This window comes from Heterodontus francisci, chromosome 33, assembly GCF_036365525.1.
Source record: "Heterodontus francisci isolate sHetFra1 chromosome 33, sHetFra1.hap1, whole genome shotgun sequence".
NCBI lineage: Eukaryota > Metazoa > Chordata > Chondrichthyes > Heterodontiformes > Heterodontidae > Heterodontus > Heterodontus francisci.
In genome coordinates this window covers 39,707,061-39,995,418 of record NC_090403.1, presented here as the reverse complement: position 1 = coordinate 39,995,418, position 288,358 = coordinate 39,707,061, and the positions used below count along the sequence as shown (strand labels likewise).

Here is a 288,358-nt window from a genome sequence, read left to right as displayed (position 1 = left end):
ACTGGTAAGCTCGAGGAAGTGCTCGTTAGGAGGGAAGATGTGTTGGGGTTTTTGAATAACTTGAAGATAGACAAGTCTCCCGGGCCTGACGGGGTATATCCAAGGATGTTATGGGAAGCAAGGGATGAAATTGCAGAGCCGCTGGCAATGATCTTTTCATCTTCTCTGCTGACGGGGGTGGTACCAGGTGATTGGAGGGTGGCAAATGTTGTGCCTCTGTTCAAGAAAGGGAATAGGAACAACCCTGGGAATTACAGGCCAGTTAGTCTTACTTCGGTGGTAGGCAAGTTGATGGAAAAGGTGCTGAGGGATAGGATTTCTGAGCATCTGGAAAGACACTGCTTGATTCGGGACAGTCAGCACGGTTTTGTGAGGGGTAGGTCTTGCCTCACAAGCCTGATTGAATTCTTTGAGCAGGTGACCAAGCAAGTGGATGAGGGTAAACCAGTGGATGTGGTGTACATGGATTTTAGTAAGGCATTTGATAAGGTCCCCCATGGTAGACTTATGGAGAAAGTCAGGAGGCATGGGATAGTGGGGAATGTGGCCAGTTGGATTAAGAATTGGCTAACTGATAGAAGGCAGAGAGTGGTCTTAGATGGTAAATACTCAGCCTGGAGCCCAGTTACCAGTGGCGTGCCGCAGGGATCAGTTCTGGGTCCTCTCCTGTTTGTGATTTTTATTAACGACTTGGATGAGGAAGTCGAAGGGTGGGTCAGTAAATTTGCAGATGATACAAAGGTTGGTGGAGTTGTGGATACCGAGGAGGGCTATTGTCGTCTGCAAAGGGACTTGGATAGGTTGCAGTGCTGGGCTGAAAAGTGGCAGATGGAGTTTAACCCTGAAAAGTGTGAGGTCGTCCATTTTGGAAGGACAAACACGAATGCAAAATACTGGGTTAACGGTAGGGTTCTTGGGCATGTGGAGGAGCAGAGAGACCTTGGGGTCTATGTGCATAGATCGTTGAAAGTTGCAACTCAAGTGGATAGGGCTGTGAAGAAGGCATATGGGGTGTTAGCGTTCATTAGCAGAGGGATTGAATTTAAGAGCCGTGAGGTGATGATGCAGCTGTACAGGACCTTGGTAAGGCCTCATTTGGAGTACTGTGTGCAGTTCTGGTCGCCTCATTTTAGGAAGGATGTGGAAGCCTTGGAGAGGGTGCAGAGGAGATTTACCAGGATGTTGCCTGGAATGGAGAATAAGTCTTACGAGGAAAGGCTGAACATTCTAGGCCTCTTCTCATTAGAACGGAGAAGGATGAGGGGTGACATGATAGAGGTTTATAAGATGATCAGGGGAATAGATAGGGTAGACAGTCAGAAACTTTTTCCCCAGGTGGAGCAAAGCGTTACAAGGGGTCATAAATTTAAGGTGAAGGGTGGGAGATATAAGGGGGATGTCAGGGGAAGGTTCTTTACCCAGAGAGTGGTCGAGGCATGGAATGCCTTGCCCGGGGAAGTTGTTGAGTCAGAAACTTTAGGGACTTTCAAAAGGCTTTTGGATAGGTATATGGATAAAGGAGAATGATGGGGTATAGATTAAATTGTCCTTGACAGAGGACAAAGGATCGGCACAACATTGTGGGCCGAAGGGCCTGTTCTGTGCTGTATGTTCTATGTTCTATGTTCTATGTCCCAACGCACTTTACAGCTAATGAATTATTTTGAAGTGTGGTCAACTGTTACAACTGAGGGAAACCTGGTCTTCAAGCTTCACTTTTTCCCCTAATTTTCTCTCCTCTCCTAAAACTGCTGACACTTACTGGTTCAGGAACTGGATACTCTCTAGTACCTCGACCAAGTGCGAGCTGCACAAACAGTACAAGCAGGCTATTCTGTCATGAGCATCGTCACAGGCAGTCTCAGTCCTGTCTTCACCTCAAGTTGCAACACGCCCATCTTTCAGCAGGTCACTGGTTGGCAAACAGGAGTGGAAACAGTGGGTGATTTTCCCTTTCCATAACCTAGGGATGTTGTGGTAAATTTTAGCATCCTGACCTTGGCCGAACTGGGGACCTTCTAGTCTGTGTGACTCAGATACAAGGGCACCAACTGGTTAAACTCTATGAGGCAATCAGGGTGGATTCTGACTCAAAGGCAAGATTGTTATCCCTGAGCCCACCGCTAACACCCAGAGTATCGCTGAACATTTAAAAAGAGTTTAGTATTCGTAGCAGATATTTATTTTAGTTAAACATAGCAGATGGTAAAGCATTTCTGAAGCTCTTGCCTTGTAGGGTTCCTTCCCATCTCTTCCCTTGAGGAAACCTACATGAGAAAGTTTTGCACTGCTCTGTTATACACTAACCGTTTTATTCTCTTTCCAAAGCCATCTGGAATATACCCTTTCCCTTTGAACAACACTTTTATTCTTTATCACAAGACAGTGATGACCTATTGGATGTGAGCCAAAACCTGTCTTAAATCAGAGAAGATATCCCAGATATCACATTATCACTTAAGGAAACCTTCATTTAAGGTGGAGATCTTTAAACAAATCATTGCCTCCACATAGCTCAGGGATGCTGCCAGTCAGAGCTCCTTGAAGTCCTCTGATATCCAGTATGTTTGTGCTATTGGGGCTGATATACCACAATCTTCTCAGCAACCAACTCTCTAAAGGACCTTTACTGTGAAGTTGCTCCTAACATTTGATATTAAACAAACAGAGAGCATTACAACAATGATAACATGTAAAAGCAGTGTAACACCAGATAATGAAAAATGTGTTTATAATTTACTTAGTCTTTTGAAGATGTACAAAATTTTGAAGACACAACCATTTCATATGCCTTTTAAATACTAATTATTTTGGATTTCCATGCATCTTTGATGTTTGTAATATGCACTCAGGAGGTTCATCAATAAAATTCCCTCCATAGAAATTTGCTAGTTTTAAGACCTGACATAACCAATTACCACAGCAACCCTGAAGTATTTAAGAACATTAATAACAGTCAAGATACGAAAAGGCCATTCAGCCCATCAAACTCAGTCCACAAATATCTCACTCAATTCAGCCAATCTAGCATCCAGCTCCATTTCAAATATTCCTAATGTCTTGGTCTCCATTCCTTTATCTAGAAGATTATTCTGAATATTTCCATCTTTTGAGTAACTATTACAACTTCTACAACTGCAATTTTTTTTAGAAAAAAGGCTAAGAGGGAGAAAAAAAATCAGTAATGAAAGCTACCGTTTAAGCCAAAACAAGCCAAACTGTATGTTGCCTTATCCTAGGTCTTACACTAATTCTCTCCTGCTGAAACATTTCTCAGTGAATCCACTAACATTATTTCTAAAATCCACAATGATTCTCCTTGGAGAAGAGAAGATTAAGTGGAGATTTGATAGATGTGTTCAAAACCATGAGGAGTCTGGACAGAATAGATAGGGAGAAACTGTTCCCATTTGTGGAAAATCTTTTTTTACGCAGCAGGTGGTTAGGACCTAGAATGCACTGCCTGTAAGTGTGGTGAAGGCAGATTCAATTGAGACATTCAAAAAAAGAGAATTAGAGAATATCTGAAGAGAATAAATTTGCAAGGCTATGGGGAAAAGGTGGGGAGGGTAGGACTAAATAAGTAGCTGTTAGAGAGCTGGCATGGACATGACAGGTCAAATGGCCTCCTTCTTGTGCTATAACCAATGACCCTATGATTTATTGAAATATAGGGCAGGACAGTGGCGCAGTGGTTGGCACCACAGCCTCACTGCTCCAGCGACCCGGGTTCAATTCTGGGTACTGCCTGTGTGGAGTTTGCAAGTTCTCCTTGTGTCTGCGTGGGTTTCCTCCGGGTGCTCCGGTTTCCTCCCACATGCCAAAGACTTGCGGGTTGATAGGTAAATTGGCCATTATAAAATTGCCCCTAGTATAGGTAGGTGGTAGGGAAATATATAGGGACAGGTGCGGATATGGTAGGAATATAGGATTAGTATAAATGGGTGGTTGATGGTCGGCGCAGACTCGGTGGGCCGAAGGGCCTGTTTCAGTGCTGTATAACTAAACTAAACTATAGAAATTAAATCAGAACTACAGCATACTCTGGCTATTAGATTTTTCTTCGGTTAACTGTCCAAAATAACTTGATAATACTGCACAAAGCTTATAAATCGGTCAGGTACTAGGAAAGAAACTAAGTGAAAAAACAATTAACTTTTGAATAATGATCGACATGCAACTTACATTAATTCAGAGGACATTTCAATAGGAAAACCAAAAAAATTAATAATAAATGAATAAAAGAGAATTGAAACGATCAATAAACCACACACTAGTTATCTTAGAAAAGCACGACTTGAAGAAACAACCCATTTTACAGACAGTTTTTTTTTGTTTATTCTTTCATTGAATGTGAGCGTCGCTGGCAAAACCAGCTAAGTAACAGCAGTGAAAAGTTTTGAAGAGAGTACCCCAGCATTCAGATACATTTTAAAAACACTTGAATTTCACCCTTGTGTGTTGTGAAGCTAATTCAATTTTTAGCCTTGTAAGACACTTTGAAGTCAGATGCAACCATTGATCCCACTTTTAAGATGCTATATAATGCTGATGTTTAGTGCTTTTATGTAGTGTGTAGAGGTTGCAGCTATTGGTTTAAAAATAGCTCAGGGGAAAAAATTGCACATAATGTAAAAAGGAGAAATCTAGCTCCCAGATGATTCAATAACTTTATCCAATGAGTAACTGAGCTGTACAGACAACGGAGGATGTAACTTTGATCCATAATCTGTGCTGAGTTGGCTGAACTCAGCGAGGGTAGCTATAGGAATGCTATGATTTGCCATTGTAACACTGGCTTAGGGGAGAGAAAAATCAACCCACTCCTGATTGCTATTCAATGACTCCTATTAAAAGTAGGCCTGAGGACAAATCAAGGTTGGTCATGTTGTGCCCTGCAGCCAAATAGCTTGCTGACACACTCTGTCAAAGTTAATTGTTAATAATGGCTATTTGGGCATAATACTAGAGGGTGACTAGTGCCCATGGACCACCAGACCAGCAAAGAGTTAGCACCTTCAGGAGGGGAGAAGATTAGGGGAAAGATTAAAGCAGGAGTGCTCATCTCCTAGAATTATTCAGTAATAAAATGACGAGTTTTGACCCTCAAGCTGGAAAATTCAGTCATTTCCTGAATGTTCCTGTAGGGCCATTACAACTTGTTCTGTTTATTTTCCTGCTGTTTTTTTTTGAATTTCAGTATTGTTAGTGTTAGACGGCGGATGGCTGTATTTATGAGCACGGCAAAGGAGATTGCAGAGAAAAGTAGATGGATGATGTTCGATCACAACAAATTTGAATTAGAAGCATATGTGCGCATTGTGCAAAAGTTACTTTATTTCCACGCTCCCCCCTGCCACCCCTCCCCCCACCAACCCCAAAACCATTTTCTTCCCTCCCTTACTGGATACAGTTCCACAGCAACTGACAGCCAAGCACTACTTTAGCCAAGTGGCAGTGCATGTCAAGAGGCCACACCTGGAGTTCTGGAAAAATGTCTCCAAGGCAGTGAAAATGCAGCTTTCCAACCACTAACGAATCATGTGTCATGACAAATAACTTCCCCTAGTGATTCAAGGAACTGGCAGAACTTTATTTTTGCTCTCTGAAAGAGAGAGTCAAGGCATCACATTCACATAAGTCACAACATGTGCAAGCGATACAAAAACAAGAAATGCTGGAATCACTCAGCAGGTCTGGCAGCATCTGTGAAAAGAGAAGCAGAGTTAACGTTTCGGGTCAGTGACCCTTCTTCGGAACTGACAAATATTAGAAAAGGCACAGATTATAAACAAGTGAGGTGGGGGTGGGGCAAGAGATAACAAAGGAGAAGGTGCAGATTGGACCAGGCCACATAGCTGACCAAAAGATCACGGAGCAAAGGCAAACAATATGTTAATGGTGTGTTGAAAGACAAAGCATTAGTACAGATTAGGTGTGAATACACTGAATATTGAACAGCAGCAAGTGCAAACCTGAAGAAAAACAACCTGAAAAAAACAGTGGGTATGCAAACTGAACAAACTAAGATGAAATGAAATAAATGCAAAAAAAGATTGTAAAAAATGTAAAAAGGAATGTAAAAAAAAGGAAGAAAAAATAACTAAAAATGAAAGTAAAATGGGGGGCTGTCATGCTCTGAAATTATTGAACTCAATGTTCAGTCCGGCAGGCTGTAGTGTGCCTAATCGGTAGATGAGATGCTGTTCCTCGAGCTTGCGTTGATGTTCACTGGAACACTGCAGCAATCCCAGGACAGAGATGTGAGCATGAGAGCAGGGGGGAGTGTTGAAATGGCAAGCAACCGGAAGCTCAGGGTCCTGCTTGCGGACTGAGCGGAGACGTTCCGCAAAGCGGTCACCCAGTCTGTGCTTGGTCTCCCCAATGTAGAGGAGACCACACTGTGAGCAGCGAATACAGTATACTACATTGAAAGAAGTACAAGTAAATCGCTGCTTCACCTGAAAAGAGTGTTTGGGGCCTGGGATAGTGAGGAGAGAGGAGGTAAATGGGCAGGTATTACACCTCCTGCGATTGCAGGGGAAGGTGCCCTGGGACGGGGATGAGGTGGTGGGAGTAATGGAGGAGTGGACCAGGGTGTCGCGGAGGGAACGATCCCTTCGGAATGCTGACAGGGGAAGGGAGGGGAAGATGCGACTGGTAGTGGCATCACGCTGGAGGTGGCGAAAATGGCGGAGGATGATCCTTTGGATATGGAGGCTGGTGGGATGTGCAAGCGATATGTTGTGATGCAGCCGTGTGCATTGAGAAACCAATGAAAATGCTTTGCCAAACAGTGTTTATGAATAGAATGTCCTTTGGCTGTTTTGCTGTTACCTCTAGACAGTAATTCCAATTCTTTTCAATATAGATCCATTTGTTTTTGGTCACATAAGGAGCCATCATTCAAGTTTGTGCTGGTGGTGAGGATTATTGCTGGACAGCAGTGCATTTTAGAGGATGGTTGGCGTGCTACTAGATTCTCCACCCCCAGCCCATATTTCACAGAGTCATACAGACAGGAGGTGGCCATTCGGTCCATTGTGCCTGTGCCAGTTCTTTGAAACAGCCATCCAATCAGTCCCACTTCCCTGCTCTTTCCCTATAGCCCTGCAAATTTTTTCTTTTCAAGTATATTTCCAATGCCCTTTTGAAAGTTATTATTGAATCTGCTGACACCACTCTTTCAGGCGGTTCATTCCAGGTTATTGTAATATTACTTGTTCCTTTGATATGTAAACTATTGTAAGACTCACAGGACTACAAGTAATATCCAAAGAAAACATGGGTTTTTATTCTACTTTAAACTAGAACACACATTTATATTATATTATATATATATGTACACACACATATACATACATACAAACAGTTACTGCACGAGCACACCTACATACAGCTCACTCTGTTGGGCTACACCCACAACTCCCTGGTCAACTGTGACACAACCTCACTTCCTCCAGTGACCTTCACTTACAGCTCTTAAGGTGGTTTGCTCTTAAGATGGTCCCAGAACAGTTGTAACAACTTGCTGCTTAAAGAAAAATCTCCTCATCCCCACCATAGTTCTTTTACCAACTATCTTCAAAATATTTGGAAATTGACACCCAGAACCTCCTCTAATGGCTATCAAATCCACTGTTTATCATTCTCTCAGCCAGTGCTCTCCCGTCCCCTCCTTAACATGACTAACTCCTTTCTGGGGTGTGATTATCAATATAACAGTTGCCTCCCAGCAGCACCTTGCCTAGGTGCCTGTTAGTGAGTGGGTTACTCAAATGCAGGAGCAATCAGATCCTTGTCTCATAGGGTCACTTTGTTCAAATGACTTGCCCTAGTTCAGTTCTAAACTAGACAAAAAGATGCCAACTTAGTTGGCTGCTACTAACAGTATATGTTTAGCAAAATAGTGAAGGCTGCCATTATTGTGGAACTGTCTCCCAGCAAGACTCTCTACCTTCCATAAAGGAGGAGAAAGGAGACACAATTCATTGTTTGCGGGGTGGGGGGGGCAGGCAGTATTTTTTTAGGCCACCTTAAATGAGCTTGAAAATTGTTTAGTGTGGTTTGAGTTAAAGCAAAAAAAATTCAGATGGTGGACGGTGTGTTTGTGCAGTCAGATCTGAGTGGATTTGGTAATGTTAAAAGGTCACTGGTGTTGTGTTGGCTCCTGTGTTGTGTGGAGCTAGTTTTGAAGACAAGGTAATTTTTCTCCAAGTTTGAAACTGCAGTGATTTGAAGGAAGTATTCCTAGATGGCCGTGAAAGCTACAGTTTTGGTGTTGGCCCATAAAGCCTTGTAGGCGTAGTTCAAAATTGATGTTGAGGTAAAAATTTCTGAACTGTTTGTCTAATGGTGTGTTTTTGTTGGGTTGTGTCAGGTTACTATGGCGGTTGTTAGGAAGCAGGCACTTGGCTGGACAGCAGTGGTGTCATACATGCCGTAGAAGTAGCAAGGCTGTGTTTGACAGCTGCATTAAACTGGCTCCCGCGGTTTTGTTTACTTAGAGCAATTGAGTCATTAAGTTATTCAATAGGTACTCTTTAATGGCTTGAGATAAAAGGGACTACACTTTTGGGAGGAAATGCAGGGATCAAAAGTTTAAAGAAGTCTGCATCTTTCTCGCTTATTTTGCAGAAAACATATCCTGAACAGAATAAAACAGTGGAGGTAAACGTCATTGTAGTCACATCCAGCCTGCATGAATCCACTTTAAAGCATAACTTGGTATTGTGTGTGTTTTGTTTTGACCAATAAATTGGCACACTCTTCAAGTAATGACGATTATTTTCTGAAGAATCAAAACTCCTTTTGTTGCACAGTTTAGGAGCAACATTAAAGGCATTTGCCAACCAACCAAAACAATAAAGGTCTTCAGATTAGCATGGCCAGCTCAGAACAGAAAGTGATGGAGAAAAGTAGTCTTTTAGAGTAACTCATGAAATATGAAGCCATAGGAGCTGCACTAGAAATACAATGGGTAAATGTACGGTGTAAGAGGTACTAAACCAGTCAGACCAGGAAGATATCAGCTTCAATCACTAGTCTGTAGCAAACTTAGCTTGGCTGGTGACAGACATGCTGAACTAGGCCTCAGTGTCCCTTGATTAGGGAGGATTTCAATCAGCCAGGAATTCCTGCTCTTGATCGCTGGCCTATGCTGAAATATAGGCATGTAGATGTTAGTCAAATAGCCTACAGACATTCAACATCTACTTCATTCTGAACAATAGCTAATTTGCCAAAGTATTGGAGAACGGTCAGCATCTCTGAATTTGCACTCCAGCACGAGCCACTACCTTAAGGGTTGAATTGCCAAAGGTGGTGGTTTGGGGGCGTAACTTCTGCCTTTCCACTAGCTGCATTCCTTAACCCATTGTAAATTCTCGAGTCTGAGGCATTTGCATGGATCAGGCAAGCGCGCCACTGGGGTACTCATCTTAAATGAGGGCGCAAAACAAAGCAGTGCTGGGCACAACCTATTTAAAACGGAACATTTTCAGACCAACAGATCATTATTAGCTGTTCTCCAAAGGGAAGTGCAATCAAAATGTTTCGCTTGACCCCGAACCAATATATCACAACAAGATTAGCATTCTCTACCATCTGAATTTGCTCCTTGGGTCATTTTTAAGACATTAAAAGGAGCTATATAAATGCAAGTTGTTGCTCACTTTGCTTAGATGAGGTTTTCCAGTTCTCAATCAGTCCACTAGATGGAATACTATACTGAGACAAGGCATTCTCGCTGGGATTTTCAGCTCCAGTATGCGACATAACCAGATGTACTTGGGCATAGGCGAGCAGAATAAGGGTTTATGCCTGTAATACATATAACCTGAATTTTAATTCTGTATTGTAATAGAGAGAAGACATTATATTTACTTTCCCACTAATTCCCACTGTTTAAGACACGTAGTCAAGCCTAATAATTTTTTTTTTTATTTCCAAAATATACTTCATTCATAATAATCTGTAAACAATACATTCCCAAACAGTTTAAAACAGCATCAAGTCAAAAAATACAAACAGTGCAAAGGAGGTCAGTTTCCTTCAATACAATCATGAGTTGTCTCACAACCCTTCCATTTCATTTGTTATGCCATTAACATTTTTACATTTTACAGCAAATGAAAATTTTCCCGATACAGTTCGAGGGGTTTCCCATGGATCCAGCCCCTCAGTTCAGCTTGGTGGGGGGACCTTACACTGTGGTCTTTCCCCATTGAGCCTTTGCTGCGGCTGCCCCAAGTTTTAGTGCGTCCCTCAGCACGTAGTCCTGGACCTTGGAATGTGCCAGTCTGCAACATTCGGTCATGGACAACTCTTTGCGCTGGAAGACCAGCAAGTTTCGGGCAGACCAAAGGGCGTCTTTCACCGAATTGATAGTCCTCCAGCAGCAGTTGATGCTTGTCTCGGTGTGCGTCCCTGGGAACAGCCCGAGGGCACAGACTCCTGTGTTACAGAGCTGCTTGGGATGAACCGAGACAAAAACCACTGCATCTGTTTCCACACCTGCTTTGCAAAGACACATTCCAGGAGGAAGTGGGCAACCGTCTCTTCCCCACCACAGCCACCACGGGGGCATTGCGCAGAGGGGGCGAGAATTCGGGCGTGCAGGAAGGAGCTGACGGGGAGGGCTCTTACCACCAGCCAAGCTACATCTTGGTGCTTGTTTGAAAGTTCTGGTGATGAGGCATTCCGCCAAATGATTTTGGCGGTCTGCTCGGGGAACCATCCGACAGGATCCCCCATCTCCTTTTCCCGTAGGGCCTTGAGGACATTCTGTGCAGACCACTGCCTGATGAATCGGTGGTCAAAGGTGTTTTCCCACAGAAACTGCTCCATGAAGGATAGGTGGTACGGCATGGTCCAACTGCATGGAGCGTTCCGGCGCAATGTGACCAGGCCCATCCTTCGCAAGACCGGGGACAGATAGAACCTCAGCAGGTAGTGACACTTGGAGTTTGCGTACTGGAGGTCTACACACAGCTTGATGCAGCCGCAAACGAAGGTGGTCATCAGGATGAGGGCCACGTTGGGTACATTTTTCCCGCCCTTATCCAGAGGTTTGAACATCGTGTCCCTCCGGACCCGGTCCATTTTAGATCCCCAGATGAAGCGGAAAATGGCTCGGGTGACCGCCACAGCGCAGGAGTGGGGTATGGGCCAGACCTGCGCCACGTACAGCAACAACGTGAGAGCCTCGCACCTGATGACCAGGTTCTTACCCACAATGGAGAGAGATCGCTGCCCCCACATGCTCAACTTTTGTTGTACCTTGGCTACTTGCTCCTCCCAGGTTTTGGTGCACGCCCCGGCCCTTCCGAACCATATCCCCAGCACCTTCAGGTAGTCTGACCTGACGGTGAAGGGGACAAAGGATCTGTCAGCCCAGTTCCCAAAGAACATGGCCTCGCTCTTGCCGTGGTTAACTTTGGCTCCCGAGGCCAGTTCGAACTGGTCGCAGATGCTCATCAGTCTGCACACAGACAGCGGATCCGAACAGAAGACGGCGACGTCATCCATGTACAGGGAGGTTTTAACCTGAGTGCCTCCACTGCCTGGGATTGTCACCCCTCTTATGCTCGCATCCTTCCTAATAGACTCAGCAAAGGGTTCAATACAGCAAACGAACAAGACCGGGGAGAGAGGACAGCCCTGTCTGACTCCAGATTGGATCGGGAAACTTTCCAATTCCCACCCATTGATTGAGACTGCGCTACTGATGTTTGCGTAGAGCAGTTTGATCCAATTGCAGATTCCCTCCCCAAACCCCATTTTGGAAAGCACGTCCATCATGTAGGTGTGCGATATCCTGCCAAAAGCCTTCTCCTGGTCCAGGCTGATGAGGCAGGTGTCCACCCTCCAGTCCCGCACATAGGCGATCGTATCCCTGAGATCTTCCTGCCAGGTACAGTACAGGTCTGATCGGGGTGGATCACCAACTCCAGAGCAGACTTGACTCGACTGGCTATGACTTTGGACAGAATCTTGTAGTCAACATTAAGCAGTGAGATGGGTCGCCAATTTCTGATTTCTGCCCTCTCCCCCTTCCGCTTGTAAATGAGGGTGATGATGCCTTTCCTCATGGATTCTGACATGCTGCTGGCCAGGAGCATACTCTCGTATACTTCCAGCAGGTCCGGGCCAACCCTTCTCTGGGGTCAGCAGTGTAGCATTGAGTTTCCACGTCCCTCTGCCAACCCGCTGGTCGTCCTGTAAGTGACAGTCGGCCAGTAAGAGGCAGTGGTCGGAGAAGAACACCGGCTTGATGTCGGTGGATCCGACCGTGACAGCACGGGACACAATCCTGGAACGGGCAGACCCGTCTGATCTTGACCATGTGTATCTGCGCTGCGCTCCATCTGCAGGTTTGCTGAAGACGTCGTGCAATTTGGCATCTTTAACTGTTTCTATTAGGAATCTGGACGTAGCGTCCAGTTTGCTGTCGTCACTGCCGGATCGTCCAGCCGCATCGATGATGCAGTTGAAGTCACCGCCTGGGATGACCGGCCTGGACGTCGCCAGCAGCAGTGGGAGCTGCTCGAAGACGATCAGCCGCTCGCTGCGTTGTACCGGGGCGTACACGTTGATCAACCAGAGCGGAGCGTTGTTGTACATTACGTCTGCTACAAGGAGGCAACCGCCCACCACCTCCTTAACTTCGGAGATGGTGAATTTACCTCCCCGCAGCAGAATACCCAGGCTGGAGGAACGGCAATCATTACCCCGTGACCAGATCGATGGCCCGTGGGACCACCATCGCGACCACTGCCTGTAGGTGCTGAGGTGTGGTATTCCACACTCCTGCAGAAACAGTAGGTCGGCTTTGACCTTGGCGAGGTAATCCAAGGTTGAAACACATCGCGTAGTAGAATTAATGCTACGCACATTAATGGAAGCAATTCTTACACCCATTTTTTAAAAAGTTAGTTGTTGCTTCCCATACCATTTGTCCTTGCTAGTCCCAGTCCTTCGGGATGTTCCTGCATACCCATCGTGTGCGAAAGCTGTTTCACATTAGTTGGGCTCAGAAACCCCTCCTGGTTTTTCATGCAGGGTTTGTTCTGCTGGGATGACATCGGGAGGGTCTTGTAGGCAGCAAGGATTGGGTTGTCCTCTGCTGCTTCCCTCTGTTCCTCCTCGAAGACATCACTGCTCCTGGCTTCCCGGAGCTGAGGTGCGCCAGACGTGTCTTTGCTCTCGGTGTCCCGGAGCTGAGATGCGTTGGCTACGTCGTTACGTGTGGCGCTTTGGGGTTGGGACACGCCGGGCCCATCACAGCTTCCCGTGCCCGGGGGCTGGGGGGCTTTATCTTCCATCTCCTTGGAGTTCTGCCGCCTCTTTTGAAAGGGCTATCGTTCCAGTATTTCCCCGTCCAGTGAAGAGGAGCTGTTGTAGTCTGTCTCAGAAGGTAGCCTCCTCTTGCCACTGGTTTGGGTGGTGGCCTGTTCCGCTTTTGGATGTTTTTTCTTTGTGGTTTTCCTTTGTACCACTTGCCACTGACCTGTTTGTCCATCTGCTGCCTCCTCCTCCATTGATTCTGTCTGTGGAGGAGGGGTTTCCGGGTGCAGGGTAGGTGCTGGGTCACTGGTTTCAGCTGCCTCCCCTTTCTTCTCCTTCTCAGGTTGAAGTTCCTCACCGCGAAGAAGGTTGTCCGTCTCCTTTCGAACATCAGACGCCTTTGTCGAACCTTCTCCCGGCCTTTCCTTGGACCTTGCCGCCTAAGCATAACTGAGGCAGCGTTTGGGGCAGGTTTTGTTGAGATGGCCTGCCGCACCGCACAAGTTGCAACACTTAGTCTGCTTACAGTCCTTGGTCTGATGGCCTTCCTCCTTGCAGTTCTTGCAAACAACCGTGCTGCAGTTTGCTGCCACGTGACCAGATTTGCCACAGGTGCAGCAAACTCTGGGCTGCCCAGCGGAGACCAAGAAGCCTCGACTTCCCCCGATAGCGAAGCTGGAGGGAGGGTGGATGATGGCTCCACTGGGATCAACCATCAAGGTGACCTTGACCTGCCACTTGCTGATCCAAATCCCAAAGGGGTTCTTGACATCAGTGCTGCTGCCGGCCACCTCGACGTACCTGGCGAGAAAGGGGAGTACATCCACCACCGGAACATGGGGGTTGTAGAGGTGAATCGTCACCACCCGGTCCCGTTGTGACGGAAGCGTGAAGAGCGGCTCCGCTGTGAGGATCGACAGCGGTGCCCGGTCCCCTTTCTCCTCGAACGCCTTCGGGAACTTGTTGCATCCCGCCACATTCTTGAACGTCACGTCGAAGTATCTACTGCTGGGGAAATCCTGCAGGCAGAAATCCACAGCAATCGAGGAGGATTTTCTTGAAGAAGGTGCGATCGACTGGTGCATCTCCTTCCTTGTCCTTCACCACCACCCGAACGGTGTTGCGCACTCCCTGGCCCGAAGCTCGAAGATTGGTTACAGTCATTTTACTCAAAGCCTACCCAGGATCAAAAGGCAATGATCATGGTCTCTTCTCTGCCAAGTAAGCACTGATAGGAACAGATAGTACACTTGATCTTAGCCAAAAGGCCGAGAAGTTGTAAATAAACTTTTTTTTTTATTTCCAAAATATACTTTATTCATAAAAATCTGTAAAAATTACATTCCCAAGCAGTTTAAAACAGCAAGTCAAAAAATACAAAGTGCAAAGGTGATCAGTTTCCTTCTATACAATCATGAGTTGCCTCACAACCCTTCCATTTCATTGTCATGCCATATACATTTTTACATTTACAGCACACAAAGTTTTCCCGATACAGTTCGAGGGGTTTCCCATGGATCAAATAAACCTTGTAGAGATCTTCAAGGAATTGGAATCCACGTACCTCATTGTGTTGCTTAAGATAACACAGAGAACACATGACCGCCACTTCTTGGAAAATGTTACTAATGGGATGAAATGTCTTTTGAATCTCTCTAAAAGCTGTAATTATTTTTGTCCTATTGCAGTCACAGCTGTTTATATTTCTCCTGACGCAAGACTTTCGGTACTCCCATTAGCTTAGCTGCACAAAACCAAAACTGCAAAGGGAACTATGAATAATTATGCAAATGAGAAACAGATTTGCATGCAATTAGCTTACTAATTGCACTTCCAGCCAACTTTGCAAAAAAAAACAAATCATTTGACTGCACTCCACCTGAACCTCCAAAAAAAAAACTACCCTTCCCCCTTGAATGGGCAAAAAGTGACATTGCGTGGTGGACTTGGGTCTAACAGCAGCCAGTCGAGTCAAATCATTACTAAGAATCGTTGAAAACCTGCAGCCTGAACAGCTCTGGCTGGGTCAAGTTACAGGAAAACGGTTGGTGGCAAGCAGCCGGCAGGGAGAAAATAGAATAGGGAAAAAAAATTAAGATTCAGCATGGAGCTTGGTGCCATAGGATATTTTAAATCAGAGTGGAAGTAGATCATATACTCATGTCCGTGACAAAACTGTCTTTCGGTGCAGGCCTGATTCCAGCAGAGTGAAACTCTCATCATGCTGACCTTCCTGCTGTATTTTATGAACAACAGCTCTGAAGTGTTTTGAAGGAAATGTAAATTTGGTATTTATTTTAAGATCTGATGAAGGGGACGCTTCATTGCCGAGGGCATAGCGTGATCAAATGATGCAAGTTGATCCGTCACTAGAGCGATTTCTAGTTTGAAAGCTGTCAAGAATTCTAATTTCCCCTTTTTTTTAAAAAAGAAAGCCCATCGTGAAGGCAGTGACTCAAGTTGGAGTAGAGTACAAGGGTAGCAAGCACCTTCCCCCACCTGGACCAAGTGGCCATTTGTTATGCACAAGACTGCAGGGGCGGCACAGTGGCGCAGTGGTTAGCACCGTGGCCTCACAGCTCCAGCGACCCGGGTTCAATTCTGGGTACTGCCTGTGTGGAGTTTGCAAGTTCTCCCTGTGTCTGGGTGGGTTTTCTCCGGGTGCTCCGGTTTCCTCCCACAGCCAAAAGACTTGCAGGTTGGTAGGTAAATTGGCCATTATAAATTGCCCCTAGTATAGGTAGGTGGTAGGGAAATATAGGGACAGGTGGGGATGTGGTAGGAATATGGGATTAGTGTAGGATTAGTATAAATGGGTGGTTGATGGTCGGCACAGACTCGGTGGGCCGAAGGGCCTGTTTCAGTGCTGTATCTCTAAACTAAACTAAGACTAGGCAGTGAGTGTTGGCAGGCTATTCAACCCTGGCGTGTGTCATAACTAAGACAAGTTGTGTTCCCACCCATACACAGGAACATAGGAACAGGAGTCAGCCAATCAGCCTCACAAGCCAGTTCCACCATTCAGTTCAATAAGGCTGATCTGTCTAAATCCATCTGTCTGCCTTGGTTCAGTAACACTTGCCTAACAAAAGTTGATCAATCTCAGATTTAAAATTTTCAATTAACCCCCAGCCTCAGATTCAGTGGGAGGAGGGTGTTCCAGATTCCCACTACTTTGCGTGGAAAAAGTGCCTTCGGACTCATCTGTTAAACAGCCTAGCTCTAAATTTAAGGTTATGTCCCCTTGTTTTGGACACCCCAGGCGAGATTATAGTCCTTTTGTCCAACAGTAACTGTCATTGACATACTAACCTAGATAAGCAAAGCCTGATAAGGCCAAAAGTTGTAGTGTTACTCTGCTGCCTTCCAAAGATAACAAGGATTGCGTGTGATTGCATTCTAAAACAAATGGCTAAAATAGACAGAAGAGGGTTTCTTTGTTCATTCTGCCTGCGGTAGATTGGAAGTGGGAGCCCCTGAGAAATGTTTCTCCCCCAAGCACAAGAGATTACATTTGTGTCTGTTCTAGGGAGGGAAAGCAATTGCGCCCCAGTGGTATCCAAGGGAAACTTGTATGTTTATGGTGGTACTTTATTTAAAAAAGTATTTTCAATCTATTAGGTCTGCTATTGATGAGAGGTCAAGGCAATGAGAGAGGATGGGGCATTCGCTAGTTCTGTGTAACGGTGATCAGCACAAGACCCACAAATTGGCTCACACTGAACCAGTGGATGTCTGTTAATAATAGATGAGAAAGAGTTCCATAAAATATAATCGCACAGCTCCATGGACCAAAACAATTACTGAATCTTTCTGGAAAGAGATTGCAGGAACAAAATATTAATTTTTAATAATTTCTCCATTAGTCTCTCTCAATTGCCCCGATCCTCTCCCACCATAAAGGGATCGTAATAAATCCTTACACAAGTTACTGATCCTGAGCTCCCACCTCATTAACACATAGGGCAGAATGTTTATACAGAACATATTAATTTTTCTGTGACTAGTGAAACAGGGATAATCTTCCCCTCATGTATTAAAGATGTACAGACCTCATGGAAAAAAGAGAGTTCGGAAACTGAAGGAGATGATTTCCCAAATAGCATTGAAACACATCAGCATGTCATGAGTACGGTTGCCAACTCTCCTTAGACTGTATTCTGGGAAGTCTCATCATATGACTACCCGCCGCTTCCCCACAGTCCCATCATTTTCCCCCATATAAAATAATGGTTAATAATGGCAGCTATAATTTCCACAATCCCATGTTCCAGAAACCACTCTATTGTCTCCTGGCCGGCTTGCAGCCCTAGTGTTTAATATGAGTTTGGCCAGAGTAGAACAGGAGAAGAAATTGTCTCCATTGCACCCCGCCACCCCCAGAGGTTGCTCGGAAGAGCGTCTGGGAGATTAATCTTCAACTGTCGGCAAGTTCAGGACAATCTGCGAGGGTTGGTAACCCTAGCCACTACTGCACAACATCATGTGGCTGATAGTTTGGCCCCATCCTCTTCCCCCAGCGAAAAGAAAGTGGAAAAAAATACACCCTGCTTGCCCGATGGCTCAGCTGCTTAAGAAAGTTGCCATGCAGCCCCAATCTGTGTTGAGTTAGCTGATGTCAGCCAGGCATGATATAGGTCGCTTACAAATTGGTCCCTGTGTCCTTAGATGGGGGGGGGGGGGGGGGCGGGAGGGGAAGCATGGCAGAGAGGGAAAAATCATCTCTGGTTCCCATTCAAGATTGTTACCCAGTGACTCTTAATGGAAATAGGAGGATTTGAACTTCAAGGGCAGATCAGACTTAATTCTGACACCCAGCTCTTGAATAGGAGCAGGAGTAGGCCATTCAGCCCATCGAGCCTGCCCAGTCATTCAATATGATCATGGCTGATCATCCACTTCAATGCCTTTTTCCCACATTTTCCTCATATCCCCTTACATCATTTCTATTTAGAAATCTGTCAATCCCTGCTTTAAACATACTCAATGACTGAGCTTGCACAGCCCTCTGGGGTAGAGAATTCCAAAGATTCACAACCCTCTGAGTAAAGAAATTTCTCTTCATCTCGGTCCTAAGTGGCTTCCCCCTTATTTTGAAATTGTGTCCCCTGGTTCTAGACTCCTCAACCAGGGGAAACATCTTAGCTGCATCTACTCTGTCTTTCCCTTTAAATATTTTGTAGGTTTCAATGAGATCACCTCTCATTCTTCAAAACTCTAGAGAATACAGGCCCAGTTTCCCCAATCTCTCTTCATAGGACAATCCCGCCATCTGCCATCCCAGGAATAAGTCTGGTGAACCTTGGTTGCACTCCCTCTATGGCAATAATATCCTTCCTAAGGTAAAGGGATCGAAACTGGACACAGTACTTCAAGTGTGACCTAACTAAGGTTCTATACAATTGAAGCAAGACTTCACAACTCCTGTACTCAAATCCTCTTGCGATAAAGGCTAACATACCATTAGTCTTCCTACTTGCTTGCTGCACCTGCATGTTAGCTTTCAGTGACGTATTGACAAGGACACCCAGGTCCCTTTGGTACATCTACACTTTCTAATCTCTTACCATTTAAGAAATACTCTGCACATCTATTCCTCGTTTCAAAGTGGATAAACCTCACATTTTTCCACATTATGTTCCATCTGTCACATTCTTACCCACTCACTAAGTCTGTCCAAATCCCCTTGAAGCTGCTTTGCATCTTCCTCATAACACACATTCCCACCTAGTTTTGTGTCATCCACAAACTTGGAAATATTACATTTGGTTCCCACATCCAAATCATTGATAGATATTATGAAAGGCTGGGGCCCAAGCATTGATCCCTGCGGTACCCCACTGGTCACAGCCTGCCAACGCGAGAATGAACTGTTTATTCCTACTCTGTTTTCTGCCCGTTAACCAATCCTTAATCTATGCCAGCATATTACCTCCTATCCCATGTGCTTCAATTTTGCTAAGCAACCTCCTGTGGGGGACTTTATCAAAAGCCTTCTGAAAGTCCAAGTATGCCATTAACTCCCCTTTAATCAATTCTTGTTAGTAACATCCTCAAAAAACTCCAACAGGTTAGATAAACATGATTTTATAGACTGGCCAAACAAACAACAGTCAAAATCGAAGTTCTCAGATGTAAATTGCTCACTTGGGCAAGTACTGAAAGGCAGCAGTGCCTATGGAACCAAACCCCAAAGAGTTAACTGGTCTATAGATTTTCCTGGAAGCACATAGCAGCAACTTGTATGTATATAGCACATTTAATGGAGTAAAACGTCCCAAGGCACTTCAAATGTTTTTTTAAACGCTCCTGTGAAACACTTTGAACAATATTTCAAGGTCAGCTCATGCAAGCTCGAGGTGCCTGCGGACAAGCTTGAACCCAGAATTAGCGTGTTAATTCATTCAATAAACCAGCCAAATTACAGTTTTTGGAGAATTTTATGAATCTACTTTCCTGTCATCACAGTGGATTGTGGTTAACAGAGCAGACTGTTTATGTAAGTTTCTAGTCGACCTCAATTCATTCACGGGCAAAATGTGTAAATTGTTGCAATTGTTTTGCAGTAATCTGGACACGGAGGCAATATCTAGACACACATTTCAGGGTCTCCATCTATTCTACTTCCTCCTTACGCAAAGACAACATAAATTAGCCTCCCTCATATTTTCAAAAAGCAGTATATGTTTCAAAATAAATTGCAACAGATATTAAGAAACCTTTAAAAGTAATTCATTCCTAACCCCAACCGCCTCCCCATAACCGACCATCTTCTGCAGCCCATCTTCCAGCCTAAAATCTCGCTGTATCTCAGTTTCTCTGGTTTAAGGATAGGGAGAGCCCTGCTATCTTTCTGTTAATCATGCTCTACAGCTGGTTGCCAGGACACAAAAAGTCAGGGATAAAAGACCAGTCAGCTCAATGAAGCTCATTCAATTAACTCACTAACTCTGCTTTTATAACATTGAGTTGCATTTTTAATGCTCTTAATATTTTTGCCTCTACTGTCCTGCCTGGCACTATATTCCAAGCATTTATCATGGAGTAAAATGCTCTTCCTAATACAGTGCGGTTCTCATCTTAAATTTGCATTCCATTCATATCAATTTTGCATTCTCTGGTACTTCCCCTTCAGTTTACTTGTAATATTCTAGGTTCATCTTGTTTATACCATATATTATGTAAACTTCAGTGAGATAGCCCACAACGTTCTTCTCTCCAAACTGTAGAACTCAAACTCCTCTAATCTTCCCTTATAGGTTTACCCTCGAGATGAACTTTTTTCTTTTTCTCTGTACCCTTTCCAATGCATGTATGTGTATATGTATTTGTGGTATGGTGACTCGAACTGAACTTAGGGCACAGTTCTAAAGAGCGTGCAGGGACAAAGGGACCTGGGGTTCATATGCACAGATCCTTGACGGTGGCAGGATATATTGAAAGAGTCGTTAGGAAAGCATATGGAATCTTGGGCTTCATAAATAGAGGTATGCGTATAAAAACTGGAAAGTTATAAAGATTCAGCATAAAACTCTTGGTAGGGCATAACTAGAGTATTGCATCCAGTTCTGGGTATGACACTTCAGGAAGGATGTGAAGGTCCTCAAGAGGTTGCAGAGAAGATTTACCAGAATAATTCCAGGGATGAGAGATTTTAAGCTATAAAGGTTGGGTTGGAGATGCTGGTGTTAAACTCCTTTCCTCCAAGGAGAACGAGGGGAGGAGTTTGCTAGAGATGTACAAGATTAAGACAGGTTTAGATAAGGTAGATTAAAAAAAAGCTGTTCCCATTAGCTGAAGACACAAGGGACACAGGTTCAAGATTTTGGGCCAGAGATGCAGGGGAATGTGAGGAAAAACTTCTTTTTATGCAGCGAGTGGTAATGACCTGGAACTCGCTGTTTACAAGAGTGGTGGAAGCAGAGATGATGAATGATTTCAAAAGGAAATTGATAGGGCTATGGGGATAGTGTGATGGGAATGGGACTACCTAGATTGCTCTAGAGAGTCAGCATAGACTCAATGGGCTGAATGGCCTCCTTCTGTGCCATAAATACTATAACCTTCTTGAGAATGATGTGCTATTATTGGAACATAGGAAGATAGGTACAGGAGTAGGCCATTCAGCCCCTCGAGCCTGTCCCGCCATTCATGAGATCATGGCTGATCCACAGCCTAACTCCATATGCCTGACTTTGGCCCATATCCCTTAATATCTTTGCTCAACAAAAATCTATCTCAGATTTAAAATTAACTGTTCTAGCTTCAACAGCTGTTTGTGGGAGAGAGAGTTCCAAACCTCTACCACTCTTTGCATGAAGAAGTGCTTCCTAACATCTTTCCTGAACGGTCTGGTCCTAATTTTTAGACTATTTTAGAATCTCCAACCAGTGGAAATAGTTTATCTTTATCTAGCCTGTCTTTTCCTGTTAATATCTTGAAGACCTCGATCAGATCACCCCTTAACCTTCTAAATTCTAGCAAAAACAGGCCTAATTTGTGTAATCTCTCCTCGTAACTTAACCCTTGTAGTCCAGGTATCATTCTTGTAAACCTACGTTGCACTCCCTCCAAGGCCAGTATATCCTTCCTAAGGTGTGGTGCCCATAACTGCTCACAGTACTCCGAGTGGGGTCTAACCAGGGTTTTGTTCAGCTGCAGCATAACCTCCGTCTTTATACTCCAATCCTCTAGATATAAAGGCTAGCATTCCATTAGCCTTTTTGATTATTTTCTGCACTTGCTCATGGCATTTTAAAGATCTATGCACCTGAGTCTCTTTGGACATCCACTGTACTTAACCTCTTCCCATTTAGAAAGTACCCTGCTCTATCCTTTTTTGGTCCAAAATGGATAATCTCACACTTGCCCGCATTGAAATCCATCTGCAGTTATGCCCACTCACTTAGTCTGTCAATATCTCTTTGCAATTTTATGCTATCATCTAGACTGTCTACAATGCCGCCTAACTTTGTATCATCAGCAAATTTGGATATATGACTTACTGTGCCATCGTCCAAGTTGTTAACGAATAATGTGAATAATTGAGGCCCCAAAAAAAGATTCCTGTGGGACACCACTAGTTACATCCTGCCAATCGGAGTACTTACCCATTATCCCCACTCTGTCACCTACCATTCTACCAACTTCCTAACCATGTCAATAATTTGCCCTCAACTCCATGGGTTTCTACCTTAACGGTCTCTATGTGGGACTTTATCAAATGCCTTCTGGAAGTCCATATAAATAACATCCATAGACATTCCCCTGTCCACTACCTTAGTCACCTCTTCAAAAAATTCAATGAGGTTTGTCAGGCATGACCTTCCCGTTATGAATCCATGCTGGCTGTTCCTGATTAACTGAAATTTTTCCAGGTGTTCAGTCACCCTATCCTTAATTATAGACTCCAGCAACTTGCCCACCACAGATGTCAGGCTAACTGGTCTGTCATTTCCTTGGCTCCCCCTTTCACCCTTCTTAAAAAGTGGAGTGACATGTGCAACTTTCCAATCCAGAAGGATCCCTCCTGAATCTAGGGAACTCTGAAAGACTATAGTTAGGGCATCTACAATATGCTCCCCTACTTCCTTTAACACCCTCGGATGGAAACCATCAGGTCCTGGGGATTTCTCACTCTTTAGTTCCATTAATTTCCTTGTTACTGATGCTTTACTTACGTTAATTGTATTAAGTCCCTGTTCCCTATCGACTATTAATTTTTTCGGGACTTCAAGCAAGTTAGCCTCCTTTTCAACTGTAAATACTGAGGCAAAGTAATTGTTCAACATGTCTGCCATTTCCCCATTATCAATGACAATATCTCCAGTTTCAGCTTTTAGTGGGCCTACATTGCTCTTGACCACCCGCTTTCGCTTTATGTAACTATAAAATTTCTTCTTATTGATTTTGATGTCCCTTGCAAGTTTTCTTTCATAATCTCTTTTAGTAGCTTTTATAAGCTGCTTTGTGACCCTTTGCTGGTCTTTGTATCGATCCCATTCGGCTGGATCTGTGCTGCATTTTGCATTTTTGTAAGCCCTTTCTTTTTGTTTTATGCTATCCTTAATCTCTTTCGTTGTGCATGGCTGTTTTTTCTGTGAAGTGGAGCTTTTTCCTCTCCGGGGTATATTCTCACTCTGTATTTCGTTAAATGTTTATTTAAATATTCTCCACTGTTCTTCAGTCGTTTGACCCATTAACAGATCTACCCAGTTTACCATGGACAGTCTCTGTCTCATCCCGGTAAAGTCAGCCTTACCCAAGTCTAAAATTCTAGTAGCTGATTCATGCTTTTCACTTTCAAACGCTACCTTGAATTCGATCATGTTGTGATCACTATTTGTTAAATGTTAATGCACAGTTAAGCTACTAATTATATTTGGCTCATTACTCATAACTAAATCGAATATTGCCTGTCCCCTTGTTACATCTAGGACATATTGCTGTAGGAAACTATCCCGGACACATTCCAAAAATTCACTAGCTTTCTGGCAAATGCTAGTCTGCCTCTCCCAATCTATGTGAAGTTAAAATCCCCCATTAATACTACTCTGCCTTTGTTACGCATGTGCCTAGTTTGTGCATTTATACAATCTAACACCTCAGAACTGCTACCAGGGGGTCTATACACAACACTTATTACAGTTTTACATCCTTTTCTGTTCCTCAATTCCACCCATAAGGTCTCCACTGGATACTTTCCCCTCATTATATCCTCCCTCACCAATGAGGTGATATTATTTCTAATCAGTAAGGCTACTCCACCCCCTCTCCCATTTTCCCTGTCCCTCCTGTAAACTTTATAACTAGATATATTTAGTTCCCAGTCCCGACCATCCTGCAGCCATGTCTCCACAATGGCCATCACATCATAATCTTCCATTTGAATTTGCGCCTGCAGCTCAACTAGTTTATTCCTTGCACTCCCTGCATTTGTGTATAGAACTCCTATTTGGGCTATACCCCCTAACCTGTCCCTCAGCACTGATGCTTTATTCGCCTGTTTATTATTGCTCTCTTCTGGTTTAACCAGTATACTTCTTGCAGTTTGGTAACAATCAGCCTCACCACTAACCTGCACTCCTACCTTCTCCTTTAACTTGCTGTTTTTCCATGCAACTGAAGCCTCCCCCCTCAACCCACTATTTAATTGTTTCCTTTCCATTTCTGCAGAATTAGGGTTGCCAACTTGGACTAGAAGTATTCCTGGAGGTTTTATCACATGACTGTTCCCCCCCCCTCCCTCCCCATGCATTGGTTGTCCAACATGTCCATTCTCATAGGGCAATATGTTTGCATGCCAACTGGAAAGCGAACAGACTCTTCATTAACTGATTGGATGATTCTTGACTGTTGGTCAAACGGCCTGTTCTTTCTCAACTCCAATTTTATAAATAAACAAAAGCTTGGAAAGAAAATGTTTATTTCTTTAATGCCCCTATGATTTTTCTCCTGTTAATCTCCAGGAGACTGCGGGGAGCTAATTCCTCGAGACTCCAGGACAAGTCTGGAGAGTCGGTAATCCTATGGAGGGGGCCTGACCGGTACCACAGCAGAATGGTTGATGATATCTTAATGAGGAAAGGTATGTAGTGTAAAACATTGGAACTCCAGTGCAAAGTTCTGGATACATTCCAATCTACCATTCCAGGAATGTGGAGCATAAATCTCTGCCTTGTCACCATGTGCTATAATGCATTGGCATTCCAATCTTCTGTTTAAGTTCCCTTCCTTAACATTATTATTTTTATAGTTCTTCAATTACTCAGTAGGCAAATACACCTCATAGTATAGATCCAAGCCATATAGACCAAAAAGGTCTCAGTTAATTGTCAATCTGTGCTCTAATCTCATGTAAGTCAGCACCTGATTGTCCTCAGCAGTCCTGAATTAGGGAGGTGAAAATCAGCCATGGTTTTCATAGCTGATCACTGTTTAATGTCATTGGGCAAGGATAGGATGATTGGGTGATGCTATTGTAGTTGAATAGCCTGCCACTATATAGACTAATACTTGGAGACCTGCCAACACATCGCACAGTACCTCAGGAACACACACGAGCATAGGAGGAGAAATAAAAGAAAATTAGAAAAAAAGCTTTAAAATAAAAATCTATTCCTCTATTAAATATATTAAAATTAGAACATCAGCACGTGCTGCACCTTCCAGGCATCTTTAGTTACAGATGCAAAAAAAAAATACTGCTGCCAACAACATTCCCATCTGGATAGTTAACTGATCAAACAATTGAACTCTGAATGATCTGAACCTCTGTTTTGCTTTGTAATCATAAAACAGATTGCATTCATCACAGATTCACAAGCAAAGCTGGTAATTAGCATCTGAATGGCAGGTGCCCATGCTGCCCCTTGCAAGTGCAGCTTGAAATGCCAGGGCAAGTTGCCATGTCTTGGAGAAGGGAGAACAACATTGTATGAAATTCAGGTGCTTATTAAACAAAACCATTAGCCAGTTTATATCAAATACCCTGGAGATCTGCTAGTAACAGAAAATGGATTGGCTATTTTCTAACCATCATGTCACAATACTCTGTCACACTTGAGGCAAATTTATTCAAGGCAAATGTCTTGCAGCCAATTGGTTCATAGAAACTTTCCTTCTGAACGACGTTATTAAAAAAAATAGAGAAAACCCGTCATTTGGAATGAATGCAGAAACAGAAACCACTAACAGAGGAGCCAAAATGGAGAAAATTCGTCTCCGGCGAAAAGTGCAAAATAAGTGATAGTGAATCGGGAGCCCGTACGACATTACATCCAATTGGGCTCAGTGTAAAATGGACTGCCAATTTGCATATTAGAAGGATTTAACTATAGTTTTGTGCATTTTTCAGTCTGCACAATAAAAAGCCACAGCAGAAACAGATGAGCAATAAAACCTCTCCCCCACATAACATGCAGAGATGTTTTGAGTCTGGCACATGCTTCGTCCAGTCAAAGCAGGGAAACCGACATGAAAACTAATGATAATAAAGCAAAACACTGCAGATGCTGGAAATCTGAAATGAAAACAAGAAATGCTGGAAATACTCAGCTTCTCCACAGATGCTGCCAGACCTGCCGAGTATTTCCAGCATTTCTTGTTTTTATTGCATGAAAACTACTGAGTTCACCAAACAACAGTGGTGGAGCCCAACTGAGCAGTCAAGGATTGTGGCCTGGACCCTCAAAAAAAAAAGGTAGGCAAGATTTTTTGAATATATACATAAATACACACACACGCATATACTTGTATTATATCAAAGTGTTCTCCATACAAAGAGTGCCATGGGCACATGGTTATAATGTTTCAGGGGATGAAGTGGCAACTTCCCCACCCCCAGACTTGGCTAGTTGTGCTGGCATTTCACGCCACACTTGCTAGCCTTACATTATGGGCATCCACCATTCAGATGCTGATTAGTAGATTAGCTTGTGAATTTGGGCAGAGTCAGTATTGAAGGTCAGGAGCAGCACATCGAGGGATTTGCAGTTTTTACGACCCTGGGGAGCAAACCACCTAAGGTCACTCTCCGACAATTACCAGCAATAGGCTCACGAATTGCAATGGCAGAGGCACACAGGTATCCCACTTTCCTCTTAAGGAAACTTTAAAAAAGACTGGCAGAAATTAAACTTTAAAAAGACAAGGGAAAAAAATGATATATTGACAGATGTGCAGATACACCGGTGTTGGTAATTCCATAGGATGGTTACCTCAATTTTCAGAAAACGGTTTGAAAATACATAATTTTTTAGAACGTCCAAATCCAATGGCTTATCAATTTCTTTTAAAAATTGCTTCAAAAACAACCCTGGAGTAACAGCAGTAAAAACAAAACTTATCTTCACTTCTCACTGTATAGCTGCTCTGGGTTTTCACTTTTCAAAGCCTCAGATCATTTCAGCCGGTTCTCTATTTTAAGCTGACATCATTGTTTATTTTTAGTTTCTGCAGTCTTGCATTTTAAATTTTTGTTTGTCTTTTTTTCTCAATTTGCTTCTTTTTTTAGCGTCCAAATGGCCACTGAAAGCATGGACAAGCAACCCTAAACATCTCCATGGCTTTTCTCATTCTGGGAGCAGCCTCTATGGGGTGTTGAAGTATGACTGATAGGGCCCATCCTGGAATGATTTTCACTTCCTCCCATTGGTTAAACAGATTATATTTCCACTATAATTGGTATGTTGTCTAAACACTAAACTAAGATTGTCAACTCGCCTTCAAGAGGTGCAGTTGAATTATCTGGGCTAGCTGATCTGAATCTATGAACAGCACAACAGGATGTTTGGTTGCCCCAAATGATAGGCGGGGGTGGAAACCAGATTGGAGAGATTCAAACAAGAATTTGCGGGAAAAATGAGCACGGATTAGAGAGGTGACAATATATTCAAGATTTTTGGAGAGGTAAGGGAGAATAGAGGATGAAGCAGTAGTTTGCTAGGGATAGAGGTGAAAGTTGTTTTTTTTTTAAGAAGGGGACTGAAAGGAAGACGGACAATATTCAAGGAGAGGGAACTATTTACAATGTCAACTAGATGGGGGCCAGGAAAGGAAGTTGGGTGGTCAGAGTTTAGTGGGAATGGAGATAAAGAGTTAGTAAGTGGATCTCAAGTACAACATGCGTTCAGAGAGGATATGAAAGGTTAATGGGGGACAAATGCGAGAGAGCAATGGGTTCAGGGCTAAGGTAGTGAGCCTAGGGAGAGGCTTGGCTTGGTGGAAAGGAGGAAGTGTAAAGAGCAGAGCCAGCTGAGGTCTCAATTTTAGCAACAAAGAAGTCTATAACCATCTTGCATGTGTTATTGGAGGTGGGGGTGGAGAGAAGGCAAAAAGGAGACAGTGGAGAAAAGAAGATGGGGGTTAGTTTTGCTGTCCAGGATAACCCTGGCTTTTAGCAGAGGAGAGTGATACCCATAAAGCACTTAATATGGCCCAGCTATATCTATTGATGGATAACTAAACCAATTGCATGTAGATACACTTGCAAGTCTATGCTCCTTTTACTTGAGGAAGCAAAGATGGGGGCCATACCAGTGGGAACAACTAAGGTGGGAGGGAGAGCAAAGGTTTTGCTGGGGCCAAGAATATCTAAGATAAAGGTGAGGGAGTGGTTAAGTAAAACAACTGCAGAAGTATCTCAGTAATTAGAAGGCCAAAACATTTGTCCATGGTTAAATGTTTCTGAAACAAGCTGTCTGCTGTGGTATTTGGTGCATATTATGCACATTATCAGGGAGAGACGGTGGGGTAGTGTTAATATCATTAAACCAGTAATCCAGAAGCCCAGATGCCCTGGGGACACAGGTTCAAATCCCATCACAGCATCTAGCAGAATTTAAATTCAATTAAATAATTTTTAAAAATCTGGAATTGAAAGTTAGCCTCAGTAATGATGCCATAAAACTACCATTGATTGTCATAAAAATCCATCTGGTTCACTAGTGAGGGAAGGAAATCTGTCGTCCTTACCCAGTCTGGCCTACATGTGACTCCAGACCCACAGCAATGTAGTTGGCTCTTAACTCCCCTCTGAAGTGGCCAAGCAAGCCACTCAATTGCCAAGGAAAATTAGGGATGGGCAACAAATTCTGGCCTTGCCAGCAACGCCCACATCCCAAGAAAGAATAAAAATAAGTCTCAATTTTTATGGATCTTAGGAAAAACTCAGTATCTACTGTAACAAACAGGGTGAAAGTTATCAACTGAACCAATGAGGTCTCATATTAAAGACAGCATTAATTTAACAGCTTTAACTTCAGCCTTCATTATAATTCTACTCTATTTAATTTCCAGAGACCTGAAACAGTAATCTAGCTAAACTGCCTGCTCTACTACACCCTCATCAGGTTGTGGAATGTACAATGCAAGCACAGCCAATTTCCAGAGGGCAAACAAATCTATTTATATTTGCTTCAATGATAATGCGACAAATTTATGCATCAATAATTTTAGTTTTGCATTTTGTTTTAAAGGGAAGCGCTGATAATTTAACCTGTTTGTAGTGCATCGCCTCCCACATGCAATCTTCTGTGAACCAGCCACAGATAGTCGCAAGCTGGGGAATATCAAACGATACCAGATCATTCCATACAAGTGTGCATCAGGCTCGTCATTAAAATCAGTTGGATATCCTACAAGTTGCAGCACTGTTGATATCCTCTACAAACAGGGCTCCAATCCAGCCTAGCAATATTGAATGAAACTCTGTGTGACCGTGACCTAGAAATTCACGTGTTCCCTCCCATTTTTGGATGCATGGGAGATGCTGCATAGAATCCTTGCACCTGAATGGTGAGGCCAGAGGCGCACCAGACAATGGGTTTCGAACCCCATTTCCATAAAGAGATGAGCTGTGGAAAGTAAGACCGAGCTTAAATGTTAGCAGTGGCTTTCATGTGAGTGAGGGAGGAAAATGTCAGGTGGGGGGGAGTGAAGTGGGTGGTTGGGGAGGGACTTTGCTATTCCGGAAGAGCGATTGTTGGCCGTGGAGTGGGAGATCAACCCATCGCTGGGATGGAGTGACTGGAGGCCTGGACGGGAAGCACTGGGTGGCTGGGGGGAGGGAATTGATGGCAGATTGAGCTGATTAGCTGGCAAGGGGTGTGGGGGGGGGGGGGGGGGGGGAGGGAAACGGGGGGTGGAGATCGGGGTAGAGAAGAGGTGAGGCAGCTTTTATTGTGGGACAGATGTAGTGCTCCTGCTCCTCCTGACTCCACATTAAGGGGACTGTACTGCGAGTTATTGCCACATTGTGCTGTGAGAGTTCAGCTGTTTGAAAAGCAAGAACGAGTCCTACATGCGAACGTACGAATTAGGGGCAGGAGCAGGCCACTCGGCCCCTTAAGCCTGCTTCGTCATTCAACTGAATTATGGCTGATCTGATTAAAACCTCAACTCCACATTCCCGCCTACCCCAATAACTTTTCACCCCTTGCTTATCAGGAATCTACCTTGCTCTGCCTTAAAAATATTCAAAGATTCTGCTTCCAACGCCTTTTGAGGAAGAGAGTTCCAAAGACTCACGATCCTCAGAAAAAATTTCTCCTCATCTCTGTTTTAAATGGGCCATCCCTTATTTTTAAACAATAACCCCTAGTTCTAGATTCTCCCACTAGAGGAAACACTCTTTCCACATCCACCCTGTAAAGACCCCTCAGAATCATATATGTTTCAATCAAGTCACCTCTTACTGTTCTAAACTCCAGCAGATATAAACCTAGCCGATCCAAACTTTCTTCTTAAGACAACCCACCTATTCCAGGTATTAGTCTAGTAAACCTTCTCTGAACTGCTTTCAATACATCTACATCCTTCCTTAAATAAGGAGACCAATACTGTACACAGTACTCGAGATGTGGTCTCACCAATGCACTGTATAGCTGAAGCATAACCTCCCTATTCAATTCCCCCTCGCAATAAACGATAACATTCTATTAGCTTTCCTGATTACTTGCTGTACCTGCATACTAACCGTTTGCAGTTCATGCACCAGGACACCCAGATCTCTCTGCATCTCAGAGCTCTCCAATTTCTCACCATTTAGAAAATATGCTTCTTTTTTATTCTTCCTGCCAAAATGGACCATTTCACATTTTCCCACATTATACTCCATTTACCAGATCTTTGTCGACTAACTTAACCTATCTATATCCCTTTGTAGCCTCCTTATGTCCTCGTCACAACTTACTTTCCTACCTATCTTTGTCTCATCAGCAAATTTAGCAACCATACGTTTGGTCACTTTATCAAAGTCATTTATATAAATTGTAAAAAGTTGAGGCCCCAGCACTGATCCCTGTGGCACACCAGTCATTACATCTTGCCAACCAGAAAATGACCCCTTTATGCCTACTGTCTGTTTTGTGTTAGCTAGCCAATTTTGTATCTGTGCCAAAATGTTACCCTGCACACTATGAGCTTTTATTTTCCACAATAACCTTTGATGTGGCACCTTATCAAATGCCTTCTGGAAATCTAGGTACAGTACATCCACTGGTTCCCCTTTATCCACAGCACATGTAACTACCTCAAAAGAACTCCAATAAATTGGTTAAACATGATTTCCCTTTCACTAAACCATGTTGACTCTACCTGATTACCTTGAATATTTCTAAGTGCCCTTCTATAATGTCATTAATAGCAGCTACTAACATTTTCCCTATGACAGATTTTAATCTAACTGGCCTGTAGTTTCCTGCTTTCTGTTTCCCTCCCTTTTTGAATAAAAGGAGTTATATTCGCTATTTTCCAATCTAATGGAACCCTCCCCGAATCTAGGGAATTTTGAAAAATCTAAACCAACGCATCAACTATCTCACTAGCCACTTCTTTTAAGACCCTACGATGAAGTCCATCAGGGGACTTGTCAGCCCGCAGCTCCAACAATTGCTCAGTACCACTTCCCTAATGATTGTAATTTTCCCCGAGTTCCTCCCTCCCTTCCTTCCATTTCCTGATTTACAGCTATTTCTGGGATGTTTCTCGTATCCTCTATGGTGAAGACTGATGCAAAATACCTGTTCAATTCATCTGCATTTTTAATAATTTTCATTATTAATTCCACAGACTCACTTTCTATAGGATCAACACTCACTTTGTTAACTCTTTTTAAAAATATCTACAGAAACTTTTACTAATCGGTCATCATATTTCTCGCCAGCTTTCTCGGGTACTCTAATTTTTCCCTCCTTATTAATCTTTTAGTCGTTCTTTGCTGCTTTTAATATTCTGTCCAAACTTCTGACCTGCCACCCATCTTTATGCAATTATCTGCTTTTACTTCAAGTTTGATACTATATTTAGCTTTTTTTAAAAAAAGTTAACCATGGATAGTGGGTTCTCCCCTTGGAGTTTTCCTTTCTCGTTGGAATGTATCTATTGGTGTATTCCGAAATATCCCCTTAAATGTCTGCCACTGCATCCCGATTGACCTATCCCTTAACCTACTTTGCCAGTTCACTTTTGCTGGCTCTGCTTTCATGCCCTCATAAATAACTTAAAGGGCAATTAAGTTATTTAAGTTTAAAATATTAGTCTTAAACCCACTCTTCTCTCCCTCAAACCCCTGCTAGAAGTGAAGGAACACAAATTTAACTAAATGATTTTCAGCTTTGAATGTTCTTTGCCTGTCCTCCTGACATCAGCCCAACCACCTTATCCCATAAAGCAAGGTGTGCACCTCTGTCTGGAAATGTAAGCATGCTTCCTGCCCACGATATAGGAGGATTAAGAGGCCCTTTAGCGCTGCACAGCCGAATTTTGAGGCCTACCTGTCCCAAGTACAATGCTTTCCAGGAAATATCAACTCAATTCCTTAGTTCACTGCACTTAACCAAAATGTCCCTGATTTGGGAATGACAAAGGCCACAAAGATGAAACTTGATACCAATGCAGAGGATGCTGTTCTGCAGCTTGGACGAAGGTACATCATTGCAGCAGTGACTATTCCACTACCCAGCAATGAAATGCTATACCCTGTGTACAAAATTCTCCACACCCAAAACCACTGGGTGTGTTTGTCCAGGTTGAAAGCAGATTTACAACAGTTTCTCAGTTTAAAAATATATATGTCATTTGATGAGACAATAATGTTTGCTGACAAAAAATTTTTGCCAGCAGAAAAATCAGACAGTAAAGTTGAAGTAATTGCCTTAGCGTGCCTGGAATCCAACTGCACAACTTGATTGCTACTGTGCAGGTGTGAGCAGAAAATGGCACTGAATTCTGACAACAATGGGAAGTACTTGGTAGGCAGTTTACAAAGTCAAAAGATGTATTTCTTACCCTATAATGTCACACACTTGCAGCTGAAAATCAAAGGTGGCAACAACAAATGGAGGCTGCAAGGAAGCACGTCAACAACATATAGCAATAACCAGGTAAAGAAAATGAGGTTAACCAACAAAAGACTCAGAAGGATCAATTTTAACCCCTAGCAGGGCAAGTGCAAAATGCATTCGTAGGTCTAAGCTTTAGGCCTGGTCTTTTAACTCCCAGGATGAACTGTCTGCTTGAAGTGGATGGAAAGTGGCAGCAGGCCAGTGGGTGACAGCAGAGGTTCAAGAAGTTGGAAATGTTGGCTGGAAGGCTCACTAGGAAACAAAGTCAATGGAACGAGGGGTCTTGCGCGAGTGGGGGGTGTGTTTGGCGGGAGAGCAGGAAAGACTGCAACTTTCCTCGTGGGGGTCCCAGAGGAGCACTCTTGCTCCTCCTGGTCCCAATAAGGAAAGTTTTTCACTTAGTTTAAAGGGCCTCCGTCCTTCCCAGCAGTTGCCTTCATCTGGTGGGAAAGTTCCCACTCAGAGGTAAAATACAATACTATGATTGCAATAGGACTCCAATTTACATTCATTCATGAGACTCTTGCCTGCTTCCAGCAGGTGGCACAGCCATCCAAACTGCAGCAAGCAGTAAAAAACAGTGGCCAATGGGTTGTGAGTGGGAAAGGGGTGGCAAGACAAAAAAGCACCATTTTAAAGGCCCCATCACCATTAAACTCCAGGCAGAGTGGGTTAAAGTTAATCAGACTGAGTGAGATCCAGATGTACAGCAGAACAAGAACTGATGAGAATAATGAGGGTGACTCAAATATACCAGCTAGTGGACCATTATATTCATTATCTCTATTGATTGTAAGTTTAACATTAGTTTATGACTGCATCTCTAATAGTTCAGATATTACCACTGCTTGGCAATGCCTCGGGCACTCTTTTCTGTCAGTCCTGCTTTCAATTAGTTATGTGTGTAGAATGTGGTTTGGATTGTATAATTTCAACATTCCATAAACAAACACGGAGCACATTGTGGAAATACTTGTTTATTTTATTTTATTTATTTATTTATACAGCACTGAAACAGGCCCTTCGGCCCACCGAGTCTGTGCCGACCAACAACCACCCATTTATACTAACCCTGCAGTAATCCCATATTCCCTACCACCTACCTATACTAGGGGCAATTTATAATGGCCAATTTACCTATCAATCTGCAAGTCTTTGGCTGTGAGAGGAAACCGGAGCACCCGGCGAAAATCCACGCCGTCACAGGGAGAACTTGCAAACTCCGCACAGGCAGTACCCAGAATCGAACCCGGGTCCCTGGAGCTGTGAGGCTGCGGTACTAACCACTGCGCCACTGTGTCACTTCTCAGCAATGATGTGATTAGATCGTAAAGATATAAGCCAGAAAATTAAAAAATACAGCAATGTACGGTGCAATTAGTTTATTGCTACATGTGCTCGTATTGGGGGGAAAAACACCACAAATTACATTTATTTTATTAACAGCATTTCCACAGAAATAAAAATGATCTTTTTCTGGTTTCTGTGTTATACCTATTGCAGCTTTTGGGAAGATATACAACTGAAAGCAGAACATGCAGTTCATTCAAAAAGTCACCAAGTCTTCCAGAACATAATGAAGAAGCTACAAGTAGATTGAAAAGGCTTTCAAGCATAATCATTGTTGTTTCTGATGAAAATTCTGTTTTCAGCCACATACATATTTGCAGTGTTTCAGGTTTTGTTTTTTTACATTAACCTCAATGAGAAGCCTTAAGCACAGTTTAGTTAGTGTCATTTAATGCATGATAATTAGAAATAAAGGTGGAGACCTAAAGAAAGACAAAAATGGAGGAAAAAGATTGCCTGTGAAGAAAGGATTGAGTCGACGCTAACATTTTAGAGCTGAATTTTCATCTCTAGGTATCTGAGCAGGAACTGGACATAGGCAGTTTTGATTGAAGACAGGATAGTTTCAAATTTTGGTGGACAGCAAGGTTCTCCTTATAAATTTCACGGGGCAAGACCACCCCCCACTTATCCCCATATTTGCTTTGTCATGCGAATAGTACACAAGGTGGAAGACCTGTAGCATGATTGGTTGGAAAGTGCAGAATGAGGTCAAGCAGCTATATTTTTTTTAGATGAGCTGTTATGAAGGTCCTGCTGCAAGAGGTGCAACAAAGGCAGGCAGCCCTATTTTGAGACGTATGTCATTCTCCTATTGCATGACAAAACCTGGAAGCCAATAGGGAAGAAGTTCAGAGGTGTTAGGAGTGCTAAAGTAAGTACACCTTTGTGTACATGCCATTATTTGGTCACAAAAGGCATGGAACAAATCTAAATGTTGAGCTGCTGCAACCATAGAGATAGCAAGCAAGACATGGAGATAACTGTTGCCTTTTTTCAGCATTCCTTCATTCACGAAAGCTGTGGGGTGCATTTCTAATGAAGCACACCAAGAACCTTCCACATAACAGTTCAAAGGTCAGCTCGGGATAATTACTGCCATGATAAATAGCCTGGAAGCTACTTTGCAATGCTCTCACATGGGGGAGTGGTGTTCTGGGCACATGGGAAGTGTATACATCTTCAGAAATATGTGCTTTGAGGGCAAAGTAGTGCAAAACTAAAAGCAAAAGGGACAGACAGGTGGTGGGCTAGTCATATGGAAGCAGCTGTCACCAGCGTGAGGAGATGGTCTTTGCTCTTTTGAGATGTCGTGAACTGTATTGGAGAGAGAGAGACAAAGTTTGGCGGCATGGATCCAGCTCCTTCATAGACTTATCACTTTCTTAATTATCACAGCAGCAGCAAAATGTTGCTCAGCAGTTGCATGATGCACAAAATATCTCATGATCCTACCTCTCTTGGAAGATGCTGTATTGGGAATCTGTTGTAATAATTCTTCCTTTTCTCTCCCATAGTTTACCCTAACAGAATCAGTGTGCGAAGAATGTCAGGGAGGGAAGGGCACAGCAGAACACATCTTCAGGTCCCCATCCATCTTAGCCCACCCAGATCCCCTGAGAAATTGGCAGTGGTGGGGGTGAAAAGCCATGTCATTATCTGCACAATCAAAACTTCAGCAAATCTCAACAATGAATAAGCACCGATAACAGATAATGAATATTAACCATCTCTAAATAATTGCTCAGGGTCTCTTTTGAAAGCTGCCAGCATGACCAGGCTGCATGGGTTACATGAGAAAAACAAAGGAAAAGATAAGCCCTAATGGTTTTATTTCGCAAACGTGTCAGAGCAATTTTAACTTCACACAACCTTTCTATTCAATATCCAAAACTGCTGTTTGGCACAAATTAATTTTAATCAGTATATGAACTTGTACAAGTTCTTGGAGCAATTTTTAAAAAAAAAATGTGGCTAACCTTTGCTTCTACGTTAGAGTAACTAAATAGCTAAATATTGGACCACTTGGTAATACCACAGAAAAATAGACAACTGACTTGATGTTTGCAAACACACAGGAGAGGCCACTGAGGGGCTGAATGTCCGTTTTGGGACCCAAGCAAGAAATTGGCTTACACTAAATACGACAGGTGCTGGGCCTGCTGTGTTCAGGTCCATATGCAGCCTAACCAGGATCCTTAAATGGGACCATTGGAGCATGCCACCAAAAGGTAAGTTTAAAAAAAAAAAAATTAAATGGGGAACTGGCAGGAAGCAGGAGAAGTGCTTCAACCTAGTTCTACATTAAAACAGTGGGCTGTTGCTGGCTGTTGCCCCTCCCACTGAATTGTTCTCCCCACCCACCAATTTCCATTCTCTCACCCCTCGACCTGGATTCACCTTGCTGCCACCCCACGACCGTCAATCTAACCCTGGGGCCTGAATTGGCAGATGCAGCACACCAGTAATAAACAAGACAGACCAATTTGCCGTGGTCTTGCCCCCAGCCTCTTTAACCGATTCAGGTGCGATCAAATGTCAAGGTCCCCATTTCTACTGCTGCTGTATCATTAAAAAAAGCTTCAAAATGAGTGATAAACTACAAGTACTCATCAAAAACTCGCCGTCACCTAGTGACAAATTACCTGAAACCTAGTGATGGGCATCACCCGAGATATTACATTTAAAACAGGGATGGAGTTCAAGGCACTGGTTAATCAGTCGTTTATGCTTCCCATGAGAAAGCTCCAGAACGTTTTTTTAACGCTTAGTAGCATCGTGTGGCAACACATGTGGCCATGATTTACATTGAGAAAAAGACATTAATATGACCACATCACGACTGCAATGATGCAGCATGTGACCTTATGAGTTCTGCAATCGGCACCACTCTGCGGTTTCTTTTCTATAAATCACTGGATCACCGACTAGTCAGCATAATCTCATGCATGCCATCAATATGCAAAACAATTTAATAGTTTGATCTGTGTGCATGTTATGTGCAGAGGAGGTCATTTATTTATTTTCCCTTTACATCAATCCCTTGAAATTTTACTGTACAACACCAGAAGCAAATGTTTGTGTGTCTATATGAAATTCCTAAGTCTACAATTGAATGCTTAATTTGAACAAAACCATTGTAAAAGCAGCAGAGGAATTTCAATTGCACACGTTAACACTTGCATTGCTAATATTGCACAGCAGAATTTCAAGGCACAAGGTTGCAAATTGCATCCATTTGATTGAAAAGATGATCAAACTGAACGATGCTATATAACAAACTGCCCTCTGTTGAACTAGATTTAGGAAATTCACTTAAAATGGGAAAAAAAATTGTTCGAGTTCCAATTTAAAAAAAGTGACAGTAAAAACAGTACTCAATATATACTTCAGACAACACAGTCAAAAATAAACACAAAGTACATTTTTACTATAACCTAAAGAAAAATCAATTTGTGTTCATTCATTTTGATTACAGTTGAAACCCAGTATGAAACAAATTGGTTTATAAAACTACTGATTTGCTACAGTGTCAGCTGTGGCTCAGTTGGTAGCACTCTTGCCTCTGAATCAACAAGGTACTAGGTTCAAGTCCCACTAAAGGGCTTGAGCACAAAAATCAAGGCTGACACTCCAGTGCAGTACTGAGGAAATGCTGCTCTGTTGGAGGTGCTGTCTCTCAGATGAGATGTTAAACTGAGGCCCTATCTGACTGCTTGAGTGGATGTAAATGATCCTATGACACCATTTTGAAGAAGAGCAGGGGAGTTAGTTATCCCTGGTGTCCTGGCCAATATTTATCTCAATCACATTACAAAAACAGATTATCTGGTCATTATCACATTGTGTTTGCTGTGCACAAATTGCCTGTTGCGTTTCCTACTATACAACAGTGGCTTCACTTCAAAAGTACGTCATTGGCTGTAAAGCGCTTGGGACATCCAGTGGTCGTGAAAGGCACTATATAAATGCAAGTTTGTCTTTCGGATAATTTTGTGATATAAGATTGGATAAAGGCACCACAGTGCAGTACTAGAACACAGGTTTGCAAATTTTGTAACAGCACCTCTCACCCAGCTGAAAAAAATCATGACACCTCCCCAATTGAGACAAAGAAAAATATTTCATAGATTGATATAGCACAGAAGCAAGCCATTCAGCCCATCATACCACAGCAAGACTCAGTACCAAGGTTGTAAACAATCTTAGCAGCCTGATTGTGTCTGGGAAGGGGCAATGGAGTTGATAATGAAGGTCTGGAGTTTGTGACAGGGATCAAAGACTTACCAATGTTTTGTTGGAAGAAATTGTGGCTCATCCAAGGCAAGCAGTCCGAACCAAGCAGTCCCTCAGCAGAGGGAGTGAAAGGATTGATGGTGTGGAGTGGTAGAGCTGGCCGTTAACAGCCTACATGTTGAAGCTGACCCCCTGTCTGCAGATGATGTTACCAAGGGACAGATGAGGTTAAGCTTCCAAGGTGATAATGTGGGGAGCGAAGGGAAGCAATTATAGATGCTGTAGTTATGATTGATTAGTGGAACCAAGCAAGGGCAGCTCCACCTGGATAGCAGAGGCGAGGTGTTGGAGGAGATTGGTGTGGTCGACTGTGTCAAAAGCTGCAGAGAGAATGAGAAAGGGTGAGGAGAAATAATGCATCATGGTCACATTTATCGGATTCAAACGGTGTAGCGGGAGAGATGAACATGGATCTGGGACATGATTTCTCTCCAAAGCCCTTGTGCATAGCGAGATTGGAGATGGGGGTGAGGACAGCACTTTTGAAAGACAAGGAGAAACAATACTTCGGGAGGGTATTACAGGCAATATCCGCTAGCAACGGGGGGTGGGGTTGGGGGAAAGGGGGAAGAGAAGTTGCCTTTTCACTTCAGTGCAATTGGGGGTTGAAGGAACACATGGCGATATTGGGGAGGGTGCGGATGAAGATAGGAGAAAAACAAGACAGCAAGAGAGATGGGGACTTCAGGATGGAGGAGGTAGGTTTGGCTTGGTGGGCAAGTGAAATGGGAAGATGCAGCATAGGCACCTGAATGGATGGTCTCTATCTTGGTGACAAGAAAATCCACAAATTCCTTGTGTTTGTTAATGGAAGTGAGGTTCACGGGGAGGGGGTGGGGAAAGAGAGCCTCAGGGAGGCAGCAGGTAGTCAAGAAAAACAGCTAGGAGTTCCCTTTTCTCCCCAGAATGATGCTAGAGTAGTCAGCCATTTTCACAGTGGAGCATTAGGCCTGGGTGGATCTTGATGTGCTCCAGCCCAATCTGCTCATGGATGACTAAGACAATTGTGGGACAGATGCGCTCAAGTGTGGATTTGAGCGGCCAAAAATGGGATTGCATCAGGAGAAGGAGTGAAGGTTTCACAGGGGACCTGGCCATTAAAAAGGTAGAGGTGAAGGAATGATTGAGCAAATTAATAGTTGCAGAGGTATTGTGGCTAAGAGAGTCAAAGTCAGCTTAGTTCAGTTACCCACAAGAAATGGCAAGGTTCTGGGGGTTAGCCATGATTAATGGTGCGTATGTTTAGATGGGAGAGGAGGGGTTAGGGAGAATGGCGGCAGTGAATTCATAGAACAGAGATCGAGGGAACCTGCAATGGAGATTGAAATTGCAGAGGATGAGCAGAAACCACCACAGAAATTCCAGGCTTGACTGTTTATGCAATAATTTTTTTTTAAACTTTTTATTTCCCTCTTTTTAAAAAAAAAATACCATTTTAGATAGCATGACCTGTCATTCAAATAAAGAAGCCAACAAGCAACCTATTCTCAGGCCTCTGTTTGTCTTGATTTGGCTCCAGGAGATAAAGCAAAGTTAAACTCTCTGATTTGCCTCTCCTACTCCCCACCCAGATAACGATTCATAATGCAGTTGGATGTAAAATTGGGAGAGTTAGCAATGAACTTCAGTGAACCAAATAGAATTTTCTTTCTCAAGACTTCTGCTCATGTTCTTACAGATGAGCTGTAAAACAATTAGCAAATATCCCAATATGAAATAACAGTAGATTTTCATCAATCCAAAATGGGTTTTGGACAGCATGTTAACTCAGACATAGTCAGCAAACTGAATAGATCAGAACTTAAAACCTCCTGACCTTAAATAATGCAATTATAAAAATCAGTAAAAGATCAACCAAGCCACAATTTTGATGAAAAAAAAAATCATTAAGGATAATAAAGAGCATTTGTAAGCAATCCAGCATGAAATAGTACTTAACTAAAACAACCCTGGTCCTTATCTGTGGGTTTCATGTCACCGTCAGAAAAGGTTCCAACTTGATATTGTAATTCACTAGCAATAAAACCTCCAAAATATTTGAAAAAAAATCCCTTCAGTGTTAGTTAATCCCATTAATACGGTTTTGTGTGAAAGGAACTAATAAATAATTAATTTAAATATTAGGGTTAAGTCATGTTCCGATACATCAAGTTAAAACGATCATTGATCTGGGAGAATGTCATTTATAAAGCATCCAATTTGAAGGATTAAATGTTAATATCCTCCTCGGCTTGCTTGATTAGTTCAGAGTATCTACTACACATATTGAAATATCTTTATTTGGTTAAAAAAAACTTTCAAAAGTACAATGATTCTGTATGAGATGATCTGTAGAGGCGCAATTTTTTTTTACATTGAGACAGTGTTGTATAGTGTAAAGCCCGGCTCAGGTATAAAATTAAAACCCAAGCCAGATCTGACCCAAGCCCTTTAATTTTTTTTTCGCGCCTGACCTGACCCGACATGAATCTCCTTTATCTGTTCCAACAGCAGGCTATTCCTGCAGCTGGAGTTGTGGGGAATCATGGGTAAGCCTGATCCCGTGACTTCCCGGAAGCAGTGTCCAGCCCGACCCAAGCCCGAATGCTGGACTCGGGATTTCGTCCCATGTAGTCGGGTGTGGGTCAGGTAGCCAGGCTTTAGTACAGAGTAAAACTAACATGAGGCCTTTACTGGGAGCAACCATGTTGGAAACTTTTTATTTACACCTCCCAACAGAGAGGGCAGCATACAAACAATATTACAATATACTACACTCCCTCCCCACTTAAAAAAAAACTTATGTAGTAAGTGTAAAATGGCACATGTATATAATTTCCCAGAATACAACAATACCCTAAAATTTAAAAGGTTGGGTTACATACTTGTTACTGTAATCCCAACTAAAACATATATAACCAATATCTCCAGAGTAATTTACATGTAAAAAATTGTTTTTCCTTAACACTAGTATGTCTAACAAAAATATCATTGACAAGTAATGAGAAGAACTTATTTTTTTCTTCCTTCCTACATTCTTTCAAATAACCCATCTGGCTTCTTTCTCTTTCTGTCTGGGATCTTTCATTTTTGTTAGCTTGACTCTGCTCTCCCAACATCTCAGACTGTGTCGACCCTGAACTTTGACTACCAACTGCACTTAACGGTTGGGACTGTGAAATTGATTGATTAGTCTCAATTGAGACCGATTCACTTTGCTGTACCGGTGAATTCTGAGATACCGGCAAACTTTGTGTCTTTGTGACTTCCACTTTCTTTCTGACTTTCACTTGGAACTGTAAGAACTTGGACTATAGGAAGTTTCTCTTTGTCAGATTTCCTCTTTCAAGCAAATGATCGGCATGACACAGTTTCTCTCCAACCTTCACTTTGTCTTGCTTTTCTCTTACCTTGCTATTGACATCTGGCAAACTAAACCTTATCCTAGGAGCATGTTTAAACACTAACTCGTATGATGAGCAACCTGTTGTCGAGAAACAAGGACATTACCGCCTAGCTTGTCACATAGCAAATACTTCTGCAAAGACCTCTTCACAATTTGTACACTTCTTCCTGCAGCACCATTCGATGCTGGGTGACGCGAAGATATTAGAGTGTATTTGACTCCATTCTTACTCAAATATTTCAAACTCTTCTGGCGTAAACTGTGGACCATTATCTGACACCATCACTTCTGGCAATCCATAAATTGCAAACCAATAGTTTTGGCACTTGTGGTATTGGGCATAAACTCAGCATTTATCCACTTTCTATAGCTATCGACCAAAACAAAATACTCTCCACCTTCCACTTCAAAGAAAATAGACATGTACTCATTACCACAGTTTTCTTGTGTTGTACCATGGAATAAAAAGGAACTTTGGTTGGATCATTTCTTGTTTTGAGTGCCACAGGAGTGGTTTTTTTCTGTTTATAAACTAAGGGGGAGGGGTCTATGTGCCTTTAAGGCTGAAAAGTTATTATTTTCCCTGGGAACAGTGTGTACAAGCTGCAAGCCTGTTCCTAGGCAACAGCAGGAGCGATGAGGTCACATGCTGTATTATATTAGTTTGACTGTGTGTAAGAACTGGTTTGATCTGGCAGACCAGAGAAGGGTGCTCTCCTTGAAGGAAGAATTTGTGTCTTTCAGCAGAAAATCTACATTGGACTACAGGCTGTGTTTCACCTAAAGAGAAAAAGACCCCTGGAAAGGAATCTTTGCATTGTTGGAGGTAGCAAATACCTTTTTACTTCCAGTCTCTGAGAAGTCTCTGCCTCAGGAATTACTTTCTGTTGCCTTGTGTGTTTCTGGGAGTTCTGGAATTTTCAGTAAAGTTTCTACTGTTAGATCGCTAATTCAAAATCCAAATAGATCTGCTGCTATACACCTTGTTGAAAGATCTGTGCGACGCCTGCTGCAACCGAAGTGCCTTGAACGTCTATCCAAAACAGACCAAAATTTGCCTGGAGACGAGTGACATCTGACTATTCGACTCTGGGAAACCTCACTGAACCAGGAACATAACCCACCAGGACTTACAACCCAGCTATTTATTTATTCCTAAGAAACAGCTCTAATATAAAACAATTTTTAAACCGGTTAATTGTTGGTTTTTGAATGCATGTGTGTGCATGAGGTTTAGGAGAAATAAGAAGTTACAAATTCTTTTTCGACATAGATTTATCTCAGTATTTATTGTTTAACTATTTATTAATAAATTCAATCTTACTTGTTGTACTTTAAAGAAACCTGGTTTGGTGTGATTTATTCTGGGGGTTAATAAAAAGTGTTTAATTTGGCTAATTTTCAGTAAGTGTGACCTGTGGAGTAGTGGGACTGAATTGACGGTGCATTCATTACTCCCGCCTGGGTCATAACATGAGACAAACTGCACCATTTTTTAACCAACTGTTCAAAGTCTATCTACCTTTGGATACCCAAAATAGCTTCTTGCTATTGCTTTCATACAGACTACCCCTGTGTCTTCTTGATGAAGTTCCTCTAACAATCTCTCCGTAAACCTTGGCAGAATAATGACTCTTAAACTCCATAGGTGACAGCCTTGATCTACACTTAGTTCATTTCTACACATGTCGTACTCCTACAATTTCTCATCACACTCTTCAGACCAGCAATTCATTATATAATGAGAATTGAGCACCACAAGCATGCAAGTTTCTTCAGAAATGTCTCTGTCAACACTAACATGCCATTTGTATATGTAAAATAATTCATAGGTAACTCATGGGCTAAAAATGAATCAGTTTTCAATTCCTCGATGTCAGATGGACTCTTACTGATCCTACTATAAATAACTCAGCCCAGTTTAAACATATGCTCTTAAGCCAATTTCTTCCCAGAGACTTTGTTCCTTTCTACTACTACCAATGGCAAATAATAGGATACATCATTGTATGCCACCCTAACACTCACTTCACCTAATACTGGGATACTGTTGTTGGAATAAGCAGTCAGTTTCACACCAGCTTTTCATAAGGGAATGTGACTTAGGGGCTTCATGTACTCTCCTTCCAAGATAACAGACACTGCTGCAAGTCGATCAACTACGAAGGTAAGTTGTGAACCTCCAATTTTCATTTTTACTGCGGGTGCTGGAATTATATCTTCAGCTCTTTTTCTCTCAACTTCCATGTTCTGTTTCTCTCACTCTCTGAGTACAACTCTTGATCATCCTGCTCGATATCAACAACTTCTGTTTCCATATTTACCATATGCACATTTGAGGACTTCCAGGAGCCTAATCTAGCTTTAGGTCTACTACAATCTTGACCTGGTGCACTGCTGCAAACTGGAGCTTTACTATTTTCTCTACTCCTGCATGTTGTTTGGATATGACTGACTTTTCCACAGGCACAGCACATTGACTGGAAAAGGGAGCATTTGGATGGTTGGTGACCAACACAGCAATGACAATATCTAAATTTCGCACTGAGTCTGTGAATGTGGCTACCTCATTCCTGCTGAAATCCAGTGGAACCTCCCCTGCAAGCTCAGGAAGAGCTTCCTTGCAATCTGCACCCATCTCTTCTTCCCATTTCCATGGCTGTGGCCTCATCACATGACTCCTTCCAGGTCAGCTTATTGCCTTTACACAAAAGTTAGGCCTGGATTTTACTGTTCTTTAGACCTCCAACGAACATTTCTCTAAGGTTGACTTCAAAGTTGGCATCATAACCACAGTGCCCAGAGATTTCTTTTAACTCAAGAATATAATCTGCAATTGACTAACTTGGCAACTCCTGCCTGTCACAGAATGTAACTCAACAGTGCAATTTTGTTCTTAGTCGAGCCATAATACAAGCCCAGAATCTCATTTATTTCAGAATAGTTCTAAGTACTAGGGTCTTGTAGGCAACATTGGTAAAACACCACCTCAAAAGCATCCAACTCCATCGTGATAATGAAAGCATTCACACTATCCTGATCTCTGATTTTGTTAGTTTTAAGTCAAATGTGCAACCTTCGTTCATAATTACACCAATCCTCTTTGTTCGGTGTTACAACCAGATGAGAAAGAGGTCTAGGGTTCCCTTTCAGCCTTCACCTGGTCTGACTGGAACAGGGATTTATTTTTAAACTGTGTTTTTAGCTCCCCCTTGATGAATTCTTGTTCACTGTTTTCCAATTACAAGGCAAAGAAACCAAGACAAACAGGTTTTCTTAGGTTTAAAGAAGAAAGATTGAAATTTATTAAACTTAAACTTTAATTCGGTTAATGCTAGCATGCATATGCGACACACACATGCAAATAGAGACAGAAAAGAGCAGAAGAAAAATAAGGTGGAAATGTTTGAGGCAATATCTGAAGATTCTTTGTAACGGTTCTTCGAGCTCACTGTAGAATCCTTGATTGTAGTTAGTTCCTGCTTTTCGTTGGGGCCCAGTATTCTTCTTAGACCTTGTTTGCTGTAGAAGAATTTTCTTGCTTTGGGTTCATATGTCTTCAGTGGATTCAGAGGCTTGTGAGAAAGAGATGGCAGCAGACAGGAGAGATCTTCTCAGTCCAGGAGTAAACAATCTTTGAGTTCAAAACCCCGCAGAACAGCTAGTCAGTCATGTGACCAACTGGTCCAACCAGTCCTGGATTAGATCACCTTAGCAATCTATGGAATGCTCCGCTTACACACAATACCTGGCGATCAAGGTCCATGATGAGTTGGAATGTGTCAGGGAATGGTCCTTTGTCCTTCCAATCACCATCTGTTAATATGCAAATGTCTTTTCCAGCCACGGCTGGTCTGTTTAACAAGTCATTTCCTCACTCCAGCAACAGTTTAAAATCAATGTTCGTGACAAAATTAATGTGCCTCATTCTTGGCAGGTGGGGGCCTAGCATGACATTTGGGTTGAATTCCCCCATTGTCCAAAATAAGTCTTCAGTGTCATATTTTTTAAATTATGTACCTCATTGTCACTGAACATGAATTGCAAACAAAAGAAATCTTTCAAATTTCCTCAAATTTGGCTTTGAGAATTCCAAAAAGTGTCAGAATATAATCTCTCGAATGAGATGCAAAAAATAAATCAATCCCATCCTTTTGTCATCATGTTTCTGTCGTGTATTCAAAAGTAAAGCTAACATGAGGACTGGAATTTTACGCCACCTGTTGGGGGGGTGGTGAGGAAGGGCTCCCATCGTGTTCCTGCCCCCACTGCAATTATAATGCAGTGTGGGAGGTGACAAATGGCCCGCCTGCCCCAGGTCAGGTAAGGCCTTCAAGTAGCCATTTAATTGCCACTTAAGGGTCTCCTCCCATTGCTGCTGGTATATTACCAGCAGCAGATGGGCGGCTCAGCACCTCAGAAGGCTGCCCAGTAAAATCTGGTGGCCTCCTTGGCCCACAGAGGGTCCGCCGCGTGGCACAAGCCACGCCTGCTGGAGCAAACCCCTGCCTCACCAGGGCCCAGCCGATTGTCCCCGACAAGGCCTCACACAATAACGTGAATTCCGGAGCCTCCTGCATTGCTGTGCCTCTCGCTGGGTGCAGTCCCAACAGTGGTCATCACTCCTGGAGGTGCAGCTGGGACTGAAGAGCTGCCAGCCCACTGATTGGTCAGAAGCTCTTGGAGACAGGACATCCTGCCTCAGAGGGACAAATGTCCTGCTCGAGGCCACATAAAAGCACAGTGTGACTTCCAGGCCCGCCAGAGGCGGGCTTGCCCCCAACTTTTTTGGCCGGGGGCAGGGCCTCCGCCCCGACAAAAATATTCCAGCCAAGGTCTTTCCTGGGAGCAGCCACGTTGGAAATTTTTTAGTTACACCTCCCAAGAGAGATGGCAGCAGAGAGGCAATATACAAAAGATATTGCAATATACTACAGATAGCAAGCTGACGGGGAGGGTGGGCTGTGGTACAAGGCACCTCTAAAAGAAAACAAAGTAAGACAATGGGAAATGTTAGAAAATAGTGATTAGGCGATACTGAACTTGGGTTTTGACAGCGTGAGGGTTATAGGTGGGAGGAATGACTTAAGATGGTAAGGAGTTGCACAGTTTTGGCAAAGAATGAGTAGTTGGAGGCTATGTCCAGTTTTGATATCAGTATAATCAAAGTAAACAGCAACCATCGCATTTACATAGCACCTTTAAATGTGGTAAACTGCCCAAGGTGCTGCATGGGACCATTATCAAACAAATGTGGACACCCAGCCACATACCAGCTACAGAACAAATGCCGTTAACAACAGATGCCCCTCTACGTTGCTTTCATTGATTTCACCAAAGCCTTTGACCTCGTCAGCAGAAGTGGTCTCTTCAGACTATCAGCTCATTCCATGACAATATGAAAGGCACAATTCAGCATAGCGGTGCCTCATCAGACCCCTTTCCTATCCCGAGTGGTGTGAAACAGGGCTGTGTTCTCGCACCTACACTGTTTGGGATTGTCTTCACCCTGCTGCTCTCACAAGCGTTCAAATCTGCAGAAGAAGGAATTTTCCTCCACACAAGATCAGGTGGCAGGTTGTTCAACCTTGCCCATCTAAGAGGGAAGACCAAAGTACGGAAAGTCCTCATCAGGGAACTCCTCTTTGCTGACGATGCTGCATTAACATCTCACACTGAAGAACGTCTGCAGAGTCTCATCGACAGGATTGCGGCTGCCTGCAACGAATTTGGCCTAAACATCAGCCTCAAGAAAACGAACATCATGGGACAAGACGTCAGAAATGCTCCATCCATCAATATCGGCGACCACGCTCTGGAAGTGCTTCAAGAGTTCATCTACCTAGGCTCAACTATCACCTGTCTCTCGATGCAGAAATCAACAAGCGCATGGGAAAGGCTTCCACTGCTATGTTCAGACTGGCCAAGAGAGTGTGGGAAAATGGCGCAGAGACACGGAACACAAAAGTCAGACTGTATCAAGCCTGTGTCCTCAGTACCTTGCGCTATGGCAGCGAGGCCTGGACAACGTACGTCAGCCATGAGCGACATCTCAATTCATTCCATCTTCGCTGCCTCCGGAGAATCCTTGGCATCAGGTGGCAGGACCGTATTTCCAACACAGAAATCCTCGAGGCGGCCAACATCCCCAGCTTATACACCCTACTGAGCCAGCGGCGCCTGAGATAGCCTGGCCATGTGAGCCGCATGGAAGATGGCAGGATCCCCAAGGACACATTGTACAGCGAGCTCGTCACTGGTATCAGACCCACCGGTCGTCCATGTCTCCACTTTAAAGATGTCTGCAAACGCGACATGAAGTCCTGTGACATCGATCACAAGTCGTGGGAGTCAGTTGCCAGCGATCACCAGAGCTGGTGGGCAGCCATAAAGGCGGGGCTAAAGCGTGGCGAGTCAAAGAGACTTAGCTGTTGGCAGGAAAAAAAGACAGAAGCGCAAGGGGAGAGCCAACTGTGTAACAGCCCCGACAACCAATTTTATCTGTTGCACCTGTGGAAGAGTCTGTTACTCTTGAATTGGCCTTTATAGCCACTCCAGGCGCTGCTTCACAAACCACCGACCACCTCCAGGCGCTTACCCATTGTCTCTCGAGACAAGGAGGCCAAAGAAGGAGGACAGGTGACCAAATCTTGGTCAGAGGTAGGTTTTAAGGAGCATCTTAGAGCGAGTGCTTTGGGAGGGAATTCCAGAGCTTGGAGCCTACGCAATTAAAGGGACAGCCGCCAGTGATGGAATGACGAAAACTGGAGATTCGCAAGAGGCCAGATGTGTAGGATAGGGGGAAAAGCATATAGGAAGGCATACTTGCAGCTTATAAGAGGGAAAATTTAGAGTGTTATATATACAATAACCAGTGGCTGTGAAAGCATTACAAGTATATAACATATTCATAGAGTTCAGACAATGTCAGAAACTGCAACTGAAGTTCAAGTGGTTTTCAAATACCATCTGAACCCTGGACATAACATCAAATACCATATGAACTTTAGATATAGTTCTAGTTTTCTCTTCTTTTTAACTTATGCTTTAAGTTAACAAGCTTTGTTTTGGAGCTAATGCAGCCTGTTAGCACTGCCAGCTTCTTTCTCCTGCAATTATCATTTTATTCTTGCTGCATGACTTCGAGTGGCATGATGAAAAGTGACTGTGATATGAGATCAGAATACTAAGAACAAAGAAAATTACAGCACACTAGAGAATATTGTGGTCTGCTTTTAGGCATAACACCACAATAAACCAAGGATCCCCCCCGACTGTGGTTGACAGGGCTCTCAACCGTGTCTGACCCTTTTCCCACACTTCAGCCCTTACCCCTTTCCCTCTTTCCCAGAACCGTGGCAGGGTTCCCCTTGTCCTCACTTTCCACCCCACCAACCTCCACACCCAAAGGATCATGCCACTTCCGCCACCTCCAGCATGATGCCATTACCAAATGCATCTTCCCTTCCCATCAGCATTCCAAAGGGATCTTTCCCTCCGCGACACCCTGGTCCACTCCTTCATCACCCCCGACACCTTTTCCCCTCTCCACGGCACCTTCCCATGTAATTGCAGGAGGTGTAATACCTGCCCTTTCACCACCTCTCGCCTCACCATCCAAGGTCCCAAACACACTTTCCAGGTGAAGCAGTGATTTGCTTGTATGTTCTTCAATTTAGTATATTGTATTCGCTGCTCACAATGCGGTCGCCTCTACAGTGGGGAGACCAAATGTAGATTGGATGATCGGTTTGTGGAACACCTCGGCTCAGTCCAAAAACACGACCCTGAGCTTCTGATTGCTTACCATTTCAACACACCATCCTGCTCTGATGCCCACATTTCTGTCCTTGGCCTGCTGCAGTGTTCCAATAAACATCAACACAAACTCAAGGAGCAGCACCTCATCTTTCGATTAGGCTGCTTTGCAGAAGCAACAATTTTTATTTGATTATTTTATTTTTAAAACTATGTGCCTGTTTTTCACATTGTGCGTTTGGACAGAGCTGCTCATTATTCTGCCATTAATACTCTCTCTGGACTAATGCTTTATCTTTCACCACAACCATAAACATGCTCTTTGCCTTTGTCCCATGACATCTTTGTTATTTAATATCTCCTGCCCCATCACACACATTCCCTTTTGTTATCTTCCCCACCATCACCCACACTCCCCCTTCACTTGCTCAAAACCTAATCATTTTCTAACCTTTGCCAATCTGAAGAAAGGTCACAGACCTGAAACATTAATTCTGCTTCACTCTCCACAGATGCTGCCTGACCTGCTGAGTATTTCCTGCACTTTATAAATAAAAACAATAAATGCTGGTTAGATTCTAAAACTTGTATTTATAATGCCTCATCAGAGTGTGTGCAGTGGACAATATATAAATACATTTCTTATTCAACTTTGTTCACTTCAGCCAGAACACCAATAAGGGTTTTACAGTCAGATTCAGTGCCCCTGCGTTCTGGGTTATTCTGCAGTCATCCATTCAGGAAGCATGCGTCAGGTGAGGTGAGGGTAAGGATCTGACTCGGATATCTTCCAGTGTCTAAGACCCTGCCAACACTCGCTGTCTATGCTCCCTCAGCAAGAATGATCACCTGATCAAGTTACTGGACACTAGCCAGTGCCTGCTGAGACATACCCTCCAGCATGAATCATTACCTTTAGGAGAAAGTGGGGGTGATGAAAAAAAAAATCAGAGTTTCATAAAAATAATTCAACTGAGTAGGATCCAGGATTAATGTTCTCCTCCATTTAATTCCCAGACTTTTCAATTATCAGCAGCCTTTACATCCCTAGGATATTTGGGGTGCATTTACAATTCCTTAAGGGAATGGAGAGCAAATTGCTCTGAATTAGCCACAAGTTTGCAGAACTGATTAACGGGACCTCTTTCAAAACTCATGTCTTCCCCCTGGTTTTGATGCTCTGATATATTTGCTTCATGATGCTTTGGAGTGTTTGCAAAAGTATTGTGCACTTCTGAACCAGCTCTGCAGAAGACTGCATTTACAATACAAACTGGGATCGGAATGTCAGCTGGGAAATTTAATTGAAAATCAGCACTACAATAAGCTGTTATTAACATACACTACTGCTGCGGCAACATCTTTCCTCTTTTAATCTGTGGTGGTGGGGTTTTCATGTGGCAGATAAAATAATCTGGAACAAGTTCAAAGTAATTTCAGTCAAAGGCATTACGCCATTAGATTAGAGATTATAGATGTTTTAGAGGTATTTTCTCTTGTCTCCTTGCAGGGTGCAGCCCATATTTACTGCACCCAATTGGTCAGTCTGTGTGTGTGAGAATTTTGAAGGTGAGCATTGTCAGGCTTCTCCAATTTTGGGGTGTCACAGCTAATTCCAATCCTGTTTGCACCCAATACCCACACATACAGATTTCCAGCAGGAGCTGGTGTCTATCCCAAGGAACTGAAGCCAGTTACAGTATTCCTGCTGTCACACTAGCTTAGACGAGTTGATTTAGCAGAGACCAGAGATTGAACATGGGACTTTCCGGTTCTGTGTGGCTCAGCCTAACACTGGAAAGAAGAATAGAAAAATTGAATTTTGTTTTAAATGGTGAGAAGCTATCACTTGTTGGTGTTCAGAGCGGCTTGGTTGTCCTTGTACGAGAAAAACAAAGTTACCATGCAAGTACCACAAGCAGTTAGGAAAGCAAATGATATTTTGGCCTTTGTTGCAAGGTCGTTGGAGTACAAAAGTGAGGAAGTCTTGCTGCAACTGTACAGGGCTTTGGTGAGACCACACATGGAGTACTATGTACAGTTTTAGTCTTCGTAGCTAAGGAAGGATATACTTGCTTGAGAGGGGGTGCAACAAAGGTTCACTAGGTTGATTCCTGAGATTAATGAGGAGTGATTGAGTAAAATGGGCCTATACTGTCTGGAGTTTAGAATGAGAGGTGATCTCATTGAAACATATAAGATTTGAGAGGGTTTGAAAGGGTTTCCCCAGTTGGAGAGTCCAGAACTAGGGGCATAGTCTCATAATAAAGGGATAGCCATTTCAGACTGAGATGAGGATAAATTTCTTCACTCAGAAGATTGCGACTCTTTGGAATTTACTAATCCAAAAGGGCTACGGATGCTCATTCATTGGGGATTGCAAGGCTGAGATTGATAGATTTTGACTTTAAGGGAATCATGGGATATGGGCATCAGTCAGGAATGATCGTATTAAATGGCAGAGCAGGCCCAAGGGGCCAAATGGCCTCCTCCTGCTCCAATTATGCTCAAACCCACGAGGCCATCAGGGCAGTCAACAATCTATACTTAAGGTGAGCATGTCTGAGACCCATTTTCAGTGCAGGTTCACCATGCAATTCCACATTCACAGAATTGTTACAGTACAGAAGGAGGCCATTTGGCCCATCATGTCTGCACCAGCTCTCCGAAAGAGCAGTTTACCTAGTGCCACTTCCCAGCCTTCTCCCGCAGCCCGGTACATTCTTCCTTTTCAGATGATAATCCAATTCCCTCGAATGCCTCAATTGAACTTGCCTCCATCACAGTCTCAGGCAGTGCATTCCAGATCTTAGCTACTCACTGCGTAAAAATTTCTTCATGTTGCTATTGCTTCTTTTGCCAATTACCTTAAACCTGTGCCCTCTTGTTCTTCATCCCTCCACCAATGAAGCAGTTTTTTCCCTACTTATCCTGTCCAGACCCTTCATAATTTTAAATACCTCCATCAAATCTCCTTTCAACCTTCTCTTTCCAAAAGAAAACAGTTCCAACTTCTGCAACCTATCCACGTAACTGGCGTTCCTCATTCCTGGAACCATTCTCGTGAACCTTTACTGCACTCTCTCCAATGCCTTCCACATCTTTCCTAAAGTGCGGCACGCAGACCTGGACAACTCCAGCTGTTCTATACAAAGTTAACCTAAACTTCCTTGTTTTTGTACTGTATGCCCCTATTAATGAAGCCTAGAATGCTGTATATTCTATTAACTGCTCTTTCAACCTGTCCTGACACCTGGCATGTATAGCCAGGTCCCACTGCTCCTGCCACCCCTTTACAATTGCACCTTTTAGTTCATATTGGCTCTCTGCGTTCTTCCTACCAAAATAAATCACTTCACATTTCTCTGCATTAAATTTCATCTGCCACTTGTCAACCCATTCCACCAACCTGTTTATGTCTTTGTGAAATTCTACACTATCTTCCTCACAGTTCATAATGTTTCCAAGTTTTATATCATCTGCAAATTTTGAAACTGTACACCAAGGTCGAGGCCATTAATATACATCAGGAAGAACAAGGGTCCCAACACTGACCCCTGGGGGAAATCCACTACAAACCTTCCTCCAGCCCGAAGAACATCCATTAACTACTACTCTGTTTCCTGTCACTCAGCCAATTTCGTGTCCATGTTGGTACTGTCCCTTTTATTCCATGAGCTATAACTTAGCTCACAAGTCTGTTGTATAGCACTTTATCAAATACTTTTTGGAAGTTCATGTACACCACATCAACAGCATTACCGTGATCAACCTTCTGTTACCTCATCAAAAAACTCCAGCAAGCTAATTAAAAATGATTTACCCTTCACAAATCTGTGCTAGCTTTCCTTAAATAACACACATTTGCCCAAGGGACTATTAATTTTGTCCCAAATTACCATTTCTAGAAGCTTCCCATCACTGAATAAAAAAATGTTTAACCTCATTCATGGGAAGTGGGCGTTACTAGCTATGCCAGCATTTATTGCCCATCCCTAATTGCCCTCGAGAAGGTGGTGGTGAGCTGCCTTCTTGAACCGCTGCAGTCCGTGAGGTAGGTACACCCACAGTACTGTTAGGAAGGAAATTCCAGGATTTTGACCCAGCAACAGTGAAGGAACGGCGATATAGTTCCAAGTCAGGATGGTGTGTGACTTGGAGGGGAACTTGCAGGTGGTGATGTTCCCATGCATCTGCTGCCCTTGTCCTTTGAGGTGGTAGAGGTCGCGAGTTTAGAAGGTGCTGTCTAAGGAGCCTTGGTGCATTGCATCTTGTAGATGGTACACACTGCTGCCACTGTGCGTCGGTGGTGGAGGGAGTGAATGTTTGTGGATGGGGTGCCAATCAAGCAGGCTGCTTTGTCCTGGATGGTGTCGAGCTTCTTGCCTGGATGGTGCAGCTCCAACAACACTCAAGTGGAGAGTATTCCATCACACTCCTGACTTGTGCCTTGTAGATGGTGGACAGGCTTTGGGGAGTCAGGAGGTGAGTTACTCGCCTCAGGATTCCTAGCCTCTGACCTGCTCTTATAGCCACGGTATTTATATGGCTACTCCAGTTCAGTTTCTGGTCAATGGTAGCCCCTAGGATGTTGATAGCGGGGGATTCAGCAATGGTAATGCCATTGAATGCCAAGGGGAAATGGTTAGATTTTCTCTTGTTGGAGATGGTCATTGCCTGGCACTTGTGTGGCGCGAACGTTACTTGCTACTTATCAGCCCAAGCCTGGATATTGTCCAGGTCTTGCTGCATTTCTACTCGGACTGCTTCAGTATTTGACGAGTCGCGAATGGTGCTGAACATTGTGCTATTAGCGAACATCCCCACTTCTGACCTTATGATTGAAGGAAAGTCATTGATGAAGCAGCTGAAGATGGTTGGGCCGAGGACACTACCCTGAGGAACTCCTGCAGTGATGTAGGAGCTCCTCAGGGTAGTGTCCTAGGCCCAACCTTGAGGAACTGACTGGCCTGTAGTTTCTTCACAACAAATCATATCTGCACACTCACCAATATCCAAATACCACATGCACCATCCGATACAAGCCATTCTTGGACTTCCAGGTGATTTTATCAAAACAATCCTGCTGTTGGAAAATGCTAATGGTAAAGATGCCAATGTTAGCTTTAGCTTAAATAAATCCTTACTTCAGCCAAAATTAAAAAGACAGTCACCAGCAATTTCCTCTGGGGTTCTCTAGATTGGTCAAAGGTTGGTTGGAAACCTGGATAAGTGCACAAACAAGGCTTCTGAGATTAAGTTTCTGCTAAAGTTATAACAGTTAATGGGAAGAACCTCCAAGGAAATTCCCAATTTTTCCTTTAAACAAAATTTTGCATTTCAAGATGGCCACCAGGAAACAGGAAGTTGACATCACAGTGATTTAAAAATCATAAGATAAATTCTTCAGCATCAGTTTGCCTCTGAGTCCCAATGTTGTAGGTCCAAACCCACTTCCAGGGCTTCAGTGCACTATGTAGGCAAAGACACAGGCAGACATTTAAACTTTGGAGGCACAACAGAGGAGAACAATGAAGCTGCCCCCTAGTCTTTGAGGTGTGAGTTACCATTTTTGTCTTGAAAGAAAGGATCTGGGAATTAATTTTCTAGAGGGAGGATAACAAACAGTAGGGAAAAAGTAAATCAGGAAAATTATTTCAAATTAAATTGCAAGAGTAGAATAAGGGGGAAGAGGTTTTAACTCAAAGGCAAACTTAGAGCTGATATCATGGAATGGACGTCCAGATATATTAGTGGAGGCAAAATGCTGGCATCCTTGAAGAACCAATTGGCTGTTGGGAGGACTTCAGGGTCCTTCTTGATGGATGAACTAAGATAGACCAAATTATCTTGCTCATCTATAATTATCTTGTGACACTTCAATACAATACTAATGAAGTACTGCAAAGGAGGCTGTAATGTCTCCACTGAACCAAGACACTAGATATATGGGCCCAATTTTAACTCCGTGTAAGCAAATGGGTTGAGAGTTTGAATCAGGCCCCTCTCTCTCTCTCCAAATAGATGAACAGAACAGAGGTCTCATGGTATTGCTCCCTTAACCACCACCATCACGACAGGTCGAATGGATCATTGCTTTCGTTTGTTTCTGGGATCTTTCTGTGCACAAATTTGCTTAATTAAAAACACGGCGAACACTGCTAACACTTACAAAAATTAGATGCACGTTTTGAGGACATGATATACGAATGTGAAATATCTTCTTGTAAGGAAATAAGAGATTTGGCTGCATAATCACAAATTACATACCAGGCTCTGGAACAATTTAATCAACATTCCCATTTTTATGCAACATGAACAAGTGGCTACAACATTGCTGTTGGTTTTGTTATAATTTATTTTTAGTTGCAGGCTTTCCTACTGCACAAGGCAGCATTTTAACTCATGCCTGCTATCTGTTCTGATGACACAGTGATGCTGAAAGTTGCTCTTTTGCAAAATGTTCAAACATCTTATAGCAAATGTCACAGGAGTTCCAAATATAGCTATAACAGATGGGAGGATTTTTACAACTGCTGATTCTGATTAAAAATAATTCAAAAACCCATGTAAAGTGAAATGATGGTGAAGGGCCAAGGTCCACATAATAGCAAACCACCAAGGTTGAAAAACTTAAAGAAGCTGAAGTAAATCAGGAAGTAGTAATTAAATGCCTCCAAGTTGGAGTTTAAAGTGTTAACATTTTAAGAGGTAGGAAAGGGCTTACAGCAAGAAGCTGATGTAGGCCCAGGACCTAATGATCTTCAAACAAGGGAGGTTTATTCACCATATCGTGTTTTTACTTACAGCAATGAACAAGTATTATTTTCCAGCTTACCTCACAGTTCCGTCCTCACCACAACTGCACCAGTTCACTGCTATTTTAAAAAAGAAACAGGCTAGGAGTTGTTCCTGATTAAAGACAATTAAGGTCAATGATTTCTTAAAGCTATACCACCTTTCTTGAAGTTGTATCCCTATCTTGGATACCGAGCTCTCGACAATCTATGATGTACATAAGGTCACTCTCGCTGTTATAGCACATAGAATCTTGATTTCAACACAGTGAAATGTAGAGGAGGAGGAAGGGGGGTTTGTGGGGGGGTGGGGGGCACATTTGGGCACCAAGACGGAATAAAGGAGGAAAGTTCAGAGGAGCCCTAATCATTATGATGTTGATAAAAGGTAAAAACTATTGCAATGGAATGATTACAATGGTTGGAACCTATTTTTCAAGGAATAAAAATTTACACATATTTACAATTAACTTGCCCTCACTGACTGCAGTATTTGTGATTAAGGCAGGGGGTTAAGAGGTTGGTGAGAAAGTATGTGAAGTGTAGATATGTACAAATTGGACTAAGAATGACTATTAATTTGTTTTGTTTTTTATCCCTAATCTCCCTCTTCCAGCCTGTGTAGAAGCACCCAAGTTCTGCTTTCCATAGCATTGCAGCTTAAATTAGAACCTCTGCACAAGGAATGAGGAAGGACACTACGCAGACAAACACATATTCCATTGTGCCATGAAGTCATACATCATGCTTTAACACACTGCACTGATGTCAGCAACTCTTCTAATGATTATACTTTGCAGAGCAATAAACAATTAACTCAGATTTCCTTTCCACTGAGCAATATGAGAGATAAAGCTGCATCTCTTACTCACCATAAGTATCGGCCACGCCTCACCCCGTGCTCGCTGACCTACTTGGGCTCCCGTCCAGCAATGCCTCCATTTAAAAATTCTCATCCCTCCATGACTTTGCCCCTTTGTATCTCTTTCACTTCGCCTCCACTTTGGTCCGACAATCCTTCAAGATCTCTGCACTTCTCCAATTCTGTCTTCTTGCACATCCCTAATTTTTTTTTCAAAAATATACTTTGTTCATAAAAATTCGCAAAAATACATTCCAAATCAGTTTAAAACAGTTCAAATTTCTCATTCCAGGAAGTACAGTAGAAATCATATGTCTTCGATACAGAAAACATGAAGTGGCTCACAATTCTTGCCATTCCATTTTAAATGCAATGTACATTGGCATTACATAGCAAAAAAAAATTTTGGTGCATACAGCCAGAGGGGTTTTACATAGTTTCCAGCTGCTCGGTTCACTATGGCAGGAAGACCTTACACAGTGGTCTTTCCCCATTGAGCCTTTGTGGCAGCTGCCCCAAGCTTTAGTGCGTCCCTCAGCACGTAGTCCTGGACCTTGGAATGTGCCAGTCTGCAACACTCGGTCGTGGACAACTCTTTGCTCTGGAAGACCAGCAAGTTTCGGGCAAGCCAAAATGTGTCCTTCACCAAGTTGATGGCCCTCCAGCAACAGTTGATGTTTATCGCGGTGTGCGTCCCTGGGAACAGCCTGCAGAGAACACATCCCTGATTTTCATTGCTCCACCATTAGCAGCCATGCCTTCAGCCTAAGTCCCAAGCCCTGGAATTCCCTCTCTGACTCCCTATCTCTCTCCTCTAATTCATTCCTGAAAATCTACTTCTTTGGCCAACCTTGTGGTCACCTGTCCTAATATCTCCTTAGGTGGCTTGGTGTTAAATTTTTATTCGATAACGCTCCTGTGAAACACCTTGAAACGCCCTGTTACTTTAAAGGTGTTATATAAATGCAAGTTGTTGTTGCAGAATCACATAAAAGCAGTTACTCCTGCCACCCTTTGGGAATTTCACTTTGCTGATGTGAAAGACGGCCATTTAAATTTTAGGTTTTGATTACTAGAAAATGGGCCTTGAAGTAAGAATAACCTAATTGACAACAACTAATCCAAAGGGAATACAATTTAGATCTATCTTGCAAACACCCTGTGTCTTTAAACTGACAAATAAACTTGGTTACTCTTAACAGCAGCTAAGTTAATCTTCTGTGGAATTTGCGTTGTGTACAATTGGCCTCAAGTGGCAACACTTGAAACAGTGAAATACCTATGTTAAAAGTGAAGTCAGAAAAATTTAAACCTCTGCTGGAAAGTAGGTAGGCATGGAAGTCAAATGAGATCAAGATTAGTTCCAGCTAGGAATCACCCCCACAATTAAATTGACTGGCAACACTCACTATCCAGGGTTGTGGGCAAGGTACCAGAATATTGCCAGTGACCATGGAAATGTAATCCAGCATAAATCAGCACATTCAGAAGAAAAATGGGGAATATAGACACAAGTTGCAAAACTCCATATGTAGATTATTAGTAAATATTATGAACAAAGTGCTGTTATATATGATGCGCTATTCTGCAAACACCTACTGTGCTAAGAGTTAACCTGAACTACTTCGAGCCTTCACACTGAAGTCACATGTACTGAATTATTTCATTGCATCGATGAGGTAAAATTGCCCATCAACCAGTGTAAATTATATCCAACTGCTTCTTCAAGCCACTGGAGAGATTAATCGCAAAGTACAGCACAAAATTACCACAGGACCTTAATGAACCCACAGCCATGGGGCTCCTAAACACTACTGGCAAATCACTAAATTATGGAATTAATACAGCTCCCTCGATGTCAGTCACAGAGCAGCAAGCTATAATTCTCAGACTGAAGTATAATTGCCTGCAATAAAGCCTCAGCGTCAGAATTAAAGAGGGTTGATGCTTTTCCAGTATGAGTGCTGAGGGTTACATGATTGAATTATGGGTAATGGTGGCTCTAGTAAAGTATCTCAGCAAAGTTAATAGTCTATTCTAGATCTATTTAGGATATTAGAACCATAATGAAAGATTAGTTGCCTTGAGCTAGTTTAAGCTATTGACGAACAATTTAATGGGACAACGTCAAGATTATCTACCAGGCAACCAATGCCAATGTATTCAGGTAGCACAATAGTTGTGTTATCACATACTACTTTGTAAGAACCTTAATTGGGAACAAAAATGGCAGTAGGGAATGCAAGTTATGATGAATTTTACAGTAATCATATTTTGACAGTTACAACATGAAAGTCACCTTTATTGCACTGTCCGTTGACCTTCATAAGTTTCTCTATTCTCGTGCACCTTGCTCAAAAGACATTTCGTTTGGAAATAATGCCATCTGTGGTGGATTATCTAAAATGACGTAGTTTTGTTGGACAAGTTTCAGGCAATCTGAAAGGCCACCTAATTATCTTGAGCTGATATCCTATTGTTACAATTTTTATGCATTATATGGAAATAGACTACATGAACCAGTCCATAAGAACATAAGAAATAGGAGCAGACGTAGACCGTAGAGCCCCTTGAGTTTGCTCTGCCATTCAATACGACCATGGCTGATCTTCTGCCTCAACTCCACTTTCCAATTCACTCCTCATATTCCCTGAGAGGCCAAAGATCAAAGCAAGGTATCCATGTTTCAGCTCTTAAATAGAATGCTAAAAATAGAAATAATGAAATAAATTTACTTCTGCTCCATTATCAGTACCATTATATGCAACCTCAGTTGTGAAAGAGCACGAGCAACCTGTTACCAAGGACTCTAGCAATGTCAGTCTAAAACCAGTGACTTGAAGGTTGTTCAGGACCAGCCCAGGACTATTCAACTTCTAATTTTTCTTCCCTCCCCATAGTAAGACAGCTGATGCAGGATTGTTAGGTCCCGTCGGGGGTGGGAAAGGAGGCGGGTGGGCACTGAAAATAGTGGCACCAGACAGTCTGCTGCTTTCCTATTGGTGTTCCCGCCGCCGGCGAGTTTCATCAGGTTGGGGGAAGGCCGGCCTCGGAAGCCCGCCCAATTCAGCAATAAGGCCAATTAAGCTAGTTAAGGAACTCATTGAGAGCTCGTAGAGGGCCAGGTTAGGATTTTGGTGGGAGCGCACGGATTTCACGTTAAGTCAGGGTAAGACCAGGTGCATGAAGGCAAAACCGCGGGGTGGGGGGGGTGGGTGGGGGAAGAGACTCAGTCATGGTCTCCCCTGAAATTAAGTGCATCTCTCCAGGCAGATGGTCACAGATTTGTGCCTTCGTCGTGGAAGATCTCACACCTCAAAGCAATGGTTGCCATATCCTGCCAGTAGTTGTCAACGTCACTGAGGCCTTGAACGTCTTCATTTCTGGCTCCTTCCAAGGATCAGCTGTGGGCCTTGGTGGCATCTCGCCAACAGTTTCACACCACTGCATCTCAAAGGTCACCAATTATTTTTTCTGCGAATTGGACAGTATATTCAATTCCAGACAGATTGGGCCTTGTAGGCACAAAGGGAAGTGGGTTTTGTCTCCATCACTGGATTCCCCGAGATGGTAGGCTGTAACCAATTGCCCCCATGTGGCCATCAAGGCACCCAGAGGCTGCCCAGTGAGATTCATTAACAGGAGGAGCTTCCACTCCCTCAACGCCCAACTGGTCTGCGACCACAACAGCAGCTTCCTCCATGTGCGCGCTAGCTTTCCTGGCAGCTACCATGTCTCCATCCTACAGAAGTCCAGGTGCTGCAGCGCTTCAATCCATCTCCCAAACTACATTCATGGATTCGAGGGGACATGAGATGGCTACTCACCCCTATGCGAAAGCCCGAGATGGAGCCATAGAGCTACAACTGCAGCCATCCGCTCACAAGGATCACTGTCGAGCAGGCCATCAAACTTCTGAAGAAATGGTTCTGGTGTCCAGACCGGTCAAGGTGGCGCCCTGACACTCCTGCAAGGGTCTTGGTCATTGTGGTGGTCTGCTGTGCTCTCCATAAAATAGCCCTCCAGAGAGGTGTGGACCTGGAATGACACAGCTCATCAGAGGAAGAGGAAGAGAGAGGATGATTGATAACACAGATGTCCCAGCTGCACAGGACTCAAGGGTCTTGTCAGGGTGCTGTCAAATTCAGGGACCATCTGATTCAAGCATGTTTCAGCTAAGCCCTTGTAACCCAGGAGGACGGCACTGTCAGAAACTCACTTTGAACTGCCTGTGTGAATGCTTCCAATGAAGACGCAGCCTGGAATAAATCCACTCTTACTGCCAATGAATGATGCACGTCTGTCCAGAGGTTTCACGTTTCCCCCCCACATTTCAAGCACTGCTGCTTCACCGCCTCTTCCCTCTTTTCTGTCTCACCATTAAAGAATGGAAGCTCTCACATCTGGTATCATGGGTCAAAATTTACATAGCGTTGGAAAGAAGTACACATTTACAGGTGAGGCAAACCTCAGTCACCCACTCAGTGCTCTGCCCGGCATGGTGGCCTCAGCTCTTGGCCGATTCTACGCTGTGCTCCCCTCGCAACCTCAGATGAGGTGGAGGCAGCCTGTTCATTGCTTGCGGCTGATATGTATGTGGCAGTCATCCTGGTCATGGAGGTGCCAGTGGGGGCATCAATGCAGGGGTAGCCTCCATCACTAAGCTCTACTGCACAGATGTTCCCTCAGTCAGAGGAGCCAAGAAATCATGATGATGGCACTCCATGGGAGACGGCACCGTCATCTTCCTCGGTGACTGCCTCAGCCCTTGGCTGGCACTCCAATTGGCTGGAGGGTAGCACAAGCTGGGGGGCAACTGGCATCCACTCCAAACATCTTTGTGCCATTTAGCACCACTGACCAGTCAAGGCTGCAAAGTGTGGCATGCATTGCGCATGTCAACATTCCATTTTCAGACCCTGGAAGGAAAATCAGGCCCATTGTTTTCATTCAGTGCCTGTTCTATGATGACATCGGATATAAAAAAAAAATACCTTTCTAGATTCATAAGCATGAATCTACATCCAACCATTCTATGGCTTGGCTCAGTTGATGACATTCTTGTCTGACTCAAACTTGTGGGTTCAAGCCCCAGTACAGGACTTGAGCACATAATTTCTGCCGATATTTCAGTGAGATTTTGTAGGAATGTTACATTGTTGCAGGGTCAGGTCTTTTTTTTTAAAAGAATAAACTAAGGCCCATCTACCTGTTCTGGTGGTTCAGATGGACATGTCCCATAGCACAGTCAATTTGCAGCATGCCCTATTGTTAGATTTGTTCCTGCACATTTAAGAATAAGAAACACAAGTAATATAAAAGTAATCTGTTATAATTTTCAATCATTACAGCTTACAGCACCTTTAACACACAGAGAAACATCTCAAACTGCTTCAGTTAGAAAATGAACTGGAATAAAGAGGTGAGCAGACATAATCAAAGATGCAAGTAAAAATTTAGTTTCCAAGGAGTTTTTGAAGATGGAGAGAGATGGAGCAGGGTGATGGATTTAGGGAGAGAATTCATGGTAACTGAAGACTTGCCACTGATAATGGAATCGGGGGAGGGGGATGTGGAGGGGAAAAAAAAACACATGATAGGTTAATTTTGAAATTAAGCATTGGAGGATGGCAAGCCAGTGGAGGTCAGCGAGGTTAGAGGGATGGTGAACAGAGCTTTGATTCAGATAAGATGTGGGCAGCAGTTTAGAATTATTTGGAGTTTGTTTCAGGTGGAGTTTGGCAGATCAGCTAGGAAGGCACTGGAAATGTCAAGTTTTAAGCTGCTGAAGGTGAGGATGAATATTTCAATCAACAGTGTTTAAACGTGAGGCGGGGCACAGGGGACAGTGTTTTAAAGATGGGTATCGGCAGTCTCAAACTGGCTGCACCTTTTTGAAATTCAGCTTATGTGATGGAGTCTTCATGTTCTTTGGTAACAAATCATGGGATACCAGAAAAAAACATAATGACCCTCCTCCCATATTATTTATAAACACTTAGCATGTTGACTGAAATTGATGACAATGGAATTTATCATATGTATACTGTGATATATCTGCTATAGTCACTGTATTCAATAAAGGGAACTGTGAAAGACTAAAAATTACTGTTTGTGACATTAAAGAAACATTTCACATGTTAATATGATATTCCTCTGTCTGCTATCATAATGCTGGCATTAACCTAGTTATTAGCACACCCTGAAAGTGCACATCAGAAAAGTGTGCACCCAGTCTGTGATTTTTCATCCATTAATTTTAAGATGCAGAAAATTTACACTTAAATGTTTTGAGGTGGGAACATGAAGACAGAATCCAGATGACAATGGGGAAAGTGATGGGAGGAGTCGGAAGGTGTTGAAGGTGTGTTGCGAAAGGGTCTGACAGACTGGAACATGCTGGGAGATTGGAGAATCATGTTTCAAAAGGGAGCCTTTGACAGTTGTGAGTCCAATTGTTCTGGGCGCCCCACTCCACAAGGTTGTTAGACCCTGCTTCTCCCAATATCATGAGACCCCACCAAACCCCTCCCCCCAGTAAAGCCAGAATCTAGCCCCTCAATATCCCGAAACCCACTCCTCAGTTGTGCTGGACCCAAGTATCCCATCTCCTCCTCCCCCTATCCCCCACCACTATTTCCAGATCCTGGGACCTCTCTCAGTGCTCACAAACACCTAGTCTGCATTCCCAATGTTCTCTGATCCAGAATTGCCCACATGTTCCCAGACCCTGAGACCTCTCTCTCCAATGTTCCCATATCCCAAGGTCCTTTGCCAATGACCCTACATCCTAGGATCTGTGGTACCCCTCTCTTCCTGCTCCCAGAGCCCTTCAAAATAGTTAGGCCCAGAGACTCTCCCAGATTCATCCCAATACTGATTATTACCAATAACTCTGCTTTGTGTATGGCATAATGCTCTCTGCTTATCAACCCTTATGATTCACTATGAGCAACAGCACTGGAGATTTGCTAGTTTTTAAATATAGCACTCAATAGTCAATTACTGGTTTTAATTCATGAATGGGGAAGGCTCACTGGTGCTATCGATATGTTTAATTCTATTGCCTTTCCACAGTGATGAATCTAAACCCTCATAAGTGTAACACTCTATTATACAATTTCCATTGTGTTGCTCCTGACATATTTCCAGAATTGGTTCAATATTTCACGCTGATGTCAGTCTGGCTTTAAGTCTAAATATACAATGTTGCTTCTGTTAAGTTGCTAGCAAGGCAGTGGGATTCTGTGAATCTGTTTGGGAATGTGTTGTACAACAGTGGAGGTTATGTTACAATTTCTTGATAATATCAAGTTTCCCATCCTGAAAGGCTCTGAGAGCTTCCCTGATGGCTCAGATAAGTACAATGGATATTGTGGAATGGAGACATACGCGCTAAAAAGATCTCAGGCTCAGTGCCATGTCAGGACACGGTAAATGTGCTCCAATTGGTTTCAGTTCCCGAGCTAGGGAGAAGGAAATTCTGTTAAAGCCCTACTCCCAATTGGAATCCAGTAACCACCCCCACCCACCTCCCCCACAAAACTGAACAATGCAAAGTATACCTTTTATATAAATGATATATTGATAACAAATACACACTCTACAATCTCACGGATAACGTTGACATAGCCTGAAACACTTTAATGTCTTTTCTGACACATCACACTGCTCAGTCAGACACACTTTCTATCACATGCTGACTCTCTCCACTTTAAAACACACTGCCGATTCTGACATTTCCTGTCCAGCGTTTGGCAGTACTAATGCAACCCCAATTTCACATTACACTCTACTCTCTACAATACATTGTTGGGCCCAATATCCTCTACATCAAATTTGAGGTCTTGATCTACCATCTGCTCCACACCGATGGCCCTGGGAAACCACCTATATAACACTGATACCGCTGACTTACCACTCCTATAATTACACAGATATCCCTGACAAATCACCTCTCTAGCACTCAATAGATCTGATGCACATTGAACATCACCAAACCAGCTTTGACATATTTATTTGATCACACTGCCAGACTTGATAATGCTTTACATTACATTGCAAACTCCAAATATGCCCTTTGCATCACATTGTTATCTGTAACATACTGGCTATATTACACAACTAGTCTTGACAATTAGTTTACGCTTTTCTTTGCATTTTTCTGACTCTGGTATAATCATCCCATCAGCACAGTTAAAGTTACAGACCCTGCCTGGACTTGATGGATCCCTTCCATTACACTGCTAAACCCTTTACATCACACTGTTAACTCCAACATACGGTTCACATTAGAGTCCAAATACATACAGGCCCAATGCATTTTTTATATTAAATTTCCACGGCTGCCATTTATTTCATACTGCCAGCCATGACTTATCCTTTACATCACATTACCAACCTGAACAAATTTCACTCATATTATTGGCCCCAACATTCCCTCTATGCCATAAAGGTGGCCCTGATATACCTTCCAAATCACACTATGTTCCAATTCCAGCTAAAACACATCCTTTGAATCAAATTGCCAGCCCAACTTTATGAAACATTACTGGTTATAACAAACCCTCCAGATTACACTGCCAGTCTTGATATAGCTTAGATCACATTACTGTTTGTCCTGATTCCACATTAAAAGAATGCAGGCTGCTGTCCATCTATTACACTAATGCCAACCCTCAGCTACCATTCGCACCACCCCTGGCCACAACTCCCCCTTCCAGCCATCTCATCCATTGCTCTTGTGCTTACTGGCCTAGTGTGGCTGCAGGTCCTCCAAAGCTTCAAATTTAAAATTCTCATTCTTGTGTTTAAATGCTTTCATGGATACACCCCTCCCTATCTTGGAAACTTCTCCTAACTCTACTAACCCACAAAATTGTCTGTTCCTCTGAATCAGGTCTCTTGTGTATATCTCATTGCGCCCCCACCACCCACAGCTATGCCTTTAGCCACCTAGACGCCACTCTGGAGGTGTCTGGTATTATAGGCACTGTATAAATGTATGTTGTTGTTGGCTGCTTTTGAGTTATCAACATTTTTGAAGCAGTTGGCCAGTTTGAGGTTAACACATAGGTTTATATCACACTGCCATTTCTATCACACCAGGCCCTGATTTATCTTCTGAAGCAAAAAGGGACAAATTAAAAGTTATTTTTCACATAAAAGTGTGTGAAAATATAAAATCCAATACTGCATTTAACTACTGAGGTGAACTCAATAATAAGAGAAGGTTGGGAAATATAAAGAAATATATTAAAGGGAACGGTCAAAGAGCAGGAGACCGGGAGTCGAGTGGATAGCTTCAGTGTGAAGCCAGCTGTGGCTCAGGTCTGATTGGCTAAAATGGCCTCCTACACTTACATTTCTGTAATTTTATGATATCTCAATTTCAGCAATCACATACGCTTTGGGTCATAACGCTGCTCCTGACTTATTATTTTATATATTACAGGCCCCCGTAACATACAGTCCCAAATTACCAGCCTCGACATATTTCAAATATTACTGGCACTGACATAACCACTAGATCACACATACTGACCGAGCATACCCTCAACATCACAGAACCGTCCCTGCTATATTCTTCAGAGAACCCTACAAGCCCTGATATGCTTTAGTTTCTATTTGTTACTGGCCAAATCATGATCTCACCACGAGACCACATCTGAAGTACTGTGTACAGTTTTGGTCTCCTTATTTGAAAAAGGATATAATTGTGTTAGAAGCAGTTCAGAGAAGATTCACTCGACTCATTCCGGGGATGAAGGGCTTACCTTATGATGAAGAAAGATTGAACGGGTTGGGCCTGTACCTGCTGGGAGTTTAGAAGAATGAGAGGTAATCTTATTAAAACATACAAGATCCTGATGGGACTTGATAGAGTGGATACCGGGAGGATGTTTTGTTTCCTCTTGTGGAGGAGACTGGAACTAGGGGGACACAGTTTAAGAATAAGACAGAGGTGAGAATCTTTTTCTGAGGGTCATTAGTCTGTGGAATTCGGTTCCCCAGAAAACAGTGGAGGCTGGGTCATTGAATTTATTCAAGGCTGTTACGACCTGGTGGGAAAGGTTTCTAGGGGTCTCTTTCAGCCTTCATCTGGTCTTATTGTAACAGGGTTTAATTTTAAACACACTATTTTAAGCTCCCCCTTTTTGAATTCTTGTTCACAGCTTTCCAATTATAAGGCAAAGAAATGAGCACAAACAGGCTTTCTTTGGTTTAAAGAAGAAAAGTGAAATTTATTCAAGTTACTTAAACTCTAATATGGTTCACGCCTATGGATATACGACACGCCTACACTAGCATGCACACGTGATATACACATGCAGATAGGGACAGAAAAGAGAAGAAAAGATAAAGTGGAACAGTCTGAGGCAGCTTGTTACTGTGCTTCGAGCTCGCTGTAGTCCTTGATTGAAGATATGGTCTTGTGTTTTGTTGGGGCCCAGTATTCTTCTTAAACCTTATTCACATAGAAGACTTTTCTCTCTTTGAGTTTACGTGTCTTTGATGGTTTCTGAAGCTGAGAGCAAGATGAGGGTAGCACTGGAGAGGAGGTAATTCTTCAGTTGCAGAAGCATATGACGTTCTGAGTTCAAATTCAATTTTTCCAGTTTAAAACTCCTAGTTGGCCAGCAGGTGGTCACATGCCCGACTGGCTTGACCAGCTCTCTTCTGTGCATTGGGGTGGGGACTGGTTCCTTTGTTTCAACACCATTTGGTACTATGCAAATGTACTTCCAGCCAGGGGCTTGCAATTTTAAGTTTTAAATGTTCATGAGGCAAAATCATGTGTGCCTCAGTCTTGGCAGGTGGGGAGTTTGCCAGACACTAGAGAGAATTTTGATAGGCAAGGGAGTCAAGGGTTATGGGGGGCAGACAGGAAAATGGAGTTGAGACCACAACCAAATCAGCTATGAATGGCAGAGCCGGCTGGAAGTGTCGAACGGCCAACTCCTGCTCCTAAGTCCTGTGATCTCCTGGAGTGACCTTGAGCTACTTTCCTCTCCCCTCCCCAAATCAAGACTTAGATATTCGATATAACCAAGCTGTCCCTGCAGTTCTTTCAAATGTGGGATATGAGCAGTGATTGACCAGTGTGCTGGTGGCACAAAGTTGTGAAAGAGACTTCCATTTGATAAGCTAATTACTTAGACCTTTAATGTTTGGCAAACTTCAAATTTTTCTTCCACTTTCTGTTTCTTGGATCAAATGATTTGCTTTTTCTAAATCTTCGCAGTAAAATTGCAGGTGCATACGGTACTCTATTAGTGGCCTGTACAGGCAGAAAGGTCCGAGACTCGATCATCCATCTGTGTGATGAGTTAGCTGATCTTAACAATGGGCAGCAGTGAGGATGCTACACCTGATTGCAGAAGCAATTGCTGGAGCGAGAGATAAATTGGCCAAGGATCCAGAGGGAAACTAACAAGCTGGAGGTCATGTAGGCCTTTGAGCAATGGTTGATCAGAAGCCAGCTTTCAGTTTGTTCCATGAGAGGGCAAGATTGGCCAGGGATCCAGAGGGTGACTAAATTTCCAGGTATCTGGTGCCCAACTTGCTTCAGCCCAGAACCTAAAATCTATTAGAGGTTGTCTGAGGAGATCCAATCTTCATTGTCTACACTTCATTAATGCTGTTTATTCAAGACTGACCTCCAGATAAGATCTCCCACAGGGACAGCTCTACCAAATCTTCCCAAGCCACCAATGGCGAGATTTGCCACATTAGTTAGTCTTTGGTCTGCAATAAGCAAGTCACAGAAATGTTGTTTGCGATTGGAGACTGTCCTTAAAAAAGCAACACATGATGACATAGCACTTTTACGATATGGCAGGCTTTCCAAAAGTTCAGGGCCTAACTGATTAGCCCACATGTAGTAATGAAGGCTTTGAAAACAACTCTAGCTGCAATGTCTTTTTAATACTGTACTGAGCCACAGGCAGAACTCCCAGTTTGCTTGCAGTCTCTCAACGGAGATTCGGATCTACTACTTTACAAACATGTCTTTGCACTGTACCAGTAATTCCAGGTGCTTCTCTTGCTTTCTCTCACAACTTGTAAAAATTGACTATTAAAACTATAGCTCATATGATTTTAATAGAAGGCTTACTACTTTTAGCTTTATTTCTGTTTTTACAATATAGTTCAAGATGGAAAACCTCACACCTATGATTTGTCTAGTAGTCATAATGGCACATAAGACTTGAATTAATATAGCAGCACATGACGCCATACGCCTGCAGCCCCTACGTTATCATAGCTTTCATTCATATTGCCTATGACATCTCTGCCCCGAGATATAAAGTAAAAGTTACTTTTAAAATATGATAGAACACCACAATACAGTCAATGGCTGGCACTGAGTTTAAGTCAGTATATTTAATCTCAGAGGGACTGATGTTCATAAACCAATGCAGCCTCGTTGTTTAAGATGTCATCAGAACCTCTTAATTTAATTGCTACTTTTTAAAAAAAAAACACTTGTAAGTCAAGCTACATCGGTTTTACTGTACAGATTCTTTCATTAGGATCTTGCTGCATCTCTCCAGATGAGCCGTTAGTCAAACTGTTTGGTTCTCCATTCCTTATACAACAATCTCTAGCTTTGTATGTTGTAGCTTGCAGTGCATGTTGGTGGCTTCAGCAATCACATTAAAATGGAACTATGGGAGTTGTAGTTCTGTTCACATTCTCTTCAAAAATGGACAGGGAACTACAATTCCCAGATACACAAAAACAGCTTTGTGCAGTCAGAATGCAGAGATTGGTTCAACACTGCTACTAGCAGAAACCCGGTGGAAGCAGCAATAAGATCATGAGGCTGAATTTCAGCAGGAACGAGAGGAAGCTACCATCGAAATCAGTAGGGTGGATAAGTAATGTGAAAACCACTTCAAAGACACCATTTTAAACTGCAGATTTTTGTTGACTGGTTAGCAACAATTGTTACTTTTTCAATGGTGGTAGCTAGTTCTCCTACAGACCCTTGTTGCAACGTTTGTAGACAGATTATAAGACAGGACAGCAAATATTCATTAAAGCTTAAATACAGGATGATACATAAGCAGAGGTAGAGTTCTACACACAAATGTATAGATCACCTAATTGAGCAGCAAAATCATCAAGGAGTTTTTTTTTTAGAAAAAATGTGTTAAACAAGCATTACGAAAATAAATCAAGTGTAAGTGCAGCTGGATAGCTCAGGATATTGGTACTGTAATGTGCTGCATCACATCGACTGATGTGAGTCTGCATTCACCACGCAATCACTCACATTTCTCAGATGGAGGGCCAGTAGCCTCTTAGGGTACTTGTCTCGAGTGGCACTGGACTGTAACCATCCTTTTTAAGTGCCCCTCTTGAAAAGTGGGGAATGTAAAAATGGAACGGAGAATAAAACACTCCCGGAGGGAATAGAACATAAGAAATAGGAGCAAGAATGGCCATTTGGCCCCTCGAGCCTGCTCTGCCATTCAATAAGATCGTGACCTCAACTCCACTTTCCTGCCTGTCCCTTGACTCCCTTATAGATCAAAAATCTGTCTAACTCAGGCTTGAATGACCCAGCCTCCACTGCTCTCTGGGGTAGATAATTCCAAAGATTAAGATCCTCAGAAGAAATTCCTCCTCATCTCCGTCTTAAACTGAAGACCCTTTATTCTGAAACTGTTCCCCCTAGTTCTAGATTCCCCCACAAGGGGGAAATCAGCCTCTATCTGCCCTGTCAAGCCCCCTCAAAATCTTATGTTTAAATAAAATTACCTTTCATTCTTCTAAACTCCAATGAGTATCAGCCCAACCTTTCGTCATAAGACAACCCCTTCATTCCAGGAGTCAACCTAAAGGACCTTGTCTGAACTGCTTCCAATGCAAGTATATCTCTCCCGAAATAAGGAGACCAAAACTGTGTGCAGTACACTAGGTTTGGTCTCATCAACACCCTGTACAGTTGTAGCAAGACTTCCTACTTTTATACTCCAACCGCCTTGCAATAAAGACAAACATTCCATTTGCCTTCCTAATTACTTGCTGTACCTGGTGATTCATGTGCAAGGACACCCAGATACATCTATACAGCAGCATTGTCATCTCACTCCATTTAAATAATATTTTGCTTTTCTATTCTTCCTACCAAAGTGGATAAAGTTCTCCCTGTGTCTGCGTGGGTTTCCTCCGGGTGCTCCGGTTTCCTCCCACATGCCAAAGACTTGCAGGTTGATAGGTAAATTGGCCATTATAAAAAATTGCCTCTAGTATAGGTAGGTGGTAGGGGAATAGAGGGACAGGTGGGGATGTGGTAGGAATATGGGGTTAGTGTAGGATTAGTATAAATGGGTGGTTGATGGTCGGCACAGACTCGGTGGGCCGAAGGGCCTGTTTCAGTGCTGTATCTCTAAGCTAAACTAAACTAAACCTCCCATTTTCCCACATTATACTCCAGCTGCCAAATTTGTGCCAATCACTTAACCGATCTATAATCCCTTTGCAAACTCTGTCTCCCTCACAACTTGCTTTCCCACCTATCTTTGTATAGTCAGAAAATTTGGCTACAAAACACTCTGTCCCTTCATTCAAGTCATTGATATAGATCAAAAACAGTTGAGGCCCCAGCATTGATCCCTCTGGCATCCCACTAGTTACATTTTGCCAACCTTAAAATGACTCATTTATCCTGCCTCTGTTTCCTGTTAGCTAGCCAATCCTCTCACCATATGAATATATTACCCCTACACAATGAGCTCTTATTTGTGTAGTAACCGTTTAGGTAGCACCTTATTGAATGCTTTTTGGAAATCTAAATCCACTACATCTACTGGCTCCCCTTTATCCACCCTGTTCATTACAGTCTCAAAGAACTAATTTCTCAAACACAATTTCCCTTTCATAAAACCAAGTTGACTCTGCTTGATTGTATTATGATTTTCTAAATGTCCTGCTATTACTTCCTTAATAATGGATTCCAGCATTTTCCCAATGACTGATGTTAGGCTAACTGGCCTATAGTTTCCTGCTTTCCGTTTCCCTCCTTTCTTGAACAGGGGTGTTATATTTGTGGTTTTCCAATCTGCTGAGACCTTTCCAGAATCTAAGGCATTTGGAAGATTACAACCAATGCATCCACTATTTTTGCAGCCAACTCTTTTAAGGCCTTAGGATGCAGGCCCTCAGGTGCAGAGAACTTGTTGGCCTTCAGTATCATTAGTTTTCCTAGTACTTTTTCTGTAGTGAGAGTGATTGTTTGAAGTTCCTCCCTTCCTTTTGCCCCCTGATTTCCTATTATTGGGATGCTACCATGAAGCACTTGGCACATCATAACATTCAAGGCTATGGGCCAAGTGCTGGCAAATGGGATTAGGTAGACAGGTCAGGTGTCTTTAACGCATCAGTACAGACTCGATGGGCCAAAGGGCCTCTTCTGCACTGTATTATTCTGTGATTCTATGAAGACAGATATAAAATATTTGTTCAAAGTCTCTGCTACTTCCTTCCCAGTATTAATTCCTATAAGGGACCAATGTTAATTTCAGCTACTCTCTTTATAAACTTGTAGAAGCTCTTACTGTGTTTTTATATTTCTTGCTAGTTTACTCTCATATTCTAATTGCTCCCTCTATTTTTTTTTAAAAGTCATCCTTTGCTGGTTTCTAAAATTTTTACCAATCTTCTGGCCTACCACGAATCCTCGCAAAATTTCATACCTTTTCTTTTAATTTGATACTATCATTAACTTCCTTAGTTAGCCACAGATCATTCATCCTTCTCAGTCTTTCTTTCTCAAAGGAATATATCTTTGTTGAGAGTTATGCAATATCTCCTTCAATGAGTGCCACTGCTTATCCACTGTCTTACTTTTTAATCTATTTTCCCAGTCCACTTTAGCCAACTCTGTCTTCATACTTTTGTAATTGCCTTTATTTAAGTTTAAGGTACTAGTTTCAGACCCACATTTCTCACCTTCAAACTGAATGCGAAATGCTATCATGTTATGATCAATCTTCCCGAGGATCTCTTATTATGAGATTAATTAATCCTGTCTCATTATACATTACCAAGTCTAAAATAGCCTTTCCCTGGTTGGTTCCACAACACATTGTTCTGAGAAACTTTCCTGAATACATTCTATGAACTCATCCTCAAGGTTACCTTTGCCAATTTGATTTGTCCAATCTATAAGATTAAAATTGTCCATGATTATTGCAGTACTTTTCTTACAACCGACCCCCCCTTATTTCTTGAATTAAACTGTGTCCTACAAACCACTCCCACAAGTGACTTCTTTCCCTTGCTATTTATTATCTCTACTAAAAACTGATTCTACATATTGATCTTCTAAGTCAAGATCATTTCTCACTACTGTACTGATCTTATCCTTAATTAACAGAGCTCTCTCATCTCATTTTCCATTCTTCCTTCCTTTTGAATTGGCAAATATCCTTGAATATTCAGTTCCCAGCCTTGCTCTCCTGAGAACCAAGTCTCTATAATGGCTATCATATCATATCCATTTATTTCTATTTGTGCCATCAATTCACTTATCTTGTTACAAATGCTTTATACATTCAGATAAAGAGCATTTAATTCTGCCTTTTTACCATTTTCCCTACTTAGACTTTATTTGCGAGTGCAGTCTTATGTTTGTACGCTCTGTCCCTTCCTGTCCCACTCTGGTTATCATTACCCATATCACTGACCTGCACAATTGCCTTGTCCTTTCTCAAACTTTTTAAATTTCCCCTTACCTGAACCCTCCCCCCACTATTTAGTTTAAAACGCTATCTACAGCCCTAGTTATTCAATTTGCCAGGACACTGGTCCCAGTTCAGTTCAAGTGAAGCCTGTCCCAATGGAACAGCTCCCCCTTTCCCCAGTAACGATGCCAGTGCCCCATGAATTGAAACCCATTTCTCCCAAACCAATCTCTGAGCCAAGCATTCAACTCTCTGATCTTCATCTTATGCCCATTTGTTTGTGGCTGAGGTAATAATCCACAGATTATAATCTTTGTGGTCCTGCTTATTAAATTTAGCCCCTCCTGATACTCCCTTAGCAGAACCTCTTCTTTAGTCCTACCTATGTCATTGCTACCTATGTGGACCACAATAACTGGATGCTTCCCCTCCCACTTCAAGTTCCTCACCAGCCCTGAGGAGATGTGCTTAACCCTTGCACCAGGCAGGCAACAAAGCCTTTGGGACTCACTCCTGGCTGCAGAGAACAGCATCTATCCCCCTAATTATATTGTCCCCTACTACTACAACTACATTCTTTACTGCCCCACCTTGAATGATCCCCTGAACCATGGTGCTGTGATCAGTTTGCTCATCTCCTTGCAGTCCTTGATCACGTCCACATAGACGGCAATAACCTCATACCTGTTGAACAAGTGCAAGGGCTGAGACTCCTCCAGTGCTACCTTCTGGATCTCCATACCTGCCTCACTCACAGTCACACCCTCCTGTCCCTGACCACCGACCAAATCTGAAATACTTAATCCAAGGGGTGTAACTGCCTCCTGGAAAAAAGTGTCCAGGTAACTTTCTCCCTCCCTGATGCGTCGCAGTGTCCAAAGCTCAGATTCCAACTCATCAACTCTGAGCCGAAATTCCTCGAGCTGCAGAGACTTACTGCAGACAAGGTTGCTCTGGATCACACTGGTGTCCACCAGCTCTCACATGCTACACATCACCTGCCCTGCCACGTCTATTGCATTTTATTTAATGAAGTAGTGTTTCAAGTTTTGAAATGTCACTCAACAATTATTTGTAGCTATATTAATTCAACTAGTTAAGCTAAAAACTTAATACAGTACTTGAATCTTCATGGTAATAGTTTAAACTATTGCCCTAGTTTAGAGAAAAAAATGTAAAACATAGCACTATGGTTGTTGCTCATCAGTGGTGCAGCATATTAGTGAATCAATGCACATCACCACCAAGGAGACGGCGTGCAGATTGTTGCTTAAGAATTTGAGTGATGCTCTGGCCATTGACACATCCAACACAAAGAATGCTTTGAAAAAGTATTATGGGGTAAAGTTTCTGCTATGAGCACCATCAGTAAATTGAGCCCAAAATGTGCCTGAAATTGCACTGGGTAGGTAGGCTTCAAAGTACCGCTAAAGTTAATTTGTATTAATCACAAACAAAATCTTCCATGAACCAACACATTTGGGCAGCATAATAGAACGTAATCGTTTCCTTTTTCTCCTCCTTTCCATTATAAAGAATACCTTTTTGTGTTTAAGAATGGTAACCTGGTGCAGCTTTATTAACATAGCTGCAAGTGTGTTTAGCAGCAAAAATAAACATTTTTGATAAGGTGTCCATTCCTCTACCTATGAGTAACTTGATACAGGATCACTGAAAATGACTTAAAGAAACTGTACTTAACAGCTTAATAGTTGAATTGGCGTACATTAGTTGGTTTCTTACTAATTTTTTATATGAATGCTTTTTAATAAAAACTAGTGCCTGTGTGCCTAAGGAAATGAGTGCAATTTGAAGATTGTTCCCAAACCAGTGCAATTTGGTGAAAAGGTCACAATTTCGACCTGGGTGGGGCGGGGGGGGGGGGGGGGGTGGTGTCGTGGGCAGTTTTATGAGGTGGGCCTGATTTGGGTGAATTGAACCTTCATAAAGCATAAAGGACAAGGGAAACATGAACGCAAGTGGTTTCGGGCGAAATTCACTCAATCACCGCCTTCCCCCCTCATCCCTAGTATCCAGTTTGCATGAAGATACAGTATACATTCCAGTTTCTATTGCATTATTTATTTTGAGTTTTTTTTTAAACTAGAAGTTCAGAAACTCACATCAAGGAAAGTGAAATAGGCTTTTACAGCAGACAGTCCATTTATTGACTGGGCTGCCAAGAAATCTCTAGGTGTAAGTCAGACAGTAAAAGCCTTTTTTTAAATTAGAAATCAATTTTTGCCACTTACGTCTGTCTCATACAAGTGGAAATGTTAGCTATTCAGGTATTTGATGGCTTATTATAGGCAGCAAAACATGAAAACTCAAGTCGCAATCCTACCCACTTGCCCTGCTCCAATCCAGCATCCAGTTTTGCCTTTTGAAAGGTGACAAGTCAACATTTCAATGAACTGATGCTATCACCTGGCAGTCAAGCTTATCCCTAGGATTCACTGGCTATGCCACCAAATACCTAACACCATAACAAAACAAATAATAAGAGATGGTTCATATTGAGAGCAGTAAGAGCCAAATGAAAGTCTGGGCAAAGATTGAGGTTGTTAGTTTCAATTTTGTGCACATTATAAAAACTATCTTGGTAAAGCATTGGTACATCCATCAAATATAAAGCATGTGCAACAATACCATTGTGGGTGTGGGGTGGCGGTGGGTTGTTAAGTTAGTGTTGGGGGCAGGACATCACATTGGGTCATTAAGGATTTTGTCGGCCAAGGCTGGGGAATTAAATTTTTTGGTTGGTTGAGCATGATAGCAGGCAGGCAATTAGATCTGTTTTTCAAACAATGGGTTCTGATTACCTGAGGCTTAAGATGCTTGTTTAATATACACTGTTTATTGCTTTCACTCAGTAAAGCACTTAATTCTTTCCATTGTGTAATCTCTTCCTTTTCAGTGATTCTCTTGCATGCTGCTTACCTACTGACTGTGCCAGTAGCTGTCATTTCACTTGCTTTAAGTGCTGTATTTTCTATTTCAGTTCTCACCCGTACCACTTATTGTGAAATTGGCAGGTTTTTCAAGGGGTGGGGGCAGGGCAAGTATTCAGCAAATGTAGGGTTAAAAATAAAATTGTGCATTGGGATGACAAAAAGAGGAAGTCATATACTGAACTTTACTGTAGGCCTACCACAATATAAATAGCCAATCACAACCAGCAATATATTCATGTGCTGTAAGCTCCAATTAGAAGGCAGCACAGTCGCAGTCACAACATAGACAACAGAGGATTTAACCCTATTTTTGCCAAAGTACCACAAAATATTCAAAGCTGTAAACTATACTCTTCAGCCTAGCTGCAGCACCTCACTGTGGTACAAAAGAGCGAATCAGCAGAAAGGAGTTTATAGGGCAACAGCGCAGTGAAGCAAATCAAATCGATAGAACATAGCTGTCAAGATCAGAGAACGTTTAGAGTGAGATCTCTGATCAATGAGTGAGATTGATTGCTAGCCCATTTAAACACAGTTGAGTTTATTTTTCCAAGAGCAAGATGCATCAGGATATGGACCATTTTTAAGCCAAACCAAGTGAAAATAGAGGAACATAGGAAGTGGAGTAGGCCATTCAGCCCTTCAAGTCTACAATCAGATCATAGCTGATCTTCAAATATCTCAAACTTCTGGAATCTTCAACTCCCTCTGACCTGTACACTATTTTTACTAATATACAGATTTCACTCGCTGGTATTGGAAATTACCAGTGACATTACAAGCTGGAAGTGTCCCTTTAGTTGTATAAGCGAGTGCCATTTACAAGCATTGTGATGCAAGAAAATAAAAATTTTATGATAAATTTAGCAGTGGTAAGTTACGGCAAGGTGATGCAATTTTATGTTACTGACAAATCCAGGTAAAGGGCTAAGACCTGTAATGCTGGCACCATGGAATTTGAAATTAAGAAAAGAGGGAATTAGAGATTGTGAAAAGAGAAAGGGTAAACCACATAATAAATTTCAGTCAGCAACTAGGCGATTTGCTAACTTATTACTAAAAAGAAATAACGTTCAAATTGATATTGCTAAGAATGTGCTTGGCATGACATGACACTCAAACCATTAATGCAAGAACTCCCGCTCTTTGCAGCATTGTAGTTATGGCATTACTTGATGAAGAGCAAACTAAATAAAAATACGAAACGACTTATATTTATATAGCGCATTTAATGTAATTAAAGCATCCCAAGACTCTTCATTGGAGCATTTTAAAACAAAATATGACACCAAGCCACATAAGGAGATATTAGGTTAAATGACCAAAAGCTTGGTCAAAGAGGCAGGTTTTAAGGAGTGTTTTAAAGGAGGAAAGTGAGATAGAGAGGCGGAGAGGTGTAGGGAGGGAATTCCAGAGCTTAGGGCCTAAGCAACTGAAGGCGCAGCCACCAATGTGCGATTAAAATCGGGGATGCTCAAGAGGCCTAAATTAGAGGAGCACAGATCTCTTGGAGGGTTGAGGGGCTGGAGAAGATTACAGAGATAAAGAGAAGGCAAGGCCATGGAGGGATTTGAAAACAAGATTGAGAATTTTAAAATTGAGATATTGCAAGTCTGGGAACCAATGTAGGTCAGCAGGCACGGGGGTGCTAAGTGAAAGGGACTTGGTGCGAGTTAAGACACGAGCAGAGTTTTGGACAACCTCAGGTTTTCAGATGGTAGAATGTGGGAGACCAGCCAGGAGTTCTTTGGATTAGTCAAGTCTAGAGGTAACAAAGGCAGACTGAGTGTTGCAGCAGCAGATGAGCTAAGACAGGGATGAAGTGAGGGCGATGTTATGAAGGTGGAAATAGGCAGTCTTAATAATGGTGCGAATATGAGGTCAGAAGTTCATCTCTGGGTCAAATGTGAACAGGTTGTGAACAGACTGGTTTAGTCTCAGACTGCTGCTGAGGCGGGGGATGGAGTCAGTAGCTAGGGAACGGAGTTTGGAGTGGGGACAGAAAACAATGGCATTAGTCTTCCCAATATTTGAAACAGATAATTTCCATGAATTTTCTTTACCTTTTACAATGCGACATTTCAGTAATCAGGTCTAAAGAAATGTTTAACTTTAGTTTAGAGATACAGCACTGAAACAGGCCCTTCGGCCCACCGAGTCTGTGCCGACCATCAACCACCCATTTATACTAATCCTACACTAACCCCATATTCCTACCACATCCCCACCTGTCCCTCTATTCCCCTACCACCTACCTATACTAGGGGCAATTTTTAATAATGGCCAATTAACCTATCAACCTGCAAGTCTTTGGCATGTGGGAGGAAACCGGAGCACCCAGAGGAAACCCACGCAGACACAGGGAGAACTTTAAAACTCCACACAGGCAGTACCCAGAATTGAACCCGGGTCGCTGGAGCTGTGAGGCTGCTAACCACTGCGCCGCCCTAACTCTCACAGGAATAACAGCATTTGCAAAAATCCCATGTTCAACTTTAAAACAAATCTACTGATAATGTGTGATGATATGTAATACCACCTTGCTAGTTACTAACAAAGGTAACATGCTTTATGCTCCTTGTGCTTGAAGCTGCTCTGAATCCCCTTATTTCAACATAAAACCAAATAGAATGTTTCTTCTAATCATATGACAAATGGCTCCAATGTTAATTAAATGCCAATCCTACAATCTGGATGTTTCATCAAACCATGTGCAACATTAATTGCTCAGATACTCTAAACATAAACAGCCCTATTTCCTGTGTTTGTGGAATTCTAGATCTAACTTTATAATGCTGCTGACTGCATCACTGCCATGTGATTGTGATAGTGATGATGAGGTATAAAATTAGAGCCTGCTGTTCATTTGTTTAATTATTAGGCAATAGCAGAAAATATGAGCAGGGTTCTCTTCCCTTCCCATTCAGCCATGCACTATCCCAGCTCAGGAGTGCAAGAAATCTCCTCCCTGATGCATACCAGTAACCAACTTCTAGGTGGTGAGCTGGCACGGTGTGGGGTAAATACCCCTTCGAATTTTCTTCTTTCCCCCTTCTGTAGGTAAGTGGTTTGGCTTTGCTCAGCACCTCAGCTTAGGAAGTTGCCCTCAGGGATGCAGTAGGTGAAAACCAGTGTTTCAGGTGCTATACGAGACTCTCGTACATTGCAGACTGTTTAAACATGAAGTACTGCATGTGAATGAATTGCCTCATTGTGTCATTCCTCTTGATCTGATGAATTGTTGCCTTATCCCTTTGCCCAAACTGGAGGACAGTGACACCAATAATTAACTTACTTCAGTAGAAGGCCTTCAACCATCCCACACAAGGAGATAAATATTTTTTGTTACAATTTAATAAAACAACCTGCGCAACAAGTTCAATGTTAAAAATGCAGAGATTTTAATCAGGTGCAAGTTGGAAGATGGCAAATAACAAAAAAAATTGATTAACATTTTGGTGGACTGCCAATTTCACTCACCACATCCTATATCAACTGTCAAAACAGCACAACCTTAGAGGCCATTTTGTTCGATGGTACAGTATGAACAATGCATTGGAATTTGTTTGCAAGTGCTGCCATCACATGATCACTGCAGATACTTGGAAAGATATCAAAACCTTTTTTTTAAAGCAGAAGTTGTTTGTTACCAGTAATTTAATTAAGTTTACAAATAATTGGGGGCTAGAGGGTTTCCCACAGTTGTGCACTGAACTGACTTAAAAAAGAGTTGGAACACGTTGAACAGTTTGGTTAATTTACTGATTATCTGAATTTGCACCAACTTCAATCAGTTTGAGTTTAACTGCAGCTTTGGCTTTGAATGTGCTTGTTCCTTTTGTTAATAGTGAGAGGGATACAAAAGGGCATCAATTTCCATTTTCTGTCACTGGAACAGGAGATGCCCCTTGAGCCTGCTCCACCATTCAATTAGATCACAGCTGATCAGTCCCTCAACTCCATTTACCAGTTTTGATACACTTACCCAATAAAACAATTTATGGATCTGTCGTAACAGTTCCAATTGTCTCAGCGTTTATGGTTTTTTGGGGAAAAAATTCCAGAATTCTACTACCCATCATGGGAAAAAGTACATCCTGAATTCTCTCCTAAATGGCCTCGTTCTAATTTTAAGATTGTCTCCTTGTATTCCACCCCCCCACCCGCCCAAGGAAATAGGTTAAATAATTTGATAGTTTCTCTAAACATCTGAATCAGATCACCCTTCAATCTTCTATAGTCGAGGAAATACAACCTAAGCCTATGTACCTGTCCTCCGTAATTTAACCATCTATGCCCCGCTGTCATTCTGGTCAATCTGCACTTCCAAGGCTAATACCTGCTTCCAGGCTTGGTGGCCATAATGAGACACAATACGCCAGGTGGGTCTGACCCAAGGCTCTATACAACTGGAGCATAACTTCCTCCCCTTTGTAAGACAGCTCCCTTGAGATAAAGGCCAACAATTCCCTCAGTCTTTTTGGATCGCTCTTTGCCCTGTACCATACAAAAAGCCAAGATATCCCTTCATATATGTTTAGTTTAGTGATGCAGCACTGAAACAGGCCCTTCGGCCCACCGAGTCTGTGCCGACCATCAACCACCCATTTATACTAATCCTACACTAATTCCATATTCCTACCCACACCCCCACCTGTCCCTATATTTCCCTACCACCTACCTATACTAGGGGGCAATTGCTAATGGCCAATTTACCTATCAACCTGCAAGTCTTTGGCATGTGGGAGGAAACCGGAGCACCCGGAGAAACCCATGCAGACACAGGGAGAACTTGCAAACTCCACACAGGCAGTACCCAGAATTGAACCCGGGTTGCTGGAGCTGTGAGGCTGCGGTGCTAACCACTGCGCCACTGTGCCGTCCTGTACAGTCTGTCTCCTGCTAAGTTTCTCCATCAGGCTGATGCATATCTATAATAAAAGCAAAATACTGCGGATGCTGGAAATCTGAAACAAAAAACAAGAAATGCTGGATTCACTCAGCAGGTCTGGCAGCATCTGTGGAAAGAGAAGCAGAGTTAACGTTTCGGGTCAGTGACCCTTCTTCGGAACTGACAAATATTAGAAAAGTCACGCATATCTATAGTTGGAGCCACAAAGGATTTGTAATTTTCGGAATACTGTATATGTCATTGCTTTTATTAATTTTGCATATTAATGGGGGGGGGTGGGGGGGTCTGAGTGAGCATGCAATCATTTTACAGATTAGGTTTATTAATTATGTCATACTTAATAATGAAATTTTTGATGGTACAATTGGGATAGGATCCAGTTTCTGAAAGAGAAGCAGTGGGTACGAGTTCATTGATTCTGATGAATGTATATGCATCTCTTGACAGCAAATTGTGCCTTGTGCATTCTAGGAGAACGAGATAGGTCTGTGTCGCAGACAGTCTGGTGTGGGGTCTGCGTGTCTGATGTAGGGGAGAGGGGCCTGGGTGCCTTGTGAGAAGATGAGCGAGGTCTTCCTGCACACCTCATGCTTCTCCATATGGGGTATAGGAGAAAGGGTCAGCATGTCTTTTGAGGGAAGGGTACATGTGTGTTGTGCCTCATTGATCGCTGGGTTGTTGCGGGGGGGGGGGGGGGTGGAAATTGCAAGGTGTGGGGTGAAGAATGTGTCCATACATCAGAGTGCTCGGTGGGAAGGAATGTCAGTTGCCTGCTATTCATACATTTTTCAATATAAGAGATATTGAAGTTTTCAGTCAATTATTCATGCGCATTTTGCTGAATTAGTAAGCCTCAATTTTTCACTGACATACAACACTAATATAACATCTCCTTCAACAGGGGAAACAGTGATACTGAATAATGAAGTCCATCCTACAGCCAGGCTGAATTACAAGTGACTAAAGTGGGGAAATCTGAAGCAAAGCAAGTCAGCATTTTAAAATCTACACAACTGTATTCTGTTCAGTTGAAATCAGTGCACTGGAACTGGGAGCAAAGCATAATTCTTATCTGTGCAAAACATTTCAATTCAAGAAAAATTCCAAGCACATATATAAAAAAAGCATTCTCTTAAAGCATTCGACATCAAGGAAAACAGGTATAGTTTTCAACCAAATAAACAGCTGCAGTTTAAGTACATTATCTTTGTTGTTTTTTCTGCTTTCTTCAGGCAGCACAGTGGCGGTGGTTAGCACCGCAGCCTCACAGCTCTAGTGACCCAGGTTCAGTTCTGGGTACTCCCTGTGACTGCATGGGTTTCTGCCGGAGTGCTCCTGTGTTTCCTCCCACAGCCAAAGGCTTACAGGTTGTTAGGTAAATTGACCATTGTAAATTGCCCCTAGTATAGGTAGGTGGTAAGAGAATTGAGGGAAGGGGTATTATGGTAGGGAATATGGGATTAATGTAGGATTAGCATAAATGGGTGGTTTATGGTCAGCACAGACTCAGGTGGGCCAAATGGCCTGTTTCAGTGCTTAATCTCCCTGACTCTAGATCTCCCTGAATCTCAATTTTCTCAGCTCAATATGGAAGTGGGTGAAATGCTTAAAACTTGTATTCTCTACATAGTCCGACTGCTAAATTGCACTGAAATACAAGTAGTTTTTGCAGTGGGAAGGATTTGTAGGTTGAGACTTCCTAAACCCACTTCACTCAGGACCCTTGCAGCCAGTAGAAAACTGACCTTCATTCCATCAGCTTTTGGCTTTGAACCCAGTCCCTAAGGCACTCATTTTAAGTAGCACAATGCTCAAGTCTTCAATCATACCAGTTTTAAATTTGGGAGCAGGATATTCAACAGTATGATTCTGGCAAAGGCTTTAGTTTTTGGCTCACTTTAGTGAGTTCTGCTCTTTTCCTAACAAATATGGATGTCACTAGCACATGCACTGGAACTTTCAAGCAGGCTGGTTAGTGTGTGATGTTAATGCTTAATCACCCCCAAGCCTCATTAAACATCTTTAAGGTATGAATTATAACTTTAGAAAAGTTACCTCTTTCACAATGCAGCGAATGCAATGTGCACATTTTAAGAAGCAGCCGGCATTATTCTGGCTTAGAAAACAGTTTGTTCCTCAATGGTAGTCCAAGGCAGCAGTGGGGAACATTTGAGAGGATGTGTCTCACAGTATTGTCAGGCCTTTCTCTGGAGGGAACATTGAACCAAAATCTGCAGAAGCTTGACAAAAACAGTAACTAAACAACCTTTCAAGTCCAAAAAGTACATTAACATTGGAGCCACTTACCGGAGGTGGTGATAGAGCGTGTCCGACCCGGACCAACCAGACCTGAGCCCAAATGCCGGACCCGGAAGTGCGACATGACCCCAACCAGACACGTCGACGGGTCCTGTCGGGTTCGGGTCATGGAAGATGCCTTAATCTGAAATTGTATCCCCCTAGACTAGATTCCCTCATGAGGGGAAACACACTATCATCTACCCTGTCAAGGGCCCTCAGAATCTTATATGTTTCAATAAGATCACCTTTCATTTTTCTAAACTCCAGTGAGTATCAGCCCAAACCTTCATCCCAGGGATCAACCAAGGGAACCTTCTCTGAACTGATTCCAATGCAAGTATCCCCTTCTTAAATAAGGTGACCAAAATTGTACACAATACTGTAGGTGAGGTCTCACCAATACGCTGTACAGTTGTACCAAGGCTTCCCTACTTTGATACTCCATCCCCCACTTGCAATAAAGGCCAACATTCTATTTGCCTTCCTAATTACTTGCTGTACCTGCATGCTGACTATTTTGTGATTCATGTACCAGAACACCCAGGTCCCTCTGTAGCGCAGCACTCTGCAGTCTCTTTCCATAGGCGGTGGCGTAGTGGTATTATCACTGGACTAGTAACCCAGAGACCCAGATATTTCTCTGGGGACATGGGTTTGAATCCCACCACAGCAGAAGGTGGAATTTGAATGCAATTAATAAATCTGGAATTAAAAGCTAGTCTAATGATGGCCATGAAACCATTGTCAATTGTTCTAAAAACCCATCTGGTTCACTAATGTCCTTCAGGGAAGGAAATCTGCTGTCCTTACGTGGTCTGGCCTACATGTGACTCCAGACCCACAGCAATGTGGTTAACTCTTACATGCCCTCTGAAATGGCCTAGCAAGCCACTCAGTTGTACCTAACCGCTACGAAGTCAATAAAAAGGAATGAAACCGGACGGACCACCCGGCATCGTCCTGCGCACTGGAAACGACAACGGCAAACCCAGCCCTGTCGATCCTGCAAAGTCCTCCTTACTAACATCTGGGGGCTTGTGCCAAAGTTGGGAGAGCTGTCGCACAGACTAGTCAAGCAACAGCCTGACATAGTCATACTCACGGAATCATACCTAACAGACAATGTCCCAGACACTGCAATCACTATCTCTGGGTATGTCCTGTCCCACCGGCAGGACAGACCAACCAGAGGTGGTGGCACAGTGGTATACAGTAGGGAGGGAGTTGCCCTGGGAGTCCTCAAGATCAACTTCGGACCCCTTGAAGTCTCATGGCATCAGGTCAAACATGGGCAAGGTAACCTCCTACTGATTACCACCTACCGTCCTCCCTCAGCTGATGAGTCAGTACTCCTCCATGTTGAACACCACTTGGAGGAAGCACTGAGGGTGGCAACGGCACAAAATGTACTCTGGGTGGGGGATTTCAATGTCCATCACCAAGAGTGGCTCGACAGCACCACGACTGACCGAGCCCTAAAGCATATAGCTGCTAGACTGGGTCTGCGGCAGGTGGTGGGGGAACCAACACGAGGGAAAAACATACTTGACCTGGTCCTCACCAATCTGCCTGCCGCAGATGCTTCTGTCCATGACTGTATTGGTAGGAGTGACCACCGCACAGTCCTTGTGGAGACGAAGTCCCGCCTTCACATTGAGGATACCATCCATCGTGTTGTGTGGCACTATCACCATACTAAAGTGGGATAGATTTCGAACAGATCTAGCAATGCAAAACTGGGCATCCATGAGGCACTGTGGGCCAGCAGCAGCAGCAGAATTGTACTCAACCACAGTCTGTAACCTCATGGCTCGGCATATCCCCCACTCTACCATCATCATCAAGCCAGGAGACCAACCCTGGTTCGATGAAGAGTGCAGGAGCGCATGCCAGGTGCAGCACCAGGCATACCTCAAAATGAGGTGTCAACCTGGTGAAGCTACAACACAAGACTCTCTGCGTGCCAAACTGCGTAAGCAGCATGCGATAGACAGAGCTAAGCGATCCCATAACCAACGGATCAGATCTAAGCTCTGCAGTCCTGCCGCATCCAGCTGTGAATGGTGGTGGACAATTAAACAACTAACTGGAGGTGGCGGCTCCACAAATATCCCCATCCTCAATTATGGGGGAGCCCAGCACATTAGTGCGAAAGATAAGGCTGAAGCATTTGCAACAATCTTCAGCCAGAAGTGCAGAGTTGATGATCCATCTCGGCCTCCTCCTTAAGTCACCAGCATCACAGATGCCAGACTTCAGCCAATTCGATTCACTCCATGTGATATCTAGAAACGACTGAAGGCACTGGATACTTTCCTAGCCAAGCTGTTTCAGTACAGCTACAACACTGGCATCTACCCTGCAATGTGGAAAATTGCCCATGTATGTCCTGTACACAAAAAGCAGGACCCCCCCCCCCCCATCAGCCTACTCTCAATCATCAGTAAAGTGATGGAAGGTTATCAACAGTGCCATCAAGCGACACTTGCTTAGCAATAACCTGCTCAGTGACGCTCAGTTTGGGTTCCGCCAGGGCCACTCAGCTCCTGACCTCATTACAGTCTTGATTCAAACATGGACAAAAGAGCTGAACTCAAGAAGTGAGGTGAGAGTGACTGCCCTTGACATCAAGGCAGCATTTGACTGAGTATGGCATCAAGGAGCCCTAGCAAAACTGAGCCCCAGCTGGCTGGAGTCATACCTAGCACAAAGAAAGATGGTTGTGGTTGTTGGAGGTCAATCATCTAAGCTCCAGGACTTCACTGCAGGAGTTCCTCAGGGTAGTGTCCTGGGCCCAACCATCTTCAGCTGCTTCATCAATGACCTTCCTTCAATCATAAGGTCAGAAGTGGGGATGTTCGCTGATGATTGCATAATCTTCAGCACCATTCGTGACTCCTCAGATACTGAAGCAGTCTGTGTAGAAATGCAGCAAGACCTGGACAATATCCAGGCTTGGGCTGATAAGTGGCAAGTAACATTCGCGCCACACAAGTGCCAGGCAATAACCATCTCCAACAAGAGAGAATCTAACCATCTCCCCTTGACATTCAATCGCATTACCATTGCTGAATCCCCCACTATCAACATCCTAGGGGCTACCATTGACCAGAAACTGAACTGGAGTAGCCATATAAATACCGTGGCTACAAGAGCAGGTCAGAGGCTTGGAATCCTGAGGCGTGTAACTCACCTCCTGACTCCCCAAAGCCTGTCCACCATCTACAAGGCACAAGTCAGGAGTGTGATGGAATACTCTCCACGTGCCTGGATGGGTGCAGCTCCAACAACACTCAAGAAGCTCGACACCATCCAGGACAAAGCAGCCCGCTTGATTGGCACCCCATCTACAAACATTCACTCCCTCCACCACCGACGCACAGTGGCAGCAGTGTGTACCATCTACAAGATGCACTGCAGCAATGCACCAAGGCTCCTTAGACAGCACCTTCCAAACCCGCGACCTCTACCAACTAGAAGGACAAGGGCAGCAAATACATGGGAACACCACCACCTGCAAGTTCCCCTCCAAGTCACACACCATCCTGACTTGGAACTATATCGCCGTTCTTTCATGTCGCTGGGTCAAAATACTGGAACTCCCTTCTGAACAGCGCTGTGAGTATACCTACCCCAAATGGACCGCAGCCGTTCAAGAAGGCAGCTCACCACCACCTTCTCAAGGGCAATTAGGGATGGGCAATAAATGCTGGTCCGGCCAGTGACGCCCACATCCCATGAATGAATTTTTTAAAAAAATTAAATATTCTCTACTTTTCTATTCTTCCTGCCAAAGTGGACAACCTACATTTTCCCACATTATACTCCATCTGCCAAATTTTTGCCCATTCACTCAACCTATCTATATAGCTTTGCAGACACTTTGCATCCTCCTTACAACTTGCTTTCCTACCTAGCTTATCGTCAGCAAATTTGGCCACAATACAGTCGGTCCCTTCATCCAAGTGTTTAATATAGAGCCCTGATAATCTCAGGGATTGGGACCACCTCAGAGACTGGAGTTTGAAATCTATTCCTTAAAAGATAGGAAAACTGGAAAATCATGGGACACCACTGCAAAACAGGCAAAGGGGAGAAAAACTTGTGGACTTTAAGGAGACAAGGAGAGTTTAAACCTACAGCCTCGCTCTACAGGATGATACTTCCAGATGAAGAAGTGTGGAAATGTGACCAAAGGTGCATTAAATGGAAATACTACTGGAATAAGGAAAATGTCAAAATTCAAGACACATTAGGCTCAATAACGTGAATACAAGGGGAGAGGTGTAATTTGTACAGAAGGGCCTGACTACACAATAAAATGTTTCTGCTCAAAAAAAGTTCTCACATTCCCTTATTTTCACAGCTGCACTAGTTAGAATGTTAATAGCAGTCAATTCAGGTTAAGAATTTGAGGTCTTCAACTCAAAACATTAAATGAAGGTAGCCAAAGACACAAAAGAAAATGAGTTATGCTTAATCATGTTCAGGTGAAATATGTAACTTATGTCCCTGTCTACCTGATCTTATTTTGAAATTTAAAGAATTTTTTCTTTTGAGCAATTTCATTGCGTTTCAAATCTGAAAGACTTTTGTGAATTTGTATAGTTATAGATGAACTGATTTTTAAACCTCCCCAAAAGACCACTTCAGAACATTATGGGCAGTAACTGCACGCTTAAGATTGTTTTTATTAATAGAAAGCTATGTAGATAAATGTACAACAGCTTAAAATGCTATCTTGAATTTATATGAGTGGAAAGTACAATGCATTTTCAGTTGAGAGCTTCCACTATTACTTGAGTTTATTTTTAAAGAATATTACAGTCAGCCTCTAACATGCTGACAATCTTTTCTGTAATGAATCTTACCACTGAACTGAAGTTTCTGCCTTCAGGTCCCTTTAACAGCATGCAGGACTGTTTCCACGGAGATGCTGTAACCGATGTGTCAGGATGTCAAATGGAAAAGGCCCTATTAACATAATGGTACATCATTTAACATGCCAAAAGGCAGTCTTTACACAGCAGTGTAAGATGTTGAGAATAAAATGAACGTTCCATTGAAGTAGTTTTATGCACAGTTGGGGCAAAATTCAGTGTGTAAAAGAAGTATAATAGAGCAAGCGTTATATTGCTTTCTCCATACCCCAAGATAAAATATATGTTACTTTCCTATTAAAGAGTTTAATTCAACCTTATTTAAACAAATGTTTTTTAAATACTTCCTAATCCATGAGCTATTAAAAATAAAAATCAGACTTGGCAATTGAAATGGTGGCAGCTAAAACATAAGAAATAGGAGCAGGAGTAGGCCATTCAGCCCCTTAAATCTGCCCCGCCATTCAATAAGATCATGGCTGATCTATCCCAGGCCTCAACTCCTCTTTCGGGCCTGCTCCACAAACCCCTCGACTCCCCGAAATTTCAAAAATCTATCTACCTCCTCCTTAAATACATTTAGTGACCTAGCCTCCACAACTCTAGAATTCCAGAGATTCATCACCCTCAGAGAAGAAATTCCTTCGCATCTCAGTTTTAAATGTGTGCCCCCTTATTCTGTAACTATGTCCCCTAGTTCGAGATTCCCCCACCAGTGGAAACATATTCTCAACATCTACCCTGTCGAGTCCCATTAAAGTCTTATATGTTTCAATCAGATCACCCCTCATTCTTCGAAACTCCAATGGATAAAGGCCTAACCTGTTTAGTCGTTCTTGATAAGACCACCTCTTCATCCCAGAAATCAACCTAGTGAACCTTTTCTGAACTGCCTCCAATGCTAGTATATCCTTCCTTAAATACAGGGACCAAAACTGTATGCAGTACTCCAGGCGTGGCCTCACCAACACCCTGTACTGTTGTAACAAGACTTCCCAATTTTGAAACTCTAACCCCCTAGCAACAAAGGTCAAAGTTCCATTTGCCTTCCTAATTACTTGCTGCATCTGCATGCTAACTTTTTGTGTTTCACGTACAAGAACACCCAGATCCCTCTGTACTGCAGTATTTTGTAGTGTTTCATCATCTAAATAATAATCTGCCTTTTTATTCTTCCTACCAAAGTGGAAGACCTCACACTTTCCCACACTGAACTCCATCTGCCAAGTTTTTGCCCACTCACTTAACCTATCTATATCCCTTTGCAGATTCTTTATGTCCTCATCACAACATGCCTTCCCACCTATTTTTGTATCGTCAGCAAATTTAGATACACTACACACTGTGCCTTCCTCCAAGTCATTGAATATAGATAGTAAATAGTTGAGACCCCAGGACCAATCGTTGTTGCACCCCACTAGTTACGGCTTTCCAACCTGAAAAAGACCCATTGATCCAGACTCTCTGCCTTCTGTGTGTTAGCCAATCTTCAATCCATGCCAACACATTACCCCCAATAACCTTTTATGTGGCACCTTATCGAATGCCTTGTGAAAATCCAAATACACTACATCTACTGGTTCTTAGTGGTAAGAAAGAAAATTTAAAAGCAAATAATGGAAGATATAAATCTAGGAACATAGAACATTCAATAAGATATGGCTGATCTGGTTGTGGTCTTAACTCCACCTTCCTGTAAGCCCCCCATAACCCTTGATCCCTTGACTATCAAAAATCAACTCAGCCTTGAATAAATTCAATGATCCAGCCTCTACTGCTTTCTGTGGAAGAGAATTCCAGACTAATGACCCTTTGAGAAGAAAAATTTCTCATTTGTGTCTTAAAAGGGAGACCTCTTATTCTTAAACTGTGTCCCCTAGTTATAGTCTCCCCCGCCAGAGAAAAAAAAATCAAGTCCCCTCAGGAACTTGCATGTTTTAATAAGATCACCTCTCATTCTTCTAAACTCCAATGGGTATGGACCCAACCTGTTCAACCTTTCTTCATAAGATGTGCCCTTCATCCCCCAAATTAGTCGAGTGAACCTTCTCAGAACTGCTTCTATGCAGTTATATCCTCTCAAATAAGGAGACCAAAATGGTACGCAGTACTCCAGATGTGGTCTCACCAACGTCCAGTACAGGTACAGTAAGACCTCCTTACTTTCATACTTTATTGCAAGGGGAATAGAAGAAAATATAAAGCTACATGTTTAATGAAAAAGAAAAAGATAGAAAGTGTCAAAGGCTAAAATAATCCTGGATGCATGTCATGTCTGGAACTGTTTGAGCTTTCCTCTTCCTGTTTATATCATCCAAATCACAAGAATGTATTACACCTTCACAGCACATACCAATCCATATTATTCTCTATGAAGTCTTGTATCGCCAGACTATCAAGATACTAAAATTTCACAAATGTTGGATTTCAATAAGGTGGAAAATAAGGTTAAAAAATTCAAGCTCCCAAGAGTTAAACTCTGTTTGGCACCAACTTATACAACTTCTATTAGTGGTTTAAGTACAGTAGTTATTCATGGACCAGACCTGCCTCGATATTATGCCACTACCATTTCAATACTGACCAACCTCTTTCGACATAACCTTGTCATTCTGTATTTTAACAATACTATTACAGGATTTTTCTGATATGCAATTCAAAATGGGCCCTTTTTTTGCAGCCAGTCAAGAACATCTTTTCCAGATGCATTGTCAACGATAATGCATATGTACTAGGAAGTATTTTGATGGTATTGCTTTTAAATTCTTCCTGTTTCTAAGGCATAATTGAGAATTACCTGTTGTTTTCAATAATTTGGCATTTCTAAAATTAACTTTTGTAAGAAATGATCAAGCAGCTAATGTCTTGAGATTTTTTCATTTATTTTAATGCGTCTGTGCCTGGAAAGAACCTGTTTGGATCCAATTCCAGCTGTACTCGGACAGCCTTATTGCCCCAAGTTAGCCTGTGTAAACGATTTGCCTGAACAAGAACCATGAAGGACCTGATGATTCACTGCTGCCCTGAGAAACCTCTCTGCGTCATAAGTTTTGATCAATAAATGTCATCAGTTCTTTCAGTCTACTTGAGTTTCGCACATTTTGTGCAGGTGTGGGAGCCAACCGCTCAGAGTGGGAGCCAACCCTTTAGCTTAATCTGGTTTTCACTACTTTTGTCAACAAAAGGTCACTTTGACCACATTATACATGTTGATAAGGCATATTTGACATTTCCTTCATGAAAATCATGGTGTGCATTATATTTGGAAAATTATAGTATTCTGGCATCTGAATCCCCAATAAGCAATCTGTTCCCACCTCTAATATCCAACTCATTACCTTTCAACAGAGTATTTCATGCGTCTTTTATCAATGCTTGTATAAATCAGCACTCTTCTGACTTTTCTCTCCAATTTGAAAAGTAAGCAATTCTTCTAACAATATTTTGGTATTGAAGACACTGAATAATTGAAACTGCCCATGCACTAAAATGTATTCCACTGTAGGGTCAGTGTAATGCACTTGGTCAATACGAGTAGCAATAATTGGTATCCATTGTACCTCCACAGGTTTGTATTTGTAGCTGATAAGATTAATAGCCAATGATTCCTTTAGCTAGAACCTAACAAAAGTATTATCTTCACAACAGCCATATAAATCATACCCACAATGACCATAAAGATTTAATTTTAATTTATTCTTTACTAAAGCCATTATATTGTTCTTATTTGCTATGCAAATTGGCTGCTGTATTTCCTACCTTACAACAACGACCACACTTCAAAAGTATTTCATTGGCTGCAAAGCACCGAGACATCTGGTGGTTACATAAATCCAAATTTTCTTTCTCGTTGTATCTCTTGTATAGGGAAGGTGCCATAAGGTCTTTGAAGTAGTAATAGGGTTGCCAATGCTCCAGGATTGTCCTAGAGTCTCCAGTTAAAGGTTAATCCCTGATGAGAAAGATCATAGTATTAAAGTGTTTTTCTTCTGTTTTAACACTTGTTTATTCGTTACAAAAAAATATTGGAGATGGGGCAAAAAGGCTGTTTGAGCGGACGGGGCAGTTGGAGGTCACATGCTGAAACTTCCAGGAATATGTCCAACCAGAATTGACAAATCTAAGGGTAGCTGCTTGCTGTAACACAAATATTATAGTAGAAGGATCCACAGAAGTGCCGTGGCTAAGGAGGTTTTCAGCTTCTTCCAAAGCTCAAAATGCAGTTACCCAGCAATCCATAACAACGATGCAAGTTAACAACTGCAACAGCACTTCCCCTTCCATTTTCTTAAAGAACCTTAGTTCTGAAGTTTGTCTTAAATATCCAACCTCTGCTTCTAGCAGCGGTAGAGCAGCAACCTCTCTCAAAACTCAGTCTGTTAGAATTGTTAATGTTAAAGGATGTTAATGCGACCAGAAGTTGTGAAAACTGATCAGGATTGACCCAGCACCATACAAGCCCCTCATATCTACATCAAGCATTCACATAAATGCCTGTTACTAATCAAATATAGGGAAAAGAGATCTTAAAGAGCATTACAGTGCAGGAAGACAATACCAATCACATCCTCCATCCAGGCACTAGAATTGGGATTCACAACAGAGACTGTAACCCACTGATTTTTAAATAATTCTGGGCAGTCAGGACAAAGAATTAACAAAAAGAAAAAAAGGGAACAGAGTTCCTGAGTCGACCAAACAAGGGGAGGCACTGAACATGTGAAAGACAGAAAACAGAGGATGCTTCAGTCTGAACCATGTTTGTACGGCTACAGAATGACACTATCAGAGGCCTGTGAAGAGCCTCCTATTGCCATGGGAAGCAAAGATCAAAACTTTAAGCATACATTTTTAAAAACTGGAAACAAAATGATCAAATTTAACATTTCACTCTTTTAAACATTGCTATTTTTGTTCTGGTTGGTAGAATAAGGCTTCAACCTGCTGAATCTGTTGCTATGTTTTCAGTGAAGAAAAGATGAACTACACCCTTAAAATTGAAATTTTAAACCTTTGAGAGAGTAGATTAATACACAGGATTCTCATTCTGATGAATCTGATCCATTGTTCCAAATTCACTGATTAAATTCATTATTGATATATAATTTAGTAATGGTTTTTACTTCCTACATAATTTCTTTATTTTCTGAAGGCAGACACTTGTCCACATACAAACCCATACATTCTAGCAGTCTTCCAAGAGACCATTCAAGTGTACTCCTGGACATAAACATTGATAAGCCATTCACCATTTGGCGTATTCACAGCTGTGCATGATCCTATCACACCTGACATCCGGAGATGTACTTTCCAGAAAGGGCCACTGTAGAGTGGTCAGGTACTCTGAGCCCAGTGGTGCTAAAGGGATTATTAGTTAACTCACCACAATCTACAAGACTGAACCATGTTTGCAAGGCACATTGCCACAAGAAGGTGTACACGTACTTTTTAAACTGACAAAATGCAGGTAAATGACTTCCTGCAATTACAACACACAATAGTTGACAATAAAATGATGCACACATCCAAAGAATGTAAAACTTTGAACTTGATAATTGCAATGTACAGCTGTGCAGCATGTGACCAAGTATAATCTATGCACCCATGATAAATGCCAACATGCTTCATGGATAGTTGCCCTTCCAGTTCTTGCCTTCCTAACATTTTTCTACTTTCCTGTTGCAGTGTAGAGCTCAGTGTGCTGTTTTAACAAGCCAAGCAAAATTCACACACAGAAGGCAATAAAGTACAAGCATTGGAATTCGTACCTTCTGGACAAGAAGTTCTGCTTTTCAGCAATCAGGGCACAATGGATTTTTAGTGCTGAAAGCCAGAGATGCCTATGAATTACAGGATGACACCACCTTTATTTGTTTGAAGTGCTTTCCTTTGATGGAAGGATGCCAACCCAAGTGCTTCCCTTTGAAGCTCTCATTTTGAGCATTAGTTAACTTTTAAAGCTCTTTTTAAATTCTCCAGCAGTATTCCTTAAGCACAACTGGGCCTCGAGGCCTTCTCCTATGTTGCTTTTGAGACAACGGACAGAAGATTCAGAAGGAAACACTCCTGTTACCTCACCCTCCAAATTAATCTTCCTCTGTGGAGAATAAAACCCCTCATCGTCCCTGTGTTGTTGGCATTATGGTGTAGCTAAGTTTGAGAAATCACAACTTGGAGAAATTCATTGACGCTCCCATGTCCTCTTACCCCATTACACAACACATTGGCACACCAATTCCCACACCCAGGCAAGTCCTTCTCAGAAGTATTTTTAAATTGCATATTTCATACATTGACATAGGCTCCGAAGCATAACTAATAATCTAACAGAAATTTGAGTGACTACACTTCAGAAGTATTTAATTGACAGTAAAGTGGTTTGAGATGTCCAGAGGACATGAAAGATGCTTATATAAATACACATTCTTCATTTTAGATGTAATTCAGGAGTTTTTTCCTCCATTTATTCATTCTGTACTCCAGTTAGCAAATTATACAGCATGTTATAACCAGTTATTTTTGAATCAATGGTGGTTGGTGGAAGCACAAAACAATTTTTTTTTTTTAGTCTTTTCCTCTTCTTCAGGTCTGCCAACTCCATGCCCCAATCCCTGGCTGCGATGGCAAGCAGGTGACCAACAATTGAGTATCAGTTCTTCCACTAGACGTGCCACAATTATCCAGTGATTCAGCAGATGGATTTTTCCTCCCTTCCTTTCCATGGATGACTTTACATCAATGCAGAATTGAAGCCAGACAGACAACTAGCAGAGACCCGCAAAACATTTGCAGTGAAATCAGTATCTTTATTGCAACAATACTTCTTTAAATTCCTATCCCTCTCATATAATCCCCATCCCATATTCCACACCTCCTAGGCCACCTCTCTCCTTCCTATGACGACCCCCCCAACATGGTGCAACTCTTCTCCACCACCCTTGCTGTACCACATCTCTTGCCTATGCCGTACCCAACCGTCCCAGAGCCTGCTCACATGTTGTCCCCCCTCCAATCTGCTCCCCCCAGTATGTCAGCATGCGCACCTACCCCCCCCCCCCCCAATCAAGAACCCAGTAACTCAGGCCAGATAGCAGTGAGAGCCAGGGCCCAGTAAGCAAGGCTGGGAGCAGGAGGCCAGTAACTGTGGCGCATGTGCCAAGCTTTGCCCACCAAATCAACCAACTGACCAATCAGAAAATGACTAACAGTAGTGGCGAAGTTATTTTTCAGACTGGAGGAAGGTATATAGTGAGGGTCCCCATGGATCAGTGTTGGAACCCCTGCTTTTCTGGATTATATATATTTTATATATAATTATGACCTAGACTTGGCTGTACAGGGCACAACTTCAAAATTTACAGATGACAAAACTTGGAAGCATTGTGAACTGAGAGGAGGATAGTGATAAATGTCAAGAGGATATAGACAGGCTGCTGAAATGGGCAGACAAGTGGCAGATGTAATTTAATGGAGAGAAGTGTGAAGTGATTCCCTTTGGTAGGAAGAATGAGGGGGGGACAACATAAAATAAAATTGTAAAGAAGGTGCAGATGCACAAATTATTGAAGGTGGCAGGGCAGTTTAAGAAAGCAGATGGGATTCTGGACTTTATAAATAGGGGCAGGGTACAAGGAAATTATGATAAATCCATATAATACAGTGGTTCAGCCTCAACTGAAATGCACCAGGCTTTGGGAAGGATGTGAAGACATTACAGAGGCTGCAGATAAAATTCCTGAGAATGGTTCAAGGGACGAGGAACTTCACTTAGGTGGACAGATTGGACACCAACTCAAGGTGAATGGCAAAAGCAGCAATGGTGACAACGAGGAAAACTTTTTTTTTAAAAAAACAGCAAGTGGTTAGGATCTGAAATGCACTACCTAAGTGCATAGTGGAAGCAGATTCAACGGAGGCCTTCAAAAGAGAACAGGATAATTTTCTGTAGAAATAAAATTTGCAGGGTTACAGGGAAAAAAAAGAGTGGGGGGGGGGGGGGGAGAGAAAAGAGGAGTGCGACTAGCTAAGTTGCTCTTGCACAGAGCTGGCATGAACACAAATGGCCTCTTTCTGTTCTGTAAACATTCTATAATTCTATGCGGACAGACAGATTTAGCAATTCAGTGAATGGGGGGACCCCTTCCTACAGCCCCATAACTTGCAAGTCCATGGAATGGTCCAATACTCGAATGAACATGCTGTTAAACGGAGTTGTTTTTTTAAAAAAAAAGCTGCCAATTCAGGATTTTTTTTGGAACTTCAATGGTGCTAATAACTACACATTTTCTAAGAGTTTAAATAAAGCATTAAATAATGAAGCTGATTTCACAAAACATAAGGAATTAGAGTCAGGCCATGTATAATGAAATATGTTTTTATGAGGAAAGCAATCAGGATTCTATTTATATCACATGCAAATTGGAGCATTTAAACAAATTACATCCTGGCTATTCTTAGTCTGAAAAATCAGAGCGTATTGTTAGGTTGCATCACTTTAATAAAAATCATAAAGGCAGGAGTTCATTGCCAGACATGAGGGGCCACACAGGTTTAGAAATCAGTATTTTATTAAGATTCACATAACCACCATTAAAAGTTGCATCAGAGCAAATATAAATGTACCTTTTCACCCTCATTGTAGTAGACACTCAATTGAAAGATTTTTTAAAAAAGCTTCATCTTCCCTAAACCAATTGTTGTTGAATCCCATTATTCCTGTGGTTTGATTATCTTTTAATTCTACGTAGGGTTGGGTCTTCATTTTTCTCTGACTGGAGATGATGATTTGGAGCATGCAAAGTGGTCTTCAATGTTGACTAGCATAAATGGATCTGTATTTTGGTGACTGTTTTTAAATTGGAATGGACTGCATTTCCCCTTTCAACTCAATGGCGAGAGGCATATTCATCACATTCACCATCCCCCTGAATCTAATTTGTTATAGCTGAGATAAAGTGGATTATGACAAGGTACATAGGAAATCATAATTCTAGGCACCAACATGTTGCTCCAGTAAGGCAGCCTTCTATATTGGAAAATAGTTTCCTCAGGAAGTATGCAGAAAAATCAGCAGTCAAGAACTGAAGAGGGAGATTACTATTGTCATTAGAACAAAATTCATTGGGTAAAATATTGAAGAGCTGAGGCATGCGTGTCCATTTTATTCCATTTCTGTAAAGCTGTATGGGAGGCAAATGGACACTGATTGTTACGGCAAGTTTAGTGACATGCCTTAGAATCTCAGTTTGTTACATAGAATGTTATAAGGTAGTCATTGCAAGTTTCATTTTTGGGCAGAAAAATGATGCAATTAAATGCATTACTGCATCTGTTCCATATGTTCCATGTGCAAGATCCTTACACTTCAACCACAACTTCACCTTTCAGTAGGAAATTGGATTGGCTGAAGAGTGAGTGAACATTCCCAGAAAGGTCAGTCAACACAGCACTGTTGTCCATATCTTTAAGATATTGACTGCTAACAACCAGGCTGTTCGTCTCAAATAGGCTGGTGGTCTGAAAGTGGAAAAGGAAGCGCAGCCTTCTGAACTTTCAATGTGATTATTGGACTGCATTGCTTGAAGCTCTGCATGCGACTGACTTCTGAGACAATAAGGCTGGTTGGGGTGTAACGAAGTAGAGAGATAGAGGACAATATTCCACTTTCAGACCACAAGCCTATTTGAGACGAACAGCCTGGTTGTTAGCAGTCAATATCTTAAGGATATGGATAGCAGTGCTCGGTTGATTGACCTTTCTGGGGATGTTCACTCACTCTTCAGCCAATCCAGTGGGATTAGATACAGATCCTACTCCAGCAAAATGGGAATCTAACTCTTGTCAGATTTGTTTGGTGAAGTCTTAAGTTACTTCTGATATAATATACTCTGAGAAGAATGTATCTGTCAATTCTGAGGGATATGTTCAGAAATCCACTCAAAAATTAGCAGCTCTTGAATTTTGGAAAACCGTTACATTTATGCAAGCCCGATCTGGGCAGGAGACATCTCCAGAGAATACAGTGGAATCAACATAGGGAAAGTGGGATGTAGCGAAAGACTGTTAAAGTTGGTAAGCTTTAGCTTGAAGCCTAGTACTTTCACAACTCTGCACTACACAAAAGATGTGTTCTCTACTATATAAGAAATAGGAGGCCATTTGGCCCCTCGAGTTTGCTCCACCATTCCACAAAATTATGGCTGATCTAATTGTGGCCTTAACTCCACTTTCCTGTCTGCCCCCCGCACCCACCCCCCCCAACCACCACTTAACCCTGGATTTCCTTGTCAATCAAAAATCTGTCCAACTGAATCCTGAATACATTCAACGACCCAGCCTCCACTGCTCTCTGGTGAAGAGAATTTCAAACATTAACCTCGGAAGAAATTACTCATTTTCCTCTTAAAAAGGGAGACCCCTTATTTTGAAACCATGCCCCCTAGTTCTAGATGCCCCCAATGAGAAACATCCTTTCAGCATCTGCCCTGTCAAGCCCCCTCAGAATCTTATGTTTCAATAAGATCACTTCTCATTCTTCTAAACTCCAATGAATAAAAGCCCAACTTTTCCTCACAAGACAACCCCTTCTTCCCAGGAATCAGCCTAGTGAACCTTCTCTGAACTGCTTCCAATGCAAACATCTATCCCTCCTTGTATACAGTACCAGCCACACTGCCCAACAAGACTGTATTTTCCCCTTTGGGAGTGCCTCATTGCACTGATGGGCTTGGGAGTTGACGAGTCAAATTTAGTTTGTTGTGAAATTGGAAACAGAACAAGTGCAACTAGCCCTCAAGGATTTCCAATCATGTTCTTTGGCTGTTGGAGAAATGGTTTGTGCCTTTGTCTTACATGTGGTCACTGGAAGAACAGCACACAAGATGGAGGTGTAAAAAATGTAACAGAAAAATGGGGATAAATTAGAGGGCTGGAAATAGATAAGGGTTTGGAAATCAGGAAAAACTTTCCGTTGTGAGGGGAGTCACTTTACTGCGGTTGTCTTAATTCTTTACAAAGTTATGGGGCAACCGCCATTTCCAGTCAGAGGAGTTTCGGACAATTTTTCCCCTCCTCTTGGTATGCTATTGAATTTGGTTCCTGATTTATGTTAAAGATTTTACACGTATTCAACGTTGATTAGACTGCATCCAGATGTTTCACTATTGAGGTTTTGTATCTTGGAAGATACATGAAGCTTTGTGTAAGTCTGTAAAAAAAAAAAATTTAATCTAAAAAAAATACCCATTCTGATTGATTCTCACTCACTGAGTATCATAACTGGATAAAATGTCTTAAAGTTAAAAAAAGTAAAGATATGAATGATTGCATGCACAATTCAAGGGGGAGGAGGAAACCAAACAGGAATAGAAAAGGTCACTTGACCTATATAGACATTGGAGACATCTGCTCAAATTACCCTCTCAACTTTCCAAATTCCCATTATCATCCCATTATAGCACCCAATGGTTTAGCACTCTTTCTGTAAACATACTTCTTGTCTTCTAACTTTAACTTGGCTGTCACAACCCTGAAACTGTGTACTTTTGTTCTGAATAAAAACCCTCACTGAAAAACAGAATAAAACAATCCTGATGAGCTCAAGAACACTTCACAGGCTGAAGTTTTTTTTTTATATATAAGTAATAAAACTGGAGGTTCAAGGAGATCATCTGAATTCCTTAACCACTGCTGGATGATTTTGTATTCACTCCTGCCTCTCTTCCCTTCATGATGTTTCTTGTCACATTTTATCTTACTATTAAAAGTACTCCATTGATATGTCCTAAGCTACAAACACACCTGGAAAAACCTTGCTTCCCGCTCATTGCAGTTTTAAACTGCCTTTATAGATTGGCTTCTAGGAAAGCAGCATCTGTGAGCTGGCAGTGTGTGCATTTATAAAAAAAAATTAAGACGTACACATGCAAATTTGTGTGTCAATGTGAGATGTTAAAAATAGAGAAAGCCAATCATTTGACCTAGAGAAACTTCCCCAGTAACTAATTGACCTCAAGATGTCTATAAGGACAATTGGCCTCTGATTTCAGGAAGTTAGAGCAATTAGACTTTGTGATCTTAAGGGAACAGGCTACATTATATGCAGGCAGCTGCTTAGCAAAATATTATTGTACATTACATAGTAGGCGGCTCTTGTCTTTTATAAGACTACATCCTCTGACTTAGCTGGCATTAGATCATGGGATCTGCTTTATCCAAGTTATACTGCCTTCACTAACACTGGTCTGTCCCTTTCTCTCCCCAATCAAGTGCAATCTGCACAGGTATACCAGCCTCCTCCTCCTCTCCCTCTCACTAGTCTGTCCCCTACCCAGAGAACAATTTGCAACTTCAACTCCCATCCCTTGCAAACACCATAAACAAGTCTCTTAAAGACAGGTGCAAGGGAAGAGGAACAGTCAGACCTTTGAGAAATCTCCGTTCCAACAGTCACATTTCGAGCAATAAACTGTAATCCCATAGCCACAAAGTAACTTCCAGAGTATACCAGATTTTTTTTCTTCCCCTTCCCCAAAGCATTAAATTCAAAATTCTTGTCCTGGTTCCTTGCCAGTATTGCATCCTCTCCAGTCATACATCTTAGCTTTTGCAATTTGGGCCAACTGGTAACTTGTGCAGCTCCTCTACCACCACTCTTCCATTGGGAGCAGAGCCTTCCACTGTCGTTGCCCTACTCTCTAGAACTCCCTCCCTAAATTCCTTCACCACCTTTTCCTCCATCTGCCTTTAAAATCTCAAAATCCATTATTTTGGCTGGCTTTGTAATCTTTGACTCTTCCCATCTGCTTGCTGACTGTCCTCTCAGTTGCAAAGCATCTTGTAACATTTATGTAAAGCCCTATAAAATTCCAAGTTGCTGTAAAACATCCTCCACCTTATCATGTGGCAAATGCAATCAGAACTGCATCCTAGCCATGACTGGCAATAACAGAGGTATTAAGACAAAATGAGCAGTCTCTGTACAATGAGCAAGAAAGACAAAAAATGCAGTTTTCCTACCTGATGATCAGGAGTCGTGTCAGATCACTAGATGAATACAAAGTACTGCAAGTATGAAGGTGCCTATTTAAAGAGAGTGCGTATGAAGAAATTGAAGTCTAACAGCTTCATGCTGGAATATATCTTTGAAGAGGCTCTGTTACACCTTTAGAAAAAAATAGCAATCAATGTTGTCATTGTCCTCACCTAATAGTAAACCCATAATAATAGCTCCACATTTAAGTTTGCCACTGGTGCTATATCTGAATCCAACCTTACAAATAAAAAAACTTCTACTACCGAAGTAGATCTGACAGACTTGGTGTATCTGTAGAAAAGGAAAGAGCATTATTGTCTAGCATGTTTGAGAAATCAACTTGTTTTTTTTAAATAAACACTGGGATGCACTCACAAGAGGGATTGGGAAGTGTTTAAAAGGACCTTTATTTAAAAAAAAAAGTTTTCTGATCATTGATTAGATTAAGACATGCACAAAGACTATCCAGTTCTATGCTATTATTTGGCTAACATAAAAGGAGGAAAAAAATGAAATGCACCCCAGGAGGACTTGACATTCCAGAGTGTTTGCTAAAATTCTTTAATACACAGCCTTGAACCCTGCAAAACCCCTGGCTTAGCATTGTAACGTTAAGGGGAAGATTTCCACCATTCACTTTTCACAATTAAATCAAACATCTGTATAAAGACCATACCTACGATTGTAATAAACACTAAGTAATCATCTGCTCCCTTGTATCTTTTATTCCAAATCATGCAAAATTTCTGTTAGAAATAGTGCAAATAAGGGGAAAATTAGCATTACAGAAACTGGTCAGGGGTAAGTTGTAAATGAGTGCCTTCCATTTTTTTTTAGTATAGTCAGCTTTGAAATACACCAAGCACTTGACATTTCTGTCTCATCATATTCCCAGTCATTTTATTCCTTGCATAGCTCATCATTGTATTCGTCATAAGTAGCTTACCAAATAAAAACCCTTAGCAACCAAAGGGAATACTGAAGTCTCTGGTCACCAATGCCGACATATCATCCCACACCCTAGAGCAGGGGTGGGCAATTATTTAGGCTGAAGGGCTGCTTGCTTTTGGTGAGCTGTTGAGGTCCACCACATAAAATGAATTGTATTAACAGCTACCACTGAAATTTGTTACGGCATTTATTGTATGCAGAACACTTCTTAGGTTAGTTAATTAGCTAGATTGGATTAACAATCATGGGCCCCCCATCCATATATTATACTATACAATACACAAAGTGCCATGTTAAAAACAATTAAAACGCTCCAAGTTTAAAGAAAACAGGCATTTACTTACAGATATCTGATGTACAACTCCCAAATTGTTTTTGTGTTAGGATGGAGAATTAAACAATTACTAATCAATAAACTATTGAAATCAGAACAGCATAAATGTTTGCCTAGTCAATGAAAACATTTGACAGGAACAGCTACTGGTAAATTTTATAACCTACCTACACTATGCCCACTGACACTTTAAACCATTTCAGCTAAACCGGTTACAGTGTAGATCAAGTCAGCAGAAATCATAAGACAATCAGAGGGTTACTTACATTGTAAATCTTCACACTGCTGGGCTTTCCTTCCTCACATGGCTGTCTCTGCTATCAGTTACACATTAGGGAACACAAGTTATGCAAAATGACACCAAAATGGAGGTCAATTCTTCAAGTTTGGCCATTAAATGAAAAGATGTGATTAACAGCTATGTTTTGTATATGAAGTACCTTTACCAGTAGAAAGATAAACATCTTTCCATAATTTCCTTGACAGTTTTTGTAAAAAAAAATCAAATTAGCACTTATGTTGCAATAGTCTAACATGCTTTAATTGCTTTAATAAAAGGAAACTTTGCCATCTTCTGCATTTCCCAAAGCCATTATAAAAGTGCCTTTCCCATCCCCACTACCCTTTTGTATATACCCTGTCATGTCAGTCAAATCAAAATATCTTAAATGTACTGGTTTCAGACAAGGTAAATTCCATACAATATACTGAAGCAAAATCATAGTGTGATAAATACCATCTTTGCAGTGCCGAGTTCAATCTCAGCCCTGCAGCAACAATACTGCAACCGGCTTAGGGTAATTCAGACTAGAGTAGCTCATTCGTTAGCAAGATGAAATTGTACCAGAAAAATAGAAATTGGGAAGACTCATCTTTGTCAGATTGATTTCAAACAGGCAGCAAACGAATATATCCAAGGTCATATTCACCATAACCTCACACATGCTGTGGCGCATTACATTGGCTGTTTTTGCACCCACAAAAAGACCAAGGAGCTGAGAGACTTTTTTCTACTAATCTACATATTACGAACAATTATACCCCATTCCACAAGACCAGCTCTGAAGTAGCACCATTTCAATTCAGGATCCTTCCCCAATGGCACATTTAAAAGCTTCAGTCTCCATGGCTGGATATATTTTGAAAATCTTGGGTTACCCAAAATTCCAAACCACTGCAGCATGAACACCCAAGTTATTTCTCCACTTTCATAGATAAAGGTACAAGATACTTTTCTTTAAAGACATACTAATTTTATTCTTTCAATTGTATATTATATATATATATTTATATATCTCCATTGAAAAGGTACATTTTACAAATTTGTCCCCCAAGATATTGATACCGGCTCCAAGTTTATCATTGGGGATTTTTTTTTTTTTAAATCGGCGTTACCGTTATTAACAGAATTTGAAACAAAAACTACATACTGTGATACATTTGCCTGTTTCCTTGATCGACCTTTTTAAAAAAAAAAATTGAAGAGAACAGGAGAGCAAAGAAATACACATGAGGCAGCTGCACAAAAATATCCCCATTAAAAACAAAAGTTGGTTTCAAACTTGTTTGAGCGTATGCACAAATGTAAAATAAAAACAAGAAATGCTGGAACCACTCAGCAGGTCTGGCAGCATCTGTGGAAAGAGAAGCAGAGTTAACGTTTCGGGTCAGTGACCCTTCTTCGGCAGTTCCGAAGGGTCACTGACCCGAAACGTCAACTCTGCTTCTCTTTCCACAGATGCTGCCAGACCTGCTGAGTGGTTCCAGCATTTCTTGTTTTTATTTCAGATTTCCAGCATCCACAGTATTTTGCTTTTATTTTAGTGCACAAATCTAAAATTTGATTGATCTAACTGGTTGAGTTGACAATTGGCACATTAGAATATTCGAATCAGGAAAGGGTAAAATTTGTCCTGCAAGAGGGAACAGCCTTGAGTGCAGCAGATGGGGAAAAAAATGTAAAAAGCCATCATTTAATGGCTAGGACAAGACTTCCTCCAGAATTGAGCAGGATTGTGTACCATAAGCATTACTCTTTTGGCAAAACATCAGGAAATCCCAAATTTGTAGTAAACTGACAGGAAACCTAACTCATTTAAAATAAGGCAATGGCATTCCCAAAAAAAGTTAATAAAACTGTACAAAATACTTCGCCTGTAGTTTTGGTTCAAGGTTATAAACAGATGTGAAGAGAAAGATGGCTGGGGATCACTTGTATAAAACACAAGTTAGTTACTTCGATATCTCTGCAAAGGCAGATGCTTAAAGAAAAAAAGTGCATCCCAACCCAAGTTCAAAATAAATCAATTAGATAATTTCAAATATACAATGTAAATTCTAAAACAAACATTCCAAAACAAAATCTAGAATCTGTACAGACTAAAAATATTTACAGATTTATATATATGTCTATATATAGTTCACATCTCAATCAACACTTTCTGATTGTCTTTTCCCCCGTTTGTACAGTTCATTTTCTTTCAGGAGCTGGAGGTTTTCGGCTCGCAATCTCTCAACCTCTCGCTCCATTTCTTTCGTTTTGTTTTCCATCACCTCGCCACTCCTGGCTATCATTTTCCCTTCCAGCCGACACCTCAGCCGGTTGTTCTCGTCCTCCAGCCTGGACAAGCACTTCTCCAGCTCCAGGTACTCCCTGATCAGTTCCTGTTTGGTCATGTTCTGCAGACTTTCGGCGTGGTACTTCTCATAAGTCTCGGAGAAGTCCTTCTGCAGGAATTCGCTGCCATCGCCTCCCATGCCGTCGCTGCCACTGTCCTGTTCCTCTTCGTCCAGCTCTTCCTCCTCGCTGGTGTCATCCGACTTGCTGGCTCGCTTGGGACAGACTCCGGTGTTTAAATCGGGCTCCTCTTGGTTGTGCTCCTCCATCAGGAACTGAGTGGTGTTGTAAGGGGCCACCGTGAAGCCCTTGGCGAACATCTCGGCCCGCGTCTTGGCCGCCCGGACGCTCTCCCTCTCGTCCAGCTTCTTCTTCTCCTCCCAGGACAGCTTGAAGTAGGGCTTCCAGCGCCGCTTCTTCTTGGACGGCCGCCTCCGGTGCCTCTTCTTCCCGCCGCCTCCTCCTCCTCCCCCCCCGCTGCCGCCGCCTCCACCTCCTTGTGCCGGAGCGCCGGGTTGCTCCGCTTCGGCGTCACTCACACTCTCGCTGAGCTGCTGGAGTGGCGCTCGCCCTCTGCTGTCCCGACCCTGCTGCGGCTGGGGGCGAGCGTCAGGAGACGGATGCGCCAGAATCAGGGGCTGCCCGCCCAAACCCTGGCTCTGCTCCCCCATCCGGCCTATAAAGTTGTCCGCCCGCACAGACATGACTGGCCTACTCAACCCGACCGCGGGTCAACAGGCCAAATGCGGGGTTATTTATTTCCCCTTCAATTTGGCGCACCCACAGCCTCACTCGCCAGGGAACCGCTCCAATGAACAGTAATAAGTACAAATTACAGTGTTTCGATCCTCAACTGCTATCGCTCACACCCGAGGCGGCCTTTATATAGAATCAATGACGCGCCACTGCGCATGTGCCCTTCGCGCTAGGATCCACGGGACCTGTAGTCCTTTGCCTCAGTACCCGTAACGCAAACCACTGAATGGTAAACTACAAAGCCCACAAACCACTGCAGGAAAACCGCCGACCGTCCATTTGCAAACGACCACCAAAGGCCCGCCTCTCCTCTGTACTTATTGGTCATCCCGCCCAGCGCTGGACCGTCGCCAGCTGATCGACGATGTCTCAATGGCCTTTCCCGCTGTCAATCACCGGCAAGTGCCGGGGACCCGCTTCTTCAACGCTTCGGGTTTGAATTGAGGAGAAATATCCCTCCGCTGGGTACTGAGGCGACTCTGCCATTTTAATGATGGAGGGAAGCAATAATAAGGAACTGAAGTCAAAGTGTGATTACCTATGTTAATTGTGTACTTTCTTTATTTAATTCACAATGATTAATAATTGTAATAATTGATTAGCATTTTTATTGCTCATTTTGCTTCGATTATGCATAATGTTTTTATACTTATAATAATACCCCCCCCCCCATCCAAAGAGTAATTGAATCCAAACAGTCACGTAGCAGCTGTGAACTGGATTTTGCTTTTATTTTATTGGAGTGAAGCGTTTGTTGGGGGCTCAGGTTCTCGGTGGTTCAACTGCGGGCGGAAAAATTCGCTGTATTATAAACCGAGACTTGGCATATACCGTCATTGCATTTACGCGACACTGTGTGTTGGCAGCGGAAGGACACTGACGGGGAATACTTCTGCGAGGCTTTAAAAGCATCAAAAATCAGCAAAATAAAGCGAAATTAAAATATCCCTGGCGTGTAAAATGCTGCACAGAGACGGCTACAAAACAAAATGGAGGAGTTTCAGTTTCAAAACCCACCTCACTTGGCCTAGCAGTTCCTTTCAGACCACGTTGTGTCCTTCGGACTCGGAGCGCCTTTAACAGGCGATGGACGAAGCGAGCGGCCGCATGACACAGGCCGAGTGATAGCCTGAAGAGCACGAACAATAATTACTGTGTACTTTCCTAAAACACCTATTAATCCGAGCCCTCATTCCAAATAATTGTAAAAATATTGCAGTTCCAAGCACTAATTTTCTTTACATTTCAAACCTAGTTTCCTATGTTGATTTTGTTAGCAATGTTCAATACTTATTAAACGAGACAGAATTGTTAAGTAATTTAAACTAGCGATCCCAGGTAATTTCCTGAATTCAGAAACAAGCTCACGTATTGTATGTTTCGTGGCCAGAGAGAGTAGGCTCATTCTCAGTTCTCCTTCATGTAATGTTTCTGTCTTTCAAGTTCGCTTTCACCATCTTCGGTAAAAACCCCAGCCTTTCCTGCCATTTTTAGGGCACTGCTGTGCGATTCAAATGACATTCACAGCAAGATGCAATTTATTACTACAGATTTAGAAACATGTAATTATCAAATTGAGGGGCTTCAGTTGAAATTAACTATAACAATTTATAAGTTCATTAATCATATCTAATTTTTTATAGCTTAAAAGTTACTTAGCTCTAGTGATACTTGCTGCACTCCAGTATTGCAAACTAGAGATGTTTTCTGTGAGAAACAGTTTCAAAAGAAAATGTATTTACACTACGTAGAGAAATGCATAGTGGTCCCATATACATCAAAAAGCAATTAATTAGGAGTGTATTACAAGATTGATTGCAACATGTTGCTAAGTGAATGATAAGCGTGAACTCGCAGGACATAACAGGAGAGGATGATACGCCACCATGTATATGATTATATATTTTCTGTATGGAGAATACCAAGCAGTTGAAACATGTTTTTCAAGACTACAACACTATTATGGGGAGGAAGGAGTTCGATGACACTGTTCTCAATGTGTAAATATGACTGAACCCTGAGAATACATAATATAACCATGAACAGTCGAAAGGATTTTATCCCTTTTAGTACATAGTTCTTTTTCCTGTAACTATATAGTTAACAATATTTCCTTTACCACTGCAAAGACAGATTTGCCTTGTAAGATGTATGCCATGGCACTAGGAGCATTTTCTGGACAATGGTGTTTAACTTAAAAATTGTATATAAATTTTCATATGACACAAACTACTTCACGTAATGAGATTGATTATTATTGCATTCTTTTATATTTGTTGGAATATGAGCAATGCTGGCAATCCTGTGTCTCTTGCCCATCCCAGTACATGAACATTTTTATAAAAACGGTATTCAATATTTTTCCTCATAGTGTGCATTCATTCCCTTGATATTTGATGGAATGATTCTAATTGAGATTACTAACTCGTGCTAAATTAGACAGTTCTGTGCTGCAGGCACAAAAGGCCAATATAGCCAGGGGATAGAGAAGACTTCATCACATCAGTCTGGGCTGGATTTGAAACCAAGTTCCACAGGTGAAAGACTATGTTTAACGCACTCTACCACCCAGTTCCTGCTGCAAGTGCTTTAAAAAAAAATAAGAAGGAGGTAGTTTCAATATGAACAGGTCCAATATACATGACTGGCAAAGGAAGAACAAAATCTTCATGTGCCCTTCTGCAAGCAAAGCTTAATGTAGTTCAAATGGAAAGTGGTCTGGAAAAAAAGGCTGCTGGAAAGTGCCCTGATGAGAAGAGTAGGATAATAAAAAAAAGTTGGCACTATCAGAACTTGACTATTGTCAATGAAGAATATCACAAAGACAAATTCCAGCCTACCTGTGTGTTCAAATTAGTGAAGAGGAATGTGATGAGTGACAAGAGTTGTAAAATAATTGTCACGTGACCTTTAGGAAGAGATGGACAGTTTGGGAGTTTGTACAAAGGAAAATGGAAGGTGTTATTCTCCAGAATATTTGAAGTCCAGTTAACTTTGGGGACCAGCAAGGGGAACCAATCCATGTCATGATAATGACTGGTCACAAATAAATTAACTTTAATCTGACAGTAGCATGTATGTTGAAGCTAATGATTATTTTTAAAGGATTCAGATGAAAAATTACCTCTAATTTCGACAATGCAAAAGCATATTAACTGAAGATCTGATGGTCGTACAAAGGAAGGATTTTTAATCTCAAAGTTTCCTTGATGCCAAGCTCTGTGCAAGCCCACACATGGGAATATTAATACTGTTCTTCAGTGAACCAACAGTAGCTATGATGCCCAATCAAATTTCTTCAGCTGTTAGGTACAGCAGTTAATGAGTCTTTGAAAGTTGTCGACAGGAAGCCTTTGGAAACCTGGACATCTGAAGGCCTAAAATATCTTCAGTGCAGGGAGCAGACTGAGAAAGATCACAGCTGGAGGGTCCGGGTGATACCTAGCACTTGGGATTCTTTATATTCAATGGGGTTGAGGTATTCATAATTATTGAATCAGAAAAAGTGGCAAGTACAGATGAATGGGATTTTGAATCTACTGACCATGACTAGAGAAAGTCAAAGGAGGAAGATTCTACAGTTGTTCCAGTCAGCGGTCAAACAATGATGATGAAGTTTGTTTACTATGGCCCTGGTAAGAGCTTGTGTCCAGAATTTTAGACAGCTTTAGTTGCAACAAGTATTTTAATTTTGTATTTAACTGTTGTGGGATTTCTTTTAGTAACAATTAAGATAACTTGCAGGTTATATGCTATAAATTGTATTTGAAAAAATGTTCATAAGGTACTATCACGTTGTGCAAAATAAGTTGGAAGATGCGTTTTATGCTGTGTAATGGATGACATTATCAGGGTAGTTGACTATTGGCTGAATAAGTGAAACAGTTTTTATTACAAAGTATTATGAGGATGTTTAGTGGTATTTTTACATTTGTTTTGTGGTTATGTCCTTATTTTCATGGAATTTGAAAACTATATAAACAATCAAGGCCACTGATTATTTACCTATATGCCATATTCAATTTTAAGTTTTACCTTTTATAAAATGCAGGGTGTATAGGAAGGTGGTGGGAAAGGTGTTTGTTGGAGGCATGTGACAATACTGAGGATAGGAGAGGTGATATCGTTGGTAGTACTGGGAGAATAGTCAAGCCGTGTGCAAACCATGGAGTACTGGGGTGGGAGCTGGGGGTGGGTACTGTTGGGGAGGAGGAGGAGCAGAGGAGTGATCAGGTCTGTGTGTATTGGGGAGAGTATGAGATCTCAGAAGGTAGTGGGTTCTGGTATGGGAATGCTGGGAATGGTGTGTTGGGAGCATGGAAGTGCTGTTGGGAATGCTGGGGTTTAGTGAGGATGGTCTTGAGATGTCAAAGCACAGGGACAGTGGAACTTTGGGGGTGGGGGTGGATGTGTGGTAATACTGTGAGAGAGCTCTAGGAAGAGAGGATGAAACAGTGTTGCACAATCTTGGAGTACTGGTGATGGTTTGTTGAGGGTCTGGAAGTTATTAGTGGTGGATGGTGAGGGTTGGGTTCTGCCAGATTTGGGAAAGGGCAGAATAGTTGTCGACTGACTGGAAGAAGGGTGATACAAACAGACATTTGGTGGAGGGAATTGGGTAGTGTGGCTCAAATGTGGGGAGGATGGTGTGAGGTCTGTGATGATTGGGGAGAGGGTCTTGCATTCCAGGTGTGGACCTATTGGGGGCTCTGGGATTTGATACTTATCAGTGACTGTGTTCTGGTAGTTTTTTTGGGGAGTGGGGAGGGGATATAGGCTACGGGCTATAAACCTTCATTAATCCCCCTAAAACATTTCTAAAAATGCTTTCCCAACATCAGATTCAGATGCTGTTTCCATTATTTAAAGTACTTGCTGCATTTATATTGAAAATTGCTCATTGTATGTCAGCAATTACAGTATAAATGCACTAAGTGATTTAAATAAGTAGAACACAGTTCCTGGCTCTGTGCCAGTAAAATTGTTGCTGGGCACCCAACTCTCACCCACTGAGGAAAATACTACAGCCACATTTCAGGCTGTGATGTGGGAGCTAGCTTAATGTCCTTTAAAGTGTTCACCATCTTCAAGAACTTAAAAAGTTACCAAATCACATCCAGGAACTTGGCTATTTTCAGGGCCACAGAGAAATAGAATCATGCGGAAAAGCTTGGTGTGGGTAAGGCCACCCTGGTGGAGTAACATCAGGCAAAGAACCCAATTTTTACGAGCCTTAGCTCTCCACAGGTAGTTAATGCTGTGGAAAGTAATATCAGTTTTTTAGCATGTGCTATTGGAAATTGTGAAGAACTAAGAAGTGGAGTTTGGTAGTACTGAGGAGGTAAGATCTGGAGTGTGAGGTTAAGGTGTAGGTGCACTGTGGGTGGTGGGAGGTTATGGAAGAAAGAATTGGTGATTGTAGAATCTGGGAGCACTGGAAAGGGCATGATGGTGCTAAGGGTACCAGTATGGGGGTACCAGGATCTGTTAGAAAAAGGAGGGAAGTCTTGGACTTTAGGACTACTGAGTTCTTCTAGGGTGGTGTTGAGGTGTGATGCTAAGCATCAGGGACCTCCACCACCTAGAAGGACAAGGACAGTAGATGCAAGGGAACACCACCATCTACAAGTCCCCGTCCAAGTCACACACCATACTGACTTGGAACTATATCGCCAGTCCTTCACTGTTGCTGTCAAAATCCTGGAACTCCTTTCCGAACAGTACTGTGGATGTACCTACACCACATGGACTACAGCAGTTCAAGAGGCAGCTTCTCAGTGGCAATTTGTGATGGGCAATAAATGCTGACCTAGACAGCGACACTCACATCCCAAGAACAAATTTTAAAAAAAGACTTGGAAGGGAGAAGTAGTAGAGGCCTGAGTGCTAATGGGTCAAAAAGATATTTATTATTGCCTCCCAAACCCTGTCCCACCGATCAATCTTACTTCACCTCCTCCCCTACATCTTTAAATATTAAACTGACTTCTATTGCCACTGTCCCTCCTCGCCTTACCACTCTCTCTTACCCTTTCCTCCAACTTCTTCATAATTCAGTGCTCAATTTTATTCTCCCTAATTCCCCATAAGAACTAGGAGCAGGAGTAGGCAATTCAGCCCCTCGAGCCTGCTCTGCCATTCAATACGATCATGGCTGATCTCATCTTGGCCTCAACTCCACTTTCCTGCCTGTTCTCCATAACCCTTCAACCCATTTCTAATTAAAAATCTGTCTATCTCCTCCTCAAATTTACCCAATGTCCCGGCATCCACCGCACTCTGGGGTAGTGAATTCCACAGATTCACGACCCTTTGAGAGAAGTAATTTCTCCTCATCTCTGTTTTAAATCGGCTACCCCTTATCCTAAAACTATGACATCCCATTCTAGATTGCCCCACATGAGGAAACATCCTCTCTATGTCTGCTTTGTCAATCCCCTTAATCATCTTATATACCTCAATTAGATCTCCTCTCATTCTTCTAAACTCCAGAGAGTAAAGGCCTAAACTGTTCAATCTCTCTTCATAAGACAAGCCCCCACCCACCATCTCTGGAATCAATCTAGTGAACCTCCTCTGAACTGCCTCCAATGCAACTACATCCTTTCTCAAGTAAGGGGACCAAAACTGTATGCAATACTCCAGGTGCGGTCTCACCAATGCCTTGTACAGTTGCAGCATCATTTCCCTACTTTTATACTCTTTTCCTTTAGCAATAAATGCCAAAATTCCATTTGCCTTCCTTATCACTTGCTGTACCTGCAAACTAGTTTTCTGCGATTCATCCACGAGGACACCCAGTTCCCTCTGCACCGCAGCACTCTGAAATTTCTCCCCATTTAGATAATTTGCCTTTCTATTCTTCCGACCAAAATGGATAACCTTGCACTTATCCATGTTAAAATCCATCTGCCAAATTTTGGCCCATTTATCTTTCTTCCTTTGGCCTCCTTATCTCGAGAGACAATGGGTAAGCGCCTGGAGGCGGTCAGTGATGTGTGGAGCAGCGCCTGGAGTGGCTATAAAGGCCAATTCTAGAGTGACAGGCTCTTCCACAGGTGCTGCAGAAAAATTTGTTTGTCGGGGCTGTTACACAGTTGGCTCTCCCCTTGTGCTTTTGTCTTTTTTCCTGCCAACTGCTAAGTCTCTTCGACTCGCCACACTTTAGCCCCGCCTTTATGACTGCCCGCCAGCTCTGGCAAACGCTGGCAACTGACTCCCACGACTTGTGATCAATGTCACAGGACTTCATGTCGCATTTGCAGACGTCTTTGAAGCGGAGACATGGACGGCCGGTGGGTCTGATACCAGTGGCTAGCTCGCTGTACAATGTGTCTTTGGGGATCCTGCCATCTTCCATGCGGCTCACATGGCCAAGCCATCTCAAGTGCCGCTGACTCGGTAGTGTGTATAAGCTGGGGATGTTGGCCGCCTCGAGGACTTCTGTGTTGGAGATACGGTCCTGCCACCTGATGCCAAGTATTCTCCGGAGGCAGCGAAGATGGAATGAATTGAGATGTTGCTCTTGGCTGACATACGTTGTCCAGGCCTCGCTGCCATAGAGCAAGGTACTGAGGACACAGGCTTGATACACTCGGACCTTTGTGTTCCGTGTCAGTGCGCCATTTTCCCACACTCTCTTGGCCAGTCTGGACATAGCAGTGGAAGCCTTTCCCATGCGCTTGTTGATTTCTGCATCTAGAGACAGGTTACTGGTGATAGTTGAGCCTAGGTAGGTGAACTCTTGAACCACTTCCAGAGCGTGGTCGCCAATATTGATGGATGGAGCATTTCTGACGTCCTGTCCCATGATGTTCGTTTTCTTGAGGCTGATGGTTAGGCCAAATTCATTGCAGGCAGCCGCAAACCTGTCGATGAGACTCTGCAGGCACTCTTCAGTGTGAGATGTTAAAGCAGCATTGTCAGCAAAGAGGAGTTCCCTCTTTGGACTTTGCTTTGGACTTGGACTTTGCTCTTAGACGGGCAAGGTTGAACAACCTGCCCCCTGATCTTGTGTGGAGGAAAATTTCTTCTTCAGAAGACTTGAACGCATGTTCTTTATTGCAACTTACTGTCCCACCTATTTTAGTATCAGATGCAAATTTGGCTATAGTACCTTCTATCCCTGCATCCAAGTCATTTATATAGAGTGTAAATAGTTGGGGCCCGAGGACCGAACCCTGTGGCACCCCATCTCTCTGCACATTCCCTTGTAATTTCCCCCTCCCTCTTTCCAGGTTCATAAATGTCCAGTCTGTCATGGCACTTGACTGTGCAAAACTTTTTCTTTCACAATTTGTTTACACTGTATTTGCAAATATTGTACATGTGCCTCAAGTGCTTTATAAAACTTAGTGTTGGTTCACTTCCATGAAAGGCATGTGCATCATGTTAAAGACCTATGTGCTTGGAACTGTATGATATTTTGTTGTTCTTCCCACCACCCCCCCACCCACCCCACCACCCTTCCTTATCTTCCAACCCCATCTTCACATCACTTTCACCCATTCCCCCTTTTCCAACCATTACAGAAAAGCAAGCTGAGAAAAATAAATCTATTCTCAATAAAGAACCTTTGCTTCTCCTTCTAAATAAAAGAAACACAGGTATCTAACTGCAGGTAAAAATTAATCTATTTGTTATAGATGAGGAACATTTTAAATATGAAACTTGTCTAAAGTAAAGCTTTGAGAATTCAATCTCCAGTTTATTTCAAAGTCTTTGGGAAAGGCAAAGAAATTCTCAAAACCCTTCAACATGAGGAGAGAAAACATTCTACATCAACTCAGAGAAACCTAAAATGCAATAAATCTTTAAATGGTAAAGACAAGTTTTGTTTTGATCTTTCTTCTTTGCATCATCTTTAATTAGCATCTCTGTCTTCAGGTTGCAGGTACTTCGGGACCCCACCATCAGAACCAAATGGGGGAACCCACGCTCCCACTTGCTGTCAGCAGCCCTCCGGCGCAAACTTCACTGGCCGCCCCTGCGTCACTTCAGCCAAATCAGAGGGGCGGTAACTCTGGAGCTTTGACAGCCCCGCCAGGAGAGATGGGCGCTGCTGAGGCAGGTTTGTGAAGAGTGAAGTTGTTAGGCCACTTGGAGCAAAGGGGAAACCCGTCTGGGTGCATCATTTGGGCTGTGGGTGTGGTCTTTTCTTCCTGCGGCCTCCACTTTGGGACATGCAACCTCCAGTTCTGATGCCCACCCCATCCAGCGAGGCTGTCTCCATTGAAATGGCAGCCTCCTCAAGCAACAGGGGGCTGCTTTTCTGGCAAAGTTCTAATTGGGGCCTTATTCTCAACTGGCTGCCTACCTCCGTGGAGCGGGCAACTAATCCTCCCACCCACCCCAGAAAACTTCCCTGGCAGCAGGAATGCGCAAAAAGCTGTCCCGACAAGGCCCCCTGCCTATTTTCATGGCCCTCTGCTTCTAAGCCTGCCACCACAAGACTGGGAAAATTCAGCCCGTTGTGTCTGCATTCCCACCTTGACATGCAAAACTGGGTGCGAGTGAATTCCCACCCCTTTATGGTTCACAAACAATGATGTTAACAAAATATTCTAACATTTAAGTAGAAAGACGTATGCAACCTCTATATTTGAAACAAGAGAATCTTAAGCTGTTGAATTATTATGGTTATGATTATTTGTCCCTTTAACTTACACACATTCTTCTTACAGCACGTGTGTATGACCTTAGGAAGCCCCAGTTCCTCATTGTATTTTGGCTTTCATCATCTTGCGATCTGCATTTTTTTATGTTGCATGGTCTTGAATTTCACTATTTCAAACGTGATAATTCACTGAATTCATAATGTTTAATTTCCATACAGTAAGTGAAATAGTTGATTTCCAACAAGTTGTGATGGTTAACAAAAAGAAACCAAAATGAAGTTATGAAGTGAACTCAGTCAAGATTTATTGTCACAGCAGTTGTGTACTGACCTAAACCAGCAGCAGAAACAATCTACACAACCTGAATAATCATTTAGTAGACTGTAACTCACACTGTTCAAGAATAATACTGACAGCATGACAAGGCGTTAGTTTTTCTTCAGCTCAGAGGAAGATCTGAGTTCAATTAAGCTGAGGGAGGCATCATAGTAATGAAAGATTTTTAAACTGAAAAATGATTTAAGACAAATAATATGCACTTAAAATGATTAATCCTTAGCATCCTTAATCTCATTACATACTCAACATAATCAGATCATTTAAGTTTTACTCAAAGTAGTAACTTGCAGGAAATTAAGTGACCCTTTTCATCTGGTTTCCAGTACCTGTGGCTCTCACAGCAGGTGCTGCACTTTCAAGCTGCAGAACCTGAACTTTTAAACTGGCTTAAGCAATCATGATGGTGTAGCTCTGTCTTTCCTGGCAGATTTGATGTGAACTAATAAAACTGCATGAGCCACATGGAAGATGGCAGGATCCCCAAAGACACATTGTACAGCGAGCTCGCCACTGGTATCAGACCCACCGGCCGTCCATGTCTCCGCTTTAAAGACGTCTGCAAACGCGACATGAAGTCTTGTGACATTGATCACAAGTCGTGGGAGTCAGTTGCCAGCATTCGCCAGAGCTGGCGGGCAGCCATAAAGGTGGGGCTAAAGTGTGGCGAGTCAAAGAGACTTAGCAGTTGGCAGGAAAAAAGACAGAGGCGCAAGGAGAGAGCCAACTGTGTAACAGCCCCGACAAACAAATTTTTCTGCAGCACCTGTGGAAGAGTCTGTCACTCTCGAATTGGCCTTTATAGCCACTCCAGGCGCTGCTCCACACACCACTGACCGCCTCCAGGCGCTTACCCATTGTCTCTCGAGACAAGGAGACCAAAGATCGAGATCAATAAAACCCATTTCACAGAATGTAAGTTAGCCAGTTGAACTTAGTTAATTGCCACACTTGACTGGGCTGGCGACGTATCAGTGGCTTAGTGACATCACACCAACTGTTCATGAACCTTTGCCTTTTTAAACAATGTACAAACACTATCAGTGCAATAATCAGAATATTCTTCCTGTGAAATATGATTATTTTTACTTGTGTTACTGACTCATTCTCAATTTTGTCACTTCGGATTTCTATGAAGTCAGTCTCAAGAGTAAAAAGTAATTTTACTGGGGCTCACTGATCGCTCTTTATATGCCTTCCTCTGAAAAGGGAAGTATTACTTTTAATGGTTGTGTTTCTTGGTTGATATAAACTCATATATTCACTTTCAGTGCTTTTCTAGCTGTGTTCCTCCTGTCAATCACATTACTGGTATTCTGTTTCTCATATGACCTCTTATTTTCTCTTCTTCTGATCTTTGGGGTAGGAACGTCACTGCTGTACATTCATTGACCCCTTGGTTTTCAATTATTGTGTTTCTGCTGTTTTTGTTTTCTAATTTTTTTTTTAGAAAGGAGTCAGTATCTGATGGATTAGGAGGGTATCAGCTAATGGGTATTCCCTTCATGCCAGGTTATCATTTAGGGAATTCCCATCATTTATGTCATTTCATACAATCACACTGAAGTGAATACTTACATTCAAATCCTGTGATTTCCCTTTAACTAACCCGTCTCTTAAGGATATGATTCATTCTGCGATGCAGTTCTGGAGGTGCTGCCCTTCTTCTGATGAAGGGTCACTGACCTGAAATGTTAACTCTGCTTCTCTCTCCACAGATGCTGCCAGACCTGCTGAGTATTTCCAGCATTTCTTGTTTGTATTTTATATTAGGCTCATGAAGAGCCTTGTTAAGGGCACTTAAAGGCGGCTGACTGGGATTTTCCAGTCTACCTCCAGTTTCCTGAAGTAATGGGGGGATATGCCTAGAGACCATCACCCAGTGGCAGGGTGGTGGGTGGCAGCACTCCAGGCAGGCCTACAGGCCTTCTCTGCCTGCCTGGGTGCTGGTACAGCCAAAGGCCACCCTGTGGAGGTGTTCAACACACACCACACCACCCCATACCCCACCCTCCAATCCCACAACTCTGGTGGCCTGCTGGCTGCTGAATCTATTTTTAAAGTTTTAAAAAAAGTTGGTGAGAGGACACCAGGCCTGCTGCTGTTCTCAAGCTGGAAGGCTTCTGATTGGCCCTCCAGCTTCGAGAGCCTGCCTGCCACCCTTAATTGCACAAGGAACCTGCTCCCATGCCAATTAAGGGGGCACCTCAGTGAAAATCCCAAAGCGTGACTTTTCCTCTGGGGGCAGGATCAGGACCCGTAAACAGTCCCAACTCCCGTTTCCTGCCCCAGAGGAAAAATCCAGCTCCAAATTTTTCAAACAATCAAAGCTCCCATGTATGTCACTGAAGTGAGCAAACCAATCTTCGCATGTCTAGTTGAGCACATTATTGGACTCTCCAGTTGTTTGGTCACTTAACTCACTAATGCAACCAAAATGAGTTATTTTGAAATTGCCATCTTATTGACTACTTTTATGCATTACATCTCAGTCTTGTTTCATACAATTGTCTATTCAACTAGTGGAATAGTTCATGTAGAGGAGAGCACCATGCACTGATATGAATAGTGTAAATTTAGGATTCTTAACAATGAAACACTGGGTTTCAACAAGAGACCCAATGACTGTCAGAATTCATTAAAAAAAAAATGTGCAGTGAGTTTACTTTAAGCACTAGAAAACTGGCACAAAAAGAATACTTACAACCCTTCCCTAGGACTACAATTTATCACCTCCCCAACAAAATTGTGTGTTTGGTCAACAGAAGGTACAATCTCCGAATTGAGAGTGGAAAAATGTATTAGTTGTTATGCAGGCCCCAACCTGCCAAGCATGAGGCATATTAATTTCGCCACATGGACATTAAATTTCAAACTGTTGTTGAAGTGAAGAAAGGACTCGCTTTAAAAAATTGCCAGATCTTGGCTGGAAAGACATTTGCATATTAACAGACAGTGCTTGGAAAGGACAAAGGACCATTCCCTGACACATTCAAACCACAATGGACTTTTGATCACCAGAGGTTGAAGGTGGGGGAGCTCGCATTCCAGGTTGACTGCTAAGATGGCCAAATACGCAAATGGACATGGTCAAACCAGCTAGTCACATGACTAACTGGCTGGGTAATCTGAGTTTTTTGAATTTGTATAAACAGTTTGGGCAGAAAGCAGAATGCTTCTGGACTGAAGATCTCTCCTAGCTGCCTCTCTATTGCCTCTCTTGTCTGCCTGCTCCCATCTCTTTCTCAAGGAACTCCAAATCCACTGAAGACACATGAACCCTGAGAGAGAAAAGTCTCCTACAGCGAACAAGGTTTAAGAAGAATACTGGACCCCAACGAAAAGCAAGGTCTACTGACAATAAAGGGCACTACAGCGAGCTCTAAGAACCGTAACACAAAAAACCTCCTCAGCTATTGCCTCAAAATTTTCCACTTTATTTCTTCTGTTTTCGTTCTGTCTGTATCTGCATGTGTGTATCACATATACATGCTAGCGTGGGCATGTTGTGTATCCATAGGCATGAACCAATTAGAGTTTAAGTTTAATAAATTTCAACTTTTCTTCTTTAAACCTAAGAAAGCTTGTGCTGGTTTCTTTGCCTTATAATTGGAAAGAGGTGAACAAAGATTCACCAGAGTGGGAGCTAAAAACAGTGTGTTTAAAATTAAACCCTGTTACGGTAAGACCAGGTGAAGGCTGAGAGGGAACCTCTAGACACCTTTCTCACCTGGTCATAACATCGTATTTATAGCAACTATGATGGGACTATTGAATGTCTTTGGTGGGTGGCGGGTATAGGAATATGGTGGCAAATGACCATTATCAGAACTGAGAAATATGTCAAGACTTGCAGATAACATGTTTGGCCGGTGTCTGGGTTAAGAGCATGGAATCTATCTGAACCTGGTGGAAATGTAGCTGACGGTGGAAGTTAGCTGAACGTAGACATTTCCAACCTATTCTTTCAAAATTAAATGTATAAAGATGAGTATAGGAGAACACAATAAAGAGAGAAATGAACCTTGCCGCCAGATACAAGGAAATGATTGTCTGCCTGGCTGGGTAGTTTTGTAAGTTTACAGTTCACATTTGGGTACTATAATATTAAATCTATACAACTAAAAGGCACATTCAAAACAATTTTAGTTCATAAAAACAAAAATTTCGGCCCTGAAATTCCTGCGAGTAGGTAATTTTTATTTCTGCTCACGGGCAGATCATGAACTTCATTTAGATTAGACCTTTAAATTCCAATCTGGGGTGGGGCAGGGGGATGGTGGATAGGGGAGCTTCCAGAGTTTCTACCTGCTCAGTGCTATATAAAGGCTGGGTGGTGGGGCATTTCAAAGACTTCCCAAGGACATTCATGCCCTTGAAAAATTTCGGCAGAACTCATGCCAATTGACACTTCTGTGGGCCCCGAACCTTTACTAGAGTCAGGTATTCCATCCCAGAGGAGATCAATTACTTCCTGTAATCAACTGGCTCCAGTGCAGCTGATGATTGTAACTTAAAATTTCTTTCTTCAGCCCATTTAGGCCTCAGGGGACTCTACTTTGCCCTAGAGGGGTGGATCAGCTCAAGTTGGGGCAGCCATTGCTGATGTACCCTTGTAGACACTGGTGGTTTGCCCAGGCTATGCAAATTACGCTGTCCTTGGGATTTGATATGGGGCTTCTGGCCTTGGGCGAAGTCAGAAGGTGATTCACTCCTTTGTCCTCATGCCAGCATGTTTGAGTCCAAGGATTTTCCAGGCCTTTGTGTCTTGCTCTGTCATCTCAGTTTTCTCTTTGTCTGCATTATCTTTAATATTTTTCCCTGCCCCCCCTCCCACCCACCCACCAAAATACATAACTTTCTCTTACCCTGCATCTTCTTCCTGTTGACTCCTATTGTCCATTTTCAAGGTGGAGGCAACTTTTAAAAATACTGTTCACATTGACTGAACAACAGCTTTATAGGCTGTTTTTTTTTGTCTGGCCAATTGAAAGACCAGCTTTGAAAATTAATAATGTAACCATTCAATATTTAATGATTAGGTGTCAGAATGAAAACAAAGCTGCCAAGTTCAGTGGCAACTTCTGGAGCCTCAGTGCTGGAACGGTTAATGGTCTTGGGTGGTAAAGGTGCTGGAGAAGGCTGAGGGAACTGAACAGATAGCATCAATAGTGGTCTTGATCTGATATAGATGTAATGCATTTGGTTGACATCAATTAAAACATACCAAGACTGATATACTCATCAACATGGGCCAAAGTTCAAGTTTATTTTTAAATGCAATTTCACAGAGAAATATTCTTTGCATTTTTTTTTACTTTATAACATTCATCATAGATTTACTGAGTTAAAAGTGCTTCTTGGGTAGTAGCAAATAAAACAGGCAGAATTGATTGTGCTGCCTGTTAGAAGCCGTGCACAATATTCAGTTCTACTGAAGGTGCATCTGATACTGTACCACAGCTCAAGATAAATTTCCAACCTGCTATGTCTTTCCCCCATTAGATGTAGTAGCATTATGTCGTAGAAATACTTCTGCATGTGGCATTGTCTTTCCAGGAATCTCAAAGAGCCTTGATTTGCAAACAGTGAGTTATGAAGGTCCAAAGTTGAGGCTAAATCCCCAGCTTGCACCAGCAACTGTGCCCTCCTCAACCATTACCACCTTATCAGCCCTCACCAGACTCATCTCTCCCATGAAGCCCACATCCCGCTTCCTTAACCTCTTCTCACTCAGCCTCTGACTACTCAACTGCTCCCTTTCAACTCAATGCTCTCTGACATCATCAACTGTTCCTTCTCCTCAGGTTTTTATCCTTCCACTTTTGAAACTACCATAACCAGTCTGCTCTTTAAAAAGTCTACTTGCTCCTTTAAAAAGCCCATCCCTGTCCTCTCAAACTATCGGACTTCCCTAACTACTACTAACATTTTGGAAGGTGTTATTGCCACTCAAATTTGCGTCCAACTCTTTTACCATTCCCTGTACAAATGCCTTCAGTCCAGTCTGTCCCAACGATAAGCACCAAATCCACTGACCGAAGACACCAACAACATTCTGAGTGCCTGTCACCATGGTGCATTATCCATCCTTGACTTCTCTGCAGCTTTTATTATGTTCATCTACACTATCCTCTTCCATCACCCTGTGTTCCTTTCCGCACTCTCTGCTCTTCCAACTCTGGTTTACTATGCATTTCCTCTAGCAGTGGCAGAACCTTTAATCATCTTGCTTCACATTGTAGAAGTCCTCCCTAAGTCCTTGCACTTCAAAAAGCTTCCTACACCTATCTCTTCAGCAGGATCTTAGGCTACCTATTGTAACCCCACTCCTACTCCTACCATGTCTGACCTTGAACTGTGAAATGCCTTGGAACATTTTGTTTTGTTAAAGACTCTGTGTAAATGCAAGTTGTTGCTTCCTGTTGAAAGAACACCAGTATGCAATAGCTCAAATAAAATTCTCTATTTTATGAGCAATGGGTCAGCTTATAAAATCATTATGGAATAGTTTGCATTATATGAATTGCTGAACAATATTTCAGAATCTTGTAATATTGTTAAATCAATCACGTAGTTGATGGAGGAGAAAATTGTTTAAGTGTTGAAAGAATGCACTTTTTTGTCTCCTCAGTCAGCACATAGTTCCTGAGTCTCAGTGTAAGGTTTGATTATCTTGTATTTAACTAGAAAGGACAAGATTAACTGACTAATAAATAAACCATGATTTCATCAAAATCTTATATGTCTTTGAAAAATACTTTGTTCACAATTTTCCCAAATTATTTTAATGGGTCATAAAGAATGTTTATTAATATTTTAATAAATTAAAACAATTGTTCTTGATATTATGCAAAGTACCAACATTAATCTAAATGTCCAAGTGATGATTCGGCCCACATGTTGTGAAATTCTAGGACCAAGAATTAATTTTCTCATGGGCAGCCAACAGAACAACTGTCTCATTAATTTTCAGAGAGCCAGCACAAGCACAATGGGAATTTCTTCTGTGCTGTACATTGATATGATTCTATTAAGTGGAAATGTTATGTATAGGACATGCATACGTAGAGAAAATAAACCAGAATCTCACTCATGTGGCCCAGTTTGTAACCAGATAACCTTTTATTTCTGAATGTATGGAAACCCGCTATATAAATGTAAACAAATAAGTTATGGGAATAAAAATGAGAGCAACTCAAATTTTGCAAACATACTTGTTGATAAAAACAGTGCAAATGATACCAGTGATCCAACACTCTGACCACCCCCATAAAGTTGTGACGACTTCAATAGTGTTATTGGAGAGACATAAACAAGGGTTATAGGATGCTGACGTAAAATAGAAACTGGCCTTTCATGTCTGGGAGCTAGGCTCAAATTCATCGCAGACTGTGGGATGGAGGTCCCTGTTTTCCTATAGTGACTACACTTCAAAAGTAATTCATTGGTTGTGAAACACTTTGGGACGTCCCGGGCCCTCCATGTTTTAATCTCTCCAATCAGGTTTCCACCTCTACCACAACACTGAAACAGCCCTAATCAAAGTTACAAATGAGATCCACTGTGACTGCAATTGTAATGCATTATTCCTCCTTGCCACACTTGATCCCTTTGCAGCCTTTGACACAGTTGACCATACCATCCTTCGATACCTCTCCTCCATTGTCCAGATTAGTAGGACTGTATTCACTTTGTCTCATTCTTGCCTGTCCAAATGTAGCCAGAGCATTTTCAGTAATGCCATCTTTTATTGCCTGCATAGCATTATCTTTGGAGTCTTTCAAGGATCTATCCTTGGTCCCCACCTCTTCCTTATCCACATGCTGCCCCTTGGTCACATGATCTAAAGACACATGGTCAGCTTCCACATGTATGTTGACAACACCCAATTCTTGATAATACTCAGCACTACCTCTCCACCACCAGGCCTGACCTCTCTATTGCCTTTATATTGTCAGACTGCTTCAATGACATTTCATCTTGGATGAGTCCAGTTAAGCACTGGGTGGACTAAAGCTACAGACCCGATTTTTAACTCTAAGTTGTGAGTGAAATCGGCCCATTGGCTTTGACCCGTCACAAACTTTGTACCCTTTCCATCGATTGCATCCCCCTCCCAAGTCACTATCTCAGATTGAACAAGACTGTTTGCAACCTCAACATCCAATGTGACCAACAAGCTTCCAGCCCCATAGTCTATCCAATACTGTTATGAACACTGGACTGTGTGACATGATCATGTTTTAAAAATTGTGATGTTTAAAAGTTAAAGATGGAGTCCAGAAGGTCGGGTAACCTCACATCCACTCTGCTAAAGGACAAGACAGATCAAATACTTTTTTTTAAAAATGAGAGACTGCAGGGGTAACACCTTGAAGAACAATGGGTTTCGCCCTCCCACACTTCCAGGTCATAAAATAAGGCGTCAGTGATTCCAAAGATGCAAATGTACCAAGCAGCTGTTAACACCTGGGAACAATGGAAGTCCCAGGTGGCTCTGTGAAACCAAACTTCTAGACTTTGCATATTGGAACAGCCTAATAAGCTATTGACTTTTAAGTCCAGATAAATTTCATAGATTTTCTTAAGGGAGACAGGCTGTAAGAGAAGAAACCAGCAGTTGCGGTCTCAAGGCTGGTGAGAGAGGTGACACCTGCTCTTGGAAGCCTGATACAGCAAAAGGCTGCGAAAACTTGAACCGGTTTTGGTTGAAAGTTGAACCTTGCTGAGAAGTAGAAGACCAGCAGGATCACCAGGAATCACCCTATTCAAGGACGTGCAGGTTGGAAGTGCTCGAGGAAGTGAGCAAACAGGAAATTGATTTTTGAAAAGGTCTGGGAGATCCAACCCCTTGCTAGTGGGAGGAGTTTTGGACTTTTAACAGCAAAGGATTTTGCCATCAAAAAGGACTGTGTAATGTATAAGTGTGGTGTGAGGTTTTACTTTTCTTTTGTAATCTGGGCTATCAGCTATAACAAAGTGCTCTTTGGATAATGGGGATTTCTTTTAGTTTATTTGTTATAATAAAAGTCCTAAAATTTGAAATCTTGTTGTGTAATTCTTTAAATTGGTCTGGTGGTTCATATCTCATATTTTAACATTAATGATCTCACTGAGGTTGTAGCAAATACAAAGACTGCCTACTTCTACCTCTAATATCGCCAGACTCAGACCATCTGCTGTTGAAACTCACATCCATAGGTCTGTCACCTCCAATGTTCTCCTGCACTAAGCTCCGCTCCGCTATCAGCCCTGTCCTTACCCATCCTGCTCCCCCAATACCTTCAATTTAAAATTCTTATCCTCGTAGTAAATCCCTTCATGTTCTTGATCCTACCTATTTTTGTAACTTTCTCCAATTCCCTCAGGACTCTCTGTTCCTCTAATCCTTGTCCCTTTTGCAGCCCTGGCTCCCTTCACTCCTTCATTGGCAGTCATGGCATTACACATCTGTTGTGATATTGCTTTAACTACTAGAGTATTAGTTAACATACTGTTGAATATGTAAATAGTTTAGTATACATCACAGGAAGTGATGCAAGCCAACATGTGATATGATAGTTGGAGCAGTGTTCATCAACAGTCAGCACTTGTATCTTTGAGCTCTCCTGCAATCCTGTTATTTTGTAATAAAGAGCCTTTCATTCAACTTACCATTCAGTCTCAGATTGCTTGGTAGGTTTGTGTTGAGAACTCAATACAACAACATCCAGGCCCCATGATCTGGATTCCATCCTTAAATGTCTCTGCCTCTCCACCTCTCTTTCCTCCTTTCAAACCCTGCTTAAAACCCACCTCATATGCCAAGTTTTTGGGCACACCTAATATCTCCTTTGGTTCCATGTCCATTTCCATCTGATTGTGCCCCTGTGTTGTGCCTTGTGACTTTTATTTTTGTTAACGGTGCTATATGAATGCAAGTTATTGTTACATAGAAACGTAGAAAATAGGAGCAGGAGTAGGCCATTCGAGCCTGCTCCGCCATTCATTATGATCATGGCTGATCATCCAACTCAGTAGCCTGTTCCCGCTTTTGCCCCATTCTCTTTGATCCCTTTATACCCAAGAGCTATATGTAACTCCTTTTTGAAAACATTCAATGTTTTGGCCTCAACTGCTTTCTGTGGTAGCGAATTCCACAGGCTCACCACTCTCTGAGTGAAAAAAATTCTCCTCATCTCAGTCCTGAAAGCTTTACCCCGTATCCTTAGACTATGACCCCTGGTTCTGGACTCCCCCACCATCGGGAACATCCTTCCTGCATCTACCCTGTCAAGTCCTGTTAGAATTTTATAGGTTTCTATGAGATTCCCCCCTCACTCTTCTGAACTCCAGTGAATATAATCCTAACCGACTCAATCTCTCCTCATACGTCAGTCCCGCCATTCCAGGAATCAGTCTGGTAAACCTTTGCTGCACTCCCTCTATAGCAAGAACATTCTTCCTCAGATAAGGAGATCAAAACTGCACACAATATTCCAGGTGTGGCCTCACCAAGGCCCTGTATAATTGCAGCAAGACATCCCTGCTCCTGTACTCAAACCCTCTGGCTATGAAGGCCAACATACCATTTGCCTTTTTTACCGCCTGTTGCACCTGCATGCTTACCTTCAGCGACTGGTGTATGCCAACACCCAGGTCTCGCTGCATATTCCCCTCTCGGTTTATAGCCGTTCAGATAATAATCTGCCTTCCTGTTTTTGCTACCAAAGTGGATAACCTCACATTTATCCACATTATACTGCATCTGCCATACATTAGCCCACTCACTCAACTTGTCCAAATCACCCTGAAGTCTCTCTGCATCCTCCTCACAACTCACCCTCCCACCCAGTTTTGTGTCAGCTGCAAATTTGGGGATATTAAATTTAGTTCCCTTATCTAAATCATTAATGTATGTTGTGAATAGTTGGGGTCCTAGCACCGATACCTGCGGTACCCCACTAGTCATTGCCTGCTATTCGGAAAAAGACCCATTTATCCCTACTCTTTATTTTCTGTCCGCCAACCAATTTTCTATCCATCGCAATACAGTACCCCCAATCCCATGCGCTTTAATTTTACATGCTAATCTCTTATGTGGGACTTTGTTGAAAGCCTTCTGAATGTCCAAATAAACCACATCAATATCTAATATATATATAATAATATATATCCCCCTCATCAACTCTACTCGTTACATCCTCGAAGAATTCTAGTAGATTTGTCAAACATCATTTCCCTTTCCTAAATCCATGCTGACTCTGCCTGATTCTACCACTGTTCTCCTAGTGCTCTGCTATAAAATCTTTGATAATGGACTCTAGAATTTTCCCCACTACCAACGTCAGGCTGACTGGTCTATAATTCCCTGCTTTCTCTTTACCTCCCTTTTTAAATAGTGGGGTTACATTAGCTACCCTCCAATCTGTAGGAACTGTTCCAGAGTCTATAGCATCTTGGAAGATGACCACCAATGCATCCACTATTTCTAGGGCCACTTCCTTAAGTACTCTGGGATGCATTCCATCAGGCCCTGGGGATTTATCGGCCTTCAATCTCATCAATTTCCCCAACACCAATTCTCTGCTAATACTGATTTCCTTCAGTTCCTCTCTCTCACTAAGCCCTGTGTTCCCCAACATTTCTGGTATGATATTTGTGTCCTCCTTTGTGAAGACAGATCCAAAGTATGCATTTAGTTGGTCAGCCATTTCTTTGTTCCCCATAATAATTGTTGTTAGACATGAAGGTTGGTATTTAAATCAAAATCATAGAATGATACAGCACAGGAGGCCATTCAGCCCATCATGCCTGTGATGACTCTTAGAAAAAGCTGTACAATTAGTCCCACTGCCCTGCTCTTCCTCCATTACCCTGAAAATATTCCCTCTTCAAATATAAATCCAATTTCCTTTAGAAAGTTATTATTGAAGCTGCTTCCACTACTCTTTCAGGTAGTACATTCCAGATCATGACAACTGGCTGCATATTTTTTTCCTTATGTCAACTCGGGTTCTTTTGCCAACTACCTTAAATCTGTGTTCTCTAGTTACTGCCCCTTTTGTCACTGTAAACAGTGTTTTCCTTATTTACCTGATTAAAAACTCTTCATGGTTTCTAACACCTCCCCATTAAATCTCTCCTTAATGTCTGCTTTAAGCAGAACCATCCCAGTTTCTCTAATTTCACCATGTAACTGAAGTCTTTCAATCCTGATACCATTCTAGTAGATCTCCTCTGCACCCATTCTAAGGTCTTGACATCCTTCCTAAAGTGTGGTGGCATGTTTCATAAAGGTTCATAATAACATCCTTGCTTTTGTACTCTAAGCTGCTATTTATAAAGCCAAGGATCTTGTAAGCCATTTTAACAGCCTCCTCAACTTATCCTGCCACCTTCAAGGACTTTTGTGTATGTATACCCCCCAGGTCTCTCTGTTCCTGCACCCCTTTTAAAAGTGTGCTATTTAGTTTACATTGCCTCTCCTCATTCTTTCTACTAAATTGAATCATTTCTCACTTCTCTGTTGAATTTCATCTGCCATGTGTCTAGCCATTTCTGTCTCTGTCCTCTGGAGTCTGTTATCCTCATTACTGTCTACTACATTTCTGAGTTTTGTGTCACTTGCACATTTTGAAATTATGCCCTGTATGTCAAAGTCTAGGTCATTAATATATCTCAGAAAGAACAGGGGTCCCAATATTGATCCCTGGGGAACACCACTAAACCCTTCCTTCCAGTCTGGAAAATAACCACTCAACACTATTATCTGCTTTCTGTCCTTTATCCAATTATGTATCCACTGAGCCACTGCCTCTTCCATCCTGTGAGGTGTAAGAACTAGTAAGTTAACTTATTTTCCAAACACTGACCCTATGTTTCCAAATATAAAACATAAAATCAGAATTACTAGATTAGTTGATTTCCCTAGCACTGAATCTGAACTTCTAAAATATTAAAGTGGAGTACCATCAAGATCAGTGTTTGGGAAAATCATCCGATAGATCAGCCCTGATATGAAGGAAGCTTGTACTTGTATGCTCACTTAAAGAACCTTCTCCCATTGTGCATTAGCATGCCAATGTGCCACAGACTGACACGAGTAATTCTCCCCTGTCCACAAACACAAAAAGGCTAGCAGTAGAAGCTGCTCCTGCCGCAAAGAAGGATTCAGTCCACCCTTAGCCAGGAAGCAACAGGACCACATGAAATAACGTTGTGAAGAACTTCAACAGTAGACAACACGACCACCGAGGAATACAGCAAGGAGGTGCGGGGTTGGGGGCGGGGGGTGGGGGGGGGGAGCTGCAGCATTCTGCCACAGGACTCTTCAGCCCACTCAGCCCAGCAAACCTTTTCTCCAGATCATCCAATGAGTCATCCATAGGCATCAATAACCTTCAACAACCCCGACGAAAGAAAGAAACTCAAATCTTCCTCTTCCTCAAAAGGAGATGCTGCAAAGAGACCATCAGACCCAAGTAGAACAAAAGATGCCAGGACATTAACCCCAACCCCGCACTGCAAAGAAACCATCCCTTGCCAAGGTCTGCAGTGCTCTACAGGTTCCTGTACCGCTCACTGACTCCACACTACAGTCAAGTCATGAATGGTTAGCAATGTCATTGGTTCTTCACTTGATATTTGTCAACAAAAAGGTGACTATTTTTGGAAAAGAAAAAAATACAAAGTCTTCCTGCCTTTGACTAGGGAAGGCAAGCAATATTCCTTTTCCAGACTGTTGCAGAAGATGGTAAGCCTAACCAATCTTTACTTAGTTATATTTGCCAGATTTTCTGTTTGCTTTTCTGAGGTTGGTGGTGGAGAGCGTGATGCAGGGTGAGGCAAATTATTGCCACAAAATAAAAGGGAGATTTGCTCTGCATTTAACTGCTACACATGGTCTCGGCAGTAAGCTCAAAAAAATGGTGCCTGCATGCGCAGGCCGCACACCAAAGAGGCGTCGCAATCTCCTGCACGGTGACTCACCCCCACCAATCACATATCCGCCCCCGGCAATGCGTCAGCTGCCTGTGTGCAGGAGCTGACACCATATGTAAAAGGCAGCCAGCCCTGCCGGTCAACTTGAATGTTTAAAGCAGTAACCCCCCAAAATTTATATAATAAATTTCTAATGCATCTTTCCCACCCTCCAATAACAATTACATTGACTATTTGCTCTTCCCCCCCCCACCCAAAACACTTACCGTTTAAATATGACCTTCCCACCATCCCCGACACCCATTACGTTTATTTGACCCCATTTTTCCCCACTGCACCGAAAATTTTAACTCCTCCACCCTCCCTACCAGTGTCACGCTGGCTTTCCCTAGACGTGAAATTGAAGGCGTGGGAGTACGAGCTGCCGCTCCAAAGATTGCGGCGAGCTATGAAGACTTCTTGGCGGGGTGGTGAAAGGTTCAAATCTAGCCCAGAGCAGCGGGTCATAAGGGACAGGATTGAAATAAGTTTGGTTGTATGAACATACAAAAGGAAAAGACCAGTTGGTTCATCAACACTGCCTCACACTCATGGTGGCTGGAGCATTGTGACTGAACACTTCTCCCCTTCCTCTGCATACCCCACCCCCCGAAACCCGAGCATAGCCATTTAATCTCCTGGGAGAGACAGAAACAGGAAAAAAAGCAAGCCAATAAGGGAAAAGGTATTCTGGAAAATTCCTTGCCAATCTCTTCAGGTGAACAAAACCAGTCCAAGAGATCACAGGGACCAAGTGTTATCTATAAAAACACTTACCTTCTATATGATGTGATCTCTGTCCGGTCAAGAACGAATCCAGCTCCCTCTTGAAGATATGCAGTGAGTATCTGAGGTTCCTTAGGCCAGGAATCATTCTTGTAGCTCTCCTCCAAATCTTTTCCAAAGTCACTATATCACCCATCATGTGGAAGGATCAAAACTGGGCTGAGTGCTCTCGGTGCAGTCTGATCAGCAACCTGTATTATAACAAAATAGTGTCCTTTAGTTTATACTGAATGGTTATATTAATACAACCCAATATCCTGTTAGCTTTATAGTTTCTCTACATTGGATGCCAAAGGTGGTGAGAGATAGCATAAAACTAAAAGAAAAGCATACAAAAGTGTAAAGAGTAGTTTAGATCCAGGAGACTGGGCGAGATATAAAGAACAGCAAACAAAGATGGAATACGCTGCAAGGGAAAACAGTACTAGAAAGAATAATGACACTAATGACTGACAAATTCCACCCCAGGGTTTTAAAGGATGTAGGTGTGGAAATTGCAGATGCTTTAACTATAATCTTCCAAAGTTCTCTTAATTCAGGAATTATCCCTTTAGATTGGAAAATTGCAAATGTAACTTCATTTGAAAGAAACAAGAAAATTATAGACCAGTTATTCTAGCATCTGTTGTGGGGAAGTTATGAGAATCTATAAATAAGGACAGTGACGAAGCACTTAAGATAAATTTGAGCTGATTAGAGACAGCCAATGGGTAGGCTATGTCTAACAAACTTAATTTTTTGAGGAATTAAAATAGTAGACAGGGGTATGTATATGGATGTAGTTTATATGAACTTCTAGAAGGCATTTGATAAGGTTCCACGTAAGAACCTGTCAAGTAAAATTAATGCTCATGAAATTGAAGGAAAATTAGTGACCTGGATAGGAGATTGACTAGGCAGTAAAAGACAAAGAATAAGGCTAATGAGTATGTACTCCAATTGGATGGAAGTGACTAGTGGGTGTCCCACAAGGATCTGTGCTGGGGCCTCAACTATTCACTATGTTTATTGATGACTTATATAACACAATAGAGAGTCGTATATTCAAGTTTGCCAGTGACACAAAGATTGGCATAATAAGTGGTCTTGACAGGAGGATAAAATTACATAGATATTAATAAAAGTGAGTGTGCTAGAATATAAAGGTGAGCAAGTTTTGCCACAGCTATACAAAGTCCTGGTTAGATCACATTGGAGTACCATGTACAGTTCTGGGCACCATACCTTAGAAAGATATATTGGCCTTGGAATGAGTGCAGCACAGATGTACCAGAATGTTATCAGGGAACCAAGGGTTAAATCACAATGAGAGATTACATGAACTAGCCATTCCCTGGAATGCTAGAAGGTTAAGGAATTATTTGATTGAGGTTTTTAGGATTTTTGAGAGGAATTGATAGGGTAAATAGAGAGAATTTTTTTTGCCAGTAGTGGAGTCTAGGACCAGAGGACATAACCTTAAAATCAGAGCCAGGCCAATGAGGAGAGATGTTAGGAGACACTTCTTGATGCAAAGGATGATAGAAGTGTGGAATTCTCTCCCACAAAAAGCAGCAAATGCTAGTTCAATTAATTTTAAACTTGAGATCAATTGATTTTTACGAGCAAAGGTATTAAAGGATATGGAACCATTGCAGGTAACTGAAGTTAGGATACAGATCAGCATTGATCTCACTGAATAGCAGAATAGGCTCGAGGGGCTGAATGGCCTTACCCCTGTTCCTATGATCATGAAACTTAATTGATCTGTGCACAATAAACACTGAGATCTTTCACTCTCCCAACCTGTTTCAGTATTGTTCCCTGCAAATGATACGTGTATTCTGTGATGGCCCTGTCAACGTGCATAACACCCAATTTATGTAGATAAAGCATTATTCACCATTGTGTGCCTCAAGTCCCTAGCACAGTTAAATATTTTTGTGCTTGATTGTACTCCGCTGCTGTCTTAACCCTCACACAGATTTTGGTGTAATTTGCAAACTCACTGACCACTCTCCCTACACCACTGTCCAGGTCATTAATAAAGACAGTGAACAGTAGCGGGCTGAGGACTGATTCCTGGGGGAACGAACACCACAATAAAATGCCTTCAGGCTGAACCACATCTGTTAATTATGACTTTTTGGCTGTGGGATTGGATCCAAATCCTAATCCAGCACTTCAAATCCCTACTGATATCACAAGGCTCTATCTTGTGAAGTAACATCGTGAGGTACCTTATTAAGGACTTTCTAAAAGTCTAGACAGACAATGGCTGGAATTTTACACCCCCCAAAATGGGAGGGCTGGTGGTGGTGGTGGGGGGGTTGTAAAAATGAGTGGGAGCCGTGGGGGAGAAAGGGGGGCCATTCCTGGTCCCTCTCACCCCCACTGCAATTTTACGTGGGGCAGTAGCGGCGAAAAACAGCTTGCCCGCCCCAGGCCAATCAAGGCCCTTAAGTGGCCAATTAACTGGCACTTAAGGGCCCCCTCCTGCCGCCATGGGTATTTAACCCCAGAGCCGGAGAGCAGAAGTATCAATAACCCCATCTGGTGAAACCAGGCGGCCTTCTTGCGGTCTGGTGAGGGGCCCTCCTGATCGGGCACCCTGTGCCCCATGGAGGGCCTCCCCCAAAGCCCAAACCGTCCCCAACACACAAAACTCCCTCCGCCACCTAACCGACCTGCCTTGCCTTGCCAGGGCCCAACCGATTGTCCTCGGCGATGCCCTAAAAACTTAACTGTCTTCTGGGGCCATCCTTCATTTTGCTTGCGATGGCTAGGTGCAGTCCCAGCAGTGGCCACCGCTTCCAGTGGGACCAAGAGCTGCTGGCTCGCTGATTGGCCAGCAGCTCCATTAGATGGGACTTTCTGAAGGTGGAAGTGCCGCCCAAGACCAACTAAAGACCTGGGAGTGAAAAATCCTGGTCTGGTTCCTCAGGCCCGTCAGTGGCGGGCTCGCCACCAACTTTTTGGCCGATTGACAGGGCCTCCCGCCCGACGAAAAATTCTGGCCAATGTCTACTGGATTTTCCTCACTCACTACTCTTCCTCAAAAAAAATTGTAAGGCAAGACTGGTTCAGTCTCAATCCAGTTTTTAATTGTTACAAAATAAAAAAATCACACTGGGAGAGAATCGCTGGTGTGAGATGCAGAGAAATTCATGCTGTTACAGTAAAGAATGTAATTTAGAGGCTGGTGCTAAAAGGCATTTGCATTGATTTTGGCTTCACTGTCTGGGTGGTATTCTGGGGGAGTGGATTGGCCACCCTTGAAAAAACCCAGTTTCCATTCCATTGATTTCAATTGAATAAAAATTAGATGGATTCCTTAAAGGGTGGTGATCTATTCCACCAGATGGTGAAGGCAAAGCTCAACAGCAAAATAGGGTAGAACAAAGGTACTTTTACTGTGCAGCTGGTTGTGGTATACTTGACTTATCATTGACACTGGGTGATGAAAAGTAGACCAGGTTTTTCTTTTTAATTGATTCTAAGGAACACTAAATTCACCTAAAAAAAACCTAAGTGGGTTTGGGTAATGCAGTCTGACCTCTTTTCATATTTGCATTTTGGCATAACCATAACATTTCCAATCTAATAATTAATTGAAACTGTAATTGAATCATAGAGTCATTTACAACTCAGGAGGCCATTTGGCTTATCGTGTCCATGTCAGCTCTCCATAGAGCAATTCAGTCAGCCCCATACCCCTGCTCTATCCCCGTAGACCTGCAAGTTTATTTCCTTCAGATGTCCATCCAATTTCCTTGTCTCAGCCTCCACCATCCTCCTAGGCAGCGAGTTCCAGGTCATTACCGCTCACTGCATAAAAAAAGTTCTTCCACACATCCCCTCTATATCTCTTGCCCAAAACTTTAAATCTGTGTCCCCCAGTCCTTATACCATCAGCTAATGTGAACAGCTTTTCTTTGTCTACCATACCCAAACCTGTCATAATATTGTATACCTCTACCAAATCTCCCCACAATCTCCTTTGTTCCAAGGAGAACAACCCCAGCTTCTCCAACCAAACCTTGTAGCGAAAATCCCTCATCCCTGAATCATTTTGGTAAATCTCCTCTGCACCCTCTCAAAGACCTTCACATCCTTCCTAAAGTGTGGTGACACAATACTCTAGTGGTGGTCTAATCAGAGCGTTATAAAGGTTCAGCATAACTTCCCTTCTTTTGTACTCAATCCCTCTATTTATGAGGCCCAAGATACCATATTCTTTTCTGACCACTCCCTCAATATGTCCTGCCACCTTCAAAGATCTATGCACATGAACACCCAGGTCCCTCCTACCCTGCACACTCTTTAGAACTGTGCCATTAAGTCTATATGACCATTTCCCATCCCTTCTGCCAAAATGCATCACTTTACACTTGTCTGTATTAAATACCATTTGCCACTTGTCTGCCCATTCTGCTGGCCTATGTCCCGTTGCAGTCAATTTGTATCATCTTCGCTGTTTGCCATGCCTCCAAGTTTGGTATCGTGGGAAAATGTCAAAATGTTACTCTCTTCCAATATCCAAGTCAGTTATGTATATCAAAAAAAGCAGTGCTTCACGCACTAAACCTTGGGGAACACTGCTGTCTACCCTCCTCCAGTCTGAAAAATAACCATTTACCACGACTCACTGTTTTCTGTCCTTAAGCCAATTTTTTACTCTAAGCTGACACTGACCTTCCTATTCCATGAGCCCCAATTTAATTAACCAGCCTTTTATGTGGTCCTTTGTCAAAAGCTTTCTTAAAATCTAAATAGGTAACATCCATTGCATTATCTTCATGAACCTTCTCTATTACTGAATCAAAAATTCAATTAGTCAAGCATGATTTGCCTTTTGCAAATCTGTGCTGACTCTCCTTAATTAACTCAAACCTCTCCCGATGCCTGTTCATTTTTACCTTGATTATTGTTTCTAAAACCTTACCTGCCACTGATGTTAAACTGACGTGCCTGTAGTTAGTAGAACTGTCCTTACACCCTTTCTTGAATAAGGATGTCACATTTGCCACTCTCCAATCCTCTGGCACGTCCCCTGTATCTGAGAAGACTGGAATGATATGTACAATATTCAGCAATGTCTGCTACAAGCACAAGAATCAGCTGAGTGAATCCTGCTTCTTCAATATTTCACCATGCAAGCAAAAGAAATCATCTTGGATCTGCATAATATATGCCAGCACCCCCAGTAAAGAGTGTGTCTCAGAATGTGATAGCTTCCAGACCTCATCCAATGAATTCCACAGTAAATAACACCATGCAGCAGTGGAGGAAGCATTCTAATTCTGGATCAGTCTGGGTATGGCTTGATTGTCCTACTCATGTTCCCATGTGTAATGTGAACTTTCAAGCCCTTGAGCCTGTGCTGCCATTCAGTTAATTCATGGCCGATCTGTACCTCAACTCTATTTACTTGCTTTTGGTCCATATTCCTTGATACCCTAACCTAACAAAAATCTATCTCAGTTTTAAAATTTTCAATTGACCAGCTTGTAACAGCTTTGAGGTTCAGAGTTCCAGATTCCATTTCCCTTTGTGTGCTTCCTGACATTATGTATGAATGGCCTAGCTCTAATTTTAAGATTATGAACTCTTGTTCTAGAACTCTCCCACCAAAGATATTATTCTCTCTACCTACAGGGTCAAAACCATCTTAAAACACCTCAATTAGATAACGCCTCAATCTTCTAGTCAAGGGAATACAAACCTAGTCTATGTAAACTGACCTCTTAATTTAATCCTTTTAGGCCCTGTATCATTCTAGTGAATCTGTACTGCACCCTGTTCAATGCCAATATATCCTTCCTGAGGTACAGTGATAAAAATGGAATGCAGTACTCCAGATCTAGTCTAACTAGAGCTTTATACAACTGTAACAAAACTACCATCCAATGTTCCTTCTAAGCTGTGCCGTGCATGCCCGCACAGCAATCGGAAATGTACCGTGCAAAGAACAAACAGGCCACGCAGAAGCATGTCAATCTTAAAGGGACCACGCAGTGCAACAAGCCCGCCGTGCACAGGAAACAGAAGTTTTTATTCCATCTCCCTTAAGATAAAAACGAACATTCCATTATACTGGGAATCCATCCAGCGGATCATTCAATGTATTTGACACTGACCAATGAATTAAGGCATACCATCCAATTCCAGTCATGGATGATTGATATCTTGGGTTAGTAGTTTTGATTGATAGCTGGGTCTGAGGTGGAGAGATTGGCCAGGTCTGTTGGTCAGGCAGAACGAATGGTTCTTTCTACCCGCTTTTGACGAACATCTCTGGCCATGAGCTTCCAGTTATGGGTTTATGTTTGGCTGTTTGTGCTCAGCCCAGCAGTCAGTCTGAAGCTAGCACAGCACAACTTAAACATGCAAGAAACAAGTGACCATGATTTTAAGGATCAATTTTATGCTGAGAGATAGCACAGGAGAAGTGTCTTTGGTGTTTTGACATTTTGGGAAGGTTTGTAAAAGTGTGACTCCTGTAAATACACTGTTTCTACTGAATACTGTTCATTTCATGTTTAAAGTTAAATAAATTGACCCTGTGGACTATGAAATTGTAAAGTGTGCTATTCTCACTGCTTGTGACTTCACGCCTGAAGTACAGAAGTAAAAATTTAAGGAAACTCTCTATGGAACTTAGATAATTAGTAATAGAGCTGGAGGATATGTGGAAATTGTGGTTAGCTGGGGGAAATGTAAACAATTATAAGGAACTCTGTCAATTAACATTAATGGCTGTTTTCTGGAAGTAGTTTCAGATGAATTGAGTTTTTTTTTATCAGGAGTGCAAGTCACTTTAACAGTCAGATGAACATGTCAATCATTTTGAGGCCTGAGGAATGTCAGAAAACTGTTGCATGGTTGGAAAATCAGTTGCCTATGCTGTCCAATTCGTGGACCTCTCGGTGAGCTCATGCACTGTGACCCTTTGTCGGTACATCTGAACTGAACCCAGAAGGATGAGGACAGAGAGATAGCCCAATTAATTTCCAATCATCTGCATCATAGACAACTTCGGCAGAAGATCCCAAGAGAAACAACACAGACATGAGCTGGGAGCACAGCTGAGTGAGCTGGTCACGGAGTGAACTGGGAACAGTGATGACTTCTAAAATGGAAATTTCGTGAGCGTGCAAATTCAAGGTGGGTAGTAGAGGTTTTGTATATTTTTTTATAAAACTGAAATTTAAGCTTAGTTTTTAACTTGAATAATTGCAAGTCAGTTGACAATTAACTGTTAGTCATCTGCAAGGTCACTGGCCACGTGTCAATTAGATAGTTATTGGAGCCTGACTGTTGAAACTTTTGTGTCTGGAAGGTATAGAAAGAGTGATACTGACGAGAGCCCAGCAGTATAAGCTGGGAACGGAAGGAGCTGAGCCAGAGTAAGTTGAGTCAGTGTCATGAATTCTAAAATGGGAATTGGTGAGAGTGGGAATTTAGTTTAGGGGGGGAAGAAAGCGCTAAGTAAATTAACAGATAAACCACAGCGAAGTATTCAATTATTAATTCAGACCACGAGACTTAACTATATAGTAGATTGAGTGGTTACTAAACTTTTTAAATTAATAAATAAGAGGCACGAGTAAAAATCTAACTAGCAACTTTAAGTTAATAAAAATTAAATACATGAAAATTGATGTCGGCAATAGACAAAGTAGACTAAATAAACTGAACTGAGCAATAAAAGTAACCAGAAGAAACCAAATTAAAGCCATCTGATAATTTAGTATTAAGGATGAATTAGTTAGCATTGGAAATATGTAACTAGATAATTGCTATAAAATAAATAAATAAGGGACATTGCTGAAAATAGAGAGACATGTCAAAGCTTTTTGTCTTGCACTCATTGGGACAATCCACAAGAATAATTCTTGGTATTCTTGCAGATTTTCCTGATGAGTGCAAGATGAAAAGCTTCGACAACATGTCTCTATTTTCAGCAATATTCAAGTTCTGTACTAACAAATGACAATAAATATGGAATAGATAATTCCAGGACAGGCAGTGTGTGAAGACTGGAGAATATGGGAACTTGTGGACTGTGAGATTGTCCTGAGTGACTGAACCTGTGGGAAATGGCTCTGTCTCTATCATTCCAGCTCAGAGTTGTTGGGCTTAGGCGTGAGTTAAGGAATTCTGGCACATTAGGGAGGGGAGGAATATCTGGAGAATTTACTCCAGAATGCAGTTACCCCATATAGAAAGGTACAGGAAGAGAAGTATGTCACTGGCAGTCAGAAGGGTAGGAAGAACCTAGTGGAGGCAGAGATGGAGAAACCACAGAAAGTGGTTCTATCAAACAGGTGCACTGCTCTAGCTACCTGTGGAGAGAAGGAAGATTAGGAAGATGGCCAGAATGCTAACCAAGGCAACAGAAGGAGGCATTTCAAGAAGCTGAATGGAAAGGCTTTAGAAAAAAATTTGCAGGGCTATAGGAAAAGGCAGGGGGGTGTGATCAGCTGAGTAGTTCTTACAGAGAGCCAGCACAGAAATAATGGACCAAATGGTCGCCTCCTGTGCTGTAACCATTCTATGATTCTAGTTACAGCGAATTTGACATTCAGGGGAATGGGGGTATCCTCTGGTCGCGAACGAGAAACCAGGAGGGTGTGTTGCCTATCCAGTGCCAGAGTAAGGAACGTCTCGAAGCAGCAGGAAAGAAACTTTGAAAGTGAGGGGAAGGAACCTGTTGTTGTGATCCATCTTGGGCCACAGACATATGAAAGAATAGGGAAGTGGTCCTGCTAAGGGAGTAACTGGAGATAGGAGCTAAATTACAAAATAAGACTTTAAACGTGGTAATCTCTGCATTATCACCTGAGTCACGTATTAATTGGTAAACACACGACTGAAAGAATAGTGTGGAAAAGGGGATTCTATTTCATGGGGTGCTGTCACTAGTAGTGGGACAGGAATGAGCACTACCACTGAATTTGGCAGCACCTGAACTGGGCTGGGATCAAGGTCCAGTGGGAAGGATAATTAGGACTGCAGAAAGGTAAACCAGTAAGTGGGGAAGGGTCTGAGTGGAAATGATAGAAACCTTAAAATAAGATAAAGAAGGGATAGGAGCACAGGTCAGAGTACAAAAAAGTGATAAAGATGACAGGAACAGACAAGATTATAGGAAGTAGTAATAAAATGCCTGTTAAAACCAAAGTATGAGTCGTGAAAAATGTGCTTTTAATAAGCGATTTCAATTTTCAGGTAGACTAGAGAAACAGAACAGCTCAAGAAGTAAGAGCAATGAACATTTAGAATGGGTCCAGGACGGTTTTCTGGACAAGGGTACAGGCCATACTAGATTTAAAGATGAGTAACAAATCAGAATTAGTTAACATGCTGATGGTGAAAGGAACAACATCTTAAAAGTGACCATAATATTACCGAGCTTGATATTCGGTTTGAGGTAGAAAAACAGAGTCACAAATTAAGGTTATACATTTAAGCAAGGCAAACTTTGATGGGGTGAGAAATGAATTGACCAAGATCAAACTACCAAAAATTGTCCCTTTTTTGTTAATCAGAAATCCAACTGAAGATCTAAAATATGGGATGCCAAGAAGGTTGGAGAGATGAAAGGGTAAACTTTGCCCTTCGGTGATCCCATTACCAGAGCTCCACCTGCCAAGAGCATTTATCAGGAATTTTGGCAATGACACACTTGAAGAAATACGTTGAGCGCTGAAAATGAAAACTTACCCTGGAAAAGGAGACAAATTAAGAAGCTATAATTAGGTGGTGCCAAAGTTGGATTTTAAAAGACTGAAAATTGTAGGATGAAAGAATGTCGCAAGGTGTTATTAAACATGGACTTCTGTAACGGTACGTATATTAAAAGATAATCTTTATTGGTGTGTGCATCTAGAACGTAAGCTCAGAGGGAAGAGAAAAACTCATTCAGCTTGCAGTAGTCTAGGTACCTTTCCAGTACCTGCTAGATCAGCTATGGCTGACTGAGAATGATGGTAAAGACCAGTGCTTTTTTAAAATTCTTATTTCACAACTTACCGAAAGGTGTCAATAAGTTTCCAACAGACCGTGATCAACACTGTCCTTCAGGTATACCCTATTCCCTACATACCCTTATTTATGTAACTGAACTGCAACCCGAAGAGCATTCCTTACTGTACTAGCGAGGTGGTATTATTCTTCAGACCCACAGTTTCTCCTCTCCCATCTCAAACTTCTTTATAAAGCACTAAGTTGACAGTAGTTTTGTATTATTGCCTTGGTTCATCTACTAAAGAAGTGGAGATTTCCCAGATTCAACAATAACTTGCATTTGTATAGAGCCTTTAATGTAGTAAAATGTCCCAAAGTGCTTCACAGGAGTCAAATCAGACAAAAATAACATAGAAGGAGACATTAGGATAGGTGACAAAACGTTTGGTCAAAGAGGTAGGTTTTAAGGAACACCTTAAAAGGAGAAAGAGGTGGAGAGATGGTGTGGTTTAGTGAGAGAATTCCAGAGATTAGGGTCTTAATGGCTGAAGGCAAGGCTGCGGATGATGAGGCAAATCAAATACTAATGAACAAGAGGTCAGAGTTGGAGAAACGCAGAGTTTTCAACAGCAACAATCCTTGCATTTATATTATGTATTTAACATAGTAAAACATCCCAAGATGCTTGACAAGAGTGTTATCAAAAAATATTTGAAACCAAGCCAACTATGGAGATATTAGATGGAAGCGTAACATTACAAAGAGATATCGATAGGTTAAATAAATGGGCAAAACTGTGGCAAATGCAAGGTAATCTACTTGGGAGCTAAAAAGGATAGAACAGGGTACTTTCTAAATGGTGAAAAACTAGAAAGAGTCGAGGTGCAAAGGGACTTGGGGGTCCAGGTACGTAGACCATTAGACCTGTCATGAACAGGTACAGAAAATAATCAAAAAGACTAATGGAATACTGACCTTTATATCCAGAGGACTAGAATACAAGGGGATAGAAGTCATGCTTCAGCTACATTTGGAGTACTGTGAGAAGTTCTAGGCACCATACTGGCATATACTGGCTATGAAGGCAGTGCAGTGTAGATTTACCAGAATGATACCTGGATGCCAAGTGTTAAATTTCTAGGAGAGATTACGCAAACTAAGGTTGTATTCCCTGGAATTTAGAATGTTAAGGGGTGATTTGGTGGAAGTTTAAAATATTAAGGGGAACAGATAGGATAGACAGAGAGAAACTATTTCTGCTGGTTGCAGAATCTAGGATTAGGGGGCATAGTCTAAAAATCAGAGCCAGATCTTTCAGGAGATAAACTAGGAAACACTTTTACACACAAAAGCTGATAGCAATTTGGAACTCTCTTCTGCAAAAGGTAATTGATGCTAGATCAATTGTTAGTTTTAAAACAGAGATAGATTTTTGTTAACCAAAGGTATTAAGGGATATAGGGCAAAGGCGGGTATTGAGTTAGGCTGCAAATCAGCCATGATCTTGTTGAACGGTGGAACATGCTCAAAGGGCTAATTGGCCCATTAGAACAGGTGATCAAATTCTTGATCAAAGATGTAGCTTTTAAGGAACATCTGAACAGGAGGATAGAGGTAGAGAGTTAAAGTGGTTTGGGGAGGGAATCCCGGAGCTTTGGAGGGTTGTAGGGTGGGATGTTATGGAGATAGGGAGGGATTTGAACACAAACATGAGAATTTTTGAATCGTGGCATTGGTGGAGAAGGAGCCAATGTAGGTCAGCTAGCACAGAACAAGACTCGGTACAAATTAGGATAGATTCAATTTGTGATCCTCAACAGCTGGAAAGGGCAGCAATATTTAATTTCCTTTGGCTGGATTAAATTGACTCCTATACCTGAAGGACAATGATAGATACTTAAGGCATTAACTTCTTTCACATTAATAATGGAAAAAGTAAACTTCCTCATGCAGCAACATACTGATTAACTGACGGGACAAGGATTATGGGACACAGATCGAAGGTTTTGGGCAAGAGATGAAAGACGGATGCAAGGAAGAATTTATTTACGCAGCAAGTGATTAATAACCTGGAACTTGCTGCCCAAGAGCGTGGTGGAAGCAGAAACATTTAATGATTTCAGGATTGCTCTGTGGAGAGTCAGCATGGGCTGAATGGCCTCCTTCTGTACCATAAATAATTTGATGGCTCTATGACTTACACAATCCGCATGTCTGCAATTTCAAATTGTAGCAGAAATCTTTTAATTAGCATCTATTGCGCACTTGATTTTGAGAACCCACTTGGATTTTGTCAACTATTTCAGTATGATAGATGCAACAGGTTTCTCCTTCAACAAATGATGGAAAAACTGTCAGCTAATTGATCCAAAGTATCCTTGCCTTGGATATTCACCAGTTGGTATTTTGGTGTAGTAATTGCATGTGTTTTTAAAGGAAAACAAAATAATTCTGGATGGATGGAATATAATCAGCTTTACATTTTTTTTTATAACTAATGGAAGCAACATTTTTTTCTTTCAGTCCTGTCACCAGATGAAGGAGCTTACTCCTCCTGAAGGATAGGTGTACAGGTGGTCCTCCAATACCTCACCCAATTGATCATTCATCATACAAACAGAGACTTGACAAATACTTTAACTGGCGATGGCATCACAGCAGGGCCTTACCCCTCCTCATTCAACATTAACACACTTCAGTACTTCCTCCCAGGGTTACTGAATAGCGATGAAGGGGATGAGCCATGATTATTTTCTCTTCTCCCTAGGCCTAGGGCTGCCAAGGACAACTGTTGAGCTCCAAGTGAGAGGTCTGGGGGGCTATTGCTGCATATCTTTAAGTAGCAGAACAGGGCGGCAGTGGCGCAGTGGTTAGCACCGCAGCCTCACAGCTCCAGCGACCCGGGTTCAATTCTGGGTACTGCCTGTGTGGAGTTTGCAAGTTCTCCCTGTGTCTGCGTGGGTTTTCACTGGGTACTCCGGTTTCCTCCCACCATCAAAAGACTTGCAGGTTGATAGGTAAATTGGCCATTATAAATTGCCCCTAGTATAGGTAGGTGGTAGGGGAATAAAGGGACAGGTGGGGATGTGGTAGGAATATGGGATTAGTGTAGGATTAGTATAAATGGGTGACTGATGGTCGGCACAGACCCGGTGAGCCGAAGGGCCTGTTTCAGTGCTGTATCTCTAAATAAACAAAAAAATAAAAATAAAAAGGTTAACAAAGCAGTTAATAACGCATATGGGTTCCTGGACTTTCTAAATAGAGTACAAAGGCTAAGACATTATGCTAAACATATATAAAACACTAGTTCTGCCCCAGGTGCAATATCGTGTCTAATTCTCGGCACCACACTTTTCAAAGGATGGGAAGGTGTGGAAGAATGTACAGAAGTGATTTACTAGAATGGTTCCAGGAATGAGGGATTAATTACATGGATGGACTGGAGAAGCTGAAGTTGTTCTCCTTAGAGCAGAGAAGGCTAAGAGGACATTTGATAGGGGTATTTCAAATTATGAAGGGTTTAGATATGAGTGAATAAAGAGAAACGGTTTCCAATGGCTGAAGGGTCAATAACCAAAAGTCATAGATTTAAGTATGATTGGCAAAGGAACCAGAGGCGACATGAGGAAAAACTCTTTAATGCAACGAATGGTTAAGATTTGGAATACACTACTTGATAGGGTGGTGGAGACAGATTCAATAGTAGCTTTCAAATGAGAATTGGGATAAATACTTCAAGGATAAAAATTGGCAGGGATATGAAGGAAGAACATGGGTATTGGACTAACTGGATTGCTCTTTGAAAGAGCCCGTGTAGACTTGATGGGCTGAATGGCCTTCTTCTGTGCTGTACTATGCACTACTGCCTGGTCTGAGATCAACTAAGTCGACACAAAATAGGGATCAAACCTATGACCTTCTTGTTTGAGAAGCTCACTATCAAACTATTTGTTGACTAATGAAACAATGTGGAAACCTTTTTAGCTTTAACAAAATAAAGTCTTCTCCCTGCCTTTCAAAGATGCAGCAAGATACACCCACAGAAACAATGCCAGTACTATTTTCCTAATATTTATACAGTTTAAAAAAGAGCCAGTTAGACGTGGTTGTCAATTGTCTCTCTCAAAGGGAAAGCGCCCTCTTATGATAAGTATGTGGAATATCAATTTGAGCAAGATTTAAAATTGATCAAAATGGTATGGAGTGTTGAATCACATCGTGTTAAATTGCTGAAAAGGCTAAATAGGTAGTATTGATTTGTGCATTAGGAAAATCTACTGTTTTACATAGTGTTGTAAAATTAAGAGAGCTTCACGATCTGCTTAAAATAAATTCTTGCAATCTTCATCTCCCGTATAATGTCAAAGATGTACCTATAACTTGGGAGTCAGCAATTTATCCAGAACGTTCAAATATTTCCACCCTTTTTGAAAATATAACGAGTACCTATTTTTAATACCAAGACTGATGATATACAACCAGCTGCTTTTCGCTATAAAATTCTAATTGAACCCTGGCCGCAGTAAATGGCGCGGATTATTAAACAGGCATCGCAAGGGGTCGTTCCCCCCCCCCCCCCAAAACAATGCATTCCTTTTTTTCTTACTCACCTTCAGTCCCATAAGGTTTCTTCACAGCCAGCGTATCAAATTAGTTGTGTTGATCTCACCTCAATTACAAAATTGTTCGCCCACGGCCCCTTTTCCTTTTGTTCACCGCTTTCCATCTCTAGTTTATACTGAAGAATATCCGCACACACTTGTTTTTGGTTGTACAGGGACAAACTTGTTGGCCTTCACACTGTCTATAACCTACTGTGGTCGGCTGCAGTTGTGATCTGTATATTCTTTACACATTGCTACAAGTATAAAAGGTGAAGTGGTGAAGTAGCAACTCTAAGCAAGTGTGCCATATGTTTGCTCCCGATTGACATGTTCCAAGTATAGCACCTAAAATACCCAATTTTTATAATGGCACATACACTATACGAGATTTGATACTTTGAATAACTAATTGTGTAATCCTACAATTGCACAAGTCTGATCATTTTTCGTATAATCCTTGGACTTTCAATAAACTGAAACTATACAAACATTTTCAGCAAATACTTTTGGAGACCAAAAAAGTAGTTTATCAGTGACACTCACCAGGAGTGCAGCCTATCATCAAAAGGATCTGAATGTCAACGTTAACATGAACGTTCATATTCATTGGAAAATGCCAATCACACCAGCTGGACCCAAATTTGGCAATGAACGGTTGCCAAAGATCTCTAGATTGCTAAAAGGCAATTACTTTTGAATACAAATACCACGCCAATAACCAGCATTACTTGACTAATGTTATATTTATTCTTAGACTATTACTTTGATAGATGGCATTTTGAAGATGTACAAGACGCTGGACACAACGCATCAAAAAGTTTGTCAGTAAAACACTGTATACCTTGACCTCAGGGGAGAAATAAGGCAAAGTTGCATATCATAAAAAGTTCAACAGAAATGTACACAGGTCGCAGAAACAACAAAATGGAGAGGGGAGATGATGTTCTTCCAATGCATTTTTATAAAACGCTTACATCAATTAAAATATTTACATTTTAGTTCATAAATGTCCAATTTCTTTCTATTCCCCGTTTTCTAAACATCTTTGTTTGTACAGTTCATTTTCTTTCTCGAGTCTCTGGTTTTCAGCTTTTAACTTCTCCACTTCGTGCTCGATCTCTTCCATCTGTTTGTCTGCAGCATCTTCACCTCTCGTCGTTTTCATCCCTTCCAGCCGACACCTCAGCCGGTTGTTCTCGTCCTCCAGCCTGGACAGGCACTTCTCCAGCTCCAGGTACTCCCTGATCAGTTCCTGTTTGGTCATGTTCTGTAGACTTTCGGCGTGGTACTTCTCATAAGTCTCGGAGAAGTCCTTCTGCAGGAATTCGCTGCCATCGCCTCCCATGCCGTCGCTGCCACTGTCCTGTTCCTCTTCGTCCAGCTCTTCCTCCTCGCTGGTGTCATCCGACTTGCTGGCTCGCTTGGGACAGACTCCGGTGTTTAAATCGGGCTCCTCTTGGTTGTGCTCCTCCATCAGGAACTGAGTGGTGTTGTAAGGGGCCACCGTGAAGCCCTTGGCGAACATCTCGGCCCGCGTCTTGGCCGCCCGAACGCTCTCCCTCTCGTCCAGCTTCTTCTTCTCCTCCCAGGACAGCTTGAAGTAGGGCTTCCAGCGCCGCTTCTTCTTGGACGGCCGCCTCCGGTGCCTCTTCTTGGGCTGCCTGGGGAGGCACTCGGCCGGTCCCTGGTGGCCCCCACAGCCCGGGGGGTAGTTTTCCGCCGGTGAGTAGCTCCGGTTGGTTACCAGCAGCCGCCCGCCAGGCTCCTGGTCCATATTATTATTGGCGGCCACACTCTTAGCGGATGAGGGATGCTCCAGAATTTGAGATCTGCCACCTGGACACTCTGTGCCGCTCGGCGAGGGGCAGCCCACAGTCTGGAAAACTAACTGCTCCCCCATCTTGTTCAAACCATAAGAAATTCTATTTAATGAGGCGACTTGTCAATCCCTTGTTGACTTACGCCCCCCTTTGGGCTTCTTTCAGAAGTTTCATCTCATGTTCCCTTCCCCCACCCAATACTACCACACACCTACCTCCAACTGCTGCTCTCGCTGCCTCGACGCGCCTTTATATAGACGGTGGGCAGAAGGGGCGGGGACAAACCCCTATCCGTTAAACGCATGCGCTCGCTCGGCGCGCACAGTCCCCTGGGTGTTGTAGTTTTTTAAACCCGCGGCTCGTTGCGGCTTTGCGCGGCTTGGACTCTATTTCCCAAAACCGCGCCCGCGCGCAAGCCAAGCGGCCGCAAAGCTCACGGCGCGCTCGGGCCCGGAACGCACAGCTCCGTCCCTGCTTCCGCTGATTGGTCGGGGCCTGTTTATTAAGCTACTTCCTCCGCTGTTGCTAGCCGAAACTCGCCTGAGCTATTGGCAGGTGGCACTGTCCATCGGATTACGTCACATCACCTTTCTCACCAATGAATTTAACAGCTTGCAGTTTTTGGGGCGTGTACCAACAAACCATTTTCGCTGACTGTGCCATTAAATGGGGGAGGGGAACATATCAAGTCAGTGATTTCTGTGGATTGTTTGTATAGTGTTTTGGGGAAAGATTTACTGCATAAACATTGTCTAAAAGCTAATAATTTTGAAAAATATTTTTCATCCGTTAATTGAAAAGACGAAGCCTAATTGTTCGAAAATCGAACAAAAAAATATTACCCCGGAAAGAAAGTCAAGTCCGTAAACGGAAAAAGTAGTCCCTAATTCTCAAGTGTTACAGCGGTTGATCTGAATCTCCCAAATCCTGGGAATACAAATTATTTCGGGGTTCACCTATTTTTCTGTTCAATAAATGTAATTTTGAAATATTATTGCGAGCAGGGAGCAGCGGAAGGATACTGTTTACCAGTATAGCTGTGGGGGGGGGACGGCGCGGGCCGTGAGGGGTGAAGCGGCCGGTTGGAACCGAACACAAAGGGAAGGGGCGCTCGGGAAGGAGCCCCTCCCCCATAACGAGCCGGCCGGGGTGGGGGGTGGGGGGAGGGGGTGTTGCTATGGGGACAGCACCTGGCCAGAGACGGCGCTCCCCTCACACACCCACAGGGGGCACTAGCTCCCCCACTACCAGTGAACTGCAGTAGGCAGCATAAACAAACATTTCCTGCTCAATAGCAATAGAATTCCTCCACAACAGGGCTGGTTGGGCTTTTTCCTGTCCATTATCCCCAGGATTAACATAAAAAGAGGGTCTGCCTTAATTTCCTTATTTTAAACTTGGAGATTTTGATAGGGTGGCTGCTTAAGATCCAATGAGTTGCATTCAATTCCAGTAGAAGTTACCATTTTAACTTCCAAATCACTTTTCTCCTGCCACCATTTTAAAATGTCCTTTCTACTAATGTATTTTGCAGTTTTTAAACAGGTCTTCATGTAGACGTTTGTGTTGTGTTGAACAGAATCAGTGCCACTTTGCTGATTACAAACTCTTATTTTGAGTTGCTGTTTCTTTTTTTTAAATAAAAGTTTAAATGATAAGTGCTTAGAGGATGGGGGCCCAATCTGAAATACTTTATGAGTTCAACCCAGACTGAGAGGAGTCAAATTAACATGAATGTTGAAGCATAGCTTAAATTATTTTATTGACCTTACTGCAGCTCATGATATTGTCAATAATAACTTGCATTTATATAGCATTGTTAATGTAAAGAAGCTCCCAAGGCACTTCACAGATAAGTTTAAGCAAAGCTGATGCCAAGTCAGGAAGTAAGATTAGGAAAGATAATTGAAGGCTTGGTTGAAGAGATGGGGGTAGATTTTGTGACTGCTTGCCAGTTGGGAACATGGCTGGGAATGAGTCACAGCTCCAGCAACATGCTACAAACAGCAATGAGCAAATTGGTTGAGGGAGGAATGTTGACCAGGGCATCAGGAGAAATCTCTGCTCTTTGATAGTCTACACTGGATCTTTACCACCTACTTAAATCGCTAGAACAGGCAGACAAACACTATCTCGGTACTGCATTTGAGCGCTAATCTAGATTATGAGTTTAAACCCTGATGTGGATCTTGAACCCACAATATTCTGACTCGGAGGTAACTTTTTCATTGTATGATTGCATATTTACTTGAATAAATAAGCTTGTTAATTGTGCCAAGGATTTACTTTTGCTATATGGTGCATACTGACATAACCTATTTTAATATGTATTATATAGCTTTAGATTAGATTAGAGATACAGCACTGAAACAGGCCCTTCGGCCCACCGAGTCTGTGCCGAACATCAACCACCCATTTATACCAATCCTAAACTAATCCCATATTCCTACCAAACATCCCCACCTGTCCCTATATTTCCCTACCACCTACCTATACTAGTGACAATTTATAATGGCCAATTTACCTATCAACCTGCAAGTCTTTTGGCTTGTGGGAGGAAACCGGAGCACCCGGAGAAAACCCACGCAGACACAGGGAGAACTTGCAAACTCCACACAGGCAGTACCCAGAATCGAACCCAGGTCCCTGGAGCTGTGAGGCTGCGGTGCTAACCACTGCGCCACTGTGCCGCCCTTTACTTCAATGCTCCACTACTTTCCTTTTTATATACTGTGTCCATAAGGATACTGTGTCTTTATGACTTTGTTTAAATATCAAAACAGTGCTGTGTGCATGTGAGCCAATTCTCACACAACATTATATAAAATAATTGATGGTCAAGGGTGAAGAACAGTTGCATATGTACCAAACAAGGAGGGAGCCAATTTCTATCTGGTTAAATTAAACTGCATGGGTATTTGCTGTCAAATTATTTTAAAGCAATATCCTGTCACAGTATTTGAAAAGAAAATTTTTAAAGGTACAGTAATACTAAATTTAAATCAAAGTACAATATAAGGTTAAAAATGTTGGTCACTGAATTTGGAGTGCAACTGCTTAAAAAAGTTCTCAACTTTTATGCTTATCAAAATGAGAGATGAACTCAGGAATAAAACATCTGCATTTTCAAAAATACTGGGGACCCAGTAAGGGCGTCAGCCATTCCATGCATGACCAGATGCAAAGTAGAATATCTCTCTACTCTCCCCAAATTGAGAAACCCACCCCTACTGCACCAAGGAGCCAATCTTCTGGCTTCTCTTAAGTAAGATTGTCAATTTCGTGCCAAATGGCCCAATTCTTCTTACCAACATTTCTAAGACTTTCCAAACTTATTTCACACAGAAACCCTACAGCTAAGAGATTGGGGCTTGTTTTATCTCATCAACTGGATTGGATTCCAACACATGACCAGGGTGAAAGGTTAGTGTGTTAACCTGCTAGGTCATTTAATAGTAAGCGCTATTTTTCCTTAACACCGGTTGAATCTAGTTCTGCCTCTCCAAATAAGAACCAAGAAACCAGACACGTCATAAAAATATGACCAATTAAATGTTTAATACAAGTACTGTACTTTTTAAAATCCTATATTTACACTTGTTAAAATAAATTAATTTCATAATTTTTAAACAACTTATTTTGCAAGTGCTACATTACTTCCGGACTAACAAAAGATATGCATTTTAAAATTATTTATCTGAAACAATGTACTTCTCATTCATAGAATTCACAGTATTTAAAATTGCACCTTGATATTAGCATTTACAAAATATGCAGCAGCCATTATTCATACATAGTTTAGTATCTATGTTAATGCAATTGATACAAGCACAGAATTCCAAATGTTCATATTTGCACAGATTTGCATCTTAATGCATTAATGTATTTGGTTTCATTGCTTTAAAAACTATTCAACTTTAGCACTGACTTTTGAGTAGATTTTGTTAATTTTGGATCTTTCCATTATTGTCATTCTGTGGCTCAACAGCTATTTGAGCAACGTGTGTTGATTGTGTTCACTCAGGGATAATAATATATACAAATCTGTAGCAGTCTTTAGTTGTGCAATGATATCATTCCATGGCAGAAGCATACTAATTATCTTCTGAAAAAAACACAAAGATCAATCCTTAGCATTGCAATATTTAAAGAAAGAAAGACCTGCATTTGTATAGCTCCTTTCACAACCACCGGCCACCCCAGAACACTTTACAGCCAATAAAGTACTTTTTGAAGTGTAGTCACTGTGGTAACATAGGAAACGCGGCAGCCAATTTGTGCACAGCAAGCTCCCACAAACAGCAATGTGACAATGACATGTTACGACCTCAGTGACAGCATAAATGTTAAAATACGAGAAATGAACTCCCAGACCAATTTAAAGAATTACAAGACAAAATTTCATGTTTCATGTCTTTTATTATAACAACTAAACTAAAAGAAAACCCCATTAACCAAAGAGTACTGTATAAGTAGCTGATACTCCAGATTATAAAGAAATCTATTTTCTTTACTTATTAAAATACTTGAAAACCTCACACCTTATACGTTACGCATTCCTTTTTTTGATGGCGAAATCCTTTGCGGGTAAAAGTCCCAAACCCTTCCCAGTATCAATGGGTTGGATCTCCCAGACGTTTCCAAAAATCAATGTCCTCTTTGTTCACTTCTCCAAGCACTTCTGATCTGGACGTCCATGAATAAGGTGATTCCTGGTGATCCTGCTGGTCTTCTACCTCTCCGCAAGCTTCAACTTTCAAAACAGGTTCAAGTCTTTGCAGCCTTTTGCTGTATCAGGCTTCCAAGAGCAGTTATTCCCTCTCTCTCTAGGCTGTCACCATTGGTCGTATTCCTCACAGCCTTCTCTGAGGGTGCAACGACTGGTTCCTTCTCTTACAGCCTGTCTGCCTTCAGAAAATCTGTTAAATTTATCTGGACTCAAAAAGCAATAGCTGATTGTCCTGTTCCAATATGCAGAGTCCAGAAGTCTGGTTTCACGGAGCTACCTGGGCCTTCCATTGTTCCCAGGTGTTAACAGCTGCTTCAAAATCACTGACCCCTTGCTTTATGACCCTAAAGTCTGGGAGGGCAAAATCCATTGTTCTTCACTTGTGACCCCTGCAGTCTCTTTTTTTTCCAAAAAAGGTCTTTGATTTGTCTTATCCTTTAGCAGAGTGGATGTGACGTCACGTGACCTGCAAACTCCATCTTAAACTTAAAAATCACAATTTTATAACATAATCATGTTACAAAGTCCAGCGTTCATAACACCTTCCCCCAAAAATGGAAAAGTCATTACTGTAATGATTTTACTTACATTTTAAAAAATTCATTCATGGGATGCGGGCATCACTGGCTAGGAAAGCATTTATTGCCCATCCCTAATTGCCCTCGGGAAAGTGGTGGTGAGCTGCCTTCTTGAACCGTTGCAGTCTATGTGGGGTAGGTACACCCACAGTGCTGTTAGGAAGGGAATTCCAGGATTTTGACCCAGCGACAGTGAAGGAACAGCGAGATGTTTCCAAGTCACGATGGTGTGTGGCTTGGAGGGGAACTTGCAGGTTGATAATGTAATCACCTTGTAAACATTTCCATTATTAACATTTCACACTTCACACAGGTAGCAACAATATTTTACATTTGTTTGCCTCCATTATACCTTCTTTCTAAATTCTGCATAGAGCATCAGCAATTTCATTGCTCTTACTTGCAACACGCACAATCCTTAGGGTAAATAGTTGCAACATTAAACTCCACCAAAATAATTTGGTGTTCTTGGTTTTGAGCTTTTATAGAAAACTTAATGAATTATGATTGGTGTAAACTGTTATTTCCCCTTGGCTATTGTTGACGTATACTTCAAAATGTTGAGGAGCCAAAACGAGACCTAAGGCCTCCTTTTCAATAGTGGAGTACATCTTCTGGTACTTACTGAGTTTTCTGCAGAAATAACTGACTTGTTGTTTGATTCCAGTATCATCATCCTGGAGTAATACTGCTTCTACTCCTATATTACTGCCATCAATAGCCACTGTAAAGGGCTTGTCAAAATTTGGTGTTGATGGAATGTGTTCATTTATTAAAATAGACTTTATCTTCTCAAAGGCCATTTGACAGGATTCTGTCCACTGGATCTTCACGCCTTTTTTAAGAAATTAGTCAGTGGAGTTGCTACTGTACTTAAGTTAGGGACGAACCTCCGGTAGAATCTGACCATTTCTAAGAATCATAAATTTCCCTTTGTGTCTTGGGGACTGGAAAGCATATGAACTTTAGCTTCCCTATGTAACACTTGACCCACTACATGCCCTAAATAGGTGATCTTAGCCTTAGCAAACTCACTCTTTGCTAAGTTTACTACCAACTTGGCTCTTTCAGGTCTCCCCAGGTGTTACTGTATAGCAACAAATCATTAAGGTACAAAATGCAATTGCTCAGTCCACCTGGTTAGTAAACCTTTGAAATGTGGCCAGTGCATTTTTCATACCAAATGGCATGACCGTTCACTGAAACAGGCCATATGGGGTCATAAAGGCGGAAATTTCTTTAGCTTGGTCGGTCAAGGGGACTTGCCAATATCCTTTCAGCAAGTCAACTTTGCTAATACAAACTGAATTTCCCACTCTGTCAATACAATCCTCAATTCATGGGATTGGATAAGAGTTTGTTTTAGTTATTGCATTGGCTTTCCATTAATCAATACAAAATCTTTTGGAACCATCCACTTTTGATGCTAGCACCACTGGTGAAGTCCAGCGACTTTGATTAGGTTCAATTATATCTTTCTTTAGCACATATTGAACCTCCTCTCTGGCCTGAGTAAATTTATCAGGATTGAGTCGATAAGGGTTATGTTTAATGAGTGTAATTGTCCCTACACCAACCCCATGAATAACCAGAGGAGTTTGATCTGGCTTATCTGCATATATGGCTTTTAAATCTTTTAGTAAATCAGCTATGCCCCTTTTATGCTGTTTAGAAAGATAGTGTAGAACTGTATCTAGATTTTCTAACACTTATGTGCTTGCCAGTTTCACCACAGGGGGTTCAATCTGAGAGCTCTCAGTCCCTTCCTCCAATTCCTCAAAAGTAACACTATCTTTAACCTCCTTCTGTCATTTGACATACATTTACTGGCTGACAAGGTCATAGTATCTTTTCAACATATTCACATGACTCACCTTTTCCATCTGTCTGGGGTGCTGACCAAATAGTTCACCTCACTAAGTTTCCTCTTACTGAAGTAAGGTCCACTGAACCTAGCTTTCAACGGTTCCCCTGGCAAAGGCAACAAAACTAACACCTTGTCTCCAGGCTGAAAACTATGTGCCTTAGCTGTTCTATCTGCTTGGGTTTTCATCACTTGCTGAGAAATTTTGAGATGTTTTCTGGCCCCCTCACAAGCGTTTGAGAGTCTCTCTTGGAATTCTAACACATAATCTAAGAGGGTACTCTCCTCTTCCTGTGCTAAAAATCTCTCCTTAATGAGTTTAAGGGGACCCCTAATTTCATGACCACAGACCAATTCAAATGGGCTCATTTGGTGTGTCCCTGTTGGCAAATAATAAAAATGAAATGCCCTTATCCCAATCATGAGGATATTCAAAACAATAAGCCTTTATCATACTTTTTAGGGTTTGTTGATACCTTTCCAAAAAACCTTGTGTCATGGAAGTGTTTTTTTTCTTCCATTTAAAAACTAAAGGGGGTCTGTGTGCCTTTAAGACCGAGAGTTGTTTGTCTCCCTGAAGACAGTATGTGTGAGCTGCAAGCCTGTTTCCTAAGCAACAGCAAGAGAGGTCACATGCCACATTGTATCAATTTGACTGTGTGCAAAGACTAGCTAAAACTGGTTTGAACTGGCAGACCAGAAAAGTGTGCTCCTTGCAGGAAGGAAGGAAAGATTTGTCTTTCTCAGGAAAAAATCTACATTGGCCGATAGACTATGTTTCGCCTGAAGAGGAAAAGACCCCTGGAAAGGAATATTTGCATTATTGGAGATAGCAAATTCCTTTTTACTCCCATTTCTAAGATATCTCTGCCTCAGGAGTGACTTTCTGTTGCCTTTCCCATTTCTGAGAGTTCTGGAAACTCAGTAAAGTTTCTACTGATAGACTGCTAATTCAAAATCTAAACCTGTTGTTATATTCCTTGCTGAAAGATCTGTGTGAAGCCTACTGCAGTTGATGTACCGTGTACCCCCATCAATTGCAGACTGTTCATCAAACTCGTCTGGAGACTTGGAGTGGCATCTGACTATTCAACTCTGGGACACCTCACCAAACCGGGAACGTAACCCACCAAGACTTACAACCCAGTTGTTTTATTATTCCCAAGAAACAGCTCTAATTTAAAACATAATTTTTTGAACTGGTTAACTGTTGGTTTTTGAATATATGTCTGTGTGCATGAGGATTAGGAGGAATAAGAAGTTATAAAGTCTTTTCAGACATAGAATTATCTCAGTATGGTTTAAGATTCAGTTTATTAATAAATAGTTCATTTTCTGTCGTTTAAACATAACTGGTTTGGTGTGTTTTATTCTGGGGGCTAATAAAGTGTTTAATTTGGCTAATTTCCGGTAGGTGGGAAACTTTAATATGTTGTGACCTATGGAGTAATGGAACTGAATTGACAGTACATTACTCCCGCCTCGGTCATAACACTTGTGACTGCAGGTGATAAGCACTTGATTTGAGCTGTCTCACTCCCTAATTACTCATGACCTCTTGAAATACTCGACATGAAATTTGACCTCTGGTCTGACTGAATTTCTTTTGGCAATCCATATTTAGTGAAAAACTGAATTAACCCCTCAATCACAACATTTGCTGTGATCTTGCTCAAAGGTATTGCCTCTGGAAACCTAGTGGACAAATCCATGATGGTTAGGAGAAACTTGTGACCTGAATGAGTTGTGGATCAGGGTCTGACACACTCAGAAGAACCCAACTAAATGGTTCATCAAAAGCAGGTATTGGTATCAATGGGGCTGGCTTAATCAATAGTTATGGCTTCCCAACTACCTGACATCTGTTGCAAGTTCTGATAAGCCATGATCATAATGAATGGCAGAGAAGGCTCGAAGGGCCAAATGGCCTACTCCTGCTCCTATTTTCTTTGTTTCTATAATAGCACTCAGGGGCCTTTTCAGCTTCTGTCTCAGAACACACCACCTGAGACAAACATTTTAAAGTCAGAGTCTGCCTGTTGGGTCTCAATCAAAGACAATCTGCTAAACAATTCATCATTGTTAGCCTTGGAGCCTTTTCCACCAACATCCCCATCCCCAGCAACCTCAACTGGCTTTTCCAAAACTACTGGAGATGCCAATACCTTATCCCCAGCTAAGTCATTTCCGAACAACAAATCCACCCCATCAATATGTAAATCTGGGACGATTCCCACTGTTATCGGACCAGTGACTAAATCATATTGCAAATTAGCATTATGCAATGGAACGGGTAAATGACCCCCCTCAATGTCCTGTACCACGACTTTTGCATTACTAGCACTTTTTGAGGGAAGATCTACATCCTTTGCTACCATCAATGACTGAGTGGCCCTGTATCTCTAAGCAGCACTATCGGCTTGTCTGCCTCATCTGTCAAATACGGTGACACCATACCCCTGAGCACAAAACTTCTATACCCTTCAGGGACCTGACTTAATTCGTTAGCAGACACGCAAGAACAACTTATGTTCACGAGCCAACATTGCCAAAGACACTGTCTTGTCCAATGCGCCACCTATTTGGGCATCCTTTTCAGGACAGGCTTTCAGCAAACCTACTGTAGCTACGGGCTTGCCTTTCTATTTCCAGTATTCTGATTTTACATGCCTTCTTTTATTACAAAAATAACACATTGGTCCTTTTGACTCAACTCTAGTCTCCTGACTCTTTTTTACCACTCTGAAGATTGCCTGTATCCTTTCTCTCATTAAAACGGAATCTCTTCTCATTATCCACTCTAATACGAACATATGAATTAGGAGAAGTAGGCCATTTGGCCCCTCTAGCCTGTTCCTCCAATCAATAAGATCATGGCTGATCTGTTTGTGTCTCAAATTCCACACTCCCATCTACCCCCGATAACCTTTGAATAATTTTAAGGCAGGGGTAGATAGATTCTTGTTAGGCAAGGAAATCAATGACCCCACCTCCACCACCCTCTGAGTCAGAGAGTTCCAAAGTTGCACAACCCTCTGTGAGAAAAAATGTCTTCTCATCTCTGTCCTAAAAGGGCAACACCTAATTTTAAAACAGTGCCTCCTAGTTCTGGACTCCCCAAGATGAAATATCCTTTCCACATCCACCTTGTCAAGACCGTTCAGGATCTTGTATACTTCAATCAAGTCTCCCCTCACTCTTCTAAACTCCAGTGAAAACAAACCCAGTCTGTCAATCCTTTCCTCATAAGACAACCCACTCATTCCAGGTATCAATCTAGCAAACCTCTTCTGAACCGCCTCCAATGCATTTATACCCTTGCTTAAATAAGGAGACCAAAACTGCAGACAGTATTCAAGATGTTATTTGTTTAAATTCCAGCAAATTCCAATGTACCTGTTTTGCAGCCTCTGAATTCATATCCTGAACCCCAGTCCCAATTTGTTAGACCTCAGTGAGATGGCTAACATTAAAAATAGGAACAATAAACTCCCAAACCAATTTAATGAATTACAAGACAAGATTTCACATTTTACGACTTTTATTATAACAACTAAACTAAAAGAAAGCCCCATTAACCAAATAGTACTATGTAAATAGCTGATACCCTAGATTACAAAGAAAGCTACTTTCTTTACTTATTAAAATACTTGAAAACCTCACATCACTCTTATACGTTACACATTCCTTTTTTTGATGGTGAAATTCTTTGCGGTTATAAGTCCAAAACGCCTCCCAGTAGCAATGGGTTGGATGTCCGAGACCTTTTCAAAAATCAATGTCCTCTTTGCTCACTTCTCCGAGCACTTCTGATCTGGATGTCTGTGAATATGGCAATTCCTGGTGATCCTACTGGTCTTCTACTTCTCCACAATCTTCAACTTTCAAAACAGGTTCAAGTCTTTGCAGCCTTTTACTGCATCAGGCTTCTGAGAGCAGTTATTCCCTCTCTCGAGTTATTCCCTCCCTCTCTCTCTCGAGGCCACCACCGATCATTGTCCTCGTTACAACCTGCTCTGAGGCTGCCACCACTGGGTTCCCTTTTTACAGCCTGTCTACCTTCAGAAAATCTGTTAAATTTATCTGGACTCAAAAAGCAATGAGTGATTGTCCTGTTCCAATATGCAGAGTCCAGAAGTCTGGTTTCACAGAGCTACCTGGGCCTTCCATTGTTCCCAGGTGTTAACAGCTGCTTGGTACATTTACATCTTCAGAATAACTGACCCCTTGTTTTATGACCCGAAAGTTTGGGAGGAAAAAACCCACTGTTTTTCAGGTATTACTACTGCAGTCTCCTTTTTTTTCAAAGAAACGTTTATGGTCTGTCTTGTTCTTTAGCAGAGTGGCTATGAGGTCATCATGTTACAAAGTCCAGTGTTCATAACAGACCAGATATTTGTCTTTTTTATAGTGTTGATTGAGGGATAAGTATTGGCCCATACATTGGGGAAAACTGTCCTGCTCTTCTTCAAAATAGTGCATACGATCTTTTATGTCCATCTGAGGACAGATGAGGCCTCGGTTTAATATCTCAACTGAAAATCTGCACCTCTGCATTGGAGTGTCAGCTAGCTTTGATGTCCTTGAGTCCTGAATTGGGACTCAAACCCAAAAAAAATGAAAAAAGAAAAGTCTGCAAACACAATCAATAACTTGATGAAGTGATACTTGATATTTATGTTAGTCTTTCAGACTCAAAGTAAAATGGGTGGTACACCACTTATGCTGAATCAATCATTTTTGTTCATATCTCATCCCACATATCTGGCCTATTCTTAGTTGGGAAGTCACAATGCTTCAGTCTGCAAAGATTAGTATTAATGTCATCAGTGCCATTCCTCGATTGTCTCATTAGTTCAAATGTATTAATTATTTCAACTAAAGCACTGCAGGGAAATATGTCAAGTCTGAAGACAAGTTGTATAGAAAAGCAGGCTAATCTGAGGAGCAAGATAGCTTTTAATAAATTTACAAATACACAACTGGGTTAATGAATGGCAAATGGCATTTAATAATGAGAAATATAAGACTTGCTTAATAATGGGTGGTAAAAATAATTACCTACTGCAGTATATTTTAATTAAGATGCAGAAAGAAAAAGATTTGCTGGTATTATTTGATTAAACATCGGCAGCATGAAATTTCATGAGCTCACTGAAGTGCTGGAAGTGCAGTGGAGTGTGATTTCCAGTTGTCAAAATTGCGATGTGCTTGCGGCAGGACTATTATCGTAAAAAAGGTATAGAGCACTTACAGCACCTCTTGTGAGGATTAGGCAACTCAGAGTGGCATCAATACATTCCAAGTTGCTTCTAGTTTTAAACTTACTGCTTTCCAGCCGAATTTAAAAAAATGACAAGAGTTCCACAAGTGGTTTTCGGTCATGTACATTGTATCCTGAAGATGTACTTTCTATGGAGAAAAGGATGAAGCAGATCTAGCGAGATTTCTGGTGGGGGACATCATCCTGCCATTCTCACCTATTTCAATGAAGGCAAAGCAGAGGAGGGAGGGGTCGAGTACAAAAACATCCACGAGATCCCTTTGGAATCTTCACAGTGGAGAAAGAATTGGACATCTGGCAGAATTGGGTCCTGGCCTGAATTACTGGCCCCTTCCCCCTCTCTGTCCCGCCCCTGCCTGGGGTATGCCACTATCCTCCCCTCCCAGACCCAGGAATTTACGGGCCTCTGATCACATTGGAATGGCAGGAAAAATGTTAGTTTTTATAAGTAGGTCCATTAAGGTGAGGGATTCAAAGGGTGGTACAGGATCTTTAATCATTGAAACATGTTAAGCAACCAACAAACAGAACATTCAGAGAAGGGAGAATAAATCGATCAGTTCCCACACTGAGCCAGCCTGCAGGCGAGGGCTGGGAGGGGTTTGGAATCACAGAACTATTACAGCACTGAAGGAGGCCATTCGGCCCATCATGTCTGCACCAGCTCTCCGAATGAGCAATTCACCTACTGCCATCCCCGCCTTCTCCCTGTAACCCTGTAGATAACAGTAATTCCCTTTTGAATGTGTCGGTTGAACTTGCCTGCACCACTCTCAGGCAGCGCATTCCAGACCTTAAATTGCTGCGTGAAAAAATCTTTTGCTAATTACTTTAAATCTTGTTTTCGACCCTTTCACAAGTGGGAACAATGTCTCCCTATCTACTCTGTCCAGACCCCTCATGATTTTGAATACCTCTAATAAATCAACTCTCAGCCTTCTCTTCTCTAAAGAAAATAGTCCCAACTTCTCCAATCTATCTTCATTACTGAAGTTCCTCATCCCTAGAACCATTCTCATGAATCTTTTCTGCACTCTTTCCAAGCCATTTTAATCTTTCCTAAAGTGAGGCACCCAGAACTGGACGTAATACTCCAGCTGAGGCCAAATTAATGTCTTATACAAGTTCAACATAACCTCTTTGCTCATGTACTCTATGCCCCTATTAATAAAGCCTAGGATACTGTATGCTTTATTAATTGCTCTCTAAACCTGTCCTGCTGCCACCTTCAATGTTTATGCACATATGCACCCAGGTCCCTCTGCTCCCGCACCCCCTTTAGAGTTTTACCCTTTATCTTATATTGTCTCTTCATGTTCCTCCTACCAAAATGAACCATTTCACATTTCTCCGCATTGAACTTCATCTGCGACTTGTCCGCCCATTGCACCAACCTATTTATGTTCTTTTGAAGTTCTACACTATCCTCTTCACATTCACAATGCTTCCATGTTTAAAATCATCCACAAATTGAAATTGTGCCTTGTATGCCAATGTCTAGGTCATTAATATATATCAGTAAGAACAAGGGTCCCAACACTGACCCCTAGGGAACTCCACTACAAACCTTCTTCCAGCCCGAAAAACATCCAAAAATCACTACACTCTGTTTCCTGTCACACAGAAAATTTCACATTCATGTTGCTACTGTCCCTTTTATTCCATGAGCTATAACTTTGCTCACAAGTCTCTTGTGCGGCACTGTATCAAATGCCTTCTGGAAGTCATGTACACCACATCAACAGCATTGTCCTCACCAACCCTCTCCAATACCCCTTCAAAAAACACAATTTTCCCCTGACAAATCCGTGCTGCTATCCTTAATTAACCAGCATTTTTCCATGTGCCTATTAATTTTGTCCCAAATTACTGTTTCTAGGAGTTTCCCCACCACTGAAGTTAAACTGACTGCCCTGTAGTTGCTGAGTTTTATCTTTTTTCAACAAGAGTGTAACATTTGCAATTCTCCAGTCTTCTGGCACCACCAGGAGGACTGCAAAATTATGGCCAGTGCCTCTGCACTTTCCACTTGCACTTCCGTCCATATCCTTGGATGCAGCTCATCTGATCCTGGTGCTTTATCGATTTTAAGTGTAGACAGTTCATCTAATGGCCAGAGTTTATGCCACTCCAATGAGCTGGATGGTAGCAGGGTGGGGGGAGGGGTGGCATAAAATAGAGCAGGAGGCTCCGGGAGGCTTTCCCGACCCGCTCCCGCCTCCCTTTATGTAGGGTGGCGGTTGGGGGGGGGCGAAAAACGGCCCACCAGCCCCAGGCCAATCAAGGCCCTTACTTAATGGCCTTTGCCCACCTCCACGCATTTTATGCGTGACAAACGGGCATCCTGGAGCCGGGAAAAGCCGCTTGGGAAAAGCAGGCGGCTTCCAATTGTCTTGGGGGGTGGTGGGGGGGGGGGGGGGTGGGGGTCCCGCTTATTGGGCACAGGGTGCCTGATGGAGGGCCATTCCCACTATCCCAACCACCCCCAAGAGCCAATATGCCTCCCTTCCCCCCAAACGACCACCCTTGCCTCGCCGGGGCCCGACCGATTACCCCCGGCGAGGCAACAAAAACCTACCTGGACTCCCGGCTCTATGTCTTCCTTTGTGGTCCGCTCGGCTGCAGTCCCAGCAGTGGCCACCGCTCCCAGTGGTGATGCTGGGACTAAGAGCTGCCGGCAGCTCAATGAAGCGGGACTTCCTCCCTCAAGTGAGTTCAAGTCCGACCTCGTAACAATTAAAGCCTGGGGACCAGTAAAATGCGGATTGGATCCCCAGGTGAGGCGGAAGCGGGTTTACCACCGTCTTTTCAATCGGTGACCAGCTCCCGTCCGCCCAAAGTGAAATCCCAGCCAATACCTCCTCATCATCAATTTTAAATCCTTCTAGTGTAGTAAATACCTCCTCTTCCACCGTGGCCCTGGGTAGCATCTGGTTGGGACGACGGTGTGGGGATATAGGTGTAGCGAAGTGATCCTGGGAAGGGGGAACATGGTTTGAATGTTTCAGAGTTTTTTTGGGGAGCCAGGGGAAACACTCCTGGACTCATCAAAATAAAAAAACTGAAATCTTCCTACATTGTTTGAGTGGCCTCCAATGGTTTTCTTTTTAACTGCTGGTTAGACCACTCAACAACTGGTACAGTTGGGTGGAGTGTGCACATGCACCTGAAAATTGCAGTTGGGGACCGATATGCATAGGTGAACAGAATATCCCCTTTTTAGGCAGGCTACTCACTCATTTACAGGTGAAAATTGGAGAATTGTATCAGGCGAGTGTTGGGTATGAATTGGATGGCAACAGTGCCTCCCCATTTTTCAATTGCTGACCATCTATTTTCAGGTGAGAAACAGGCAGCTGTCCATTGAAAATCAGCACTTTTCTCCCAGCAGCTTGTTCCCTTCTGCACTTCCTGCAACAATGGATCTGTCTCCGTGGTCTTGTGCACGTCCCTCTCCACTCACCATAATCTCTCTCTCTCTGTCCTGACCCAATCCAAAAAGGGTCTCGCTCTCCGGTCCCACCTCCATATTCTTACTTCTAAAATCTTAATTACTTCATAAAAACATATAAAAGGACAATAAAAGGCCATTCACCTCATTGAACCTAGTACTTCATTGCAGCTTGTCCTCTAGTCCTCCAAGTCATAGAGTCATAGAGAGATACAGCACTGAAACAGGCCCTTCAGCCCACCGAGCCTGTGCCAACAAACAACCACCCACTTATACTAATCCTACATTAATCCCATATTCCCTACCACATCCCCACAATTCTCCTACCACCTACCTACACTAGGGGCAATTGACAATGGCCAATTTACCTATCAACCTGTAAGTCTTTGGCTGTGGGTGGAAACTGGAGCTCCCGGCGGAAACCCACACGGTCACAGGGAGAACTTGCAAACTCCACACAGACAGTACCCAGAACCGAACCCAGGTCATTGGAGCTGTCACTCAGTCTAAATACAAGGGGATGGGTGTTCTTATTTATAAGTTTATGTTACTCCTCAAAATAATAGGGCACAAAAGCATTTATTATTGAAGTTCACAGTGCATTAAGAATATAGTGATAACTATTCTTGAGAATAACTACACATTAACAGTATACTTAGCAAATTCTCCAGAGAATTTACAGTGACAGTTCATGAGTTCAGATGGTTCATGGCTGATCAAACCTCATTGAATTCTGAGACATCTCTCCTAACACCCCTTCTTTTCTACCTTTTACTAATTCAATGTCTGCTGGCGATATTGGCCTGTAATATGCATGTGTATATTAAAGCTGCCATTGGTTACATCCTTTGCTTATTTGCTTGAAGCTATTATATTGAACCTCCAAAGTGGAAGGATGGGGGATCATGAAGTACAGGGAGATAGGGTGGAGGTGAAGATAGTGTAGCCAGAGTCCAGGATGTTCAAAGGCTAGGAAGAGCATTATGATGTTAGTCAAAGAAAAATTGTTGGAGCCTACTTTTGTGAATTTATCTATTTGTGATATATTTAATATTCAGTGCTGTATAATGGGGTGGGTCATATCACCCCAGGGGATAATTTTGCTGTAATGTGATTGGGTAATGTGATCTGTTTTTTGGTAGAATAGATTCGGGGGGAAAAGGTGAAATTGGACAAAGCTTTACTGCCCAATGGACCTGGCAAATGAGGAAAAAGAAAATACACTTAACCAATTAGGAAAAAGAAAACTGGCAGAAAGACATACCAATAGTGACACAGGTGACAGAATCGACAGATAGAACAAATCTTATGCTGCATGAGGAAAAGGCAGAAACCTGGGATTAAAAGTTAGGGCAGCCATGGCTAACAAAATGGTACAGCAGTCTCGATGGGTTGAATGGCCTTCTTCTGTGTGCACGTTGACACCCTAATGCTCGTCAGTATTGGTGAAATCACTGCATAAACATCATACGATAGTCTTACATTTTTGGGTGTGAATCTCCACCATTTCTCACACTTTAGTAAGATAATACCTGTTAGTAATATTTTTACTGAGATGAAATAACTGTTCATGAACTCCATACTCAAGCTGTCAGAATGTATAATATTCTTTATATTCTTTATTTATTCTGTGCAACTAAACATAAAATATCTGAAAGCTGCAAAACATGTGTTGTTAGGAATTGTTATCACCAACATAATATTTCAAAATCAAGTTAACTAGCCCTTTTGACATAGGTCTTACATAGACTGTGATGTGTGGACTACTAAATGTGGGTGAACTTTTCTGAACTGTAAATCTTTCAAGAACCTCCTCCCCGCTAGTGTTACAAGCTAACTGTGTTATCAGTCATTCAGAAGTGAATATGACTGGAATTCATCATGATTCTAAAACATTTTGTTTAATTCACTAGTTTCAATAATCACTCAAATCTTTAGAAACTGCAGATTTTAGTCTAGATGGCTGTTTCCCACCAGTGGGCAAGAATTCATAGGTGCCAGTCATTTTTTCTTTTCAATTTCTGCACGTCTCTACACCAATGAGTTTACAAGTTTAAACAACCTTCAATCCAATGAAATCAAGAAAAGTAGATATGCAACAAAAACAGTACAGCAAGGATGCAGAGGTTAATACGGTCACATCTTTCAAGCAACAACTTTTCAACATCTTTTACACTAACTATTGAGAATTTCCCCATTTTCTACCCTACATTCTGTCATTGCCCTTCAATTATGTTTTTCTAAACTACACGAATGCAATCAAGCTTAATTCATACATTTTAATACAATGCTTGCACGCTGAATCTAAATACCTCAGGCTGCTGATGCAAGACACTTCAAAGGGGAGCTTCCCCTTTCACTCTCTCTAACCAGTCATGAAATTCCAATTTTTCAAAATTCAGTATCATCTCTGGTGCAGAGCTGTTGTTATTGAAACAATTGCTGAAATGCAGTCAATCTTTCCATGTTAGATGCAGGACCACTACTTATGTACAACCTGGGGTAAGTTTGTTTCTATGGCAGCCAGCTCCAGAGAAAAGGATACTTGATGCAAAATCATTTCAGATTCATAAGTAGCAGTCTAATATTCCGAAGCATTTCCTATTCACTATTAGACAAAATTCTTAATGTAAGCCTAGCATTAAAGTACAAAGATAAAATGTCATCCAATTTTACTCTGTTTCATGTTCAGCGCAGTAACTGCATTCAAGTTTCACCTGGAGACAGCAGTCCATTGCTGAAATTTAATCATATCTGCCTATAATACATATTTTTGTTCAAAATGTTGTGTTGCTATGGTAAAGTGCCATGTTTACCATGATTATACACTAAAGTAGACAATGATGCAATCATGCTATTCATAATGTCTGGAGCTACAATATTTAATCATAGTTTTAATAAAAAGCTAAAGTTCAAATAACACATTTAGAATGTTTGCACCATAGCTAATACTTCTGCCATGTGGCCCAACACAGTTCTAGAAATAAAAACAGAAAGTGCTGGAAATACACAGCAGGTCTGGGACCATCTGTGGAGACAGAAACAGAGTTAACGTTTCAGGTCTGTGACCTTTCATCAGAACTGGCAAAGGTTAGAAATGTAATAGGCTTTGAGCAAGTGGAATACGGGGTGGAGAAGGAAGAACAAAAGAGAAGATCTGTGATAGGGCGGAGGGTAGGAGAGATTAAATGACAAAGATGCCATAGAATAAAAGGCAAAGGGAGTAGTAATGGCCGTAGTAAAAGACAAAAGCATTTGTCCAGAGAGAGTGTTAACGGCAGAATAATGAACAGCTCTGTCGGAAGCAAAAACGTTAAAAACAAGTTTACAACTGGTACATGGTAAAAAAAAAATCAAAATGGAAGTCATGGTCTGAAACAAAAACAAGAAATGCTGGAATCACTCAGCAGGTCTGGCAGCATCTCTTTCCACAGATGCTGCCAGACCTGCTGAGTGATTCCAGCATTTCTTGTTTTTGTTTCAGATTTCCAGCATCCGCAGTATTTTGCTTTTATTATAGTCATGGTCTGAAGTTGTTGAACGCAATGTGGAGTCCAGAGCGCTGTTGAGTGCCTAATTGGAAGATAAGGTGCTGTTCCTCGAGCTTGCATTGAGCTTCACTGGAACATCGCAGCAGGCCGAGAACAGAAATGTGGGTGTGAGAGCAGGGTGGTGAATTTAAATGGAAAGCAACTGGAAGCTCGGGGTCATGCTTGCAGACTGAGCAGAGGTGTTCCACAAAGCGGCCACCCAATCTGCATTTGATCGCCTCAATGTAGAGTTCTAGAAACCTTGATCTATATTCCCGATTCTAGTAAATATTTTTTATCGAATGAATTACATATTCATTTACATTAAAATACACTTTGACATTTTAAAACAACACATCCACACATGAAACTGAGCACCAGGTCTCCAAAGATTTGCTGGTTACCAATTTAATTTTATTGGTTCATAAAAAATAGTTCCCATAAATATCAAAATAGGCAAACATTTCCAGACTGTTCCCTGTGTTGTAAAATCACGTGAAGTGTCTATGTTGAGAACTGGGATGATTGTGTCCTTACTTCCTTAAAAGGTTAGTAGCTGTTCCAGTGTTCGCAAGTTTATCCATTGAACTTTGCAGCTATAAAAGTTTATGTGCCCTAAGTAATTTCTTTGGACTCCTGATCGCTGAATTTAGTTTAAATCACTAATCTATTAAAAACATTTCCCCCCAATTTCCACCCCCACTGCCTCTCCCTGCTCACTCCAATGCATCAACTTTTGCTGGGATTCAGTTCCATGGGTCCTACCAACCTTCTGGTACCAAGTCATCATTCTTCATGTTTCAGTCTAGACATGAGATTCAGCAGGCTAATTCACTGTGGGGTTCATCGGAGCCAAGCCCATTCAGATCCGCTCTTGACAACCACACAAATAAACCTTCCAGTAGTGAGTATTGAATCTGGGAACTTCTGATTTATATGGCCAACAACAGAGGTAGACAACTAGTATATAGAGTCAGAGTTATATACAGCAAAGGAGGCCATTCAGCCCATCGAGTCCATGCCAGCTCTCCACAGGGCAATCCAGCCAGTCTGACTCCCCACTCGATCCTTGTAGCCCTGAAATTTATTTCTTTCAAGTGCCCATCCATTTTCCTATTGAAATCATCAATTGTTTCCACTTCCACCACCCTCTTCGGCAATCACGCTGCGTAAAAAAGTTCTTCCTCACATCTCCCCCGTATCTCTTGCCCAAAACCTCCAATCAGTGTCCCCTAATCCTTGTACCATCAGTTAATGGTAATCAGTTAATCGGTATGTTGCTGCATGAGGAAATTTACATTTTCCATTATTATTATGAAGGATGTAACGAGCCGAATAGATAAGGGGGAACTGGTGGATGTAGTATATTTAGATATTCAGAAAGCTTTTGATAAGGTCCCACACAAGAGGTTAGTAAACAAAATTAGAGCACATGGGATTGGGGGTAATATACTGGCATGGATTGAGAACTGGTTAAGGACGAAAACAGAGAGTAGGAATAAATGGGTCATTTTCGGATTGGCAGGCTGTGATTAGTGGGGTACCGCAAGGATCAGTGCTTGGGCCCCAGCTATTCACAATCTATATCAATGATTTGGATGTGGGGATTAAATGTAATATTTCCAAGTTTGCAGATGACACAAAACTAGGTGCAAGTGTGAATTGTGAGGATGCAAAGATGCTTCAAGGGGATTTGGAGAGGCCAAGTGTGTGGGAAAAAATTTGGCAGATGGAATACAATGTGGAGAAATGTGAGGTAACCCACTTTTGTCGGAAAAACAGAAATATTGAGTATTTCTTAAATGGTGAGAGGCTGGGAAGTGTTGAATTTCAAAGGGACTTGAGTGTTCTCGTTCAAAAGTCACTGAAAGCTAACATATAGGTACAGCAAGCAATTAAGAAGGCAAATGGTATGTTGGCCTTCATTACAAGAGGATTTGAGTATAGGAGTAAAGATGTCTTACTGCAATTATATAGAGTCTTGGTGAGTATTGTGTACAGTTTTAGTCTCCTTACCTAAGGAAAGATATACTTGCCATCGAGGGAGTGCAACAAAGTTTCACCTAACTAATTCCTGGGATGGAGGGATTGTCCCATGAGGAAAGAGTTAATAGACTGGGCCTTTATCCACTGGAGTTTAGAAGAATGAGAGGCAATCTCATTCAAACATACAGAATTCTTACAGGGCTCGACAAGGTTGATGCAGGAAAGATGTTTCCCCTGGCTGGGGAATCCAGAACCAGGGGACACAGCCTCAGAATAAGGGGCAGACCATTTAGGTCTGAGATTGCAAAGCATTTCTTCACTCAGAGTGGTGAATCTTTGGAATTCTCTGCCCCAGAGGGCTGTGGAGGCTCTGTCATTGAGTATGTTCAAGACTGAGATTGATAGATTTCTACATATTAAAAACATCAAGGGATATGGGGATAGTGCAGGAAATGGTGTTTAAGTAGATGATCAGCCATGATCTCATTAGATGGCGGAGTGGGCTTGAAGGGCTTAATGACTTACTCCTGCTTCTATTTCTTTATTTTTATTCATTCATGGGATGTGGGCATCATTGGCTAGGCCAGCAGTTATTGCCCATCCCTAATTGCCCTTGAGAAGATGGTGGTGAGCTGCCTTCTTGAACCGCTGCAGTCCATGGGAGGTAGGTACACCCACAGTGCTGTTAGGAATGGAGTTCCAGGATTTTGACCCAGCGACAATGAAGGAACGGCGATATAGTTCCAAGTCAGGATGGTGTGTGACTTGGGGGGGGGAGCTTGCATGTGGTGGTGGTCCCATGCATTTGCTGCCCTGATCCTTCTAGTTGGTAGAGGTTGCGGGTTTGGAAGGTGCTGTGTAAGGAGCCTTGGTGCGTTGCTGCGGTGCATCTTGTAGATGGTGCACACTGCTGCCACTGTGCGTCGGTGGTGGAGGGAGTGAATGTTTGTAGATGGGATGCCAATCAAGCGGGCTGCATTGTCCTGGATGGTGTCGAGCTTCTTGAGTGTTGTTGGAGCTGCACCCATCCAGGCAAGTGGAGAGTATTCCATCACACTCTTGACTTCTACCTTGTAGATGGTGGACAGGCTTTGGGGAGTCAGGAGGCGAGTTACTTGACGCAGGATTCCTATCCTCTGACCTGTTCTTGAATCCATGGTATTTATATGGCTACTCCAGTTCAGTTTCTGGTCAATGGTAGCCTCTTGGATGTTGATAGTGGGGGATTCAGCGATGGTAATGCCATTGAACATCAAGGGGAGATGGTTAGATTCTTGTTGGAGATCGTCATTGCCTGGCACTTGTGTGGCGCAAATGTTATTTGCCACTTATCAGCACAAGCCTGGATATTGCCCAGGTCTTGCTGCATTTCTACATGAACTTCTTCAATATCTGAGGAGTCACGAATGGTGAACATTGTGCTATCAGCGAACATCCCCACTTCTGACCTTATGATTGAAGGAAGGTCATTGATGAAGCAGTTGAAGATGGTTGGGCCTAGGACACTACCCTGAGGAACTCCTGCAGTGATGTCCTGGAGCTCAGATGACTGACCTTCAACAACCACAGCCATCTTCCTTTGCACTAGGTATGACTCCAACCAGCGGAGAGTTATGAGCTACATGGTCTCTTCTATAGCTGCAGCCTAGCTGTTCAAAGGTTGCTATTAAAATAGAGACATCAAAAACAATAGTTGTCCGGGGTTGAAGTTTGTTTATTTACCGTTTAGCTTATATAGTTTGTATTGCATTTAAATTACAACATTTTTCTGAGGTGCAAATGTCATGTGAGGCAATGGACAAGAATGTGGTGGTGTCCTGCAGAACCCCAGCACACACGACTGCCTCATTAGCTTACCTGCTGATCCTCGTCCCATCTTCCCTTTTTCGAAGTCCAACAGGCATCTTGGGCCTTGCTGCAGCATACACTGAGGTGTAGAATCACGCTCTCACCTTTCAAAGCACCAGCACACAAATCAGCAGCCTAAGTGCTATAGTGAGTTAGAGGGGCCTGCACTGGGTGGTTCAATGAACACCAGTGAGCAGGAGCAAGTGCAGGTGAATGGCTGTTAGGTGTCATGGTTCTGTTGTACCTTTCCTGTGCATCAGTTGTAGGACTCCTCACAAATGTCAGCAGCCATGTCCTTAGAGGGTAGCCCTTGTCTCCAAGGAGGTGCAGATATCTGTGGGAGACTTGACTGGCATAGAATGAAGGCATCATGGCTGCTTCCTGGATATCTTGCATGACGATCATCCCATTGTTACATACCAGCTGAACATTGATGGAATGAAATCCCTTTAGATTGACAAATACTCCTGGTTGATCTGTGGGTACCTTGATTGCCACAAGTCTGCAGTCTATGACTCCCTGAACCTGTGGGGAACTCTGCAATTGCAGCAAATTGGTCGGCCTTCTCGTTCTGATTGGTCTCATCAGTAGCGAAGATGATGAGAGTGGTGGCCCTGGCAAACATGGCGTCTGTCATCTGGAAGATGCACTTGTACGCAGCGGATTGTGAGATTCTGCAGATGTCAGCAGCAGATCATTGGAAGGAGCAGGAGGCAAAGAAATTCAGGGCTGTGGTGGCCTTGAACATCACTGGCAACATGTGCCCACCTGGTCCACTTGGAAGGAGGTCTTGTTCCAGGACGCTTCAGATGTCAGTAATGACCTGCTGAGAAACTCTAAACCTCCGAGGCTCATGTATCGAAAGCTGATCCTCTGTTGGTATACGCTGAGGGTATTGCCTCCTGAGAGCTGGAACTCTGCAGAGCAGCAGGCGGTTGAGCAGAAGGCTGCTGCTGCTGGTGGTGGTGCTTCTAGTGCTGCTCCTCTTGTTCCTAATCAAAAGTCCAAGGTAGAGCTGCGTAAGTGGCTTCCATGTTGCTGCGAAGGCTATCAACTGGCAAGTGCAGAGCAGATCAAAGTCAAAAAAGTTTCAAGGTCGCAGAAATGACCTCCAACACCCTGAAAAATCACCTCCAAAGCAGTGAAAGCACACGCTCAGATCAAGTCCTGTGAGCAAAAGCCTTTCACTTCGGCAAGTAACATCCATGCCACACAAGTGCCAGGCAATGACCATCTCAAACAAGAGAGAATCTTACAATCTTCCCTTGACATTCAACAACATTACCGTCACTGAATCCCCAACTATCAACATCCTAGGGGCTTACCATTGACCAGAAACTGAACTGGACCAGCCACATAAATACTGTGGCTACAAGAGCAGGCCAGAGGCTAGGAATTCTGCAGCAAGTAACTTCACCTCCTGTCCCCCAATGCCTGTTCACCATCTACAAAGCAGAAGTCAGGAGTGTAATGGAATAATCTCCACTTGCCCGGATGAGTGCAGCTCCAACAACACACAAGCTCAACGCCATCCAGGACAAAGCAGACCACTTGATTGGCACCCCATCCACCACCTTCCACACTCACTCTCGTCACTACAGTGGCAACAGTGTGTACCATATACAAGATGCACTGCAGCAACTCAACAAAGCTCCTTTGACAGCACCTTCCAAACCCACGACCTCTACCAACTAGAAGGACAAGGGCAGCAAATACATGGGAACACCACCACCTGCAAGTTCCCCTCCCAGCCACATACCATCCTGACTTGGAACTATATCGCCGTTCCTTCACTATCACTCGGTCAAAAACCTGGAACTCCCTTCCTAACAGTATTGTTGGCTTACCTACACCCGAAGGACTGCAGCGGTTCAAGAAGGCAGCTCACCACCACCTTCTCAAGGGCAATTAGGGATGGGCAATAAATGCTGGCCCACCCAGCGATGCCCACATCCCATGAACAAATAAAAAATAAAGCAGCTGTCAAAGTTTAGTATTTAAAAGTTTTCCAGCCTGTCAATTTCACAGCTCTGTCAATCCCCGCTGTGCTCACGCCTTGTTGACTCTGGTAAGTTTCAGACAGCCCAGAAACCTGTACGCTTGCAGTCAAAGTCAGAATCCTGGGAAAAATTCTCAGTCAATTGGCTTTTTTGATACCTAAATCGCAGGCCTGCCTGCTCCACAGGGGTTTCCCACGCTCTTAGAAACGTGCCCCAATTAAATAAGGCTCATGGTTCATTCCTCAGGGCAATGCCTTGACCAATCGGAATCAAGCTGTCTGGTATTAATTTCAAACAAAGCTTGGCAGTTAACAGTCAGTCACCATAAACTGGTGCATTCCCCATGGCAATGCCTCTACCAATCAGAATCCACTTGCCAACCAATCAGTACTCTCTTCTCATACAGTATGCATTTGTTGCTTTCCCTTACATTGATATTCTTGCAATTTTGTCCTGATGAGTGCAAGACGAAAAGCTTCGACAAAGTGTCTCTAGTTTCAGCAATACTCAAGTTCTGTACTACCAAACAAAAATTAAATAAGAAAGTTGGTGGTTTTCTGTCAGCTTCTGACACGCTAGCATATTTTGATGCTTTAACCTCTGCACGTACTGACCACTGCTCCATCGTTCTGTCCCTCTGCAGATTAAAATGTCCTCCATGTACACCCATACCAAATGTTCCCTCTTAAGCTGTGCAGGTGCATAGCTGCGCAGCAATGCAGAACTTACCACACAGAGGGACAGACAGGTTACGCACAATGGGCGGCACAGTGGCGCAGTGGTTAGCACCGCAGCCTCACAGCTCCAGGGACCCGGGTTCGATTCCGGGTACTGCCTGTGTGGAGTTTGCAAGTTCTCCCTGTGTCTGCGTGGGTTTTCTCCGGGTGCTCCGGTTTCCTCCCACAAGCCAAAAGACTTGCAGGTTGATAGGTAAATTGGCCATTATAAATTGTCACTAGTATAGGTAGGTGGTAGGGAAATATAGGGACAGGTGGGGATGTTTGGTGGGAATATGGGATTAGTGTAGGATTAGTATAAATGGGTGGTTGATGGTCGGCACAGACTCGGTGGGCCGAAGGGCCTGTTTCAGTGCTGTATCTCTTAAAAAAAAAAGCAGCAGCCCCTTTAAGATGTGCGAATGTGTGGCCGTGCAATCTTAAAGTGACAGCGCAGTGCAACAAACAGGCAGCGCGCAGCAAAGGGAAATTAAAGGAAACACTGCTCATACTCACAGTATTTAGTTATTACTAAAATCAGTATTAATTTAATGTTGATGCTATTACAAATTTTAAAACATTGTTGAATGGCTATTCAATAGCCATTAGAATGCTTATGCAGTCAAGTCAGCTGTCAAGAAAGAAGTGCTAATTGACTTTCATGTTAAATAGATATGTACAAATAGTACTTGCATTTATATAATGCTTTATCACATCAAAATGTGTCGAGGTTTGTTTGATGTCTAGTACTCATGCTACTCAATGACTCAAAAGCTGTAGTTAGCAGATTAATCATATAAAACACAATAATAGTTTGGTTGGTAATAAATTGTTATGGATTTTCAGGCACACAGATGAAACACAGTACTATGACAGTAAGAATAACTCCTTGGTGAATTTGTAAATCTCAAAATATAATTAAAAAGGTTACTACAAAAATTAATGCTTTGAAGATTTTACAAATCTTGTAAAATATACACAGTATATTACTGATAATTCAGTCAATTCTGCATTAATAATTTGAAATATCGAATCGTTTGAGTTAAGCAAAGTGGCAATTTTGTGCTAAAATTGGATTATTAGATAAATATGAAGTCAACACATTGAATTAAGGAGTAAACTGTTCTACAAAATAAATGAGCATACAATAATAGTTTATTCATTAGATTTAAAGCCTGTGGCTCTTTATCAGCATATAATTTATTTTTCCCAACCTGGCCTATTGCTACACTGGACAATACTTTTACCTACTGGGCCATCAGGCATGCTACTAATGTATTTTAAATAGTGATAGTCTTTCATTGGGTATCTTTTGATAATTGTTTGCAGAAAACACATGTAGTTTATTTTAAAAGCACCTCAAAATGTTCTTAAAAGAGACAAGCTACCTGATGTAGACAATATACACTCAAGTCTTAAAAGAAATGGGAGACTGAAATTAGTGAGACGCTAACTGACTTTTTCTAAGTTTGTTAGATTTGGGAGGTTCCACCATTGTTTAAAGAGAATCAAAGGCACATAAGGAAACTATACACCAGTAAAATTTAAGATCTGTTGCAGGGAAAATCTTTGAAATGAAAAAGGCGAACATAAAGCAAAGGACAGTCATGGTAGATTCAGGAAGGGGAGAACGCATGGAATCAACCTGCTGGAGGTTATTTTTGATGAATTAATTTGCACGATGAATGGAGGAAATAAACTTGATTTTGGCTTGGAATTTTCAAAGCACTTTTGACAAATGCCTGCATTTGCAAATATTGGCTAAGGTAAGGAGGTAAGAGGTAAACTACGTCACTAGATTGAAAATTGTCTTAAAACAAGATAGTCTTATATGGGAAATGTGTTGGTCTCGAGATGTTTTAATGTATATTAACAGATCTCTTGAGACATTGTTCACAGGAAGATGGGTGAAAAGCTGTTTTATAAGCAGAAGCACAATACCTTACAACACACAATGCAGTGTTGCGCTGTTAAGGAACAGCTGTACATAAACCTTGCCTTATCTTTAAGGACAAAGATTTGATTATTGTAATGTCTTTTATGTTAATTACAGGACATAGGGCAATTCTGAGTCCTGTGGTTTATCAGAAGCTATATCTTGTTGCTACAGATGTTTTTTGGTAGAATGGAAATGACTGGCTTTATTTAAATTTTTTTAAAAAAAGACGTGTGATAAATAGTGATGGGCGTGTCTCAAAACAGTTCTAGATCTACAAGTTCTAGACCTGCAAGTTCCCGTCCAAGTCACACACCATCCTGACTTGGAACTATATCGCCGTTCCTTCACTGTTGCTGGATCAAAATCCTGGAACTCCCTTCCTAACAGCACTGTGGGTGTACCTACCTCACATGGACTGCAGCGGTTCAAGAAGGCAGCTCACCACCACCTTCTCAAGGGCAATTAGGGATGGGCAATAAATGCTGGCATAGCCAGTGATGCCCACATCCCATGAATGAATAATAAAAAAGATCTTTGGTGGTATTGTTCAGAGTGGATAAGACATGATGCTGCTACAAGGGGGTGTGATGCCCTGCAGAAGCAGAAGGTTGCACATCTCCTTGCAAAGAAATGGGAAAGAAATTTGTAAGAATGCTTTTAGAAAGAGATAATGAAGCCTCACAGCTCCAGTGACCCAGGTCCGGTTCTGGGTACTGCCTGTGCGGAGTTTGCAAGTTCTCCCTGTGACCGCGTGGGTTTCCGCCGGGTGCTCCGGTTTCCTCCCACAGCCAAAGACTTGCAGGTTGATCGGTAAATTGGCCATTGTAAGTTGCCCCTAGTGTAGGTAGGAGAATGGTGGGGATGTGGTAGGGAATATGGGATTAATGTAGGATTAGTATAAATGGGTGGTTGATGGTCAGCACAGACTCGGTGGGCCGAAGGGCCTGTTTCAGTGCTGTATCGCTCCATGACTCTAAGTAAATGATTTTTGATTGTTCCCTAGAAAATACTGGATGTAGTATTTTCCTCATCATTACAGGTCGCAAAATAAATCACAACACATTCAAACAAATAAATCTCTGCATGTAATATAGGGAAGAAGCTCTTTACCTTCATTAATATAATAAAAGAAAAATATTGCAGATGCTGGAAATCTGAAATAAAAACAGAAAGTGCTGGAAATACTCAGCGGGTCAGGCAGCATCTGTGGAGAGAGAAGCAGAGTTAACGCTTCAGGACTGTGACCTTTCATCAAAACTGGCAAAGGTTAGAAAAGAATTAGGTTTTAAGCAAGTGAAGGGGGTTGCGGGGGGCTAGTGGGGAAGAGAACAAAAGGGAAGGTGTCTGATAGGGCAGAGGGCAGAAGAGATTAAATAACAAAGCTGTCATGGGACAAAGGCAAAGAGTGTGTGAATGCTTGTGGTGAAAGACAAAGCATTAGTCCGGAGAGAGTGTTAATAGTGGAATAATGAGCAGCTCTGTCAACATGAAAAACAGGTATATAGTTAAAAAAAAATGAAAGTATAAAAATATAAAAAAGGCCAGTCATGCTCTGAAGTTATTGCATGCAATGTTCAGTCCGCAAAGCTGTAGAGTACCTAATCAAAAGATCAGGTGCTGCTCCTCGAGCCTGCACTGATGTTCACTGGAATACTGGAGCAGGCCAAAGTCAGAAATGTTGGCATGACAGCAGGGGGGTGGAATGTGTTGAAATGACAAGCGACCGGAAGCTCGGGGTCATGCTTTCGGACGGAGCGGAGGTGTTCCGCAAAACGGTCACCCAATCTGCATTTGGTCTCCCCAATAGAGAGGTGACCACATTGTGAGTAGCGAATACAGTATACTAAATTGAAGGAAGTACAAGTAAATCGCTACTTCACCTGAAAGGAGTGTTTGGGGCCTTGGATGGTGAGGAGAGAGGAGGTAAAAGTGCAGGTATTACACTTCCTGAGCTTGCATGGGAAGGTGCCGTGGAAAGGGAAAGAGGGGTCAGGGGTGATGGTGCAGTGGACCAGGGTGTTGCGGAGGGAACGATCCCTTCGGAATGCTGGGAATGGAAGATATGTTTGGTGGCAGCATCATGCTGGAGGTGGCAGAAATGGCGGAGGATGATCCTTTGGATGTGGAGGCTGGTGAGGACAAGGGGAACCCTGTTGCGGTTCTGGGAAGGAGGGGAACGGGTGACGGCAGAAGTGTGGGAAATGGGTCGGACAGGGTTAAGGGCCCTGTCAACCACAGTCGGGGGGAAATCACCTTCATTGCAAGAAAAAAATTAAACTAATTTACGTCTTTTCTTCTTTACCAAATATCTCTGCAATAGTATTTAGCCTGACCGAAAGGCTCTGCCTGAATGTACATATTCGCAATCCTGAATTTTATTCAGAACCTCCCTCCAAACCGGGAGAGCAGAGCTAGCTAAAGTGAACTGGCAAAGTCAGTTAAGGGATAGGTCAATAGAGATGCAGTGGCAGACATTTAAGAGGATATTTCAGAATACACAGAATAGATACATTCCAACGAAAAAGAAAAATTCCAAGGGGAGACCCACCATCCAAGATTAATGAAAAAAGTTAAATATAGTGTCATGCTAGGCCCCCACCTGCCAAGAATGAGGCACATCAATTTTGTCATGAACATTGATTTTTACCTGTTGTTGGAGTGAGGAAATAACTTGTTAAACAGAGCAGCTGTGGCTGGAAAAAAACATTTACACACGAAGACATCAAAGGTGAGGAAACGCATTCCAGGGCCTGCTGAGGAGGATACAATCCACAAGGGCCAGGACTGGTTAGACCAGCTGGTCACATCACTACCTGGCTGTTCCAGGGTTTTCTTTTGAACTGGCCATAAAGAGTTGAGTTTGAATGCAGAAAGTCTGTTTGTTCCTGAACTGAGAAGATCTCTCCTGTCTGCTCCCACCTCTTTCTCACAAGCCTCTGAATCCACTGAAGACACATGAACCCCAAGAGAGAAAAGTCTCCTAAAGCGAACAAGGTTTAAGAAGAATACTAGGCCCCAACAAAAAGCAATAGCTCCCTACAATCAAGGACTCTACAGTGAGTTCGAAGAACTGTAACAAAAACTCTCCAGATATTGCCTCAAACTTTTCCATTTTATTTTTCTTCTCCTTTCTGTCTCTATTTGCATGTGTGTGTCATGTATCTGTAGGCGTCAACAGAATTAGAGTTTAAGTTCAAGTTTAATAAATTTCAACTTTTCTTCTTTAAACCTAAGAAAGCCTGTTTGTGCTGGTTTCTTTGCCTAATAATTGGAAAGCGGTGAACAAAGATTCACCAAGGGGGAGTTAAAAACACGGTGTGTTTAAAATTAAACCCTGTTACGGTAAGACCAGGTGAACGTTGAGAGGGATCCCTAGACACCTTTCTCACTTGGTCGTAACAATAGTATCAAAATTAAAGAAAAAGCATATAATTGCACAAAGGTCAGAAGATCGGACAGAATATAAAAAAACAGCACAGAATGGCTAAAAGATTAATAAGGAAGGAAAAATTAGAGTACGAGAGAAAGCTAGCTAGAAATATAAAAACAGATAGTAAGAGTTTCTATAGACATTAAAAAAAGAAAAGTTAACAAAGTGAGCATTGGTCTTATAGAAAGTGAATCTGGGGAATTAATATTGGAAAATAAGGAGATGGCAGATGAACTGAACTGGTATTTTGCGTAGGTCTTCACTATACAGGATACAAGTAATTTCCCAGAAACAGTTGCAAATCAGGAAATGGAAGGGAGGGAGGGACTCAAAAAAATTACAATCTCCAGGGAAGTGGCACTGAGCAAATTGTTGGAGCTGTGGGCTGACAAGTCCCAGGTCCTGATGGACTTCATCCTAGGGTCTTAAGAGAAGTAGCTAGTGAGATGGTTGAAGCGTTGGTTTTAATTTTGCAAAATTCCCTAGATTCAGGGAAGGTTCCATTAGATTGGAAAGTAACGAATGTAACTCCTTTATTCAGAAAGGGAGGGAGACAGAAAGCAGGAAACTACAGGCCTGTTAACTTAACATCTGTCATAGGGAAAATGTTAGAAGTTATTATTAAAGACATTATAGTAGGGTACTTAGAAAAATTCAAGGTAATCAGGCAGAGTAACATGGTTTTGTGAAAGGGAAATCATGTTTAACCAATTGATTGGAGTTCTTTGAAGAAGTAACGTGCTGTGGATAAAGGGGAACTGGTGGATGTATTGTACTTAGATTTCCAGAAGACATTTGATAAGCTGCCACATCAGAGATTATTGCGGAAAATAAAAGCTCATGGTGTAGGGGGTAACATATTGGCATTGATAGATGATTGGCTAGCTAACAGGAAACAGAGAGTAGGCATAAATGGGTCATTTTCTGGTTGGTCAGATATAACGAGTGGTGTGCCACAAGGATCTGTGCTGGGGCCTCAACCTTTTACAATTTATATAAATGACTTGGATGAAGGGACCAAAGGTATGGTTGCTAAATTTGCTGATGACACAAAGATAGGTAGGAAGATAAGGTGTGAAGAGGACATAAGGAAGCTATAAAGGGATACAGATAGGTTAAGTGAGTGGGCAAAGATCTGGCAAATGTAGTATAATATGGGGAAATGTGAAATTGTCCATTTTGGCAGGAAGAATAAAAAAGCATATTATCTAAATAGTGAGAGATTTCAGAGCTCTGAGATGCAGAGGGATCTGGGTGTCCTAGCGGATGAAACGCAAAAGGTTAGTATGCAGCTGCAGCAAGTAATTAGGAAAGCTTTTAGAGTGTTAACATCTATCGTGAGGGGAATTGAATACAAAGGTAGGGAGGTTATGCTTCAGTTATACAGTGCATTGGTGAGACCACATCTGGAGTACTGTGTACAGTATTGGTCTCCTTATTTAAGAATGTAAATGTATTGGAAGTAGTTCAGAGAAGGTTTACTCGACTAATACCTGGAATGGGCGGGTTGTCTTATGAAGAACGGTTGGACAGGCGAGGCCTGTATCCGCTGGAGTTTAGAAGAGCAGGGGGCGATTTGATTGAAACCTATAAGATCCTTAAGGGTCTTGACAGGGTGGATGTGGAAAGGATGTTTCCCTTTGTGTGAGAATCTAGAACTAGGAGTCACTGTTTAAAAATAAGGGATGGCCCATTTAAGACAGAGAAGAGGAGAATTTCTTTCTCTCTGAGGGTCATGAGTCTTTGGAAGCAGAGTCTTTAAATATTTTTAAGGCAGAGGTAGATAGATTCTTGATAAGATAGGGGGTGAAAGGTTATCGGAGATGGTGTGAATGTGGAGTTGAGGTTGCAATCAGATCAGCCATGATTTTGTTGAATGGCGGAGCAGGCTGAAGGGGCCAATTGGCCTACTCCTGCTCTTAATTCGCATTTTCATATGAATAATGATATAGTTTTTCCACTATTTGATATGTTTTGTTTTGAAATCAGATAATAAATAGAAATAATGTAAATTCAGTTAGTGAAGGCATTTGAAATACATTGGAAAATGTAAAAATGTAGAGGTGGGTGAGGGATCTGTGTGGTGGATGGGGCAAGAGGCAGTGGGTACAAAGAAATGGGAAGGAATGGGAGATGTAATAGGAGCAAGAGGATAGGCAGAATCAAGAGTAAGGAGGTTAGTGATTATGGGAAAGGGGTCAGAGGAGGTTGCATGCACATTTCCCCCACACCTGTCAACAGAAATTATGACTTATTCGATGGTAGCTGCCTCCCCGCTGCATCACAGCACCCACCACCTCCCACCCGAATCAAAAGGATAAGCGAGAGCTAAGCAGAAAATAGACAGAAGCAGCAAGTGAACAGAGACACAAGAGAGAAACGAAAGCGCAAGCAACGCAAAGATGACGAACATCTAACAAAGAGATCATATGCTCCGAGTTAGCGTATGATGCGACGGGAGATTCTCAAGTTACTAAAATGTATCAGTGGCAAGCCTAATATGCTTTTCTTGTCCATCAAACCTTTCTGTCATACTTGTGTAACACTCAACTTTGTGTGTCACACTTTTTTATTCGCTCATGTGATGTGAGCATTGCTGGCAAGGCCAGCAATTGTTGCCCATCCCTAATTGCACTTGAGAAGTAAATGGTGAGCCACCTTCTTAAACCACTGCAGTCCATATGAAGTAGATAAACACACAGTGCTATTAGGAAAGGAGTTCCAGATTTTTGACCCAGCTTTGCTTTACCAAGTGCAATTTTGGTCACCTAATCATAGGAAGAATATTATTGCCCTTGAGAGGGTGAAGAGTTAAAGAACAAAGATAATTCTGAGTACTGGGAATTTAAGTTAGGAGGAAAGAGTAAGCAAATGAAGCTTGTTTTCTTTGGATAATTGTGATCTAGTTGAAATTTTCCTGATTATGAAATGAATTGACAAAATTGATCCAAGCAAAATGGTTCACAATGGTGATAGGTCCGGATATTAGTTATAACTTAGGAGTAAGGAGAGAATATAAGTGACAATATAACATGAAAGGGCAAAAGTGTAGTAGAATAAATTATCAGAATGGCCACTGAAGCAGACAGTGTGAACAGATTCAAGAGATTTGGAGAGGGAAGGGATTGAGGACATGTGTAGGTGGGTTGACATGTGAAAGAAAGGGCTGACTTGCTTGGACGAAGTGACCTTTTCCTTTGTCCCAAAAATTCTTGTAGTCTATTGCAGGGAACGTTGCATGCACAATTCACCATGCTCTCAATCCCGCAGTGATTAAAACGGAAGTAGGCACGTTCACGGCAGCTTGGAACGAGTTTCACAAATTTAATCTCCCACTCCCAACCTTTGCGTGCATGTGTCTGTGTTCGGGGGTGGGGTGAGGTTTAAAATCCAGCTCACTGTCTTTAAAAAGTGCATACAGTGAATTTCACCTGGAGTTTTTTTTTTCCTATTTTGGGTCCTAACACAGAAACTAATAGCCAGTGTAATGTTCTGATAAGTGATAAGATCCACAACGAGTGGAGTTTGCAAGTTCTCCCTGTGTCTGCGTGGGTTTCCTCCGGGTGCTCCGGTTTCCTCCCACATGCCAAAGACTTGCTGGTTGATAGGTTAATTGGCCATTATAAATTGCCCCTAGTATAGGTAGGTGGTGGGGGAATATAGGGACAGGTGGGGATGTGGTAGGAATATGGAATTAGTGTAGGATTAGTATAAATGGGTGGTTGATGGTCGGCACAGACTCGGTGGGCCGAAGGGCCTGTTTCAGTGCTGTATCTCTTTCTTTCAGTGTTCAGAGTGAAAATTCTTTAAGTGTATCAAAAAATTATAGACTGTTGACTGCTAGACAAAGATATGACCAATCATATCTTTACTGCTATTTCTAAAAGGACGTCAATAGTGATTTCACCCTTATTTATTGGTAGGAATATCAATACAGCTAAAAGTGTTAACTATATTAAGCACTGTGCATGTGTGCATCTGTCTGGAGGGAGAGAAAAAAATACAGACCCATTTTGCCCATCAAAACCGATGGCGTTGAAGCTTGTATGCCAAATACATTAAAAATAAATACAGTGGCACTCCTCATCATAACATCCAGCAGACTAAATGTATGCATGAACCCTGCAATAACTAACAGTGAACACAAAACTGGGTTCAAGGACTGTATGCACAGCAGTCATATACAGTTAAGCAGGGTTTTTACTTTATGATCAGTGCAGACAGGACGAGTAAGTAAACTCCAGTAGGTCTGTTGCTTGTACTAAATTATTAATCATTAACCACACAATTTTATTCATTGGTCGATCATTGATTTAACAGTTTTAGGTACATGACCAATACAATAAGGCATCATAAAGCAAATTAGTTAATATTTTATCCAGCAGCAAGAACAAACTACAATTTATATAGTGCCTATCATTGTACTTCAGAAATGTTCTAAAGAACTACACATACAATGAAGTAATTTGAAGTAGAGTCACTGTTATATATGGACATTAGTTTAACACTTCGGAGACTTGAGTACATAATCTATGCTGACACTCCAGCGTATTATTGAAGGAGTGCTGCACCGTCACGAGTCGTTAAACTGAGGTTCATCTGCCCAATCAGGTGGCGGTAAAAGATCCCATGGCACTGTTGGAAAAAGAGCAGGGGAGTTCTCTCCAGTCTCTTGGCCAATGTTTATCCCTCAACCAACATCACTAAAAAAAAAACCTTATCTGGTCATTATCACATTGCTGCTTATGAGAACTTGTTGTGCTCTACTGACTTCCACGTTTCCTACAACAGTGACTAAACTTCAAAAGTACTTCATTGGCTGTACAGCGCTTTCGGATGTCCTGAGGTCGTGAAGGGTGTTATATAAATGCAAGACTTTCTTTTTTAATATTTCATCCAAAAGATGACATCATGACTAAGTGGTCTGCCTGCAGTATTGGCAGTAAAGTAACACTATACAGTGTGTGTTCAGGTCTTTAAGTGTGGATTGAACCCACAGCCTTCTGACTCAGAGATCAAAGCTCTGTTAATTGAGCCAGCAAAAGTATTCTCGAATGTTGCCTAAATTCTAAATGCTAATGAGCCGGTGGTCTACTTGGCAGTAGCACTTACAATGAAGTACAAAGCTCTAGGGATCAAAAGCATCTAAATTCAACTCCAGTAAGTCCGGAATTTGCTGATTTCAGCTAGGGTGCTAAAAAAAAACCTTGGTTAGGAAAGGTGCAAGATTAGCCCGAGTTCTCATTCTGGTTGCTATTCAGTGTCAACTACTGGAAAGTGTATGGATGTTGGCGATAACAGGATTGAGCTATCATATTTGAATATCCTTTTGTCACTCATTGTCTGCACTCACATGGAGAGTGGACACTTTGGTTAGGCTACAGTAGATAGCCACAGTCATGGGACTGCACCTCAACAAGAGTTGTGACTTTCAGGAGAGAATCATAGAAATCACTGAATCGTATGGGGAGAGTTCTAAATATTGTACTCCTTTGTTTAGATTTGAAAAACACTCTCCATCCAAACCTGGTAACATACTCTTCTCCTGGTCACCTTACAGATTCAAGTCCATGAAACCAATTAGACTAGAATGATATTTTAAAAAGTCTCTTATTTTCCATTTAGCACAAAGCATCGTCCCTTACTGAACACCATTGCTATGTAGTTATCTATTGATTGGTCATTATAGGCGTCCATGGAAAAATTAGGGTTTACATTCTGATACTCCTCATCTACCCATTTCAAAATCATTCCCTCCTGTCTGACAAATTGACCTAGTACCTGGGGAGGGATCTGGCCTGCGCTTGATTATGTGGCTGAGATCAGCAACTTAAAGGTAGCACTTGTGACCGAAATCTCTTTTTTTTTCTCCACGCCACCAAGTTTTTGCTTATAGTGGCAAACAAGCCCAAATTCACCCAAAACTGTGCCCAACTATAAAGATGACAGATTCTCCCTAACCCAATCTTTATAGACACAAAAATTGCTTCAAAGACATAGCAGGACTGATTCAAAGGCATTTAAAATTTTCTAATTGACTAAATCCGGACACGACAACAGTAGTAGATGGGGGCAAAACAATGGGACGGAAGCCCCAGAGTGTCACTAATGACACCAGGTCTTGGTATAAATAAATGACTAAAGCTGTAGTTATATTGCACTGCCAGTCTGAGATAAGTAGTACCAGCATGAAATCTGCAGCTGACAATGACCAAGTCATGTAGTCCATCACCAAGCATAAGGTAGCATAGTGGTTATTGTTACTGGGCTAGTAATCCAGAGGCCTGGACTACTGATACAAAGACATGAGTTCAAATGCCACTGTAGCAACTGGGAGATTTAAATTCAATTTATTAAATAAACTGGAATAAAAAGCTGGGAACCGTAATGGTAACCAGGATTGTCATAAAAACTCATCTGGTTCACTAATGTCCTTCAGAAAAGGAAATCTGCCATCCTTACCTGATCAGGAAACTATGTGGCTCCAATGTAGTTGACTCTAAACTGCCCTCTGAAATAGCCTCGCAAGTCATACAGTTGTATTCAAGGAGGCAGCTCATCACCACCTTCTCTAGGGATGGCCTTGCCAGCGATGCCCACATCCTATGAATGTGGAAAGATAGCTCTTACAAACTCTGTATTCCTATTTCTAGCCACTCAATTTGGAATGGTTTCAGAGCTTGGGCTTCCACTTTCTCAAAACATAAAAAAAAACTCAGCTTAAGTTTAGCAAGTGCCTGGGAGACCCTAAGAATTCCCTCTTTTTAAACCTATCTTGGCACCACACTGGAGTTATATTCATAGGTGTAAGCCATTCAGCCCCTCGGGCCTGTTCTAACATTCAATTTGATCATGGCTGATCTGTATTTTAACTCCATTCACCCACCTTGGTTCTGTAACCTGTGCCTGACAAAAATCTAGCTATTGCAGTTCTGAAATTTTCAATTGATATAATCTGAATAGCTTTACTGGGGAGAGTGTTCCAGATTTCTGCTACCCTATGTGTGACGAAGTGCTTCCTGGCATCACATCTGAACGGCCTAGCTCTAATTTTAAGGTTATACCCCCTTGTTCTGGACTCCCCTAACCAGAGGAAATAGTTCCTCTCTATCTACCTTATCATTTCCTTTAAGCGTCTTAAATGCCTCCTTAGATTCTGATGAACCTGAAGCACTGGCCGGAACGTTACGCCCCCTCTGGGAATGGATGGGGGTGGGGTTTAAAATTGAGTAGGAGGCAGGGGGTGCCATTCCCATCACCTTCCTGCCCCTGCTGCAATTTTACGTGGTGGGGAGGTGACAAATGGTCTGCCTGCCCCAGGCTAATTAAGACCTTTAAGTGGCCAATCAGTTTCCATTTAAGGGCCTCCTCCCACTATCATTTTACCAGCGACAGGTGGGCCCTCCGCAAGGTGGGGAGACTGCCAGGTAAACCCTGGCAGCCTCCCTACAGGCTTGGAGGGGTGTGGCCTCCTGATCAGGACCTGTTCCCCATGGAGGGCCCCCCCAACGGCACAAGCCGGCCCCTCTGGAACACCTTCCACCCCCTGCCGAGCCAATTGCCCCGGGCGAGGTGCACACATTTATCTCTACTTCGGGGCTTCCTCCACTGCTGCTCCTCTCACTGTGTGCAGTCCCAGCAGTGGCCACTGCTCCCGGTGGTGCTGCTGGGACTGAAGATCTGCCAGACCGCTGACTGGCCAGCAGCTCTTGGAGGTGGCACCGCCTGCCTCAGAGGGGCGGAAGTCCCGCCCGAGGCCAATTAAGGGCCTGGGCCATGTAAGATTACTGTGTGGCTTCCAGGCCTGGGGGAGGCGATCTTGCCTGACTTTCTGATGGGTAGGCGCGGCCTCAATCCTGATGTAAAATTCCAGCCATTAACTCTTTCTCTCTCCACAGTGCTGCCCGCCCTCCACAGTATTTCCAATATTTTCTGGGTTTTTTTCCGAATTAGGTCATCCCTTAATTTTCTATGCTGAAGGGAATACAACTCTAGTCAATGCAACCTGTGCTGGTAATTTAACTCGTTTAGCCCCATACCATCATTATTTCACATTAGTCAAGTCAAAGGAACATGCTACAGCTTCTCTGAAAGGACCTTGCACTGCTGCATTTTTAGGCCAGATCAGGATTGGAGAATACTTTTTCTGTTGCTATGAATTGGAATCACTTTGCAAACATACAAACAATGGCAGACAGGTAAAGACCGTCAGGCCTATCTCGCCTGTCCCTAACAATTTAAATATCTTGTGCATCACAATATATATATTCACCAACCTACTTGAAACTACACAAACGTGCAGCAACCTTTTTTTCTATATTCTTTCTTGGGATGCGGGCGTCACTGGCAAGGCCAGCATTTGTCGCCCATCCCTAACTGCCCTTGAGAACTGGGTGGCTTGCTAGGCCATTTCAGAGGGCTGTTAAGAGTCAACCACATTGCTGTGGGTTTGGAGTCACATGTTGGGCAGACGAGGTAAGGAGAGCAGATTTCCTTCCCTAAAGGACATTAGTGAACCAGATGGGGTTTACAACAATTGATGATAGTTTCTTCATGAAAAATGAAGTCATTAATTAACTGAATTTAATCCACCAGCTGCTGTGGTGGGATTTGAACCCACGTCCCCTCTGGATTACCAGTTCAGTGAAATTAACACTATGCCACCATCTCTCCTCTATATTGGGACCAACATAATACTAAGAGTACAATATATTCTACTAGAAGCTATGCCCAGAATAAAGCAAGAAGCTCCTTATATCACTGATATCTCCAGTAGGGGGCTGAGTAAGAACTCAAAATTCTTATAAATACCACAATGCCACCCATATCTCATATTTACTATGCTGCATCTACATTCACAACTGTTAAGCACTGAAAGGCTGCCACAGCATTCACAACTGGCTTCGAAGTAAATAATCTGAAATAAACACAAAACAGATGTAGTTTCACAAAAAGTAACAAACTGACCTTCGTTTGTAACTTTATAGGAGCCAGTTTTTTTTTTTGCATTTGTAATAAGAGCTTTCCAAAACACATGATGGAATGAGGGTGGGGGAGGCAGGATTTCATAAAACTCAGCTGCTTGGGCTTAACGTCCAACTCAATAGGCCAAACAGCTATCTGGAGTTTCTCCAAAACACACGAGCGAGTCCATTCCCACCGCAAAGTAATACTCACTCACAAAGAGCCTCTGAATCCCTTTAATTACTGAGCAATTCAAGATTTATTGTATTTATTTCCATTTGGAGTTCTCAGAACCACGTGAGTGTGGCTAAGACTGCAGGCTGGAATCTGGCAACAACAGCCAGAAGTCCTCCTAACAGGGACTAGGGAGACTGACAGCTAAAAACAACCACTCACCCACTTTACAGTACTGTACCTCAGCTATTAGAGGGGATTGGCACAAGTTTTATTCTGCATGTTAGAGTTATTTTGGGAAAGATCTCTGGATTAAAGTAAAACAATTGTGCATGCACTAATATCTTCATGCTTTCCCTCCTGCGGTTGTGAATTCCCATGGCAAATAAAGGAGATTTCAGGCATTTCTGGGTGGGACCAACATTTTGTATGAAATGACACTTTCTAAAGACATAACACTATAATGCAGTACAGTGTGTAAGCATGAAGTGACCCATATGGATCAAATGAATTTAAAGAAGCTGACTCCCAAACAGGAGCCTTCAGGGATAAACACTTACCGCATTTTTCAGCTCCTTCTCTTGTGAAGTAAAACATGCACTATCCACTGAGCAACGAAAGGCCACACAACTAGAAATAGCAACGTCCGTCCCGATGGGCCAAACAGCCACCTGGAAGTTCTCTAAGAGACATAACAGAGTCCATTCTCATTTAAGGAACAGGCCAGTTCTGACGGATGATTTTTCGAAATGTTTACAACAATCATCAAATTGCATTCAAGTAAATTTGCAAGTAAACAGCACAAAATATAATAGGAAGTAGTGAAATAGAAAACAGTCCCAAACATACACTTTCAATTGACTAGGAACTCAGATTAGGTGACATTGCTTTGTTGTCACAGGTGACTAACATCAGCTCACTTGCTATTGTGTATGGAATTTAGATGCCATGTACTCAGCTATTTTTGTAAAGTTTACACTGCCATCATAAAGCTTGATTGAAATTAACTCATGTAAGAGTAGTAATCAAATTAAATGGAGTTTATAGTGCTAACCTACGGGTTTTTGTACTGAAAAATGGACAGTAGGGCATAATTACAAAGTTAGAATCTAAATCAAGGTGTTTAGATGATCCAATATCAGTGAAGCTTGAACCATTATTGAGCATCATCTGAATTCCTTGATCTGAATCTCGTAAAACACTTCCCATCTTTTTCATTTGCAATATATGCTGCAAATTATGTTTGCCACTCAATTAGATAATCTTACTTTTTCACAATGGGTGGAAGCTGTGTCAGATAAGGAAGTATAGATGTGTTACAAATCAGCAATATTTTTCATACGCTGTGATGCGAGGATCTCATGACGGAGCGCAAGACTTAGCTCTGTCCTCAATAACAGCAAGAAGAAGCAGAAATAATTGTTTTCTCTGCTGTACTTTCTGATATACAGCTGTATTAGCCTATTGTGCTTTGTGCGATGATCTAACACCTGACAGCAGGTTAGTTTTGACAGTCGAACTGGTACAAAAGGCATTGTGAATGATGTATATGCACTAAGTGGCTGTGGTAATGAGCAGTGGAGACCAGGAATGTTTCAGGATTAAACCTAGGGCAGTGTCGCGTTAGTTAATCTCAACCAGGGTGGCAAAAAACTACTGCTTTTTGGGAGTAAAAGATCAGGCAGAGTTCCTGCTGCTGGTCTTTATCCAGTGATGGAAAGGGCATGTGTTTGAGCATCATGATTGAATCCAACTGTGATGGCATCTCTCCACTATTGAATATTCAATTCATGATCACTGTTCAAGCTGCTTGGGCACATATCAGAATGTCGCCCATTCCCATGGGACTATATACAAACGAAGAGAGCCTCAACTATCTTCCGGAGTAGAGGAGAAAATGGGAAAAGGAAAAAAAAATCCTTGGCCGGGATTTGTTCTGTTTGTTTCCTGTCGAGTACAGCCCACATGGGTGTATCCCTGAGTAGGTGCCACATCGATAACAACCAAAATGACATCCCCAATTTGTACACAATAATGAGGCTCCTCCTATTTCAGTCAGAACACTGGCTAAATTGAGGTCCGCGTGAAAATTTCTCAGGTGGGAAGATTGGCGGTAAGTTTACTTATGATATTTATGTTTTTCCTCTCTAGCATTTTCAAACATGCTGTCACCTGCCAAATCCTTGCCCATCTCACTAAAAAAATGAGGCGTTAGACAAAAATCAGGGCCATTGACTCTGGAGGTGATGAATGTAATCATAAAGGTTTAAATGACTAAGGGCTTGAAGTACAAGTGGGGACAGGCAAAGCTATGAAGGTGAAAGTAAGCAATATTGTTGATTGTAAGGATATGGGGTTTAAAGTTCAGTTGAGGGTCGAACAAGACATCAAGTTTGCAAACCCATCTGGTTCAAGTCAGGGATGGGAATATAATCAATGTCAAAGAAGCAGAGTTTGTGGCAGGAATTGAAGACAACGTCTTCAGCAGTGTCAGCCACTCAGTTGCTATCACTTCTGCTCCCAAGTCAGAAGGTTGTGGGTTCAAGTACACACCAGAGAATTGAGCACAAAATCTAGGCCGACATTCCTGTACTACACTCAGTACTGCGCAGGTACTTCACTGTCAGAGGTTCTGTCCTTCAGGCGAGATGTCAAACCAAGGCCCCTTCTGCCCTCCAAGGTGGATGTAAAAGATCCTGTGGAACTATTATAAAGAGCAGGGAAGGTCTTCCTGGTGTCCTGGTCAACAATTACCCCTCAATTAAACTCACCAAAACAGACTGTCTAGCCATTATCACATTGCTGTTTTTGGGAGCTTGCGGTGTGAAAATCAGCTATCATGTTTCCTATGTTGCAATAGTGACTACACTTCAAAGGTACTTCATTGGTTACTTACAGCTGTAAATCAGGAAACAGAAGGGAGAGAGGGAGTAACTCATGAAAATTACAATCATCAGGGAAGTGGTACGGAGCAAATTGTTGGAGCTACGGGCTGACAAGTCCCCAGGTTCTGATGGACTTCATCCTAGGGTCCTAAAAGAAGTAGCTAGTGAGATAGTTGGGGCATTGGTTTTAATTTTCCAAAATTCCCTAGATTCAGGGAAGGTTCCATGAGATTGGAAAATAGCAAATGTAACTCCTTTATTCAAAAAGGGAGGGAGACAGAAAGCAGGAAATTACAGGCCAGTTAGTTTAACATCTGTCATAGGAAATTGTTAAAAGCCATCATTAAAGACATTATAGCAGGGCACTTAGAAAAATTCAAGGTAATCAGGCAGAGCCAACATGGTTTTGTGAAAGGGAAATCATATTTAACCAATTTATTGGAGTTCTTTAAAGAAGTAACATGTGCTGTGGATAAAGGGGAACCGGTGGATTTACTGCACTTAGATTTCCAGAAGGCATTTGATAAGGTGCCACATCAAAGGTTATTGCAGAAAATAAAAGCTCATGGTGTAGGGGGTAACATATTGGCATGGATAGAAGATTGGCTAGCTAACAGGAAACAGCGAGTAGGCATAAATGGGTCATTTTCTGGTTGGCAGGATGTAACGGATGGTGTGCCACAGGGATCTGTGCTGGGGCCTCAACATTTTACAATTTATATCAATGACTTGGATGAAGGGACCGAAAGTATGGTTGTAAATTTGCTGATGACACAAAAATAGGTAGGAAAGTAAGTTGTGAAGAAGACGTAAGGACGCTACAAAGGGATATAGATAGGTTAAGTGAGTGGGCAAAGATCTGGCAAATGGAGTATAATGTGGGAAAATGTGAAATTATCCATTTTGGCAGGAAGAATAAAAAAGATTATCTAAATGGTGAAAGATTGCAGAGCTCTGAGATGCAGAGGGATCTGGGTGTCCTAGTGCATGAATCACAAAAGGTTGGTATGCAGGTACAGCACGCAATTAGGAAAGCTAATAGAATGTTATTGTTTACTGCGAGGGGTATTGAATACAAAAGTAGGGAGATTATGCTTCAGTTGTACAAAGCATTGGTGAGACCACAGTGGGGTACAAAGAACAGTACAGCACAGGAACAGGCCATTCGGCCCTCCAAGCCTGCGCCGATCTTGATGCCTGCCTAAACTAACACCTTCTGCACTTCCGGGGCCCATATCCCTCTATTCCTTTCCTATTCATGTATGTGTCAAGATGTCGCTTAAACGTCGCTATCGTATCTGCTTCCACCACCTCCCCTGGCAGCAAGTTCCAGGCACTCACCATCCTCTGTGTAAAAAAAACTTGCCTCGCACATCCCCTCTAAACTTTGCCCCTCGTACCTTAAACCTATGTCACCTAGTAACTGACTCTTCCACCCTGGGAAAAAGCTTCTGACTATCCACTCTGTCCATGCCGCTCATAACTTTGTAAACCTCGATCATGTCGCCCCTCCACCTCCGTCGTTCCAGTGAAAACAATCCGAGTTTTTCCAACCTCTCCTCATAGCTAATGCCCTCCAGACCAGGCAACCTCCTCTGTACCCTGTCCAAAGCCTCCACGTCCTGGTAGTGTGGCGACCAGAATTGCACGCCATATTCTAAGAGTGGCCTAACTAAGGTTCTGTACAGCTGCAACATGACTTGCCAGTTTTTATGCTCTATGCCCCGACCGATGAAGGCAAGCATGCCGTATGCCTTCTTGACTACCTTATCCACCTGCGTTGCCACTTTCAGTGAACTGTGGACCTGTACGCCAGATCTCTCTGCCTGTCAATACTCCGAAGGGTTCTGCCATTTACTGTATACTTCCCACCTGCATTAGACCTTCCAAAATGCATTACCTCACATTTGTCCGGATTAAACTCCATCTGCCATTTCTCCGCCCAAGTCTCCAACCGATCTATATCCTGCTGTATCCTCTGACAATCCTCATCATTATCCGCAACTCCACCAACGTTTGTGTCGTCCGCAAACTTACTAATCTGACCAGCTACATTTTCCTCCAAATCATTTATATATACTACAAACAGCAAAGGTCCTAGCACTGATCCCTGCGGAACACCACTAGTCACATCCCTCCATTCAGAAAAACACCCATCCACTGATACCCTCTGTCTTCTATGACCGAGCCAGTTCTGTATCCATCTTGCCAACTCACCTCTGATCCCGTGTGACTTCACCTTTTGTACCAGTCTGCCATGCGGGACCTTGTCAAAGGCTTTACTAAAGTCCATATAGATAAAATCCACTGCCCTTCCTTCATCAATCATCTTCGTCACTTCCTCAAAAAACTCAATCAAATTAGTAAGACACGACCTCCCCTTCACAAAACCAGACACGACCTCCTCCTCACAAAACCTGAGTACTGTGTACAGTATTGATCTCCTTATTTAAGGATGGGTGTAAATGCGTTGGAAGCAGCTCAGAGAAGGTTTACTAGACTAATATCTGTAATGGGCGGGTTGTCTTATGAGGAAAGGTTGGACAGGCTAGACTGGAGTTTAGAAGAGTAAGAGGCGATTTGATTGAAACACATAAGATCCTGAGGGCACTTGACAGGGTGGAAGTGGAAGAATGTTTCCTGTTGTGGGAGAATCTAGAACTAGGGGTCACTGTTTAAAAATAAGGGGTCGCTCATTTAAGACAGAGATGAGGAGAAATTCTTTCTCTGAGGGTCATGAGTCTTTGGAATTCTCTTCCTCAAAAGGCAGTGGAAGCAGAGTCTTCAAGTGTTTTTAAGGCAGAGGTAGATAGATTCTTGAAAAGCTAAGGGGTGAAAGGTTAGCAGGGGTAGGCAAGAAAGTGGGGTCGAGGTTACAATCAGATCAGCCATGATTTTATTGAATGGTAGAGCAGGCTCGAGGGGCCAGGTGTTTGTATGTATGGTTATAAAGTGCTTTTCAAAGTACGAGTTCATGAAAGGTGCTATATAAATGGAAGTCTTTATTCATTCTTTTCCTGATGTTAAACTGGAGGAAGTTATAATTCATCCAAAACTTGATGTTGGACGGCACAAAAGTACCAAGACGTTAAGCGAGATGAGGGGCAGGTCATCAATATAAATGCAAAACTGATACCATGACTGTGGATGATGGTGCCATTGGGCAGCATTTAGCTAAGGAAGTGGAGGGGGTGCCAAAGATATTGGGGAAAATTTGGGAGAGGAATAATACATTAAGGGCACATTCACAAAAGATGTTGTTCATAACTTTGGCTAGGGCAGTTCAGTGCTGTAAGAAGGTCAATTCTATCAGGGAGTTTTGAATGGGATGGGCACGGAATTGGGAGGTGACAACCTTAGAGAGGTTCCGCAAGTTGAAAATGGGGCTGTAACTGGAGAAAGCACATTGCTTGAGAATTTTTTTTCTTTTTTTTTTGAGGAGGAGCAGACGATGGTGAGGAGAAAGGGATGGGAACAATGTCAGTGAGAATAGGGGTCAACCACATTTAGAGATAGGAAACTGTTCTGTAAATCATGTACAGACTGCGTTCAAGGCTGATTGACTGCCTGTAGTGCAACATGATTATGGGAGGAGGGGCGAGGAGGATAGAACTCTGTTATAGTAAGTAAATCTCATGTTACAATGAGAAAATCTTATATTCGTTTTTTTTCTGTTCTAGGCGAGGAAGTGACTGGTTTTATCAATGTAATAGAACAAAATTCTTAACATCTAAAAAGTTTAATCTGATTCATATTCACCAATAGGTGGATTAAAAACAATTTGAACTAGTTATTTTATAAAATATGTATGGGAATGTGAATGATTGAAAATTCAATAAAGCAAGACCAAAAAAAAGGGAATAATAGTATGCTATACATCAACTTTTAAAAACACATTGTAGGTGGAAGCTGAGGATGAAGTTTCAGGATACCCGAGTTAAATTTGTCTGGTTGACTCCTAATGTCTAGAATTCACGAACATTTCCAATTGAAATCAGTTTGACTGAAGTTCTGTTTTCTGGGTAATAATTTTAGCTTTCAAAAGCAGAAACTATGATTTTATGAAATAGCAAATGGAAATCTCATTGGGGAATAAGCTTATAGTGCACAGGATTAGATTATCAGACTCCCTTCATAAAATAAGACATGAGGGTAATGTTCACCAAGGAAACATCTTTTGAGAGATGCATGAAATTGCAGCTGCTGTAACATGTATTAATAGGACATGCTTACAACAGTCACTCTATTTCAGAAGTAATTTGTTGCATGTGAAGTGTTTTGTGACATTTCTGAGAGGCATGATAAGGTACTGTATAAAAAAAAAAAGTCTTCCTTTTTTAAAATCAATGTTTTGTAATTGTTGAAGGCACTCAAGTCAAAAGGAACACACCAGGGAAGAGCTGCCTCTCTGTACTGGCTGACAAATTTCTTTAATGGTATGAGCTTTATCTGTGGAAAATTTGTGGAAAGCCATTACAGTTTCTGCCAGAGAAGGTAATAACCCTTTAGCTTTCAGGAATCAAAGCTACTTGGTCGAGGTGAAATATTTGACCTTTCAACTGGTGCAACAGATCCCTCTTGTGGGCAAATGAGATTGGTTTGTACTGATTGATGCAGGGAGACCTGAACCTTCCAGCCTAGTCGGGGTTCTCTGGATTGCTGTTTCATCTGCCTACTTCAAATTTTTGAAGAATTCTGGAATTCATAGAAAATGTATGCACGAATTGATGCTCCCAAATAAATAACAGATGAACATAAACCTATGCCAAATGGTTCCTGTTCCTAATAATATCGGATGATTTTAACTCTCTCAAGATAGCCTGGGATAAAAATTTGGCTAAATGGGGAACACTTTTCAGAATGCATTCAAGACTGCTTCCCAGATCAAAAAGTATTGATTGACATGTTCCAGGAAATAAAGTGGGCTAAGTAGCTTATGTAAGAGTAGAAGTACAATTGGAATATAGCACCTACAATATAGTTAGGTTCATAGTAAAAACAGAAAAGACAACGATTAAAAAATACCAATGTTGGACTGAAAAAGGCAAGGTTCAGTTAGATAAAAAGGGATTATGCATATGTATGGTGAAAGTGAGAATGTATGTGTATTTGAAGAGGATATGGAGCAATTGTTAGGAATAACTGCAGAAAAGGAGTTGGTAATGAAACAATTAGTTGAACTCAAGGTGAATGGATCACTGGACACTGATAGCATGTACCCTATGAAGTTGAAGGAGGTCAGAGACGAGTTAGCAAAGGATCCAGCTGCCATTTTTCAAACCTCCTTTTACACGCATATTTTTCCAGGGGACTGGAAGGTAACATATCTAATACACAGTTCAAGAATGGATAGAAGGATAAACCAAGTAATTATAGACCTGTTAGTCTATCAGTTATGGGCAAACTTCACATTTATACTTAATTATGGATTTTGTGAAAATTTAGAAATGCATGAGTTAATCAAGATCAGGCAGCATGAATATGTTAAAAGAAAACCATGATTAATTTCAATAATTTTTTTTGTTGTCAAGCAAGTGGCTGAATATATAAAGAGAATGTAGTAGATGTGAGCCAAATGGCCACACTATGATGCTATGGTGTATATGAATTTAAGTGGTGGTCCTCAGGTGGCAGTGCTGGCTTCAGTTTTTCTTTCAGTATATATACAGGTCGATCTCAAGCACAGCGGCTCATTTAAATAGCCGGGGCACCTGCCTTCTCCCCCAAATCATGTAGAGGGGGTGGACTGTTCATCCCCAGTAATGGCATCAGTGTCATGTTTAAAACGCAGCCAGCCCTGCCGGGATATTTACATTTTTAAAGACATATACCCCCCAGAATTACATCAATAAAGTCCCAACGCCCCTTTCCCACTCACCCAGTAACAATTACATGAACTATTTGCTCTTCTCCCCCCAAAACGCTTACCTTTAACATCTGACCTTCCCCTGCCCCCCCACCCCCCAAAACTGCACAAAGTTTCAAGTACAACACTTCCCACCATCCCATCTACCCATGACACTTATTTGACCCCGATTCCCCCCCACCGCACTGATAAACTTATCTCCTCCCCTCTCCCCACCAGTGTCACATCTCATTTCCCTGGACGGGGATCTGAAGGCGCAGGAGTGTCAGCCGCTGTGCCAAATATCGCGGCAGGCCCTCAAGATCATGGGTGTGTACATCTCAATTAATAAATTTTATTGATTTAAATATTCAAATTGTAGTCCTGTCGCCCAGCAACAGTGTTGTGGGGGGGGGGGAGGGGGGGGGGGGGGTGGAGTGGTACCGAGCAGCCACGGAGCCTTGCCATTGCCGGGAGGATCGGGCCAGGCCCTGCCGGCATCTTGTTCCGTGGCGGACCTAATCCGGAACCATCTTTAGGCCCTCCGCGCCATGGATCTCACAACACGAGGACTGCTTAAAGTCCAGCCCTCTGTGTCTGTGGACACTAAGCATGTTACACCAGCATTGGTATTAGTTGCTGGATTCATGGATATGTATCGCGTCACTGCATATGCATTACATCATTGAACGTCCATGAAAGATTGCAGGCTCATTTAAAAGCTTTACTGCATAATGTACTTTTTAAAATTTGTTTCATGGGATGTGGGGCATCGCTGGCAAGGCCAGCATTTGTTGCCCATCCATAATTGCCCATGACAACTCAGTGACTTGCTAGGCCATTTTAGAGGACAGTTAAGAGTCAGCCACACGTTGCAGTAGACCTGGAGTCACATGTAGGCCAGACCAGGTAAGAACGACAGATTTCCTTCCCTAAAGGACATTAGTGGACCAGGTGGGTTTTTATGACAATCAATGATAGTTTCATGGCACCATTACTGAGACTAGCTTTCAATCAAAGATTTCTATTAATTAATTGAATTTAAATTCCAGCAGCGGCCGTGGTGCAATTTGAATCTGTGTCCCCAGTGCATTGGCCTGGGCCTCTTTTTAGTTATTTGCAGACTGGTTCCATTTCCCTTATTTTAATGAATTGCTTTTCCATTTCTTGCTATGTCTTACTGTTTTCTGTATATTATCTTCCTTGTAAATAAACGAGACTAGCGGCTTAGCCTGAATGCATTGTTCTGAGTACGATATTTACTGATTTTTTGGTGAAGACATAAGGACAGGCTGGAAGTCCCCTGTGAACTCCACTCCACCATACCATAGCTAAGGAGTAATTTATCAGTTCTATGTGGTGAATAAGGGCACAGATTTCAGTTCATATGAGCTTTGGACTGTTGTGAACACAGTAAATAATGGTAGAAAAAAGCCTGAACCTTGACAGGGGACCACATCCACTACAATTGGCAACCTTTTCTAAGTACTGCAGTATGGCAAGAGCACTTAATGAGGAAGAAAACACTCTTAAAAATGTTTGCTGCTGTGCCTTCCCCTCAGTATCATTGTGATGCAAAATAACCTAAGAGGATAAAAAGATATGCAATGAGATGGGAAATTATTAAATAAAACTGCTTTCATAATGCTAGAGATTTTTCACCTTATGGCCAGATGTTTTCAAGCCTGGAGGCTGTGAGCCAGCTGTTTCCACCTGTAATAAGAAAGTAAAAATATATATTAACCGTACACACTGATCTCATACATCATTGAATTCCTATTACTACCTAAGCCAGGGGGAGCATTCAATAGATGGATTGTTGACTTAGAATTCAATAAAACACCCATGAGAGGATTATGCCGAAAATGAGTGTATTTGTGGGAATTAAATTATCAATAAACAGCCATATATCTATTCCAGTGTTTCGTTTCTGGCCCCTTCTAATTGCTATTTTATGAGAGTTTATAGTGCATAGTTAAAACTTCCCTGAAAAAGCAGATTTGCAGGGTTACTTTTTATTGCAAGCAAATGTTAAACTTTTCCACCTGTTACTCAATCATTCTGGCTTAAACTTTAGATGTATAAATTTAAACTGAAGGACTGGACTGCGTCTGTCCAGTTTATTTTATAAGTTTTTTTTTCAGATTCTGACGAAATGGACAGGAATGCTGTGAAATCAGTGGAAAAGTGAGAGTGCAAAAACAGTGGTAAATTCAGAGGCAATCAGTGAACATCAATTTTTATTTTTGAATATCATTAAACCTCAAGAAAATAAGCAAGAGACTAATGAAGCATGGTTACATTAAACTACAACCCACTTTAATGGACCTCAATAGCAATTCCATAAGTCTGGTATTTAAAGTACTTGCTCCCCTTTTGTAGATCTGCCGTTATTCCATACATGAATTTATCAACTTTCTGGTTGGTTACATTTCAGCTGATGGTGACATCAAGCGGCTCTGTTGTATCTGCTCTTAGTTGCCTTACTCAGCATAAAAGAGAAACTTGATAAACCCGCTTCAAGCAGTGTAACCTGCAATAGCAGCAACGTGAAATTATCTAAGCTGGCTTCACCTCCAGAATTTGAGGCTGGAAGTCAGTCCTGGGATGCACCTGCAATGTGCTAGTGACTGCAGACATCATCAGGCTACACACATCACGACTTCACAAATCCAATGGGTGTAAATCTCAAGGCAGGAGAATTCAAGCTTTTGAAAGGCAAAAATTGGGCAAAAGTTACTTTTTACTGATCAGTTGAAGAAGGATTTTAAAGGTGTCTTGGTATGAGGTTATGTTTTTGCTCCAGATCCCCATCTGGTGGCCTTTGCTGGAAGTGTCTGTCATGTGTGGCTGTCAGGTGAGAAGGATATGATCTGGCTCGGCTATGATGACCTCCTTGTTCGGATAACCTATTAACCACTTGAGTGAGATATGGCCAAGTTGCTTACTACCGTGTAACTATAGTCCACCATAAATTATTGCCTTCAGGGAAAGATTAAAAGGATTAAAAGCTGTGGTGCGAAAGCCACGTATGCATTTTTATAGAGTCTACTACATGAGAAATGATTCAAAGATTATTCTATGTGTAATACCTACATAATTAATATTGAAGTCATTGCTATGACACTTATAATTTAGTAATGCTGTATTTTTTCCCCAATCTGATTCCATATGTTTTATTGCAGAATAAAAGCAATTCTGAGTTAAAAGCAGTATGCACGCCAGTATTTCATAAATATGTTGATTTATGAAACCACCTCACATATACACTGTTGCCACTAAATATTGAAATTAAATTATTTGACTAAAGTAACATCCAATAAAAAAACAGAATTGAAAAGCTCAATACCCTTCCACTCTTTTTACATGAATTAAATAAATTCTGAATTCAAAGAATCACCAGTGAGCATAGCACAAAAGCAAAAATAGTTGAGGTGATTGGTATTTAAGTGCTGACACTATACTGTGTTAATTAACAGTGTGTGAGGTCGAGAGAGCGAGGGAGATGTTTAAATAGAAAAGGATAAAAATATTTATGCTTCCTAGAGTGCGTTGCTTTTGTAGGTGCAGACAAATGCCACAAATCTGATTCGACATAGCAACATCTGCGATTTAATGACACAATGGTTAACACAGGCTAGACACTGATGTAGTTGAATTCTTCAATAAATGCATCTAGTGAGTCAGTCAAAACTAACAACCAACAGGTAGGAAAAATTACAATCTGTCAATAGGGAGGTGTTCAGAGTACCATCTCATTGTACCTATGTCAACAGGGCTCCCATGTTACAGGGTCCCTGATCATAGTTGTGCTACTGAGAGAAAGCACTCAGCAAATGATATCAGTGTCCTTGCCAGGTCCCTTATTTGCTTTCTAGCTGGCAGCTCAGAGGCACTGAGTGAGGTCTGGTAGAAGAGCAACCACTTTATTCTTGGCTGCAGGATATAGCAAGACATGTAAAAGGAGAAAAAGGGAATTTGCACTCTTGGAAAATGAATGAAGTAATACGTCTCTAAGTAAAATGCATCAGAATGAAGAGTCAGTTTTTTGCTTGCAGTGTAATCAGTTGTCCCACCTGATACCAGCCATCAGCTGGATAAAAGGAGAAAGTACAGGAATTTTTGAAATGCTACAAAAGAGATTATTTGAATACAATATTTGGTAAATGTCCCAAATACAAAGAAAAAGTAAAGACTGGATAACTGATGAGTTTGGCTCGATAATGGACCAATTAAGACAGGTGCTTTATTTACAAATGAAATGTTTTATAAGCGCAGGATAAATCCATATTTTGGCAAATGCCAAAATTTTGGTAAATTTTCAAACCTGCTTCAAATATTCATCTTTCCTTATGAATGTATTTTTAAAAAAATGATTGAAGGGTCAACTCTTTCAATTATTTCCCCATTTTCTCTCTGGCCTTGAAGGTCACATGGTAATGGCGTCTGGCTTGTTCCCAGGCTTCTGCTAATGTGTCAGCCACCAGCGAGAGCATGAGAAAAGCTCAGAGTGTGCTCTCCCTCTGATTTTCTTCTCTTGGTGTTTAAATGTAATTCACATTCAATAGAAGGCTATAAAGCTGTCGGCCCCTGGCTGCTTTCGCTGCTTACTGCTTGCTATATTTACTAAACCAGGCACTAAAATGCTCGGCTCCTAGCAACAGTTTTTCCTGTAATAAACATTTTTTTTTTTGAGAGTTAAGAAGGCCCAAAATGTAGAGAGGCAAATTGCTTACTCTAAGACACTCCCAACATTCAAGTGTACAAACAGAACTTAAAAGAATCACTATGTGTTCTTGTTCAACGCATTAATTACACACAGGATATAAATTGAGCCACTGGAATCTGGCTGTGTGGGATTCATTTAAAAGAACAGCTTTGTTCCATAACCCATTCATATTTTCCACACATAATCGATACCTTAGTAAAGGACAACCACAGGAAGGGAATCTGACGGGTTTAAGGGCTGGAAACTGGCCATCAAATACTGCTGCTAAGCTCTGTCAAGTGAATATGTCAACACAAATCTCACCCTTGTGGGGGGGGGGGGGGGTTAGGTTTCTTCTGGGCGCTGTGTGTTAGTGACATGGTATCGATAATGGAAAACTATCTCTGATCACTGTCTAGTGAAATCATCAGCATATTTATTTTAGAGCAGATCTACAAAGTCTGTAGAAATAGCGAACAAGGGAAATCTTCTCCCTTGTGTCAACACTAATATCCTGGATCTCCCCAAGTACATACCAGTCTCTGCCTTGCCCAACATGTTCCATAGTCCCAACTTGTTTCCTCAGCGTACCTCTTCACATAGGTACCATTCCCTCTATCTTTCTCAGGGAAGCTACCACCTTATTGCTAACTATGGGCCTCTCGTGTTGTGAACTTACACTTGCAGGGGGCTGAAAATATCAAACTCTATTTCGCTTTGAATCTTTACATCTAAATAAGATAGCCGAGGTGAAAGGACAGTGTTGTAACCTAGTTCCCAAAATGAAATGATGTGGTCTTCAAGCTGGCACAGGAGTTATAGAACAATAGAAATATATCCAGGATTGTGCAATTATGCTGCACATGGGACACCGAATTGAATACTGTGCACATACAACTGGATCCCACTGATATGTAGGCTTACGAAATAACAAACCAGCCTAATCTAGGGCATGGTGTGCTCTCAATGGCCCAACCATCAGTTTGCAATCCAACTGCATTGAAGAGCCGCCACTAGCCAGATGAAATGTGAGCAGAGGTCAGGAAACAGCTTGCAGGCTACAGTTAGCTACTACCTTCATACCAACAGGGCGGCACAGTGGCGCAGTGGTTAGCACCGCAGCCTCACAGCTCCAGCAACCCGGGTTCATGTTCTGGGTATTGCTTGTGTGGTGTTTGCAAGTTCTCCCTGTGATCGCGTGGGTTTCCGCAGGGTGCTCCGGTTTCCTCCCACAGCCAAAGACTTGCAGGTTGATAGGTAAATTGGCCATTGTAAATTGCCCCTAGTGTAGGTAGGTGGTAGCAGAATGGTGGGAATGTGGTAGGGAATATGGGATTAATGTAGGATTAGTATAAATGGGTGGTTGTTTGTCTTTCAACAGACTCGGTGGGCCAAAGGGCCTGTTTCAGTGCTATATCACTAAATAAAAATTTTTTTAAAACTTGTGCTGAACTATGGATTTTTTGAACTTCCTCAAGGTGACGGTGAGGGGTGGGAAGGAGAGGACAAGTTTAATTTAGGAATGTCCGGGAGCTGAGACTGAGTGCCAGAGTCTCTTCCGCAGTTCCAGGACTGGAGAGAGGGCCACATGAGGATTCCCCGCTGATACATAGGAGTGTGGGTATGCTGTTGTAGGCAGGGATGGAGTTGATCTATCGGGCTGTAATTCATGGCCCAGCATGCTTCCCATATGTTAATCAAGCTATCCACCTTACAGCACATTCTGGTCATACCTCCACAAAGTGTCCATCCCTTCGGCTGCTCACAATAGGCAGAGTACTGACAGTAATCAACCAGCCTGTACTTGCAAAACTCTCAGCACGTTGTCTAATGTTAGATGTGATTCCGTGATTAGACAGCATTTACTGAATAATCCCGAGTGTGCTAAGAATTACACTAACAAACAATTTAAGATTATCAGTTGGGCTCACAATGTGGCTCACTTATGCTTGGTAGAAGCTACATATATTCATCCACAGGGACCTGTCCTCTGCAGGCAAAAGGAACATGTCCAGGCATTGCAGATCTTTTGCATTAAACAAAGCGTGGGGGACAATAATTCCCTGGTGCATTCTCCACGGCAACGCCTCGACCAGAGTTAACTTGCCAACCAATCAGCACCCTTTTCGCATGCAGTATAAATCTTTGCTCCCTTTGCAATTTGGCATTCTTGTGTCTGTCCTGATGAGTGCAAGACGAAAAGCTTTGACAGCATGTCTCTTTTTTCAACAGTAATTATGAATTGTTATTTAACTTGACCACCTTTTTAAAAATCCTATCCTTGCTTTCTTACTTTTTAACCACATTCAAAATAACTTTTTTTTAAATTTAAAACTGATATTCCCTTAATTTTTCAGGATTTTTAGGTCCATTTTCTTCCCCCCACTGATTTTCTTCATTTTTTTTTAACAGAAAAACAAAATTTGGAAAACCTTCCCAAGTTAGTTAAACTGGAAATGAAAACTGACTTTAAAAGGTCCTTGCATATGAAGTCCCATCATAATTATATGCGTACCTGAGATGTTGCCAGGTCCTCCAGCCTATTGAGTCGCTGTAACACATCCTGCATGTCCTCCTGTAGGTGAAGAAGAACCCTTGCAATCTGGTCATTGAGGTTGATCGCACTCTTTTCTCCATGTACCCTTCTTTCACTGTCCTTTGAAGTGCTGCCAGGGGTGTTTTGCAATCTCCCTGAGCTTCCACCTTGAACCTGCTGTAGGCCTATTGTAATAAAAAACACCCTTACACACTGTTTTCATAGCTGCCATACAAACTAAGTACGAATGAGACACAGAAGCAGAGGTCACGAGTATAAAGTTTACAAGCCTCAAATGGGATCAGTGAATTTCCATTGTTCTTTCCCAACCAACAGTGATGGGTCTGTGGAACAAAGTTATAGAACCAACTAGCTACACAAGTACATGGTGCACAATAAGGGTTATAGATACAGATCTTCAGATAGTCCTTGGTCCTAACAGCAGGTCCTATGTTGCTGCTGCCATCATGGAAAAGTCATGAGTGGAAGGTAGTTGCCAGCGTTAAATGACAGAGATGTAAATGTAGATAAATATTGTGGTGTTTTCCTCCGCTATCTTTGGCAGTCAAAGGGAAATTTTGTAGATTTCCTTTGGGTGATTAAATGTGTGGGTAGACACATAGACCTGATTGCAAATGATTTGCAGAAGGAGCAAGTTGAGCGTAAGCAAAAAATTGTCCCATGTTCGGCGCATTCTGATGTCCTTATAACTGTAGCAAGGTAACTGTGGTAGTGCAGTTGTTACGGTACTGAACTAACAATTCAGTAATTGATTTCAAATTCCACCATGGCAAACTATGAAAGTGAATGCAGTCGATTTGTGGGCTGCCACCATAAAGTGGTCATAAAATCCCAACTGGTTCACTGATAGCCTTTAAGGAAGGGATCCTGAATTCCTCCTCGGGCTGGCTTACGCGTGACTCCAGTTCCACACTATATTGTTAATACCCTCTGAAGTCACAGAGTCATAGAGTTATTTATGGCACAGAGGGAGGCCATTCGGCCTATTGAGTCCATGCCAGCTCTCCACAGCGATGCAATCAGGCCCGCAGTCAGTCCCAATCCCAGGCTCAATCCCCCTAGCCCTGCTAGTCTATTTCGCTCAGGTGGCCATCCAACCTCCTCTTGAAGTCATTGATCGTCTTCGCTTCCACTATTCTTGTGGGCAGCGAGATCCAGGTCATTACCACCCGCTGCGTAAAAAATTGCTTCCTCATATTCCCCCTCCATCTTTTGCCCAAAACTTTCAACCTGTGTCCCCTAGTCCTTGTACCATTTGTTAATGGGAACAGTTTTTCCTTGTCTAATTTCTCTAAGCCTGTCATAATCTTGTACACCTATATGAATCTCCATTGTTCTAAGGAGAAAAAACACAGATTTTCCAACCTAACCTTGTAACTAAAATCCCCCATCCCTGGAACCATTCTGGTAACTCTCCTCTGTACCCTCTCAAGGACCCTCACATCCTTCCTGAAGTGTGGTGACCAGAACTGGATGCAATACTCCAGTTTTTTTTTTAATTCATTCATGGGATGTGGGCGTCGCTGGCCAGGCCAGCATTTATTGCCCATCCCTAATTGCCCTTGAGAAGGTGGTGGTGAGCTTCCTTCTTGAACCGCTGCAGTCCATCTGGGGTAGGTACACCCACAGTGCTGTTAGGAAGGGAGTTCCAGGATTTTGACCCAGCGACAGTGAAGGAACGGCGATATAGTTCCAAGTCAGGATGGTGTGTGACTTGGAGGGGAACTTGTAGGTGGTGGTGTTCCCATGTATTTGCTGCCCTTGTCCTTCTAGTTGGTAGAGGTCGCGAGTTTGGAAGGTGCTGTCTAAGGAACCTTGGTGCATTGCTGCAGTGTATCTTGTAGATGGTACACACTGCTGCCACTGTGCATCAGTGATGGAGGGAGTGAATATTTGTAGATGGGGTGCCAATCGAGCGGGCTGCTTTGTCCTGGATGGTGTCGAGCTTCTCGAGTGTTGTTGGAACTGCACCCATCCAGGCAAGTGGAGAGTATTCCATCACACTCCTGATGTGTGCCTTGTAGATGGTGGACAGGCTTTGGGGAGTCAGGAGGTGAGTTACTCGCCTCAGGATTCCTAGCCTCTGACCTGCTCTTGTAGCCACGGTATTTATATGGCTACTCCAGTTCAGTTTCTGCTCAATGGTAACCTCTAGGATGTTGATAGTGAGGGATTTAGCGATGGTAATGCCACTGAATGTCAAGGGGAGATGGTCAGATTCTCTCTCGTTGGAGATGGCACTTGTGCGGTGCAAATGTTACTTGCCACTTATCAGCCCAAGCCTGGATATTGTCCAGGTCTTGCTGCATTTCTACACGGACTGCTTCAGTATCTGAGGAGTCACAAATGGTGCTGAACATTGTGCAGTAATCCGCGAACATCCCCACTTCTGACCTTATGTTTGAAGGAAGGTCATTGATGAAGCAGCTGAAAATGGTTGGGCCCAGGACACTACCCTGAGGAACTCCAGCAGTGATGTCCTGGAGCTCAGATGATTGACCTCCAACAACCACAACCATCTTCCTTTGTGCTAGGTATCACTCCAGCCAGCGGAGGTTTCCCCCGATTCCTTTTGACCTCAGTTTTGCTAGGGCTCCTTGATGCCATACTCGGTCAAGTGCTGCCTTGATGTCAAGGGCAGCCTTGATGTCAAGGGCAGTCACTCTCACCTCACCTCTTGAGTTCAACTCTTTTGTCCATGTTTGAACCAAGGCTGTAATGAGGTCAGGAGCTGAGTGGCCCTGGCGGAACCCAAACTGAGCGTCACTGAGCAGGTTATTGCTAAGCAAGTGCCGCTTGATGGCACTGTTGATGACCACCTTCCATCACTTTACTGATGATAGAGAGTAGGCTGATGGGGCGGTAATTGGCCGGGTTGGATTTGTCCTGCTTTGTGTGCACAGGACGTACCTGGGCAATTTTCCACATTGCAGGGTAGATGCCAGTGTTGTAGCTGTACTGGAACAGCTTGGCTAGGGGCGCGGCAAGTTCTGGAGCACAGGTCTTCAGTACTATTGCCGTTGGGTCCTAACCAGAGCTTTACAAAGGTTCAGCATAACCTTCCTGCCTTAGTACTCAATACTTCTATTTAAGAAGCCCAAGATTCCATATGCTTTACAAACTACTCTCTCAATATGTCCTGCCAACTTCAAAGATCTATACACATGCACCCCCAGGTCCCTCTGTTCCTGCACACTCTTTAGAACTGTGCCATTAAGTATATATTGCCTCTCCCTATTCCTTCTGCCAAAATGCATCACCTCACACTTGTCAGTATTAAATTCCATTTGCCGCCTTTTTTCCCATTCTGCTAGCCTATCTATGTCCTGTTGCAGGTGGATCATATCATCCTCACTGATTGCCACACCTCCAAGTTTGGTGTCATCAGCAAATTTTGAGATTCTACTCTTTATTTCAAGACTGAAGACATTTATATATAGCAACAAAAGCAGTGGTCCCAGCACTGACCCTTGGGGAACACCACTGTCTCCCATCCTCCAGTCTAAAAAGCAACCATTTACCACGATTCACTGTTTTCTGTCCTTAAGCCAATTTTTTTTAGCCAATAAGGCACTGACCATCCTATTCCATGAGCCTCAATTTTGTCATCCAGCCTTTTATGTGGTACATTATCAAATGCTTTCTTAAAATCTGTATAAACTACATCCACTGCATTCCCTTCATCAACCTTCTCTGCTACTTTATCAAAAAATTCAATTAGTCAAGCATGATCTGCCTTTTACAAATCCATGCTGGCTCTCCTTAATTAACTCGGAACTCTCCAAGTGTCCGTTGATATTTTCCCTGATTATTTGGCTGGGTTTTATGCAACTTTAGAAGGTGGGTTTTTTGGCGGGAGGGCCACAGAATCGGCCTGGAGTCGTCCACCATGGAACCCAATGCTGTAATGCCGGTTTCCGATTTCCCGGAGGCAGCCAAGTTCTGTGGCAGCACCTCTGCCACAACAGGTTCATAACTTAAATCTGTTACATACTGTTTTGCATGGATTTGTATCTAATTCGCCACGATCCTACCAGGCTTTTGCAATCTTACGCATGATGTGCGGCACACACGTGCCTTCACTTACCCGTCTTTGAAAAGCTGGCGCCACCAAGGCAAGCACCATCGGTGCCTGCAAAGGTTAAGTAAGTTATCCATTGTTATCCTGTGGATCTTTTTTCAGATTGGACAATGCCACTGAGCTCAGTCTGCAGATGTGAGGGAAGGATGGAGCTCTGCAAGTGGAGACTGTTGGGAGGGGTGGTGGGGTGGGAGGAGGCAGGAGGGAACTCTGCAAGTGGATACGGTTAGGGGTGGGAGGGTGGAATTCTGCAATCCAACATCAGGTGACGTCGTTAACTTCATTGCCAATGCCGCTCCTGTCACATGATTGGGGGGCATGGCCACCATCATTATGCTAAATGGCCTCCCGCTGCATAATCGCGGCAGCACGGCCACTATTATCACAGGCAGGACCGTCACCATTTTATGCATCTGCTGCCGCTCTTGGCGGCAGGATAATAAAATCCAGCCTGCTGTTTCTAAAACCTTACCCACCACTGATGTTAAACTAACTGGCCTGTAGTTACTAGGGCTGTCCTTATACCCTTGCTTGAATAAGTGTATCACATTTGCCACTCTCGTAGCCTAAAGTTGCACAGGGTTGGCCAATTAAGTGTTGCCTTGACACCGTTATCCACATCCTGAGAACAAATATAACAAATACAAAAAAAGCACCTCCACAGTGAGGTCTGAGTTTGCTCAGTCAACTTGTACTCTCAATCTCTCCCTTGCAACTCCTTCTTGTAATCCTATCCAACTGCAATTCCACATTCTCATTTCCTTCAACTGGGCTCTTCACTGTTGCACTGTGATGCATGGACTATCAGCTCAACCACAGATTCCTGTTTACGATTTTACTATAATCACCATGCAGGAAATCCTTTATCTACTGGTGCTGCTGCTCCCAACCTGAGGAGCGTACTATTATGCAAAGAATTAAATCTCAACTCTTTCAAAAGCTTTTAAAAGCCCCACTATATCATACTTCTAAACATAGGTTCATTGTGCCCAGAAAAATATAAAATCAGTCTTCTTCAGGGTTGCTCTCACCAACTGGTCTCAGCTTCTGACAGATCAGCTGGAATGATGGGTATAACAGTCGGCCAATTGCATTGACTGCCCCACTGGTAGCCTGTAAACCGAGTCAGGCTACAGGTGGGGAGAATCACAGACTGTTGGACCCAATGTAGAACAAGTAGGAACAGTGTCAATCTATTTCATTTTACGGACTGATCCAAATTACAAAAACAGCACTAAAATAACATCCTAACTTGGAGAAACCTGAATAACGACGGGTGTGGAAAACAGAAACATTATTTTAGGTGAGCGAGTTTCACATTTCTACTACCCTATTTGTGAAAAAGTGCTTCCTGAATTCAATCCTAAATGATCCAGCTCTAATTTTAAGAATGTGCCCTGTTGTTCTGGACTCCCCCAGCAGTGGAAATTGTTTTTCTGTACCTACCCTTTAGAATCCCTCAATCATTTTAAATACCTTGATTACATCATCTCTCAGCCATCTAAACTCAAGGGAATTTAAGTCACGTTTATGCAACCTGTCTTCATAATTTAACCCTTTAAGCCCTGTTATCGTTCTAGTGAAACTGCACTGTGCCCAAGGTCAGTATGTCCTTCCTGAGGTGTCGTACTCAAAACTGAATCCAGTACTTCAAATGGGGTCTGACCAAGGCTCTGTACAACTGCAGCATAACTTTCTCCCCCATATATCCCAGGCCCTTTGAGACAGAGGCCAACATTCCATGAGCCTTTTAGTTTGCTTTTTGTATCTGTCTACTTGGACTCTAAAATCTCTTTGCTCTTCTACAATACTTAGTTTCTCACCATATAGAAAATACCCCAATTTATCTCATTGTTCATTCTGGTGAATTTATGCTGCACCCCCTCCAAGGCCAATATATCCTTCCTGGATTAATGCTGTACTCCAGATGGGGGTCTGACCAAGGATCTATACAATGAAAGCATCGCATCCCCACTTTTGACTTCCAATTCCCCTTGAGATAAAGGCCAAAATTGCATTAGCCTTTTTGATTACATTTTATACCTTGTACTTTTAGTGACATCAAAATCCCTTTTTTTTCTTAATTTGTTTTTTGTGGGATGTGGGCGTCGCTGGCAAGGCCAGCATTTATTGTCCATTCCTAATTGCCCTTGAACTGAGTAGCTTGTTAGGCCATTTCATAGGGCATTTAAGAGTTAACCACATTGCTGTGGGTCTGGAGTCACAAGTAGGCGAGACCAAGTAAGGAGATGGCAGATTTCCTTCTCTAAAGGACATGAGTGAACCAGATGGGTTTTTACAACAATTACAATGGTTTCATGGTCAACATTAGACTAGCTTTTAATTCCAGATTTATTAATTGAATTCAAATTTCACCATCTGCCATGGTGGGATTCAAATCCATGCCCCCAGACCAATGGCCTAGTAGATTACTAGTCCAGTGACATTACCACTACACCACCATCTCTCTCTCAGCTCCTGGGTTTAACACCATTAAGAAAATATTCCAATTTGTAAATCAGATAAAGGGAGCTTTATCCTGTAACTTCACTCATGCTATACCTGACTTGGGAGAGTGCGATACCAACACTATGCAAAAGGTTGCTCTATTTCCCACCATTAGGTATCCTCAACTTAATGAGTAAAGCTTTCAAGCTTTGGTTTGAAAGCAAAATGTGCATTTTAAAAATGATTTTTCTCACTACAATTTCTTCTCTGCTTCTGAACTCTCTGATTTATGACAGGAAACAGTTCCTTTGGCACCAGATGCCCTCTGGTACTTCGTCCAAGTGCCCATTCATCCTTTGTAAGCATAGGCAATAAAGGCTAGAAGTTCCTGCCAAGCTGCAGATCCCTGGCATGGTGTGACTTTCAGCCACCAGTCTGGAGTTGCCCTAATTCCATCCCAAATCCCAGTGTTGGGTATTTCTGAACCATTCTGCTGCTCTTAGGAGCACCCACCTCAGTTGTGTTTTTTTTTGGGGGGGGGGGGGGGGGAGGGGGCGGCGGGGATGGGGAAGGATGGAAAGAACACCTTGCCACAACATTAAGATGGCTACCAGCCAAAGACACCCTGAAATAGACAACAGTTTCAGTAAATTCAAACTTACTATGGGGTATCTGGCATTTAGACACTTGTAGATGCCACTTCCTTCAGGCTCTGATTTTGACATGCTACACACATCTGCAGCACATGGGTCTAGAGTTACAGAATGACAGGATTTGCAGATGACATCAGCAATCCTCTTCTGATAATGTTCCCCTTCCAGTGGAAGAGCACCAAAAAAGGGGCAGAATAGAGTCCCACCCCAAATTTCCAGCTGGCACATCATCACTGCTCCACAACTGCACTCCTTTCTCCCCAAAGACCTGGGAATTTGGGGGCTTAAGTGTCAGGAACCTATCTGACTACGGAACATCTCAATCAAGCCAAATGTTTCCTTGCCTGTCATTATAAACACACACTTTCCAGGATAGACCATTAGATAGCCATCAGTAGCAGATGCCTTGGATGATTTTCCCCTACGTTAGGGTAAGACTAAGTATAGAGTCACTAATCCCTTCTCGTAAGTGAGATCAGCCAACTCTTCACAAACCAAGGAGTGAACCTGGGACCTTCCTGGTCTGTAAGGATCAGTTATTCACTGGGTAAACTGGCTGTGTATTCATGGAGGCCAAATGTGCTTTGCTAATGCACAGTGTAGTATATTTAACCCAAGTCCTTTCTTTTGTGCATGACTGCCTCTTTTCAGTGGAAATTCCTGAAAGGAATTGTAGCATTGGCCTTCACCCAGGTCTCTCAACAGAAAATCTTGAATTTTAAAATGCAGAATTAGAGAACTTTATAGACATTGAACAATTCTCAATTTATAATGTTGTTCAATGAAACTAACATCTTGTATTTTCAGAAATATCTTGCTGAATTGGTTAACAAATGGAATAGTTTGATTTTTTTTACCAAGGACTCATTGCTAAACTATTGTGCCCATCTGTGACAGTTGTTCTGTTCCAGTAAGCAGAAGCAGCTGCAATCTCTCTTCTACATCAGTGAAGCTCAGTGAAGTGTTAGATGAATAGAAAGAAGGAGCTGAAGCAATTCCCAAAAATTCCAATTTCAATGGCAGTCAAATTTAAATGCTACAATTCATCACAAATTCACGTGGAAAATTAATATTAATGGGCAGTACACTGGAGGAAATCAGATGATACAAAACGTCAAAGCGAAGCTCAAGCTTTTACAAGCTCCATCTGAATTGTTCAAGAGGAGAAGGTTTCTGTATTATATCTCAGGCAGTTCTGAAATAGCTGGGGTGAAATTGGAAGCTGCCTTTCCTCACCAAAATAATCACTGAAGATCGGAGACAATCTGCTGACAGTGAGGCTGTCCAAACCGCAACCCATGGCCTATTTCTAGAATTGAAAAGCAGAGATGTTTTGTAGAACCTTGGTTAGATCACACTTGGGAGTGCTGTGCACAGTTATGGTCTCCATACTATAAAAAAGATAATGAGCCACTGGAGAAGGTGCACGAAGATTGATAAGGATGCTACCAGTACTGAGAAATTATACCCATCAGGAAAGACTGAACAGATTGGGCCTCATTTCTGTAGAAAACAGAAGACTTAGGGGGTGACCTTATGGTCATGAAAAGATTTGATAGGGTAGATGTAGAGAAGATGTTTCCACTTGCAGGCAAGACCAAAACTAGGAGCTATAAATATACAGTATTCACTAATAAATCCAATAGGGAATGCTGTAGAAACTTCAATGCCCAGAGAGCAGTTACAATGTGGAACTCGCTAAGACAAGGAGTAGATGAGTCAAATAGCATAGATGCATTTAAGGGGAAGCTATATAAGCACATGATGGCGAAAGGAATAGAAAGTTCTGTTGATGGGGGTTAGACTCATCTGCACCACAAACAGGTAAGGCCCTGTTGGACTGAATAGCCTGTTTTCAGTGCTGTAAATACTCTGTAATTTGTAATTCAAGGGCCTTGAACCCTGGCCATTTGATCCACAAAGCGCAGTCGTATTGCACTTAGATTTCTTACTCTGTTAAAATTAAAAGAGAAGCACCATCTATTGAATTGTCTCCGAGTCACTCCTGATTAGTGGCAGCCATTTTGTGTAGGGTTCCTCCCTTCCTGTTCTGCTCCACTGAACTCAGGAGTGGGATTGGTATCTGTGAGCTGCATCCGCTTTTATTGGTCACTGTAACAGAATTCCAGCATGTCACCTGAAGAGGAGTTCTACATCAATTGCCTTACATCAGGTTCCCACTAATCAGCAGTTCCAAATTAGGGAAACAGGGCGTGATTGAGTGGTGCCAGCAATATGAAGCTATTTCCTTTGCACATCAGTAATCTATATCTTTAATTTTAGTGCCGTTACAGCGCTGTAATATACAGAAAGCTCAATTGTTCTGGTTTAAAATTACATTGAAAGGGACGTTATTGCCTCTGCGTGTTTTGATTCAGACTACTTCATTAATTGCTGCAGAGCAAACCTTTTTAACCCTCGTGGCAAAACCAAGCTGCAGCAACTACTGATGACCGTGTGCTCTTCAATTTATTTTTCATCCTTAACCGTAATGTTCAATAAAACAATAATAATATTGTAGTACCAGCACAATTGATGACATTAAAAAATAATTGTGTCACTAGTCACATTGTTGTGCTCTTCTCTCAGGACAAATTAATGGATGTGAATAATCCCTTCATTCACCAACAAGTAGTTCTCTACTGTCATAATGGAGTTTTAACAAGAATAGGCCAAGCCTTGTTTAATGAACCATTTCACAATTACTTGGTCGTTCTGTGACCTTTGCCATCACAATACAAGCAGGAAACAAAAACAGTAAAAATGGCAACACAAGTTACGAGTCCTGCATCTCTAACCAGGGCACAGCACATTTGTCCCATCTGCTATTGGGATGCCACAAGTCACGGAAGAAGCAAGTAATTGTGATACTGTTCAATGGATTGTTGCCTCTGAGTAAAGTTTCACAAATAAAGTGCAGATTAAAAACAAGCAGGTCAGATTTCACCAAATGCCAGAGTGTCACTGAAGACTGAAGAGACGAGGTGGAATCTACTTACAATGGAACATTACATTCCTTCCAACTGCTGCAAGGTGTGGTTCCAGCTGCTTTTAAACTGCGCTAAGACCTGGGCTAGTGGTGTTGGTTCCTGACACGTGGGCCATATGTAGCTAACTGCAGCCTCTAGCTCATTGCATCTGCAAACCCAGCAACTGGGAGATCCAACTTCACTACAATTTTTTTCTCTGCCTCTTCTGAAGGCACTAATTTAAAACAAAAAACAGTTTCTTGGGCACCAGATGCCCTCTGGTACCTCGTCCAAGTGCCCATTCATCATTTGTAAGCATAGACAATAAAGGCTCTAGCTGCAATGGTGCCAGATTCCTGGCAGGTTGCGACTTCTGGACCCCAGGCTGGAGTGGCCCCAATTCCATCCCAAATCCCAGTGTTAGGTATTTAAATAATGGGTTTGGGCACTTGAACCCTTCTGCTGCTACGACAGGGGTGCGGGGGCATCTGGCTCACCGAACAACTGAAATGATGTGTTCCACAAAACATCCAATCAGCGTTTGGTCTACCCAATGTAGAAGGCACCTCATCGTGATCAATGAATAGAGAATACCAAATTGAAAGAGTGGACATACATTGCTGTTTGATCTGGAAGGAGTGTTTGGGGCCCTGGATGGTGGGAAGGAAGGAGGTGAAAGGGCAGTTGTTGCATCTCCTGTACTTGCATGGGAAGGTATGGTGGGTGTGACTGAGGAGGGAGCCAGGGTGTCATGGAGGGAACAGTGCCTTTGAAGTTCTGAAAGCAGAGGGGAAGATGTGTTTGGTGGTGATGTCACATTGGGGCTGGCAGGAATGGTGGAAAATGCTCTGTTGAATATGAAGGCTGGTGGGATGGAAGGAGAGGACAAGGGGAATCCTACCATGGTTCTGGGAGGGAAGAATAGGGAGAGAAGAAGAGGGAGAGCAGAAGTGCGAGAAATAAGACGGATACGGTCAAAGACCCTAACAATCAGCACGCAGAGGGATCCTTGGTTGAAGATGAAGGTAGACATATCCTCAGAACAGATGTGACAAAGAGGGAGAAACTAGGAGAATGGAATGGAGTCCTTACAGGGACCGGGGTGGGAGGAAGTGTAGTCAAGGTAGCTGTGGGCTTATAGTAGATATTGGTTCCTAGCCTCCCCCCAGAAATGGAGATTGAGGAGTCAAGGAAGGGAGAGGAAAGGTTGAAGATAGACCATGTGATGGCCATGCCTTCAGCTGGCAAAGTCCTAAGCTCTGTTCCTCCCTAAATCTCCTTATCTCTCTTTCTTCCTTTAATCGCTCCTTAAAACCTACATCTTTGATTGAGCTCCTGTCCTATTATCTCCTTACATGGCTCAGTGTCAAATTTTGTTTGATAACCCTCCTGTGAAGCGCCTTGAGGTGTTTTACAACATTCAAGGTGCTATATAAAAGTTGTTGTTGCTTACAGGTCCCGATCACAAATAAGTTTCACTGTTACATTCCCAGGTCCTGCTACCATGCGAGCAGATACAGGGCAATGGGAGTCAACTTCAGTAAAAATGCAGGAACCCAGAACACTGAAGGGAGTGACTGCTCCCTGTGAACTGAGCAGAGACCCAAATTTGTATCAATCCCTTCAGTTATCACTACAAATCCCTTTACAGCACAAATATTAAGTCCCATTTCATCCCCTTCTATATAACTGCTGATTGTGCAACCCTTTACGTGGTGGCCATGGCACGTACCTTTTTCCTCTATTAGTCGTTCAGATCCAGATAACAGACTTGTAACTGCCGTCTTTCTCTTCTTGCAACTTCCCCCACCTGGCGCAATCCCCCCACCACCATTAGCTGCCCATGTTTGCGTCACTTGGCTCGGAGGTAAATCATCAGATGTGAACTGGTAACTATCTGGCCTACAGGTGGAACCCTCGACACTGCTGAAGAGTGGTGGGCACTCAATGTCTTGCAAACAGAAAGAAACTTGGGAATGCTCCATAATGCCTCTGCTGCTCTGAATTTCTGAAATCTGGAAGACACAAAGCATGGACGATTATCACCAGACTAGCTTTTTGTGATTAACTTCTGGGATCAGGGAGGAACTTCATAGCAATCTCTCATCTTTCAAGTTTTAGCTGTGCTTATTTAGCTTCCTCTAGGGATTAAATCAACTGGAGATATGCCATGACTGTACAAGTTGTACTTGGTCTACTGGACGCAGAGGGTTGACAGTCTGAATAACCTTTTTATAGCTCCCTTTTCTTTCACATTTATCAGCACTCAACGTTTCCCCTGGGTCATGACCCACCTGTGGCCAGGAGGATAAGTGGTTGGTTGGTAGGATGAGAGTGGCTTGCGATAACTCACCTGAATGTTCCATTAAGCTACAACACTAACCAGCCCATGTCAGTGGTTAACACATTTACCCACCCTATCCCCATATTCCGTTAACTCCTTTTCCTTCATTCCAATCTTGAATGTTGACACAGTTTCTGTTTCAATCACTCACCTTGGAAGTCAATTCCACAGCCACACAACTGTAAAGAGGTTTATCCTGTTCTATGTTCTAAATCTCTTACACTTAATCTTGTATCAATGGCCCCCTACTTTTATTTATTTTTATTTTATTTATTTATTTAGAGATACAGCACTGAAATAGGCCCTTCGGCCCACCGAGTCTGTGCCGACCATCAACCACCCATTTATACTGATCCTACATTAATCCCATATTCCTACCACATCCCCACCTTCCCTCAATTCCTCTACCACCTACCTATACTAGGGGCAATTTATAATGGCCAATCTACCTAACAACCTGCAAGTCTTTGGCCGTGGGAGGAAACCGGAGCACCCGGCGAAAACCCACGCAGTCACAGTGAGAACTTGCAAACTCCGCACAGGCAGTACCCAGAATTGAACCCGGGGTCGCTGGAGCTGTGAGGCTGCGGTGCTAACCACTGCGCCGCCCATTTCATTGGGTTTGTTGGTGAATAAAGTGGCAGGGCCTGGGGAGAGGGGGTGGGTGGGTGGGGGTTTGGTGGTAGGGGTTGGGGGGAGGGATGTCCATGACCATTTTCCCAGTAGAAAAATTGGCTATTTTGCGGTTACACCACGAGCCCAAACAGAAACTACAACTGCCTTCCTTTCCCTTGGGTTTTGAACACTGGTGCTTCCTGTGGCAGGAATGAAACCAAAGACCTTCTATTGACCCTGATCACCTAAATTAAGATTTTCCTGAATAATATGTGGGAGAAGATAAATTAATGGAAAAATGGGCGCTCGATTTTTCTGCCAGCGCTCAAGGTTAAAATCAGCCCTCTAATTTTATTTTTCTCCAGGCAACAATCTCAATCATTCCCCCAACCAACAGGGTGTCTTCTCCCCCGCCCCCCCACCGACAGATCTTTCTTCCCCCTGCCCCAAGCAGGTTCCCTTTATCTTTAAATTATATTATCAACGGCCGAGCGTTGGAATATAAGTGTAAATGAGAACTCTAAAGTTAGTTTAATATTCTAGCAATTTAGGGGGAAAAAATTCAGAGTTTTATACTGGAAATTTATCTGCGGTTGGTTGCTTCTCCCAGGAAGTGGGACAGTGCCCATTATAGGACAGTCTGTATGCAGCCTATGAAAGCTCGTTGGGGTGAACATCTGAAGCTCTGAATGTTCAATGTACAACCACAGTAAATTGCTCCCTCTAGTGACTACTCTGGAGATATTCACTAGGAAGGTAATTGGAACTAAAATGACAACTCGGGACATTGATTGCTCAAGGCCTTTGAAACAGAAATTGAATCTTCTGCTGCTGCAGTTGTCAGACAGTTCTTCAGAAACACCATTGTTACCATTGTCCTTGACAACATTTTGAATGTAAATATCCACAAAATAATCCAGATCACTACTCAACAGCTGGTACCATAGTGGTTATGTTGCTGGACAAGGAACCAAAAGGCTGTGTATAAATTATCCAGAGACATGAGTTCAAATCCAACCAGAGCAGCTGAGGAATTTAAATTAAATTTTTTTTAAAAAAGAGCAAGTATCAGTAATGAGGTCTGTGTAACTACCAGATTGTCGTAAAAATCCATCTGGTTCACTAATACCCTTTAGGGAAGATTATCTACTATCCTTACTCGGTCTGGCCTATATGTGACTCCAAACCATCAACGATGTAGTTGACTCTTAACTGCCCCCTGAAATGGCCCAGAGGCCACTCAGTTGTTAAGAAGGCAGCTCACCACCACCTTCTCAAGGGCAATTAGGAATGGGTGATAAATGCTGGCCTTGGCAGTGGTGCCAATATCCCATGAATGAATATAAAGAAAGCTCTTTCTAAGTTCCTAACAATGCTGCTGGAAACCACATAGTAACATGTAAAATCAGCATGAGTTGACGCACTCTCCGATGTCCTCTTTCTTTGAGGAAGCAAACCTGGCTGAGACGGGAAACATACGACAGGAAAAGTTCTCTTATACCAGGGTATGTGGAATCAAAGTTCACACCCAAGCCTGTACCATCTCCCCACTTCTTATAAACACATTTCTGATTTTGCAACGCATAGTTCATAAAGGAAATCAATCCCATTGCTGGGAAATTATAGGATTTACAGGGAAGATCCCAGGTCCTGGTTCAGCAATTTACTGCTGCAATGAGCAGTATTACTGAACCACCAATGTGCCTTCTTTGGTCCCTTGAAAATAATTTTCAATTGTAAGTTATCATTGTCAAGAACAAAATGTGTGTTTTTTCCCTAATTTTAGTGAAATTTCACTACCACTGATATAGCTTACCTTTTCGTAGTCAAATTCTTCCACAGAATCGCAGAACACCTCACTTTCTGAATCACTAGTGAAATGATTCAGGTCAGCTACATCAACTGGGTAGCTCTTGTTACTGTCTAAGATCAAAAGTCGAAATTTGTCAAAATTAAAATTGACATTAGGCAAAAAAAACTCAATCCAAAAATCTATAACTTTTAAAGTTGCAAGCGTGGTGTCACATAATCTGTTCTAGATTTATTTTATCTTCTGCACTTGTGGCCCTTCACTTAGGTTTCTGAATTACACACTGTTTAAAGACTAAGATGTCAGCACCAAGTCAGGACCTGTACTGATTTCTATATGAAAGATTGCCTCAAAAGGCTATGATTTTAAATGCTTAAAAAAATACTGGTACTTGCAACTAATTTCCTGTGCCTCTCAATTAGTGAGCAAGCAAGGCAACGAATAGCATGACAGCCCTTCTGCAAGAGAAAACTTGGGAGAAGCAAACATAATGAATGTAACCTTCACACGGGGTACCTCACAAAGTCCGGTTTTCTGACCAAACGGACTTTTATGGAGAGTTTCGTGGAGAACATGTGAGTTTCACTCAGAACAGAGTTTCCTTTGCAGAATTGGTGAATTGCTTCAAATGACACAAAACGCCTTTGAAAGGTTTCGTGTATTACTGAACATTATTGGAATTATAATTATACGTAAAAAATGTAAGATAATTTGAATAAACACATAGGGACCAATTTCCAGTCTTCTGCAGCTGAGCTTATATTAATGATCTTGAAGTGCACATTAAAAAACAGCCCTGGGACAGTGAAGTTCCACAGCACTAACAGTGAGGACGAGCATAAATAATGGACTTGGTTTCTTTATAGATCAGTAAGTACAATCAATAATATTAATAATGACAACTCTATTCCAACTCCATCCACTATTGCATTTTTAGGGCATTTTGCAATTGAAACAAAGGCCACGATCTTGCTTTTGGACGCATTCAGTGCAGGGAGGGAAGTGGAGTTAGGAAAGGGAAAGCCGGAAGCTCAGCATTCCGAACATCCTGCAGCTTTAGCTGCAGACGTGTTTTGATTTCTTTGCTGAGGTTCCCTGCTTGATTGAGAGGTTGGCGGCCGCTCGGGCGGAAACTCTGCAGCACACGGCTACAGCTGAGCTGAGAGCAGGTAGGTGTAGTTGGTGGGGGTGGGAGGTGATCAGATTGCGGTGGGGGGTGGGGAGGGGAGAGCTAATGGTCATGGGGAGAGGAGGGGGCTGGGGAGGTGTGGATTTTACAAGAAAGCTTGTTGGGCCTGGAGGAAACACTCCTGCTCCTCCTGGCCCACAAGCAGTGCTGTAAAGGCAGTTAGCTGATATATTCAGCCCTTACCTCCTTTTACCGGTCAGGTTTACAAGGTTAGGAAAACCCGGCTGACTGTGGTTCAAAACAGAAGCATTGTTAAAAATAAGGTGAGTAGCCTCCTTAAAAGGTTTGAACAACTGACCCGCCTCCTGCGAGTGGATTGCTCACCCATCCCTCGTCCCATTTCCGTTAAAAAAACAGAAGCGGCAGGTTTGAGGTGCATTGGGATCCTGTTTCAGTTTTATTTAAGCTTTTTAATCTCCCATTCAAACCAAATCCACCTGTTTTTGGGTGTTAAAAGTACCCCCAAGGATTTGCAGAGAAGGAAGCTATTTAGCCAGTCAGGCCTGTTCCTTCTCTTTGAAACAGCTATCTAATTAGTCTCTTTCCCCATAGAGCAGCAATTCTTTTTCCTTTCAATAATTATCTAATTTCCTTTTGAAAGGAATTACTGAATCTGCTTCCACCACCCGTTCAGGCAGTGAACTCCAGATCATAACAGCTCACTGTGTGAAGTTAATCCTCATCTCCCCTCTGTTTCATTTTCCCATACCAGTGATGTGCTGAAGCTGTGAGGGATCCTCTTGAGGTTGCTTTGTCCTCATGATTTCTACTGTTGTGTCCAACTGAGAGATCTCAACTTCTGCATCAAGATCTCCATCTTCTGGATAAATGCCATTGGTTTGATTTGCCTCAATATTACCGTCACCATCTTGCCCGACCTCATTCTCATGAAATCGAACAGTTTTTGCTACAAAAATAAACCCATATTTAAAGATTATTATACTAATCTCCAATATCCGCTATCCAATTAAATCGTATATTCCTTCTCCAGAATTTTAGTTCACAGTCTAGCCCTGGGTGAATTCAGCTTTCTGTTAAGGCTAGAACATCACATCCCTCTGTTCTAATGCTTTACACTTTTGTATGTTAAATTGCAGCTGTGACTCATTCTTAGCACCATTTTCCTATCCGGTTTTGTTATACTTACTCTCAGAACCTTTTGAACTGGTCTCCCTATATCAGTGGTTCTTAAACTGGGCTCCATAGACCCTGGGGATCCATGGAGACTTTCTGTAGATCTGCGAAATCATTTTTCCAGCAGGGGAGAGTGAAAAAAACACGTGGGTTGTTGGGGGGGTGGTGGCGGTGGTGCGGTGGGGGGGGGAAAAAGAGAATAAAAGGTAAGCCACCCGTTTGTATATATTAACAGTATTTAGTGAGGAGAGGTGGGAGACCAGCTGCTGTTGTAATACTGGGATGCATTCAATTTCGACTCCTGCAGTAAGCAAGTACCATTATATTGGTGCCTGGGCTACCTGAGTATTTTCCTGTATTTTCTATTTATATTAATCTCTTGTTGATTTGATTCTTGTAATCATGGAAATGCTGTGAGTTGGACTTACTTAAATCTTCCACTATGTTGCAATGATGTAAACTACTTTCATGATAAAATAACACTGAGAAACTGGGCTGGGTTTGCACAGGTCTGTAAAATATTCCACAGAATGTCACATTCAAATGAATAGAATTGGAGAGAAGGAAACTCGTATGTCAATGGGAAGTTTAAAAAAAAATTTAAAATAATAAAATGTTATGAGCCTTTTAAACATCTAAATGGGGTGAGACTGTCACTAATACATGTTTGGCCAATGGCTGTCTGATTGAATGTGATCTGTGAACTGATTTTCTGTTACAGACCCAATTTTTAAACCACATTAAAAGCAGTTTTGCTGGTATGCACTAGGATGTTCGTGGAGTTGCACTTAGCCTTTATCTCTGGTTTGTCCCGTCTGTCTCATCACTGTCTACATCAGCGAAATTGTCCTGACATTGCTACTCTAAGTAATTGTCTGTTTTCTTAAAAGCATTATTAAAACATTGTTTACATGTAGCACTTTCATTATGAGTATTATGTAATATTAGAATTTAGATTGAAGGTCCATGATTACTAATCCATTTGAAAATGGGACCTTTAACCAAAAAAGCACTGTGCTATAGGGGCTAGAAATATCTTGTAATACCTCACTAATGGGGTTTACTATTTGAGACTTCTTTGCCCCTTCATTATACATAGACCGTAATTTTAAGGTGCGTGGACGGGAGCAAGCCTCCGATGTAAAAGTCGGTGGCGATCCCGCTTCCGCCTCGCCTGGAGATCTGTTCCGTATTTTACGGCTCCCCAGGCTTTAATTGTTCCGAGGCAGGACTTCCATCCGCTTGAGGGAGGATGTCCAGCCTCATTAAGCTGCCGGCCAATCAGCGGACCGGCAGCTCTTAGTCCCGGGAGTGGTGGCCACTGCTGGGACTGCAGCCCAGCATGCACAGAAAATGCCTGGGAGACGGGAAGGCAGGTAAGTTTTGGCTACCTCGCCGGGGGTAATCGGTCAGGCCCTGGTGAGGCAAGAGTGGTTGTGTGGTAGGGAAGGGGGGGGCGTGGCCCTTTATCGAGCATGCTGTGCCCGATAAGCAGGGTCACCCCCCACACTGAGAGACAATTGGCAGCCCCCTGCTTTTCCCGGGCGGCTTTTCCCGGCTTCAGGACGCCCGCTTGCTACGTGTAAAATCTGTGTGGTGGTGGGCGAAGGCCCTTCAGTGGCCGTTAAGTGGTCACTTAAGAGCCTTGATTGGCCTGGGGTGGGCAGGCCATTTTTCGCACCCCCCTTGCCCTACGCAGAGGTGGGCGTAGGCGGGAGTGGGTGGGAAAGCCTCCCGGAGCCTCCTGCTCCATTTACGCCACCCCCTGCCATCAACTCGGTGGGGTAGCGTAAAATTACAGCCATAATCATAATTCCTCCCCATACCCTACCCATGTTCTGAGGCATTTTCCTCTATTCCGCCTCCAGGCTTAAACTCCTATTCATGAACCAGTTAGGTTCAGGTACAGCCACCTTCTGTTCCAAAACTGGTCCTAATGCCCTGCAAATTTGAAAGCCTCCTTCCTACACCAATCTTCTAACCATGCATCTGGCTGGCTGATCTTCCACTAGCTGGTTAATGCATTGCATAAGTAGTATTTTCAAGGATACAAGCCTTGAGGTCTAACTTTTCAAACTTTCTTGCTAGCTCATCATATTCCTTGTACAAGATCCCATCCTTAGTTTTATCAACATTGATTGTTGAAACAAGGAATAGGATAGAAACATAGAAAATAGGAGCAGGAGTAGGCCATTTGGCCCTTCGAGCCTGCTTTGCCATTCATTATGATCATGGCTGATCATCCAACTCATTAGCCTGTTCCAGCTTTCGCCCCATACCCTTTGATCCCTTTAGACCCAAGAGCTATATCTTGTTTTGGCCTCAACTGCTTTCTATGATAGCGAATTCCACAGGCTTACCACTCTCTGGGTGAAGAAATTTCTCCTCATCTCAGTCCTGAAAGGTTTACTCCGTATCCTGAGACTATGACCCCTGGTTCTGGACTCCCCCACCATCGGGAACATCCTTCCTGCATCTACCCTGTCAAGTCCTGTTAGAATTTTATAGGTTTCTATGAGGTCCCCCCTCACTCTTCTGAACTCCAGCGAATATAATCCTAACTGACTCAATCTCTCCTCATAAGTCAGTCCCCGCCATCCCAGGAATCAGTCTGGTAAACCTTGATATTTCGGCTTCATGGATACTCTGTGGTTGCCTTGTTCATAGAAATACAGAAGGTTCAGATGATTTTCTTACCGTTTGTTGCTATATCTTGTTCCGCAACACTCTGTTCCTCTGAGGTCATGCTGCTATCATGGTTTTTCAGCATCCCATTCCTCACAATATATGGAGTTGACGTCAGGGGACTATCAGGATTTTCACCTAAAAATCCAGCGCAATATTTCATCACAAAATGTGACCAATGGAATTTAAGATAAACAGGTTGCAGATTATTTAATATAAAAAATAATCTATTGTAACAGGCTCACCGACTGAATGATTCAATGAGAAGGATGTGCAATGAAAAACACTAAAAGCTTTTTCTCCATTTAATTGCAATAAGAAAGCTGTTGTGCTGACTGGTAGCATGAACTGGTGATTAAGCTGTATTTACTAATCATGAAGGATGCTGTAGGAGTTTCTGCCAGTATAGAGAATAATCAGAATTCCACACCTCTTCGCTGATATAATACCTGAATAATACTTGAAACCAAGAACACCCCACTGAACAATGTAGACCACCATATCAGGTCTTTATAACATCCAATGAAACCATCTACTCACCAGATGAGTCCATTCGTCAATTAACTTGTGTCAGTAGCTACAGGGGTAGAGAATGCCATCAGATGAAATGGACCATCAACATTGGATGCTTTGGTTTGCATTGGCCATTGGAGTATGCATGATGGAGCATGTAGGTCTGTGCTCCAAGAGAAACTAAGTGCAGGCAATACAAATCCACTGGTATGAGTGAGAGCGCCTGTGGGTCCCATTTGTTTAGTGTCAGAGATATTAGACAAGTCACCAGGATGGCACATATAGAGAATGGTGCAATTAGCGAAGCACTTTGGAGGCTGGCGTTTCAGGTACATTGTGTGTGCTGGGAGTGCTTGCTGTTGACAATGAGCAGCCCACATGATGTTAAATATTTGTTTCTCAATTGTTGACATCCCTCACTTTAAATATGTTACAAAACTAAACAGAAGCAAATCTGGGACTAAGTTTTTAAATATTATTTTCTTTCAACATTCAGGCTTTCCATATGCTGACTGATGGAGTGTTTTTGTTGCTTTAAATGTTGTTACAGGCAGGTGGGAAATGGTATGGGCAGCTTTCGCTTTTTATCTCTCAATTGAACGCAGATAGTGTTTTTTAAAAATCGCGCTTTAGTTCCTTAGTGTTTGCGGGTCAAATAAACAAACACCAGGTTTTCTCATAGTTTTAACAAGAAAGATAACTATTTATTTAAACAATACCCGAATGTGTTCACAACCTCACCCACTCACATGTTCACACACAATCACAAACACAAGAAAAGATAGAGAGTAGAGGGTAGCATGCAATTAGAATCTGATTGCTGTAAAAGAGTTTGTTGTATAGAACCTTCAGAGTTTTTCCAGGAGGAAATTTCATAATGGTGTTGCAGGCCTGGCGTTCGTTATCTTGGAATTGATGAAGCATCACAGACTCCTTTAGTTAAAACTTAGTCTGGAGCTGGCAGTGGGAGTCCTGGTTCAATTTTCAGATGGAGAGTTTTTCAGGTTCCCTTTGTGGTCTCTGCCTCTGTTGATTAAAGATGCTGTTGGCAGCAATTATTGCTTAGCCGGATCAAACTCACAGCTTCTCTGGCTGGAATGGCTTTCTCACTCCCTCAAAGCAGTTACTTTTTAAAGGTTAAAAACTTATCAGGTTTTGGTTTTAGTCAGGTGACTCAAGAGGCTCTCCCCGGGGTGATCATTCAATGTCCCAGGATGTGGGGATCATTGTTTCATAATGGCATCTGAATGTGGTCAATTTTGATAAATAAGTGTAATTTCACACCTATTATTTTGGACTTGGCTTCAGAGTAAGTCTGTCTGCAAAAGCCTTTGCTAGCCCAATTCCAGATGTTAATAATGGTCTCATCTTCAACAGACAAATATGTTGATTGACAGTACAGGAAGGGATCACCTCACCACTCCTTTCATGTTGCCGGGTAGCAAAGTGTCCATTTTCCTTTTAGCTTAGTTCAACAGTTTACTTTTATTTCATAATTCCTCCAGTTTGTTTCATAGTTCATCAGTGTTCCCTCAATGAGTGTGACATGGAGTGTGACATGGAGTGTGACATGGAGTGTGACATGGAGTGTGACATGGAGTGTGACATGGAGTGTGACATGGAGTGTGACATGGAGTGTGACATGGAGTGTGACATGGAGTGTGACATGGAGTGTGACATGGAGTGTGACAACATCTTCCTGTGTAATTGCCCTGACTGCCAGCAAAAGCTAAACACAACTTTAAAAAGCACAGAAACATTGCATTTTGGTGCGACTTTGTTCCAAAGTGAGAGACTATTCACAAGGAATATGGAGGCCACACACTAAAGGCCTACTACCCGACCCGAACCCGAAGACATGTGTCGGGTTCGGGTCAGGTCGGGCCCCTCTTCCGGGTCCGGCTTTCAGGTTCGGGTCGGGTCGGGCCAGGCACACACTGTAAGTGCTCTGCCATTAAGTATTAAGAATAGAAAAGACTTTCCTGAGCTGGGAGTCCGGGACGAAACTGAGCCTGCGCAGTGAGTGAGTGACGTCACTAGGATGTCATCATGCATGTGCTGCAGCTTCGTGGAGCTTCCCAGTCGATGGTAAGTATAGGGATGGTCAGGTTGGGTCAAGTGGGGTCAGGCTCGGGGCGAATTTGGAGGGACTCGGGCCGGGTCGGGCTCGGGTCCGCTGTGGATCAATCAGGTTCGGGTCGGGTTCTTTCTCCCGACCGAAGCAGGCCTTTACCACACACTACTCGAATAATGGGCTGAATTTTATCAGTGCGCCGCACTTTGAAGTTGGCGGCCTTCTGACATGGAAGCGCCACTGCAGAGCTCCGTGATATTATGCGTGGGGGCTCATTTAAGTGGAGGGGGAAAAGCGGTCACCCTCGATGACGCAGAGGGAGCGGTCGCTGTGTCCCCGACAACTGCATCCGGCACCAACGTGCAGGCACCGATGTCATTTTTAAAGGGCTTCAAGCCCTTCAGGAGAAATAAAATTTTTTAAAGGTGCCAGTTCTATAAAAATTTAAATAATGATTTGTCCACACTTGCAATCCCCTCTTCCTCTTCCACCCTCCCAATGCATAAATAGTTTTTTGGCCTATCACCCCCCCAATTAGTTATCAGTAACGACCTCCCCCCCCCCGAACTTTATTCCCTTTGACCCTAAACCCCTTCCCACCATCCCCACAGCCAATGAAAAAGGTTTTTCCCGCTCCCCCCCACCCTGATAATCTAACTCCTCCCCCTCCCCACCAGTATCTTGCCGAGAGTTCCGAAGGCATGCGAGTTGCAGCCGGTGGCCATAAAATTGGCATGGGATGGACATCGGGAGCAGGTAAGTTAATTAGCATTTTTATTACCCTCATTTAATATTTTAATGAAGGCCCCGGCGTCAAGCGGCGGGGCTGCCGTACCGAGGCCTCGCCACCGCCGCTAATAACCGGCGGGGCCTTCTCGGCATCATGGGTCATGGCGGGCCATTCCCACAAGAATTTAATGGGCCTCCCCACCACCATCCAGGACGTCGAGGGGCTGGTAAAATGCAGCCCAATAAGTCTAAATGGGGTAGAGGAGCAAAAGGGATCTGGAGGTGCAGATAGACTAGGCTGCACAGATATGGGAAGCTGAGAGTTTCATGAATAGCACGCTTCAGGAAGTGATCACCGCACAGCTACAAGGTTCAGGAGGAGAGGGAGTGCGTGACCACAGGAAGACTAGAAGGGATAGGCAGGCAGTGCAGGAGTTCCTTCGGAGTGTGACACTCACAAACCAGTATTTAATGTTAAATACCAGAGAGGATGGTGTCACCTCAGGGGAGCGCAGTCAGAAGCAAATCCACAGCACTGTAGGAGACTCGCCTCATGAGGGGGCACAAGAAAGTGTAGAAATAGAAATTTTACAGGGGATTCAATAGTCAAGGAGATAGACAGGCGTTTCTGCAACTGCAGAAATGAGTTCTGAGCAGTGGGATGCCTCCCTGGAGCCAGGGTAAAGATTATCACAAAATGAGTGCAGGACATTCCGTGAGAGAGAGCGGAACTGTCAGTAGTGGTCCATGATGGAACCAATGACATACGCAGGAAAAGTGTTGAAATCCTACAGACAGAGTTTCTTGAGCTAGGAAAAAGGCTGAAGAACAGAAACTCACTGATGTTAATCTCCAGATTACTCCCTGTACTATGCACGTACAGAAACAAGAAAGTACTGTAAGTAAATGCGTGGCTGGAGAAGTGGTGCAGGAAGGAGGGCTTCAAATTTCTGGGGCATTGGGACCACTTCTGGGGCAGGAGGAATATTTACAAGCCAGACGGTTGCAACTGATCAGGGCTGGAACACAAGTCCTTGCTGTGGGGGAGTGTTTAAATTAATTTGGCAGGGGGTGGAACACCAGCTCACAGCAGCAAAGGGGAGAGACAAGGTGCAAAGAAAACTAGGAGGGCAAAGGGCAACAGAACAGAGAATAGTGCAGAAGGAACACGAAATAGAGGGAGGAAAAAAGCAAAACAGACTAGCATGGTCTTGGAATGCGTTGGACCCTTGGAATGTGTTAATGTGAGGAGTGTTACAAATAAGGTTGACAAGCTACAGGGGTAAGTTGCCACATGAGGTTATGATATCACGGCTATAACAGAGATCTGCTTAAATATGGGCAAGAATGGGAACTAAACATTCCTAACTAAAATATATTTAGGAGGGACTGGGAATGAAAAAAGTCAGAAGGCGGTTAGCAGTATTGATCAAGGATAATGCTACAGTTCTCCAGAGAGACGATATACTAGAAGGTTCAAAGGCTGAATCTATTTGCTTAGAGTTAAAGAACAGAAAAGCAACTGTTGCATTACTGGGTATTTACTTTAGACCCCAAAGAGTGTGAAGGACAGAGAGAAGCAAAACTGTAAGCAGATTTCAGAGAAATGTAAAAATAATACAGCAGTTATAGTAGGGGACTTCAATTACCCTAATCGAGTGGGGAACAACAGAGTAAAGAACAAGGAGGATGAAGAATTATTGAAAGATACACAGGAGAAAGGTTATGACAGTGATGATGACACATGGGAACCAGACCGTCATCTGGTGAACTGTGAGGAGTATATTCTGGAGTTTAACAGGCAGCACACTGATAAACTGAAAGATTGCCATTTTTCCAGAGCAAACAAACACTCTCTAAACAATGATCGAAAACAGATTTCCCTACGACCAATAATTCTCTGTCAAAGTCTTCTCCCAGATCTACAGGTGTTGGTAAAGACTGTTACTCAAAAAGCTCCAGCCAATTCTTGTCAAGCCACCAGAAATATCTGGACTTTCTTAATCAGTATGTTTTTCGCCCAACGAGGGAGGAAACATTGCTGGATCTAGTCTAGGGAATGAACTAGGACAAGTGGAGTGTGTTCCAGTGGGAGAACATCTGGGTAATAGCGATCATAATAAAATTTGGTTTAAAGTTGTTATGGAAAGGGACAAAGAAATGTTACAGGTAAAAATACCCAACTGGAAGAGAGCCTATTTCGATGATTTGAGATGGGATCTAGCACAGGTGGATTGTAAACAACAACTGGCCGGGAAACAGCAAATGGCAGACCATTCAAGATGGAGATATTTCAGGCACAAACCAAGTATATTCCCACAAGACTTCCAAAGCTAGAGCTCCCTGGATGACAAAGGCAATAGAGGGTAAAACAATGCAGAAAAAGATTTCTGACAAATGTCAGGTGCAGAATACAATAAAAAACCAGGAAGAATACAGAGACTGCAAAGAGAAATTGGAAAAGGATACAAGAAGGTTAAAGAGAGAGTATAAGAAAAGCTTAGCTGGTTACATAAATAGGAGCCCAAATTTTTTTTAATCAACATATAAAATGCAAAACGATAGTTAAAGAAATGGTGGGACCGGTTAGGGATAAAGAAGGAAGCCTTCTTGTGGAAGTAGAGGGCAGGACTGAGGTATTGAATGAATACTTTGCATCTGACTTCACAAGAGGAGAGGATGCTAATGACACAGTGATGGGGTGGGGGTGACAGAGATATTGTATAGGATAAAAGGATGGATAGAAAGGTGCCAAATAGGTTGTGATAAAAGATAACAAGTCAACCGGTCCAGATGGGATGCATGTGGTGAGGAAAGCCAGGGTGGACATAGCAGAAGCTCTGACCACAATCTTCAAATCCTCCTTGGATATGGGAGTGATGCTAAAGGACTGCAGGATTGCAAACTTTTTTTTGAAACAAGATTGTAGGGATAAACTTGGTCACGACAGACCAGTCAGTCTAACACCAGCAGTGGCAAAACTACTGGAGACTATTGTCAAGAAGAAAATTAATTCTCACTTCGAGGAGCACAGGTTACTAAGGGATAGCCAGCATGGATTTGTGAAAGGCAAATTATGATTGGCTAACCTAACAGTTCTTTGATGAAGTAACAGAGAGAGTTGATGAAGGCAGTGTAGTAGATGTATATATGGATTTTCAAAAGGCATTTGATTAGGTACCACAAAACAGACTGATTTGAAAAATAGAAGCAAGAGTTATTAAAATAATGGTGGTAACTTGGGTATGTAATTGACTAGGGGATTAGGAAGCAGACTGTAATGGTGAACAAATGGTTTTCTCACTGAAGCGTATGAAAGGGACCCACCGGGGTCCATATTAGGACCATTGTTTCTCACGTTACAAAAGCCCTGGACTTGCGTCTAGGAGTACAATTTTGAAGTGTGCGGATGATAGGGGCGGCACAGTGGCGGCACAGTGGTTAGCACTGCAGCCTGACAGCTCAGCGACCCGGGTTCGGTTCTGGGTACTGCCTGTGCGGAGTTTGCAAGTTCACCCTGTGACCGCATGGGTTTTCGCCAGGTGCTCCGGTTTCCTCCCACAGCCAAAGACTTGCAGGTTGATAGGTAAATTGGCTATTGTAAATTGCCCCTAGTGTAGGTAGGTGGTAGGAGAATTGGGGGAAGGTGGGATGTGGTAGGGGATATGGGATTAATGAAGGATTAGTATAAATGGGTAGTTGATGGTCGGTACAGACTTGGTGGGCCGAAGGGCCTGTTTCAGTGCTGTATCTCTCTATGACTCTATGATACAATAATTGCAAGGTAGTAAATAAGGAGCAGTCTTCAGGAGGACATAGACTGGTGAAATGGGCAGACACATGGCAGATACAATTTAATGTAGATGAATTTTTTTTTTATTCCTACATGGGATGTGGGCATCGCTGGCCAGGCCAGCATTTATTGCTGCATTTCTACATGGACTGCTTCAGTATCTGAGGCATTGCGAATGGTGCTGAACATTGTGCAATCATCAGCGAACATCCCCACTTCTGACCTTATGATTGAAGGAAGGTCATTGATGAAGCAGCTGAACATGGTTGAGCTAAGGAACACCTGCTGTGATGTTCTGGAGCTCAGATGATTGATCTCCAACAACCACAGCCTTCTTCCTTTGCTCCTTGATGCCATACTCACTCAAATGCTGCCTTGATGTCAAGGGCAGTCACTCTCACTTCACCTCGAGTTCAGCTCTTCTGTCCATGTTTGAACCAAGGCTGTAATGAGGTCAGGAGCTGAGTGGCCCTGGCGGAACCCAAACTGAGCGTCACTGAACAGGTTATTGCTTAGCAAGTGCTACTTGATGGCACTGTTGATGACACCTTCCATCACTTGACTGATGATTGAGAGTAGACTGATGGGGCAGTAATTGGCCGGGTGGACTTGTCCTGCTTTTTGTGTACAGAACATACCTGGGCAATTTTCCACATTGCCGGGTAGATGCAAGTGTTGTAGCTGCGCTGGAACAGCTTGGCTAGGGACGCGGCAAGTTCTGAAGCACAGGTCTTCAGTACTATTGCCGGAATATTGCCAGGGCCCATAGCCTCTGTAGTATCCAGTGCCTTCAGTTGTTTCTTGATATCACACGGAGTGAATCGAATTGGCTGAAGTCTGGCATCTGTGATGCTGGGGACTTCAGGAGGAGGCCGAGATGGATCATCAACTCGGCACTTCTGGCTGAAGATTGTTGCAAACACTTCTGCCTTATGTTTTACACTGATGTGCTGGGCTCGCCCTTCATTAAGGATGGGGATATTTGTGGAGCCACCTCCTCCAGGCACAGTGTGGCTTTCGTGCAGAGAGATCGACCATTGACATGCTGTTCTCCCTTCGTCAGATACAGGAGAAATGCCGTGAATAACAGATGCCCCTCTACATTGCTTTCATTGATCTCACCAAAGCCTTTGACCTCATCAGCAGACGTGGTCTCTTCAGACTACTAGAAAAGATTGGATGTCCACCAAAGCTACTAAGTATCATCACCTCATTCCATGACAATATGAAAGGCACAATTCAACATGGTGGCTCCTCATCAGAGCCCTTTCCTATCCTGAGTGATGTGAAACAGGGCTGTGTTCTCGCACCCACACTTTTTGGGATTTTCTTCTCCCTGCTGCTTTCACATGCGTTCAAATCCTCTGAAGAAGGAATTTTCCTCCACACAAGATCAGGGGGCAGGTTGTTCAACCTTGCCCGTCTAAGAGCGAAGTCCAAAGTACGGAAAGTCCTCATCAGAGAACTCCTCTTTGCTGACGATGCTGCTTTAACATCTCACACTGAAGAGTGCCTGCAGAGTCTCATCGACAGGTTTGCGGCTGCCTGCAATGAATTTGGCCTAACCATCAGCCTCAAGAAAACGAACATCATGGGGCAGGACGTCAGAAATGCTCCATCCATCAATATTGGCGACCACGCTCTGGAAGTGGTTCAAGAGTTCAACTACCTAGGCTCAACTATCACCAGTAACCTGTCTCTAGATGCAGAAATCAACAAGCGCATGGGTAAGGCTTCCACTGCTATGTCCAGACTGGCCAAGAGAGTGTGGGAAAATGGCGCACTGACACGGAACACAAAAGTCCGAGTGTATCAGGCCTGTGTCCTCAGTACCTTGCTCTATGGCAGCGAGGCCTGGACAACGTATGCCAGCCAAGAGCGACGTCTCAATTCATTCCATCTTCGCTGCCTCCGGAGAATACTTGGCATCAGGTGGCAGGACTATATCTCCAACACAGAAGTCCTTGAAGCGGCCAACACCCCCAGCTTATACACACTACTGAGTCAGCGGCGCTTGAGATGGCTTGGCCATGTGAGCCGCATGGAAGATGGCAGGATCCCCAAAGACACATTGTACAGCAAGCTCGCCACTGGTATCAGACCCACTGGCCGTCCATGTCTCCGCTATAAAGACGTCTGCAAACGCGACATGAAATCGTGTGACATTGATCACAAGTCATGGGAGTCAGTTGCCAGCATTCGCCAGAGCTGGCGGGCAGCCATAAAGACAGGGCTAAATTGTGGCGAGTCGAAGAGACTTAGTAGTTGGCAGGAAAAAAAGACAGAGGCGCAAGGGGAGAGCCAACTGTGCAACAGCCCCGACAAACAAATTTCTCTGCAGCACCTGTGGAAGAGCCTGTCACTCCAGAATTGGCCTTTATAGCCACTCCAGGCGCTGCTTCACAAACCACTGACCACCTCCAGGCGCGTATCCATTGTCTCTCGAGATAAGGAGGCCCAAAAGGCTGGGCTCGCCCTTCATTAAGGATGGGGATATTTGTGGAGCCACCTCCTCCAGGTAGTTGTTTAATTGTCCACCACCATTCACGGTTGGATGTGGCAGGACTGCAGAGCTTAGATCTGATCCATTGGTTATGGGACCGCTTAGCTCTGTCTTTCACATGCTGCTTATGCAGTTTGGCACACAAGTAGTCCTCTGTTGTAGCTTCACCAGGTTGACACCTCATTTTGAGGTATGCCTGGTGCAGCTCTTGCCATGCCCTCCTGCACTCTTCATCGAACCAGGGTTGGTCTCCTGGCTTGATGGTAACGATAGAGTGGGGGATATGCCGGGCCATGAGCTCATGGATTGTGGTTGAGTACAGTTCTGCTGCTGATGGCCCACATCACCTCATGGATGCCCAGATTTGCATTGCTAGATCTGTTCAAAATCTCTCCTATTTAGCATGGTGATGGTGCCACACAACACGATGGACAGTATCCTCAATGTGAAGGCGGGACTTCGTCTCCACAAGGACTGTGCGGTGGTCACTCCTCCCAATACTGTCATGGACAGATGCATCTGCAGCAGGCAAATTGGGGAGGACGAGGTCAAGTATGTTTTTCCCTCTCGTTGGTTCTCTCACCATCTGCCACAGACCCAGTCTAGCAGCTATGTCCTTTCGGACTCGGCCAGTTCGGTCAGTCGTGGTGCTATGTGAAATAATGCACTGTGGAGAAACAGCATGGAGAGGCAGGATAATATAAATGGTACTATTTAGAGTGGGTGCAAGAACAAAGGGACCTGGGGGTGCATCTTTGAAGGTAGTAAGGCAAGTTGATAAGGTAGCTAAGAAAGTGTATAGGATACTTGGCTTTGTAAATGGGGGAACTGAATAGAAAAATAAAAAAGGCTAAACCTTTAGAAATCTCTGGTTGGGCTTCGCATAGACTGCAGTGGTTCAAGAAGGCAGCTCACCACCACTTTCTCAATGGCATTTAAGGTTGGCAATAAATGCTGGCCTTGCCAGCGACGCTCATACCCCAGGAAGGAATTTTTTAAAAGCTGGAGTATTGTGGGCACCACACTTTAGGAAGGATGTCAATGCCTGGAGAGGGTACAGAGCAAGTTTACCAGGATGATAGCAGAGATGAGGAACTTCAGTTATGTGGAGAGATTGGAAAAGCTGGGATTGTTCTCCTCGGAGCAGAGAAAGTTAAGGGGAGACCTAATAGATGCATTCAAAATTATGAGGGGTTTTGATAGAAGAAATGGGAACAAACTGTTTGCGATGGTGAGCGGGTCTGTAACCAGAGGTCATATAAAGTAATTGGCAGAAGATTAGATGGGAAATGAGAAGAAATTTCTTCACACAGAGGGTTGTGAAGACCTGGAATGCACTACCTGAAAAGATGGTGGAAGCAGATTCTATAGGAAATTTCAAAAGGCAACTGGGCATGTACTTGAAGAGGATGAATTTGCAGGATTATGGGGGATAAAAACTGGGGCGCGGGACTAAATTGGACAGCTCTTGCAAAGAGCTGACACAAGCATGTCAGGCTGAATGGTCTCCTCCTGGGAAATCACTAAATGCCGGTTAATAAGGCCATTAAAGAGGCAAACCTCTGGAGGTTTCCGGAGGTACAGAACTGAAAAACAGAGATGTTATGTTAAACTTGTACTGAACCAGGGTTAGGCCACACTCAGAGTACTGTGTACAGTTCCTGCTTCCATATTATAAAAGGTGATACAGAGGCACCGGAGAAAGTGCAACAAAGATTCACAAGGATGATACCAGAAATGAGTAGATATACTCAACAGGAAAGGCTGAACAAGCTGCCTATTTTCTCCAGAAAAGAGAAGGCTGAAAGGTTAACTGGCTCTAAGATTATGAAAGGGTTTGATAGGATAGACATTCAGAAGATGTTTCCACTTGGGAAGGAGAACAAAACTAGAGGCCTGAAATATAAGTTACTCATCAACAAATCCAATATGGGGCTCAGATGAAAATTCTTTACTAGAGAATGTTTAGAATGTGGCGCTCACTACCACAAGAAACAGCTGAGGTAAATAACAGATGCATTTAAGGGGAAGCTAGATAAGCAATTGAGGGAGAAAGGAACAGAAGGGTATGCTGATAGGGTTAGATCAAGAAAGGTGGGAGGAGGCTTGTGTGGAACATAATCACTGGCTTCGACCAGTTGGACTGAATGGCCTGTTTCTCTGGTGTAGACTCTGTAATTCTATGTAATGAATCTACATGACAAAGCAGCAAACTTCCTGACCACGTACAGTGCACTGCCCTCCAGTTAGGGAACTGCCATCTGCTGAGAGAAGGCTGATAGGACTGGCAGTAGGGGAGGTGGGTACTTGAGCAAAGAAAAATTTTAAATGGAGTTTTTCTGCACTCAGAAGAATCTTTGGGAATGATAGGTTTAGTTTAACATTGAGAGCTGAAACAGGAACCCTGTAATACGATAGCAGATTGGTACAATGCCTCCAAAGTGAACAAGTTGTTTCGCAGGCAATTCCTGTGAACATCTAACTGCTGAATTACGGGAACCAGAAAACTTCGGGGTTAGAAGTCAACTCTTATTCTTCTGCCGGAAGTGAATTGGGGTGGAATTTCCTTCCTTCAATAAGTTTAGCCAAAAAAAAGCTGTGAATGCAAATCAATTTCCTTCATTACAATTTTTTCACCATTGGCAAAGAAATATCCTCCACTCCCTAGCTTTGCTCATACCTGATTGCTTCTTCAGGATGAAGCCTGGAGGTCTGGGCATGTCCTCGACAACTTCATAGAGTGGTTCAAACAGATGGAAGTGCTGCTCTGCGCTTTCAGTCCCCGACATCTTATCGATAACCTGGGTGAATGGATTTCAAAGGAGAACATCTGAAAGTCAGCAGAATATCATCCAACAATCACTCAGCAATTATTCCTCAGCTGCTTCGCAAAAATAGAAGATTGACAATTTTTGGTTTCTTCCGAAATAAAACTAGACACTGAAGGGTTTCTGCAGTTCTAAACTATTTTCAACCTCTGCTTTATGTTAATCAAAATTAGAAAATTACAATATTTAATTTGTTGGTAGGAAGTATTGTGGATTTTGAAGACAATGGAGGACATTTTGACCACAAAGTGTTCGAGACTCTTACCACCTGTACCCTGTTCAAAAATTAAAGGTACACTCCAAACGTTATATCATTGATGGTGTTTGCCTGTTTCTAATTTATAAACTGTAAAGTTAAATATATCTCATCTTTAATTCATTCTATGATCGCACGTTCTTTTAAAATTCCCCAAATGGTTGTTCAATTCTACCAGGATTACAGATTCTGAAAATTTTAGTTCCTGTTCCTGCAAAACCCTCACATTCACTGTTAGGTTTATTCTGAAAGCCAGTTGTGTATCTCTCTCCTGATTGTCACCTTTCTCCCTCTCCCAATTCTCCCCATCAGCTTGCCACTTCTCAATCTTCCGCCTTCCCGCTCCCTATTTTCATGTCTCTCTCGTTCTGCTGCTGCTCCTGTTCCTTATAATCCAGATAACCCACAATCTAGTTCCTGCTTCTGGGTTAACAGGTGATTGCTGGGCAGCTTCTGGTGCACGACTGCAGATGGCGGGCGGAAGGCTGCGGGCCCGCTGTTCCTGGTATCTGTTTCCCACTCTGTTGCTGCCTGCTCCAGGCCAGCGCTTCAACTCCTGCCCTGCAGCTTCCGTCTCCTTTCCCCCTCAACAAATACTGTAGGTGTGAAATTAGGCTTGGTAGTGCAGATTGCATGGATTCTATGGGTGTAAATCGAGGACCAAAATGATGTCTGATGCGAACATACACACACTTCTGCCGTGAATCACCCTGGACTCCATCTTGGTGAGGGTGTTTGCGCGTGCATGCGTGCAGCTAACTTGTGCTAGAAGTATCCAGAGCAGCAGATCAAGATTTCAATCAGTATACAATGGCGATTGACACCCATGCTGCCATTTTGGAGCTTCACTTTGCAGCTAACATCCTCTCTTAACCTTGCATATCTGAACATGTGTTAAGCAGGAGGAAGAACCCCCACCACTGCTAGTTAAAGGGATCATTAATTGCTTACAGGTTAGTTGCTGGTAGATTTCTTCTGGCCATTGCTAAAATTCTACAAGAGTTTGGCGTTTTCCATATTGTTTTGAGTTGAAAAGGTCTACAGGGAGTGGTGTGGCAGGTGCTGAAGGACCTTTTGGTGACTTCAAGGTTTCTGCTCAAACCAGTTGCTCCCACACATGGTTGCACTAGTAGGCATACTGTGAGAATGAGCAGAGGCCACGCAGAGCAAGACAAGCTGATGGAAGAGGAAGGCAGGGGAGAAGAGCTCCCAGCAGGAGGCCAGATCCCTCACAGGTTGTTCAGGGAGCAATTCTCCTCCCACAACCTCAGCGAAGAACAACACGTTAGATATCTGCACTTCAGTAAGGACATCCTCACTGAAATCCGGCACCTGCTGCAACCACAACTACAACCTCAGAGCAGGGCAAGGACTGCACTGCCAGTGGCTATGAAGATGACCGTGGTGATGAATTTTTACGTGTTTGGCTCCTTCCAGGCTGGAGCTGGCGATATTTGCAACAACTCACAGTTTGCCATCCAGTGTTACATAAGGGAAGTCACCGAGACTCTCTATTCAAAGAGAGATAACTACGGCATTGTCTCTTGTCAGAGACCAGCAGGCGGAGCAAGCACATGGTTTTGCTAGATGTGGCGCCACGCATATGAATTTTCACCCATGACATTTGACGATGCATTCAATGACCTTGACCACTCGTGAGGTCATTGAACTTCTTGCAGCACTGCATCCAGGTCCTCGGGGCTCGACTCCTCGCATTGACCTCCACAGCTATCTGCTCCCAATGCCTTTTGACAGTGTCTGAAAACCTCGAAGCTGCTCTCTGCCATGTTGTGCCATTCCTCGCTCTTTCCCAGGGCATTCACTTGCTGCACAACTCCCAATACCCACTCCAGCCACAATGCATCTCTCCTTTAAGCAGTGCAGACTAGTTTCAGCTGGTGCTAGGAAGTTACGATTTTGGGCCCCCATCTCACCCTCCCCCCCCCACCCCACACACAGAAACCATTCTAATGAGCAGGCAACGCGAAGTTGGCATGCTTCCCCCAATTCAATCAACAGACACTGGTTAAATGTTTAGTTGCCACATTTAGCCATCCGGTCCAGACCCAGAGCCTTCCACAAAAGAGTCACATATGAAACAAGTTCAACATCTTCCCACATTAACTCACCCTTTTGTTATTCGCCTTTGTCTGAATGCACTTTAACTTCACATTACTGTTTAATCACACTGCAAATTTTCCCTCTTTTCTGTAATGTCATTTCTAGCTCCAGATATTTAAGGGACCTCAATTAAAACAGTTATTTTGAATGTAAAATGTTTGAGCCCTGACAATGTGAGGGGATGATCTCAAATATTTTTTATAACAATTAAAATCAATTCTGCTCTTAAGACTCTCTCTGTTTTCTCCACTATTCGATCTCTCAAATCTTCAATTGACAGGATATATAATTACTCATTTAGCCACCAGGGGGTGTGAAAGCACACTGGGCAACTTCCTCCAATGCTCCTCTGAAGATTTTGGGCACCTTCCCATTGGCACAAATAAGGCTAAGTGGCAAAACTGCGTGAGTGCAAACTCACATCTTCCACAGCACTTCAGGGTACCAATCTGCTGTACCTCTGAGCCAATTTTAACACTGTTCAGTATTTAAATTCCTTCATCAAAGGCTGCAGGAGTAGGCCAGTAACAAAGTTAAAATAAAATGTGAATTAATACTTCAATTTGGGAAGTGGACCATGATGGGGGCCTGTCAATGAAACCATCATGTTTTATTGAACTCAGGGGTTCTGGATATTAAACACACAAGAATCTACCTCCTGTGCTGTTTTCTTTATCTCTTCGACGTAAGTCATCATGGCTTCTTTTTTTGACAAGTTCCCCAGAGCTTTCCATGCGTCCCTGCAGGAGGCAACAATCACACATCTGTTCATTTCCAGCAAGTGCTCATTCTACCCAGTGCACATCATAGCACATTAACAGTGATCCCCAACTAGTTGAGTGAATAAATAGCTCACAATGATATTATCCATTCCAAACACACTTTCAAATATCGCTAAAGCAGTTCATTATAAAATTGCCACTATCATTGCAAAGCAGCCCAATTGCACATAGCTTTTAAAGGGGTAAATAACTAACCCATCTTAATATTTATCAATCTATTATTTTTAAGTGTTGTGGATCACAACATTTAACATGCTACAAAATGTTACGTAATTCAATGAGAAGACAGTTTTATTTTGTTCAAAAAAAATCAAAAACTCTATGGCCATGAGCTACTATATTGTGGAGAAATATATTGCTGCTTTTTTTTTTACAATTACTGCGGAATTGTTTTTTTCACCTTCTTTTCCTGTAGTGCATTCCAGCTGGGATGAAGTTACTGTGGCCTGTTGTGCCCTCTGGTCTAACCTGGCACTTTCTCTATAGAATTCTTGCTCAAAAAGTTAGTGTTTATTATATTTTTCAACTCAAATCACAACATGGAGGAGGATAACAGAGTATAGACTATTTCAGAATTTGTTGCTGGAGCTAACACAACAGCAGCTACAATTCCCATAACATTTACTTGCAATATAATTAATGAAAAAAATATACTGAGTGATGAGTTACAATAACTACATTAATGTGGATTTGGATAGATGATTGCAGAAACAATTACTATAAAATCTAATGCGTAAGTGCACAATTAGTGGTCAGTTTCCTAAAGCCTATATACACGTTTATGACCATTTGTCTGTAAACAAGAGTTGTCAGGACCCTCAGTCACAAGGGCAATGGGCAGGAGTGCAGACATGCTGTTTGGGCAAGCAGCCCTACCTCCTGGGACCAACTCAGCAAAAAGGCACAGGTGGTGCTGGGCGACAGAGTGGGGAGTGCCACATGTGTTTGGTTGCAGCAAGTTTGGGACCCCTGGGAACTTCAGCAGGCTTCTTTAATTTTGAACAGCTAAAACACAATGGCACAAATTTTGCTGGGGTGGGGCATCTTGTGACATGCCCCATTAGTTAAGACCTTTTTCCTCAAACTTTCGCTCTAAATTCTTTGGCCTGTTAAGGTGCTGGGAGTACAAGCTGATAACAGCGCGACGTGTCCCAGAAAGATTTAAAGCCATTACTTTTTTCATGTTTCATGCAAGATAAGGAAAACAACAAAAAGAATCCAGTTTTCAACCCTCCCCCTTATTTTCACCAGATGAGCAAAATGACCTGAGTGTGTAGGCCATCGCAGCAGAGACACCAGCTTTCCTTGACTAGCTGAAGAGTACCCTCAGTTCCCAACATAGGTTAACCCAGGTCATGCCACTGATTGACCTACCGATGGTGGGTTGGGTCAGTATGTTTTTTTTCAGATGTGCAACACTGGTATGAGAACTCAACTGCCATAATTTACTGTTTTGTGTTGGAGGTTAGAACAAAGCTCTAGTATGAAGATTCATTTACTTAAAAACAATCTTCACTGCCAGATGACAAATAGAACATAGAACAGTACAGCACAGTACAGGCCCTTCGGCCCACGATGTTGTGCCGAACCTTTAACCTACTCTAGGATCAAACTACCTACATACCCTTCATACTACTATCATCCATGTACCTATCCAAGAGTCGCTTAAATGTCCCTAATGTATCTGCTTCTGCTACCACCGCTGGCAGTGTATTCCACGCACCCACCACTCTCTGTGTAAAGAACCTACCTCTGACATCTCCCCGAAACCTTCCTCCAATCACCTTAAAATTATGCCCCCTGGTGATAGCCCTTTCCACCCTGGGAAAAAGTCTCTGGCTATCCACTCTATCTATGCCTCTCATCATCTTGCACCCCTCTATCAAGTCACCTCTCATCCTTCTTCGCTCCAATGAGAAAAGCCCTAGCTCCCTCACCCATTCTTCGGAAGACATGCCCTCCAGTCCAGGCAGCATCCTGGTAAATCTCCTCTGCACCCTCTCTAAAGCTTCCACATCCTTCCTATAATGAGGCAACCAGAACTGAACACAATATTCCAAGTGTGGTTTAACCAGGGCTTTATAGAGCTGCAGCATAACCTCGCGGCTCTTAAACTCAATCCCCCTGTTAATGAAAGCCAACACACCATACGCTTTCTTAACAACCCGATCAACTTGAGTGGCAACTTTGAGCGATCTATGGACATGGACCCCAAGATCCCTCTGTTCCTCCACACTACCAAGAATCCTGTCTTTAAGCCTGTATTCTGCATTCAGATTCGACCTTCCAAAATGAATCACTTCACACTTTTCCAGGTTGAACTCCATCTGCCACTTCTCAGCCCAGCTCTGCATCCTGTCAATGTCCCGTTGCAACCTACAACAGCCTTCCACACTATCCATAACTCCAGCAACCTTCGTGTCATCGGCAAACTTGCTAACCCAGCCTTCCACTTCCTCATCCAAGTCATTTATAAAATTCACAAAGAGCAGAGGTCCCAGAACAGATCCCTGCGGAACACCACTGGTCACCGAGCTCCAGGCTGAATACTTTCCATCTACTACCACCCTCTGTCTTCTATGGGCCAGCCAATTCTGTATCCAGACAGCCAACTTTCCCTGTATCCCATGCCTCCTTACTTTCTGAATGAGCCTACCATGGGGAACCTTATCAAACGCCTTGCTAAAATCCATATACACTACATCCACTGCTCTTCCTTCATCAACGTGTTTTGTCACATCTTCAAAGAATTCAATAAGGCTTGTGAGGCATGACCTGCCCCTCACAAAGCCATGCTGACTGTCTCTAATCAAACTATGCTTTTCCAAATAATCATAAATCCTGTCTCTCAGAATCCTCTCCAATAATTTGCCCACTACCGACGTAAGACTGACTGGTCTATAATTCCCAGGGTTATCCCTATTCCCTTTCTTGAACAAGGGAACAACATTTGCCACCCTCCAATCATCTGGTACTACTCCAGTGGACTGTGAGGACGCAAAGAACATCGCCAAAGGCGCAGCAATCTCTTCCCTCGCTTCCCGTAATAACCTTGGGTATATCCCGTCTGGCCCCGGGGACTTATCTGTCCTCATGTCTTTCAAAATTTCCAGCACATCCTCCCTCTTAACATTAGCCTGTTCGAGCATATCAGCCTGTTTCACGCTGTCCTCACAAACGACCAGGTCCCTCTCACTAGTGAATACTGAAGCAAAGTATTCATTTAGGACCTCCCCTACCTCCTCCGACTCCAGGCACAAGTTCCCTCCACTATCCCTGATCAGCCCTACCCTCACTCTGGCCATCCTCTTGTTCCTCACATAAGTGTAGAACGCCTTGGGATTTTCTTTAATCCTACCCGCCAAGACTCTTTCATGTCCCCTTCTCGCTCTCCTCAGTCTATTCTTCAGTTCCTTCCTGGCTACCTTGTAACCCTCTAGAGCCCTGTCTGATCCTTGCTTCCTCAACCTTAAGTAAGCTTCCTTCTTCCTCTTGACTAGCTGTTCCACATCTCTTATCATCCAAGGTTCCTTCACGCTATCATCCCTTCCTTGCCTCATCGGGACAAACCTATCCAGCAGTCGCAGCAAGTGCTCCCTAAACAACCTCCACATTTCTGTCTTGCATTTCCGAGAACATCTGTTCCCAGTTTATGCTCCCCAGTTCCTGCCTAATAGCATTGTAATTTCCCCTCCCCCAATTAAATATTTTCCCATCCCGTCTGCTCCTGTCCCTCTCCATGACTATAGTAAAGGTCAGAGAGTTGTGATCACTATCACCGAAATGCTCTCCCACCGAGAGATCTGTCACCTGGCCTGGTTCGTTGCCAAGCACCAAATCCAACATAGCCTCCCCTCTAGTCGGCCGATCTACATATTGAGTCAGGAAACCTTCCTGGACACACCTGACAAAAACTGCTCCATCCAAACTATTTGCACTAAGGAGGTTCCAATCAATATTAGGGAAGTTGAAGTCATCCATGACAACAACCCTGTAACTTCTGCACCTTTCCAAAATCTGCCTCCCAATCTGTTTCTCTGTGTCTCTGTTGCTATTGGGGGGTCTATAGAAAACTCCCAATAAAGTGACTGCTCCTTTCCTGTTTCTGACTTCCACCCATAATGACTCAGTGGACAAACCCTCCTCGACGACCTCCCTTTCTGCAGCTGTGATACTATCCCTGATTAGCAATGCCACTCCCCCACCTCTTTTACCTCCCTCTCTATTCCTTTTGAAACATCTAAACCCCGGAACATCCAACATCCATTCCTGCCCCTGTGATATCCAAGTCTCCGTAATGGCCACAACATCGTAGCTCCAAGTACTGATCCATGCTCTAAGTTCATCACCCTTATTCCTGACACTTCTTGCGTTAAAATAGACACACTTCAACCCATCATACTGGCTGCAACTTTGCCCTGTCAACTGTCTAACCTTCCTCACAGACTCTCTGCACTCTGTATCTGCCTGTTCAACAGCTACCCCATCCACTGATCCGTAGCTCCGGTTCCCATCCCCCTACCAAACTAGTTTAAACCCTCCCGAAGAGCGCTAGCAAACCTCCTGCCCAGGATATTGGTGCCCCTCCAGTTCAGATGCAACCCGTCCTTCTTGTACAGGGCCCACCTTCCCCAGAAGGTATCCCAATGATCCACATATCTGAAGCCCTCCCTCCTACACCAGCTCTGTAGCCACGTGTTCAGCTGCACTCGCTCTCTGTTTCTAGTACCTCAGATGCTGGGAAAATTATGTTATCACATCAAGGAATGCAACCAATCAAGGATGAATAATATCGAATGCAAGGTTAGACAAGTAGTCCAGAGTTTTGCTTGATTTGCTTTTGGGCTTGAGACAGGATGAATATTTTAGGCTAACACTCAGCAGGTCTGGCAGCATCTGTGGAAAGAGAAGCAGAGTTAGCGTTTCGGGTCAGTGACCCTTCTTCGGAACTGACAAATATTAGAAAAGTCACAGATTATAAGCAAGTGAGGTGGGGGTGGGGCAAGAGATAACAAAGGAGAAGGTGTAGATTGGACCAGGCCACATAGCTGACCAAAAGGTCACGGAGCAAAGGCAAACAATGTGTTAATGGTGTGTTGAAAGACAAAGCATTAGTACAGATTAGGTGTAAATACACTGAATATTGAACAGCAGCATGTGCAAACCTGAATAAAAACAGTGGGTAAGCAAACTGAACAAACTAAGATGAAATGAAATAAATGCAAAAAAAAGATTGTAAAAAATGTAAAAAAGAATGTAAAAACAAGGAAGAAAAAATAACTAAAAATGAAAGTAAAATGGGGGGCTGTCATGCTCTGAAATTATTGAACTCAATGTTCAGTCCGGCAGGCTGTAGTGTGCCTAATCGGTAGATGAGATGCTGTTCCTCGAGCTTGCGTTGATGTTCACTGGAACACTGCAGCAATCCCAGGACAGAGATGTGAGCATGAGAGCAGGGGGGAGTGTTGAAATGGCAAGCAACCAGAAGCTCAGGGTCCTGCTTGCGGACTGAGCGGAGATGTTCCGCAAAGCGGTCACCCAGTCTGCGCTTGGTCTCCCCAATGTAGAGGAGACCACACTGTGAGCAGCGAATACAGTATACTACATTGAAAGAAGTACAAGTAAATCGCTGCTTCACCTGAAAGGAGTGTTTGGGGCCTGGGATAGTGAGGAGAGAGGAGGTAAATGGGCAGGTATTACACCTCCTGCGATTGCAGGGGAAGGTACCCTGGGACGGGGACGTGGTGGTGGGGGTAATGGAGGAGTGGACCAGGGTGTCGCGGAGGGAACGATCCCTTCGGAATGCTGACAGGGGAAGGGAGGGGAAGATGCGACTGGTAGTGGCATCATGCTGGAGGTGGCGAAAATGGCGGAGGATGATCCTTTGGATATGGAGGCTGGTGGGATGAAAAGTGAGGACAAGGGGAACCCTGTCACGGTTCTGGGAGGGAGGGGAAGGGGTGAGGGTAGAGGTGCGGGGAATGGGTCGGACACGGTTGAGGGCCCTGTCAACCACAGTGGGGGGAAATCCTCGGTTGAGGAAAAAGGAGGTCATATCAGAAGCACCGTCATGGAAGGTAGCAGCATCAGAGCAGATGCGTCGGAGACGGAGAAACTGGGAGAATGGAATGGAGTCCTTACAGGAGGTAGGGTGTGAAGAAGTGTAGTCGAGGTAGCTGTGGGAGTCGGTGGGCTTATAATGGATGTTGGTAGACAATCTATCCCCAGAGATGGAGACAGAGAAGTCGAGGAAGGGAAGGGAAGTGTCAGAGATGGACCATGTAAAGGTGAGAGAAGGGTGGAAATTGGAAGCAAAGTTGATAAAGTTTTCTAGTTCGGGGCGGGAGCAGGAAACGGCACCGATATAGTCATCAATGTACCGGAAAAAGAGTTGGGGGAGGGGGCCTGAGTAGGACTGGAACAAAGAATGCTCGACATATCCCACAAAAAGACAGGCATAACTAGGACCCATGCGGGTACCCATAGCGACACCTTTTACTTGAAGGAAGTGCGTGGAGTTGAAGGAGAAGTTGTTCAATGTGAGAACAAGTTCAGCCATGCGGAGGAGGGTGGTGGTGGATGGGGACTGGTTGGGCCTCTGTTCCAGGAAGAAGCGGAGAGCCTTCAAACCATCCTGGTGGGGGATGGAGGTGTAGAGTGATTGGACGTCCATAGTGAAGAGGAGGCGGTTGGGACCAGGAAACTGGAAATTGTCAAAATGACGTAGGGCGTCAGAAGAGTCACGGATGTAGGTGGGAAGAGACTGGACCAGCGGAGAAAAGATAGAGTCTAGATAGGAAGAAATAAGTTCAGTGGGGCAGGAGCAGGCTGACACAATGGGTCTGCCGGGACAGTCCCGTTTGTGGATTTTGGGAAGGAGGTAGAAGCGGGCTGTCTGGGGTTGTGGGACTATGAGGTTGGAAGCTGTAGAGGGAAGATCTCCAGAGGAGATGAGGTCAGTGACAGTCCTTTGGACGGTGGCTTGATGTTCGGTGGTGGGGTCATGGTCCAGAGGGAGGTAGGAAGAGGTGTCTGTGAGTTTCTGATATGACCTCCTTTTTCCTCAACCGAGGATTTCCCCCCACTGTGGTTGACAGGGCCCTCAACCGTGTCCGACCCATTCCCCGCACCTCTACCCTCACCCCTTCCCCTCCCTCCCAGAACCGTGACAGGGTTCCCCTTGTCCTCACTTTTCATCCCACCAGCCTCCATATCCAAAGGATCATCCTCCGCCATTTTCGCCACCTCCAGCGTGATGCCACTACCAGTCGCATCTTCCCCTCCCTTCCCCTGTCAGCATTCCGAAGGGATCGTTCCCTCCGCGACACCCTGGTCCACTCCTCCATTACCCCCACCACCTCGTCCCCGTCCCAGGGTACCTTCCCCTGCAATCGCAGGAGGTGTAATACCTGCCCATTTACCGCCTCTCTCCTCACTATCCCAGGCCCCAAACACTCCTTTCAGGTGAAGCAGCGATTTACGTGTACTTCTTTCAATGTATTGAATACTGTATTCACTGCTCACAGTGTGGTCTCCTCTACATTGGGGAGACCAAGCGCAGACTGGGTGACCGCTTTGCGGAACATCTCTGCTCAGTCCGCAAGCAGGACCCTGAGCTTCCGGTTGCTTGCCATTTCAACACTCCCCCCTGCTCTCATGCTCACATCTCTGTCCTGGGATTGCTGTAGTGTTCCAGTGAACATCAACGCAAGCTCGGGGAACAGCATCTCATCTACCGATTAGGCACATTACAGCCTGCCGGACTGAACATTGAGTTCAATCATTTCAGAGCATGACAGCCCCCCATTTTACTTTCATTTTTAGTTATTTTTTCTTCCTTGTTTTTACGTTCTTTTTTACATTTTTTGCAATTTTTTTTTGCATTTATTTCATTTCATCTTAGTTTGTTCAGTTTGCTTACCCACTGTTTTTTTCAGGTTTGCACTTGCTGCTGTTCAATATTCAGTGTATTTACACCTAATATGTCCGAATGCTTTGTCTTTCAACACACCATTAATATATTGTTTGCCTTTGCTTCGTGACCTTTTGGTCAGCTATGTGGCCTGGTCCAGTCTAAACCTTCTCCTTTGTTATCTCTTGCCCCACCCCCACCTCACTTGCTTATAATCTGTGACTTTTCTAATATTTGTCAGTTCCGAAGAAGGGTCACTGACCCGAAACGCTAACTCTGCTTCTCTTTCCACAGATGCTGCCAGACCTGCTGAGTGATTCCAGCATTTCTTGTTTTTATTTCTGATTTCCAGCATCCACAGTATTTTGCTTTTATTATATTGGAATATTTTAGGCCTTTTCCTCAGGAGTTTAAATGGATCAGGTAGAGTCCCTAACAACTCAGATTACAAGTCGTCCTCCGAAGGAACAGACCTGATGGGTTGAATGGCCTTTTCTTGTTTAATGCTCTTTTACAGCATTATTGTTATTCAAGTGATGAGGATGGCATCCATGATTGTAGAAATGTGCACAAACAATGAAATGTAACCAATTAACTAGGCCTTGACTCTGCCAACCAGCATCTGGACTGTCTGGATGGAGATTTCTCAGTCGCTTGTTTCAGGGAGTTTTAAACATATCAATGGATTTTCATGCACATCAGACAGCTAGCCAACCCAAAACAGCGCTAACAACACTGTGGGTGTGCATACCACACATTGACAGCAGCGGTTCAAGAAGGCAGCACACCATCACCTTCTCAAGGGCAATTAGGGATGGACAATAAATGCTGGCCTTATCAGCGATGCCCATATCCCATGAACGAATAAAAAAAATGCCCAAAAACATATTTATCTAAACTGGTTGCAGGATATCTTCCAAAGCCAGTTCTCTTAATGGTGTCATCGGTGAATATTATTCATAGTCATAGAGTCATACAGCATAGAAACAGGCCCTTCAGCCCACCGCATCCATATCCCTCTATGCCTTGCTCATTCAAGTACCTGTCCAGATGCCTCTTAAATATCACTACTGTTCCTGCCTCCACCAACTCCTCTGGCAGCTCATTCCAGATACCCACTATTCAGCACATTAAAATAAATAATATTGGAAGTGAATGGTAGGATATTAAATTTGACTTTTTTATAATTCATTAAAAAAAGGTTAGCAACCTTGATATTGCACAGATATGCCAATTTGTAATACAAAGACTCCCAATTTTTCAGTAAAATCCACCTGTCTAAATTTTCCTTTTACAATTTCTTTGATTTTCTGAAGTTCAGAACAAGTGCAAGAAAATGCAGATGGCTGGATTTTACTGACAAGCTCAGAGTCTCCGTACTATATACACGGCAAGGGGTCGACATCTCCAGTAACATAAATCATCTTATTACCTTCACCCTCATTTTAAACATAATAGAATTTAAAGGTTACCATTTTATACGTCCTATGGGATCCCAGAAGCCCGGCCTGCTAATGCTACAAGGGCCTACAGTTGCCTGCTTGTAGTAGCTGTAAAACTTTAGCATCTTCTCATGGGGCGGACGGTAAGAACCTGATGACAGAAAGACAAACTTAAAAATAGTGCTCCTGGAACATATTTTTATCCTGTTTTCTTACTGACTCACCCAATTGTTACTACCAATCAGACAGAAGGGTTGACAATTCGAGTCCAAAGTTTCCACAGTTGCTATCAACTTTGATCCAGGTTTGTTTAATATGAGGTACAACTTGAGACCTGCCAATTGGATTTGGATATACTTACTCCTCCATGGTTGTAAAGTGCTCCATTCAACAATTCAGCCAAACAAGGCAAGAGAATTCCAGCTACAGGATTTGAGCTGAATATCTTCCAGCTGGAAATCAAATACTTGGGCCACTTAAGTTCCAAAAACTCTCAATTCACAATACTTGACAATGCAGGCGAGAATGAACCAGATTTGTACCCATAGTGATGTAAATTTTAGATATACTGGGAAAGACATTGCAGAACCAGGATGGGATAAAAAAAAAGTGGCACACATCCAAGTGAGTAGCATAGCAGTCTGCACCTTCTTATATTCTGTTGTCATGGAAATCAATGGGTGAATGACTGGGATGCTTGATCACACAATTGTGCAAATATGAAAAGCTGTTGCACAAAGAAATAAAACAAAAGGAGGTTGTGATACAAAAATTAGAAACTAAATGACTTCGAGGCTGGAAACATGGAGGCACAAGACTCAGTAACACACCCTCACTACCCTCTCCACCTGCCTGTTCTTCATCTTTTCTTCTTTTGGGCCTCCTTATCTCGAGAGACAATGGATACGCGCCTGGAGGTGGTCAGTGGTTTGTGAAGCAGCGCCTGGAGTGGCTATAAAGGCCAATTCTGGAGTGACAGGCTCTTCCACAGGTGCTGCAGAGAAATTTGTTTGTTGGGGCTGTTGCACAGTTGGCTCTCCCCTTGCGCCTCTGTCTTTTTTCCTGCCAACTACTAAGTCTCTTCGACTCGCCACAATTTAGCCCTGTCTTTATGGCTGCCCGCCAGCTCTGGCGAATGCTGGCAACTGACTCCCACGACTTGTGATCAATGTCACACGATTTCATGTCGCGTTTGCAGACGTCTTTATAACGGAGACATGGACGGCCGGTGGGTCTGATACCAGTGGCGAGCTCGCTGTACAATGTGTCTTTGGGGATCCTGCCATCTTCCATGCGGCTCACATGGCCAATGTTCTTCATAATGTTCTGTTAAGGCTCATTAGTGATTATTCAGCTTTTGATTGTCCAGCTCTGAATAGGAATTAGTGTATAACTTTATCTATGAACACTGGCCCAAACTCTCTGTGTACAGCTTCCAACTGCAGATAAAATAGAAGTCATTTTTATTTTATCAAGGTACTTAAACTTTAAATGAAGGATTTAGACTCATTTTGGTGTTCACCTCCCTGCCCCCTTCCCCCCAATGTGATTTTTCACATTCCCTTTATGATGTGGATTTTCATCTCCAATGCCTGGATGTGAAAGCATCACATGTGCTGTGCAGGCTGGGTTTGGCACCAGAAGCTGTCCCTCCTTACCCAGTAAGTCCCAAGAACTGGGAGGTGTGCGCAAATCACAGGCTCAATGCGCAAACAGCAAACATAACCACATTAACAACAACTTACAGTTACATAGCGCCTTTAACATAACCATCCCTTTGCAGGATTGTTATAAAACAAACTATGACACCAAGTCACAAAAGGAGATATTAGGTCAGATGACCAAAAACTTGGTCAAAGAGGTAGGTTTTAAGGAGTGTCTTAAAGGAGGAAAGCAAGGTAGAAAGGCAGAGAAGTGTAGGGAGGGTGTGTTCCAGAGCTTGGGGCCGAGGCCACTGAAGGCACAGTCACCAATGGTGGAGTGATTAAAATCAGGGATGCACAAGAGGCCAGAATTAGTGGACTGCAGATATCTTGGAGGGTTGTGGGGCTGGAGGAGATTACAGGGATAGGGAGGGGCGAGGCCATGGAGGATTTGAAAACAAAGACGAACATTTTAAAATCAAGACCTTGCTTGACTGGGAGCCAATGTAGATCAGCGAGCACAGCGGTGATAGGAAAATGGAATATAGTGCAAGTTAAGACATGGGCAGCAGAGTTTTGGATGACCTCAAGTTCACGGAGAGTAGAATATGGGAGACCAGCCAGCCAAACTCAGGCTCAGATGGTAGCGCTCACACCTCTCGAGTCAGAAAGTTATGGGTTTAAACTCCATTTCAGCACAGAATCTAGGATTCTGTTTCAGTGCAACACTGAGGCAATGCTGCATTGTCAGAGGTGCCATCCTTCAGGCCCAGTCTTCCTGTTCCAAATGGCCATGAGGATCTAATGACACGGTTTGAAGAGGAGCAGAGAGTTCTTCCTGCATCATGGCCCACATTTGTCTTCCAGCCACCAAAAAAAATCAACTATTTATTAATTTTGTTGCGATTTATGGAACTCTGCTGTGTACAAAATGGCTGCTGTGTTTGCCTTCTTAATAACTGCAAATAACTAGTTCTATGGGATGTTTTTGAGATGTGATAAGGTGTTAAATCAATACAAATTCTCTCTTTATTCAGGTACCTGCAAATCACAGGCTTCCCAGGGATGCTCTAGAAACTCCAGCGACAAGTGGCCCCAAACAGCCATACATCCTCACCCGAAAAGTTACACAAAGCTATTTCTCTACTCACTGCACTCACCTCCACATCAACAGATTCCACAGGAAGCCTAAAGGGAGCCTGGAAACTAACCTAGGCTCTAAATAAAAGCAGCCAAATGGAGTAATATTCGAGAATAAACCAGCACAATTAACACTTGCAGTAAAATGCAAGACAGCCAACTCAGTCATACACCAGCTGTACCACACACAGCACAACACTTTGTTGGATGAAGGCTGAAAAGGATTTGTTTGGTCTTCCCTCAGTTCCCCCTGGGCAGTGATATGAGATACCATAAAGGGTATAACTAACAATGAAATCACCCGAGACCCTTGTCAACTGAGCCTGTCCCCAGGGCAGATGTATAGACGCCCAACTCTTGCTGCTAGCAAGAAGATCCAGGCAGTCTGGATGCCCTTCTGAAAGCCTGGAAGTCCCCTCTTACCAACCCCACAGCACACACTCAAACAAGAGGGCTGCCTCCCTCTCCCAGGCACACATAGAATTCTGCAAACTATATACCTTGACAGTTAAAATATTTTGATTGTTTTTCTGTTTGAATTTCCAAATAAACTTAATGAAATACATTTTTAAATATTAAAATGGTTTCTGCCTGTTTTAAAAATCAGAAATGATAACATTATGGCACGAAATGATTCGATCATCACTGATTGTTAGGACGAATGATTTTACTATCACCCAGTGTCGATTAGAATCTGACACATTCAAAGAGCAGCTCATGGAAAAACAATTACTCTGCTCTGTACAGAATTCGACTCTCTCCAGAACATTAGCAAGCGTAGTCTCAAAGTAATTAATTTTGCAAAACACTTTTGAGTCCTTTGTGTTCTTTCCCCACTATTTTCACCGCTTTCAGGAATTTCCAAGCCAAATTAGGATATTTGGACCATAAATCATACTCCACTAGAGAATTGTTAACCTCAGTCTTACTTCTTGTGGATCATCATTCACCAAGCCAGATCAGATCAGCCAATAATGTGAATGGGGAGAACACAGAAAATATTACAATATACATAGTCTTTTAAAGTACAGATGCTTTGTGCCACTTTGGTCACCCCAGTAATTTCATTCAAGCATGAAGTGCTTGCGGTGAGATAGGGTAAATTGCCATCTTCAGTGCTCCCGAGCAAAGACTTTCCCCAGTGGGGAAGGTCTTCGCTCTGAACAGGCTCCAGAAGCTGGCCAAGCACATCTACCCTGAGGCACAGTGTGGCTTTCGTGCAGAGAGATCGACCATTGACATGCTGTTCTCCCTTCGTCAGATACAGGAGAAATGCCCCTCTACATTGCTTTCATTGATCTCACCAAAGCCTTTGACCTCGTCAGCGGACATGGTCTCTTCAGACTACTAGAAAAGATTGGATGTCCACCAAAGCTACTAAGTATCATCACCTCATTCCATGACAATATGAAATGCACAATTCAACATGGTGGCTCCTCATCAGAGCCCTTTCCTATCCTGAGTGGTGTGAAACAGGGCTGTGTTCTCGCACCCACACTTTTTGGGATTTTCTTCTCCCTGCTGCTTTCACGTGCGTTCAAATCCTCTGAAGAAGGAATTTTCCTCCACACAAGATCAGGGGGCAGGTTGTTCAACCTTGCCCGTCTAAGAGCGAAGTCCAAAGTACGGAAAGTCCTCATCAGAGAACTCCTCTTTGCTGACGATGCTGCTTTAACATCCCACACTGAAGAGTGCCTGCAGAGTCTCATTGACAGGTTTGCGGCTGCCTGCAATGAATTTGGCCTAACCATCAGCCTCAAGAAAACGAACATCATGGGGCAGGACGTCAGAAATGCTCCATCCATCAATATTGGCGACCACGCTCTGGAAGTGGTTCAAGAGTTCACCTACCTAGGCTCAACTATCACCAGTAACCTGTCTCCAGATGCAGAAATCAACAAGCGCATGGGTAAGGCTTCCACTGCTATGTCCAGACTGGCCAAGAGAGTGTGGGAAAATGGCGCACTGACACGGAACACAAAAGTCCGAGTGTATCAGGCCTGTGTCCTCAGTACCTTGCTCTATGGCAGCGAGGCCTGGACAACGTATGCCAGCCAAGAGCGACGTCTCAATTCATTCCATCTTCGCTGCCTCCGGAGAATACTTGGCATCAGGTGGCAGGACTATATCTCCAACACAGAAGTCCTTGAAGCAGCCAACACCCCCAGCTTATACACACTACTGAGTCAGCGGCGCTTGAGATGGCTTGGCCATGTGAGCCGCATGGAAGATGGCAGGATCCCCAAAGACACATTGTACAGCGAGCTCGCCACTGGTATCAGACCCACCGGCCGTCCATGTCTCCGCTATAAAGACGTCTGCAAACGCGACATTAAATCGTGTGACATTGATCACAAGTCGTGGGAGTCAGTTGCCAGCATTCGCCAGAGCTGGCGGGCAGCCATAAAGACAGGGCTAAATTGTGGCGAGTCGAAGAGACTTAGTAGTTGGCAGGAAAAAAGACAGAGGCGCAAGGGGAGAGCCAACTGTGCAACAGCCCCGACAAACAAATTTCTCTGCAGCACCTGCGGAAGAGCCTTTCACTCCAGAATTGGCCTTTATAGCCACTCCAGGCGCTGCTTCACAAACCACTGACCACCTCCAGGCGCTTATCCATTGTCTCTCGAGATAAGGAGGCCCAAAAGAAGTGCTCCCAAAGTGAATGTCTTAAGCTGACTGATATAGAGCGCTAAATACCAAGAGCTCATAAGAATCATTTTCCACCCACTTGGGTCATAACCCTCACCATTGAGTGCCCATTGCAACACAGGCTGACGGTGCAGAATCAGACTGTACTTCCATTTAATCAAATTTTGGTGACACCATGTGGCCAAAGTCAAACTTGCACCTCTACACTTCCAGTTACAGGAGTGCGAAGATGATAAGGTTCACAATGGATACAGTATCCCCTGGGTGTTGACGTGCAGTTGCGTTTTTTTGTATATTTGCCAGTTTTAAAATGAAGCTCCCCGTCCCATTCACCAATGCATTGCCCTGTTGAAGGAATGGTGTCATCTAAGGCATTCCCACGGTTTTATCTTTCATTTGGGGGTTTGTCAACTGCTCCCCAGAAATGCCACCTTTCAAATTTTATATGGACATGTTCAGTAATTCAGCAGAAAATCCTTGGAAAATCTAGTTGCTTGCATTTTCAAAACTTAAGCCTGAGAAATAAATATACTGACCAGCAAATTCTAAAAACCTGAAACAAAAATGCTTGCAATTTTCCTCTGCTACATTTATCCTGTTCAGCTTCATTGTTATCCCTTTCGTGACTGTCTTTATTCAGATCTGAAGAAGGTTTCCGTCCAAAATGTTAACCTGTCTTTACAGATGCTGAATGACCTGTTGTCTGTTTCCAGCATCTTGTTTCACACTCTCAGCATTGGTACATGTTTGAAAAAGAAAAGACTTGCATTTATATAGCACCTTTCACGACCACAAGACGCCTCAAAGGGCTTTACAGCCAATGAAATACTCTTGAAGTGTAGTCACTGTTGCAAGGCTGGAAATGAGGCCCCTGCAAACAGTAATGTGAGAATGAGCAGATGGTCTATTTTTGTGATGTTGTTTGAGGAATAAATATTGGCCAGGACACTGGGGATAACTCCCCTGCTCCTCTCGGAAATTGTACCGTGGGCTCTTTCACATCCTCAGTTTAATGCCTGGCTCAGTGTCAAATCTTGCTTAATGATGCTCCTGTGAAGTGCCTTTGGACATTTTATTACATTATAACATAGAATTGAAAGTAGTCATTGTTGTCTGTCTCATGCAAAAGACGGCACCTCCGACAGTGCAGCACTCCTTCAGTGCTACACTGGAATTGCAGCTTTGATGTTTGTGCTCAAGGCCTGGGGCTAAATTTTACTGAGCGCCCAACGTCGGGCTCTGTGGCGGGGTTGGGGATAGACGATCGCAGCGGCAGTGACCCGCCATGGAGCCTGATGCCAGAGTTGCCGGGCCTGATCTTCCCGGTGGTGGCGAGGCGCCGTGGCGGCTTTCCCACGGCTCAGTAACAGGACCCTACTTTAAATATTGAAAAAAAGGACATGAATACATTAACGTACCATTCTCCGCAATCTTACTGGCTGTCCACCATCTACTGTGCAATGGACAGCACTCACGCACCTTCACATTCCCGTCCAGGAAAAGCTGGCGCCACCGAGATGGGGAACGGGGGGACGAAGGATTTTTAGTGTAGTGGGGGGTGGTGGGCGGAGAGACAGGGTCAACTCTAGTGTGGGGGGACAGGGGTGACTTCTGCACTTTGTGCAGTTGGTGGCTTTGGGGGAAGAGAGGTCAACTATCCAATTTAAGTGTTTTTGGGGGGGAAACGGGGCTACCATTTATTTTCTGTGTGTTGGGGGGTGAGTGGGGGGGGGGGTGAACAGGTCACACATTTATGTACTGTGTAGTGGAGGAGGGGGGAGTTCCGGAGTTGAACTTTCTTCTCTCTGTGCAGGTCTGGCAGCCCTTTAAAAATGGCACCAGCGCCTGTGCAGAGGCAACTGACGCTGTTGCCGGTGTCACAGAGCCCGCCCCCACCATGTGATTGTGAGGGGGGGGGGGTGGGGAACCACCCTGCTTTTGGAAATGAGCCACATTAGATCGTGGCACACATGCGGGCCACCATTTTTTACGCCCACCAATTCAACCCCAGTAGTGTGACTTAGACCCCAAAGCTTCTGACTCAGAGGCAAGAGTGCCACCAACTGAGACAGAGTTGACACCTGTTTTTAATTCTAAAACCAGAGCACAATGCATTTTGTTCAGATTTGTCCCTTTTGACTAATTTTCATCCTGGAGTTGTCTTGCAATAAAGAAAAAACTCACTTTCCAAAAAGCACCAGGGAGTTATCAGACAGGGGCATGGGTCCACTGACCTAGCAGCACATGACGTTTAATGGACAGACAGTGGAGCCAATGGCATATCACTGAGCAAGTGGTTCAAATTGAAACTGCATGTGGCAAAATAATTGTGAGTAGGGATGCCAAGAAATATCTATTTTTAAATTTATGACTTTAAAATTAGAATGTGCCATTTTCCTTTCAAGTTATCAGAAACATGACCTTGTGAAGTGACCTCAGAATTCTGCAGCTGATATAGAATACATTTGAAGAAGGGAAAACCCTACTGCAGATCATAATGTTATGCTTCATTTAGTTTGTGATTTGGCCAGCAACATTAAGTGCACTATTTTGGATGATTCCAGTACAGGAGTGGAAGCCACAGACACTCTATTTGTTTGCTATCTGTTTCAGTCACTTTTTGTTGTAAATTTGCCTGTTTGAAAATTCCTCAGCAACCATGAAAGGACCCTGCTAAGTTTCCAATGGTACCACCACTGGCTCCCTGCCATTTTTCTTGACACCTGCTGTTTCTTTCTCTCCTGACTACTACGGGGATGAAAACTGAGCTTGCTCAGATAGCGAACATGGACAGCAAACAAGCAAATGTGGAGAAGGCTGGGCAGCCGGCATTCAGGATCAACTCAAAATGGGGGCGAGCTATTGTCAGGTGAAGAGAGTGAGGGTTGCAATAAAGTACAGGGCATGAAGCCTGGGAGGGAGGAATCTGGGGAGGGCCCTGAAGACCCTGATAGTGCAATGTACTGAGAAGAGCAGGGATTAATACAGAGGGTAAGGTCCCTACTTTTTAAGAGATAGGAGTACACTTTGCAATTGATGACATTCATATAAAAATGCTACACGTCTCATGCTGCATTCCTTAATGGGATATTTAAGGAAGCTTCTGCCCATTTATTACAAATGTGTTGATGTCTGAAAATGTTTACAGATGATTGAAGTACAAGCGCGACATGCATTCATATGTGAATGCAGTCAAATGGAAAATTTATCTCAATCTCAGAATTTTTAATGTTGGCTTTTCTGGCTCCAACAACTCACAAGCCGTGAGCTCAAACCAATGAACCCTGATCTTAAAGCGTCAATTTGCTGTGACCCCAGTGAGACTTTTTCTTCAAAAAAAATTAAACATTGTCACACCAACCACTTCTCTCTGGCAAAAGTTGCCAGCTGGCAAGTGTGGTGCAGACATATTTAACCACATATATCTATTTCACAGTATTGAATGGTGAGACAGGACTCTGACATAACTAACAACATGCTAAACGCCACAGCCCATTCTTACAGGTGCTGACACAGACACAAAATAACGCAAAGATATTCAGCTTAGATATTTTGCTGAGCTCCCAACCACCTCCCTTCATTCATTTGCAAAAGCAAAAAAAAACCCACTTTAAATCAGCTCAAGATATGTTCAGCATCATAAACCCCTTGTGAATCAAATGCTCTACCTGTCACGGGCAGACAGCAAATTGAGTTTTGGGTTATATCCAAGAAAACCTTAACATCCTCTGAAACATGAATAGATGGTCAATTTTCTGCATTCTTTTATACATTAAAGCCCAATTTCCTCAAGAGAACTGCAGGAACAGGCAGTTATTAAAGTTTAACCAGCCCTCAGGAGTTCTGTGAGAGGAGATAATTATCTCCCCACCCCATCAAATTTAATTAATTCTAGAAAAAAAAATTTAAATAGTATTTTTCTAAGACTGGTTATTTTACAAAGTAAAATATCGAGAGAATCCTCAGCTTTATTTTTTGCTTCTCCAGTTTGCTGATAGGCCTCAAGCCTTCCAGTGCATTATTTTCACATCTCTGACACTATTAGCATATGCAACAGGCTTGATATAATATTCTACTGGGAACTCCATCGGGTCGGATGATGGCATGCGGGCAGTGTAAAATTGAGCTGGAGGCTCCGGGAGGCCTATCTGCCCCGCTCCCACCTCCGGTGAACTTTACAGCGGTCGGGCGGGGGAGGAAACGGCCTGTCCGCCCGAGGCCAATCAAGGCCCTTAAGTGGCTACTTAAGGGCCCTCGCCTGCCTCCACGGGTATTTTACCCGTGGCAAGCGGGTATGCTGGGGGTGTGAAAGGTCGCCCAGCAAAAGTGGACGGCCTTTCTGCGCCCCGGTTGGGGGGGGGGGGGCGCCATGGCAGTTGTGCACAGGGTGCCCGATTGAGGCCGCCCCTGCCTCCCAACCCACCCCCGGGGCCCAAGATGCCCCCTCCTCCCAAACAACCATCCTAGCCTCACCAGGGCACGACCGATCCCCCTGGTGAGGCATGCTCCTACTTACCCACTCTCTCGGCTCCATGGTGTTGGCTGGGCTGCAGTCCCAGCAGTGGCCACTGCTCCCGGTGGCGCTGCTGGGACTCAGAGCTGCTGGCCTGCTGATTGGCCGGCAGCTCACTGAGGCGGGACCTCCTCCCTCAAGTGGGTGGAAGTCCCGCCTCGAGACAATTAAAGCCTGGGGACCTGTAAATTACCTGACGGATCCCCAGGCAGGGTGGAAGCAGTTTCCCGTCCGCCGAGGGTAAAATCCAGCCCTATGCATGAGAGGCGTGTGTGATATCTGCCAGTTAGTTTCACACTTTCTTTACATCTCCTTAGGGGCACCAAGGTATCAGGATTCTGACAACTGTTACGCCTGACAGCTCCAGTCAAAATATACGATTCTGACTGTGTTGGGAGAAACACACTGTTAATTCAATCCCGTCCCTCCACAGATCACGTAACATATCAGTTTAAACTTTCCAAATTAAAGACCTAGCCAAATTGTACCATCTATTAACCCCCCCAAATGAGGCTAACCAAACCAGGTGTCTTTAAAGCAACAAATTAACTGTTTAATTAGAAAAACTAAATTCTTAATCACTACAAAAATATAAACAACATTAAAAATAGAAAAAATTAGAGTTCTTGCAAATTTACACTCCAGCTGGGGGTGAAAAAGTCCAAGGTTGCTTGACGTTCTCACAGCCGTCCGATGGGGAGAAGAAAGGTTCAACAGTAGAACAATCCATAGTCTAACTCCAGCAGTAAGTGATGCTTTCCTTCTCCAGCGATGACCGTAGTAAATCAACAACTTACAACCATTTTCAGTAGAATCAATCCGGCTTTAGAATTTTTGAGGGATAAAAGATAGTCACAGTCTAACTTCCTATCCTTCAGTTTAAATTAACTGAGAGCTCTCCTTTCAGGTGCTGACACGTAGCTGTCTCTGTGTCCTCCTGTTTGTTAGAACAGGCTGTTCTAACAGTCAGTTCAAAATTAAATTGTAACAAATGTATCTCTCGATGCTCAGTCTGAGTGGCTGTATCCAAGGCAATGAAAATGCACCCTTTGAATCACAGTCTCCAAATGGCTGTATCCAAGGCAATGAGAATGCATTCTTTGACTCAGTCTTTAGAGCTTGCTACCTTAAAGCAGTACGGCTCTTTCTCTAGCCTTAACGGCACACCGCATTCTTCCCCAAAAAAACTACAGGATAACACAATACTGCTGAGTATTTTCAGCTGCACCTGTTTTTTTATATTAAGCTAAAGTTGTATGCCTTCCTGATTGGTGAAATATTGGATTTGTTCAATTTGTGAGGCAGATCTGATAACTTCCCCGTGACAAAGTAGAATAAACGTTCCATTCCAAATTTCCTTACTGAGTTTTGGTTTGTCTTTCTATCTAAATTCTTAAATTTGGTATTCCATTGAAAAGTCCAATTTGACATTTTTGCCTGTAGTGAATGAAAATAAAGGTGTCCCAACAGCACCTTTCAGTATTATGCAACACTCCAAGTTACTGCGTGACTTGAAGTCTGGATATTTTCATTCTAGGGGGTAGAGCTTCCTCTTCCAGTGCAATCAGATAAATTGTGCCGAAAATGTGTATGTTAGGTTACAGTTCAAGATTCCAAGAAAAAGCACTTGCATAATCACAAAATGTAAAATCTTCTGTCAACCAATGTAATCCAGCAATGTAATTATTAACTTATTTTTCTTTCCATTTAAAAAAAACCTTGATTTATTCAAGAGCAGTAACCTGGTGCACTTTTATTAATGCAGCTGAAAATGGGTTTATCACACAAAATAAGCATTTTTAGGAAAAGTGGTCACTTGTGAGCAATCTGAAAATGACTTAAAACAAACTCTCCTGAAACAGTTACTACTTTCAATGGTGTGCACTAGTCAATTTCTTTGTAAATTAAAGAATTTTTGATTATGAAAAAGCTTTGGAAACATGCCTATTAGTGTCTGTGCGTGAAAGAAAATACGCACAATTTGAAGAGCCTTCCCTAACCAACAGAAATCGCGTGATATCGTCTGGGCGCATGCCCAGTTTTTTGGGAGGGACCTGATCCAGCAAGGTAAAAGATCATGGAAAACACAAACACAAGTGGTTTCGGGCATAACTCACACTTGTTTAAAATTCCCTGATCTTTTCCAGTAGTTAGTCTGATTCCGCCCAGATTGCAATGATGTTCCTGATGTAAGCGAGTGGGAACTCTACCCCTAGATATATTTGCAAACTATGGCCAGAGGTGGCACTAAAGAGCAACATTAAAATGGATGCATTGACAGGTCGCAAGAAAGGGGAATTTCAGAGGCATGAAGGAGTCACCAACAAACAAAGAGATTCAGGACATTGAGAGATTCATCATTGGCGGGCAGCAAGAAAGTAAGAATGCTGTCCTCCATAATTGACTATTCTAACGCACTCCTGGCCAGCCTCCAACATTCTACCCTCCGTAAACTTGAGGCCATCCAAACCTCTGCTGCCCGTGTCGTTCACCATCATCCCTGACCTACACTGGCTCCTGTTTAAACAATGCCTCAATTTTAAAATTCTCATATTTGTTTTCAAATTCCTCCATGGCCTGGCCCTTTTCTATCTTGCTAATTGCTTCCAGCCTTACAATCCTCTGAGATATCTGCACTCCTCTCATTCCAGCCGCTTGATCATCCCTGAATTAATTGCTCCACCATTGGTGGCTGTGCCATTAGCTGCAAAGGGCCTAAGCTCTGGAATACCCTCCCTACAACTCTGCACCTCTCTACCTCGCTTTCCTCCTTTAAGACACTGATTCAAACCTATCCCTTTGTGTATGCATTTGGTCATCTGACCCAATATCTCCTTATGTGGCTTGATGTCATATTATGTTTTCTAATGCTCCTGTGAAGCGCCGTTGGATGTTTTATTATGTTAAAGGTGCTACATAAATGCAAGTTGTTGTTATTGTCAGTGACAGTGGGGCGTATAGGGAGGATTCTCAGGAGCAGTACCACTGGAGAATTGAAAAAGATCATAAAGTAATCTTTTCTTTCAATTGACAATGAAGACAATTACAATTGAGGAGGGAGCGATAATACTCATCACCAACGCCAGTGAAAATAACCAAATCGTCCACAATATACCAAAACATCCTTTCTCTTAGCATATAGAAGATTGCAACAATGGGAACAGACTGCTGGTGACAGACTGTCAGTACCATGGAGGTAAAGGACAAATTTTTTTAAATTCATTCATGGGATGTGGGCGTCGCTGGCTAGGCCAGCATTTATTGCCCATCCCTAATTGCCCTTGAGAAGATGGTGGTGAGCTGCCTTCTTGAACCGCTGCAGTCCATGTGAGATAGGTACACCCACAGTGCTGTTCGGAAGGGAGTTCCGGGATTTTGACCCAGCGACAGTGAAGGAACGTCGATATAGTTCCAAGTCAGGATGGTGCATGACTTGGATGCGAACTTGCAGGTGGTGATGTTCCCATGCATCTGCTGCTCTTGTCCTTCGAGATGGTAGAGGTCACAGGTTTGGAAGGTGCTGTCAAAGAAGCCTTGGTGCGTTGCTGCAGTGCATCTTGTAGATGGTACACACTGCTGCCACTGTACATCGGTGGTGGAGGGAGTGAATGTTTGTGGATGGTGTGCCAAGTGGGCTGCTTTGTCCTGGATGGTGTCGAGCTTCTTGAGTGTTGTTGGAGCTGCACCCATCCATGCAAGTGGAGAGTATTCCATCACACTCCAAACTTGTGCCCTGTAGATGGTTGACAGGCTTTGGGGAGTCAGGAGGTGAGTTACTCGCCTCAGGATTCCTAGCCTCTGACCTGCTCTTGTAGCCACGGTATTTATATAGCTACTCCAGTTCAGTTTCTGGTCAATGGTAGCCCCTAGGATGTTGATAGTGGGGGATTTAGCGATGGTAATGCTGTTGAATGTCAAGGGGAGAGGGTTAGATTCTCTCTTGTTGGATATGGTCATTGCCTGGCACTTGTGTGGTACGAATGTTACTTGCCACTTATCAGCCCAAGCCTGGATATTGTCCAGGTCTTGCTGCATTTCTACGCGGACTGCTTCAGTATCTGAGGAGTCACGAATGGTGCTGAACATTGTGCAATCATCAGCGAACATCTCCACTTCTGACCTTATGATTGAAGGAAGGTCACTGATGAAGCAGCTGCAGATGGTTGGGCCTAGGACACAACCCTGAGGAACTCCTGCAGTGATGTCCTGGAGCTCAGATGATTGACCTCCAACAACCACAGCCAACCTCCTTTGCACTAGGTATGACTCCAACCAGCTTAGAGTTTTCTCCCCGATTCCCATTGACTCCAGTTTTGCTAGGGCTCCTTGATGCCATACTCGGTCAAATGCTGCCTTGATGTCACTCTCACCTCACCTCTTCAGTTCAGCTCTTTTGTCCATGTTTGAACCAAGGCTGAAATGAGGTCAGGAGCTGAGTGGCCTTGTCGGAACCCAAACTGAGCATCACTGAGCAGGTTATTGCTAAGCAAGTGCCGCTTGATGGCACTGTAGATGACACCTTCCATCACTTGACTGATGTTTGAGAGTAGACTGATGGGGCGGTAATTGGCCGGGTTGGACTTGTCCTGCTTTTTGTGTACAGGACATACCTGGGCAATTTTCCACATTGCCGGGTAAATGCCAGTGTTGTAGCTGTAATGGAACAGCTTGGCTAGGGGCACGGCAAGTTCTGAAGCACAGGTCTTCAGTACTTTTGCCGGAATAGTGTCAGGACCCACAGCCTTTGCAATATCCAGTGCCCTCAGTCGTTTTTTGATATCACGTGGAGTGAATCGAATTGGCTGAAGTCTGGCATCTGTAATGCTGGGGACTTCAGGAGGGGGCCGAGATGGATCAGCAACTCGGCACTTCTGGCTGAAGATTGTTGTCAATGCTTCTGCCTTATCTTTCGCACTGATGTGCTGGGCTCCCCCATCATTGAGGATGGGGATATTTGTGGAGCCACCTCCTCCAGTTAATTGTTTAATTGTCCACCACCATTCACGGCTGGATGTGGCAGGACTGCAGAGCTTAAATCTGATCCATTAGTTATGGGTTTGCTTAGCTCTGTCTATTGCAAGCTGTTTATACAGTTTGGCACGCAGCTAGATCTGGGTTGGAGCTTCACCAGGTTGACACCTCATTTTGAGGTATGCCTGGTGCTGCTCCTGGCATGCCCTCCTGCACTCTTCATTGAACCAGGGCTGGTCTCCTGGCTTGATGGTAATGGTAGAGTGATGGATATCCTGGGCCATGAGGTTATAGATTGTCATTGAGTACAATTCTGCTGCTGCTGATGGCCCACAGCGCCTCATGGATGCCCAGTTTTGCATTGCTAGATCTGTTCGAAATCTATCCCATTTAGCACAGTGATAGTGCCACACAACACAATGGAAGGTATCCTCAATGTGAAGGCGGAACTTCGTCTCCACAAGGACTTTGCGGTGGTCACTCCTACCAATACTGTCATGGACAGAAGCATCTGCGGCAGGCAGATTGGTGAGGACAAGGTCAAGTATGATTTTCCCTCATGTTGGTTGCTCCACCACCTACCGCAGACACAGTTTAGCAGCTATGTCCTTTAGTACTCGGCCAGCTCGGTCAGTAGTGGTGCTACCGAGCCACTCTTGGTGATGGACATTGAAGTCCCCCACCCAGAGTACATTTTGTGCCATTGCCACCATCAGTGCTTCCTCCAAGTGGTATTCAACATGGAGGAGTACTGACCCATCAGCTGAGGGAGGGTGGTAGGTGGTAATCAGTCGGAGGTTACCTTTCCCATGTTTGACCTGATGCCATGAGACTTCAACAACAATCGACAATGGTTTCATGGCCATCATTAGACTAGCTTTTAATTCCAGGTTTATTAATTAAGTTCAAATTCCACCTTCTGCTGTGGTGGGATTCGAACCCATGTCTCTAAAGCAAAGGGGATGTTCGCTGATGATTGCACAATGTTCAGCACCATTCGTGACTCCTCAGATACTGAAGCAGTCCGTTTAGAAATGCAGCAAGACCTGGACAATATCCAGGCTTGGGCTGATAAGTGGCAAGTAACATTCGCGCCACACAAGTGCCAGGCAATGACCATATCCAACAAGAGAGAATCTAACCATCTCCCCTTGACATTCAACGGCATTACCATCGCTGAATCCCCCACTATCAACATCCTAGGGGCTACCATTGACCAGAAACTGAACTGGAGTAGCCATATAAATACCATGGCTACAAGAGCAGGTCAGAGGCTCGGAATCCTGAGGCGAGTAACTCACCTCCTGACTTCCCAAAGCATGTTCACCATCTACAGGGCACAAGTCAGGAGTGTGATGGAATACTCTCCACTTGCATGGATGGGTGCAGCTCCAACAACACTCAAGAAGCTCGACACCATCCAGGACAAACCATCTACAAGATGCACTGCAGCAACGCACCAAGGTTCCTTTGACAGCACCTTCCAAACCCGCGACCTCTACCAACTAGAAGGACAAGGGCAGCAAATACATGGGAACACCACCACCTGCAAGCTCCCCTCCAAGTCACACACCATCCTGACTTGGAACTATATCACCGTTCCTTCACTGTCGCTGGATCAAAATCCTGGAACTCCCTTCCTAACAGCACTGTGGGTGTACCTACCTCACATGGACTGCAGTGGTTCAAGAAGGCAGCTCACCACCACCTTCTCAAGGGCAATTAGGGATGGGCAATAAATGCTGGCCTGGCCAGTGACGCCTACATCCCATGAATAAATAAAATGAATTAAAAAAAAATACCTTGGGTCTCTGGGTTACTAGTCCAGTAATAATACCACTACGCCATCACCTTTTGCTGGAATGTCTCATGTACAGCACCTTATCCCAGCCAAGCCACCAGAGGAAGGAGCAGGTAAAGGCTTTCGGGCAGGAAGGGCAGAAAACTCAAGGTGATTCCACCCAGGCTCGTTTACACTAGGGCTGCCACATTGTGTCCACTTGTGCTCAGGGCGGGGATGGAATATTTCGAAATAAGGATGTGCAAAACAGGCTTGATCACAAGTTCGAAAATGTGAACGAGGCAAATAAGCACGTCCTTTTTAAAAAATACAGCAACTGAAAAGTGGATGGTTGTCCAATCTTCATTCTTCAAAATTACTGAGTAGTCATCCTCTATTTATCTACCCCAATTAGTGCCTAATTATAAATCAGCATTGGCAGAGACTTGGGAGTAGATTGCTGGGCAGGCCTCTCAGGAGAAGAATAGTTTGTGAGGCAAAAGGGGTGGGGAAGATAATAAATGGAAAGAAAAACATGAAATTGTCTCTGTGTTATACAATTCCAATTAAATATTGTAACGTTGGAATTAATTTAAAGAAAATGCACTCACCGTTTTTCGGTAGGGCCTGGATAACAGATACAGCTGCCTGAAACTGTCTCTGGCAGTCGGACTGAACCTCTACCATGATGTATTTTGCAGGCGTGGGAAGCCTAATTCAGCGATCTAGCTTCAGGAATCACCTGAGTATATATGGTGTCCGAGGAAGCTGTCAGTATAAACACAGAACAAACAATGAGGTACTAATGGATCTCTCACAGCCATGTGTTGCAGAATGGTGATGTCCAAAGAAGGACTGTGTGAGATCATCTATAGTTAAATTCTTGATTGATGGGCAGTGTCGTCTAATTACAGAAAAGTATTGATGATAAATTTCTCAGTGAACTGTGTATTATTATTTGATCAACTTTCAGTGATTCTAATATTTCATCCTTCACTGAGAAAGATATTATGCAACAACTGGATGGTGCATCCCAGTTGAAGTCAGAGATGATGTCCACTATCAGTGCCAACTTGACCATATTAGGAGCGCTCCCTCCCAATGGTTCAAAGGTTAGTGCATTCAAGTCCAGCACCAGGATATGAGAACATAATTTAAGATGACACACTGATGCTGTGCTTCAGGGTGCTGAAGTGTCAGAAGTCATCACCCCAAAATCCTGCCCTTTTTAGGGGGATGTTAAAAGCTGAAATCGGAAGACAATTTCTAGTCCCGAAATTTCTAGTCACCCAGTTAGATTGAACGTATCAAAAAACCGCTGTAATGGTTAACAACTGGAATCTGATCTTGAAACCATTGTAACAAGACCACAGCTTCTTTCAAAAATGTATTCACCATACTGCATGTTAAGCTGCAGGCACCACACTCTGCAAAACCCCAGTACATTCAGCTCACAATAAGCCCACGCAGATGTCTGTGGTTTGCTACAAGAAGAAAAATAATATCTGAGTAACCAGGTTTAGAGGTGCATATATCCTTGCATTATGAAACCTCAATTAGAATTTTAAAGCAGCAGGGGCTGATCAAATTCATTCTCATAGAGTGATAGAGTTATACAGCACAGAAACAGGCCCTTCGGCCCATCGGGTCTGTGCCGGCCATCAAGCCTATCTATTCTAATCCTATTTTCCAGCACTTGGCCTGTAGCCTTGTATGCTAAGGCATTTCAAGTGCTCATCTAAATACTTCTTAAATGTTGTGAGGGTACCTGCCTCTACCACCCCTTCAGACAGTCTGTTCCAGATTCCAACCACCCTCTGGGTGAAAGAATTTCTCCTCAAATCCCCTCTAAACCTCCTGCCCCTTACCTTAAATCTATGCCCCTTGGTTATTAACACCTCTGCTAAGGGAAAAAGTTTCTTCCTATCTATGCCCCTCATAATTTTGTATACCTCAATCAGGTCCCCCCTCAGCCTTCTCTGCTCCAAGGAAGACAACCCCAGCTTATCCAGTCTCTCTTCATAGCTGAAATGCTCCAGCCCAGGCAACATCCTGGTGAATCTCCTCTGCACCCTCTCCAGTGCAATCACATCCTTCCTATAGGGTGAAGACCAGAACTGTACACAGTACTCCAGTTGTGGCCTAACTAGCGTTTTATACAGCTGCATCATAAGCTCCCTGCTCTTATATTCTATGCCTTGGCTAATGAAGGCAAGTATCCCATATGCCTTCCGAACCACCTTATGTACCAGTGCTGCTGCCTTCAGTGATCTATGGACAAGTACACCAAGGTCCCTCTGACCCTCTGTACTTCCTAGGGTCCTACCATCCATTGTATATTCCTTTGCCTTGTTAGTCCTCCCAAAATGCATCACCTCACACTTCTCAGGATTAAATTCCATCTGCCACTGCTCTGCCCATCTTACCAGCCCATCTATATCATCCTGTAATCTAAGGCTTTCCTCCTCACTATTTACAACACCAATTTTCGTGTATTCTGCGAACTTACTGATCATACCTCCTATATTCACATCTAAATCATTAATGTACACAACAAACAGCAAGGGTCCTAGCACCAATCCCTGCGGTACACCGCTGATCACAGGCTTCCACTCGTAAAAACAACACTCGACCATCACCCTCTGCCTCCTGCCACTAAGCCAATTTTGGATCCAATTTACCTAATTGCCCTGGATCCCATGGGCTCTTACCTTCTTGACCAATCTCCCATGCGGGACCTTATCAAAAGCCTTACTGAAGTCTGTGTAGACTACATCAACTGCTTTACCCTCATCTATACACCTAGTCACCTGCTCGAAAAATTCAATCAATTTTGTTAGACACGATCTCCCTCTGACAAAGCCATGCTGACTATTCTTGATTAATCCCTGCCTCTCCAAGTGGAGATTAATCCTGTCCCTCAGAATTTTTTCCTATAGTTTCCCTACCACTGATGTTATACTCACTGGCCTGTAATTACCTGGTTTATCCCTACTATCCTTCTTGAATAATGGTACCACATTCACTGTCCTCCAGTCCTCTGGCACCTCTCCTGTGGCCAGAGAGGATTTGAAAATTTGTGTCAGAGCCCCTACAATCTCCTCCCTTGCCTCACAAAACATTCTAGGATACATCTGATCTGGGCCTGGGGATTTATCCACCTTCAAACCTGCTACAACCTCCTCCCTTTCAATTCTAATTTGTTCAAGAATATCACAATTCCCCTCCCTTATCTCTACACCTACATCGTCCTTCTCCAAAGTGAACACAGATGAAAAGTAATAATTCAAAGCCTCACCTATGTCCTCCGGCTCCACACACAGATTGCCACTTTGGTCCCTAATGGGCCCTACTCTTTCCCTGGTTATCCTTTCGCCCTTAATATACTTATAAAACACCTTGGGATTTTCCTTTATCTTGCCCGCCAGTGTTTTTTCCATGTCCCCCCTTCGCTCTCCTAATTACTTTTTTTAAGTACCTCCTACGCTTTCTATACTCCTCTAGGGCCTCCGCTGTTTTCAGCCCTCTGAATCTGCCATAAGCCTCCCTTTTTTCCCTTATCCAATCCTTTATATCCCTTGACATCCAGGGTTCCCTGGACTTGTCGGTCCTACCCTTCACCTTTACGGGAACATATTGGTCCTGAACTCTCACTATTTCCTTTTTGAATGACTTCCACTGGTCTGATGTAGACTTTCCTACACGTAGCTGCTCCCAGTCCACTTTGGCCAGATCCTGTTTTATCATATTGAAATTGGACTTCCCCCAATTCAGTACCTTTATTTCCGGTCCATCTTTGTCTTTTTCTACCTTAAATCTTACACAGTTATGGTCACTATCCCCAAAATGCTGCCCCACTGACACTTAGATTAGATTAGATTAGATTAGATTAGAGATACAGCACTGAAACAGGCCCTTCGGCCCACCGAGTCTGTGCCGAACATCAACCACCCATTTATACTAATCCTACACTAATCCCATATTCCTACCAAACATCCCCACCTGTCCCTATATTTCCCTACCACCTACCTATACTAGTGACAATTTATAATGGCCAACTTACCTATCAACCTGCAAGTCTTTTGGCTTGTGGGAGGAAACCGGAGCACCCGGAGGAAACCCACGCAGACACAGGGAGAACTTGCAAACTCCACACAGGCAGTACCCGGAATCGAACCCGGGTCCCTGGAGCTGTGAGGCTGCGGTGCTAACCACTGCGCCACTGTGCCACCCTTTTACCACTTGTCCGGCTTCATTCCCTGAGATTAGGTCCGGTAATGTCCCTTCTCTTGTAGGAGTTTCTAAGTGCTGACTCAAAAAGTTCTCCTGGATGCACTTTAAGAATTCCGCCCCTTTTGAGCCTTTTGCACCAAGATTATCCCAGTTAATATTGGGGAAGTTGAAATCCCCTACTATTATTACCCCATTATTTTTACATCTCTAAGATTTGCCTACATATCTGCTCCTCTATCTCTCCCAGCAAAGTGATTGCCTCCTTTTTGTTTTTAAGTTCTACCCCATGTGGCCTCATTTACAAAATGCCTTTAATTCAGGGACCTATAACTTGAGGACAACTGCTGTGTTCAAAAGTCAAGAATTGTGAACAGTGGTACTGAATAAACTAACGCTAGGCTGGGATATCCCTGAATTGCATCAATCGGATTTATTTTTTGGAAATTACTTGCGCGGTTTCATACCATTCCTCTAATGTGTCCCAAACTGATGTGAGGTGCAGGAGAGCTTGGTTCACACACATTAATGTCTTATGCATGTCTTCTCCTTCAGTCAAAGGACACAGGTTACTTAGAAGCAAGCCCAACAATGTTATGTATAACATTCTGCACAAGGGCCACAATCCAAAGTGATAGCCACTCTCACAACACTGCATCAATGCATGATGGCATGCAGGTCCCCATCTGTGATTTCCTACTCAGCGAGGTCCTGATTTCAATCATGTGGGCAGTTACCAAGTAAGACCAGGAACTCCCCATAGGGAGAGGAACAAAACTATAGAAGCAAAAGGTTCGGAAAAAACTGAGCTCTTTTAACTTATTGTATGGGAGGTGGGATAACCTCACTTCCTAAGAGAAGTCTTTAGTCTTTTTCATTTGCTAAAGAGAAAGAAAAGGAGGGCCTGCACCTCACTCAAAGGAGTCGGTCAAGGCTGCAAATGAAGTGGAGATGGGCAGGAAATGAGCACTCTGACCTACAGATTCTCGAGATGTATGCAGCCACTTTACTAGTGTTTTCATAAGCTTATGTAACTTGTTGCCCAACAGCTCTGCAACAGGCAGGAAGCAAAATTTGCACGCTGTACAGAATTAGCAAAAGTGCAAAAAAATGACAATTTAAAAGAGGCTGGTTGTATGTGGGAAGTAGTGGTGGGGGGAGGGTGGGAAAGGAGGTTTTAACAGGGCCAAGTTTTACAGACAATGCAACAGTAATGAATCGGATGTACCTGAACTGAGGTGACCGCAGGGTACAGAGTTGCAGCCACCATGTTTATACAGAGAGGTGGAAAGAAATTTCTATGAAAAATGATTTATTTTCCAATTATATCGAGTGGAAGGGCAGGAATCAGGAGTGTGGTTTGTTTCTTTGCCCCAAATTCTAACTAGACATTTTAGTAGCCTTACTAGTCAGTGATCACACTATAATTCAGAATCTGCAGAGCTCAGCGTGTCATAAATACAAACCATTGGATCAGTTTGCTGAATGAATTGCCCTGTATTGTAGCGTAATACACCTCTTAAGGAATTCAAATCTTTACCACACACAAATGTACAATTATGAATAATGTATAATCGTAGAAATTCCAGTTGGTGATTCAGCAGATGAATGTTTAAAAGGTCTTTAATGCAGCTATTAACCTAATTTATTGAAACAGGTTAACACGTCCACCAAAATAGCATAATGCCAAGTGAAGCATTCATTGTCGAAAGTCCCCTACTGCTTACAGATACAACCAGAAGTTGTCAATAAAAAGGAAGTAAGTGCCCCTTCTGAAAAGGCCACTACTAATATACTGTAACAGAAAACCCCCCAAATTTTTTAAACTTAGCTAATCAGATTGAAGTGGCATTCCCAGGGGTGATGATACACTCCAGTCCCCCCAGTGCCTACTGGTCGCAGAAGGCCTGAAGTGCACCAGCAGACACCGCATGCTCCCTTTCCAGAGACGCCCAGGCGCGGACGCAGCCGCGGAAGAGGGGCAGGCAGTCGGGCCGACTGACCGGGCTGCCTGGACCTCTTGATGGCCACCTTGGCCAGGCCCAGGAGCAGTCCCATGAGGAGGTCCTCCAATCTGCCCAGTCCCCTCCAACTGGGTGGCCAAAGATCAGAAGCGTGGGACTCAAGTGCAGATAAAAATTGAGGAGCCACCCCCTTAAATAATGGAAAAGGGGCTGCAGCCTGTCACACTCTACATAGATGTGAAACACTGACTCCTCCAGGCTACACTAATAACAGGCAGCCCCACTGCTTATAGCAGGCGTGTTTGTGCAAACGCAATCTGTCCTCGATAGGTGATGGCCAATAAAATGCTTGAAGAAAGTTTATTTTCTGTCTCTTCCACCCCCCCACCCTCATTCCCCCCCACAGCACTGTAATGAGCTGACCACAGCTCCCTGATTTGCAGCCTCTTCAAGGAAAGTATAACAGGTAAGGCAGATGAACTTAGAGCTTGGATTAGTACTTGGAACTATGATGTTGTTGCTATTACAGAGACTTGGTTGAGGGAAGGACAGGATTGGCAGCTAAGTGTTCCGGGATTTAGAAGCTTCAGGCGGGATACAGGGGGATGTAATAGGGGCGGGGGAGTTGCATTACTGGTAAAGGAGAATATCACAGCTGTACTGCGGGAGGACACCTCGGAAGGGTCATGCAGCGAGGCAATACGGGTGGAGCTCAGGAATAGGAAGGGTGCAGTCACGATGTTGGGGGTTTACTACAGACCTCCCAACAGCCAGCGGGAGGTAAAGGAGCAGATATGTAGACAGATTTTGAAAAGATGTAAAGGTAACAGGGTTGTAGTGGTGGGTGATTTTAACTTCCCCTATATTGACTGGGAATCACTTAGTGCTAGGGGCTTGGATGGGGCAGAATTTGTAAGGAGCATCCAGGAGGGCTTCTTGAAACAATATGTAGATCGTCCAACTAGGGATGGGGCCGTGCTGGACCTGGTATTGGGGAATGAGCCCGGCCAGGTGGTTGAAGTTTCAGTAGGGGTGCATTTCGGGAACAGTGACCATAATTCCGTAAGTTTTAAGGTACTTGTGGATAAGGATAGAGTAGTCGTCGGGTGAAGGTGCTAAATTGGGGGAAGGCTAATTACTACAATATTAGGCAGGAACTGAAGAATTTAGATTGGCGGCGGCTGTTTGAGGGTAAATCAACATCTGATATGTGGGAGTCTTTCAAACGTCAGTTGATTAGAATCCAGGACCAGCATGTTCCTGTGAGGAAGAAGGATAAGTTTGGCAAGTTTTGGGAACCTTGGATAATGAGGGATATTGTGTAGTTAAAAAGAAAAAGGAAGCATTCGTAAGGGCTAGAAGGCTGGGAACAGCCGAAGCCCTTGAGGAATATAAAGACAGTTGGAAGGAACTTAAGCAAGGAGTCAGGAGGGCTAAAAGGGGTCATGAAAAGTCATTGGCAAACAGAATTAAGGAGAATCCCAAGGCTTTTTATACGTATATAAAGAGCAAGAGGGTAACCAGGGAAAGGGTTGTCCCACTCAAGGACAGAAGAGGGAATCTATGTGTGGAGCCAGAGGAAATGGGCGAGGTACTAAATGAGTACTTTGCATCAGCATTCACCAAAGAGAAGGACTTGGTGGATGATGAGTCCAGGGAAGGGAGCGTTAATAGTCTGGGTCATGTCATTATCAAAAAGGAGGTGGTGTTGGGCGTCTTGCAAATCATTAAGGTAGATAAGTCTCCAGGGTCTAATGGGATCTACCTCAGAATACTGAGGGAGGCAAGGGAAGAAATTGCTGCGGCCTTGACAGAAATCTTTGTATCCTCATTGGCTACAGGTGAGGTCCCAGAGGACTGGAGAATAGCCAATGTTGTTCCTTTGTTCAAGAAGGCTAGCAAGGATAATTGAGGAAATTATAAGCCAGTGAGCCTTACGTCAGTGGTAGAGAAAATATTAGAGAGGATTCTTCGGGACAGGATTTACTCCCATTTGGAAACAAATGAACTTATTAGCGAGAGGCAGCATGGTTTTGTGAAGGGGACGTTGTGTTTCACTAACTTGATTGAGTTTTTTGAGGAAGTGACGAAAATGATTGATGAAGGAAGGGCAGTGGATGTTGTCTATATGGACTTCAGTAAAGCCTTTGACAAGGTCCCTCATGGTAGACTGGTACAAAAGGTGAAGTCACACGGGATCAGAGGTGAGCTGTCAAGATGGATACAGAACTGGCTCGGTCATAGGGTAGCAGTGGAAGGGTGCTTTTCTGAATGGAGGGCTGTGACTAGTGATGTTCCGCAGGGATCAGTGCTGGGACCTTTGCTGTTTGTAGTGTATATATGTATATATATATATATATATAAAAAATATATATAAAAACTGATTTGGAGGAAAATGTAGCTGGTCTGATTAGTAAGCTTGCGGACAACACAAAGGTTGGTGGAGTTGCGGATAGTGATGAGGATCGTCAGAGGATACAGCAGGATATAGATCGGTTGGAGACTTGGGCGGAAAAATGGCAGATGGAGTTTAATCCGGACAAATGTGAGGTAATGCATTTGAGGTAATGCATTTTGGAAGGTCTAATACAGGTGGGAAGTATACCGTAAAAGGCAGAACCCTTCGGAGTATTGACAGGCAGAGAGATCTGGGCATACAGGTCCACAGGTCACTGAAAGTGGCAACGCAGGTGGATAAGGTAGTCAAGAAGGCATACGGCATGCTTGCCTTCATTGGTCGGGGCACAGAGTATAAAAATTGGCAAGTCATGCTGCAGCTGTACAGAACCTTAGTTAGGCCACACTTGGAATATTGCGTGCAATTCTGGTCGCCACACTACCAGAAGGACGTGGAGGCTTTGGAGTGGGTACAGAAAAGGTTTATCAGGATGTTGCCTGGTCTGGAGGGCATTAGCTATGAGGAGAGGTTGGATAAACTCGGATTGTTTTCACTGGAACGACGGAGGTGGAGGGGCGACATGATAGAGGTTTACAAAGTTATGAGTGGCATGGACAGAGTGGATAGTCAGAAGCTTTTTCCCAGGGTGGAAGAGTCAGTTACTCGGGGACATAGGTTTAAGGTGCGAGGAGCAAAGTTTAGAGGGGATGTGCGAGGCAAGTTCTTTACACAGAGGGTGGTGAGTGCCTGGAACTTGCTGCCGGGGGAGGTGGTGGAAGCAGGTACAATAGCGACATTTAAGAGGCATCTTGACAAATTCATGAATAGGATAGGAATAGAGGGATACGGTCCCCGGAAGTGCAGAAGGTTTTAGTTTAGGCAGGCATCAAGATTGAAGTGGGTTTCATGAATGAAAAAGAGAAACCTTAATGAAGTGTGAACTGGTGAGTAAGCACAGGTGTTTTTGCCTGACATAAATGGAGCTTGCGGCACTATAAATGGCAACTTTGAAAATGTCGTTAATGCAAATGGATAATGGCTATCACATTTTAGCCAATCTAAGCAACTGGCCATTATAAATGCAAATATTTTAAGTGTAGGGACAATATCACTGACAATAATTCCCAGGTCGTCACGTATTAAGCCACTGTAAAGTATTCCTGTGAGGAGTTGGTGGTTTCGTGAGTTAGCAAATTGCCTGCCAAGCTCTAGGACCAGGATTTGAATCCATTCACGATTTCTAACGAAAGCCTCCTGCTCACAGCTGCAAGGCATCAGTTTTAAGTGAGCTTGGACAATCTCAATCAGTTCGCAATGGGAGAGTCCACAGCAGGAACCCTCCAACGACATTCCGACCAGCAAATTGTGGGGAATGATTAAGATTTGAACTAGTACAGCAGAGAGTATAGGAGTTGCTGAAGTTGGTGCTAAGGCAGATATCCTGTACTATACGTCACTGGAAATACTTCACGTGGATAGATGCCAAAGCGGAAAAATGGTTCAACTCCTCGACAGCCCTGACACTTCCTGCCTTGATGAGCACAAACATTCACTGAAAAACAAGAAGAAAATGTCGCCGCACATCTCTCACAGCTCTGTATCTCCAACTTACACTGCACATATTGACTAACTATTGGCAGCCATGCCATGAGTTACACAACAGCTGACGTCACCAACACAATATCACACGTGGCACTCAGTGTAGGAGATGGGCTGCTAAAGATTTAAACTAAACTGGAACACATCAGTGCCAAGGTCTGGGAACACCAATGGCACCAAACCAAGAGCCGCATACTGTACATTGATGCACTTTCTTGATGAGGAATCAAATTTGGGTTCATTCCTGGGATTGCTCATAGATTGAGGGTCTGGAACTCAGTTTACCTGTTGGAAGAAGCCAGCAGAGAACAAACAACTCCTAAAAATGAAAGGAATGGAACAAAAACAATCAGAATGCAAATCGCCTCTGTCCACTTTCTGACTCCTCTGAGACGTAAAGCTCAAAGGAAGTAATTGGTGAAGCCTGAAACTGAAGCCATTCCTGTCAGCTGGGGAATGGCATAAAACACTGGCTAAAAGATAAATCAATAAAACAGCTCATTGCTTAGAGGCTAACAGATTCTTGACAGTGGCTACACAGGGGACAACCTCATTGAGAGATTCAGGGACACCCTAATCACAGAATTGTTATAGCATAGAAGGAGGCCATTTGGCCTGTTGTATCAGCCCTGGCTCGCCGAAGGAGCAATTTACTTAGTGCCACTCCCCCAGTTTCTCCCCATAGCCCTGCATGTTCTTCCTTTTCAGATAACAATCCAATTCCCTCTTGAATGTCTCGATTGAACCTGCCTCCACCACAATCTATTTGTCAGTGCATTCCAGATCCTCCTCGCTGTGTAAAAAGATTTTTCCTCATGTCACCATTGCTTCTTTTGCCAATTACCTTAAATCTGTGCCCTCTTGTTCTCGATCCTTCCACCAATGGGAAAGTTTTTCCCTATCTACACATGATTTTGTATACCTCTATCAAATCTCCTTTCAACCTTCTCCAAGGAAAACAGTCCCAACTTCTCCTATCTATCCACGTAACTGAAGTTCATCATCCCTGGAACCATTCTCATGAATCTTTTCTGTACTCTCTCTAATGCCTTTACATCTATCCTAAAGTCTGGCCCCCAGAACTGGACTCCAGCTGAGGCTGAACCAATGTTCTGTACAAGTTTAACATAACTTCCTTGCTTTTGTATTCCATGTCTGCTCTATTAACTGCTCTTTCAACCTGTCCTGCCACCTTCAATGATTTATGTACATATGCACCTTGGTCCCTCTGTTCCTGCACCCCCTTCAGACTTGTACCTTTTATTTTATATTCTCTCTCTCCACATTCTTCCTACCAAAATAAATCCATGAGAATGACATTTGCATTCCCTATAAAAAAAAAAGTATCTGAACTGTACAACTGGATGTTTCACAAGTTCAGCTGATTAGTTATCAATTTTAAAAGATGACAAATCTTATTAAAGCATTTTTCTCATCAATATCTTACATTGATATAGCATCTTTGACACAGCACAACATCCCAATGCAAATCACAGCGTGGGTCAGGCCTGAGTTGGAGTGGAAGAGGCTAGGTAAGGATGAGCAAAGGCATGGTGGAAGAGGCAAGTTTAAGTGCTTTTCAAGGTAGGTAGAGATGTAGCAAAATGAAGGCGGTTTATCAAGAAAGTTCCGGGTTATGGGCAAAGATCTCTGAAGGCTCTGCCACCAATAGTGGAGTGGGAGGGGTGGAAACACAAGCTGGAAGATGGGTGGAGATGTAGGGCTGCAAGAGTCTAGAGATTGGGACGATTTGATGTTGAGAATACGAATGTCAAAACCAGTGCATTAAGGGACATAAAAGTCAGTGGTAGCCAGCAGGAACTGGTGATGGGGAGAAGAGACAAATGGGATTTTGTGCAGGATAGAAAGCAAACAGTCTACAAATTGGAATTTATTAGGGTGAAGTTTGGGTGGCCATTGAAAAAAGCATCAGAAAAATGGAGTCTGGAGGTGAAAAACCCATGTTTTGGTGAAGTAAGGTGGTAAACAGGCAGTGTTTCAGAGGTGGAAATGAGGCCAGGGGAGATGGAAGGGGAGAAAAGGAGTGAAAGGAAAGGGGGGGGGTGGCAGCGAGAGAGGAGCGAAAGGAAAGGGGGGGGCGAGAGAGGAGCGAAAGGAAAGGGGGGGGGCGAGAGAGCAGCGAAAGGAAAGGGGGGGGGGGCGAGAGAGCAGCGAAAGGAAAGGGGGGGGGGGCGAGAGAGCAGCGAAAGGAAAGGGGGGGGGGGCGAGAGAGCAGCGAAAGGAAAGGGGGGGGGGGCGAGAGAGCAGCGAAAGGAAAGGGGGGGGGGCGAGAGAGCAGCGAAAGGAAAGGGGGGGGGGCGAGAGAGCAGCGAAAGGAAAGGGGGGGGGCGAGAGAGCAGCGAAAGGAAAGGGGGGGGGGCGAGAGAGCAGCGAAAGGAAAGGGGGGGGGGGCGAGAGAGCAGCGAAAGGAAAGGGGGGGGGGCGAGAGAGCAGCGAAAGGAAAGGGGGGGGGCGAGAGAGCAGCGAAAGGAAAGGGGGGGGGGGCGAGAGAGCAGCGAAAGGAAAGGGGGGGGGGCGAGAGAGCAGCGAAAGGAAAGGGGGGGGGCGAGAGAGCAGCGAAAGGAAAGGGGGGGGGCGAGAGAGCAGCGAAAGGAAAGGGGGGGGGCGAGAGAGCAGCGAAAGGAAAGGGGGGGGGCGAGAGAGCAGCGAAAGGAAAGGGGGGGGCGAGAGAGCAGCGAAAGGAAAGGGGGGGGGCGAGAGAGCAGCGAAAGGAAAGGGGGGGGGCGAGAGAGCAGCGAAAGGAAAGGGGGGGGCGAGAGAGCAGCGAAAGGAAAGGGGGGGGGGCGAGAGAGCAGCGAAAGGAAAGGGGGGGGCGAGAGAGCAGCGAAAGGAAAGGGGGGGGCGAGAGAGCAGCGAAAGGAAAGGGGGGGGCGAGAGAGCAGCGAAAGGAAAGGGGGGGGCGAGAGAGCAGCGAAAGGAAAGGGGGGGGCGAGAGAGCAGCGAAAGGAAAGGGGGGGGCGAGAGAGCAGCGAAAGGAAAGGGGGGGGCGAGAGAGCAGCGAAAGGAAAGGGGGGGGCGAGAGAGCAGCGAAAGGAAAGGGGGGGGGCGAGAGAGCAGCGAAAGGAAAGGGGGGGGGCGAGAGAGCAGCGAAAGGAAAGGGGGGGGGCGAGAGAGCAGCGAAAGGAAAGGGGGGGGCGAGAGAGCAGCGAAAGGAAAGGGGGGGGCGAGAGAGCAGCGAAAGGAAAGGGGGGGGGCGAGAGAGCAGCGAAAGGAAAGGGGGGGGGGCGAGAGAGCAGCGAAAGGAAAGGGGGGGGGGCGAGAGAGCAGCGAAAGGAAAGGGGGGGGCGAGAGAGCAGCGAAAGGAAAGGGGGGGGGCGAGAGAGGAGCGAAAGGAAAGGGGGGGGGCGAGAGAGGAGCGAAAGGAAAGGGGGGGGGGAGAGAGGAGCGAAAGGAAAGGGGGGGGGAAAAAAAAGAGAGGAGCGAAAGGAAAGGGGGGGGGAAAGAGAGGAGCGAAAGGAAAGGGGGGGGGAAAGAGAGGAGCGAAAGGAAAGGGGGGGGAAAGAGAGGAGCGAAAGGAAAGGGGGGGGGAAAAGAGAGGAGCGAAAGGAAAGGGGGGGGGAAAAGAGAGGAGCGAAAGGAAAGGGGGGGGGAAAAGAGAGGAGCGAAAGGAAAGGGGGGGGGAAAAGAGAGGAGCGAAAGGAAAGGGGGGGGAAAAGAGAGGAGCGAAAGGAAAGGGGGGGGAAAAGAGAGGAGCGAAAGGAAAGGGGGGGGGAAAGAGAGGAGCGAAAGGAAAGGGGGGGGAAGAGAGGAGTGAAAGGAAAGGGGGGGGCAAGAGAGGAGTGAAAGAAAAGGGGGGGGCGAGAGAGGAGTGAAAGAAAAGGGGGGGGCGAGACAGGAGTGAAAGGAAAAGGGGGGGGGGAAAGAGAGGAGTGAAAGGAAAGGGGGAGGCGAGACAGGAGTGAAAGGAAAGGGTGAGGCGAGACAGGAGTGAAAGGAAAAGGGGGGGGCGAGACAGGAGTGAAAGGAAAAGGGGGGGGGCGAGACAGGAGTGAAAGGAAAAGGGGGGGGCGAGACAGGAGTGAAAGGAAAAGGGGGGGGGGCGAGACAGGAGTGAAAGGTAAAGGGGGGGGGGCGAGACAGGAGTGAAAGGTAAAGGGGGGGGGGCGAGACAGGAGTGAAAGGTAAAGGGGGGGGGGCGAGACAGGAGTGAAGGGTTTGAAGCAGTGTGGGGGGGTTGAGGATGGAAAGAAAGAGATGGAGAGGGGGGAATTACCACAGAAAATTAGTGCAAAAAATTAAAAGGCACACACACACACACAAGAGTAAGGAATCAAATCATTTGGCTCCAGTAACCTGAATGAGGTGATCTTGTTTTCCCATTGACCTTGCAGTGAGACAGTGACACTTCTCAGGCTCCAGTTACTGTCCAGGTTGGCATTTGCCTACAATGTAGGTGTGCATGCAGCCCTGTGGTCTGAGTGCAGATCAGAAACACATGACGCTGTAAACAAACTTCAGAACATCACATTTTTTTAAAACCCTTAGAACATCACAAAAGTCTTCTGAGCTGAAAAAAAAATTGACCATAGCTGCCAGGAGTCATTCCGTCTGGTTTAAAAATGAAATCTATTCCACTATACAGCACTGTTCGAAATAAGCATGACTCCACATATTTAGTTAGGTTTGCAAACTGTGATCATGACACTTCTAACATTTCCCTAAAACCTCTAAATCAACTGAGCTTTTAACTCAAACATCCTACACTTCCACTGGAGTGGGAAACATGGCATTTGCGCAGTTCTGTTGATGGACAATGGGCTCGGCATTATCACATTCAACATTAGGTCTGCACTGAAAACCATGACTGCACTGCCATTCTAACCCACTCAAGGGGTACAGCTAAAACATGTAAGCAACAGCAGACAATCTGCAAAAATTTACTGGATATTTAACTTAACCAGTATTTATAATAATATAATTTAAACAAATACCCTAAAAGTATGAACAGCTCAGAAGAAAAGGCCTGCAAACCACCTTCACCAACCTCAGTTAAATGAGTATACAGGAAGTAAAAGCAGGGGGGGTGGAGCTTCATTTCACTACAGTCAGCTTTTAAAGGGAAATTGTCTCATTTAATGCACAGTAGCTTTGGCGTTGAGTCAGTTCATATGTTAAACACAGACACACTTTTAAACACTGCACCATATCTGAGGAAATAATTAAGTGAATTTGCTAGGCTGATTGAAAGGTTTGATGAATATAAGTATAATTTTGGTCCACGTACCATAAATATCCACTGCTAGGCCGAAAGCCTCCTCTGCATGCTGCTACAATGAACCTCTGTGAAACAAATGTGAGCATTCGGAAACCAGTTGTGGGTGGGCTTAGGACCCCCTCTGCCCCACCTCCCCACCACTGATCTACCCTAATTTAGTCCTAGATGACAATCTCACTCAGCCATGGTCAGACTAAAGTAGTAACGGGTGCACTTCTGATGCTGGAACAGAGTCGATTATTGTAGCAGAGTACAAGCAACTTTATTTTGTGTCTAATTGTGCCATACTTGATCTGGGTATGCTTGATATTTGTACTGGGTCCTTGAAATAAGAAAGTGTTCAATTTCCAGCCTTAACACCCCTCACCCTGTTGAGCAGAAATTGACCAAAAATACATTCTTATAAGCGGCTATGTAGAATTTGAAGGCTTTTTGCATGTTTCAGGCCTGTAATATTTTTCAACTTGTCCTAAAAAGAAAATGTTTTGAGTTCAGCAACAAAATTTATATTTTCTTGACGACAGTATTCACTAAAGAGAAGGACTTGGTGGATGATGAGTCTAGGGAAGGGAGTGTAGATAGTCTGGGTCATGTCCATATCAAAAAGGAGGAAGTGTTGGGCGTCTTGAAAAACATTAAGGTAGATAAGTCCCCAGGGCCTGATGGGATCTACCCCAGAATACTGAGGGAGGCAAGGGAGGAAATTGCTGGGGCCATGACAGAAATCTTTGTATCCTCAGTGGCTACAGGTGAGGTCCCAGAAGACTGGAGAATAGCCAATGTTGTTCCTTTGTTTAAGAAGGGTAGCAAGGATAATCCGGGAAATTACAGGCCGGTGAGCCTTACATCAGTGGTAGGGAAATTATTGGAGAGGATTCTTTGGGACAGGATTTACTCCCATTTGGAAACAAATGAACTTATTAGCGAGATCAGCATGGTTTTGTGAAGGGGAGGTCGTGTCTCACAAACTTGATCGAGTTTTTTGAGGAAGTGACAAAGATGATTGATGAAGGAAGGGCAGTGGATTTTGTTTACATGGACTTCAGTAAAGCCTTTGACAAGGTCCCTCATGGCAGACTGGTACAAAAGGTGATCGGGATCAGAGGTGAGCTGTCAAGATGGATACAGAACTGGCTCGGTCATAGAAGACAGAGGGTAGCAGTGGAAGGGTGCTTTTCTGAATGGAGGGCTGTGACTAGTGGTGTTCCGCAGGAATCAGTGCTGGAACCTTTGCTGTTTGTAGTATATATAAATGATTTGGAGGAAAATGTAGCTGGTCTGATTAGTAAGTTTGCGGACGACACCAAGGTTGCTGGAGTTGCGGATAGTGATGAGGATCGTCAGAGGATAAAGCAGGATATAGATCGGTTGGAGACTTGGGCGGAGAAATGGCAGATGGAGTTTAATCCGGACAAATGTGAGGTAATGCATTTTGGAAGGTCTAATACAGATGGGAAGTATACAGTAAATGACAGAACCCTTAGGAGTAATGACAGGCAGAGAGATCTGGGCGTACAGGTCCACAGGTCACTGAAAGTGGCAACGCAGGTGGATTAGGTAGTCAAGAAGGCATATGGCATGCTTGCCTTCATCGGTCGGGGCATAGAGTCATAGAGTCAATTGGCAAGTCATACTGCAGCTGTACAGAACCTTAGTTAGGCCACACTTGGAATATTGCGAGCAATTCTGGCCGCCACACTACCAGAAGGACGTGGAGGCTTTGGAGAGGGTACAGAAGAGGTTTACCAGGATGTTGCCTGGTCTAGAGGGTATTAGCTATGAGGAGAGGTTGGATAAACTCGGATTGTTTTCACTGGAACGACGGAGATGGAGGGGCGACATGATAGAGGTTTACAAAATTATGAGTGGCATGGACAGAATGGATAGTAAGAAGCTTCTTCCCAGGTTGGAAGAGTCAGTTACTTGGGGACAATGGTTTAAGGTGAGAGGGGGCAAAGTTTAGAGGGGATGTGCGAGGCAGGTTTTTTACACAGAGGGTGGTGAGTGCCTGGAACTTGCTGCTGGGGGAGGTGGTGGAAGCAGGTACGATAACGACGTTTAAGAGGCATCTTGACAAATACATGAATAGGATGGGAATAGAGGGATACGGTCCCTGGAAGTGCAGAAGGTTTTAGTTTAGACAGGCATCAAGATCGGCGCAGGCTTGGAGGGCCGAATGGCCTGTTCCTGTGCTGTACTGTTCTTTGTTCTTTGTACAATACATCTATCAGCCAAGATTTTGGGTTGTAACTACATCTAACAGGAAATACTGTCTGCTTAGTGGTTAGTGGTTACAAAGAGAGATGGCAATTAGTGAGGTTAGAAACAGTCAAAGCGATGCCAATATCTTGAATATAAGTGTAAGTCTCGCCATTGTAGTGGAGTAGCATTACCATGTGCAAGATTTTGCAAGGCAGTTTGGTGCATCTGCTTTCAAAGGTAAATGCAACAATAACCTCCAGCATTGCTAAGATGTTGCTTCATTGGCGTTGGAGCAAACAATATATTTATTTTTTATTTAGAGATACAGCACTGAAAGAGGCCCTTTGGCCCACTAAGTTTGTGCCGACCAACAACCATCCATTTATACTAATCCTACATTAATCCCATATTCCCTACCACATCCCCACCTTCCCTCAATTCTCCTACCACCTACCGACACTAGGGGCAATTTACAATGGCCAATTTACCTATCAACCTACAAGTCTTTGGCTGTGGGAGGAAACCGGAGCACCCCGCAGAAACCCACGCGGTCACAGGAAGAACTTGCAAACTCCGCACAGGCAGTACCCAGAACTGAACCCAGGTCACTGGAGCTGTGAGGCTGCAGTGCTAACCACCGCGCCACTGAACTAATAAAAGAAAACTATAAAAATCCCATTCAAAGAGCTCAGCCTGCCCTAGATACAGTGTATGTAAAACACGACACGTTAACAGCGGGGTCATCCTGCATCAATATTTCCAGACTGGCCGTCATGGATTGTTCCAAGAAATAAGTCTTCCTCAACACTCCTTAATACAACGATTACTTATTCTTTTCAGCATATAACAGAGTACATTAAGGTGGATTTATACCACTTCTATGTTGAACAGAAAATGACTGATAAAAGCAGTCACTCAGGGCTTGTATATTAATCTCATGATGTCAATTATCTTTTAGAACTTGTAGCCCCCATGTGACCTGAGTTTCCTCATTCTTTTATGTCGGAAGTTCAGTCGTTTGGCTTTTTTGAAGTTCACATACAATTCTACTGAGCTTGGCTAATCATTGTCCAATCCACAACAGATCATTCAGGTTCAAGCTTGCATTTAGATGATTGAAATTCAGAAGATCTAAATTGCATAAAATATTTAGCTTTCAAATTGAGCAAGATGGGAATCTGCATGAAACTGTACATGTTCTAATCGAACAATTAACCTAAAAGTACCAAACTTGACCAACTGATTATATTCATATTTTCCAAAATGTACAACTTCCCTGGTTTTGATATTTTCTGATCTGCTTGGTGCTGTGGAAGTTCAGGGTTGTTAAATCTTTTCTGCAAAAGACAAAACAAACTGAGGTTGGAAATAGCAAACATTCAAAGTTTTTTGATGGAAAACTTTCCCACACAGATACTAGATTGTCCGTTCCTACAAGGATATGCTGATGGAGTTAGATGAGGTAGGACTTGTGCTGCCTATTGACAAGCTGTGCAGGGTACTGCTTGGTGGGCAGGTGTCTTCTGCCATACTGCCTCACCGTCCTCACCTCAAGATTCTGCTGTTCCTCCTCCTCCGTTAGGATGGCACAGAAAAAATGAAAGACTTGCATTTATATAGCATTCTTTGCAACCTCAGGATGTCCAATAGCAGTTTACAGGAAATTAAGTACTTTTTGAAATGTGGACACTGTGGATGGGGACAGGGTCAAGTGAAAGTTACAGTGAAAATTTAAAAAAAAATGTTGATAAAACATCTGTGAAGCCAGAAAACAGCAAACAAAGTTTGGTGATTCTTGAATGCTCTCAAATTCCACATTTGGCTCTGAAACAATGACAGGAGGAGCAGCTGAGCCCATTATTTATGGCTCTTGTTTTGCATGAGTGCAGTAGTGCTGTAAATAGGAAATTTCTGAGCAGAGCTCTATCAGGTGAGTGGCATTTTAATGCAAATGAGCCCCGTGGGGCTTAGGCAGGTGAATTGCCAAAGTTGCCAAAAAGATCATGGAAACTCATGTATAGTGCATTAATGGCGCATATGTGACAATGTACCAACCGCACATTTCCTCAATCTTTTTTCAGCATAGTGATGGGCATAAGTGCTCACAATTGCAAGATAATTGCGAGCCTGTGGCCTGAATTTTATAGGGGCCTCAGCGTCGGGAATGGTTGCCGGGGGGGGGGGGGGTGGGTGGTTGTTGGATGAAGATTGTTCCGGATGAGGCCCGCCAACGACCCCGACAGAGCCTGTCCCAATCTTGGCGGTGGCGGCAAGGCCTCGTGTTGGCGCCCCTGCCGCACAGCGACGGGACCCGGATTACAATATGCAGATGGGCACTTACCATTCATTAATATGCAGGCCGCTGCGATTCAGACAGCAGGTTGAGATCCTCATCCTGGCGGCTGGCATTGACGCACCTTCGGATCCCTGTCCAGGAAAACGAGGCGCAACTCCTGTAGGGAGAGGGGAGGAGGTAATTTTCTCAGTGCGGGAGGGGGCAGCGGGGTAAAACTCTTTGGATTGGTTGGAGGGATGGTGGGAAGGGGTTGAGGGTTAGAGTTTATAAACTTGGTGGGAGGGGAAGGTCACTTAGTCAAGGTAAGTATTTTGGGCAGTGAGTGGGCAAGGAATTGAATGTAAGGCTATTGGGGGGATGGGGAGGGCATGGAAAGATTTTTAAAATTATTTTTGATACTTTCAATATTGTCTTTAAGATTACAAACTGTCATTTAGGGCTCTAAATCTAAGCCCTTTAAAAATGGTGCCGGCGCTTGCACAGTGGCACCAGACAGTGTTGCCGGGGATGGCTCGCCCGCCCCCTCCACATCATTGGGAGGGGACGGGCGCCCGGGGCTTGTTAATGAGTTGCCACGTTTAAGATGGTGACGGTTCTGCGGAGTGAATGCCATGCGTGTGGGCCGAGTAAGGCGGCAGCCATATAAAATCCAGCCCTCGGTCTCCATTTTTTTGTATTCCAACAAAAATTCTGCAGATACTTACAGGGCCCATAAATATTTTTTGTGGCTACATCTGCAAAGGTTGGTTGCATTTCCCATTGCCATTTTAAATTTGTTTTTTCCATTTCTCTTTATGTCCCAATCAAGTAACATTTCCCATCCAAGAGGGTGGGCTCTTGACTTGCTCTAGGCTATGCCAGGCTGTTGTGTGCCCTGCTGCTGGAAGTTGCATGAGAGTGCCCCAGTATCTAACTACTGATTTCTCTGACCGATGATGGGAAATTATATTGCGTCCATTTAGCACCTACCCTCAGCATGGCCAAGAATGCCAACATGAACAAGATAGGACCTCCATCTGTGGGAATAGAACTTATGCCCTGTCATTCATTGGCACAACACAACAGAGCACTTTTTGACTTGGCAATCTGATGGCAGGGCAGTTGGGGTTTGGTGAGGGGTGAGGGGGGTGTGTGGGAGGGTAGAACACTAACCTACAGTGGCTAAGGATGAGGAGAAAGGTTGACTGTGTCCAATTCCGTCTATCTTTTGCTGGTGTTGACTTTATGTCCTGCCTGGCTAGAATGTTGGATGGAAAGACTGAGGATGTGATTTTGAAGGAATAACAACTTGTATTTAAACAATTCATAAAAAAACATCCCAAGGTGCTTTACAAAGAGAGGAAAGACAACAAATAAAAGAGATGAAGGCTGTCCATGATGGTCAGTAGAAAGACCGTGATGTGTCCTGTTCTTTGTGTCTGTTTTCCCAGTGGGCTGAATAGTCATACATTTGTTTTCTGGTTGAGTAGCAATGGAAGTAGTCCAGGAATGAGTTGAGCCATTTCCCCAAATTTGGGAATGAGTACCAACTCTAGATAATTGAACAAAACATGAGTTTTCATGTCTGAACACTTCACACTTTGCTTGTAACAACTTGAATTTATTAACAATGAAATCTCTTAAGAAATATAGGTGAGGGACAAAGCATGTCCTACAGGACCCCTGTAAAGTTGGAAAAAGAAAACAAGATAAATCAAAAGGTGCCAGCTTGGATTCTCTAAACATGTGAATTGCAAGCAAAAGGTATCCTTACCTTTTTGGCTGGAAGTCTGCACGTGTTTCCTTCACATCATTTTGGGGTCTTGTGTGTCTGGGTAGTGCTTGTAAACAAGGTACTACGTGGTCCAATTTCTGGATCATTTGAGTTGTTACACATAACCGCACCCATGAGGAACTCTAAATCTTGCTGACTGAAATGATAATTTCTTCTTCCTCCTCATAGTTCAGTGCTGCTTAACCAGCTGATGTCTCCTTCAACAATTTAATGTTTCTGTGCCTTGTCTTGAAGACCACCTAAAGCACACTACATAATTAGCAAATGCTTTGATGTAATTTATATTGAAACTGTACAATATACTGTTTTCCAATAGCAATGAATTTCAACAACATAAATAAAACATCTTCAAAGTGGTATGAAAGTCAGGGCATGTGTTGAATGTGATTTTCCATCCTTAACTAAATTGGTGGGACCCACCAATGGCATGATTGGCAGTGATCTGTATACCATGTACCATTACTATTAAAAGGGTTAAATAATCTCGAAAGACATATT

At 43.1% G+C, this 288,358-nt stretch overlaps 3 protein-coding genes and 1 pseudogene across 11 annotated transcripts; all 4 read right to left on the bottom strand.

Moving 5' to 3' along the window:
- Positions 1–14,436: 14,436 nt before the first annotated feature.
- Positions 14,437–14,567, bottom strand: LOC137348269 (U2 spliceosomal RNA; annotated as a pseudogene).
- A 90,809-nt stretch (positions 14,568–105,376) lies between these two features.
- On the bottom strand, positions 105,377–107,134 carry LOC137347928 (protein HEXIM1-like). Its single transcript, XM_068012983.1, has one exon. It carries the CDS (start codon positions 106,960–106,962, stop codon positions 106,069–106,071), a length of 894 nt encoding a protein of 297 aa, XP_067869084.1. The 5' UTR covers positions 106,963–107,134; the 3' UTR covers positions 105,377–106,068.
- Positions 107,135–147,000: 39,866 nt separating this feature from the next.
- On the bottom strand, positions 147,001–148,341 carry LOC137347927 (protein HEXIM1-like). Its single transcript, XM_068012981.1, has one exon. The coding sequence runs from the start codon at positions 148,174–148,176 to the stop codon at positions 147,298–147,300; it is 879 nt and encodes a 292-aa protein (XP_067869082.1). The 5' UTR covers positions 148,177–148,341; the 3' UTR covers positions 147,001–147,297.
- Positions 148,342–151,643: 3,302 nt separating this feature from the next.
- Positions 151,644–281,771, bottom strand: LOC137348116 (acyl-CoA-binding domain-containing protein 5-like). 9 transcript variants are annotated; one of them, XR_010969072.1, is made up of 15 exons: positions 281,305–281,467; positions 266,773–266,929; positions 249,496–249,616; positions 239,985–240,069; positions 236,805–236,925; positions 224,525–224,650; positions 221,403–221,600; positions 219,511–219,617; positions 216,468–216,750; positions 204,543–204,748; positions 198,982–199,032; positions 189,150–189,271; positions 153,414–153,674; positions 152,638–153,310; positions 151,644–152,201 (listed from the first exon to the last, which is right to left on the bottom strand). XR_010969072.1 is itself a non-coding variant. In XM_068013340.1 (14 exons), exons 3-13 carry the CDS (start codon positions 266,846–266,848, stop codon positions 189,158–189,160), a joined length of 1,488 nt encoding a protein of 495 aa, XP_067869441.1. In that variant the 5' UTR covers positions 266,849–266,929; positions 280,667–280,814; positions 281,598–281,771; the 3' UTR covers positions 151,645–152,201; positions 189,150–189,157. The 9 variants fall into 9 exon arrangements, 5 of the variants coding, with proteins under 5 accessions (XP_067869441.1, XP_067869442.1, XP_067869443.1 ...); XR_010969075.1 differs by lacking the exons at positions 152,638–153,310; positions 153,414–153,674 and adding an exon at positions 185,914–186,054; XR_010969073.1 differs by lacking the exon at positions 153,414–153,674.
- Between the last annotated feature and the right edge of the window lie 6,587 nt (positions 281,772–288,358).

Excerpts from the sequence above, each read along its gene's own strand:
- LOC137347928 (XM_068012983.1), bottom strand. The coding sequence starts at position 106,962 with ATGTCTGTGCGGGCGGACAACTTTATAGGCCGGATGGGGGAGCAGAGC.
- LOC137347927 (XM_068012981.1), bottom strand. The coding sequence starts at position 148,176 with ATGGGGGAGCAGTTAGTTTTCCAGACTGTGGGCTGCCCCTCGCCGAGC.
- LOC137348116 (XM_068013340.1), bottom strand. The coding sequence starts at position 266,848 with ATGGTAGAGGTTCAGTCCGACTGCCAGAGACAGTTTCAGGCAGCTGTA. Across the intron at positions 216,751-219,510 it reads AAGAATTTGACTACGAAAAG|ATTTCAGAAATTCAGAGCAG; the intron begins GTAAGCTATATC and ends TGTGTCTTCCAG. Across the intron at positions 204,749-216,467 it reads ACGACTAATAGAGGAAAAAG|GCCTACAGCAGGTTCAAGGT; the intron begins GTACGTGCCATG and ends TTATTACAATAG.